This window comes from Netta rufina (assembly GCF_964035555.1).
Source record: "Netta rufina genome assembly, chromosome: 9".
In the NCBI taxonomy this organism is placed as follows: Eukaryota; Metazoa; Chordata; class Aves; order Anseriformes; family Anatidae; genus Netta; species Netta rufina.
The window spans coordinates 68674-357031 of NC_140132.1; the positions used below are offsets into that span (position 1 = coordinate 68674).

At 42.7% G+C, this 288358-nt stretch overlaps 1 protein-coding gene across 1 annotated transcript; it reads left to right on the forward strand.

Annotated features, from left to right (window-relative positions):
* Window positions 1-80884: 80884 nt before the first annotated feature.
* Window positions 80885-217567, forward strand: LOC311212597 (very low-density lipoprotein receptor-like; the record flags this gene model as incomplete). Its single annotated transcript, XM_084292092.1, has 4 exons — window positions 80885-80928; window positions 214993-215212; window positions 216150-217435; window positions 217549-217567. The coding sequence occupies 4 exons, from the start codon at window positions 80885-80887 to the stop codon at window positions 217565-217567; spliced, it is 1569 nt and encodes a 522-aa protein (XP_084148218.1).
* Between the last annotated feature and the right edge of the window lie 70791 nt (window positions 217568-288358).

The following is a 288358-nucleotide window of genomic DNA, read 5'->3' on the forward strand; positions in this document are numbered from 1 at the left end:
AGCCCCACTATTTTTGGAAACCAATTAGCAAGGGAACTCGAAACATGGATACCTCCGGACACTGAAGGTGCTTTCTTACAATATGTAGATGATCTCTTAATAGCTACCGAGACTAAAGGCAGTTGTATTCAATGGACTATAAGTCGTCTTAATTTTCTGGGTTTAAATGGATATCAAGTCTCTTGACAGAAAGTCCAGCTGGCTCAACAAAGTGTGACCTATCTGGGATTTGACATTTCGGAAGGACAACGAGAACTAGGAACTGAACATAAGGAAGTCATTTGCCGGACTCCAGAACCTCAAATGGTAAAGGAGCTACAAACCTTTTTAGGAATGACAGGTTGGTGTCGCCTTTGGATTTATAATGATGGACTATTGGTAAAGCCTCTATGTGAATTGATAAAGATTAACCAGTCAAAGTTAGTCTGGACTGGAGAAGCACAAAAAGTCTTTAAACAACTTAAACAAGAATTGATGATTTTGAAATATCAAGCAATATTGGTAGAACAGGACGACGTGGAAATTGTGATCATTAATATTGTGAATCTAGCCTCTTTTCTTAGTGATGCTCCGGCACAACCTGTGATTCACGATTGTTTAGAAACTATAGAGACTGTGTATTCCAGCCGACCAGACCTTAAGGAGGAGCCCATGGAAGATGCGGAAGAAACTTGGTTCACGGATGGGAGCAGTTTTGTTACGCAAAGACAACGTAAAGCTGGATATGCTATAAGAACTACTCAGCAGGTAATCGAGTCTAAGCCTTTACCCCCTGGAACATCAGCTCAAAAGGCGGAGATAGTTGCTCTCACGAGAGCATTGGAACTGGCAGCGGGAAAAAGGGTAAATATTTGGACAGATTCTAAATATACATTCGGCGTGGTACATGCTCATGGAGCAATTTGGAAAGACCATGGATTGCTGACTGCTCAGCGAAAACACAAAGTATGCTGAAGAAATTTTAGAATTGTTAGAGGCTGTAAAACAACCAGAAAAGGTAGCTATCGTGCATTGTCAGGGACACCAAAAGGGGAACACCGATTTTGAAATTGGAAAATCGATTGGCAGAGGCTAAGCAGGCAGCTGAAATAACTGAGGTGAAGGCATTGTCTTTGATACCAGACGGTAAAATCCAAACTATATCCAAATTATACAAAAGAAGACTTAAAATTAATTGAAGATTTGAAAGGTAAAATGAAACCAGATGGATGAGTATATTTAAAAGATAACCACCTAGTAATACCCTCTAGTTTGACATGGCCCATAGTTCTTACAGAACACAATAAAACGCATTGGGGAGCTGGCACACTGCATAAGAGCCTGAGTCAGACATTAGTGGGACGATATGATAAAACAAGTAACTCAACAATGTAGCATTTGCTTGCACAATAACCCCAATACCGAGGATAGAATAAAATTTGGAATAATCGGTAAAGGAAATTATTCGGGGCAACAGTGGCAAATTGATTTTTCAGAACTCCCTAGAAAAGGGGGGTATCATTATTTACTGGTTCTGACTGACACGTTTTCAGGAAGGCCTGAAGCCTTTCCCTGTCGAACAAACAAAGCAAGAGAAGTGGTTAAAGTCTTGTTAAATGAAATAATAGCATGCTTTGGGATTCTAGTAGCAATGTCTTCTGATAGAGTTTCACATTTTTGTGCACAAGTGGTAGAACAGATAAGTAAGATTCTAAAGATAGATTGGCAACTGCATACTCCTTATAGACCACAGGCAAGTGGACAGGTAGAAAAAATGAACCATTTAAGTAAACAATAAATAGCTAAAATTGGATAAGAAGCTAATTTGTCATGGCCTCAATCCCTCCCTTTAGCATTACTTGGAATTAGAGTTAAACCTAGAATAAAAGGAAATTTGAGTCCCTTCAAAATCTTATATGGAAGGCCATAGCAATTTCTATTTAGTGGAGAGGACCTAACGCAGTTAGGATCAGAATATTTATATGCTTATATAACTGAACTTCAGAAACAATTAAATAAAGTACATACATTTGTTTTAGGGACCAGGGCTAGAGGGTTGGATCAACCAATCCACCCCTTGAAGCTCGGGGATTATATAGATATAAAGACTTTTTCAGGACAACCCCTACAGGAAAAATGGAAGGAAAGTGGATGGGACCATACCAAGTATTACTGACAACACACAGCGCCATGAAGATTAAGAAGCAAGCAGCTTGGATCCACAATTCAAGGGTGAAGAAGGCCCCGGCGAGGATATGGACCACCACTCCAATTGGACCAACAAAATTACGGTTTTCCAGATCCTAATGATTGCAGGGGTGCGGTTCTCGGATTTGGGGTGGGCAACTTGGGATGAGAACTTACACCTGACCTTAATACAAACAATTTCTCAAGTAGCTAATAAGACGAACTGTTGGGTATGCACCCATCTGCCACAGCATGGGAATAAGGGTGTATCGTTAATTGGGGTTCCCTTGCCTGCAAACTTATCTTGGACTAATTTGTGGGAAAACACATCTTGGGGTCGAAAATATTAAGCAGTTTTGGAACTAGAAGTGAGTAGCTTCGTGCCGTTAGAATCCTATTATGTATGTGTACAAAGGCGTAACCCGCCTAAGGGTATAGGAAAACAGCATTGTATAAATACGGATACTACTTATGTGGGAAATCAGACATCTTGTAATTGAACAATTGATATTAGTACGACTAGTGGCTGGGCAAATTCAACCAGCTGGACGGTTCCAGAAGGAAAAGGGTGGTATTGGCTATGCAATGATACAGCCCGTAAGGTCTTGCCTGAGAATTGGAAGGGAACTTGCACTCTTGGAGCGGTAGTCCCCAATATGACAGTACATGATGTAGTGCCTCGAGGTTACTTGAGAAATCATATGCGGAGAATCAGATGAAAAATTAACAATCCATTGGTAGAGAGACACACCCCTTTTCATAGTTTTGTGCGATGGTTTATCCCATGGTTAGGAGTGAGTGAATTGGAAAAGGCAATAGTTAATATTTCTGCAATTATAGAGAAGTTAGAAAACAAAATTCTGGATGCTATAAAGGCTCAACAAGAAGAGAGATCTAGTTTATCACAGGTCGTATTACAAAATCGGATGGCCCTAGACTTGTTACTGGCCACTCAAGGGGGAGTCTGTACAGTAATAAACACAAGTTGTTGTATGTATGTAGATGAGAGTGGAAGGATCTCTACCGACCTGGAAGAAATCTGGAAGCAGACAAGGATCCTACATGAGATCAGTAAAGATGATCTTTCCTGGAGTTTTAGTGAACTATGGAATAAGTTAACCTCCTGGTTGCCCAATTTCCAATGGTTGAAACAAGTATTCATTGCTCTAATCGTATTAGTAGTGTTAGGAATATTTGTGTGCATGTTGTTTAGATGCCTGCTTTGTTGTGTTACTGTAAATAATGAAAGTATCTGATGCAAAAGAATTTGCATGGGAAAAGAAAAGGGGGGATTGATTAAGGAGGTATTGGGGAGGCAAGGACAATCCCCAGACAAGGACTGTGTGTCTCGAAACAAGACACTGGAACTCATGATAAGGAAGCGGCAGGCGGACAGAGAAACGAATGTAAGGACTATAACTCTCGAAACTGGACATTGGAATTCATTATAAAGATACAACAAACGGGAGAATTAGCAACAACCAGCTCTTGCAATTAAGAAACATGCCAATTCAGCAGATTCCTGACCAAAGGTGAAAAGTACACTGTGAGGAAGACTCGGGGTCTTCCTCCCAAAGACCCCTGCCCACGTCCCAAAGACCCCTGCCCACAATTCTTGGAAGGCTCTGCGCAGGCGCAAGGTGCCAAAAGGCTAATTAGCATGAGAAGCGAGGGAAGGCGGGGATAGGTAATGCATATGTATAGGTGCTTGTAGAATATTGATAGATTGATTGTATAAATTCAAGACTGCTTTCTGCTTTGGGTATGCACGATAGGTGGAGAGATCCCCCGTGCATCCAGCGCTGCAATAAAGAATATACCACTTAAAGGAATTTCGGCTTCGATCTTTGAATCAATTTGGCGACCCAGATGGGACAACCTCTCTGCCGGACCGCAGGACCTGCTGGGAACAGGACTCCCTAGGGTACCCCCGGGATTTCCCGGAGGGACTCCTCGACTCACCGGATCACTGCGGAGGCAGACAAGGACCCCATCATTGTAAGTGAGTATATTCTTTATTCTGGTTTGGTTTTCTGGTAGACCGGTCATCTGCAACTGTCTGTAAGTCAGAAGGTGATCTTCTGCGAGGCAGTGTTTGGTATATACTTTGTGGTTAGCACCATAAGTACATGTTTGGGGACCTTAAGGAAGGAGCTCGCTTTAAGGTCCATCTGGAATTGTGTTGTCTATTTCGGTTTTCTGACTCATGGAGTAGGGTATTTAACTCTGGTTATTGTTACTGCGATTTTGGCTATTTTCCTGGTGGTAATAGTAGGTTCGTGGCATTGTTATAAGAAAGATATCGTTACGGTGTTACACAGTTCGGTTTTCTGACTTATCGCATGTGGAATTTGACTCTGACTATTGTTACTGTGATTTTGGCAATATTGCTGGTAATAGTAGTTTTGTGACATCGCTACTGAAAGATATTGCGTGCCCGTATTTTTGTGAGTGATACGTTTTGTGATACGCTTTTGTAAGTAACGTGTATTCTGAAAGTGTAAACTGGAAACTGGGGGGGCAAACAAGCAGTGAAATTTTAAAGAAAAGTGTGTTAGGCTGTGTTTTATGTCACTGGAAGGATATTGGAGGATCTGCCGGTGGAAGTGTGAACAGGAAAACATTGATAAAATATTGTAATCAGTGGTGGCCGCTTTATAAGCTGGAATGTGGAGAAAAGTGGCCCCTAAATGGAACTTTAAACTATAATATTTTGCTACAGTTAATGTTGTTTTTTGAGAAGCAGAACAGGATGGAATGTTGTATACTGATGTTTCAGCACCTTGGTGGGAAAAGGTACGGAATTAAGTTGGCCCCTGACTGAACCTTTGATGTTGGCATTAGAGAAGTACAGGCTGGAGAAAGATAAAGGAAGTGTTAAAAGGGTTGTTGAAAGTGTTAAAGGTGTTTGAAGTTGAATGAGCAGGGAAAGAGGATGTAGGAATGTTAATAGTTCTGCCTCTGCCCGAGGCAGAGATCTTAAAATCATGGGTGTTAGCCCTTTAGGGCAAAGGGACCATGATCGGTCCGAGAGAGTTGTCAGAGAAACAGAAAAGCAGTCAACTCTAAAACAACCTGAGTTCATGTGCGAGCTCAGATTGCTGATGGGACCGTTCAGGGAACTGTGGACAATTGCATTCCCCTGACCGACCCCCACTAAGACCCGAATCATCCTGAAAATTATGAACGGTTAAGTAAATACTAAAACCTGGATGAATTGGGAATTGAGAATATGCTTCCAACAAGGTCTAAAAGAAAGCCCTATGGAATTTTTGGACCAACTCCGAAATGTAATGAAAATAAATAAATAAATAAATAAATAAATAAATAAATAAATAAATAAAACAAAACGGTTTGGACCTGGCTTTGGAGGACAAATTGACTAGCCTTTTCCTAGGGTAATCAACCCCTGATTTCAACAGGAATAACGGGGACCTGGGGAATCTACCCTAGCAGATCCTCCACTGGTTATAATGAAGCTAGGGGAGGAATGGAAGTGAAATTTCTTATTGCTATGGGGCAACGTATTCAGTTCTAAATCAAGCATTAATGCCTTCACAGAATTATTATGTTAGGGTAAAAGGTGTGTCGTGGTTTAACCCGGCCGGCAGCTAAACACCACGCAGCTGTTCGCTCCCCCTCCCCCTCCCTCTCTGGGACGGGGGAGAGAAATGGAAAGTGAAGCCTGTGAGTTGAGATAAAGACAGTTTAATAAGACAAAATAATAATAATAATAATAATAATAATACAATGATGATAATAGTACCACTACTAATAATGTGTACAAACAAGTGATGCACAATGCAATTGCTCACCACCCGCTGACCGATGCCCAGCCTAACCCCGAGCAGTCCGGCCCCCTCCCCCTGGCTAGCCACCCCTATGTATTGTTTAGCCTGAGGTCAGATGCTATGGAATACCCCTTTGGCTAGTTTGGGTCACGTGTCCTGGGTCTGTCCCCTCCCAGCTCTTACTGCACCCCCAGCCTGCCTGTTGGCAGGACAGAGCAAGAAGCTGAGATGTCCTTGGCTTGGTATAAGCACTGCTCTGCAACAATTAAAACATCGGGGTGTTATCAGCACTCTTCTCATCCTAAGCCAAAACATAGCATTCTACCAGCTACTAGGAAGAAAATTACCTCTGTTCTAACTGAAACCAGGACAAGGTGTAACCAAAAAGGCTTATTTTTGTGAACCTTTGAAGTACAAGTTAGGGAAACAATGGGGCATCCACAGATTTTTATCTATGCCTAGCTCCTCATGGGCACTCTTAGGTAGAGATTTATTAGAGCAAGTAGGAGCAGAAATTGTCTTTGAAAAAGGGAAAATGGAATTAAGAACAGGAGAAGAACAACTAATAAATGTGTTAAGCTTGGCACTAATACAAACTGACCCTAAAAGTGAAATACCTTTAGAGATCACAGATCAAGTATGTCCAGGAGTTTGGGCTACCGAAGTCCCTGGAAGAGCTAAAAATGTGACCTTAATAATTATTAAAGTGAAGCCAGGAGAGAAACCCGTTAAGGTTAAGTAATATCCTTTGAGGATAGAAGATAGGAAAGGAATTAAAGAGATAATTGATAAATTTTTACAGTATGGATTATTGCTTGAATGCGAATCAGAATACAATGCACCCATATTGCCAATTAAAAAGGCAGATGAAAAAGCTATAGGCTAGTTCAGGATTTGAGGGCCATAAATAAAATCACTGAGGATATACATCCAGTAGTGGCAAACCCTTATACTTTGCTGACTAAATTAAAGAATAGTCAAGTCTGGTTTACCGTGCTGGATTTAAAAGATGCCTTCTTCTGCCTAGGCTTAGCCCCAGAAAGCCAAAACCTATTCGCCTTTGAATGGGAAAATCCCGATTCAGGCAGAAAGACGCAGCTTACGTGGACATTACTACCTCAAGGATTCAAGAATAGCCCCACTATTTTTGGAAACCAATTAGCAAGGGAACTCGAAACATGGATACCTCCGGACACTGAAGGTGCTTTCTTACAATATGTAGATGATCTCTTAATAGCTACCGAGACTAAAGGCAGTTGTATTCAATGGACTATAAGTCATCTTAATTTTCTGGGTTTAAATGGATATCAAGTCTCTTGACAGAAAGTCCAGCTGGCTCAACAAAGTGTGACCTATCTGGGATTTGACATTTCGGAAGGACAACGAGAACTAGGAACTGAACATAAGGAAGTCATTTGCCGGACTCCAGAACCTCAAATGGTAAAGGAGCTACAAACCTTTTTAGGAATGACAGGTTGGTGTCGCCTTTGGATTTATAATGATGGACTATTGGTAAAGCCTCTATGTGAATTGATAAAGATTAACCAGTCAAAGTTAGTCTGGACTGGAGAAGCACAAAAAGTCTTTAAACAACTTAAACAAGAATTGATGATTTTGAAATATCAAGCAATATTGGTAGAACAGGACGACGTGGAAATTGTGATCATTAATATTGTGAATCTAGCCTCTTTTCTTAGTGATGCTCCGGCACAACCTGTGATTCACGATTGTTTAGAAACTATAGAGACTGTGTATTCCAGCCGACCAGACCTTAAGGAGGAGCCCATGGAAGATGCGGAAGAAACTTGGTTCACGGATGGGAGCAGTTTTGTTACGCAAAGACAACGTAAAGCTGGATATGCTATAAGAACTACTCAGCAGGTAATCGAGTCTAAGCCTTTACCCCCTGGAACATCAGCTCAAAAGGCGGAGATAGTTGCTCTCACGAGAGCATTGGAACTGGCAGCGGGAAAAAGGGTAAATATTTGGACAGATTCTAAATATACATTCGGCGTGGTACATGCTCATGGAGCAATTTGGAAAGACCATGGATTGCTGACTGCTCAGCGAAAACACAAAGTATGCTGAAGAAATTTTAGAATTGTTAGAGGCTGTAAAACAACCAGAAAAGGTAGCTATCGTGCATTGTCAGGGACACCAAAAGGGGAACACCGATTTTGAAATTGGAAAATCGATTGGCAGAGGCTAAGCAGACAGCTGAAATAACTGAGGTGAAGGCATTGTCTTTGATACCAGACGGTAAAATCCAAACTATATCCAAATTATACAAAAGAAGACTTAAAATTAATTGAAGATTTGAAAGGTAAAATGAAACCAGATGGATGAGTATATTTAAAAGATAACCACCTAGTAATACCCTCTAGTTTGACATGGCCCATAGTTCTTACAGAACACAATAAAACGCACTGGGGAGCTGGCACACTGCATAAGAGCCTGAGTCAGACATTAGTGGGACGATATGATAAAACAAGTAACTCAACAATGTAGCATTTGCTTACACAATAACCCCAATACCGAGGATAGAATAAAATTTGGAATAATCGGTAAAGGAAATTATTCGGGGCAACAGTGGCAAATTGATTTTTCAGAACTCCCTAGAAAAGGGGGGTATCATTATTTACTGGTTCTGACTGACACGTTTTCAGGAAGGCCTGAAGCCTTTCCCTGTCGAACAAACAAAGCAAGAGAAGTGGTTAAAGTCTTGTTAAATGAAATAATAGCATGCTTTGGGATTCTAGTAGCAATGTCTTCTGATAGAGTTTCACATTTTTGTGCACAAGTGGTACAACAGATAAGTAAGATTCTAAAGATAGATTGGCAACTGCATACTCCTTATAGACCACAGGCAAGTGGACAGGTAGAAAAAATGAACCATTTAAGTAAACAATAAATAGCTAAAATTGGATAAGAAGCTAATTTGTCATGGCCTCAATCCCTCCCTTTAGCATTACTTGGAATTAGAGTTAAACCTAGAATAAAAGGAAATTTGAGTCCCTTCAAAATCTTATATGGAAGGCCATAGCAATTTCTATTTAGTGGAGAGGACCTAACGCAGTTAGGATCAGAATATTTATATGCTTATATAACTGAACTTCAGAAACAATTAAATAAAGTACATACATTTGTTTTAGGGACCAGGGCTAGAGGGTTGGATCAACCAATCCACCCCTTGAAGCTCGGGGATTATATAGATATAAAGACTTTTTCAGGACAACCCCTACAGGAAAAATGGAAGGAAAGTGGATGGGACCATACCAAGTATTACTGACAACACACACCGCCATGAAGATTAAGAAGCAAGCAGCTTGGATCCACAATTCAAGGGTGAAGAAGGCCCCGGCGAGGATATGGACCACCACTCCAATTGGACCAACAAAATTACGGTTTTCCAGATCCTAATGATTGCAGGGGTGCGGTTCTCGGATTTGGGGTGGGCAACTTGGGATGAGAACTTACACCTGACCTTAATACAAACAATTTCTCAAGTAACTAATAAGACGAACTGTTGGGTATGCACCCATCTGCCACAGCATGGGAATAAGGGTGTATCGTTAATTGGGATTCCCTTGCCTGCAAACTTATCTTGGACTAATTTGTGGGAAAACACATCTTGGGGTCGAAAATATTAAGCAGTTTTGGAACTAGAAGTGAGTAGCTTCGTGCCGTTAGAATCCTATTATGTATGTGTACAAAGGCGTAACCCGCCTAAGGGTATAGGAAAACAGCATTGTATAAATACGGATACTACTTATGTGGGAAATCAGACATCTTGTAATTGAACAATTGATATTAGTACGACTAGTGGCTGGGCAAATTCAACCAGCTGGACGGTTCCAGAAGGAAAAGGGTGGTATTGGCTATGCAATGATACAGCCCGTAAGGTCTTGCCTGAGAATTGGAAGGGAACTTGCACTCTTGGAGCGGTAGTCCCCAATCTGACAGTACATGATGTAGTGCCTCGAGGTTACTTGAGAAATCATATGCGGAGAATCAGATGAAAAATTAACAATCCATTGGTAGAGAGACACACCCCTTTTCATAGTTTTGTGCGATGGTTTATCCCATGGTTAGGAGTGAGTGAATTGGAAAAGGCAATAGTTAATATTTCTGCAATTATAGAGAAGTTAGAAAACAAAATTCTGGATGCTATAAAGGCTCAACAAGAAGAGATATCTAGTTTATCACAGGTAGTATTACAAAATCGGATGGCCCTAGACTTGTTACTGGCCACTCAAGGGGGAGTCTGTACAGTAATAAACACAAGTTGTTGTATGTATGTAGATGAGAGTGGAAGGATCTCTACCGACCTGGAAGAAATCTGGAAGCAGACAAGGATCCTACATGAGATCAGTAAAGATGATCTTTCCTGGAGTTTTAGTGAACTATGGAATAAGTTAACCTCCTGGTTGCCCAATTTCCAATGGTTGAAACAAGTATTCATTGCTCTAATCGTATTAGTAGTGTTAGGAATATTTGTGTGCATGTTGTTTAGATGCCTGCTTTGTTGTGTTACTGTAAATAATGAAAGTATCTGATGCAAAAGAATTTGCATGGGAAAAGAAAAGGGGGGATTGATTAAGGAGGTATTGGGGAGGCAAGGACAATCCCCAGACAAGGACTGTATATCTCGAAACAAGACACTGGAACTCATGATAAGGAAGCGGCAGGCGGACAGAGAAACGAATGTAAGGACTATAACTCTCGAAACTGGACATTGGAATTCATTATAAAGATACAACAAACGGGAGAATTAGCAACAACCAGCTCTTGCAATTAAGAAACATGCCAATTCAGCAGATTCCTGACCAAAGGTGAAAAGTACACTGTGAGGAAGACTCGGGGTCTTCCTCCCAAAGACCCCTGCCCACGTCCCAAAGACCCCTGCCCACAATTCTTGGAAGGCTCTGCGCAGGCGAAAGGTGCCAAAAGGCTAATTAGCATGAGAAGCGAGGGAAGGCGGGGATAGGTAATGCATATGTATAGGTGCTTGTAGAATATTGATAGATTGATTGTATAAATTCAAGACTGCTTTCTGCTTTGGCTATGCACGATAGGTGGAGAGATCCGCCGTGCATCCAGCGCTGCAATAAAGAATATACCACTTAAAGGAATTTCGGCTTCGATCTTTGAATCAATTTGGCGACCCAGATGGAACAACCTCTCTGCCGGACCGCAGGACCCGCTGGGAACAGGACTCCCTAGGGTACCCCCGGGATTTCCCGGAGGGACTCCTCGACTCACCGGATCACTGCGGAGGCAGACAAGGACCCCATCATTGTAAGTGAGTATATTCTTTATTCTGGTTTGGTTTTCTGGTAGACCGGTCATCTGCAACTGTCTGTAAGTCAGAAGGTGATCTTCTGCGAGGCAGTGTTTGGTATATACTTTGTGGTTAGCACCATAAGTACATGTTTGGGGACCTTAAGGAAGGAGCTCGCTTTAAGGTCCATCTGGAATTGTGTTGTCTGTTTCGGTTTTCTGACTCATGGAGTAGGGTATTTAACTCTGGTTATTGTTACTGCGATTTTGGCTATTTTCCTGGTGGTAATAGTAGGTTCGTGGCATTGTTATAAGAAAGATATCGTTACGGTGTTACACAGTTCGGTTTTCTGACTTATCGCATGTGGAATTTGACTCTGACTATTGTTACTGTGATTTTGGCAATATTGCTGGTAATAGTAGTTTTGTGACATCGCTACTGAAAGATATTGCGTGCCCGTATTTTTGTGAGCGATACGTTTTGTGATACGCTTTTGTAAGTAACATGTGTATTCTGAAAGTGTAAACTGGAAACTGGGGGGGCAAACAAGCAGTGAAATTTTAAAGAAAAGTGGGTTAGGCTGTGTTTTAAGTCACTGGAAGGATATTGGAGGATCTGCCGGTGGAAGTGTGAACAGGAAAACATTGATAAAATATCGTAATCAGTGGTGGCGGCTTTATAAGCTGGAATGTGGGGAAAAGTGGCCATTAAATGGAACTTTAAACTATAATATTTTGCTACAGTTAATGTTGTTTTTTGAGAAGCAGAACAGGATGGAATGTTGTATACTGATGTTTCAGCATCTTGGTGGGAAAAGGTACGGAATTAAGTTGGCCCCTGACTGAACCTTTGATGTTGGCATTAGAGAAGTACAGGCTGGAGAAAGATAAAGGAAGTGTTAAAAGGGTTGTGGAAAGTGTTAAAGGTGTTTGAAGTTGAATGAGCAGGGAAAGAGGATGTAGGAATGTTAATAGTTCTGCCTCTGCCCGAGGCAGAGATCTTAAAATCATGGGTGTTAGCCCTTTAGGGCAAAGGGACCATGATCGGTCCGAGAGAGTTGTCAGAGAAACAGAAAAGCAGTCAACTCTAAAACAACCTGAGTTCATGTGCGAGCTCAGATTGCTGATGGGACCGTTCAGGGAACTGTGGACAATTGCATTCCCCTGACCGACCCCCACTAAGACCCGAATCATCCTGAAAATTATGAACGGTTAAGTAAATACTAAAACCTGGATGAATTGGGAATTGAGAATATGCTTCCAACAAGGTCTAAAAGAAACCCCTATGGAATTTTTGGACCAACTCTGAAATGTAATGAAAATAAATAAATAAATAAATAAATAAATAAAACAAAACGGTTTGGACCTGGCTTTGGAGGACAAATTGACTAGCCTTTTCCTAGGGTAATCAACCCCTGATTTCAACAGGAATAACGGGGACCTGGGGAATCTACCCTAGCGGATCCTCCACTGGTTATAATGAAGCTAGGGGAGGAATGGAAGTGAAATTTCTTATTGCTATGGGGCAACGTATTCAGTTCTAAATCAAGCATTAATGCCTTCACAGAATTATTATGTTAGGGTAAAAGGTGTGTCGTGGTTTAACCCGGCCGGCAGCTAAACACTACGCAGCTGTTCGCTCACCCTCCCCCTCCCTCTCTGGGACGGGGGAGAGAAATGGAAAGTGAAGCCTGTGAGTTGAGATAAAGACAGTTTAATAAGACAAAATAATAATAATAATAATAATAATAATAATAATAATAATAATAATAATAATAATACAATGATGATAATAGTACCACTACTAATAATGTGTACAAACAAGTGATGCACAATGCAATTGCTCACCACCCGCTGACCGATGCCCAGCCTAACCCCGAGCAGTCCGGCCCCCTCCCCCTGGCTAGCCACCCCTATGTATTGTTTAGCCTGACGTCAGATGCTATGGAATACCCCTTTGGCTAGTTTGGGTCACGTGTCCTGGGTCTGTCCCCTCCCAGCTCTTACTGCACCCCCAGCCTGCCTGTTGGCAGGACAGAGCAAGAAGCTGAGATGTCCTTGGCTTGGTATAAGCATTGCTCTGCAACAATTAAAACATCGGGGTGTTATCAGCACTCTTCTCATCCTAAGCCAAAACATAGCATTCTACCAGCTACTGGGAAGAAAATTACCTCTGTTCTAACTGAAACCAGGACAAGGTGTAACCGAAAAGGCTTATTTTTGTGAACCTTTGAAGTACAAGTTAGGGAAACAATGGGGCATACACAGATTTTTATCTATGCCTAGCTCCTCATGGGCACTCTTAGGCAGAGATTTATTAGAGCAAGTAGGAGCAGAAATTGTCTTTGAAAAAGGGAAAATGGAATTAAGAACAGGAGAAGGACAACTAATAAATGTGTTAAGCTTGGCACTAATACAAACTGACCCTAAAAGTGAAATACCTTTAGAGATCACAGATCAAGTATGTCCAGGAGTTTGGGCTACCGAAGTCCCTGGAAGAGCTAAAAATGTGACCTTAACAATTATTAAAGTGAAGCCAGGAGAGAAACCCGTTAAGGTTAAGTAATATCCTTTGAGGATAGAAGATAGGAAAGGAATTAAAGAGATAATTGATAAATTTTTACAGTATGGATTATTGCTTGAATGCGAATCAGAATACAATGCACCCATATTGCCAATTAAAAAGGCAGATGAAAAAGCTATAGGCTAGTTCAGGATTTGAGGGCCATAAATAAAATCACTGAGGATATCCATCCAGTAGTGGCAAACCCTTATACTTTGCTGACTAAATTAAAGAATAGTCAAGTCTGGTTTACCGTGCTGGATTTAAAAGATGCCTTCTTCTGCCTAGGCTTAGCCCCAGAAAGCCAAAACCTATTCGCCTTTGAATGGGAAAATCCCGATTCAGGCAGAAAGACGCAGCTTACGTGGACATTACTACCTCAAGGATTCAAGAATAGCCCCACTATTTTTGGAAACCAATTAGCAAGGGAACTCGAAACACGGATACCTCCGGACACTGAAGGTGCTTTGTTACAATATGTAGATGATCTCTTAATAGCTACCGAGACTAAAGGCAGTTGTATTCAATGGACTATAAGTCGTCTTAATTTTCTGGGTTTAAATGGATATCAAGTCTCTTGACAGAAAGTCCAGCTGGCTCAACAAAGTGTGACCTATCTGGGATTTGACATTTCGGAAGGACAACGAGAACTAGGAACTGAACATAAGGAAGTCATTTGCCGGACTCCAGAACCTCAAATGGTAAAGGAGCTACAAACCTTTTTAGGAATGACAGGTTGGTGTCGCCTTTGGATTTATAATGATGGACTATTGGTAAAGCCTCTATGTGAATTGATAAAGATTAACCAGTCAAAGTTAGTCTGGACTGGAGAAGCACAAAAAGTCTTTAAACAACTTAAACAAGAATTGATGATTTTGAAATATCAAGCAATATTGGTAGAACAGGACGACGTGGAAATTGTGATCATTAATATTGTGAATCTAGCCTCTTTTCTTAGTGATGCTCCGGCACAACCTGTGATTCACGATTGTTTAGAAACTATAGAGACTGTGTATTCCAGCCGACCAGACCTTAAGGAGGAGCCCATGGAAGATGCGGAAGAAACTTGGTTCACGGATGGGAGCAGTTTTGTTACGCAAAGACAACGTAAAGCTGGATATGCTATAAGAACTACTCAGCAGGTAATCGAGTCTAAGCCTTTACCCCCTGGAACATCAGCTCAAAAGGCGGAGATAGTTGCTCTCACGAGAGCATTGGAACTGGCAGCGGGAAAAAGGGTAAATATTTGGACAGATTCTAAATATACATTCGGCGTGGTACATGCTCATGGAGCAATTTGGAAAGACCATGGATTGCTGACCGCTCAGTGAAAACACAAAGTATGCTGAAGAAATTTTAGAATTGTTAGAGGCTGTAAAACAACCAGAAAAGGTAGCTATCATGCATTGTCAGGGACACCAAAAGGGGAACACCGATTTTGAAATTGGAAAATCGATTGGCAGAGGCTAAGCAGGCAGCTGAAATAACTGAGGTGAAGGCATTGTCTTTGATACCAGACGGTAAAATCCAAACTATATCCAAATTATACAAAAGAAGACTTAAAATTAATTGAAGATTTGAAAGGTAAAATGAAACCAGATGGATGAGTATATTTAAAAGATAACCACCTAGTAATACCCTCTAGTTTGACATGGCCCATAGTTCTTACAGAACACAATAAAACGCACTGGGGAGCTGGCACACTGCATAAGAGCCTGAGTCAGACATTAGTGGGACGATATGATAAAACAAGTAACTCAACAATGTAGCATTTGCTTACACAATAACCCCAATACCAAGGATAGAATAAAATTTGGAATAATCGGTAAAGGAAATTATTCGGGGCAACAGTGGCAAATTGATTTTTCAGAACTCCCTAGAAAAGGGGGGTATCATTATTTACTGGTTCTGACTGACACGTTTTCAGGAAGGCCTGAAGCCTTTCCCTGTCGAACAAACAAAGCAAGAGAAGTGGTTAAAGTCTTGTTAAATGAAATAATAGCATGCTTTGGGATTCTAGTAGCAATGTCTTCTGATAGAGTTTCACATTTTTGTGCACAAGTGGTAGAACAGATAAGTAAGATTCTAAAGATAGATTGGCAACTGCATACTCCTTATAGACCACAGGCAAGTGGACAGGTAGAAAAAATGAACCATTTAAGTAAACAATAAATAGCTAAAATTGGATAAGAAGCTAATTTGTCATGGCCTCAATCCCTCCCTTTAGCATTACTTGGAATTAGAGTTAAACCTAGAATAAAAGGAAATTTGAGTCCCTTCAAAATCTTATATGGAAGGCCATAGCAATTTCTATTTAGTGGAGAGGACCTAACGCAGTTAGGATCAGAATATTTATATGCTTATATAACTGAACTTCAGAAACAATTAAATAAAGTACATACATTTGTTTTAGGGACCAGGGCTAGAGGGTTGGATCAACCAATCCACCCCTTGAAGCTCGGGGATTATATAGATATAAAGACTTTTTCAGGACAACCCCTACAGGAAAAATGGAAGGAAAGTGGATGGGACCATACCAAGTATTACTGACAACACACACCGCCATGAAGATTAAGAAGCAAGCAGCTTGGATCCACAATTCAAGGGTGAAGAAGGCCCCGGCGAGGATATGGACCACCACTCCAATTGGACCAACAAAATTACGGTTTTCCAGATCCTAATGATTGCAGGGGTGCGGTTCTCGGATTTGGGGTGGGCAACTTGGGATGAGAACTTACACCTGACCTTAATACAAACAATTTCTCAAGTAACTAATAAGACGAACTGTTGGGTATGCACCCATCTGCCACAGCATGGGAATAAGGGTGTATCGTTAATTGGGATTCCCTTGCCTGCAAACTTATCTTGGACTAATTTGTGGGAAAACACATCTTGGGGTCGAAAATATTAAGCAGTTTTGGAACTAGAAGTGAGTAGCTTCGTGCCGTTAGAATCCTATTATGTATGTGTACAAAGGTGTAACCCGCCTAAGGGTATAGGAAAACAGCATTGTATAAATACGGATACTACTTATGTGGGAAATCAGACATCTTGTAATTGAACAATTGATATTAGTACGACTAGCGGCTGGGCAAATTCAACCAGCTGGACGGTTCCAGAAGGAAAAGGGTGCTCTTGGCTATGCAATGATACAGCCCGTAAGGTCTTGCCTGAGAATTGGAAGGGAACTTGCACTCTTGGAGCGGTAGTCCCCAATATGACAGTACATGATGTAGTGCCTCGAGGTTACTTGAGAACTCATATGCGGAGAATCAGATGAAAAATTAACAATCCATTGGTAGAGAGACACACCCCTTTTCATAGTTTTGTGCGATGGTTTATCCCATGGTTAGGAGTGAGTGAATTGGAAAAGGCAATAGTTAATATTTCTGCAATTATAGAGAAGTTAGAAAACAAAATTCTGGATGCTATAAAGGCTCAACAAGAAGAGAGATCTAGTTTATCACAGGTCGTATTACAAAATCGGATGGCCCTAGACTTGTTACTGGCCACTCAAGGGGGAGTCTGTACAGTAATAAACACAAGTTGTTGTATGTATGTAGATCAGAGTGGAAGGATCTCTACCGACCTGGAAGAAATCTGGAAGCAGACAAGGACCCTACATGAGATCAGTAAAGATGACCTTTCCTGGAGTTTTAGTGAACTATGGAATAAGTTAACCTCCTGGTTGCCCAATTTCCAATGGTTGAAACAAGTATTCATTGCTCTAATCGTATTAGTAGTGTTAGGAATATTTGTGTGCATGCTGTTTAGATGCCTGCTTTGTTGTGTTACTGTAAATAATGAAAGTATCTGATGCAAAAGAATTTGCATGGGAAAAGAAAAGGGGGGATTGATTAAGGAGGTATTGGGGAGGCAAGGACAATCCCCAGACAAGGACTGTATATCTCGAAACAAGACACTGGAACTCATGATAAGGAAGCGGCAGGCGGACAGAGAAACGAATGTAAGGACTATAACTCTCGAAACTGGACATTGGAATTCATTATAAAGATACAACAAACGGGAGAATTAGCAACAACCAGCTCTTGCAATTAAGAAACATGCCAATTCAGCAGATTCCTGACCAAAGGTGAAAAGTACACTGTGAGGAAGACTCGGGGTCTTCCTCCCAAAGACCCCTGCCCACGTCCCAAAGACCCCTGCCCACAATTCTTGGAAGGCTCTGCGCAGGCGCAAGGTGCCAAAAGGCTAATTAGCATGAGAAGCGAGGGAAGGCGGGGATAGGTAATGCATATGTATAGGTGCTTGTAGAATATTGATAGATTGATTGTATAAATTCAAGACTGCTTTCTGCTTTGGGTATGCACGATAGGTGGGGAGATCCCCCGTGCATCCAGCGCTGCAATAAAGAATATACCACTTAAAGGAATTTCGGCTTCGATCTTTGAATCAATTTGGCGACCCAGATGGGACAACCTCTCTGCCGGACCGCAGGACCTGCTGGGAACAGGACTCCCTAGGGTACCCCCGGGATTTCCCGGAGGGACTCCTCGACTCACCGGATCACTGCGGAGGCAGAAAAGGACCCCATCATTGTAAGTGAGTATATTCTTTATTCTGGTTTGTTTTTCTGGTAGACCGGTCATCTGCAACTGTCTGTAAGTCAGAAGGTGATCTTCTGCGAGGCAGTGTTTGGTATATACTTTGTGGTTAGCACCATAAGTACATGTTTGGGGACCTTAAGGAAGGAGCTCGCTTTAAGGTCCATCTGGAATTGTGTTGTCTATTTCGGTTTTCTGACTCATGGAGTATGGTATTTAACTCTGGTTATTGTTACTGCGATTTTGGCTATTTTCCTGGTGGTAATAGTAGGTTCGTGGCATTGTTATAAGAAAGATATCGTTACGGTGTTACACAGTTTGGTTTTCTGACTTATCGCATGTGGAATTTGACTCTGACTATTGTTACTGTGATTTTGGCAATATTGCTGGTAATAGTAGTTTTGTGACATCGCTACTGAAAGATATTGCGTGCCCGTATTTTTGTGAGTGATACGTTTTGTGATACGCTTTTGTAAGTAACATGTGTATTCTGAAAGTGTAAACTGGAAACTGGGGGGGCAAACAAGCAGTGAAATTTTAAAGAAAAGTGTGTTAGGATGTGTTTGAAGTCACTGGAAGGATATTGGAGGATCTGCCGGTGGAAGTGTGAACAGGAAAACATTGATAAAATATCGTAATCAGTGGTGGCCGCTTTATAAGCTGGAATGTGGAGAAAAGTGGCCCCTAAATGGAACTTTAAACTATAATATTTTGCTACAGTTAATGTTGTTTTTTGAGAAGCAGAACAGGATGGAATGTTGTATACTGATGTTTCAGCATCTTGGTGGGAAAAGGTACGGAATTAAGTTGGCCCCTGACTGAACCTTTGATGTTGGCATTAGAGAAGTACAGGCTGGAGAAAGATAAAGGAAGTGTTAAAAGGGTTGTTGAAAGTGTTAAAGGTGTTTGAAGTTGAATGAGCAGGGAAAGAGGATGTAGGAATGTTAATAGTTCTGCCTCTGCCCGAGGCAGAGATCTTAAAATCATGGGTGTTAGCCCTTTAGGGCAAAGGGACCATGATCGGTCCGAGAGAGTTGTCAGAGAAACAGAAAAGCAGTCAACTCTAAAACAACCTGAGTTCATGTGCGAGCTCAGATTGCTGATGGGACCGTTCAGGGAACTGTGGACAATTGCATTCCCCTGACCGACCCCCACTAAGACCCGAATCATCCTGAAAATTATGAACGGTTAAGTAAATACTAAAACCTGGATGAATTGGGAATTGAGAATATGCTTCCAACAAGGTCTAAAAGAAACCCCTATGGAATTTTTGGACCAACTCTGAAATGTAATGAAAATAAATAAATAAATAAATAAATAAATAAAACAAAACGGTTTGGACCTGGCTTTGGAGGACAAATTGACTAGCCTTTTCCTAGGGTAATCAACCCCTGATTTCAACAGGAATAACGGGGACCTGGGGAATCTACCCTAGCGGATCCTCCACTGGTTATAATGAAGCTAGGGGAGGAATGGAAGTGAAATTTCTTATTGCTATGGGGCAACGTATTCAGTTCTAAATCAAGCATTAATGCCTTCACAGAATTATTATGTTAGGGTAAAAGGTGTGTCGTGGTTTAACCCGGCCGGCAGCTAAACACTACGCAGCTGTTCGCTCCCCCTCCCCCTCCCTCTCTGGGACGGGGGAGAGAAATGGAAAGTGAAGCCTGTGAGTTTAGATAAAGACAGTTTAATAAGACAAAATAATAATAATAATAATAATAATAATAATAATAATAATAATAATAATAATAATAATAATAATAATACAATGATGATAATAGTACCACTACTAATAATGTGTACAAAGAAGTGATGCACAATGCAATTGCTCACCACCCGCTGACCGATGCCCAGCCTAACCCCGAGCAGTCCGGCCCCCTCCCCCTGGCTAGCCACCCCTATGTATTGTTTAGCCTGAGGTCAGATGCTATGGAATACCCCTTTGGCTAATTTGGGTCACCTGTCCTGGGTCTGTCCCCTCCCAGCTCTTACTGCACCCCCAGCCTGCCTGTTGGCAGGACAGAGCAAGAAGCTGAGATGTCCTTGGCTTGGTATAAGCACTGCTCTGCAACAATTAAAACATCGGGGTGTTATCAGCACTCTTCTCATCCTAAGCCAAAACATAGCATTCTACCAGCTACTGGGAAGAAAATTAACTCTGTTCTAACTGAAACCAGGACAAGGTGTAACCGAAAAGGCTTATTTTTGTGAACCTTTGAAGTACAAGTTAGGGAAGCAATGGGGCATACACAGATTTTTATCTATGCCTAGCTCCTCATGGGCACTCTTAGGCAGAGATTTATTAGAGCAAGTAGGAGCAGAAATTGTCTTTGAAAAAGGGAAAATGGAATTAAGAACAGGAGAAGAACAACTAATAAATGTGTTAAGCTTGGCACTAATACAAACTGACCCTAAAAGTGAAATACCTTTAGAGATCACAGATCAAGTATGTCCAGGAGTTTGGGCTACCGAAGTCCCTGGAAGAGCTAAAAATGTGACCTTAATAATTATTAAAGTGAAGCCAGGAGAGAAACCCGTTAAGGTTAAGTAATATCCTTTGAGGATAGAAGATAGGAAAGGAATTAAAGAGATAATTGATAAATTTTTACAGTATGGATTATTGCTTGAATGCGAATCAGAATACAATGCACCCATATTGCCAATTAAAAAGGCAGATGAAAAAGCTATAGGCTAGTTCAGGATTTGAGGGCCATAAATAAAATCACTGAGGATATACATCCAGTAGTGGCAAACCCTTATACTTTGCTGACTAAATTAAAGAATAGTCAAGTCTGGTTTACCGTACTGGATTTAAAAGATGCCTTCTTCTGCCTAGGCTTAGCCCCAGAAAGCCAAAACCTATTCGCCTTTGAATGGGAAAATCCCGATTCAGGCAGAAAGACGCAGCTTACGTGGACATTACTACCTCAAGGATTCAAGAATAGCCCCCCTATTTTTGGAAACCAATTAGCAAGGGAACTCGAAACATGGATACCTCCGGACACTGAAGGTGCTTTGTTACAATATGTAGATGATCTCTTAATAGCTACCGAGACTAAAGGCAGTTGTATTCAATGGACTATAAGTCGTCTTAATTTTCTGGGTTTAAATGGATATCAAGTCTCTTGACAGAAAGTCCAGCTGGCTCAACAAAGTGTGACCTATCTGGGATTTGACATTTCGGAAGGACAACGAGAACTAGGAACTGAACATAAGGAAGTCATTTGCCGGACTCCAGAACCTCAAATGGTAAAGGAGCTACAAACCTTTTTAGGAATGACAGGTTGGTGTCGCCTTTGGATTTATAATGATGGACTATTGGTAAAGCCTCTATGTGAATTGATAAAGATTAACCAGTCAAAGTTAGTCTGGACTGGAGAAGCACAAAAAGTCTTTAAACAACTTAAACAAGAATTGATGATTTTGAAATATCAAGCAATATTGGTAGAACAGGACGACGTGGAAATTGTGATCATTAATATTGTGAATCTAGCCTCTTTTCTTAGTGATGCTCCGGCACAACCTGTGATTCACGATTGTTTAGAAACTATAGAGACTGTGTATTCCAGCCGACCAGACCTTAAGGAGGAGCCCATGGAAGATGCGGAAGAAACTTGGTTCACGGATGGGAGCAGTTTTGTTACGCAAAGACAACGTAAAGCTGGATATGCTATAAGAACTACTCAGCAGGTAATCGAGTCTAAGCCTTTACCCCCTGGAACATCAGCTCAAAAGGCGGAGATAGTTGCTCTCACGAGAGCATTGGAACTGGCAGCGGGAAAAAGGGTAAATATTTGGACAGATTCTAAATATACATTCGGCGTGGTACATGCTCATGGAGCAATTTGGAAAGACCATGGATTGCTGACCGCTCAGTGAAAACACAAAGTATGCTGAAGAAATTTTAGAATTGTTAGAGGCTGTAAAACAACCAGAAAAGGTAGCTATCATGCATTGTCAGGGACACCAAAAGGGGAACACCGATTTTGAAATTGGAAAATCGATTGGCAGAGGCTAAGCAGGCAGCTGAAATAACTGAGGTGAAGGCATTGTCTTTGATACCAGACGGTAAAATCCAAACTATATCCAAATTATACAAAAGAAGACTTAAAATTAATTGAAGATTTGAAAGGTAAAATGAAACCAGATGGATGAGTATATTTAAAAGATAACCACCTAGTAATACCCTCTAGTTTGACATGGCCCATAGTTCTTACAGAACACAATAAAACGCACTGGGGAGCTGGCACACTGCATAAGAGCCTGAGTCAGACATTAGTGGGACGATATGATAAAACAAGTAACTCAACAATGTAGCATTTGCTTACACAATAACCCCAATACCAAGGATAGAATAAAATTTGGAATAATCGGTAAAGGAAATTATTCGGGGCAACAGTGGCAAATTGATTTTTCAGAACTCCCTAGAAAAGGGGGGTATCATTATTTACTGGTTCTGACTGACACGTTTTCAGGAAGGCCTGAAGCCTTTCCCTGTCGAACAAACAAAGCAAGAGAAGTGGTTAAAGTCTTGTTAAATGAAATAATAGCATGCTTTGGGATTCTAGTAGCAATGTCTTCTGATAGAGTTTCACATTTTTGTGCACAAGTGGTAGAACAGATAAGTAAGATTCTAAAGATAGATTGGCAACTGCATACTCCTTATAGACCACAGGCAAGTGGACAGGTAGAAAAAATGAACCATTTAATTAAACAGTAAATAGCTAAAATTGGATAAGAAGCTAATTTGTCATGGCCTCAATCCCTCCCTTTAGCATTACTTGGAATTAGAGTTAAACCTAGAATAAAAGGAAATTTGAGTCCCTTCAAAATCTTATATGCAAGGCCATAGCAATTTCTATTTAGTGGAGAGGACCTAACGCAGTTAGGATCAGAATATTTATATGCTTATATAACTGAACTTCAGAAACAATTAAATAAAGTACATACATTTGTTTTAGGGACCAGGGCTAGAGGGTTGGATCAACCAATCCACCCCTTGAAGCTCGGGGATTATATAGATATAAAGACTTTTTCAGGACAACCCCTACAGGAAAAATGGAAGGAAAGTGGATGGGACCATACCAAGTATTACTGACAACACACACCGCCATGAAGATTAAGAAGCAAGCAGCTTGGATCCACAATTCAAGGGTGAAGAAGGCCCCGGCGAGGATATGGACCACCACTCCAATTGGACCAACAAAATTACGGTTTTCCAGATCCTAATGATTGCAGGGGTGCGGTTCTCGGATTTGGGGTGGGCAACTTGGGATGAGAACTTACACCTGACCTTAATACAAACAATTTCTCAAGTAACTCATAAGACGAACTGTTGGGTATGCACCCATCTGCCACAGCATGGGAATAAGGGTGTATCGTTAATTGGGATTCCCTTGCCTGCAAACTTATCTTGGACTAATTTGTGGGAAAACACATCTTGGGGTCGAAAATATTAAGCAGTTTTGGAACTAGAAGTGAGTAGCTTCGTGCCGTTAGAATCCTATTATGTATGTGTACAAAGGTGTAAGCCGCCTAAGGGTATAGGAAAACAGCATTGTATAAATACGGATACTACTTATGTGGGAAATCAGACATCTTGTAATTGAACAATTGATATTAGTACGACTAGCGGCTGGGCAAATTCAACCAGCTGGACGGTTCCAGAAGGAAAAGGGTGCTCTTGGCTATGCAATGATACAGCCCGTAAGGTCTTGCCTGAGAATTGGAAGGGAACTTGCACTCTTGGAGCGGTAGTCCCCAGTATGACAGTACATGATGTAGTGCCTCGAGGTTACTTGAGAACTCATATCTGGAGAATCAGATGAAAAATTAACAATCCATTGGTAGAGAGACACACCCCTTTTCATAGTTTTGTGCGATGGTTTATCCCATGGTTAGGAGTGAGTGAATTGGAAAAGGCAATAGTTAATATTTCTGCAATTATAGAGAAGTTAGAAAACAAAATTCTGGATGCTATAAAGGCTCAACAAGAAGAGAGATCTAGTTTATCACAGGTCGTATTACAAAATCGGATGGCCCTAGACTTGTTACTGGCCACTCAAGGGGGAGTCTGTACAGTAATAAACACAAGTTGTTGTATGTATGTAGATCAGAGTGGAAGGATCTCTACCGACCTGGAAGAAATCTGGAAGCAGACAAGGACCCTACATGAGATCAGTAAAGATGATCTTTCCTGGAGTTTTAGTGAACTATGGAATAAGTTAACCTCCTGGTTGCCCAATTTCCAATGGTTGAAACAAGTATTCATTGCTCTAATCGTATTAGTAGTGTTAGGAATATTTGTGTGCATGTTGTTTAGATGCCTGCTTTGTTGTGTTACTGTAAATAATGAAAGTATCTGATGCAAAAGAATTTGCATGGGAAAAGAAAAGGGGGGATTGATTAAGGAGGTATTGGGGAGGCAAGGACAATCCCCAGACAAGGACTGTATATCTCGAAACAAGACACTGGAACTCATGATAAGGAAGCGGCAGGCGGACAGAGAAACGAATGTAAGGACTATAACTCTCGAAACTGGACATTGGAATTCATTATAAAGATACAACAAACGGGAGAATTAGCAACAACCAGCTCTTGCAATTAAGAAACATGCCAATTCAGCAGATTCCTGACCAAAGGTGAAAAGTACACTGTGAGGAAGACTCGGGGTCTTCCTCCCAAAGACGCCTGCCCACGTCCCAAAGACCCCTGCCCACAATTCTTGGAAGGCTCTGCGCAGGCGCAAGGTGCCAAAAGGCTAATTAGCATGAGAAGCGAGGGAAGGCGGGGATAGGTAATGCATATGTATAGGTGCTTGTAGAATATTGATAGATTGATTGTATAAATTCAAGACTGCTTTCTGCTTTGGGTATGCACGATAGGTGGGGAGATCCCCCGTGCATCCAGCGCTGCAATAAAGAATATACCACTTAAAGGAATTTCGGCTTCGATCTTTGAATCAATTTGGCGACCCAGATGGGACAACCTCTCTGCCGGACCGCAGGACCTGCTGGGAACAGGACTCCCTAGGGTACCCCCGGGATTTCCCGGAGGGACTCCTCGACTCACCGGATCACTGCGGAGGCAGACAAGGACCCCATCATTGTAAGTGAGTATATTCTTTATTCTGGTTTGGTTTTCTGGTAGAGCGGTCATCTGCAACTGTCTGTAAGTCAGAAGGTGATCTTCTGCGAGGCAGTGTTTGGTATATACTTTGTGGTTAGCACCATAAGTACATGTTTGGGGACCTTAAGGAAGGAGCTCGCTTTAAGGTCCATCTGGAATTGTGTTGTCTGTTTCGGTTTTCTGACTCATGGAGTAGGGTATTTAACTCTGGTTATTGTTACTGCGATTTTGGCTATTTTCCTGGTGGTAATAGTAGGTTCGTGGCATTGTTATAAGAAAGATATCGTTACGGTGTTACACAGTTTGGTTTTCTGACTTATCGCATGTGGAATTTGACTCTGACTATTGTTACTGTGATTTTGGCAATATTGCTGGTAATAGTAGTTTTGTGACATCGCTACTGAAAGATATTGCGTGCCCGTATTTTTGTGAGTGATACGTTTTGTGATACGCTTTTGTAAGTAACATGTGTATTCTGAAAGTGTAAACTGGAAACTGGGGGGCAAACAAGCAGTGAAATTTTAAAGAAAAGTGTGTTAGGATGTGTTTGAAGTCACTGGAAGGATATTGGAGGATCTGCCGGTGGAAGTGTGAACAGGAAAACATTGATAAAATATCGTAATCAGTGGTGGCCGCTTTATAAGCTGGAATGTGGAGAAAAGTGGCCCCTAAATGGAACTTTAAACTATAATATTTTGCTACAGTTAATGTTGTTTTTTGAGAAGCAGAACAGGATGGAATGTTGTATACTGATGTTTCAGCATCTTGGTGGGAAAAGGTACGGAATTAAGTTGGCCCCTGACTGAACCTTTGATGTTGGCATTAGAGAAGTACAGGCTGGAGAAAGATAAAGGAAGTGTTAAAAGGGTTGTTGAAAGTGTTAAAGGTGTTTGAAGTTGAATGAGCAGGGAAAGAGGATGTAGGAATGTTAATAGTTCTGCCTCTGCCCGAGGCAGAGATCTTAAAATCATGGGTGTTAGCCCTTTAGGGCAAAGGGACCATGATCGGTCCGAGAGAGTTGTCAGAGAAACAGAAAAGCAGTCAACTCTAAAACAACCTGAGTTCATGTGCGAGCTCAGATTGCTGATGGGACCGTTCAGGGAACTGTGGACAATTGCATTCCCCTGACCGACCCCCACTAAGACCCGAATCATCCTGAAAATTATGAACGGTTAAGTAAATACTAAAACCTGGATGAATTGGGAATTGAGAATATGCTTCCAACAAGGTCTAAAAGAAAGCCCTATGGAATTTTTGGACCAACTCCGAAATGTAATGAAAATAAATAAATAAATAAATAAATAAATAAAACAAAACGGTTTGGACCTGGCTTTGGAGGACAAATTGACTAGCCTTTTCCTAGGGTAATCAACCCCTGATTTCAACAGGAATAACGGGGACCTGGGGAATCTACCCTAGCGGATCCTCCACTGGTTATAATGAAGCTAGGGGAGGAATGGAAGTGAAATTTCTTATTGCTATGGGGCAACGTATTCAGTTCTAAATCAAGCATTAATGCCTTCACAGAATTATTATGTTAGGGTAAAAGGTGTGTCGTGGTTTAACCCGGCCGGCAGCTAAACACCACGCAGCTGTTTGCTCACCCTCCCCCTCCCTCTCTGGGACGGGGGAGAGAAATGGAAAGTGAAGCCTGTGAGTTGAGATAAAGACAGTTTAATAAGACAAAATAATAATAATAATAATAATAATAATAATAATAATAATAATAATAATAATAATAATAATAATAATAATACAATGATGATAATAGTACCACTACTAATAATGTGTACAAAGAAGTGATGCACAATGCAATTGCTCACCACCCGCTGACCGATGCCCAGCCTAACCCCGAGCAGTCCGGCCCCCTCCCCCTGGCTAGCCACCCCTATGTATTGTTTAGCCTGAGGTCAGATGCTATGGAATACCCCTTTGGCTAATTTGGGTCACCTGTCCTGGGTCTGTCCCCTCCCAGCTCTTACTGCACCCCCAGCCTGCCTGTTGGCAGGACAGAGCAAGAAGCTGAGATGTCCTTGGCTTGGTATAAGCACTGCTCTGCAACAATTAAAACATCGGGGTGTTATCAGCACTCTTCTCATCCTAAGCCAAAACATAGCATTCTACCAGCTACTGGGAAGAAAATTACCTCTGTTCTAACTGAAACCAGGACAAGGTGTAACCGAAAAGGCTTATTTTTGTGAACCTTTGAAGTACAAGTTAGGGAAACAATGGGGCATACACAGATTTTTATCTATGCCTAGCTCCTCATGGGCACTCTTAGGCAGAGATTTATTAGAGCAAGTAGGAGCAGAAATTGTCTTTGAAAAAGGGAAAATGGAATTAAGAACAGGAGAAGGACAACTAATAAATGTGTTAAGCTTGGCACTAATACAAACTGACCCTAAAAGTGAAATACCTTTAGAGATCACAGATCAAGTATGTCCAGGAGTTTGGGCTACCGAAGTCCCTGGAAGAGCTAAAAATGTGACCTTAATAATTATTAAAGTGAAGCCAGGAGAGAAACCCGTTAAGGTTAAGTAATATCCTTTGAGGATAGAAGATAGGAAAGGAATTAAAGAGATAATTGATAAATTTTTACAGTATGGATTATTGCTTGAATGCGAATCAGAATACAATGCACCCATATTGCCAATTAAAAAGGCAGATGAAAAAGCTATAGGCTAGTTCAGGATTTGAGGGCCATAAATAAAATCACTGAGGATATACATCCAGTAGTGGCAAACCCTTATACTTTGCTGACTAAATTAAAGAATAGTCAAGTCTGGTTTACCGTACTGGATTTAAAAGATGCCTTCTTCTGCCTAGGCTTAGCCCCAGAAAGCCAAAACCTATTCGCCTTTGAATGGGAAAATCCCGATTCAGGCAGAAAGACGCAGCTTACGTGGACATTACTACCTCAAGGATTCAAGAATAGCCCCCCTATTTTTGGAAACCAATTAGCAAGGGAACTCGAAACATGGATACCTCCGGACACTGAAGGTGCTTTGTTACAATATGTAGATGATCTCTTAATAGCTACCGAGACTAAAGGCAGTTGTATTCAATGGACTATAAGTCGTCTTAATTTTCTGGGTTTAAATGGATATCAAGTCTCTTGACAGAAAGTCCAGCTGGCTCAACAAAGTGTGACCTATCTGGGATTTGACATTTCGGAAGGACAACGAGAACTAGGAACTGAACATAAGGAAGTCATTTGCCGGACTCCAGAACCTCAAATGGTAAAGGAGCTACAAACCTTTTTAGGAATGACAGGTTGGTGTCGCCTTTGGATTTATAATGATGGACTATTGGTAAAGCCTCTATGTGAATTGATAAAGATTAACCAGTCAAAGTTAGTCTGGACTGGAGAAGCACAAAAAGTCTTTAAACAACTTAAACAAGAATTGATGATTTTGAAATATCAAGCAATATTGGTAGAACAGGACGACGTGGAAATTGTGATCATTAATATTGTGAATCTAGCCTCTTTTCTTAGTGATGCTCCGGCACAACCTGTGATTCACGATTGTTTAGAAACTATAGAGACTGTGTATTCCAGCCGACCAGACCTTAAGGAGGAGCCCATGGAAGATGCGGAAGAAACTTGGTTCACGGATGGGAGCAGTTTTGTTACGCAAAGACAACGTAAAGCTGGATATGCTATAACAACTACTCAGCAGGTAATCGAGTCTAAGCCTTTACCCCCTGGAACATCAGCTCAAAAGGCGGAGATAGTTGCTCTCACGAGAGCATTGGAACTGGCAGCGGGAAAAAGGGTAAATATTTGGACAGATTCTAAATATACATTCGGCGTGGTACATGCTCATGGAGCAATTTGGAAAGACCATGGATTGCTGACCGCTCAGTGAAAACACAAAGTATGCTGAAGAAATTTTAGAATTGTTAGAGGCTGTAAAACAACCAGAAAAGGTAGCTATCATGCATTGTCAGGGACACCAAAAGGGGAACACCGATATTGAAATTGGAAAATCGATCGGCAGAGGCTAAGCAGGCAGCTGAAATAACTGAGGTGAAGGCATTGTCTTTGATACCAGACGGTAAAATCCAAACTATATCCAAATTATACAAAAGAAGACTTAAAATTAATTGAAGATTTGAAAGGTAAAATGAAACCAGATGGATGAGTATATTTAAAAGATAACCACATAGTAATACCGTCTAGTTTGACATGGCCCATAGTTCTTACAGAATACAATAAAACGCATTGGGGAGCTGGCACACTGCATAAGAGCCTGAGTCAGACATTAGTGGGACGATATGATAAAACAAGTAACTCAACAATGTAGCATTTGCTTACACAATAACCCCAATACCAAGGATAGAATAAAATTTGGAATAATCGGTAAAGGAAATTATTCGGGGCAACAGTGGCAAATTGATTTTTCAGAACTCCCTAGAAAAGGGGGGTATCATTATTTACTGGTTCTGACTGACACGTTTTCAGGAAGGCCTGAAGCCTTTCCCTGTCGAACAAACAAAGCAAGAGAAGTGGTTAAAGTCTTGTTAAATGAAATAATAGCATGCTTTGGGATTCTAGTAGCAATGTCTTCTGATAGAGTTTCACATTTTTGTGCACAAGTGGTAGAACAGATAAGTAAGATTCTAAAGATAGATTGGCAACTGCATACTCCTTATAGACCACAGGCAAGTGGACAGGTAGAAAAAATGAACCATTTAATTAAACAATAAATAGCTAAAATTGGATAAGAAGCTAATTTGTCATGGCCTCAATCCCTCCCTTTAGCATTACTTGGAATTAGAGTTAAACCTAGAATAAAAGGAAATTTGAGTCCCTTCAAAATCTTATATGCAAGGCCATAGCAATTTCTATTTAGTGGAGAGGACCTAACGCAGTTAGGATCAGAATATTTATATGCTTATATAACTGAACTTCAGAAACAATTAAATAAAGTACATACATTTGTTTTAGGGACCAGGGCTAGAGGGTTGGATCAACCAATCCACCCCTTGAAGCTCGGGGATTATATAGATATAAAGACTTTTTCAGGACAACCCCTACAGGAAAAATGGAAGGAAAGTGGATGGGACCATACCAAGTATTACTGACAACACACACCGCCATGAAGATTAAGAAGCAAGCAGCTTGGATCCACAATTCAAGGGTGAAGAAGGCCCCGGCGAGGATATGGACCACCACTCCAATTGGACCAACAAAATTACGGTTTTCCAGATCCTAATGATTGCAGGGGTGCGGTTCTCGGATTTGGGGTGGGCAACTTGGGATGAGAACTTACACCTGACCTTAATACAAACAATTTCTCAAGTAACTCATAAGACGAACTGTTGGGTATGCACCCATCTGCCACAGCATGGGAATAAGGGTGTATCGTTAATTGGGATTCCCTTGCCTGCAAACTTATCTTGGACTAATTTGTGGGAAAACACATCTTGGGGTCGAAAATATTAAGCAGTTTTGGAACTAGAAGTGAGTAGCTTCGTGCCGTTAGAATCCTATTATGTATGTGTACAAAGGTGTAACCCGCCTAAGGGTATAGGAAAACAGCATTGTATAAATACGGATACTACTTATGTGGGAAATCAGACATCTTGTAATTGAACAATTGATATTAGTACGACTAGTGGCTGGGCAAATTCAACCAGCTGGACGGTTCCAGAAGGAAAAGGGTGCTCTTGGCTATGCAATGATACAGCCCGTAAGGTCTTGCCTGAGAATTGGAAGGGAACTTGCACTCTTGGAGCGGTAGTCCCCAGTATGACAGTACATGATGTAGTGCCTCGAGGTTACTTGAGAAATCATATGCGGAGAATCAGATGAAAAATTAACAATCCATTGGTAGAGAGACACACCCCTTTTCATAGTTTTGTGCGATGGTTTATCCCATGGTTAGGAGTGAGTGAATTGGAAAAGGCAATAGTTAATATTTCTGCAATTATAGAGAAGTTAGAAAACAAAATTCTGGATGCTATAAAGGCTCAACAAGAAGAGAGATCTAGTTTATCACAGGTCGTATTACAAAATCGGATGGCCCTAGACTTGTTACTGGCCACTCAAGGGGGAGTCTGTACAGTAATAAACACAAGTTGTTGTATGTATGTAGATCAGAGTGGAAGGATCTCTACCGACCTGGAAGAAATCTGGAAGCAGACAAGGACCCTACATGAGATCAGTAAAGATGACCTTTCCTGGAGTTTTAGTGAACTATGGAATAAGTTAACCTCCTGGTTGCCCAATTTCCAATGGTTGAAACAAGTATTCATTGCTCTAATCGTATTAGTAGTGTTAGGAATATTTGTGTGCATGTTGTTTAGATGCCTGCTTTGTTGTGTTACTGTAAATAATGAAAGTATCTGATGCAAAAGAATTTGCATGGGAAAAGAAAAGGGGGGATTGATTAAGGAGGTATTGGGGAGGCAAGGACAATCCCCAGACAAGGACTGTATATCTCGAAACAAGACACTGGAACTCATGATAAGGAAGCGGCAGGCGGACAGAGAAACGAATGTAAGGACTATAACTCTCGAAACTGGACATTGGAATTCATTATAAAGATACAACAAACGGGAGAATTAGCAACAACCAGCTCTTGCAATTAAGAAACATGCCAATTCAGCAGATTCCTGACCAAAGGTGAAAAGTACACTGTGAGGAAGACTCGGGGTCTTCCTCCCAAAGACCCCTGCCCACGTCCCAAAGACCCCTGCCCACAATTCTTGGAAGGCTCTGCGCAGGCGCAAGGTGCCAAAAGGCTAATTAGCATGAGAAGCGAGGGAAGGCGGGGATAGGTAATGCATATGTATAGGTGCTTGTAGAATATTGATAGATTGATTGTATAAATTCAAGACTGCTTTCTGCTTTGGGTATGCACGATAGGTGGAGAGATCCCCCGTGCATCCAGCGCTGCAATAAAGAATATACCACTTAAAGGAATTTCGGCTTCGATCTTTGAATCAATTTGGCGACCCAGATGGGACAACCTCTCTGCCGGACCGCAGGACCCGCTGGGAACAGGACTCCCTAGGGTACCCCCGGGATTTCCCGGAGGGACTCCCCGACTCACCGGATCACTGCGGAGGCAGACAAGGACCCCATCATTGTAAGTGAGTATATTCTTTATTCTGGTTTGGTTTTCTGGTAGACCGGTCATCTGCAACTGTCTGTAAGTCAGAAGGTGATCTTCTGCGAGGCAGTGTTTGGTATATACTTTGTGGTTAGCACCGTAAGTACATGTTTGGGGACCTTAAGGAAGGAGCTCGCTTTAAGGTCCATCTGGAATTGTGTTGTCTGTTTCGGTTTTCTGACTCATGGAGTATGGTATTTAACTCTGGTTATTGTTACTGCGATTTTGGCTATTTTCCTGGTGGTAATAGTAGGTTCGTGGCATTGTTATAAGAAAGATATCGTTACGGTGTTACACAGTTTGGTTTTCTGACTTATCGCATGTGGAATTTGACTCTGACTATTGTTACTGTGATTTTGGCAATATTGCTGGTAATAGTAGTTTTGTGACATCGCTACTGAAAGATATTGCGTGCCCGTATTTTTGTGAGTGATACGTTTTGTGATACGCTTTTGTAAGTAACATGTGTATTCTGAAAGTGTAAACTGGAAACTGGGGGGGCAAACAAGCAGTGAAATTTTAAAGAAAAGTGTGTTAGGATGTGTTTGAAGTCACTGGAAGGATATTGGAGGATCTGCCGGTGGAAGTGTGAACAGGAAAACATTGATAAAATATCGTAATCAGTGGTGGCCGCTTTATAAGCTGGAATGTGGAGAAAAGTGGCCCCTAAATGGAACTTTAAACTATAATATTTTGCTACAGTTACTGTTGTTTTTTGAGAAGCAGAACAGGATGGAATGTTGTATACTGATGTTTCAGCATCTTGGTGGGAAAAGGTACGGAATTAAGTTGGCCCCTGACTGAACCTTTGATGTTGGCATTAGAGAAGTACAGGCTGGAGAAAGATAAAGGAAGTGTTAAAAGGGTTGTTGAAAGTGTTAAAGGTGTTTGAAGTTGAATGAGCAGGGAAAGAGGATGTAGGAATGTTAATAGTTCTGCCTCTGCCCGAGGCAGAGATCTTAAAATCATGGGTGTTAGCCCTTTAGGGCAAAGGGACCATGATCGGTCCGAGAGAGTTGTCAGAGAAACAGAAAAGCAGTCAACTCTAAAACAACCTGAGTTCATGTGCGAGCTCAGATTGCTGATGGGACCGTTCAGGGAACTGTGGACAATTGCATTCCCCTGACCGACCCCCACTAAGACCCGAATCATCCTGAAAATTATGAACGGTTAAGTAAATACTAAAACCTGGATGAATTGGGAATTGAGAATATGCTTCCAACAAGGTCTAAAAGAAACCCCTATGGAATTTTTGGACCAACTCCGAAATGTAATGAAAATAAATAAATAAATAAATAAATAAATAAAACAAAACGGTTTGGACCTGGCTTTGGAGGACAAATTGACTAGCCTTTTCCTAGGGTAATCAACCCCTGATTTCAACAGGAATAACGGGGACCTGGGGAATCTACCCTAGCGGATCCTCCACTGGTTATAATGAAGCTAGGGGAGGAATGGAAGTGAAATTTCTTATTGCTATGGGGCAACATATTCAGTTCTAAATCAAGCATTAATGCCTTCACAGAATTATTATGTTAGGGTAAAAGGTGTGTCGTGGTTTAACCCGGCCGGCAGCTAAACACCATGCAGCTGTTCGCTCACCCTCCCCCTCCCTCTCTGGGACGGGGGAGAGAAATGGAAAGTGAAGCCTGTGAGTTGAGATAAAGACAGTTTAATAAGACAAAATAATAATAATAATAATAATAATAATACAATGATGATAATAGTACCACTACTAATAATGTGTACAAACAAGTGATGCACAATGCAATTGCTCACCACCCGCTGACCGATGCCCAGCCTAACCCCGAGCAGTCCGGCCCCCTCCCCCTGGCTAGCCACCCCTATGTATTGTTTAGCCTGACGTCAGATGCTATGGAATACCCCTTTGGCTAGTTTGGGTCACGTGTCCTGGGTCTGTCCCCTCCCAGCTCTTACTGCACCCCCAGCCTGCCTGTTGGCAGGACAGAGCAAGAAGCTGAGATGTCCTTGGCTTGGTATAAGCACTGCTCTGCAACAATTAAAACATCGGGGTGTTATCAGCACTCTTCTCATCCTAAGCCAAAACATAGCATTCTACCAGCTACTGGGAAGAAAATTAACTCTAACTGAAACCAGGACAAGGTGTAACCGAAAAGGCTTATTTTTGTGAACCTTTGAAGTACAAGTTAGGGAAGCAATGGGGCATCCACAGATTTTTATCTATGCCTAGCTCCTCATGGGCACTCTTAGGTAGAGATTTATTAGAGCAAGTAGGAGCAGAAATTGTCTTTGAAAAAGGGAAAATGGAATTAAGAACAGGAGAAGAACAACTAATAAATGTGTTAAGCTTGGCACTAACACAAACTGACCCTAAAAGTGAAATACCTTTAGAGATCACAGATCAAGTATGTCCAGGAGTTTGGGCTACCGAAGTCCCTGGAAGAGCTAAAAATGTGACCTTAATAATTATTAAATTGAAGCCAGGAGAGAAACCCGTTAAGGTTAAGTAATATCCTTTGAGGATAGAAGATAGGAAAGGAATTAAAGAGATAATTGATAAATTTTTACAGTATGGATTATTGCTTGAATGCGAATCAGAATACAATGCACCCATATTGCCAATTAAAAAGGCAGATGAAAAAGCTATAGGCTAGTTCAGGATTTGAGGGCCATAAATAAAATCACTGAGGATATACATCCAGTAGTGGCAAACCCTTATACTTTGCTGACTAAATTAAAGAATAGTCAAGTCTGGTTTACCGTGCTGGATTTAAAAGATGCCTTCTTCTGCCTAGGCTTAGCCACAGAAAGCCAAAACCTATTCGCCTTTGAATGGGAAAATCCCGATTCAGGCAGAAAGACGCAGCTTACGTGGACATTACTACCTCAAGGATTCAAGAATAGCCCCACTATTTTTGGAAACCAATTAGCAAGGGAACTCGAAACATGGATACCTCCGGACACTGAAGGTGCTTTGTTACAATATGTAGATGATCTCTTAATAGCTACCGAGACTAAAGGCAGTTGTATTCAATGGACTATAAGTCGTCTTAATTTTCTGGGTTTAAATGGATATCAAGTCTCTTGACAGAAAGTCCAGCTGGCTCAACAAAGTGTGACCTATCTGGGATTTGACATTTCGGAAGGACAACGAGAACTAGGAACTGAACATAAGGAAGTCATTTGCCGGACTCCAGAACCTCAAATGGTAAAGGAGCTACAAACCTTTTTAGGAATGACAGGTTGGTGTCGCCTTTGGATTTATAATGATGGACTATTGGTAAAGCCTCTATGTGAATTGATAAAGATTAACCAGTCAAAGTTAGTCTGGACTGGAGAAGCACAAAAAGTCTTTAAACAACTTAAACAAGAATTGATGATTTTGAAATATCAAGCAATATTGGTAGAACAGGACGACGTGGAAATTGTGATCATTAATATTGTGAATCTAGCCTCTTTTCTTAGTGATGCTCCAGCACAACCTGTGATTCACGATTGTTTAGAAACTATAGAGACTGTGTATTCCAGCCGACCAGACCTTAAGGAGGAGCCCATGGAAGATGCGGAAGAAACTTGGTTCACGGATGGGAGCAGTTTTGTTACGCAAAGACAACGTAAAGCTGGATATGCTATAACAACTACTCAGCAGGTAATCGAGTCTAAGCCTTTACCCCCTGGAACATCAGCTCAAAAGGCGGAGATAGTTGCTCTCACGAGAGCATTGGAACTGGCAGCGGGAAAAAGGGTAAATATTTGGACAGATTCTAAATATACATTCGGCGTGGTACATGCTCATGGAGCAATTTGGAAAGACCATGGATTGCTGACCGCTCAGTGAAAACACAAAGTATGCTGAAGAAATTTTAGAATTGTTAGAGGCTGTAAAACAACCAGAAAAGGTAGCTATCATGCATTGTCAGGGACACCAAAAGGGGAACACCGATATTGAAATTGGAAAATCGATCGGCAGAGGCTAAGCAGGCAGCTGAAATAACTGAGGTGAAGGCATTGTCTTTGATACCAGACGGTAAAATCCAAACTATATCCAAATTATACAAAAGAAGACTTAAAATTAATTGAAGATTTGAAAGGTAAAATGAAACCAGATGGATGAGTATATTTAAAAGATAACCACATAGTAATACCGTCTAGTTTGACATGGCCCATAGTTCTTACAGAATACAATAAAACGCATTGGGGAGCTGGCACACTGCATAAGAGCCTGAGTCAGACATTAGTGGGACGATATGATAAAACAAGTAACTCAACAATGTAGCATTTGCTTACACAATAACCCCAATACCAAGGATAGAATAAAATTTGGAATAATCGGTAAAGGAAATTATTCGGGGCAACAGTGGCAAATTGATTTTTCAGAACTCCCTAGAAAAGGGGGGTATCATTATTTACTGGTTCTGACTGACACGTTTTCAGGAAGGCCTGAAGCCTTTCCCTGTCGAACAAACAAAGCAAGAGAAGTGGTTAAAGTCTTGTTAAATGAAATAATAGCATGCTTTGGGATTCTAGTAGCAATGTCTTCTGATAGAGTTTCACATTTTTGTGCACAAGTGGTACAACAGATAAGTAAGATTCTAAAGATAGATTGGCAACTGCATACTCCTTATAGACCACAGGCAAGTGGACAGGTAGAAAAAATGAACCATTTAATTAAACAATAAATAGCTAAAATTGGATAAGAAGCTAATTTGTCATGGCCTCAATCCCTCCCTTTAGCATTACTTGGAATTAGAGTTAAACCTAGAATAAAAGGAAATTTGAGTCCCTTCAAAATCTTATATGGAAGGCCATAGCAATTTCTATTTAGTGGAGAGGACCTAACGCAGTTAGGATCAGAATATTTATATGCTTATATAACTGAACTTCAGAAACAATTAAATAAAGTACATACATTTGTTTTAGGGACCAGGGCTAGAGGGTTGGATCAACCAATCCACCCCTTGAAGCTCGGGGATTATATAGATATAAAGACTTTTTCAGGACAACCCGTACAGGAAAAATGGAAGGAAAGTGGATGGGACCATACCAAGTATTACTGACAACACACACCGCCATTAAGATTAAGAAGCAAGCAGCTTGGATCCACAATTCAAGGGTGAAGAAGGCCCCGGCGAGGATATGGACCACCACTCCAATTGGACCAACAAAATTACGGTTTTCCAGATCCTAATGATTGCAGGGGCGCGGTTCTCGGATTTGGGGTGGGCAACTTGGGATGAGAACTTACACCTGACCTTAATACAAACAATTTCTCAAGTAGCTAATAAGACGAACTGTTGGGTATGCACCCATCTGCCACAGCATGGGAATAAGGGTGTATCGTTAATTGGGATTCCCTTGCCTGCAAACTTATCTTGGACTAATTTGTGGGAAAACACATCTCGGGGTCGAAAATATTAAGCAGTTTTGGAACTAGAAGTGAGTAGCTTCGTGCCGTTAGAATCCTATTATGTATGTGTACAAAGGTGTAACCCGCCTAAGGGTATAGGAAAACAGCATTGTATAAATACAGATACTACTTATGTGGGAAATCAGACATCTTGTAATTGAACAATTGATATTAGTACGACTAGCGGCTGGGCAAATTCAACCAGCTGGACGGTTCCAGAAGGAAAAGGGTGCTCTTGGCTATGCAATGATACAGCCCGTAAGGTCTTGCCTGAGAATTGGAAGGGAACTTGCACTCTTGGAGCGGTAGTCCCCAATCTGACAGTACATGATGTAGTGCCTCGAGGTTACTTGAGAAATCATATGCGGAGAATTAGATGAAAAATTAACAATCCATTGGTAGAGAGACACACCCCTTTTCATAGTTTTGTGCAATGGTTTATCCCATGGTTAGGAGTGAGTGAATTGGAAAAGGCAATAGTTAATATTTCTGCAATTATAGAGAAGTTAGAAAACAAAATTCTGGATGCTATAAAGGCTCAACAAGAAGAGAGATCTAGTTTATCACAGGTAGTATTACAAAATCGGATGGCCCTAGACTTGTTACTGGCCACTCAAGGGGGAGTCTGTACAGTAATAAACACAAGTTGTTGTATGTATGTAGATGAGAGTGGAAGGATCTCTACCGACCTGGAAGAAATCTGGAAGCAGACAAGGATCCTACATGAGATCAGTAAAGATGATCTTTCCTGGAGTTTTAGTGAACTATGGAATAAGTTAACCTCCTGGTTGCCCAATTTCCAATGGTTGAAACAAGTATTCATTGCTCTAATCGTATTAGTAGTGTTAGGAATATTTGTGTGCATGTTGTTTAGATGCCTGCTTTGTTGTGTTACTGTAAATAATGAAAGTATCTGATGCAAAAGAATTTGCATGGGAAAAGAAAAGGGGGGATTGATTAAGGAGGTATTGGGGAGGCAAGGACAATCCCCAGACAAGGACTGTATATCTCGAAACGAGACACTGGAACTCATGATAAGGAAGCGGCAGGCGGACAGAGAAACGAATGTAAGGACTATAACTCTCGAAACTGGACATTGGAATTCATTATAAAGATACAACAAACGGGAGAATTAGCAACAACCAGCTCTTGCAATTAAGAAACATGCCAATTCAGCAGATTCCTGACCAAAGGTGAAAAGTACACTGTGAGGAAGACTCGGGGTCTTCCTCCCAAAGACCCCTGCCCACGTCCCAAAGACCCCTGCCCACAATTCTTGGAAGGCTCTGCGCAGGCGCAAGGTGCCAAAAGGCTAATTAGCATGAGAAGCGAGGGAAGGCGGGGATAGGTAATGCATATGTATAGGTGCTTGTAGAATATTGATAGATTGATTGTATAAATTCAAGACTGCTTTCTGCTTTGGGTATGCACGATAGGTGGAGAGATCCCCCGTGCATCCAGCGCTGCAATAAAGAATATACCACTTAAAGGAATTTCGGCTTCGATCTTTGAATCAATTTGGCGACCCAGATGGGACAACCTCTCTGCCGGACCGCAGGACCCGCTGGGAACAGGACTCCCTAGGGTACCCCCGGGATTTCCCGGAGGGACTCCCCGACTCACCGGATCACTGCGGAGACAGACAAGGACCCCATCATTGTAAGTGAGTATATTCTTTATTCTGGTTTGGTTTTCTGGTAGACCGGTCATCTGGAACTGTCTGTAAGTCAGAAGGTGATCTTCTGCGAGGCAGTGTTTGGTATATACTTTGTGGTTAGCACCATAAGTACATGTTTGGGGACCTTAAGGAAGGAGCTCGCTTTAAGGTCCATCTGGAATTGTGTTGTCTATTTCGGTTTTCTGACTCATGGAGTATGGTATTTAACTCTGGTTATTGTTACTGCGATTTTGGCTATTTTCCTGGTGGTAATAGTAGGTTCGTGGCATTGTTATAAGAAAGATATCGTTACGGTGTTACACAGTTCGGTTTTCTGACTTATCGCATGTGGAATTTGACTCTGACTATTGTTACTGTGATTTTGGCAATATTGCTGGTAATAGTAGTTTTGTGACATCGCTACTGAAAGATATTGCGTGCCCGTATTTTTGTGAGTGATACGTTTTGTGATACGCTTTTGTAAGTAACATGTGTATTCTGAAAGTGTAAACTGGAAACTGGGGGGGCAAACAAGCAGTGAAATTTTAAAGAAAAGTGTGTTAGGATGTGTTTGAAGTCACTGGAAGGATATTGGAGGATCTGCCGGTGGAAGTGTGAACGGGAAAACATTGATAAAATATCGTGATCAGTGGTGGCCGCTTTATAAGCTGGAATGTGGAGAAAAGTGGCCCCTAAATGGAACTTTAAACTATAATATTTTGCTACAGTTAATGTTGTTTTTTGAGAAGCAGAACAGGATGAAATGTTGTATACTGATGTTTCAGCATCTTGGTGGGAAAAGGTACGGAATTAAGTTGGCCCCTGACTGAACCTTTGATGTTGGCATTAGAGAAGTACAGGCTGGAGAAAGATAAAGGAAGTGTTAAAAGGGTTGTTGAAAGTGTTAAAGGTGTTTGAAGTTGAATGAGCAGGGAAAGAGGATGTAGGAATGTTAATAGTTCTGCCTCTGCCCGAGGCAGAGATCTTAAAATCATGGGTGTTAGCCCTTTAGGGCAAAGGGACCATGATCGGTCCGAGAGAGTTGTCAGAGAAACAGAAAAGCAGTCAACTCTAAAACAACCTGAGTTCATGTGCGAGCTCAGATTGCTGATGGGACCGTTCAGGGAACTGTGGACAATTGCATTCCCCTGACCGACCCCCACTAAGACCCGAATCATCCTGAAAATTATGAACGGTTAAGTAAATACTAAAACCTGGATGAATTGGGAATTGAGAATATGCTTCCAACAAGGTCTAAAAGAAACCCCTATGGAATTTTTGGACCAACTCCGAAATGTAATGAAAATAAATAAATAAATAAATAAATAAATAAATAAATAAAACAAAACGGTTTGGACCTGGCTTTGGAGGACAAATTGACTAGCCTTTTCCTAGGGTAATCAACCCCTGATTTCAACAGGAATAACGGGGACCTGGGGAATCTACCCTAGCGGATCCTCCACTGGTTATAATGAAGCTAGGGGAGGAATGGAAGTGAAATTTCTTATTGCTATGGGGCAACGTATTCAGTTCTAAATCAAGCATTAATGCCTTCACAGAATTATTATGTTAGGGTAAAAGGTGTGTCGTGGTTTAACCCGGCCGGCAGCTAAACACCACGCAGCTGTTTGCTCACCCTCCCCCTCCCTCTCTGGGACGGGGGAGAGAAATGGAAAGTGAAGCCTGTGAGTTGAGATAAAGACAGTTTAATAAGACAAAATAATAATAATAATAATAATAATAATAATAATAATAATAATAATAATAATAATAATAATAATAATAATACAATGATGATAATAGTACCACTACTAATAATGTGTAGAAACAAGTGATGCACAATGCAATTGCTCACCACCCGCTGACCGATGCCCAGCCTAACCCCGAGCAGTCCGGCCCCCTCCCCCTGGCTAGCCACCCCTATGTATTGTTTAGCCTGACGTCAGATGCTATGGAATACCCCTTTGGCTAGTTTGGGTCACGTGTCCTGGGTCTGTCCCCTCCCAGCTCTTACTGCACCCCCAGCCTGCCTGTTGGCAGGACAGAGCAAGAAGCTGAGATGTCCTTGGCTTGGTATAAGCACTGCTCTGCAACTATTAAAACATCGGGGTGTTATCAGCACTCTTCTCATCCTAAGCCAAAACATAGCATTCTACCAGCTACTAGGAAGAAAATTACCTCTGTTCTAACTGAAACCAGGACAAGGTGTAACCAAAAAGGCTTATTTTTGTGAACCTTTGAAGTACAAGTTAGGGAAACAATGGGGCATCCACAGATTTTTATCTATGCCTAGCTCCTCATGGGCACTCTTAGGTAGAGATTTATTAGAGCAAGTAGGAGCAGAAATTGTCTTTGAAAAAGGGAAAATGGAATTAAGAACAGGAGAAGAACAACTAATAAATGTGTTAAGCTTGGCACTAACACAAACTGACCCTAAAAGTGAAATACCTTTAGAGATCACAGATCAAGTATGTCCAGGAGTTTGGGCTACCGAAGTCCCTGGAAGAGCTAAAACTGTGACCTTAATAATTATTAAATTAAAGCCAGGAGAGAAACCCGTTAAGGTTAAGTAATATCCTTTGAGGATAGAAGATAGGAAAGGAATTAAAGAGATAATTGATAAATTTTTACAGTATGGATTATTGCTTGAATGCGAATCAGAATACAATGCACCCATATTGCCAATTAAAAAGGCAGATGAAAAAGCTATAGGCTAGTTCAGGATTTGAGGGCCATAAATAAAATCACTGAGGATATACATCCAGTAGTGGCAAACCCTTATACTTTGCTGACTAAATTAAAGAATAGTCAAGTCTGGTTTACCGTACTGGATTTAAAAGATGCCGCCTTTTGCCTAGGCTTAGCCACAGAAAGCCAAAACCTATTCGCCTTTGAATGGGAAAATCCCGGTTCAGGCAGAAAGACGCAGCTTACGTGGACATTACTACCTCAAGGATTCAAGAATAGCCCCACTATTTTTGGAAACCAATTAGCAAGGGAACTCGAAACATGGATACCTCCGGACACTGAAGGTGCTTTCTTACAATATGTAGATGATCTCTTAATAGCTACCGAGACTAAAGGCAGTTGTATTCAACGGACTATAAGTCGTCTTAATTTTCTGGGTTTAAATGGATATCAAGTCTCTTGACAGAAAGTCCAGCTGGCTCAACAAAGTGTGACCTATCTGGGATTTGACATTTCGGAAGGACAACGAGAACTAGGAACTGAACATAAGGAAGTCATTTGCCGGACTCCAGAACCTCAAATGGTAAAGGAGCTACAAACCTTTTTAGGAATGACAGGTTGGTGTCGCCTTTGGATTTATAATGATGGACTATTGGTAAAGCCTCTATGTGAATTGATAAAGATTAACCAGTCAAAGTTAGTCTGGACTGGAGAAGCACAAAAAGTCTTTAAACAACTTAAACAAGAATTGATGATTTTGAAATATCAAGCAATATTGGTAGAACAGGGCGACGTGGAAATTGTGATCATTAATATTGTGAATCTAGCCTCTTTTCTTAGTGATGCTCCAGCACAACCTGTGATTCACGATTGTTTAGAAACTATAGAGACTGTGTATTCCAGCCGACCAGACCTTAAGGAGGAGCCCATGGAAGATGCGGAAGAAACTTGGTTCACGGATGGGAGCAGTTTTGTTACGCAAAGACAACGTAAAGCTGGATATGCTATAACAACTACTCAGCAGGTAATCGAGTCTAAGCCTTTACCCCCTGGAACATCAGCTCAAAAGGCGGAGATAGTTGCTCTCACGAGAGCATTGGAACTGGCAGCGGGAAAAAGGGTAAATATTTGGACAGATTCTAAATATACATTCGGCGTGGTACATGCTCATGGAGCAATTTGGAAAGACCATGGATTGCTGACCGCTCAGTGAAAACACAAAGTATGCTGAAGAAATTTTAGAATTGTTAGAGGCTGTAAAACAACCAGAAAAGGTAGCTATCATGCATTGTCAGGGACACCAAAAGGGGAACACCGATTTTGAAATTGGAAAATCGATTGGCAGAGGCTAAGCAGGCAGCTGAAATAACTGAGGTGAAGGCATTGTCTTTGATACCAGACGGTAAAATCCAAACTATATCCAAATTATACAAAAGAAGACTTAAAATTAATTGAAGATTTGAAAGGTAAAATGAAACCAGATGGATGAGTATATTTAAAAGATAACCACATAGTAATACCCTCTAGTTTGACATGGCCCATAGTTCTTACAGAATACAATAAAACGCACTGGGGAGCTGGCACACTGCATAAGAGCCTGAGTCAGACATTAGTGGGACGATATGATAAAACAAGTAACTCAACAATGTAGCATTTGCTTACACAATAACCCCAATACCGAGGATAGAATAAAATTTGGAATAATCGGTAAAGGAAATTATTCGGGGCAACAGTGGCAAATTGATTTTTCAGAACTCCCTAGAAAAGGGGGGTATCATTATTTACTGGTTCTGACTGACACGTTTTCAGGAAGGCCTGAAGCCTTTCCCTGTCGAACAAACAAAGCAAGAGAAGTGGTTAAAGTCTTGTTAAATGAAATAATAGCATGCTTTGGGATTCTAGTAGCAATGTCTTCTGATAGAGTTTCACATTTTTGTGCACAAGTGGTACAACAGATAAGTAAGATTCTAAAGATAGATTGGCAACTGCATACTCCTTATAGACCACAGGCAAGTGGACAGGTAGAAAAAATGAACCATTTAATTAAACAGTAAATAGCTAAAATTGGATAAGAAGCTAATTTGTCATGGCCTCAATCCCTCCCTTTAGCATTACTTGGAATTAGAGTTAAACCTAGAATAAAAGGAAATTTGAGTCCCTTCAAAATCTTATATGCAAGGCCATAGCAATTTCTATTTAGTGGAGAGGACCTAACGCAGTTAGGATCAGAATATTTATATGCTTATATAACTGAACTTCAGAAACAATTAAATAAAGTACATAAATTTGTTTTGGGGACCAGGGCTAGAGGGTTGGATCAACCAATCCACCCCTTGAAGCTCGGGGATTATATAGATATAAAGACTTTTTCAGGACAACCCGTGCAGGAAAAATGGAAGGAAAGTGGATGGGACCATACCAAGTATTACTGACAACACACACCGCCATTAAGATTAAGAAGCAAGCAGCTTGGATCCACAATTCAAGGGTGAAGAAGGCCCCGGCGAGGATATGGACCACCACTCCAATTGGACCAACAAAATTACGGTTTTCCAGATCCTAATGATTGCAGGGGTGCGGTTCTCGGATTTGGGGTGGGCAACTTGGGATGAGAACTTACACCTGACCTTAATACAAACAATTTCTCAAGTAGCTAATAAGACGAACTGTTGGGTATGCACCCATGTGCCACAGCATGGGAATAAGGGTGTATCGTTAATTGGGATTCCCTTGCCTGCAAACTTATCTTGGACTAATTTGTGGGAAAACACATCTTGGGGTCGAAAATATTAAGCAGTTTTGGAACTAGAAGTGAGTAGCTTCGTGCCGTTAGAATCCTATTATGTATGTGTACAAAGGTGTAACCCGCCTAAGGGTATAGGAAAACAGCATTGTATAAATACGGATACTACTTATGTGGGAAATCAGACATCTTGTAATTGAACAATTGATATTAGTACGACTAGCGGCTGGGCAAATTCAACCAGCTGGACGGTTCCAGAAGGAAAAGGGTGCTCTTGGCTATGCAATGATACAGCCCGTAAGGTCTTGCCTGAGAATTGGAAGGGAACTTGCACTCTTGGAGCGGTAGTCCCCAATCTGACAGTACATGATGTAGTGCCTCAAGGTTACTTGAGAAATCATATCCGGAGAATTAGATGAAAAATTAACAATCCATTGGTAGAGAGACACACCCCTTTTCATAGTTTTGTGCAATGGTTTATCCCATGGTTAGGAGTGAGTGAATTGGAAAAGGCAATAGTTAATATTTCTGCAATTATAGAGAAGTTAGAAAACAAAATTCTGGATGCTATAAGGGCTCAACAAGAAGAGATATCTAGTTTATCACAGGTAGTATTACAAAATCGGATGGCCCTAGACTTGTTACTGGCCACTCAAGGGGGAGTCTGTACAGTAATAAACACAAGTTGTTGTATGTATGTAGATGAGAGTGGAAGGATCTCTACCGACCTGGAAGAAATCTGGAAGCAGACAAGGATCCTACATGAGATCAGTAAAGATGATCTTTCCTGGAGTTTTAGTGAACTATGGAATAAGTTAACCTCCTGGTTGCCCAATTTCCAATGGTTGAAACAAGTATTCATTGCTCTAATCGTATTAGTAGTGTTAGGAATATTTGTGTGCATGTTGTTTAGATGCCTGCTTTGTTGTGTTACTGTAAATAATGAAAGTATCTGATGCAAAAGAATTTGCATGGGAAAAGAAAAGGGGGGATTGATTAAGGAGGTATTGGGGAGGCAAGGACAATCCCCAGACAAGGACTGTATATCTCGAAACAAGACACTGGAACTCATGATAAGGAAGCGGCAGGCGGACAGAGAAACGAATGTAAGGACTATAACTCTCGAAACTGGACATTGGAATTCATTATAAAGATACAACAAACGGGAGAATTAGCAACAACCAGCTCTTGCAATTAAGAAACATGCCAATTCAGCAGATTCCTGACCAAAGGTGAAAAGTACACTGTGAGGAAGACTCGGGGTCTTCCTCCCAAAGACGCCTGCCCACGTCCCAAAGACCCCTGCCCACAATTCTTGGAAGGCTCTGCGCAGGCGCAAGGTGCCAAAAGGCTAATTAGCATGAGAAGCGAGGGAAGGCGGGGATAGGTAATGCATATGTATAGGTGCTTGTAGAATATTGATAGATTGATTGTATAAATTCAAGACTGCTTTCTGCTTTGGGTATGCACGATAGGTGGGGAGATCCCCCGTGCATCCAGCGCTGCAATAAAGACTATACCACTTAAAGGAATTTCGGCTTCGATCTTTGAATCAATTTGGCGACCCAGATGGGACAACCTCTCTGCCGGACCGCAGGACCCGCTGGGAACAGGACTCCCTAGGGTACCCCCGGGATTTCCCGGAGGGACTCCCCGACTCACCGGATCACTGCGGAGACAGACAAGGACCCCATCATTGTAAGTGAGTATATTCTTTATTCTGGTTTGGTTTTCTGGTAGACCGGTCATCTGCAACTGTCTGTAAGTCAGAAGGTGATCTTCTGCGAGGCAGTGTTTGGTATATACTTTGTGGTTAGCACCATAAGTACATGTTTGGGGACCTTAAGGAAGGAGCTCGCTTTAAGGTCCATCTGGAATTGTGTTGTCTATTTCGGTTTTCTGACTCATGGAGTAGGGTATTTAACTCTGGTTATTGTTACTGCGATTTTGGCTATTTTCCTGGTGGTAATAGTAGGTTCGTGGCATTGTTATAAGAAAGATATCGTTACGGTGTTACACAGTTCGGTTTTCTGACTTATCGCATGTGGAATTTGACTCTGACTATTGTTACTGTGACTTTGGCAATATTGCTGGTAATAGTAGTTTTGTGACATCGCTACTGAAAGATATTGCGTGCCCGTATTTTTGTGAGTGATACGTTTTGTGATACGCTTTTGTAAGTAACATGTGTATTCTGAAAGTGTAAACTGGAAACTGGGGGGGCAAACAAGCAGTGAAAGTTTAAAAAAAAGTGTGTTAAGATGTGTTTGAAGTCACTGGAAGGATATTGGAGGATCTGCCGGTGGAAGTGTGAACAGGAAAACATTGATAAAATATCGTAATCAGTGGTGGCCGCTTTATAAGCTGGAATGTGGAGAAAAGTGGCCCCTAAATGGAACTTTAAACTATAATATTTTGCTACAGTTAATGTTGTTTTTTGAGAAGCAGAACGGGATGGAATGTTGTATACTGATGTTTCAGCATCTTGGTGGGAAAAGGTACGGAATTAAGTTGGCCCCTGACTGAACCTTTGATGTTGGCATTAGAGAAGTACAGGCTGGAGAAAGATAAAGGAAGTGTTAAAAGGGTTGTTGAAAGTGTTAAAGGTGTTTGAAGTTGAATGAGCAGGGAAAGAGGATGTAGGAATGTTAATAGTTCTGCCTCTGCCCGAGGCAGAGATCTTAAAATCATGGGTGTTAGCCCTTTAGGGCAAAGGGACCATGATCGGTCCGAGAGAGTTGTCAGAGAAACAGAAAAGCAGTCAACTCTAAAACAACCTGAGTTCATGTGCGAGCTCAGATTGCTGATGGGACCGTTCAGGGAACTGTGGACAATTGCATTCCCTTGACCGACCCCCACTAAGACCCGAATCATCCTGAAAATTATGAACGGTTAAGTAAATACTAAAACCTGGATGAATTGGGAATTGAGAATATGCTTCCAACAAGGTCTAAAAGAAAGCCCTATGGAATTTTAGGACCAACTCCGAAATGTAATGAAAATAAATAAATAAATAAATAAATAAATAAATAAATAAATAAAACAAAACGGTTTGGACCTGGCTTTGGAGGACAAATTGACTAGCCTTTTCCTAGGGTAATCAACCCCTGATTTCAACAGGAATAACGGGGACCTGGGGAATCTACCCTAGCGGATCCTCCACTGGTTATAATGAAGCTAGGGGAGGAATGGAAGTGAAATTTCTTATTGCTATGGGGCAACGTATTCAGTTCTAAATCAAGCATTAATGCCTTCACAGAATTATTATGTTAGGGTAAAAGGTGTGTCGTGGTTTAACCCGGCCAGCAGCTAAACACCACGCAGCTGTTCGCTCCCCCTCCCCCTCCCTCTCTGGGACGGGGGAGAGAAATGGAAAGTGAAGCCTGTGAGTTGAGATAAAGACAGTTTAATAAGACAAAATAACAATAACAATAACAATAACAATAACAATAACAATAACAATAACAATAACAATAACAATAACAATAATAATAATACAATGATGAAAATAGTACCACTACTAATAATGTGTACAAACAAGTGATGCACAATGCAATTGCTCACCACCCGCTGACCGATGCCCAGCCTAACCCCGAGCAGTCCGGCCCCCTCCCCCTGGCTAGCCACCCCTATGTATTGTTTAGCCTGACGTCAGATGCTATGGAATACGCCTTTGGCTAGTTTGGGTCACGTGTCCTGGGTCTGTCCCCTCCCAGCTCTTACTGCACCCCCAGCCTGCCTGTTGGCAGGACAGAGCAAGAAGCTGAGATGTCCTTGGCTTGGTATAAGCATTGCTCTGCAACAATTAAAACATCGGGGTGTTATCAGCACTCTTCTCATCCTAAGCCAAAACATAGCATTCTACCAGCTACTAGGAAGAAAATTACCTCTGTTCTAACTGAAACCAGGACAAGGTGTAACCAAAAAGGCTTATTTTTGTGAACCTTTGAAGTACAAGTTAGGGAAACAATGGGGCATCCACAGATTTTTATCTATGCCTAGCTCCTCATGGGCACTCTTAGGTAGAGATTTATTAGAGCAAGTAGGAGCAGAAATTGTCTTTGAAAAAGGGAAAATGGAATTAAGAACAGGAGAAGAACAACTAATAAATGTGTTAAGCTTGGCACTAATACAAACTGACCCTAAAAGTGAAATACCTTTAGAGATCACAGATCAAGTATGTCCAGGAGTTTGGGCTACCGAAGTCCCTGGAAGAGCTAAAAATGTGACCTTAATAATTATTAAATTAAAGCCAGGAGAGAAACCCGTTAAGGTTAAGTAATATCCTTTGAGGATAGAAGATAGGAAAGGAATTAAAGAGATAATTGATAAATTTTTACAGTATGGATTATTGCTTGAATGCGAATCAGAATACAATGCACCCATATTGCCAATTAAAAAGGCAGATGAAAAAGCTATAGGCTAGTTCAGGATTTGAGGGCCATAAATAAAATCACTGAGGATATACATCCAGTAGTGGCAAACCCTTATACTTTGCTGACTAAATTAAAGAATAGTCAAGTCTGGTTTACCGTACTGGATTTAAAAGATGCCTTCTTCTGCCTAGGCTTAGCCACAGAAAGCCAAAACCTATTCGCCTTTGAATGGGAAAATCCCGATTCAGGCAGAAAGACGCAGCTTACATGGACATTACTACCTCAAGGATTCAAGAATAGCCCCACTATTTTTGGAAACCAATTAGCAAGGGAACTCGAAACACGGATACCTCCGGACACTGAAGGTGCTTTGTTACAATATGTAGATGATCTCTTAATAGCTACCGAGACTAAAGGCAGTTGTATTCAATGGACTATAAGTCGTCTTAATTTTCTGGGTTTAAATGGATATCAAGTCTCTTGACAGAAAGTCCAGCTGGCTCAACAAAGTGTGACCTATCTGGGATTTGACATTTCGGAAGGACAACGAGAACTAGGAACTGAACATAAGGAAGTCATTTGCCGGACTCCAGAACCTCAAATGGTAAAGGAGCTACAAACCTTTTTAGGAATGACAGGTTGGTGTCGCCTTTGGATTTATAATGATGGACTATTGGTAAAGCCTCTATGTGAATTGATAAAGATTAACCAGTCAAAGTTAGTCTGGACTGGAGAAGCACAAAAAGTCTTTAAACAACTTAAACAAGAATTGATGATTTTGAAATATCAAGCAATATTGGTAGAACAGGACGACGTGGAAATTGTGATCATTAATATTGTGAATCTAGCCTCTTTTCTTCGTGATGCTCCGGCACAACCTGTGATTCACGATTGTTTAGAAACTATAGAGACTGTGTATTCCAGCCGACCAGACCTTAAGGAGGAGCCCATGGAAGATGCGGAAGAAACTTGGTTCACGGATGGGAGCAGTTTTGTTACGCAAAGACAACGTAAAGCTGGATATGCTATAAGAACTACTCAGCAGGTAATCGAGTCTAAGCCTTTACCCCCTGGAACATCAGCTCAAAAGGCGGAGATAGTTGCTCTCACGAGAGCATTGGAACTGGCAGCGGGAAAAAGGGTAAATGTTTGGACAGATTCTAAATATACATTCGGCGTGGTACATGCTCATGGAGCAATTTGGAAAGACCATGGATTGCTGACCGCTCAGTGAAAACACAAAGTATGCTGAAGAAATTTTAGAATTGTTAGAGGCTGTAAAACAACCAGAAAAGGTAGCTATCATGCATTGTCAGGGACACCAAAAGGGGAACACCGATATTGAAATTGGAAAATCGATCGGCAGAGGCTAAGCAGGCAGCTGAAATAACTGAGGTGAAGGCATTGTCTTTGATACCAGACGGTAAAATCCAAACTATATCCAAATTATACAAAAGAAGACTTAAAATTAATTGAAGATTTGAAAGGTAAAATGAAACCAGATGGATGAGTATATTTAAAAGATAACCACCTAGTAATACCCTCTAGTTTGACATGGCCCATAGTTCTTACAGAACACAATAAAACGCATTGGGGAGCTGGCACACTGCATAAGAGCCTGAGTCAGACATTAGTGGGACGATATGATAAAACAAGTAACTCAACAATGTAGCATTTGCTTACACAATAACCCCAATACCAAGGATAGAATAAAATTTGGAATAATCGGTAAAGGAAATTATTCGGGGCAACAGTGGCAAATTGATTTTTCAGAACTCCCTAGAAAAGGGGGGTATCATTATTTACTGGTTCTGACTGACACGTTTTCAGGAAGGCCTGAAGCCTTTCCCTGTCGAACAAACAAAGCAAGAGAAGTGGTTAAAGTCTTGTTAAATGAAATAATAGCATGCTTTGGGATTCTAGTAGCAATGTCTTCTGATAGAGTTTCACATTTTTGTGCACAAGTGGTAGAACAGATAAGTAAGATTCTAAAGATAGATTGGCAACTGCATACTCCTTATAGACCACAGGCAAGTGGACAGGTAGAAAAAATGAACCATTTAATTAAACAGTAAATAGCTAAAATTGGATAAGAAGCTAATTTGTCATGGCCTCAATCCCTCCCTTTAGCATTACTTGGAATTAGAGTTAAACCTAGAATAAAAGGAAATTTGAGTCCCTTCAAAATCTTATATGGAAGGCCATAGCAATTTCTATTTAGTGGAGAGGACCTAACGCAGTTAGGATCAGAATATTTATATGCTTATATAACTGAACTTCAGAAACAATTAAATAAAGTACATACATTTGTTTTAGGGACCAGGGCTAGAGGGTTGGATCAACCAATCCACCCCTTGAAGCTCGGGGATTATATAGATATAAAGACTTTTTCAGGACAACCCGTGCAGGAAAAATGGAAGGAAAGTGGATGGGACCATACCAAGTATTACTGACAACACACACCGCCATTAAGATTAAGAAGCAAGCAGCTTGGATCCACAATTCAAGGGTGAAGAAGGCCCCGGCGAGGATATGGACCACCACTCCAATTGGACCAACAAAATTACGGTTTTCCAGATCCTAATGATTGCAGGGGCGCGGTTCTCGGATTTGGGGTGGGCAACTTGGGATGAGAACTTACACCTGACCTTAATACAAACAATTTCTCAAGTAGCTAATAAGACGAACTGTTGGGTATGCACCCATCTGCCACAGCATGGGAATAAGGGTGTATCGTTAATTGGGATTCCCTTGCCTGCAAACTTATCTTGGACTAATTTGTGGGAAAACACATCTTGGGGTCGAAAATATTAAGCAGTTTTGGAACTAGAAGTGAGTAGCTTCGTGCCGTTAGAATCCTATTATGTATGTGTACAAAGGTGTAACCCGCCTAAGGGTATAGGAAAACAGCATTGTATAAATACGGATACTACTTATGTGGGAAATCAGACATCTTGTAATTGAACAATTGATATTAGTACGACTAGCGGCTGGGCAAATTCAACCAGCTGGACGGTTCCAGAAGGAAAAGGGTGCTCTTGGCTATGCAATGATACAGCCCGTAAGGTCTTGCCTGAGAATTGGAAGGGAACTTGCACTCTTGGAGCGGTAGTCCCCAATCTGACAGTACATGATGTAGTGCCTCGAGGTTACTTGAGAAATCATATGCGGAGAATCAGATGAAAAATTAACAATCCATTGGTAGAGAGACACACCCCTTTTCATAGTTTTGTGCGATGGTTTATCCCATGGTTAGGAGTGAGTGAATTGGAAAAGGCAATAGTTAATATTTCTGCAATTATAGAGAAGTTAGAAAACAAAATTCTGGATGCTATAAAGGCTCAACAAGAAGAGAGATCTAGTTTATCACAGGTAGTATTACAAAATCGGATGGCCCTAGACTTGTTACTGGCCACTCAAGGGGGAGTCTGTACAGTAATAAACACAAGTTGTTGTATGTATGTAGATGAGAGTGGAAGGATCTCTACCGACCTGGAAGAAATCTGGAAGCAGACAAGGATCCTACATGAGATCAGTAAAGATGATCTTTCCTGGAGTTTTAGTGAACTATGGAATAAGTTAACCTCCTGGTTGCCCAATTTCCAATGGTTGAAACAAGTATTCATTGCTCTAATCGTATTAGTAGTGTTAGGAATATTTGTGTGCATGTTGTTTAGATGCCTGCTTTGTTGTGTTACTGTAAATAATGAAAGTATCTGATGCAAAAGAATTTGCATGGGAAAAGAAAAGGGGGGATTGATTAAGGAGGTATTGGGGAGGCAAGGACAATCCCCAGACAAGGACTGTATATCTCGAAACAAGACACTGGAACTCATGATAAGGAAGCGGCAGGCGGACAGAGAAACAAATGTAAGGACTATAAATCTCGAAACTGGACATTGGAATTCATTATAAAGATACAACAAATGGGAGAATTAGCAACAACCAGCTCTTGCAATTAAGAAACATGCCAATTCAGCAGATTCCCGACCAAAGGTGAAAAGTACACTGTGAGGAAGACTCGGGGTCTTCCTCCCAAAGACGCCTGCCCACGTCCCAAAGACCCCTGCCCACAATTCTTGGAAGGCTCTGCGCAGGCGCAAGGTGCCAAAAGGCTAATTAGCATGAGAAGCGAGGGAAGGCGGGGATAGGTAATGCATATGTATAGGTGCTTGTAGAATATTGATAGATTGATTGTATAAATTCAAGACTGCTTTCTGCTTTGGGTATGCACGATAGGTGGAGAGATCCCCCGTGCATCCAGCGCTGCAATAAAGAATATACCACTTAAAGGAATTTCGGCTTCGATCTTTGAATCAATTTGGCGACCCAGATGGGACAACCTCTCTGCCGGACCGCAGGACCCGCTGGGAACAGGACTCCCTAGGGTACCCCTGGGATTTCCCGGAGGGACTCCTCGACTCACCGGATCACTGCGGAGGCAGACAAGGACCCCATCATTGTAAGTGAGTATATTCTTTATTCTGGTTTGGTTTTCTGGTAGACCGGTCATCTGGAACTGTCTGTAAGTCAGAAGGTGATCTTCTGCGAGGCAGTGTTTGGTATATACTTTGTGGTTAGCACCATAAGTACATGTTTGGGGACCTTAAGGAAGGAGCTCGCTTTAAGGTCCATCTGGAATTGTGTTGTCTATTTCGGTTTTCTGACTCATGGAGTATGGTATTTAACTCTGGTTATTGTTACTGCGATTTTGGCTATTTTCCTGGTGGTAATAGTAGGTTCGTGGCATTGTTATTAGAAAGATATCGTTACGGTGTTACACAGTTCGGTTTTCTGACTTATCGCATGTGGAATTTGACTCTGACTATTGTTACTGTGATTTTGGCAATATTGCTGGTAATAGTAGTTTTGTGACATCGCTACTGAAAGATATTGCGTGCCCGTATTTTTGTGAGTGATACGTTTTGTGATACGCTTTTGTAAGTAACATGTGTATTCTGAAAGTGTAAACTGGAAACTGGGGGGGAAACAAGCAGTGAAATTTTAAAGAAAAGTGTGTTAGGATGTGTTTGAAGTCACTGGAAGGATATTGGAGGATCTGCCGGTGGAAGTGTGAACAGGAAAACATTGATAAAATATCGTAATCAGTGGTGGCCGCTTTATAAGCTGGAATGTGGAGAAAAGTGGCCCCTAAATGGAACTTTAAACTATAATATTTTGCTACAGTTAATGTTGTTTTTTGAGAAGCAGAACAGGATGGAATGTTGTATACTGATGTTTCAGCATCTTGGTGGGAAAAGGTACGGAATTAAGTTGGCCCCTGACTGAACCTTTGATGTTGGCATTAGAGAAGTACAGGCTGGAGAAAGATAAAGGAAGTGTTAAAAGGGTTGTTGAAAGTGTTAAAGGTGTTTGAAGTTGAATGAGCAGGGAAAGAGGATGTAGGAATGTTAATAGTTCTGCCTCTGCCCGAGGCAGAGATCTTAAAATCATGGGTGTTAGCCCTTTAGGGCAAAGGGACCATGATCGGTCCGAGAGAGTTGTCAGAGAAACAGAAAAGCAGTCAAGTCTAAAACAACCTGAGTTCATGTGCGAGCTCAGATTGCTGATGGGACCGTTCAGGGAACTGTGGACAATTGCATTCCCCTGACCGACCCCCACTAAGACCCGAATCATCCTGAAAATTATGAACGGTTAAGTAAATACTAAAACCTGGATGAATTGGGAATTGAGAATATGCTTCCAACAAGGTCTAAAAGAAAGCCCTATGGAATTTTTGGACCAACTCTGAAATGTAATGAAAATAAATAAATAAATAAATAAAACAAAACGGTTTGGACCTGGCTTTGGAGGACAAATTGACTAGCCTTTTCCTAGGGTAATCAACCCCTGATTTCAACAGGAATAACGGGGACCTGGGGAATCTACCCTAGCGGATCCTCCACTGGTTATAATGAAGCTAGGGGAGGAATGGAAGTGAAATTTCTTATTGCTATGGGGCAACGTATTCAGTTCTAAATCAAGCATTAATGCCTTCACAGAATTATTATGTTAGGGTAAAAGGCGTGTCGTGGTTTAACCCGGCCGGCAGCTAAACACCACGCAGCTGTTCGCTCCCCCTCCCCCTCCCTCTCTGGGATGGGGGAGAGAAATGGAAAGTGAAGCCCGTGAGTTGAGATAAAGACAGTTTAATAAGACAAAATAATAATAACAATAATAATAATAATAATAATAATAATAATAATAATACAGTGATGATAATAGTACCACTACTAATAATGTGTAGAAACAAGTGATGCACAATGCAATTGCTCACCACCCGCTGACCGATGCCCAGCCTAACCCCGAGCAGTCCGGCCCCCTCCCCCTGGCTAGCCACCCCTATGTATTGTTTAGCCTGACGTCAGATGCTATGGAATACTCCTTTGGCTAGTTTGGGTCACGTGTCCTGGGTCTGTCCCCTCCCAGCTCTTACTGCACCCCCAGCCTGCCTGTTGGCAGGACAGAGCAAGAAGCTGAGATGTCCTTGGCTTGGTATAAGCATTGCTCTGCAACAATTAAAACATCGGGGTGTTATCAGCACTCTTCTCATCCTAAGCCAAAACATAGCATTCTACCAGCTACTAGGAAGAAAATTACCTCTGTTCTAACTGAAACCAGGACAAGGTGTAACCAAAAAGGCTTATTTTTGTGAACCTTTGAAGTACAAGTTAGGGAAACAATGGGGCATACACAGATTTTTATCTATGCCTAGCTCCTCATGGGCACTCTTAGGTAGAGATTTATTAGAGCAAGTAGGAGCAGAAATTGTCTTTGAAAAAGGGAAAATGGAATTAAGAACAGGAGAAGAACAACTAATAAATGTGTTAAGCTTGGCACTAATACAAACTGACCCTAAAAGTGAAATACCTTTAGAGATCACAGATCAAGTATGTCCAGGAGTTTGGGCTACCGAAGTCCCTGGAAGAGCTAAAAATGTGACCTTAATAATTATTAAATTAAAGCCAGGAGAGAAACCCGTTAAGGTTAAGTAATATCCTTTGAGGATAGAAGATAGGAAAGGAATTAAAGAGATAATTGATAAATTTTTACAGTATGGATTATTGCTTGAATGCGAATCAGAATACAATGCACCCATATTGCCAATTAAAAAGGCAGATGAAAAAGCTATAGGCTAGTTCAGGATTTGAGGGCCATAAATAAAATCACTGAGGATATACATCCAGTAGTGGCAAACCCTTATACTTTGCTGACTAAATTAAAGAATAGTCAAGTCTGGTTTACCGTACTGGATTTAAAAGATGCCTTCTTCTGCCTAGGCTTAGCCACAGAAAGCCAAAACCTATTCGCCTTTGAATGGGAAAATCCCGATTCAGGCAGAAAGACGCAGCTTACATGGACATTACTACCTCAAGGATTCAAGAATAGCCCCACTATTTTTGGAAACCAATTAGCAAGGGAACTCGAAACACGGATACCTCCGGACACTGAAGGTGCTTTGTTACAATATGTAGATGATCTCTTAATAGCTACCGAGACTAAAGGCAGTTGTATTCAATGGACTATAAGTCGTCTTAATTTTCTGGGTTTAAATGGATATCAAGTCTCTTGACAGAAAGTCCAGCTGGCTCAACAAAGTGTGACCTATCTGGGATTTGACATTTCGGAAGGACAACGAGAACTAGGAACTGAACATAAGGAAGTCATTTGCCGGACTCCAGAACCTCAAATGGTAAAGGAGCTACAAACCTTTTTAGGAATGACAGGTTGGTGTCGCCTTTGGATTTATAATGATGGACTATTGGTAAAGCCTCTATGTGAATTGATAAAGATTAACCAGTCAAAGTTAGTCTGGACTGGAGAAGCACAAAAAGTCTTTAAACAACTTAAACAAGAATTGATGATTTTGAAATATCAAGCAATATTGGTAGAACAGGACGACGTGGAAATTGTGATCATTAATATTGTGAATCTAGCCTCTTTTCTTAGTGATGCTCCGGCACAACCTGTGATTCGCGATTGTTTAGAAACTATAGAGACTGTGTATTCCAGCCGAGCAGACCTTAAGGAGGAGCCCATGGAAGTTGCGGAAGAAACTTGGTTCACGGATGGGAGCAGTTTTGTTACGCAAAGACAACGTAAAGCTGGATATGCTATAACAACTACTCAGCAGGTAATCGAGTCTAAGCCTTTACCCCCTGGAACATCAGCTCAAAAGGCGGAGATAGTTGCTCTCACGAGAGCATTGGAACTGGCAGCGGGAAAAAGGGTAAATATTTGGACAGATTCTAAATATACATTCGGCGTGGTACATGCTCATGGAGCAATTTGGAAAGACCATGGATTGCTGACCGCTCAGTGAAAACACAAAGTATGCTGAAGAAATTTTAGAATTGTTAGAGGCTGTAAAACAACCAGAAAAGGTAGCTATCATGCATTGTCAGGGACACCAAAAGGGGAACACCGATTTTGAAATTGGAAAATCGATTGGCAGAGGCTAAGCAGGCAGCTGAAATAACTGAGGTGAAGGCATTGTCTTTGATACCAGACGGTAAAATCCAAACTATATCCAAATTATACAAAAGAAGACTTAAAATTAATTGAAGATTTGAAAGGTAAAATGAAACCGGATGGATGAGTATATTTAAAAGATAACCACATAGTAATACCCTCTAGTTTGACATGGCCCATAGTTCTTACAGAACACAATAAAACGCACTGGGGAGCTGGCACACTGCATAAGAGCCTGAGTCAGACATTAGTGGGACGATATGATAAAACAAGTAACTCAACAATGTAGCATTTGCTTACACAATAACCCCAATACCAAGGATAGAATAAAATTTGGAATAATCGGTAAAGGAAATTATTCGGGGCAACAGTGGCAAATTGATTTTTCAGAACTCCCTAGAAAAGGGGGGTATCATTATTTACTGGTTCTGACTGACACGTTTTCAGGAAGGCCTGAAGCCTTTCCCTGTCGAACAAACAAAGCAAGAGAAGTGGTTAAAGTCTTGTTAAATGAAATAATAGCATGCTTTGGGATTCTAGTAGCAATGTCTTCTGATAGAGTTTCACATTTTTGTGCACAAGTGGTAGAACAGATAAGTAAGATTCTAAAGATAGATTGGCAACTGCATACTCCTTATAGACCACAGGCAAGTGGACAGGTAGAAAAAATGAACCATTTAAGTAAACAATAAATAGCTAAAATTGGATAAGAAGCTAATTTGTCATGGCCTCAATCCCTCCCTTTAGCATTACTTGGAATTAGAGTTAAACCTAGAATAAAAGGAAATTTGAGTCCCTTCAAAATCTTATATGCAAGGCCATAGCAATTTCTATTTAGTGGAGAGGACCTAACGCAGTTAGGATCAGAATATTTATATGCTTATATAACTGAACTTCAGAAACAATTAAATAAAGTACATACATTTGTTTTGGGGACCAGGGCTAGAGGGTTGGATCAACCAATCCACCCCTTGAAGCTCGGGGATTATATAGATATAAAGACTTTTTCAGGACAACCCGTGCAGGAAAAATGGAAGGAAAGTGGATGGGACCATACCAAGTATTACTGACAACACACACCGCCATTAAGATTAAGAAGCAAGCAGCTTGGATCCACAATTCAAGGGTGAAGAAGGCCCCGGCGAGGATATGGACCACCACTCCAATTGGACCAACAAAATTACGGTTTTCCAGATCCTAATGATTGCAGGGGTGCGGTTCTCGGATTTGGGGTGGGCAACTTGGGATGAGAACTTACACCTGACCTTAATACAAACAATTTCTCAAGTAGCTAATAAGACGAACTGTTGGGTATGCACCCATCTGCCACAGCATGGGAATAAGGGTGTATCGTTAATTGGGATTCCCTTGCCTGCAAACTTATCTTGGACTAATTTGTGGGAAAACACATCTTGGGGTCGAAAATATTAAGCAGTTTTGGAACTAGAAGTGAGTAGCTTCGTGCCGTTAGAATCCTATTATGTATGTGTACAAAGGTGTAACCCGCCTAAGGGTATAGGAAAACAGCATTGTATAAATACGGATACTACTTATGTGGGAAATCAGACATCTTGTAATTGAACAATTGATATTAGTACGACTAGCGGCTGGGCAAATTCAACCAGCTGGACGGTTCCAGAAGGAAAAGGGTGCTCTTGGCTATGCAATGATACAGCCCGTAAGGTCTTGCCTGAGAATTGGAAGGGAACTTGCACTCTTGGAGCGGTAGTCCCCAATCTGACAGTACATGATGTAGTGCCTCGAGGTTACTTGAGAAATCATATCCGGAGAATTAGATGAAAAATTAACAATCCATTGGTAGAGAGACACACCCCTTTTCATAGTTTTGTGCGATGGTTTATCCCATGGTTAGAAGTGAGTGAATTGGAAAAGGCAATAGTTAATATTTCTGCAATTATAGAGAAGTTAGAAAACAAAATTCTGGATGCTATAAGGGCTCAACAAGAAGAGAGATCTAGTTTATCACAGGTAGTATTACAAAATCGGATGGCCCTAGACTTGTTACTGGCCACTCAAGGGGGAGTCTGTACAGTAATAAACACAAGTTGTTGTATGTATGTAGATGAGAGTGGAAGGATCTCTACCGACCTGGAAGAAATCTGGAAGCAGACAAGGATCCTACATGAGATCAGTAAAGATGATCTTTCCTGGAGTTTTAGTGAACTATGGAATAAGTTAACCTCCTGGTTGCCCAATTTCCAATGGTTGAAACAAGTATTCATTGCTCTAATCGTATTAGTAGTGTTAGGAATATTTGTGTGCATGTTGTTTAGATGCCTGCTTTGTTGTGTTACTGTAAATAATGAAAGTATCTGATGCAAAAGAATTTGCATGGGAAAAGAAAAGGGGGGATTGATTAAGGAGGTATTGGGGAGGCAAGGACAATCCCCAGACAAGGACTGTATATCTCGAAACAAGACACTGGAACTCATGATAAGGAAGCGGCAGGCGGACAGAGAAACGAATGTGAGGACTATAACTCTCGAAACTGGACATTGGAATTCATTATAAAGATACAACAAATGGGAGAATTAGCAACAACCAGCTCTTGCAATTAAGAAACATGCCAATTCAGCAGATTCCTGACCAAAGGTGAAAAGTACACTGTGAGGAAGACTCGGGGTCTTCCTCCCAAAGACGCCTGCCCACGTCCCAAAGACCCCTGCCCACAATTCTTGGAAGGCTCTGCGCAGGCGCAAGGTGCCAAAAGGCTAATTAGCATGAGAAGCGAGGGAAGGCGGGGATAGGTAATGCATATGTATAGGTGCTTGTAGAATATTGATAGATTGATTGTATAAATTCAAGACTGCTTTCTGCTTTGGGTATGCACGATAGGTGGAGAGATCCCCCGTGCATCCAGCGCTGCAATAAAGACTATGCCACTTAAAGGAATTTTGGCTTCGATCTTTGAATCAAGGCTAGATAGGATGGGGCTTCAGGCACCTCTTCACCTGAGGAAACACACTGCCATCAGGCACCGCTGTGCCAGACAAGCTTGTTCTGCTAGAACACCCTACTCAGATGCACTGTGGCATTCAAGTGAACTGCTTTCATGCAAATATAACGACTGATGTTACAACCCACCTTGCCTGTGGCACCTGATGAACAGAAGAGGAAGCCACCGCAGCGCTTCAAAACCATCCCTGCACGTGCCGCTCCTTGTCGCTCTCTGGCCTTATCTCATATCCTTATCCACTTCTGTGGAGAGCCCGCCACGGCACCTGCAAAGCAAGACGGACACCTTTCATAGTCACCTTGTGCTACTTGGTCGTTCTGCTCCAACCCAGCTCATGACCAGCCCCTCTTCTTACACAGCTCTTCAGAGTGCAGTTTGCTCCTTTGAGCCTGTGCGAGACACCTGTGAAAGAAAAAGAAAAGCATAGGCCGATGCAGCATCCAAAGACACAGCACAACTAGGTAAGTTACTCTCATCTGCTCCCTTACCTCTGCCGCTTACCAGCCCCCGAGGCAGATGCTTCAATCTACCCTCTTCAAACAGCTACAACACCTCTAAAAGACAAAGAGGGGATGCTTAGAGGAACAGTGAGACCTACAACACAACAACTGCTACATCTGTTCCTCACTCACCTTGCCAGAGGCAGCTCTGCGTGTGACGTCCCAGGTTGTACACTGCGTTACCTAACCCTTACCGTAACCCTTACCCTAACCCTTCTCACCCTTACCATTACCCAAATCCTTACCTTTACTTTTTCCTTACCCTTCCTCTTTCCTTTAAACATAACCTTACCCTTACCCTAATCCTTACTCCAACCCTTCCCCTTACCTTCCCCTTCCCCTTACACTTAACCTAACCCTTACCCTTCTGCTTCCCCTAAAACATATCCTAACACTTTCCCTTACCCTTAAACTTACCCTAAACCTTACTATTACCCGTACAATTACTCTTGCCCTAATCCTTGCTTGCACCCTTACACTTATCCTAACCCTTACCCTTACTCAAACCCTTACTCTAACCCTTACCCTGACCCGTACCCTTACCCTTACCCTTATTCATACCATTACCCTTACCCTTAACCTTACCCTTATCCTAACACTTACCCTAACCCTTAACCTTTCTGCTACACTTACCCTTTTCCTAAATCTAAACCTTACCCTTACCTTTACCCTTAACCTAAGCCTAAACCTCAAACCTTACCGTAAAGCTTACCCTTTCTGCTACACTTACCCTTAGCCTAAATCTAAACCTTACACTTACCCTTAGCCTAACCCTCACCCTTACCATTACCCATACCCTTATTCTTACCCTAACCCTTATCTTTACACTTACGGTTACCATTAACCTTACACTTACCCTAACACTTATCCTGAACCTAACCCTTACCGTGACCCTTACATTAACCCTAACCCTTACCCTAAACCTTACACTTACTCTTAACATTAACCTTACCCTTAACCTTTAGCTAATACTTAACCTTACGTTTTTCTCACCCTAACCCTATAATTAACCATAACCATTACCCTAACACTTAACCTTACCCTTACAATAAGCCATACAACAACACTTAAATGTACACTTACGCTTACAGTTACCCTAGGAATTACTCTTTCAATTACTCCTACCCTTACCCTTACACTTACCCTTACCCTTACCCTTCTCCATACCATTACCCTTACCCTAAACCTTACACTTACCCTTATCCTTACCCTAACCCTAACCCTCACCCTTACCATTAACCATACCCTTACTCTTCTCCTTACCCTAAACCTTACCCCAACCCTTACCCTAACCCTTACATTAACCCTAACCCTTAACCTAAACCTTACAATTACTCTTAACCTTAACCTTACCGTTAAACTAATACATACCCGTACATTTCCCTCACCATAACCCTAATTTTAACAGTACCCATTACCCTAACACTTATCCTTACCTAACCCTAACCCTTACCCTGACCTGTACCCTTACCCTTACCCTTACCCTTATCCTTACCATTACCCTTACCCTTAACCTAACCCTTATCCTAACACCCTTACCCTAATCCTACACCTTTCTGCTACACTTACCCTTAGCCTAAATCTAAACCTTACACTTACCCTCACCCTTACCCTCACCCTTACCATTACCCATACCCTTACTCTTACCCTTACCCTAAACCTTACCCTTCCTTTTACCGTTATCATTAACCTTAACCTTACCCTATCCCTTACAATTACCCTTGTCCATACAACTTGCCCTTACCCTAACACTTACCCTTAACCCAACTCTAAACCTAAACCTTACCTGAAACCTTACCCTGACCCTTACATTAACCCTAACCCTTATCCTAAACCTTACACTTCCTCTTAACCTTAACCTTACCCTTAACCTTAACCTAATCCTTACCCTTACGTTTCCCTCACCATAAGCCTAAAATTTACCCTAACCATTACCCTAACACCCTTACCCTAACCCTTACTCTAACCCTTACAATGACCCGTACCCTTACACATACATTTACACTTACTCTTACCCTAAACCTTACCCTTACCCTAACACTTACCCTTATCATAAACCTTACCCTTTCTGCTACACTTACCATTAGCCTAAATCTAAATCTTACACTTACCCTTACCTGAACCGAATACTTACCCTTACGTTTCCCTCACCCTAACCCTAAAATTAACCCTAACCATTATTCTAACCCTTACCCTGACCCATACCCTTACACTCACCCTTACCCTTACATTACCATAACTCTTACCCATACCATAACCCATACCCTAACACATATTTGTACCCTTAACCTTACCGTTACCCTTACCCTTACCTTTACTCTATCCGTTACCCTTACGCTTACCCTTAACATAAACATTACCAATAATCTTACCCTTACGCTAACCCTTACCCTTACCCTATCCCTTACACTTTTCCTTATCCATACCCTTAACCTTACCCCAACCCTTACCCTTAAGCTGAACCTAACCCTAAACCTTACCCCAAACCTTTCCCTGAACCTTACATTAACCCTAACCCTTAACCTAAACCTTACACTTACTCTTAACCTTAACCTTACCCTTAACCTTAAGCTAGTACTTAACCTTACATTTTTCTCACCCTAATCCTAAAATTAACCCTAACCATTACCCTAACACTTAACCGTTACACTTACCCTTATTCTATCCATTACCCTTACGCTTACCCTTAACATAAACCTTACCCTTGACCTTACCCTTACCATAAGCCATACATCAACACTTACATGTACACTTACGCTTACACTTACCCTAGCAATTACTCGTACAATTACCCTTACCCTTAACCTAAGCCGAAACCTTAAACCTTACAGTAAACCTTACCCTTTCTGCTACACTTACCCTTAGCCTAAATCTTAACCTTACACTTACCCTTACTGTAACCCTCACCCTTATCATTACCAATACCCTTACTCTTACCCTTACCCTAACCCTTACTCTAACCCTTACAATTACCCGTACTTTTACACATACCCTTACACTTACCCTTACTCTTAAACTTACACTAACCCTTACCCTTAACTAAATCTAACCCTTACACTAAACATCATCCTTACCCTTACCATTATCCCTTCTCTTACCCTTATCCTAAACATTTCCCAAACCCTTACCCTTACATTAAACCTAACTCTTACCATAACTCTTAACCTTATCCTTAAACTTAACCTAATACTTACCCTTACGTTTCCCTCACCCTAAACCTAAAATTAGCCTAACCACTACCCTAACACTTACCCTTACTCTAACCCTTACCCTGAACTGTACCCTTACACTTCCACTTACCGACTTAAGTGTAAGAGATAGGATAACGTTAACCTTAAGGGTGACCCTTTAGCTTATCCTTAAAGTTTATGGTTAGGTTAAGGGTAAGGGTAATGGTTTGGTAAGGGTAAGGTTAAGGGTAATTGTATGAGTAATTGCTAGGGTAAGTGTAAGGGTAAGTGTACATGTAAGTGTTGTTGTAGGGCTTATGGTAAGGGTAAGGTCAAGAGTAAGGTTTATGTTAAGGGTAAGCGTAAGGGTAATAGATAGACTAAAAGTAAGGGTAAGGTTAAGAGTAACGGTAAGGTTAAGGGTACAAATATGTGTTAGGGTTTGGGTTATGGTATGGGTAAGAATTAGGGTAAGTATAAGGGTAAGGGTAAGTGTAAGGGTACAGGTCAGGGTAAGGGTTAGAGTAAGGGTTAGGGTTAGGGTTAGGGTAAGGTTAACTGTTAGAGTAATGGTTAGGGTTAGTTTTAGGGTTAAAGTCAGGAAAACGTATGCGTAAGTATTAGGTGAATGTTAAGGGTAAGGTTAAGGTTAAGAGTAAGTGTAAGGTTTAGGGTAAGGGTTAGGGTTAATGTAAGGGTCAGGGTAAGGGTTGGGGTAAGGTTTAGGGTAAGGGTTAGGTTAAGGATAAGTGTTAGGGTAAGGGTAAGGTTAATGGTAACCGTAAGTGTAAAGGTAAGGGTTAGGGTAAGGGTAAGAATAAGGGTATGGGTAATGGTAAGGGTGAGGGTTAGGCTAAGGGTAAGTGTAAGGTTTAGATTTAGGCTAAGTGTAGCAGAAAGGGTAAGGTTTACGGTAAGGGTGTTAGGATAAGGGTAAGGTTTAGGGTTAGGTTAAGGGTAAGTTATAGGGTAAGGGTAAGGATAAGGGTAAGGGCAACTGTAATGGTAATGGAAAGGGTAAGGGTTACGGTAAGGGTAAGGGTTACGGTAAGAGTAAGGGTACGGGTAGAAGTATGTGTTAGAGTATGGGTTATGGTAACGGTAAGGGTTAGGGTAAGGGTAAGTGTTGGGGTAATGGTTAGGGTTAATTTTAGGATTAGGGTGAGGGAAAAGTAAGGGTAAGTATTAGGTTAAGGTTAAGGGTAACGTTAAGGTTAAGTGCAAGTTTTGGGGTAAGGGTTAATGTAAGGGTCAGGGTAAGGGTTCAGGTAAGGTTTAGGCTTAGGGTTAGGTTAAGGTTAAGTGTTAGGGTAAGCGTAAGTTGTATGGATAAGGATAAGTGTAAGGGATAGGGTAAGGGTAAGTGTTAGGGTAAGGGTAAGGTTAATGGTAACTGTAAGTGTAAGGGTAAGGGTTAAGGTAAGGGGAAGAGTAAGGGGAAGGGGAAGGGGAAGTCTAAGGGTCCGGGTCAGGGTAAAAGTTAGAGTAAGGGTTAGGGTTAGGGTTCGGTAAGGATAAGTGTTAGGGTAATGGTTACGGTTAATTTTAGGGTTATGGTGAGGGAAACGTAAGGGTATGTATTAGTTTAAGGGTAAGGTTAAAGTTAAGATTAAGTGTAAGGTTTAGGTTAAGGGTTAGGGCTAGAGTAAGGGTTAGGATTAGGGTAAGGGTTAGGGATAATGTAAGGGTCAGGGTAAGGGTTGGGGTAAGGTTTAGGTTAATGGTAAAAGTAAGTATAATGGTAAGGGTAAGAGTGAAGGTTAGGGTAATGGTTAGATTTAGGTAAGGGTGAGGGTTCGGGTAAGGTTTAGAATTAAGGCAAAGGGTAAGTGTAGCAGAAAGGGTAAGGTTTAGGATAAGGGTAAGTGTTAGGATAAGGGTAAGGTTTAGGGTTAGCTTAATAGTAAGGTTAAGGGTAATTGTACGAGTAATTGCTAGGGTAAGTGCAACCGTAAGTGTACATGTAAGTGTTGTTGTATGGCTTATGATAAGGGTAAGGTTAAGGTTAAGGTTTATGTTAAGTGTAATTGTAAGGGTAACAGAGACAGTAAAGGTAAGGGTAAGGGGAACGGTAAGGTTAAGGCTACAAGTACGTGTTAGGGTATGGGTTATGGTAAGGGTTATGGTAAGGGTTATGGTAAGGGTTAGGGTAAGGGTAAGTGTAAGGGTACGGGTCAGGGTAAGGGTTAGAGTAAGGGTTAGAGTTACGGTTAGGGTTAGGGTAAGGGTAAGTGTTAGGGTAATGGTTAGGGTTAGTTTTAGGGATAAAGTCAGGAAAACGTATGCGTAAGTATTAGGTGAATGTTAATGGTAAGGTTAAGGTTAAGAGTAAGTGTAAGGTTTAGGGTAAGAGTTAGGGTTAATGTAAGGGTCAGGGTAAGTGTTGGGGTAAGGTTTAGGGTAAGGGTTAGGTTAAGGGTAAGGATTAGGGTAAGGGTAAGGTTAATGGTAACCGTAAGTGTAAAGGTAAGGGTTACGGTAAGGGTAAGAATGAGGGTATGGTTAATGGTAAGGGTGAGGGTTAGGCTAAAGGTAAGTGTAAGGTTTAGATTTAGGCGAAGGGTAAGTGTAGCAGAAAGGGTAAGGTTTACGGTAAGGGTAAGTGTTAGGATAAGGGTAAGGTTTAGGGTTAGGTTAAAGGTAAGGGATAGGGTAAGGGATAGGGTAAGGGATAGGGTAAGGGATAGGGATAGGGTAAGGTAAGGTTAAGGGTTAGGGTAACGGTAAGGGTAAGGGTACGGGTAGAAGTATGTGTTAGAGTATGGGTTCTGGTAAGGGTAAGGGTTAGGGTAAGAGTAAGTGTAAGGGTATGTGTAAGTGTACGGGTCACTGTAAGTGCTAGAGTAAGGGTTATGTTAGGGGTAACTGTTAGGGTAATGGTTAGGGTTAATTTTAGGGTTAGTGTGAGGAAAACATAAAGGTAAGTATTAGGTTAAGGTTAAGAGCAAGTGTAAGGTTTAGGTTAAGGGTAAGGGTTAATGTAAGGGTCCTGGAAAGGGTTCAGGTAAGGTTTAGGGTTAGAGTTAGGTTAGGGTTAAGTGTTAGGAAAAGGGTAAGTTGTATGTATAAGAATAAGTGTAAGAGTAAGGGTATTGGTAATGATAAGGGTGAGGGTTAAGGATAAAGTATAAGGATAAGGGTATTTTAATTTTTTAATGTAATTAATTTTAAATTAAAATTTTTTAATTTAATTAATTAATATTTTAATTGTACGAGTAATTGCTAGGGTAAGTTTAAGCTTAAGTGTACATTTAAGTGTGGTTGTATGGCTTATTGTAAGGGTAAGGTTAAGTGTTAGCGTAATAGTTATGGTTAATTATAGGGTTAGGGTGAGAAAAACGTAAGATTAAGTATTAGCTAAAGGTTAAGGGTAAGGTTAATGTTAAGAGTAAGTGTAAGGTTTAGGGTAAGGGTTAGGGTTAATGTAAGGGTCAGGGTAAGGGTTGGGGTAAGGTTTAGGGTAAGGGTTAGGTTAAGGATAAGTGTTAGGGTAAGGGTAAGGTTAATGGTAACCGTAAGTGTAAAGGTAAGGGTTAGGGTAAGGGTAAGAATAAGGGTATGGGTAATGGTAAGGGTGAGGGTTAGGCTAAGGGTAAGTGTAGCAGAAAGGGTAAGGTTTACGGTAAGGTTTAAGTTTTAGGGTTAGGTTAAGGGTAAGGGTAAGGGTAAGGGTACGGGTCAGGGTAAGGGTTAGAGTAAGGGTTTGAGTAAGGGTAAGGGTAAGGGTTAGGATAAGTGTAAGGGTGCAAGCAAGGATTAGGGCAAGAGTAAGTGTAAGGGTAATAGAAAGGGCTAGGGTAAGTGTAAGGGTAAGGGAAAGTGTTAGGATATGTTTTAGGGGAAGCCGAAGGGTAAGGGTTAGGTTAAGTGTAAGGGGAAGGGGAAGGTAAGGGGAAGGGTTGGAGTAAGGATTAGGGTAAGGGTAAGGTTATGGTTAAAGGAAAGAGTAAGGGTAAGGAAAAAGTAAAGGTAAGGATTTGGGTAATGGTAAGGGTGAGAAGGGTTAGAGTAAGGGTTACGGTAAGGGTTAGGTAACGCAGTGTACAACCTGGGACGTCACACGCAGAGCTGCCTCTGGCAAGGTGAGTGAGGAACAGATGTAGCAGTTGTTGTGTTGTAGGTCTCACTGTTCCTCTAAGCATCCCCTCTTTGTCTTTTAGAGGTGTTGTAGCTGTTTGAAGAGGGTAGATTGAAGCATCTGCCTCCGGGGGCTGGTAAGCGGCAGAGGTAAGGGAGCAGATGAGAGTAACTTACCTAGTTGTGCTGTGTCTTTGGATGCTGCATCGGCCTATGCGTTTCTTTTTCTTTCACAGGTGTCTCGCACAGGCTCAAAGGAGCAAACTGCACTCTGAAGAGCTGTGTAAGAAGAGGGGCTGGTCATGAGCTGGGTTGGAGCAGAACGACCAAGTAGCACAAGGTGACTATGAAAGGTGTCCGTCTTGCTTTGCAGGTGCCGTGGCAGGCTCTCCACAGAAGTGGATAAGGATATGAGATAAGGCCAGAGAGCGACAAGGAGCGGCACGTGCAGGGATGGTTTTGAAGCGCTGCGGTGGCTTCCTCTTCTGTTCATCAGGTGCCACAGGCAAGGTGGGTTGTAACATCAGTCGTTATATTTGCATGAAAGCAGTTCACTTGAACGCCACAGTGCATCTGAGTAGGGTGTTCTAGCAGAACAAGCTTGTCTGGCACAGCAGTGCCTGATGGCAGTGTGTTTCCTCAGGTGAAGAGGTGCCTGAAGCCCCATCCTATCTAGCCTGCACACAATTATCTGAGAATTTCCAGTAATTCAGAAAGCCAAGCTGCTTTCCAGTAATTCAGAAAGCCAAGTTACGTCTCAGCCTTGAGCATCTCGGGCTTTTGGGCCTGTCTGTAACATTTGGCACCAGCACTAATACTTTTTTTGGCATATGTTTAGCGTTTGGGGCCTGTGTCTGGGATTTGGGCCCTGTCTCGAACCACTGGGGCTTTGTCCTGGGTTTTGGAGCCTGCCTCTAGAGTTCAGGGCCTGTGATTAGGCTTTTGGGGTCTGTGTCTGGGGGCCGGTATCTGGGGGCAAGGGGGGAGCTGCTTGTAGACCCTTGGGGCCAGCATTGAGGGGGTTGGGAGCTGACTCTACACCTTTGGGGCCTGCTTCTGGGGGCGGGGGGGGGGTTGAGACCAGCATCTGGGGGAGGGGTGGGAGCTCTTTGTATTCCTTTGGAGCCATTGTCGGGGGGGGGTGGCGGAGAAGGGGAGGGTTGGTTGGGAGCTGCTTGTACACTGTTGGAGCCTGGGTTGAGGGAGGAGGTTTGGAGCTGCTTCTACACCTTTGGGCCTGGCATCGGGGGTAGGGGGTTGGGTGCTGGTTGTAGGGGCCTGTGTTTTGGGGGGGGGGCTTGGGACCTGCGTCTGGGGGAGGGGTGGGAGCTGCTTGTACACCTTTGGGGCCTGCATCTGTGGGGGGTCAGGGCCTGTGTCTAGCGGGCTGGGAACTGCTTGTACAATGTAGGAATCTGTTTCTGCAGGGTGGCTGGGAGCTGTTTGTACAACTTTGGGGCCAGCATCTGGGGGTGGCTGGGAGCTGCCTGTACACTGTAGGGGCCTGTGTTTGTGGGGGGCTTGGGGGCCTCCCTCGGGGCGGGGGGGGAGGGTTGGGAGCTGCTTGTATAGGGTAGGGGGCCTGCCTGGCAGGGGTTGGGAGCTGCTTGTAGAATTTGGGGCCCTGTGTCTGGGGGGGGGGGGGGGGTTGGGGCCTGTGTCTCAGGGGTGTTGGGAACTGGTTGTACACCTTTGGGTCCTGTCTCTGGGGGGGAGCTACTTGTACACTTTTGGGGTCTGTATTTGAGGGGGGTTGGGAGCTGCTTGTGCACTTTTGGACCTATGTTTAGGGGGGTTGGGAGCTGTTCATGCATTCTAGGTGCCTCCCTTTTGAGAAGGGTTGGGGCCTGCATCTGTGGGTGGTTGGGAGCTGCTTGTACACTATAGGGGCCATGGTCTTGGAGGGGTGTCTGGGCTGTTTATACACCTTTGTGGCCTGTGTTTGGGGGGGGGGGGGGGTGGGCCTGTGCCTGGGGGAGTTGGGAGGTGCTTGTTCACTCTAGGAGCCTCCATTTGGGGGTCTTTGGGGCCTCCCTTTGAGGGGGAGGGAGTTGGGAGTTGGTTGTACACCTCCGCATCCCATGTCTTGGGGGAGGTGGGGGGAGTGGGACCGGTCTCTGAAGGGGCAGGTTGTGAGCTGCTTGTACACCTGTGTCGGGGGGAGGGTAGGGGGGTTGGCGGGGGGCGGGCCCGGGTCTTGGGCCAGTGTCTGGGTGGAGTCCAGTTCTTGGGAGGGGGTGGTAGGGTAGGAGCTGCTTGTGGGCAGTTGGGGTCTGCATCTGGGTGTGGTTGGTGCCTGCTTCTGTTGGCAGTTTGGGGCCTGCTTGTAGACTTGTGCAGCCTGGGTTTGGGGGCTTTTCTGTAACGTTTGGGGTCTGCATTTTTGCTTTGGGATGCATCTTGAGCTTTTGAGGCCTAGCAGTAGCATTTGGGGCCTGCATCTGGGGCTTTTCTGTAGCATTTTGGTTGCGTATTTGTGATTTGGGGCCTGTATCCAGGGTTTTGCCTTTTTTGTAGTTTCCATCTTTGTGTGTGTGTGTTTCGTTGTTGGTTGTCTGGGGTTAGGGGCAGTTTGGGGTTTGGATTAAGGTCAGTGTCATTAGCGTTAGGGGGTTGATAATAAGGGTTAGGGTTGTGGTTAGAGTTGTTAGGTTTAAGGGGAATAAGGATTTCCGGGTAAGGGGATCAAGGTTGTGGGAATAAAAATGTTGTTTTTGCACAAACAACAGGATGTTTTTTACATCCTGTAGAGGGAAGGAGGGTGGTATTGAGATATGCTTGCAGTGATAAGACAGCTTAACAGTGTGAAATGAGTTCATCTGATTCGTGTCAATATGGACCAATGCTAGGGCCGCATGATATGATGAAAAGTCTGAGAAAACCAGAGTGGTTAATATATATAGTTCTTGTATCTTGCAAAGGAATGGTCCAGCAATTCGGGTCAATAGGGGATAAGAGAACAAAGGGGTTTCAGAATAACTGCTAACTATTACAACTGTTGCATGGGACACTATGCAAGTGTCTGCCATCCAGCCAAGATGGACAAAGGAGAAGGACAAGAGAAAAGCCTGGGAGGAAGACTACGAGCCTTCAGTACGAGCGGCCCCCAGAGGGACCACCGGAGACTGATAACGCCTGCACCAGTGGGAGGGTTTGGATTCTGGGAACTAATTAGAATAACCCTGCCTTTTGTAGAAGTAGTAATGAATATGTATTAGCCTAGCAGCATAAAAACCAGCCGCCTGATATAACTTGTGTGGGTCTTGGTGGAGCAGAGACTCCTGGCGCACCCAGCGCTGCTTGCTTACCTCTATTCATTTAATAAATTGTAAATTTCAATTGCAATCCTATTTGGGACCCAGTCATTTATTACAAGTGGGGGCTCGTCCGGGAGGGCTTTGGTTCCTGATTTCTGGTTTGATCTAGGAGAGGCACCCCCACCATTTGGTGGCTGCTGTTTGAGTCAGGTCGGAACTAATGGCATCTTGAACCTGAATAAAGGTAAGCAAAGTTTCTGATTCTTTTTTTCAGCTCCCTTGCCAGCTGCAGCACTATATTTTGCCCGTAATTGTGTGTGTGAAGATCCAAACGAAGATGACGGAGTCGTAAGCATTTAAAGCGTATACCGTTCGGTTGGGTGGGGTTTGGTTTCCTGTGTGTGTAAGAGTGTGACTGAGATGGAACTTAGTTCCGAAGCGATTGTGAAGGTCTTCTAACCGCGGTTCCAATCTCCCACGAGGGACTTGGCCGGTGAAGGACCGAAGGGATTCCTATAGGATTTGTGGGTGTGTGATAGGTCCTCGACCCCCTGCAAGACACTCTTACTAAGGTAACCAAGGGCTGTGGGAATTGCCATAGTAAAATTCCTAGATGGGTCAGACAAAATCGAAGACCAGAGACCAGAAGAAAGGGAGCAAATTACCAGTCATACCACCAGAAAGTCCATTAGGAATAACGATTAGAAATTGGAATGATAGGGACCCCAGAAATGGAAAAAGTAAATTAAAAATGGTCCAGTATTGTGTGACAGAATGGCCAAAGGAGCCTTTAAGACTACATGTCTTTTGGCCTGTTTTTGGATCCTTCGAAGACTGGATTTGCCAGGCCTTAAATATCCATGTTAATTCAAAGGAACCTTTTAGCCAGGAAGAAAGTGATTATGCAGGATTATGGATCAGGAGGACTTCAGGTCCTTTTCCAGCCTCAATATTTACACTAAAAGCAGGTAAGAAATTTGAAGAACAAGAAGAACATGAAAAAGAAAAAGAAGAAAGATAAACGTGAGCCGTTGGATAAGCTACCACCCTCCATATCCTAACAATCCACCCCCGGCGGCTCCCCCTCCGGTGGCTGTGGTATCGCCACCAGTACCACCGTTGCCCCAGCTTCCACCACCAACAGCACCAGAATTAGACCGACCTCCGGCCGCATGCAGGAGAAGTAGGACAGACGTATCTGAGAGGGCTTCTCTATATCCCTTAAGGGAGGTAACTGGTGTATAACTGGTGCGCGTCTTGGTGGAGCAGAGACTCCCGGCGTACCCAGCACTGTTTGCTTACCTCTATTCATTCAGTGAATTGTAAACTTTGATTGTAATCCTATTTGGGACTTTTATTTATTATAACAGACAACCTTGTAAAACGCAGACAACCAGAATCCTTACAGCAATTAGGTGGAAATCACGGCGTAAGACACATTACCACCTCAAAGAGTAAAAACCTCAAAAGAAATGTGACTTGTAACAGGCCAGCAGCTGTGTATTTTCTGTGAAGCACCAGCTAGATTATGAACCTTGAATAGCACAGTTAAAGGGGAAACAGGGGAGGGTCCCGGTCCTCGGCAGAAAAAAAAAGTGTATAAACTGTGTATGGAATTAGTAGGCACCCTCCTGCTTGTGGGACACCCGCCATTGTAATCTCGAATAATAATGCTACTGTACTGAGATCCTCGACTCAGCCTATGCTATTTGCTACAGATTGATTCAGGGTTTTAAGGTTTCAGGGATTGGGCACTAGGGTTGGGTTTCAGGGTAAGGGGTTTCAGGGTTATGTTTAGGATTTTAAGGTTTTTAGGGTTGGAGTTTTAACGGTTAGGGTTTTAAGGATTTGGGGGTTAGGGTTTTAAGGGTTTCAGGGTTAGCGTGTTAGGGTATTAGAGTTTTTTGGGTTGTAGTGTTTGATATGTTTTTTAGGGTTAGAGTCTTAAGGTTTTATTTTTGGTCAGTTTATTTACGGTTAGGGTTTTAAGATCTTTTCTTTTTTTTTTTTTTTTTTTTTCAGGTTAGGTTCTCCAGGTCCAGGGTTTTGAGTATCCTAATTTTGGGGGGTTTGGATTTTGAGCATCTTAATTTTGGGGGTTAGGCTTGTTGTGTGCCCTAATTTTTTGGGATAGGCTTTCAAGCATCCTAAAGTAGTTGGGTTAGGGTTTTGAGCATCTTAATATTTTGGGTCTGGGTAATGAGCATCCTCAGTTTTCAGGATAGGGTTTTGAGCATCTTAATGTTTCCAGGATCAGGGTTTGGAGCGTCCTAAGTTTTTGGGATAGGTCTTTGAGCTTCCTAATGTTTTCCGGATAGGGTTTGGAGCATCTTAATGTTTTGGGTTTGGGTTTTGACCGTCTGAATGTTTTTGGGTTAGGGCTTGGAGCATCCTAATGTTTTTGGGTAAGGGCTTTGAGCGTCCTGTTTTTGGGACAGGGTTTTGGGAGCGTCCTACGTGTTTTTGGGATAGGGTTTTGAGCGTCCAAAGATTTTGGGTTTGGGTTTTGAGCTTCCAAAAGTGTTATAAATTGCCCCCTTAATTAATTTTCAGAGAGCATTGTATTAATCATAGAAAGGAATTTATTGAGTAAGCAAACATCAAGCAAAACAGCACTGGGCAGCCGGGGAGTCTCAGCTCCGCCAACGGCACGCACCTCACCCCCGCCAAGGTCCCTTTTTATATCTTGCTAATTCCGGGATTACGCAGCACATCCTGGTATATTCTGCGACTGCGCGCACTGTTGCGCGCAAAAGAATTTTTAAGAATTTAAATCTCTTTAAAAAGAAAATTAAGCAAAAGAATTTTCATAGTGTCTAGGCAAGCATTATGCAGCTCCTTACTTCAGCAGGGAGCTTTCGCAACTCCCGCTCCTCAAACAGAACTCCTTGCTTTTATAATACAAAAGACAATGAACAAACATTTATGGTGTATTACCCTAAGTTTTTGGGTTAGGGTTTTTTGCGTCTTAATGTTTTGGGGTTAGGGTTTGGAGCGCCCTAAATTTTTGGGCTAGGGCTTTGAGCATTCCTAACGTTTTGGGTTGGGTTTGGGTTTTGAGCATCCCAACATTTTGGGATAGGGGTTTTAGGTATAGGTCTTCAGGGGTTTAGTGTGGTAAATAGTTTGGGTTAGGTCTGTAGGGGTTTTGAGGTTTTTTGGATGGTCGGGCTTGAGGCTTTTTTTGTAAGGGCGGTGAGGGTTCCAGTGAGTGCTGGTAAATGCAGTTCTCGAGCACTCGGCCTGTGATTGGCCATGCTGGCTGTGCGGGGAATGCTGGTAGGTGTAGTTTTCCGGCACTGGGAGACCATGTTGTGTGCCCAGAGCATGCCGGGAGATGTAGTTCTCGGGACTCCGGACTTCCGGGAGGCCATGTTGCGTACCCATGGTATGCCGGGAAATGTAGTTGTCGGATTCGGGACTTCCGGGAGGCCATGTTGAATGCCCAGAGCATACCGGGAGATGTAGTTCTCGGGAACTAGGGTTAGGGTTAGGGGCTAGGGCTGGGGCTAGAGTTAGGGTTTCGGGTGAGGGTTGGGGTTGGGGGTTATTGTTAGGGTTAGTGGTTTAGGGTTAGGCTTAGAGGGTTATGGTTAGGGATAGGTTAGGGGTAGGTTTAGAGGGTTAGGGTAAGGGTTAGGGGTTGGGACTGTGGTTAGGGTTAGGGTAAGGGTTAGGGTGAGAGTATTAGGGTTAGGGTTCGGGTTCAGATTAGGGTAAGGGTAAGGGTTAGGGCAAAGGTAAGTGTTAGGGTAAGGCTAAGGGTAAGGCTTAGGGTGAGGATAAGGTTTAGGGAAAGGGTTAGGTTTAGGGTAAGAATAAGGGTAAGCTAATGGTTAGGATAAGGGTAAGGGTTACGGTAAAGGTTTTCATTTGTTAAAGCTGAAACACAGTATGCAATCTGGGACGTCACAGCCGGAGCTGCCTATGGCAAGGTGAGAGAGGAAAAGATGGAGCAGATGTTCTACTCCTATTTTTTTCTTTATACGTAAATAAAAGTTTGAGCTAATTCCAGTTGGAAGAGTTCCAATTACTTGCTTGGTCATAATGTCTTTTAATATTGAAAGCTGCAGCAAAAGCATGGGGATTTTTGCTTCTAGAAACACCCTAGTTCTCTTGTCTGCACTATGCATGCTTTTGAGCTAAAACTGATTAAAAAATAAAAAGAAAAATCACACACACAAAAAAAAGAAAAAAAAAAACACACCACAGCTGCTGCTGCTCTCTTCCTACTTCCTTGTGCTTTGCCCCTACCCTTCCCAGGTGATTGGGTTTGGGTGCTAGGCGAAGCCAAATGGTATATGAGTCCCAGACATCCCCTCAGAGAGCTCATTCTGCTTGGGCTGCTCTTTGGGGTGTTTGTTTTTCCTTCGGTCAGTTGCAGGCTTCTTCAGGTGGATGAGAGTTTATGGACTGATGCGTTTCCAAGTAGCGAGGGGTACGCACATCTTTTTGAGGTAACAGCTAGTAGGATCTGTTAGAATAAACTGATGTAGTACTTGGTGCCTTTATTGCATGCAGTTCTTTATCAGGTGAGTAACTGTTGCTAGTAACTGAAGTCAATGTTACTTGGTGTGTTTGCTATGCAGTGCCTGTGTGGACTATTGAACGAGACACAGCTTTCTGACATCTGGCCAGCAACTACTAAATAAGGGGAGGGGAGAAGCTGAAGAACGACCAAAGGACAAAGCCTGGGAGGAAGACTACGAGCCTTCAGTACGAGCGGCCCCCAGAGGGACCACCGGAGACTGATAACGCCTGCACCAGTGGGAGGGTTTGGATTCTGGGAACTAATTAGAATAACCCTGCCTTTTGTAGAAGTAGTAATGAATATGTATTATCCTAGCAGCATAAAAACCAGCCGCCTGATGTAACTTGTGTGCGTCTTGGTGGAGCAGAGACTCCTGGCGCACCCAGCGCTGCTTGCTTACCTCTATTCCTTTAATAAATCATAAACATTAATTGTAAGCCTATTTGTGACTCGGTCATTTATTACAAGTGGTACCTCCCGATGGGTGGCAGCTGTCGGGATAGCTCGGGATGCTGAGGCGTGGTGCTGCAAGGAGGTTGGTGGTCGGTGGCGCCCTGGGGCAGGCCGAATTGGGAGGGGGCGAGGCGGCGGGTGGTCGGTGGCTTCTGTGGAAAAGGCGCTTGTATGGGGGGCTGCGCGTTCAGAGGAACCTTGACAGGCTGCAGATAGGGGCAGGCAGGAACCTTTTGAAGTTCAGGAGAGGGAAATGCCAAGCCCTACCCCTAGGGAGAAACACCTCTGTTTACCAGCACTGGCTAGCTCGATACTGAATAAGCATTTCTTCATGGAAGGGGTGCTTTGCTATTAGAACAGGCTGCCCGGGGAAGTGGTAAGAGACCCGATCCTTAAAAGTATTGACGAGACATGTGCACATAGCCCGGGAGTCCGTCCTCCGGCAGGGCGGGAGCTGGCTCTTCCGAGCCCCTGTGCTCCGGTCTTGTGCGACGCGTTTGCAAGCAGCACCGGGTGCCGGGTCCGACATCGGACGGTTTGGGGACGGCGATTCCGGGGCCGTCGGCTAGCGGGGGCCGGCTATCTCGTGTCCCGGGGATCCGAATTCAGGGGGCATGGGGGCCGGCCGTGCAGTGAAGCGGGGGGCTGGCGTCCGCCGGCTTCCCAGAGAGCGGGCTTTCGGTGCCGTGCGGTTCGGTGGCCGGCCGTCCCGAAACCCTGGGCACCGGTCTTGTGCTAGACTCAGCGGGGTCCGGGGCCGAACTCGGCTTCTCGGGGCCGGCGGTCCCGGTGTCCAGGTGTCCCGCCTCGGGCGGCGCGGGGCCGGCTGTCCCTAGCAGCTGGGCTCCCAAGAGCTTCTGGGCTCCCAAGCGTCGCCCAAGACCGGATCCCAGAGAATCGGGACGGCCGGCCACACCGCTGCGACTAGCACAAGCGTCTCCCGACAACGGAGCCCAGGGGCTTGCGAGGGTCAGATTCCGCGCCCCGGGATAGAGAAACGGGGAGCGCAGGTCGGCCGGCCGCAGCTTCGCACGGGACCGAACCCCCTGTCTCCGGGACGGCCAGACCCCGAGCCGGCAGACAGCAGCCTCCCGCTTCACGGCACAGTCGGCCCCCAACCCGCCTGAGTTCTGATCGCCGGGACAGGGGACAGCCGGCCGCGCCGCCCGAGGCCGGACACCTGGAGCCCGGGACCGCCGTCCCTGACAAAGCCAAAGTCGGACCCGGACCCCGGTGCGGCTAGCACACGCGTCGCCCAGGACCGCAGCCTAGGACCTCGGGACGGTCGCATCCCGCGCCTCCGGCAGGAGCTACCCGGGAGGGCAGGACGGCCTGCCGCAGCTCCGCAAGAGACCGAACCTGCTGGATTCCGGGACGGCCAGAGCCCGAGCCGGTGGGCAGCAGCCTCCCGCTTCACGGCTCGGCAGTGAAGCTCACGGTTCGTCGCCCGACTTCGGACCCACGGGACAGCCGGCACCCGCGCCGCCGGAGGCCGGACACACGGGCCTCGGGATCGCCGTCCCCGAACCGCACGAAGTCACACACGGTCTCCGGTGCGTCCAGCACACGCATCGCAAATACCGGAGCCCAGATTATAGGCTCAGCCAGCCCCGCGCCGCCCGAGGTCGGACCGGGAACCCGGTGCGCTTGGCACATGCGTCGCCCAAGAACGGCGCCCAGGGCCGCGGAATGGTCGTGCCTCACGCAGCCCGAGTTCGGACCCCCGGAACACGGGACAACTGGCACCCGCGCTACCGGAGGACAGAATCCCGTGCCCCGGGGGGATCACTGTCCTCAAAGCGCTAGAAGTCGGCTCCGGACCTCGCTGCCTCTGGCACACGCCTCGCCCAAGACCGGAGCACAGGTTCTAGGGACAGACAGCTCCAGAGCCGTCCGAGGTCGTACCGGCAACCCGGTGCGGTTGAAAATGCGTCGCCAAAGACCGGAGCCCTGGGAAGCGTGATGGCCGGACCCCACGCAGCCCTAGTTCGGACCCACGGGACACGGGACAGCCGGCACCCGTGCCTGGCTCTTGGGGACTTGGAAGGAGTCCTGATGCTGTGCCAGCACTATGCAGCAATAGACACAACACTGGAGTGATTTCAGTGTTGTTCCAGCTACGAGTGCAGAGTACAGCACTGTGCGGGCTGCTGCAGGGAAAAGGTGACTCCAGCTCAGACAGACCCAACACAACTTCCACCCCTTATTCCATAACATTTGTGTCACAATCAGGTACAGTTTGATATACAGATGGTCTCATCACCACAGTTTTCTGTCCATTGAAGCATTTTTATGTCTGTACTTCTCTTTATTTTATAGGTCTTTTCCCAAAATGCTCATAAAAACTGTTGATGGTTTCACCATCATCTGTCAAAGTGGTCACTCAGGGCAGCCGAAGTTGGTTTTCTTGACACCAGCACCAGCTTAGCTCACATCACTGTTGCACTTGCCTGGTTCCTTGCAAAGTTGATCTTTCATTGGTTCTGCACTGTCCTCCTACAACACATAACTTGGATGACAGATTAATTTTCTCCCAGTGTTAAATCTCCTTGAGGCACACACTTGATAGCCCCATCTTTCTGCATCACACACCAGGTATACCCTGGACCTTGGGCAAAGACAATCTCATGAGTGGGTTTGCCTTTTCCCATGGCAGGGGCAACCCACACCGCCTTGCCCATCCACTTCCCCACATGCACTACAGGGACTTTAGCTTCTCCCACAGTGTGTAGGGGTTTTGTTTCAGCAGGACCAGCACGGCTTTCAGACCCCCTGTTGTTAACTAGCCAAGTGGCCTCTGGTAGATTTATATCCCAATGTTTCCATGTCTCAGCACCCAATGCTCGCAGCATAGTTTTTAACAGTCCATTGTACCTCTCAACCTTCCCAGAGGCTTGTGGGTGATAAGGGATGTGATACACCCATTCAATGGCCCAGATACACCCATCTCTTGGCCCAGAAAGTGATCAAATTGTTTCGGAAGTGACACCCATTGTCGGACTCAATTCTTTCTGGTGGACCATGTCGCCACAGCACTTGTCTTTCCAGGCCCAAGATAGTGTTTCGGGCCGTGGCAAGGTTTACTGGATATGTTTCCAGCCACCCAGTAGTTGCTTCTTCCATGGTGAGTATGTACCGTTTGCCTTGGCGGGTTAGTGGAAGTGGTCCGATGTAGTCAATCTGCCAGACCTCACCATATCGAAATCCAAGCCATCTCCCCCTATTCCAGGGAGACTTTACCCTCATGGCTCGTTTGATTGCAGCACAGCTCTCACACTGATGGGTAACCTGTGTGATGGCCTCAATGGTCAGTTCCTCTTTCGAGTCACTCAATATAGAGGACTCACAAGTTGACTATAGCCTGGCACATGCATTCTCCAAAATCCCACAAGACCTAGGAACGCTTCTGTTTCTTTTTTGCTGGTTGGCGGAGACAGAACTGTTATTTTGTTGATCACATCCGTCGGAATGTGGCGACGTCCATCCTGACATTTTACCCCAAGAACTGGATTTCCTGTGCAGGTCCCTTGACCTTATTCTGTTTAATGGAAAATCCAGCTTTCAGGAGAATTTGAATTGTTTTCTTCCCTTTCCCAAAAACTTCTTCTGCTGTGTTACCCCATATGATAATATCATCGATATACTGCAGGTGTTCAGGAGCGTTCCCCTGTTCCAGTGTCGTCTGGATCAGTCCATGGCAGATGTCAGGGCTGTGTTTCCACGCGGGGCAGTAGATTCCAAGTATACTGAATGCCCCTCCAAGTGAAAGCAAATTGTGGCCTGCATGCTGCTGCTAGACGGATAGAGAAAAATGCATTAACAGTATCGATAGTAGCATTCCACTTGGCTGCCTTTGACTCTAGTTTGTACTGGAGTTCTAGCATGTCTGGCACTGCTGCACCAATACACGGGTTCCCGGTCCGACCTCGGGCGGCGCGGGGCTGGCTGAGCCTATAATCTGGGCTCCGGTATTTGCGATGCGTGTGCTGGACGCACCGGAGACCGTGTGTGACTTCGTGCGGTTCGGGGACGGCGATCCCGAGGCCCGTGTGTCCGGCCTCCGGCGGCGCGGGTGCCGGCTGTCCCGTGGGTCCGAAGTCGGGCGACGAACCGTGAGCTTCACTGCCGAGCCGTGAAGCGGGAGGCTGCTGCCCACCGGCTCGGGCTCTGGCCGTCCCGGAATCCAGCAGGTTCGGTCTCTTGCGGAGCTGCGGCAGGCCGTCCTGCCCTCCCGGGTAGCTCCTGCCGGAGGCGCGGGATGCGACCGTCCCGAGGTCCTAGGCTGCGGTCCTGGGCGACGCGTGTGCTAGCCGCACCGGGGTCCGGGTCCGACTTTGGCTTTGTCAGGGACGGCGGTCCCGGGCTCCAGGTGTCCGGCCTCGGGCGGCGCGGCCGGCTGTCCCCTGTCCCGGCGATCAGAACTCAGGCGGGTTGGGGGCCGACTGTGCCGTGAAGCGGGAGGCTGCTGTCTGCCGGCTCGGGGTCTGGCCGTCCCGGAGACAGGGGGTTCGGTCCCGTGCGAAGCTGCGGCCGGCCGACCTGCGCTCCCCGTTTCTCTATCCCGGGGCGCGGAATCTGACCCTCGCAAGCCCCTGGGCTCCGTTGTCGGGAGACGCTTGTGCTAGTCGCAGCGGTGTGGCCGGCCGTCCCGATTCTCTGGGATCCGGTCTTGGGCGACGCTTGGGAGCCCAGAAGCTCTTGGGAGCCCAGCTGCTAGGGACAGCCGGCCCCGCGCCGCCCGAGGCGGGACACCTGGACACCGGGACCGCCGGCCCCGAGAAGCCGAGTTCGGCCCCGGACCCCGCTGAGTCTAGCACAAGACCGGTGCCCAGGGTTTCGGGACGGCCGGCCACCGAACCGCACGGCACCGAAAGCCCGCTCTCTGGGAAGCCGGCGGACGCCAGCCCCCCGCTTCACTGCACGGCCGGCCCCCATGCCCCCTGAATTCGGATCCCCGGGACACGAGATAGCCGGCCCCCGCTAGCCGACGGCCCCGGAATCGCCGTCCCCAAACCGTCCGATGTCGGACCCGGCACCCGGTGCTGCTTGCAAACGCGTCGCACAAGACCGGAGCACAGGGGCTCGGAAGAGCCAGCTCCCGCCCTGCCGGAGGACGGACTCCCGGGCTATGTGCACATGTCTCGTCAATACTTTTAAGGATCGGGTCTCACCACTTCCCCGGGCAGCCTGTTCTAATATCAAAGCACCCCTTCCATGAAGAAATGCTTATTCAGTATCGAGCTAGCCAGTGCTGGTAAACAGAGGTGTTTCTCCCTAGGGGTAGGGCTTGGCATTTCCCTCTCCTGAACTTCAAAAGGTTCCTGCCTGCCCCTATCTGCAGCCTGTCAAGGTTCCTCTGAACGCGCAGCCCCCCATACAAGCGCCTTTTCCACAGAAGCCACCGACCACCCGCCGCCTCGCCCCCTCCCAATTCGGCCTGCCCCAGGGCGCCACCGACCACCAACCTCCTTGCAGCACCACGCCTCAGCATCCCGAGCTATCCCGACAGCTGCCACCCATCGGGAGGTACCACTTGTAATAAATGACCGAGTCACAAATAGGCTTACAATTAATGTTTATGATTTATTAAAGGAATAGAGGTAAGCAAGCAGCGCTGGGTGCGCCAGGAGTCTCTGCTCCACCAAGACGCACACAAGTTACATCAGGCGGCTGGTTTTTATGCTGCTAGGATAATACATATTCATTACTACTTCTACAAAAGGCAGGGTTATTCTAATTAGTTCCCAGAATCCAAACCCTCCCACTGGTGCAGGCGTTATCAGTCTCCGGTGGTCCCTCTGGGGGCCGCTCGTACTGAAGGCTCGTAGTCTTCCTCCCAGGCTTTGTCCTTTGGTCGTTCTTCAGCTTCTCCCCTCCCCTTATTTAGTAGTTGCTGGCCAGATGTCAGAAAGCTGTGTCTCGTTCAATAGTCCACACAGGCACTGCATAGCAAACACACCAAGTAACATTGACTTCAGTTACTAGCAACAGTTACTCACCTGATAAAGAACTGCATGCAATAAAGGCACCAAGTACTACATCAGTTTATTCTAACAGATCCTACTAGCTGTTACCTCAAAAAGATGTGCGTACCCCTCGCTACTTGGAAACGCATCAGTCCATAAACTCTCATCCACCTGAAGAAGCCTGCAACTGACCGAAGGAAAAACAAACACCCCAAAGAGCAGCCCAAGCAGAATGAGCTCTCTGAGGGGATGTCTGGGACTCATATACCATTTGGCTTCGCCTAGCACCCAAACCCAATCACCTGGGAAGGGTAGGGGCAAAGCACAAGGAAGTAGGAAGAGAGCAGCAGCAGCTGTGGTGTGTTTTTTTTTTTCTTTTTTTTGTGTGTGTGATTTTTCTTTTTATTTTTTAATCAGTTTTAGCTCAAAAGCATGCATAGTGCAGACAAGAGAACTAGGGTGTTTCTAGAAGCAAAAATCCCCATGCTTTTGCTGCAGCTTTCAATATTAAAAGACATTATGACCAAGCAAGTAATTGGAACTCTTCCAACTGGAATTAGCTCAAACTTTTATTTACGTATAAAGAAAAAAATAGGAGTAGAACATCTGCTCCATCTTTTCCTCTCTCACCTTGCCATAGGCAGCTCCGGCTGTGACGTCCCAGATTGCATACTGTGTTTCAGCTTTAACAAATGAAAACCTTTACCGTAACCCTTACCCTTATCCTAACCATTAGCTTACCCTTATTCTTACCCTAAACCTAACCCTTTCCCTAAACCTTATCCTCACCCTAAGCCTTACCCTTAGCCTTACCCTAACACTTACCTTTGCCCTAACCCTTACCCTTACCCTAATCTGAACCCGAACCCTAACCCTAATACTCTCACCCTAACCCTTACCCTAACCCTAACCACAGTCCCAACCCCTAACCCTTACCCTAACCCTCTAAACCTACCCCTAACCTATCCCTAACCATAACCCTCTAAGCCTAACCCTAAACCACTAACCCTAACAATAACCCCCAACCCCAACCCTCACCCGAAACCCTAACTCTAGCCCCAGCCCTAGCCCCTAACCCTAACCCTAGTTCCCGAGAACTACATCTCCCGGTATGCTCTGGGCATTCAACATGGCCTCCCGGAAGTCCCGAATCCGACAACTACATTTCCCGGCATACCATGGGTACGCAACATGGCCTCCCGGAAGTCCGGAGTCCCGAGAACTACATCTCCCGGCATGCTCTGGGCACACAACATGGCCTCCCAGTGCCGGAAAACTACACCTACCAGCATTCCCCGGACAGCCAGCATGGCCAATCACAGGCCGAGTGCTCGAGAACTGCATTTACCAGCACTCACTGGAACCCTCACCGCCCTTACAAAAAAAGCCTCAAGCCCTAACATCCAAAAAACCTCAAAACCCCTACAGACCTAACCCAAACTATTTACCACACTAAACCCCTGAAGACCTATACCTAAAACCCCTATCCCAAAATGTTGGGATGCTCAAAACCCAAACCCAACCCAAAACGTTAGGAATGCTCAAAGCCCTAGCCCAAAAATTTAGGGCGCTCCAAACCCTAACCCCAAAACATTAAGACGCAAAAAACCCTAACCCAAAAACTTAGGGTAATACACCATAAATGTTTGTTCATTGTCTTTTGTATTATAAAAGCAAGGAGTTCTGTTTGAGGAGCGGGAGTTGCGAAAGCTCCCTGCTGAAGTAAGGAGCTGCATAATGCTTGCCTAGACACTATGAAAATTCTTTTGCTTAATTTTCTTTTTAAAGAGATTTAAATTCTTAAAAATTCTTTTGCGCGCAACAGTGCGCGCAGTCGCAGAATATACCAGGATGTGCTGCGTAATCCCGGAATTAGCAAGATATAAAAAGGGACCTTGGCGGGGGTGAGGTGCGTGCCGTTGGCGGAGCTGAGACTCCCCGGCTGCCCAGTGCTGTTTTGCTTGATGTTTGCTTACTCAATAAATTCCTTTCTATGATTAATACAATGCTCTCTGAAAATTAATTAAGGGGGCAATTTATAACACTTTGGAAGCTCAAAACCCAAACCCAAGAACTTTGGACGCTCAAAACCCTATCCTGAAAACACTAGGACGCTCCAAAGCCTATCCTGAAAACAGGACGCTCAAAGCCCTAACCCAAAAACATTAGGATGCTCCAAGCCCTAACCCAAAAACATTCAGACGGTCAAAACCCAAACCCAAAACATTAAGATGCTCCAAACCCTATCCGGAAAACATTAGGAAGCTCAAAGACCTATCCCAAAAACTTAGGACGCTCCAAACCCTATCCTGGAAACATTAAGATGCTCAAAACCCTATCCTGAAAACTGAGGATGCTCATTACCCAGACCCAAAATATTAAGATGCTCAAAACCCTAACCCAACTACTTAGGATGCTTGAAAGCCTATCCCAAAAAATTAGGGCACACAAAAGCCTAACCCCCAAAATTAAGATGCTCAAAATCCAAACCCCCAAAATTAGGATACTCAAAACCCTGGACCTGGAGAACCTAACCTGAAAAAAAAAAAAAAAAAAAGAAAAGATCTTAAAACCCTAACCGTAAATAACTGACCAAAAATAAAACCTTAAGACTCTAACCCTAAAAAACATATCAACACTACAACCCAAAAAACTCTAATACCCTAACACGCTAACCCTGAAACCCTTAAAACCCTAACCCCCAAATCCTTAAAACCCTAACCGTTAAAACTCCAACCCTAAAAACCTTAAAATCCTAAACATAAACCCTGAAACCCCTTACCCTGAAACCCAACCCTAGTGCCCAATCCCTGAAACCTTAAAACCCTGAATCAATCTGTAGCAAATAGCATAGGCTGAGTCGAGGATCTCAGTACAGTAGCATTATTATTCGAGATTACAATGGCGGGTGTCCCACAAGCAGGAGGGTGCCTACTAATTCCATACACAGTTTATACACTTTTTTTTTCTGCCGAGGACCGGGACCCTCCCCTGTTTCCCCTTTAACTGTGCTATTCAAGGTTCATAATCTAGCTGGTGCTTCACAGAAAATACACAGCTGCTGGCCTGTTACAAGTCACATTTCTTTTGAGGTTTTTACTCTTTGAGGTGGTAATGTTTCTTACGCCGTGATTTCCACCTAATTGCTGTAAGGATTCTGGTTGTCTGCGTTTTACAAGGTTGTCTGTTATAATAAATAAAAGTCCCAAATAGGATTACAATCAAAGTTTACAATTCACTGAATGAATAGAGGTAAGCAAACAGTGCTGGGTACGCCGGGAGTCTCTGCTCCACCAAGACGCGCACCAGTTATACACCAGTTACCTCCCTTAAGGGATATAGAGAAGCCCTCTCAGATACGTCTGTCCTACTTCTCCTGCATGCGGCCGGAGGTCGGTCTAATTCTGGTGCTGTTGGTGGTGGAAGCTGGGGCAACGGTGGTACTGGTGGCGATACCACAGCCACCGGAGGGGGAGCCGCCGGGGGTGGATTGTTAGGATATGGAGGTGGTAGCTTATCCAACGGCTCACGTTTATCTTCTTTTCCTTTTTCATGTTCTTCTTGTTCTTCAAATTTCTTACCTGCTTTTAGTGTAAATATTGAGGCTGGAAAAGGACGTGAAGTCCTCCTGATCCATAATCCTGCATAATCACTTTCTTCCTGGCTAAAAGGTTCCTTTGAATTAACATGGATATTTAAGGCCTGGCAAATCCAGTCTTCGAAGGATCCAAAAACAGGCCAAAAGACATGTAGTCTTAAAGGCTCCTTTGGCCATTCTGTCACACAATACTGGACCATTTTTAATTTACTTTTTCCTTTTTTCATCATATCATGCGGCCCTAGCATTGGTCCATATTGACACGAATCAGATGAACTCTTTTCACACTGTTAAGCTGTCTTATCACTGCAAGCATATCTCAATACCACCTTCCTTCCTTCTACAGGATATAACTGCGCAAAAACAACATTTTTATTCCCACAACCTTGATCCCCTTACCCTGAAGTCCTTATTCCCCTTAAACCTAACAACTCTAACCACAACCCTAACCCTTATTATCAACCCCCTAACGCTAATGACACTGACCTTAATCCAAACCCCAAACTGCCCCTAACCCCAGACAACCAACAACGAAACACACACACACAAAGATGGAAACTACAAAAAAGGCAAAACCTGCGATACAGGCCCCAAATCACAAATACGCAACCAAAATGCTACAGAAAAGCCCCAGATGCAGGCCCCAAATGCTACTGCTAGGCCTCAAAAGCTCAAGATGCATCCCAAAGCAAAAATGCAGACCCCAAACGTTACAGAAAAGCCCCCAAACCCAGGCTGCACAAGTCTACAAGCAGGCCCCAAACTGCCAACAGAAGCAGGCACCAACCACACCCAGATGCAGACCCCAACTGCCCACAAGCAGCTCCTACCCCACCACCCCCTCCCAAGAACTGGACTCCACCCAGACACTGGCCCAAGACCCGGGCCCGACCCGCGCCAACCCCCCTACCCTCCCCCCGACACAGGTGTACAAGCAGCTCACAACCCGCCCCTTCAGAGACCGGTCCCACTCCCCCCACCCCCCACAAGACATGGGATGCGGAGGTGTACAACCAACTCCCAACTCCCTCCCCCTCAAAGGGAGGCCCCAAAGACCCCCAAATGGAGGCTCCTAGAGTGAACAAACACCTCCCAACTTCCCCAGGCACAGCCCCCCCCCCCCCCCCCCAACACAGGCCACAAAGGTGTATAAACAGCCCAGACCCCCCTCCAAGACCATGGCCCCTATAGTGTACAAGCAGCTCCCAACCACCCACAGATGCAGGCCCCAACCCTTCTCAAAAGGGAGGCACCTAGAATGCATGAGTAACTCCCAACCCCCCTAAACCTGGGCCCAAAAGTACACAAGCAGCTCCCAACCCCCCTCAAATACAGACCCCAAAAGTGTACAAGTAGCTCCCCCCCAGAGACAGGACCCAAAGGTGTACAACCAGTTCCCAACACCCCTGAGACACAGGCCCCAACCCCCCCCCAGACACAGGGCCCCAAATTCTACAAGCAGCTCCCAACCCCTGCCAGGCAGGCCCCCTACCCTATACAAGCAGCTCCCAACCCTCCCCTCCTCCCCCCGAGGGAGGCCCCCAAGCCCCCCACAAACACAGGACCCTACAGTGTACAGGCAGCTCCCAGCCACCCCCAGATGCTGGCCCCAAAGTTGTACAAACAGCTCCCAGCCACCCTGCAGAAACAGATTCCTACATTGTACAAGCAGTTCCCAGCCCGCTAGACACAGGCCCTGACCCCCCACAGATGCAGGCCCCAAAGGTGTACAAGCAGCTCCACCCCTCCCCCAGACGCAGGTCCCAAGCCCCCCCCCCAAACACAGGCCCCTACAACCAGCACCCAACCCCCTACCCCCGATGCCAGGCCCAAAGGTGTAAAAGCAGCTCCAAACCTCCTCCCTCAACCCAGGTTCCAACAGTGTACAAGCAGCTCCCAACCAACCCTCCCCTTCTCCGCCACCCCCCCCCCCCCCCCCCCCCCCCCGGCGACACAAGCTCCAAAGGAATACAAAGAGCTCCCACCCCTCCCCCAGATGCTGGTCTCAACCCTCCCCCCCCCAGAAGCAGGCCCCAAAGGTGTAGAGTCAGCTCCCAACCCCCTCAGTGCTGGCCCCAAGGGTCTACAAGCAGCTCCCCCCTTGCCCCCAGATACCGGCCCCCAGACACAGACCCCAAAAGCCTAATCACAGGCCCTGAACTCTAGAGGCAGGCTCCAAAACCCAGGACAAAGCCCCAGTGGTTCGAGACAGGGCCCAAATCCCAGACACAGGCCCCAAACGCTAAACATATGCCAAAAAAAGTATTAGTGCTGGTGCCAAATGTTACAGACAGGCCCAAAAGCCCGAGATGCTCAAGGCTGAGACGTAACTTGGCTTTCTGAATTACTGGAAAGCAGCTTTCATTCTCAGATAATTGTGTGCAGGCTAGATAGGATGGGGCTTCAGGCACCTCTTCACCTGAGGAAACACACTGCCATCAGGCACCGCTGTGCCAGACAAGCTTGTTCTGCTAGAACACCCTACTCAGATGCACTGTGGCATTCAAGTGAACTGCTTTCATGCAAATATAACGACTGATGTTACAACCCACCTTGCCTGTGGCACTTGATGAACAGAAGAGGAAGCCACCGCAGCGCTTCAAAACCATCCCTGCACGTGCCGCTCCTTGTCGCTCTCTGGCCTTATCTCATATCCTTATCCACTTCTGTGGAGAGCCTGCCACGGCACCTGCAAAGCAAGACGGACACCTTTCATAGTCACCTTGTGCTACTTGGTCGTTCTGCTCCAACCCAGCTCATGACCAGCCCCTCTTCTTACACAGCTCTTCAGAGTGCAGTTTGCTCCTTTGAGCCTGTGCGAGACACCTGTGAAAGAAAAAGAAAAGCATAGGCCGATGCAGCATCCAAAGACACAGCACAACTAGGTAAGTTACTCTCATCTGCTCCCTTACCTCTGCCGCTTACCAGCCCCCGAGGCAGATGCTTCAATCTACCCTCTTCAAACAGCTACAACACCTCTAAAAGACAAAGAGGGGATGCTTAGAGGAACAGTGAGACCTACAACACAACAACTGCTACATCTGTTCCTCACTCACCTTGCCAGAGGCAGCTCTGCGTGTGACGTCCCAGGTTGTACACTGCGTTACCTAACCCTTACCGTAACCCTTACCCTAACCCTTCTCACCCTTACCATTACCCAAATCCTTACCTTTACTTTTTCCTTACCCTTACTCTTTCCTTTAACCATAACCTTACCCTTACCCTAATCCTTACTCCAACCCTTCCCCTTACCTTCCCCTTCCCCTTACACTTAACCTAACCCTTACCCTTCTGCTTCCCCTAAAACATATCCTAACACTTTCCCTTACCCTTACACTTACCCTAACCCTTTCTATTACCCTTACACTTACTCTTGCCCTAATCCTTGCTTGCACCCTTACACTTATCCTAACCCTTACCCTTACTCAAACCCTTACTCTAACCCTTACCCTGACCCGTACCCTTACCCTTACCCTTACCCTTAACCTAACCCTAAACCTTAAACCTTACCGTAAACCTTACCCTTTCTGCTACACTTACCCTTAGCCTAAATCTAAACCTTACACTTACCCTTAGCCTAACCCTCACCCTTACCATTACCCATACCCTTATTCTTACCCTTACCGTAACCCTTACCTTTACACTTACGGTTACCATTAACCTTACCCTTACCCTAACACTTATCCTTAACCTAACCCTTACCCTAAACCTTACCCCAACCCTTACCCTGACCCTTACATTAACCCTAACCCTTACCCTAAACCTTACACTTACTCTTAACATTAACCTTACCCTTAACCTTTAGCTAATACTTAATCTTACCTTTTTCTCACCCTAACCCTATAATTAACCATAACCATTACGCTAACACTTAACCTTACCCTTACAATAAGCCATACAACCACACTTAAATGTACACTTAAGCTTAAACTTACCCTAGCAATTACTCGTACAATTAAAATATTAATTAATTAAATTAAAAAATTTTAATTTAAAATTAATTGAATGAAAAAATTAAAATACCCTTATCCTTATACCTTATCCTTAACCCTCACCCTTATCATTACCAATACCCTTACTCTTACACTTATTCTTATACATACAACTTACCCTTTTCCTAACACTTAACCCTAACCTAACTCTAACCCTAAACCTTACCTGAACCCTTTCCAGGACCCTTACACTTGCTCTTAACCTTAACCTAATACTTACCTTTATGTTTTCCTCACACTAACCCTAAAATTAACCCTAACCATTACCCTAACAGTTACCCCTAACATAACCCTTACTCTAACACTTACAGTGACCTGTACACTTACACATACCCTTACACTTACTCTTACCCTAACCCTTACCCTTACCATAACCCATACTCTAACACATACTTCCACCCGTACCCTTACCCTTACCGTTACCCTAACCCTTACCCTTACCTTAACCTATCCCTATCCCTTACCCTATCCCTTACCCTATCCCTTACCCTTAACCTAACCCTAAACCTTACCCTTATCCTAACACTTACCCTTACCGTAAACCTTACCCTTTCTGCTACACTTAGCCTTCGCCTAAATCCAAACCTTACACTTACCCTTAGCCTAACCCTCACCCTTACCTAAATCTAACCATTACCCTAACCTTCACTCTTACCCTTACCATTATACTTACTTTTACCCTTAACCTAAACCTAACCCCAACCCTTACCCTGACCCTTACATTAACCCTAACCCTTACCCTAATCCTAACCCTAACCCTTACTCTAACCCTAACCCTTAACCTAAACCTTACACTTAATCTTAACTTTAACCTTACCCTTAAACTAATACATACCCTTACGTTTCCCTCACCATAACCCTAAAATTAACCGTAACCATTACCCTAACACTTATCCTTACCGAACCCTAACCCTTACTCTAACTTTTACCCTGACCCGGACCCTTAGACTTCCCCTTCCCCTTCCTCTTCCTCTTACCCTTACCCTAACCCTTCTCCTTACACTTACTGTTACCTTTAACATTACCCTTACCCTAACACTTACACTTATCCTTATCCATACCCTTACCCTTACCCTAATCCTTACCCTTAACCTAACCCTTACCCTAAACCTTACCCCAGCCCTTACCCTGACCCTTACATTAACCCTAACCCTTACCCTAAAACTTACACTTACTCTTAACCTTAACCTTACCCTTAACATTCACCTAATACTTACGCATACGTTTTCCTGACTTTAACCCTAAAACTAACCCTAACCATTACCCTAACACTTAACCTTACCCTAACCCTAACCCTAACCCTAACCCTAACCCTTACTCTAACCCTTACCCTGACCTGTACCCTTACACTTACCCTTACCCTTATACTTACCCTAATTCTTACCCATACCATAACCCATACCCTAACCCATATTTGTACCCTTAACCTTACCGTTACCCTTAACCTTACCCTTACTTTTACTCTATCTATTACCCTTATGCTTACCCTTAACATAAACCTTACCCTTACCATAAGCCCTACAACAACACTTACATGTACAGTTACGCTTACACTTACCCTAGCAATTACTCGTACAATTACCCTTAACCTTACCCTTACCAAACCATTACCCTTACCCTTAACCTAACCATAAACATTAAGGATAAGCTAAAGGGTCACCCTTAAGGTTAACGTTATCCTAAGTCTTACACTTAAGTGGGTAAGTGGAAGTGTAAGGGTACAGTTCAGGGTAAGGGTTAGAGTAAGGGTAAGTGTTAGGGTAATGGTTAGGCTAATTTTAGGTTTAGGGTGAGGGAAACGTAAGGGTAAGTATTAGGTTAAGTTTAAGGATAAGGTTAAGAGTTATGGTAAGGGTTAGGTTTAATGTAAGGGTAAGGGTTTGGGAAACGTTTAGGATAAGGGTAAGAGAAGGGATAATGGTAAGGGTAAGGATGATGTTTAGTGTAAGGGTTAGATTTAGTTAAGGGTAAGGGTTAGTGTAAGTTTAAGAGTAAGGGTAAGTGTAAGGGTATGTGTAAAAGTACGGGTAATTGTAAGGGTTAGAGTAAGGGTTAGGGTAAGGGTAAGAGTAAGGGTATTGGTAATGATAAGGGTGAGGGTTACAGTAAGGGTAAGTGTAAGGTTTAGATTTAGGCTAAGGGTAAGTGTAGCAGAAAGGGTAAGGTTTACTGTAAGGTTTAAGGTTTCGGCTTAGGTTAAGGGTAAGGGTAATTGTACGAGTAATTGCTAGGATAAGTGTAAGCGTAAGTGTACATGTAAGTGTTGTTGTATGGCTTATGGTAAGGGTGAGGTCAAGGGTAAGGTTTATGTTAAAAGAAAGCGTAAGGGTAACGGATAGAATAAGGGTAAGTGTAACAGTTAAGCGTTAGGGTAATGGTTAGGGTTAATTTTAGGATTAGGGTGAGAAAAATGTAAGGTTAAGTACTAGCTTAAGGTTAAGGGTAAGGTTAAGGTTAAGAGTAAGTGTAAGGGTTAGGGTTAATGTAAGGTTCAGGGAAAGGTTTGGGGTAAGGTTTAGGGTTAGGTTCAGCTTAAGGGTAAGGGTTGGGGTAAGGTTAAGGGTATGGATAAGGAAAAGTGTAAGGGATAGGGTAAGGGTTAGCGTAAGGGTAAGATTAATGGTAATGTTTATGTTAAGGGTAAGCGTAAGGGTAACGGATAGAGTAAGGGTAAGGGTAAGGGTAAGGGTAAGGGTAACGGTAAGGTTAAGGGTACAAATATGTGTTAGGGTATGGGTTATGGTATGGGTAAGAGTTATGGTAATGTAAGGGTAAGGGTGAGTGTAAGGGTATGGGTCAGGGTAAGGGTTAGAATAATGGTTAGGGTTAATTTTAGGGATAGGTTGAGGGAAACGTAAGGGTAAGTATTCGGTTCAGGTAAGGGTAAGTGTAAGATTTAGATTTAGGCTAATGGTAAGTGTAGCAGAAAGTTTAAGGTTTATGATAAGGGTAAGTGTTAGGGTAAGAGTACGTGTAAGTGTATGTGTAAGGGTACGGGTCATTGTAAGGGTTAGAGTAAGGGTTAGGGTAAGGGTGTTAGGGTAATGGTTAGGGTAAATTTTAGGCTTATGGTGAGGGAAACGTAAGGGTAAGGATTAGGTTAAGGTTAAGGGTAAGGTTAATGTTAAGAGGAAGTGTAAGGTTTAGGATAAGGGTTAGGGTTAATGTAAGGGTCAGGGTAAGGTTTCAGGTAAGGTTTAGGTTTAGAGTTAGGTTAAGGGTAAGTGTTAGGGTAAGGGTAAGTTGTATGGACAAGGATAATTGTAAGGGATAGGGTAAGGTTAAGGTTAATGATAACGGTAAAAGGAAGGGTAAGGTTTAGGGTAAGGGTAAGAATAAGGGTATGGGTAATGGTAAGGGTGAGGGTAAGGGTAAGGGTAAGTGTAAGGTTTAGATTTAGGCTAAGGGTAAGTGTAGCAGAAAGGTGTAGGATTAGGGTAAGGGTGTTAGGATAAGGGTTAGGTTAAGGGTAAGGGTAATGGTAAGGATAAGGGTAAGGGTAAGTGTAAGGGTATCGGTAATGGTAAGGGAAAGGGTTAGGGTAAGTGTAAGGGTAAGGGTAAGTGTAAGGGTACAGGTCAGGGTAAGGGTTAGAGTAAGGGTTAGGGTTAGGTAAGGATAAGTGTTAGGGTAATGGGTACTGTTAAAATTAGGGTTATGGTGAGGGAAATGTACGGGTATGTATTAGTTTAACGGTAAGGTTAAGGTTAAGAGTAATTGTAAGGTTTAGGTTAAGGGTTAGGGTTAATGTAAGGGTTAGGGTAAGGGTTGGGGTAAGGTTTAGGGTAAGGAGAAGAGTAAGGGTATGGTTAATGGTAAGGGTGAGGGTTAGGGTTAGGGTAAGGATAAGGGTAAGTGTAAGGTTTAGGGTAAGGGTAATGGTATGGAGAAGGGTAAGGGTAAGGGTAAGTGTAAGGGTAAGGGTAGGAGTAATTGAAAGAGTAATTCCTAGGGTAACTGTAAGCGTAAGTGTACATTTAAGTGTTGTTGTATGGCTTATTGTAAGGGTAAGGTTAAGTGTTAGGGTAATGGTTATGGTTAATTATAGGGTTATGGTGAGAAAAACGTAAGGTTAAGTATTAGCTAAAGGTTAAGGGTAAGGTTAATGTTAAGAGTACGTGTAAGGTTTAGGTTAAGGGTAAGGCTTAATATAAGGGTCAGGGTAAGGGTTAGGATAAGGGTTAGGTTCAGGATAAGTGTTAGGGTAAGTGTAAGGTTAATGGTAACCGTAAGTGTAAAGGTAAGTGTTAGGGTAAGGGTAAGAATAAGGGTATGGGTAATGGTAAGGGTGAGGGTTAGGCTAAGGGTAAGTGTAAGGTTTAGATTTAGGCTAAGGCTAAGTGTAGCAGAAAGGGTAAGCTTTACGGTAAGATTTGAGGTTTAGGCTTAGGTTAAGGGTAAGGGTAAGGTTTAGATTTAGGAAAAGGGTAAGTGTAGCAGAAAGGTTAAGGGTTAGGGTAAGTGTTAGGATAAGGGTAAGGTTAAGGGTAAGGGTAATGGTATGAATAAGGGTAAGGGTACGGGTCAGGGTAAGGGTTAGAGTAAGGGTTTGAGTAAGGGTAAGGGTTAGGATAAGTGTAAGGGTGCAAGCAAGGATTAGGGCAAGAGTAAGTGTAAGGGTAATAGAAAGGGTTAGGGTAAGTGTAAGGGTAAGGGAAAGTGTTAGGATATGTTTTAGGGGAAGCAGAAGGGTAAGGGTTAGGTTAAGTGTAAGGGGAAGGGGAAGGTAAGGGGAAGGGTTGGAGTAAGGTATAGGGTAAGGGTAAGGTTATGGTTAAAGGAAAGAGTAAGGGTAAGGAAAAAGTAAAGGTAAGGATTTGGGTAATGGTAAGGGTGAGAAGGGTTAGGGTAAGTGTTACGGTAAGGGTTAGGTAACGCAGTGTACAACCTGGGACGTCACACGCAGAGTTGCCTCTGGCAAGGTGAGTGAGGAACAGATGTAGCAGTTGTTGTGTTGTAGGTCTCACTGTTCCTCTAAGCATCCCCTCTTTGTCTTTTAGAGGTGTTGTAGCTGTTTGAAGAGGGTAGATTGAAGCATCTGCCTCGGGGGCTGGTAAGTGGCAGAGGTAAGGGAGCAGATGAGAGTAACTTACCTAGTAGTGCTGTGTCTTTGGATGCTGCATCGGCCTATGCGTTTCTTTTTCTTCCACAGGTGTCTCGCACAGGCTCAAAGGAGCAAACTGCACTCTGAAGAGCTGTGTAAGAAGAGGGGCTGGTCATGAGCTGGGTTGGAGCAGAACGACCAAGTAGCACAAGGTGACTATGAAAGGTGTCCGTCTTGCTTTGCAGGTGCCGTGGCAGGCTCTCCACAGAAGTGGATAAGGATATGAGATAAGGCCAGAGAGCGACAAGGAGCGGCACGTGCAGGGATGGTTTTGAAGCGCTGCGGTGGCTTCCTCTTCTGTTCATCAAGTGCCACAGGCAAGGTGGGTTGTAACATCAGTCGTTATATTTGCATGAAAGCAGTTCACTTGAATGCCACAGTGCATCTGAGTAGGGTGTTCTAGCAGAACAAGCTTGTCTGGCACAGCGGTCCCTGATGGCAGTGTGTTTCCTCAGGTGAAGAGGTGCCTGAAGCCCCATCTTATCTAGCCTTGATTCAAAGATCGAAGCCGAAATTCCTTTAAGTGGTATATTCTTTATTGCAGCGCTGGATGCACGGGGGATCTCTCCACCTACCGTGCATACCCAAAGCAGAAAGCAGTCTTGAATTTATACAATCAATCTATCAATATTCTACAAGCACCTATACATATGCATTACCTATCCCCGCCTTCCCTCGCTTCTCATGCTAATTAGCCTTTTGGCACCTTGCGCCTGCGCAGAGCCTTCCAAGAATTGTGGGCAGGGGTCTTTGGGACGTGGGCAGGCGTCTTTGGGAGGAAGACCCCGAGTCTTCCTCACAGTGTACTTTTCACCTTTGGTCAGGAATCTGCTGAATTGGCATGTTTCTTAATTGCAAGAGCTGGTTGTTGCTAATTCTCCCGTTTGTTGTATCTTTATAATGAATTCCAATGTCCAGTTTCGAGAGTTATAGTCCTTACATTCGTTTCTCTGTCCGCCTGCCGCTTCCTTATCATGAGTTCCAGTGTCTTGTTTCGAGATATACAGTCCTTGTCTGCGGATTGTCCTTGCCTCCCCAATACCTCCTTAATCAATCCCCCCTTTTCTTTTCCCATGCAAATTCTTTTGCATCAGATACTTTCATTATTTACAGTAACACAACAAAGCAGGCATCTAAACAACATGCACACAAATATTCCTAACACTACTAATACGATTAGAGCAATGAATACTTGTTTCAACCATTGGAAATTGGGCAACCAGGAGGTTAACTTATTCCATAGTTCACTAAAACTCCAGGAAAGATCATCTTTACTGATCTCATGTAGGATCCTTGTCTGCTTCCATATTTCTTCCAGGTCGGTAGAGATCCTTCCACTCTGATCTACATACATACAACAACTTGTGTTTATTACTGTACAGACTCCCCCTTGAGTGGCGAGTAACAAGTCTAGGGCCATCCGATTTTGTAATACTACCTGTGATAAACTAGATATCTCTTCTTGTTGAGCCTTTATAGCATCCAGAATTTTGTTTTCTAACTTCTCTATAATTGCAGAAATATTAACTATTGCCTTTTCCAATTCACTCACTCCTAACCATGGGATAAACCATCGCACAAAACTATGAAAAGGGGTGTGTCTCTCTACCAATGGATTGTTAATTTTTCATCTGATTCTCCGCATATGATTTCTCAAGTAACCTCGAGGCACTACATCATGTACTGTCAGATTGGGGACTACCGCTCCAAGAGTGCAAGTTCCCTTCCAATTCTCAGGCAAGACCTTACGGGCTGTATCATTGCATAGCCAATACCACCCTTTTCCTTCTGGAACCGTCCAGCTGGTTGAATTTGCCCAGCCGCTAGTCGTACTAATATCAATTGTTCAATTACAAGATGTCTGATTTCCCACATAAGTAGTATCCGTATTTATACAATGCTGTTTTCCTATACCCTTAGGCGGCTTACACCTTTGTACACATACATAATAGGATTCTAACGGCATGAAGCTACTCACTTCTAGTTCCAAAACTGCTTAATATTTTCGACCCCAAGATGTGTTTTCCCACAAATTAGTCCAAGATAAGTTTGCAGGCAAGGGAATCCCAATTAACGATACACCCTTATTCCCATGCTGTGGCAGATGGGTGCATACCCAACAGTTCGTCTTATTAGTTACTTGAGAAATTGTTTGTATTAAGGTCAGGTGTAAGTTCTCATCCCAAGTTGCCCACCCCAAATCCGAGAACCGCACCCCTGCAATCATTAGGATCTGGAAAACCGTAATTTTGTTGGTCCAATTGGAGTGGTGGTCCATATCCTCGCCGGGGCCTTCTTCACCCTTGAATTGTGGATCCAAGCTGCTTGCTTCTTAATCTTCATGGCGCTGTGTGTTGTCAGTAATACTTGGTATGGTCCCATCCACTTTCCTTCCATTTTTCCTGTAGGGGTTGTCCTGAAAAAGTCTTTATATATATATATATAATCCCCGAGCTTAAAGGGGTGGATTGGTTGATCCAACCCTCTAGCCCTGGTCCCTAAAACAAATGTATGTACTTTATTTAATTGTTTCTGAAGTTCAGTTATATAAGCATATAAATATTCTGATCCTAACTGCGTTAGGTCCTCTCCACTAAATAGAAATTGCTATGGCCTTGCATATAAGATTTTGAAGGGACTCAAATTTCCTTTTATTCTAGGTTTAACTCTAATTCCAAGTAATGCTAAAGGGAGGGATTGAGGCCATGACAAATTAGCTTCTTATCCAATTTTAGCTATTTATTGTTTAATTAAATGGTTCATTTTTTCTACCTGTCCACTTGCCTGTGGTCTATAAGGAGTATGCAGTTGCCAATCTATCTTTAGAATCTTACTTATCTCTTCTACCACTCGTGCACAAAAATGTGAAACTCTATCAGAAGACATTGCTACTAGAATCCCAAAGCATGGTATTATTTCATTTAACAAGACTTTAACCACTTCTCTTGCTTTGTTTGTTCGACAGGGAAAGGCTTCAGGCCTTCCTGAAAACGTGTCAGTCAGAACCAGTAAATAATGATACCCCCCTTTTCTAGGGAGTTCTGAAAAATCAATTTGCCACTGTTGCCCCGAATAATTTCCTTTACCGATTATTCCAAATTTTATTCTATTCTTGGTATTGGGGTTATTGTGTAAGCAAATGCTACATTGTTGAGTTACTTGTTTTATCATATCGTCCCACTAATGTCTGACTCAGGCTCTTATGCAGTGTGCCAGCTCCCCAGTGCGTTTTATTGTGTTCTGTAAGAACTATGGGCCATGTCAAACTAGAGGGTATTACTAGGTGGTTATCTTTTAAATATACTCATCCATCTGGTTTCATTTTACCTTTCAAATCTTCAATTAATTTTAAGTCTTCTTTTGTATAATTTGGATATAGTTTGGATTTTACCGTCTGGTATCAAAGACAATGCCTTCACCTCCGTCATTTCAGCTGCCTGCTTAGCCTCTGCCAATCGATTTCCAATTTCAATATCGGTGTTCCCCTTTTGGTGTCCCTGACAATGCATGATAGCTACCTTTTCTGGTTGTTTTACAGCCTCTAACAATTTTAAAATTTCTTCAGCATACTTTGTGTTTTCACTGAGCGGTCAGCAATCCGTGTTCTTTCCAAATTGCTCCATGAGCATGTACCACGCCGAATGTATATTTAGAATCTGTCCAAATATTTACCCTTTTTCCCGCTGCCAGTTCCAATGCTCTCGTGAGAGCAACTATCTCCGCCTTTTGAGCTGATGTTCCAGGGGGTAAAGGCTTAGACTCGATTACCTGCTGAGTAGTTGTTATAGCATATCCAGCTTTACGTTGTCTTTGCGTAACAAAACTGCTCCCATCCGTGAACCAAGTTTCTTCCGCATCTTCCATGGGCTCCTCCTTAAGGTCTGGTCGGCTGGAATACACAGTCTCTATAGTTTCTAAACAATCGTGAATCACAGGTTGTGCCGGAGCATCACTAAGAAAAGAGGCTAGATTCACAATATTAATGATCACAATTTCCACGTCGTCCTGTTCTACCAATATTGCTTGATATTTCAAAATCATCAATTCTTGTTTAAGTTGTTTAAAGACTTTTTGTGCTTCTCCAGTCCAGACTAACTTTGACTGGTTAATCTTTATCAATTCACATAGAGGCTTTACCAATAGTCCATCATTATAAATCCAAAGGCGACACCAACCTGTCATTCCTAAAAAGGTTTGTAGCTCCTTTACCATTTGAGGTTCTGGAGTCCGGCCAATGACTTCCTTATGTTCAGTTCCTAGTTCTCGTTGTCCTTCCGAAATTTCAAATCCCAGATAGGTCACACTTTGTTGAGCCAGCTGGACTTTCTGTCAAGAGACTTGATATCCATTTAAACCCAGAAAATTAAGACGACTTATAGTCCATTGAATACAACTGCCTTTAGTCTCGGTAGCTATTAAGAGATCATCTACATATTGTAAGAAAGCACCTTCAGTGTCCGGAGGTATCCATGTTTCGAGTTCCCTTGCTAATTGGTTTCCAAAAATAGTGGGGCTATTCTTGAATCCTTGAGGTAGTAATGTCCACGTAAGCTGCGTCTTTCTGCCTGAATCGGGATTTTCCCATTCAAAGGCGAATAGGTTTTGGCTTTCTGTGGCTAAGCCTAGGCAGAAGAAGGCATCTTTTAAATCCAGTACGGTAAACCAGACTTGACTATTCTTTAATTTAGTCAGCAAAGTATAAGGGTTTGCCACTACTGGATGTATATCCTCAGTGATTTTATTTATGGCCCTCAAATCCTGAACTAGCCTATAGCTTTTTCATCTGCCTTTTTAATTGGCAATATGGGTGCATTGTATTCTGATTCGCATTCAAGCAATAATCCATACTGTAAAAATTTATCAATTATCTCTTTAATTCCTTTCCTATCTTCTATCCTCAAAGGATATTACTTAACCTTAACGGGTTTCTCTCCTGGCTTTAATTTAATAATTATTAAGGTCACATTTTTAGCTCTTCCAGGGACTTCGGTAGCCCAAACTCCTGGACATACTTGATCTGTGATCTCTAAAGGTATTTCACTTTTAGGGTAAGTTTGTATTAGTGCCAAGCTTAACACATTTATTAGTTGTTCTTCTCCTGTTCTTAATTCCATTTTCCCTTTTTCAAAGACAATTTCTGCTCCTACTTGCTCTAATAAATCTCTACCTAAGAGTGCCCATGAGGAGCTAGGCATAGATAAAAATCTGTGTATGCCCCATTGTTTCCCTAACTTGTACTTCAAAGGTTCACAAAAATAAGCCTTTTTGGTTACACCTTGTCCTGGTTTCAGTTAGAACAGAGGTAATTTTCTTCCTAGTAGCTGGTAGAATGCTATGTTTTGGCTTAGGATGAGAAGAGTGCTGATAACACCCCGATGTTTTAATTGTTGCAGAGCAGTGCTTATATCAAGCCAAGGACATCTCAGCTTCTTGCTCTGTCTTGCCAACAGGCAGGCTGGGGGTGCAGTAAGAGCTGGGAGGGGACAGACCCAGGACAGGTGACCCAAACTAGCCAAAGGGGTATTCCATAGCATCTGACGTCAGGCTAAACAATACATAGGGGTGGCTAGCCAGGGGGAGGGGGCTGGACTGCTCGGGGTTAGGCTGGGCATCGGTCAGCGGGTGGTGAGCAATTGCATTGTGCATCACTTGTTTGTACACATTATTAGTAGTGGTACTATTATCATCATTGTATTATTATTATTATTATTATTATTATTATTATTATTATTATGTCTTATTAAACTGTCTTTATCTCAACTCACGGGCTTCACTTTCCATTTCTCTCCCCCATCCCAGAGAGGGAGGGGGAGGGTGAGCGAACAGCTGCGTGGTGTTTAGCTGCCGGCCGGGTTAAACCACGACACGCCTTTTACCCTAACATAATAATTCTGTGAAGGCATTAATGCTTGATTTAGAACTGAATACGTTGCCCCATAGCAATAAGAAATTTCACTTCCATTCCTCCCCTAGCTTCATTATAACCAGTGGAGGATCCGCTAGGGTAGATTCCCCAGGTCCCCGTTATTCCTGTTGAAATCAGGGGTTGATTACCCTAGGAAAAGGCTAGTCAATTTGTCCTCCAAAGCCAGGTCCAAACTGTTTTGTTTTATTTATTTATTTATTTATTTATTTTCATTACATTTCAGAGTTGGTCCAAAAATTCCATAGGGCTTTCTTTTAGACCTTGTTGGAAGCATATTCTCAATTCCCAATTCATCCAGGTTTTAGTATTTACTTAACCGTTCATAATTTTCAGGATGATTTGGGTCTTAGTGGGGGTCGGTCAGGGGAATGCAATTGTCCACAGTTCCCTGAACGGTCCCATCAGCAATCTGAGCTCGCACATGAACTCAGGGTGTTTTAAGAGTTGACTGCTTTTCTGTTTCTCTGACAACTCTCTCGGACCGATCATGGTCCCTTTGCCCTAAAGGGCTACCACCCATGATTTTAAGATCTCTGCCTCGGGCAGAGGCAGAACTATTAACATTCCTACATCCTCTTTCCCTGCTCATTCAACTTCAAACACCTTTAACACTTTCAACAACCCTTTTAACACTTCCTTTATCTTTCTCCAGCCTGTACTTCTCTAATGCCAACATCAAAGGTTCAGTCAGGGGCCAACTTAATTCCGTACCTTTTCCCACCAAGATGCTGAAACATCAGTATACAACATTTCATCCTGTTCTGCTTCTCAAAAATCAACATTAACTGTAGCAAAATATTATAGTTTAAAGTTCCATTTAGGGGCCACTTTTCTCCACATTCCAGCTTATAAAGCCGCCACCACTGATTACGATATTTTATCAATGTTTTCCTGTTCACACTTCCACCGGCAGATCCTCCAATATCCTTCCAGTGACTTCAAACACATCCTAACACACTTTTCTTTAAAATTTCACTGCTTGTTTGCCCCCCCAGTTTCCAGTTTACACTTTCAGAATACACATGTTACTTACAAAAGCGTATCACAAAACGTATCACTCACAAAAATACGGGCACGCAATATCTTTCAGTAGCGATGTCACAAAACTACTATTACCAGCAATATTGCCAAAATCACAGTAACAATAGTCAGAGTCAAATTCCACATGCGATAAGTCAGAAAACCGAACTGTGTAACACCGTAACGATATCTTTCTTATAACAATGCCACGAACCTACTATTACCACCAGGAAAATAGCCAAAATCGCAGTAACAATAACCAGAGTTAAATACCATACTCCATGAGTCAGAAAACCGAAATAGACAACACAATTCCAGATGGACCTTAAAGCGAGCTCCTTCCTTAAGGTCCCCAAACATATACTTATGGTGCTAACCACAAAGTATATACCAAACACTGCCTCACAGAAGATCACCTTCTGACTTACAGACAGTTCCAGATGACCGGTCTACCAGAAAACCAAACCAGAATAAAGAATATACTCACTTACAATGATGGGGTCCTTGTCTGCCTCCGCAGTGATCCGGTGAGTCGAGGAGTCCCTCCGGGAAATCCCGGGGGTACCCTAGGGAGTCCTGTTCCCAGCAGGTCCTGCAGTCCGGCAGAGAGGTTGTCCCATCTGGGTCGCCAAATTGATTCAAAGATCGAAGCCGAAATTCCTTTAAGTGGTATATTCTTTATTGCAGCGCTGGATGCACGGGGGATCTCTCCACCTATCGTGCATACCCAAAGCAGAAAGCAGTCTTGAATTTATACAATCAATCTATCACTATTCTACAAGCACCTATACATATGCATTACCTATCCCCGCCTTCCCTCGCTTCTCATGCTAATTAGCCTTTTGGCACCTTGCGCCTGCGCAGAGCCTTCCAAGAATTGTGGGCAGGGGTCTTTGGGACGTGGGCAGGGGTCTTTGGGAGGAAGACCCCGAGTCTTCCTCACAGTGTACTTTTCACCTTTGGTCAGGAATCTGCTGAATTGGCATGTTTCTTAATTGCAAGAGCTGGTTGTTGCTAATTCTCCCGTTTGTTGTATCTTTATAATGAATTCCAATGTCCAGTTTCGGGATTTATAGTCCTTACATTCGTTTCTCTGTCCGCCTGCCGCTTCCTTATCATGAGTTCCAGTGTCTTGTTTCGAGATATACAGTCCTTGTCTGCGGATTGTCCTTGCCTCCCCAATACCTCCTTAATCAATCCCCCCTTTTCTTTTCCCATGCAAATTCTTTTGCATCAGATACTTTCATTATTTACAGTAACACAACAAAGCAGGCATCTAAACAACATGCACACAAATATTCCTAACACTACTAATACGATTAGAGCAATGAATACTTGTTTCAACCATTGGAAATTGGGCAACCAGGAGGTTAACTTATTCCATAGTTCACTAAAACTCCAGGAAAGATCATCTTTACTGATCTCATGTAGGATCCTTGTCTGCTTCCATATTTCTTCCAGGTCGGTAGAGATCCTTCCACTCTGATCTACATACATACAACAACTTGTGTTTATTACTGTACAGACTCCCCCTTGAGTGGCCAGTAACAAGTCTAGGGCCATCCGATTTTGTAATACTACCTGTGATAAACTAGATATCTCTTCTTGTTGAGCCTTTATAGCATCCAGAATTTTGTTTTCTAACTTCTCTATAATTGCAGAAATATTAACTATTGCCTTTTCCAATTCACTCACTCCTAACCATGGGATAAACCATCGCACAAAACTATGAAAAGGGGTGTGTCTCTCTACCAATGGATTGTTAATTTTTCATCTGATTCTCCGCATATGAGTTCTCAAGTAACCTCGAGGCACTACATCATGTACTGTCACATTGGGGACTACCGCTCCAAGAGTGCAAGTTCCCTTCCAATTCTCAGGCAAGACCTTACGGGCTGTATCATTGCATAGCCAATAGCACCCTTTTCCTTCTGGAACCGTCCAGCTGGTTGAATTTGCCCAGCCGCTAGTCGTACTAATATCAATTGTTCAATTACAAGATGTCTGATTTCCCACATAAGTAGTATCCGTATTTATACAATGCTGTTTTCCTATACCCTTAGGCAGGTTACACCTTTGTACACATACATAATAGGATTCTAACGGCACGAAGCTACTCACTTCTAGTTCCAAAACTGCTTAATATTTTCGACCCCAAGATGTGTTTTCCCACAAATTAGTCCAAGATAAGTTTGCAGGCAAGGGAATCCCAATTAACGATACACCCTTATTCCCATGCTGTGGCACATGGGTGCATACCCAACAGTTCGTCTTACTAGTTACTTGAGAAATTGTTTGTATTAAGGTCAGGTGTAAGTTCTCATCCCAAGTTGCCCACCCCAAATCCGAGAACCGCACCCCTGCAATCATTAGGATCTGGAAAACCGTAATTTTGTTGGTCCAATTGGAGTGGTGGTCCATATCCTCGCCGGGGCCTTCTTCACCCTTGAATTGTGGATCCAAGCTGCTTGCTTCTTAATCTTAATGGCGGTGTGTGTTGTCAGTAATACTTGGTACGGTCCCATCCACTTTCCTTCCATTTTTCCTGTAGGGGTTGTCCTGAAAAAGTCTTTATATCTATATATAATCCCCGAGCTTAAAGGGGTGGATTGGTTGATCCAACCCTCTAGCCCTGGTCCCTAAAACAAATGTATGTACTTTATTTAATTGTTTCTGAAGTTCAGTTATATAAGCATATAAATATTCTGATCCTAACCAGCTTGAGTTTCAGTTTCCCAGGAGCGGACTCATCCCTCCAAGTTTCAGTAGTTACTGGTCCTTTTATTCTGGATGCGTGGGTCCCTTTCTGCAGTTCTCACAGCTGTTTCAGTAGTCAGTAAAACAAGGTACAGTCCCTCACATCGAGGGTTCAGTGATTCTTCCCTCCCGTGGCTGCTTGTTGAAACACTTTATTTTTTATCTTCTGACAAGTTAAATAACAGTTATTTAATTTGCTTTGCCGTATGTCCCTTTCCAGGTTCCTGTAGCAGGATTCATCTGATAGCCTTTCAGGTTGATACAGATTTGACTACAGATACCAGGGTTTTGGCATCCATCACTATCTCCACAGTTTCACAGCTGGACAGTCACATTCATTTATGTTGCATTCCTTCAGGGGCTCATCACCCCAGTCCTTGCAGTCTCTCTGCTGGTTACACACTTTATTGATATCTATGCATTCTCCACTTCTGCACTTGAATTTGCCAGGTCCAGAGCACTGAATAACATTGTTACAGTTTGCTTCATCAGTGCCATCCAGACAGTCTCTCACACCACTGCACTGCCTACTCCCATGGACACAGTTCACATCTGAACTGGTCTGGCCTACAGGTCCAGGAAGGGCAGTTAATTTCATCACTTCCATCCTTACAATAAGGATCTCTATCACATCGCCACAATTCTCTTCATCTTCTCCACTGTCACAGTCTTTTTCACCATCACATTTCCATGACACTGTTCTCATATGACACAGCTCAGCACTTTCGTCAGACCCATCTTCACAATCCTGATCCCCATCACACTGCCATCTGTTTGGCACACACTGACCACTGTTGCACACAAAGTCAGATTCAGCACACATCTTCTTCACACATCTTCTTCACACAAACACTCTCATCACTGCCATCTGAGCAGTCTTCACATTTTACTCTAGCACCGTCGGCAGCAGTGCACAGTCAGGCGAAGGCGAGCAGCAGGCAGAGCGCCTCGCCTCGCACCATCACCTGTGTCACTTATACTACTCCTATTACCCATGCTGTTAGTGTCAGTGGCATCCTCCTTTTCTTTTTGCCACTGACCCACTGACCATTCACCACAAATGGATGAGACACATGATTACTAGTTAGGAAAGAGAGTGTAACGTCTGCTATACGGCTGCAGGCAGTGCCAGCTGCAACCTTAGGTTTGTGAAAGAGCCTGCTGGTGGTCATTTGGCAGTGTAATCTGCGTCTCTGCACTCCTGCCCTGCAATAGAGCTAAGTCGTCATTAGTAACAGTTATAACACCGATCTGGGGACTAATAGTCTTTTTTGCATTGCAAGATAAACCTTTTATAAAAAGAATGCTAGAGTGAAGCAGCACAGCCGCTGCTGCCGCTGCCTCCATGGTTACGTCAGACAGGCTGCAGAGTCCTGATGTCCGCCCCTCTGCTCTGTGCCGACTGGCCACACGGTGAGGGTCGGCTACCGGTGTCCACTGATGCCTCTGGTCTCCCGTAGCAACTCGATCTCGGATGTCCCGCAATTACTTCAATTCCCCACGTTTTCCGACTTCTGTCCGGTCTATTCTGTGTCTCTCAGAGCCGTCCGTGGCTCTGCAGCGTCTCTCAGGGCTCTCTCCGTCCAGCGGTAGTCCCTCCGTAGTGTCTTGGGTCTCCCAGCGCCACTCCAGTCTCTCGGCGCCGCTCCGGTCTCTCGGCCTGTTCAGGTCTCAGCGAGTTCAGGTCTCGGCCTGTGCAGGCCTCATATGTTGCAGGAAGCATGTCATATCATGCTCCTGCCTTTTTCTTGTCACAGTCAAAACATTTAAGAGCAAAAATAGGATACACAAGATACACAAGATACACCGGGCACCACCACTCAAAACTTGGATAAAACAGCACTTCTTTTCAGTCTGTCAAGCACTTCGTTCGTCTCTGCCCACTCCCCTTGTGGAGAGTACGGAACAACGGATTGGAACTCTGCACTCGCTTTGCAGCAACGCTGCGTCTCACTCACACAGCACAATTGCACACGGAGGCCTCCAGCACATCTCATTCATACCACAGGAATATAGTTTAGAATGATAACCAACCAAACAAGTATTGTCTCTGACTGTGTTCTTCGTGAAGTGACTTGTAACACTTTGTTTCAAACCCTTACATTTACACAAATACTTTCAACACAAAATACATACAATATGCAAATATTACAATATACAAAATGTCAACACAAAATACATACATAAAAACACATACAATTATTAACACTCCAGTTAGTATCCCTCCAGCAGCTGAAAACATACCGTTTGTCTGCAGTTTCAGGAGATCTTTGCTCCTGCGGTGAGCAGCTGAGAGTGGAGTCCCCTCCGAGCAAAAACGCTCAGGGTGCACCTAGGGGCGTCCGCGCTGCAGCCGATCCCGCAGCTGAGCAGAGTGTCTCCTGCCTGGCTCACCAAAATGACTCACAGAAAGCTGACTCCACAATCAGTAAGATTGTAAAGTAGGTATGTTTACTCAGTTCCATGCAGCACGGGGCGGGTAGTCCCACCAAAGTCGTGCACGCCTAACGTGGCAAATTGCTCTAGTAAAGAGTTACATATACATGAACATTCCTATACATATACATATTCCTAACCTGTCCCTTTGTGAGCAGTCCTCCTTATCTCAGACCCCTTGATTAAAGTCCGAACCATGAGGTTGTTTTTGATCTGGTTCTCGGGGTCCGAGAGGCTCCTGTTATCTGGTGGTATAAGTGCAGCACAGGCATAAATGTAGCACATATTCATTCTTAATCAATTGCTCTCTAATTTCTAATTCCAATGTTTCAGCTTGCTCTTTTCTGGATCCATGGGTATTCTACTATTAATGTTCAAAGCCTGACAGACCCCGTCCTCCGTGGATCAAAATACAGGGGGTCTTAAGAGTTCTTTTGGTCATTCTATCATATAATACAGGATCATTTTTAATTTACTCTTTAATTTTCTGGGGCCCCTATTGTTCCAATTTCTAATCATTATTCGTAATGGACTTTTTGGTCATATATCTGGTAATTTGCTCCCTTTCTGGTCCTTAGTCTTTGATTTTATCTGACCCATCCGGGAATTTTACTAGTGGCAATTCCCACAGCCCTTGGTTGCCCCTAGTGAGAGTGTCTTGCAGGGGGTTTAGGACCTATCACCCACCCACGTATCCCTCTCTTCACCAGCCCAGCACCCCCGACAGGAGATTAGAACCGGTGAGAAAACAAAAAGACCTCCACGTGGACTTTAGAAGTCTCAGTTACACTCTCACACACAAACACTAGCAACCGCACCTTTACCCAACCGGACGGTATCTTACGAATCAGTCGTCTTCATCCAGAATCCAACTGGACGGTATCCACAAGCATCTCTGCTGTCTTCGTCTGGGATCGAACCAGACGGTATCCACAAACGACCGTCGTCTTCATCCGGTTCGATTCCGGACACCGGAATCCAACCGAACGGTATCCAAACGACCCTGTCGTCTTCGTCCGGATCTTCGCGCGCAGAATTACAGGCAAAAAACAGCCAGCAAGGGAGCTCAAAAAAAAAACCAAAACAAATTCTTTGCTTACCTTTATTCAGGTTCAGGATGGCATTAGTCCCGATCTGACTCAAACAGGAGCCACCAAATGGTGGGGCGCCTCTCCTAGATTAAATCAGAATTTAGGAACTATAGCCATCCCGGACGAGCCCCCAAATTGTTATAAATGGCTCAGGATTCAAATTAGGATTAAATAAAAAAATAGGATTTATTGAAAGAATATAAAGGAATAGAGGTAAGCAAACAGCGCTGGGTGCACCAGGAGTCTCCGCTCCACCAGGACACACACCAGTTACATCAAGCAGCTGATTTCTATGCTCCTAGATTAATACATATTCGTTACTACTTCTAAAAAAAATAGATTATTAAAATTAGCTTCCGGGGTGCAGTCTCTCCTACTGGAGCATGCGCAGTCTCCTCTGGGGTCTCTTCTGGGGGTCTCTAGGGGTCTTTCATGCTGAAGGCTCGTAGTCTTCCTCTCCCTCTTTGTACTTACTTGGCACCATACCAAGTTTATAGAACATTCTCTTCAAGTCTTGTCTCCCAGCCATCCTTCAGCTTCTTTTTCCTTCCTCTTAATCTCTCGGCCCCCCTAACCAGATACCAAAGATCCGCATAGTATCCCATAACAGTCACTAGTTGTTATCAGTTGTTCTGAAACTCCCAGACATCAAACACAAACAGCTTCATGAGTAATTAAAACATTCTTCCCCAGCCATTCACAGACACATCTATAGCAGTGTTAGAAATAGAAGTCCGGAATAACAAAAGCAAACAGGTTCATAAATTTAAGGAGTGATAAATTGACTAGAATGAGGGGGAGACTGGGACACACTGCAGCTGAGGTTCAAGAATTAAATTGCCAGTGCAGGGCCCAGAGGCAGACAGGATTCAAACAGAATTGTTCTTTATGGACACGAATTGTTAAAACATTCCTCACACCCTTATCATAAGCCATACAACAACACTTACATGTACACTTACGCTTGCACTTACCCTAGCAATTACTCGTACAATTACCCTTAACCTTACTATTAAGCTAACCCTAAACCTTACCCTTATCCTAACACTTACCCTTATCCTAAACCTTACACTTTCTGCTACAATTACCCTTTGCCTAATTCTAAACCTTACCCAAACCCTCACCCTTACCTAAATCTAACTAAAATCTAACCATTACCCTAACCCCTCACCCTTACAATATACATATTTTTACCCTTTACCTAAACCTTTACCCCAACCCTTACCTTGGCCCTTACATTAACCCTAATCCTTACACTAAACCTTACACTTACTCTTAACCTTAACCTTAGCTGTAACCTAATACTTACTCTTACGTTTCCCTCACCCTAACCCTAAAATTAACCGTAACCATTACCCTAACACTTACCCTTACCCTAACCTTTACTCAAACCCTTACAATTACCCTTACAAACCCTTACACATACCCTTACACTTACCCTTCCTCTTAAACTTACACTAACCCTTACCCTTAACTAAATCTAACCCTTACACTAAACATCATCCTTACCCTTACCATTATCCCTTCTCTTACCCTTATCCTAAACATTTCCCAAACCCTTACCCTTACATTAAACCTAACACTTACCATAACTCTTAACCTTATCCTTAGACTTAACCTAATACTTACCCTTCCGTTTCCCTCACCCTAAACCTAAAATTAGCCTAACCATTACCCTAACACTTACCCTTACTCTAACCCTTACCCTGAACTTAAGTGTAAGTGTTAGGATAACGTTAACCTTAAGGGTGACCCTTAAGCTTATCCTTAATGTTTATGGCTAGGTTAAGGGTAATTGTACAAGTAATTACTAGGATAAGTGTAAGCGTAAGTGTACATGTAAGTGTTGATGTATGGCTTATGGTAAGGGTAAGGTAAAGGGTAAGGTTTATGTTAAGGGAAAGTGTAAGAGTAACGGATAGAATAAGGGTAAGTGTAACGGTTAAGTGTTAGGGTAATGGTTAGGGTTAATTTTAGGATTAGGGTGAGAAAAATGTAAGGTTAAGTACTAGCTTAAGGTTAAGGGTAAGGTTAAGGTTAAGAGTAAGTGTAAGGTTTAGGTTAAGGGTTAGGGTTAATGTAAGGTTCAGGGAAAGGTTTGGGGTAAGGTTTAGGGTTAGGTTCAGCATAAGGGTAAGGGTTGGGGTAAGGTTAAGGGTATGGATAAGGATAAGTGTAAGGGATAGGGTAAGGGTAAGGGTTAGCGTAAGGGTAAGATTAATGGTAAGGTTTATGTTAAGGGTAAGCGTAAGGGTAACGGATAGAGTAAGGGTAAGTGTAACGGTAAGGTTAAGGGTACAAATATGTGTTAGGGTATGGGTTATGGTATGGGTAAGAGTTAGGGTAATGTAAGGGTAAGGGTGAGTAAGGGTATGGGTCAGGGTAAGGGTTAGAGTAAGGGTTAGGGTTAGGGTAAGGGTAAGTGTTAGAATAATGGTTAGGGTTAATTTTAGGGTTAGGGTGAGGGAAACGTAAGGGTAAGTATTGGGTTAAGGTAAGGGTAAGTGTAAGGTTTAGATTTAGGCTAATCTAAGGTTTAGATTTAGTTTAGATTTAGGCTAATGTAAATGTAGCAGAAAGGGTAAGGTTTACGATAAGGGTAAGTGTTAGGGTAAGGGTAAGGTTTAGGGTAACATAAAGGGTAAGGATTACGGTAAGGGTAAGGGTACGGGTAGAATTTGTTAGAATATGGCTTATGGTAAGGGTAAGGTTTAGGGTAAGAGTAAGGGTAAGGGTATGTGTAAGGGTACAGGTCATTGTAAGGGTTAGAGTAAGGGTTAGAGTAAGGGTAGGTGTTAGGGTAATGGTTAGGGTTAATTTTAGGGTTAGGGTGAGGGAAACGGAAGGGTAAGTATTAGCTTAAGGTTAAGGGTAAGGTTAAGGTTAAGAGTAGGTGTAAGTTTTAGGGTAAGGGTAAGGGTTAATGTAAGGGTCAGGGTAAGGGTTAAGGTAAGGTTTAGTGTTAGAGTTAGGTTAAGGTTAAGTTTTAGGGTAAGGGTAAGTTGTATGTATAAGGATAAGTGTAAGGGTAAGTGTTAGGGTAAGTGTAAGGATAAGGATAAGTGTACAAGTCAGGGTAAGGTTTAGAGTTAGGATTAGGGTTTGGGTTAGGGTAAGGGTAAGTGTTAGGGTAATGGTTAGGGTTAATTTTAGGTGTAGGGTGACGGATAAGAAAGGGTAAGTAGTAGGTTAAGGTTAAGCGTAAGGTTAAGGTTAAGAGTGAGTGTAAGTTTTAGGGTACGGTTTAGGGTTAATGTAAGGGTCAGGGTAAGTGTTTGGGTAAGATTTAGGGTTAGGGTAAGAGAAAGTATATGGGTAATGGTAAGGGTAAGTGTTAGGGTTAGGGTAAGTGTAAGGTTTAGATTTAGGCTAAGGGTAAGTGTAGCAGAAAGGGTAAGGGTTACGGTAAGTGTAAGTGTAAGGATAAGGTTAAGGTTTAGGCTTACGTTAAGGGTAAGGGTAATGCTTTAGTAAGGGTAAGAGTAAGGGTAAAGGTAAGGGTTACGGTAAGGGTAAGGGTACTGGTAGAAGTATGTGTTAGAGTACGGCTTATGGTAAGGGTAAAAGTAGCTCCCCCCCAGAGTCAGGACCCAAAGGTGTACAACCAGTTCCCAACACCCCTGAGACACAGGCCCCAACCCCCCCCCAGACACAGGGCCCCAAATTCTACAAGCAGCTCCCAACCCCTGCCAGGCAGGCCCCCTACCCTATACAAGCAGCTCCCAACCCTCCCCCCTTCCCCCCGAGGGAGGCCCCCAAGCCCCCCACAAACACAGGCCCCTACAGTGTACAGGCAGCTCCCAGCCACCCCCAGATGCTGGCCCCAAAGTTGTACAAACAGCTCCCAGCCACCCTGCAGAAACAGATTCCTACATTGTACAAGCAGTTCCCAGCCCGCTAGACACAGGCCCTGACCCCCCCACAGATGCAGGCCCCAAAGGTGTACAAGCAGCTCCCACCCTCCCCAGACGCAGGTCCCAAGCCCCCCCCCCAAACACAGGCCCCTACAACCAGCACCCAACCCCCTACCCCCGATGCCAAGCCCAAAGGTGTAGAAGCAGCTCCAAACCTCCTCCCTCAACCCAGGCTCCAACAGTGTACAAGCAGCTCCCAACAAACCCTCCCCTTCCCCGCCACCCCCCCCCCCCCCGCCACAGGCTCCAAAGGAATACAAAGAGCTCCCACCCCTCCCCCAGATGCTGGTCTCAACCCCCCCCCCCGCCAGAAGCAGGCCCCAAAGGTGCAGAGTCAGCTCCCAACCCCCTCAATGCTGGCCCCAAGGGTCTACAAGCAGCTCCCCCCTTGCCCCCAGATACCGGCCCCCAGACACAGACCCCAAAAGCCTAATCACAGGCCCTGAACTCTAGAGGCAGGCTCCAAAACCCAGGACAAAGCCCCAGTGGTTCGAGACAGGGCCCAAATCCCAGACACAGGCCCCAAACGCTAAACATATGCCAAAAAAAGTATTAGTGCTGGTGCCAAATGTTACAGACAGGCCCAAAAGCCCGAGATGCTCAAGGCTGAGACGTAACTTGGCTTTCTGAATTACTGGAAAGCAGCTTTCATTCTCAGATAATTGTGTGCAGGCTGATTAAGGAGGTATTGGGGAGGCAAGGACAATCCGCAGACAAGGACTGTATATCTCGAAACAAGACACTGGAACTCATGATAAGGAAGCGGCAGGCGGACAGAGAAACGAATGTAAGGACTATAAATCTCGAAACTGGACATTGGAATTCATTATAAAGATACAACAAATGGGAGAATTAGCAACAACCAGCTCTTGCAATTAAGAAACATGCCAATTCAGCAGATTCCTGACCAAAGGTGAAAAGTACACTGTGAGGAAGACTCGGGGTCTTCCTCCCAAAGACCCCTGCCCACAATTCTTGGAAGGCTCTGCGCAGGCGCTAGGTGCCAAAAGGCTAATTAGCATGAGAAGCGAGGGAAGGCGGGGATAGGTAATGCATATGTATAGGTGCTTGTAGAATAGTGATAGATTGATTGTATAAATTCAAGACTGCTTTCTGCTTTGGGTATGCACGATAGGTGGAGAGATCCCCCGTGCATCCAGCGCTGCAATAAAGAATATACCACTTAAAGGAATTTCGGCTTCGATCTTTGAATCAGTTTGGCGACCCAGATGGGACAACCTCTCTGCCGGACTGCAGGACCTGCTGGGAACAGGACTCCCTAGGGTACCCCCGGGATTTCCCGGAGGGACTCCTCGACTCACCGGATCACTGCGGAGGCAGACAAGGACCCCATCATTGTAAGTGAGTATATTCTTTATTCTGGTTTGGTTTTCTGGTAGACCGGTCATCTGGAACTGTCTGTAAGTCAGAAGGTGATCTTCTGCGAGGCAGTGTTTGGTATATACTTTGTGGTTAGCACCATAAGTATATGTTTGGGGACCTTAAGGAAGGAGCTCGCTTTAAGGTCCATCTGGAATTGTGTTGTCTATTTCGGTTTTCTGACTCATGGAGTATGGTATTTAACTCTGGTTATTGTTACTGCGATTTTGGCTATTTTCCTGGTGGTAATAGTAGGTTCGTGGCATTGTTATAAGAAAGATATCGTTACGGTGTTACACAGTTCGGTTTTCTGACTTATCGCATGTGGAATTTGACTCTGACTATTGTTACTGTGATTTTGGCAATATTGCTGGTAATAGTAGTTTTGTGACATCGCTACTGAAAGATATTGCGTGCCCGTATTTTTGTGAGTGATACGTTTTGTGATACCCTTTTGTAAGTAACATGTGTATTCTGAAAGTGTAAACTGGAAACTGGGGGGGCAAACAAGCAGTGAAATTTTAAAGAAAAGTGTGTTAGGCTGTGTTTTAAGTCACTGGAAGGATATTGGAGGATCTGCCGGTGGAAGTGTGAACAGGAAAACATTGATAAAATATCGTAATCAGTGGTGGCGGCTTTATAAGCTGGAATGTGGAGAAAAGTGGCCCCTAAATGGAACTTTAAACTATAATATTTTGCTACAGTTAATGTTGTTTTTTGAGAAGCAGAACAGGATGGAATGTTGTATACTGATGTTTCAGCATCTTGGTGGGAAAAGGTACGGAATTAAGTTGGCCCCTGACTGAACCTTTGATGTTGGCATTAGAGAAGTACAGGCTGGAGAAAGATAAAGGAAGTGTTAAAAGGGTTGTTGAAAGTGTTAAAGGTGTTTGAAGTTGAATGAGCAGGGAAAGAGGATGTAGGAATGTTAATAGTTCTGCCTCTGCCCGAGGCAGAGATCTTAAAATCATGGGTGTTAGCCCTTTAGGGCAAAGGGACCATGATCGGTCCGAGAGAGTTGTCAGAGAAACAGAAAAGCAGTCAACTCTTAAAACACCCTGAGTTCATGTGCGAGCTCAGATTGCTGATGGGACCGTTCAGGGAACTGTGGACAATTGCATTCCCCTGACCGACCCCCACTAAGACCCGAATCATCCTGAAAATTATGAACGGTTAAGTAAATACTAAAACCTGGATGAATTGGGAATTGAGAATATGCTTCCAACAAGGTCTAAAAGAAAGCCCTATGGAATTTTTGGACCAACTCTGAAATGTAATGAAAATAAATAAATAAATAAATAAATAAAACAAAACGGTTTGGACCTGGCTTTGGAGGACAAATTGACTAGCCTTTTCCTAGGGTAATCAACCCCTGATTTCAACAGGAATAACGGGGACCTGGGGAATCTACCCTAGCGGATCCTCCACTGGTTATAATGAAGCTAGGGGAGGAATGGAAGTGAAATTTCTTATTGCTATGGGGCAACGTATTCAGTTCTAAATCAAGCATTAATGCCTTCACAGAATTATTATGTTAGGGTAAAAGGCGTGTCGTGGTTTAACCCGGCCGGCAGCTAAACACCACGCAGCTGTTCGCTCGCCCTCCCCCTCCCTCTCTGGGACGGGGGAGAGAAATGGAAAGTGAAGCCCGTGAGTTGAGATAAAGACAGTTTAATAAGACAAAATAATAATAATAATAATAATAATAATAATAATAATAATAATAATAATAATAATAATAATAATAATAATACAATGATGATAATAGTACCACTACTAATAATGTGTACAAACAAGTGATGCACAATGCAATTGCTCACCACCCGCTGACCGATGCCCAGCCTAACCCCGAGCAGTCCGGCCCCCTCCCCCTGGCTAGCCACCCCTATGTATTGTTTAGCCTGACGTCAGATGCTATGGAATACCCCTTTGGCTAGTTTGGGTCACCTGTCCTGGGTCTGTCCCCTCCCAGCTCTTACTGCACCCCCAGCCTGCCTGTTGGCAAGACAGAGCAAGAAGCTGAGATGTCCTTGGCTTGGTATAAGCATTGCTCAGCAACAATTAAAACATCGGGGTGTTATCAGCACTCTTCTCATCCTAAGCCAAAACGTAGCATTCTACCAGCTACTAGGAAGAAAATTACCTCTGTTCTAACTGAAACCAGGACAAGGTGTAACCGAAAAGGCTTATTTTTGTGAACCTTTGAAGTACAAGTTAGGGAAACAATGGGGCATCCACAGATTTTTATCTATGCCTAGCTCCTCATGGGCACTCTTAGGTAGAGATTTATTAGAGCAAGTAGGAGCAGAAATTGTCTTTGAAAAAGGGAAAATGGAATTAAGAACAGGAGAAGAACAACTAATAAATGTGTTAAGCTTGGCACTAATACAAACTGACCCTAAAAGTGAAATACCTTTAGAGATCACAGATCAAGTATGTCCAGGAGTTTGGGCTACCGAAGTCCCTGGAAGAGCTAAAAATGTGACCTTAATAATTATTAAATTAAAGCCAGGAGAGAAACCCGTTAAGGTTAAGTAATATCCTTTGAGGATAGAAGATAGGAAAGGAATTAAAGAGATAATTGATAAATTTTTACAGTATGGATTATTGCTTGAATGCGAATCAGAATACAATGCACCCATATTGCCAATTAAAAAGGCAGATGAAAAAGCTATAGGCTAGTTCAGGATTTGAGGGCCATAAATAAAATCACTGAGGATATACATCCAGTAGTGGCAAACCCTTATACTTTGCTGACTAAATTAAAGAATAGTCAAGTCTGGTTTACCGTACTGGATTTAAAAGATGCCTTCTTCTGCCTAGGCTTAGCCACAGAAAGCCAAAACCTATTCGCCTTTGAATGGGAAAATCCCGATTCAGGCAGAAAGACGCAGCTTACGTGGACATTACTACCTCAAGGATTCAAGAATAGCCCCGCTATTTTTGGAAACCAATTAGCAAGGGAACTCGAAACATGGATACCTCCGGACACTGAAGGTGCTTTCTTACAATATGTAGATGATCTCTTAATAGCTACCGAGACTAAAGGCAGTTGTATTCAATGGGCTATAAGTCGTCTTAATTTTCTGGGTTTAAATGGATATCAAGTCTCTTGACAGAAAGTCCAGCTGGCTCAACAAAGTGTGACCTATCTGGGATTTGAAATTTCGGAAGGACAACGAGAACTAGGAACTGAACATAAGGAAGTCATTGGCCGGACTCCAGAACCTCAAATGGTAAAGGAGCTACAAACCTTTTTAGGAATGACAGGTTGGTGTCGCCTTTGGATTTATAATGATGGACTATTGGTAAAGCCTCTATGTGAATTGATAAAGATTAACCAGTCAAAGTTAGTCTGGACTGGAGAAGCACAAAAAGTCTTTAAACAACTTAAACAAGAATTGATGATTTTGAAATATCAAGCAATATTGGTAGAACAGGACGACGTGGAAATTGTGATCATTAATATTGTGAATCTAGCCTCTTTTCTTAGTGATGCTCCGGCACAACCTGTGATTCACGATTGTTTAGAAACTATAGAGACTGTGTATTCCAGCCGACCAGACCTTAAGGAGGAGCCCATGGAAGATGCGGAAGAAACTTGGTTCACGGATGGGAGCAGTTTTGTTACGCAAAGACAACGTAAAGCTGGATATGCTATAACAACTACTCAGCAGGTAATCGAGTCTAAGCCTTTACCCCCTGGAACATCAGCTCAAAAGGCGGAGATAGTTGCTCTCACGAGAGCATTGGAACTGGCAGCGGGAAAAAGGGTAAATATTTGGACAGATTCTAAATATACATTCGGCGTGGTACATGCTCATGGAGCAATTTGGAAAGAACATGGATTGCTGACCGCTCAGTGAAAACACAAAGTATGCTGAAGAAATTTTAGAATTGTTAGAGGCTGTAAAACAACCAGAAAAGGTAGCTATCATGCATTGTCAGGGACACCAAAAGGGGAACACCGATTTTGAAATTGGAAAATTGATTGGCAGAGGCTAAGCAGGCAGCTGAAATAACTGAGGTGAAGGCATTGTCTTCGATACCAGACGGTAAAATCCAAACTATATCCAAATTATACAAAAGAAGACTTAAAATTAATTGAAGATTTGAAAGGTAAAATGAAACCAGATGGATGAGTATATTTAAAAGATAACCACCTAGTAATACCCTCTAGTTTGACATGGCCCATAGTTCTTACAGAACACAATAAAACGCACTGGGGAGCTGGCACACTGCATAAGAGCCTGAGTCAGACATTAGTGGGACGATATGATACAACAAGTAACTCAACAATGTAGCATTTGCTTACACAATAACCCCAATACCAAGGATAGAATAAAATTTGGAATAATCGGTAAAGGAAATTATTCGGGGCAACAGTGGCAAATTGATTTTTCAGAACTCCCTAGAAAAGGGGGGTATCATTATTTACTGGTTCTGACTGACACGTTTTCAGGAAGGCCTGAAGCCTTTCCCTGTCGAACAAACAAAGCAAGAGAAGTGGTTAAAGTCTTGTTAAATGAAATAATACCATGCTTTGGGATTCTAGTAGCAATGTCTTCTGATAGAGTTTCACATTCTTGTGCACAAGTGGTAGAACAGATAAGTAAGATTCTAAAGATAGATTGGCAACTGCATACTCCTTATAGACCACAGGCAAGTGGACAGGTAGAAAAAATGAACCATTTAATTAAACAATAAATAGCTAAAATTGGATAAGAAGCTAATTTGTCATGGCCTCAATCCCTCCCTTTAGCATTACTTGGAATTAGAGTTAAACCTAGAATAAAAGGAAATTTGAGTCCCTTCAAAATCTTATATGCAAGGCCATAGCAATTTCTATTTAGTGGAGAGGACCTAACGCAGTTAGGATCAGAATATTTATATGCTCATATAACTGAACTTCAGAAACAATTAAATAAAGTACATAAATTTGTTTTAGGGACCAGGGCTAGAGAGTTGGATCAACCAATCCACCCCTTTAAGCTCGGGGATTATATATATATAAAGACTTTTTCAGGACAACCCCTGCAGGAAAAATGGAAGGAAAGTGGATGGGACCATACCAAGTATTACTGACAACACACAGCGCCATGAAGATTAAGAAGCAAGCAGCTTGGATCCACAATTCAAGGGTGAAGAAGGCCCCGGCGAGGATATGGACCACCACTCCAATTGGACCAACAAAATTACGGTTTTCCAGATCCTAATGATTGCAGGGGTGCGGTTCTCGGATTTGGGGTGGGCAACTTGGGATGAGAACTTACACCTGACCTTAATACAAACAATTTCTCAAGTAGCTAATAAGACGAACTGTTGGGTATGCACCCATGTGCCACAGCATGGGAATAAGGGTGTATCGTTAATTGGGATTCCCTTGCCTGCAAACTTATCTTGGACTAATTTGTGGGAAAGCACATCTTGGGGTCGAAAATATTAAGCAGTTTTGGAACTAGAAGTGAGTAGCTTCATGCCGTTAGAATCCTATTATGTATGTGTACAAAGGTGTAAGCCGCCTAAGGGTATAGGAAAACAGCATTGTATAAATACGGATACTACTTATGTGGGAAATCAGACATCTTGTAATTGAACAATTGATATTAGTACGACTAGTGGCTGGGCAAATTCAACCAGCTGGACGGTTCCAGAAGGAAAAGGGTGCTATTGGCTATGCAATGATACAGCCCGTAAGGTCTTGCCTGAGAATTGGAAGGGAACTTGCACTCTTGGAGCGGTAGTCCCCAATCTGACAGTACATGATGTAGTGCCTCGAGGTTACTTGAGAAATCATATGCGGAGAATCAGATGAAAAATTAACAATCCATTGGTAGAGAGACACACCCCTTTTCATAGTTTTGTGCGATGGTTTATCCCATGGTTAGGAGTGAGTGAATTGGAAAAGGCAATAGTTAATATTTCTGCAATTATAGAGAAGTTAGAAAACAAAATTCTGGATGCTATAAAGGCTCAACAAGAAGAGATATCTAGTTTATCACAGGTAGTATTACAAAATCGGATGGCCCTAGACTTGTTACTGGCCACTCAAGGGGGAGTCTGTACAGTAATAAACACAAGTTGTTGTATGTATGTAGATGAGAGTGGAAGGATCTCTACCGACCTGGAAGAAATCTGGAAGCAGACAAGGATCCTACATGAGATCAGTAAAGATGATCTTTCCTGGAGTTTTAGTGAACTATGGAATAAGTTAACCTCCTGGTTGCCCAATTTCCAATGGTTGAAACAAGTATTCATTGCTCTAATCGTATTAGTAGTGTTAGGAATATTTGTGTGCATGTTGTTTAGATGCCTGCTTCGTTGTGTTACTGTAAATAATGAAAGTATCTGATGCAAAAGAATTTGCATGGGAAAAGAAAAGGGGGGATTGATTAAGGAGGTATTGGGGAGGCAAGGACAATCCGCAGACAAGGACTGTATATCTCGAAACAAGACACTGGAACTCATGATAAGGAAGCGGCAGGCGGACAGAGAAACGAATGTAAGGACTATAAATCCCGAAACTGGACATTGGAATTCATTATAAAGATACAACAAACGGAAGAATTAGCAACAACCAGCTCTTGCGATTAAGAAACATGCCAATTCAGCAGATTCCTGACCAAAGGTGAAAAGTACACTGTGAGGAAGACTCGGGGTCTTCCTCCCAAAGACCCCTGCCCACGTCCCAAAGACCCCTGCCCACAATTCTTGGAAGGCTCTGCGCAGGCGCAAGGTGCCAAAAGGCTAATTAGCATGAGAAGCGAGGGAAGGCGGGGATAGGTAATGCATATGTATAGGTGCTTGTAGAATATTGATAGATTGATTGTATAAATTCAAGACTGCTTTCTGCTTTGGGTATGCACGATAGGTGGAGAGATCCCCCGTGCATCCAGCGCTGCAATAAAGAATATACCACTTAAAGGAATTTCAGCTTCGATCTTTGAATCAATTTGGCGACCCAGATCGGACAACCTCTCTGCCGGACTGCAGGACCTGCTGGGAACAGGACTCCCTAGGGTACCCCCGGGATTTCCCGGAGGGACTCCTCGACTCACCGGATCACTGCGGAGGCAGACAAGGACCCCATCATTGTAAGTGAGTATATTCTTTATTCTGGTTTGGTTTTCTGGTAGACCGGTCATCTGGAACTGTCTGTAAGTCAGAAGGTGATCTTCTGCGAGGCAGTGTTTGGTATATACTTTGTGGTTAGCACCATAAGTATATGTTTGAAGACCTTAAGGAAGGAGCTCTCTTTAAGGTCCATCTGGAATTGTGTTGTCTATTTCGGTTTTCTGACTCATGGAGTATGGTATTTAACTCTGGTTATTGTTACTGCGATTTTGGCTATTTTCCTGGTGGTAATAGTAGGTTCGTGGCATTGTTATAAGAAAGATATCGTTACGGTGTTACACAGTTTGGTTTTCTGACTTATCGCATGTGGAATTTGACTCTGACTATTGTTACTGTGATTTTGGCAATATTGCTGGTAATAGTAGTTTTGTGACATCGCTACTGAAAGATATTGCGTGCCCGTATTTTTGTGAGTGATACGTTTTGTGATACGCTTTTGTAAGTAACATGTGTATTCTGAAAGTGTAAACTGGAAACTGGGGGAGCAAACAAGCAGTGAAATTTTAAAGAAAAGTGTGTTAGGCTGTGTTTTAAGTCACTGGAAGGATATTGGAGGATCTGCCGGTGGAAGTGTGAACACGAAAACATTGATAAAATATCGTAATCAGTGGTGGCGGCTTTATAAGCTGGAATGTGGAGAAAAGTGGCCCCTAAATGGAACTTTAAACTATAATATTTTGCTACAGTTAATGTTGATTTTTGAGAAGCAGAACAGGATGAAATGTTGTATACTGATGTTTCAGCATCTTGGTGGGAAAAGGTACGGAATTAAGTTGGCCCCTGACTGAACCTTTGATGTTGGCATTAGAGAAGTACAGGCTGGAGAAAGATAAAGGAAGTGTTAAAAGGGTTGTTGAAAGTGTTAAAGGTGTTTGAAGCTGAATGAGCAGGGAAAGAGGATGTAGGAATGTTAATAGTTCTGCCTCTGCCCGAGGCAGAGATCTTAAAATCATGGGTGTTAGCCCTTTAGGGCAAAGGGACCATGATCGGTCCGAGAGAGTTGTCAGAGAAACAGAAAAGCAGTCAACTCTTAAAACACCCTGAGTTCATGTGCGAGCTCAGATTGCTGATGGGACCGTTCAGGGAACTGTGGACAATTGCATTCCCCTGACCGACCCCCACTAAGACCCGAATCATCCTGAAAATTATGAACGGTTAAGTAAATACTAAAACCTGGATGAATTGGGAATTGAGAATATGCTTCCAACAAGGTCTAAAAGAAAGCCCTATGGAATTTTTGGACCAACTCTGAAATGTAATGAAAATAAATAAATAAATAAATAAATAAAACAAAACGGTTTGGACCTGGCTTTGGAGGACAAATTGACTAGCCTTTTCCTAGGGTAATCAACCCCTGATTTCAACAGGAATAACGGGGACCTGGGGAATCTACCCTAGCGGATCCTCCACTGGTTATAATGAAGCTAGGGGAGGAATGGAAGTGAAATTTCTTATTGCTATGGGGCAACGTATTCAGTTCTAAATCAAGCATTAATGCCTTCACAGAATTATTATGTTAGGGTAAAAGGCGTGTCGTGGTTTAACCCGGCCGGCAGCTAAACACCACGCAGCTGTTCGCTCGCCCTCCCCCTCCCTCTCTGGGACGGGGGAGAGAAATGGAAAGTGAAGCCCGTGAGTTGAGATAAAGACAGTTTAATAAGACAAAATAATAATAATAATAATAATAATAATAATAATAATAATAATAATAATAATAATAATAATAATAATACAATGATGATAATAGTACCACTACTAATAATGTGTACAAACAAGTGATGCACAATGCAATTGCTCACCACCCGCTGACCGATGCCCAGCCTAACCCCGAGCAGTCCGGCCCCCTCCCCCTGGCTAGCCACCCCTATGTATTGTTTAGCCTGACGTCAGATGCTATGGAATACCCCTTTGGCTAGTTTGGGTCACCTGTCCTGGGTCTGTCCCCTCCCAGCTCTTACTGCACCCCCAGCCTGCCTGTTGGCAAGACAGAGCAAGAAGCTGAGATGTCCTTGGCTTGGTATAAGCATTGCTCAGCAACAATTAAAACATCGGGGTGTTATCAGCACTCTTCTCATCCTAAGCCAAAACGTAGCATTCTACCAGCTACTAGGAAGAAAATTACCTCTGTTCTAACTGAAACCAGGACAAGGTGTAACCGAAAAGGCTTATTTTTGTGAACCTTTGAAGTACAAGTTAGGGAAACAATGGGGCATCCACAGATTTTTATCTATGCCTAGCTCCTCATGGGCACTCTTAGGTAGAGATTTATTAGAGCAAGTAGGAGCAGAAATTGTCTTTGAAAAAGGGAAAATGGAATTAAGAACAGGAGAAGAACAACTAATAAATGTGTTAAGCTTGGCACTAATACAAACTGACCCTAAAAGTGAAATACCTTTAGAGATCACAGATCAAGTATGTCCAGGAGTTTGGGCTACCGAAGTCCCTGGAAGAGCTAAAAATGTGACCTTAATAATTATTAAATTAAAGCCAGGAGAGAAACCCGTTAAGGTTAAGTAATATCCTTTGAGGATAGAAGATAGGAAAGGAATTAAAGAGATAATTGATAAATTTTTACAGTATGGATTATTGCTTGAATGCGAATCAGAATACAATGCACCCATATTGCCAATTAAAAAGGCAGATGAAAAAGCTATAGGCTAGTTCAGGATTTGAGGGCCATAAATAAAATCACTGAGGATATACATCCAGTAGTGGCAAACCCTTATACTTTGCTGACTAAATTAAAGAATAGTCAAGTCTGGTTTACCGTACTGGATTTAAAAGATGCCTTCTTCTGCCTAGGCTTAGCCACAGAAAGCCAAGACCTATTCGCCTTTGAATGGGAAAATCCCGATTCAGGCAGAAAGACGCAGCTTACGTGGACATTACTACCTCAAGGATTCAAGAATAGCCCCGCTATTTTTGGAAACCAATTAGCAAGGGAACTCGAAACATGGATACCTCCGGACACTGAAGGTGCTTTCTTACAATATGTAGATGATCTCTTAATAGCTACCGAGACTAAAGGCAGTTGTATTCAATGGGCTATAAGTCGTCTTAATTTTCTGGGTTTAAATGGATATCAAGTCTCTTGACAGAAAGTCCAGCTGGCTCAACAAAGTGTGACCTATCTGGGATTTGAAATTTCGGAAGGACAACGAGAACTAGGAACTGAACATAAGGAAGTCATTGGCCGGACTCCAGAACCTCAAATGGTAAAGGAGCTACAAACCTTTTTAGGAATGACAGGTTGGTGTCGCCTTTGGATTTATAATGATGGACTATTGGTAAAGCCTCTATGTGAATTGATAAAGATTAACCAGTCAAAGTTAGTCTGGACTGGAGAAGCACAAAAAGTCTTTAAACAACTTAAACAAGAATTGATGATTTTGAAATATCAAGCAATATTGGTAGAACAGGACGACGTGGAAATTGTGATCATTAATATTGTGAATCTAGCCTCTTTTCTTAGTGATGCTCCGGCACAACCTGTGATTCACGATTGTTTAGAAACTATAGAGACTGTGTATTCCAGCCGACCAGACCTTAAGGAGGAGCCCATGGAAGATGCGGAAGAAACTTGGTTCACGGATGGGAGCAGTTTTGTTACGCAAAGACAACGTAAAGCTGGATATGCTATAACAACTACTCAGCAGGTAATCGAGTCTAAGCCTTTACCCCCTGGAACATCAGCTCAAAAGGCGGAGATAGTTGCTCTCACGAGAGCATTGGAACTGGCAGCGGGAAAAAGGGTAAATATTTGGACAGATTCTAAATATACATTCGGCGTGGTACATGCTCATGGAGCAATTTGGAAAGAACATGGATTGCTGACCGCTCAGTGAAAACACAAAGTATGCTGAAGAAATTTTAGAATTGTTAGAGGCTGTAAAACAACCAGAAAAGGTAGCTATCATGCATTGTCAGGGACACCAAAAGGGGAACACCGATTTTGAAATTGGAAATCGATTGGCAGAGGCTAAGCAGGCAGCTGAAATAACTGAGGTGAAGGCATTGTCTTCGATACCAGACGGTAAAATCCAAACTATATCCAAATTATACAAAAGAAGACTTAAAATTAATTGAAGATTTGAAAGGTAAAATGAAACCAGATGGATGAGTATATTTAAAAGATAACCACCTAGTAATACCCTCTAGTTTGACATGGCCCATAGTTCTTACAGAACACAATAAAACGCACTGGGGAGCTGGCACACTGCATAAGAGCCTGAGTCAGACATTAGTGGGACGATATGATACAACAAGTAACTCAACAATGTAGCATTTGCTTACACAATAACCCCAATACCAAGGATAGAATAAAATTTGGAATAATCGGTAAAGGAAATTATTCGGGGCAACAGTGGCAAATTGATTTTTCAGAACTCCCTAGAAAAGGGGGGTATCATTATTTACTGGTTCTGACTGACACGTTTTCAGGAAGGCCTGAAGCCTTTCCCTGTCGAACAAACAAAGCAAGAGAAGTGGTTAAAGTCTTGTTAAATGAAATAATAGCATGCTTTGGGATTCTAGTAGCAATGTCTTCTGATAGAGTTTCACATTCTTGTGCACAAGTGGTAGAACAGATAAGTAAGATTCTAAAGATAGATTGGCAACTGCATACTCCTTATAGACCACAGGCAAGTGGACAGGTAGAAAAAATGAACCATTTAATTAAACAATAAATAGCTAAAATTGGATAAGAAGCTAATTTGTCATGGCCTCAATCCCTCCCTTTAGCATTACTTGGAATTAGAGTTAAACCTAGAATAAAAGGAAATTTGAGTCCCTTCAAAATCTTATATGCAAGGCCATAGCAATTTCTATTTAGTGGAGAGGACCTAACGCAGTTAGGATCAGAATATTTATATGCTCATATAACTGAACTTCAGAAACAATTAAATAAAGTACATAAATTTGTTTTAGGGACCAGGGCTAGAGAGTTGGATCAACCAATCCACCCCTTTAAGCTCGGGGATTATATATATATAAAGACTTTTTCAGGACAACCCCTGCAGGAAAAATGGAAGGAAAGTGGATGGGACCATACCAAGTATTACTGACAACACACAGCGCCATGAAGATTAAGAAGCAAGCAGCTTGGATCCACAATTCAAGGGTGAAGAAGGCCCCGGCGAGGATATGGACCACCACTCCAATTGGACCAACAAAATTACGGTTTTCCAGATCCTAATGATTGCAGGGGTGCGGTTCTCGGATTTGGGGTGGGCAACTTGGGATGAGAACTTACACCTGACCTTAATACAAACAATTTCTCAAGTAGCTAATAAGACGAACTGTTGGGTATGCACCCATGTGCCACAGCATGGGAATAAGGGTGTATCGTTAATTGGGATTCCCTTGCCTGCAAACTTATCTTGGACTAATTTGTGGGAAAGCACATCTTGGGGTCGAAAATATTAAGCAGTTTTGGAACTAGAAGTGAGTAGCTTCATGCCGTTAGAATCCTATTATGTATGTGTACAAAGGTGTAAGCCGCCTAAGGGTATAGGAAAACAGCATTGTATAAATACGGATACTACTTATGTGGGAAATCAGACATCTTGTAATTGAACAATTGATATTAGTACGACTAGTGGCTGGGCAAATTCAACCAGCTGGACGGTTCCAGAAGGAAAAGGGTGCTATTGGCTATGCAATGATACAGCCCGTAAGGTCTTGCCTGAGAATTGGAAGGGAACTTGCACTCTTGGAGCGGTAGTCCCCAATCTGACAGTACATGATGTAGTGCCTCGAGGTTACTTGAGAAATCATATGCGGAGAATCAGATGAAAAATTAACAATCCATTGGTAGAGAGACACACCCCTTTTCATAGTTTTGTGCGATGGTTTATCCCATGGTTAGGAGTGAGTGAATTGGAAAAGGCAATAGTTAATATTTCTGCAATTATAGAGAAGTTAGAAAACAAAATTCTGGATGCTATAAAGGCTCAACAAGAAGAGATATCTAGTTTATCACAGGTAGTATTACAAAATCGGATGGCCCTAGACTTGTTACTGGCCACTCAAGGGGGAGTCTGTACAGTAATAAACACAAGTTGTTGTATGTATGTAGATCAGAGTGGAAGGATCTCTACCGACCTGGAAGAAATATGGAAGCAGACAAGGATCCTACATGAGATCAGTAAAGATGATCTTTCCTGGAGTTTTAGTGAACTATGGAATAAGTTAACCTCCTGGTTGCCCAATTTCCAATGGTTGAAACAAGTATTCATTGCTCTAATCGTATTAGTAGTGTTAGGAATATTTGTGTGCATGTTGTTTAGATGCCTGCTTCGTTGTGTTACTGTAAATAATGAAAGTATCTGATGCAAAAGAATTTGCATGGGAAAAGAAAAGGGGGGATTGATTAAGGAGGTATTGGGGAGGCAAGGACAATCCGCAGACAAGGACTGTATATCTCGAAACAAGACACTGGAACTCATGATAAGGAAGCGGCAGGCGGACAGAGAAACGAATGTAAGGACTATAAATCCCGAAACTGGACATTGGAATTCATTATAAAGATACAACAAACGGAAGAATTAGCAACAACCAGCTCTTGCGATTAAGAAACATGCCAATTCAGCAGATTCCTGACCAAAGGTGAAAAGTACACTGTGAGGAAGACTCGGGGTCTTCCTCCCAAAGACCCCTGCCCACGTCCCAAAGACCCCTGCCCACAATTCTTGGAAGGCTCTGCGCAGGCGCAAGGTGCCAAAAGGCTAATTAGCATGAGAAGCGAGGGAAGGCGGGGATAGGTAATGCATATGTATAGGTGCTTGTAGAATATTGATAGATTGATTGTATAAATTCAAGACTGCTTTCTGCTTTGGGTATGCACGATAGGTGGAGAGATCCCCCGTGCATCCAGCGCTGCAATAAAGAATATACCACTTAAAGGAATTTCAGCTTCGATCTTTGAATCAATTTGGCGACCCAGATCGGACAACCTCTCTGCCGGACTGCAGGACCTGCTGGGAACAGGACTCCCTAGGGTACCCCCGGGATTTCCCGGAGGGACTCCTCGACTCACCGGATCACTGCGGAGGCAGACAAGGACCCCATCATTGTAAGTGAGTATATTCTTTATTCTGGTTTGGTTTTCTGGTAGACCGGTCATCTGGAACTGTCTGTAAGTCAGAAGGTGATCTTCTGCGAGGCAGTGTTTGGTATATACTTTGTGGTTAGCACCATAAGTATATGTTTGAAGACCTTAAGGAAGGAGCTCTCTTTAAGGTCCATCTGGAATTGTGTTGTCTATTTCGGTTTTCTGACTCATGGAGTATGGTATTTAACTCTGGTTATTGTTACTGCGATTTTGGCTATTTTCCTGGTGGTAATAGTAGGTTCGTGGCATTGTTATAAGAAAGATATCGTTACGGTGTTACACAGTTTGGTTTTCTGACTTATCGCATGTGGAATTTGACTCTGACTATTGTTACTGTGATTTTGGCAATATTGCTGGTAATAGTAGTTTTGTGACATCGCTACTGAAAGATATTGCGTGCCCGTATTTTTGTGAGTGATACGTTTTGTGATACGCTTTTGTAAGTAACATGTGTATTCTGAAAGTGTAAACTGGAAACTGGGGGAGCAAACAAGCAGTGAAATTTTAAAGAAAAGTGTGTTAGGCTGTGTTTTAAGTCACTGGAAGGATATTGGAGGATCTGCCGGTGGAAGTGTGAACACGAAAACATTGATAAAATATCGTAATCAGTGTTGGCGGCTTTATAAGCTGGAATGTGGAGAAAAGTGGCCCCTAAATGGAACTTTAAACTATAATATTTTGCTACAGTTAATGTTGATTTTTGAGAAGCAGAACAGGATGAAATGTTGTATACTGATGTTTCAGCATCTTGGTGGGAAAAGGTACGGAATTAAGTTGGCCCCTGACTGAACCTTTGATGTTGGCATTAGAGAAGTACAGGCTGGAGAAAGATAAAGGAAGTGTTAAAAGGGTTGTTGAAAGTGTTAAAGGTGTTTGAAGCTGAATGAGCAGGGAAAGAGGATGTAGGAATGTTAATAGTTCTGCCTCTGCCCGAGGCAGAGATCTTAAAATCATGGGTGTTAGCCCTTTAGGGCAAAGGGACCATGATCGGTCCGAGAGAGTTGTCAGAGAAACAGAAAAGCAGTCAACTCTTAAAACACCCTGAGTTCATGTGCGAGCTCAGATTGCTGATGGGACCGTTCAGGGAACTGTGGACAATTGCATTCCCCTGACCGACCCCCACTAAGACCCGAATCATCCTGAAAATTATGAACGGTTAAGTAAATACTAAAACCTGGATGAATTGGGAATTGAGAATATGCTTCCAACAAGGTCTAAAAGAAAGCCCTATGGAATTTTTGGACCAACTCTGAAATGTAATGAAAATAAATAAATAAATAAATAAATAAAACAAAACGGTTTGGACCTGGCTTTGGAGGACAAATTGACTAGCCTTTTCCTAGGGTAATCAACCCCTGATTTCAACAGGAATAACGGGGACCTGGGGAATCTACCCTAGCGGATCCTCCACTGGTTATAATGAAGCTAGGGGAGGAATGGAAGTGAAATTTCTTATTGCTATGGGGCAACGTATTCAGTTCTAAATCAAGCATTAATGCCTTCACAGAATTATTATGTTAGGGTAAAAGGCGTGTCGTGGTTTAACCCGGCCGGCAGCTAAACACCACGCAGCTGTTCGCTCACCCTCCCCCTCCCTCTCTGGGACAGGGGAGAGAAATGGAAAGTGAAGCCCGTGAGTTGAGATAAAGACAGTTTAATAAGACAAAATAATAATAATAATAATAATAATAATAATAATAATAATAATAATAATAATAATACAATGATGATAATAGTACCACTACTAATAATGTGTACAAACAAGTGATGCACAATGCAATTGCTCACCACCTGCTGACCGATGCCCAGCCTAACCCCGAGCAGTCCGGCCCCCTCCCCCTGGCTAGCCACCCCTATGTATTGTTTAGCCTGACGTCAGATGCTATGGAATACCCCTTTGGCTAGTTTGGGTCACCTGTCCTGGGTCTGTCCCCTCCCAGCTCTTACTGCACCCTTAGCCTGCCTGTTGGCAAGACAGAGCAAGAAGCTGAGATGTCCTTGGCTTGGTATAAGCATTGCTCTGCAACAATTAAAACATCGGGGTGTTATCAGCACTCTTCTCATCCTAAGCCAAAACGTAGCATTCTACCAGCTACTAGGAAGAAAATTACCTCTGTTCTAACTGAAACCAGGACAAGGTGTAACCAAAAAGGCTTATTTTTGTGAACCTTTGAAGTACAAGTTAGGGAAACAATGGGGCATCCACAGATTTTTATCTATGCCTAGCTCCTCATGGGCACTCTTAGGTAGAGATTTATTAGAGCAAGTAGGAGCAGAAATTGTCTTTGAAAAAGGGAAAATGGAATTAAGAACAGGAGAAGAACAACTAATAAATGTGTTAAGCTTGGCACTAATACAAACTGACCCTAAAAGTGAAATACCTTTAGAGATCACAGATCAAGTATGTCCAGGAGTTTGGGCTACCGAAGTCCCTGGAAGAGCTAAAAATGTGACCTTAATAATTATTAAATTAAAGCCAGGAGAGAAACCCGTTAAGGTTAAGTAATATCCTTTGAGGATAGAAGATAGGAAAGGAATTAAAGAGATAATTGATAAATTTTTACAGTATGGATTATTGCTTGAATGCGAATCAGAATACAATGCACCCATATTGCCAATTAAAAAGGCAGATGAAAAAGCTATAGGCTAGTTCAGGATTTGAGGGCCATAAATAAAATCACTGAGGATATACATCCAGTAGTGGCAAACCCTTATACTTTGCTGACTAAATTAAAGAATAGTCAAGTCTGGTTTACCGTACTGGATTTAAAAGATGCCTTCTTCTGCCTAGGCTTAGCCACAGAAAGCCAAAACCTATTCGCCTTTGAATGGGAAAATCCCGATTCAGGCAGAAAGACGCAGCTTACGTGGACATTACTACCTCAAGGATTCAAGAATAGCCCCGCTATTTTTGGAAACCAATTAGCAAGGGAACTCGAAACATGGATACCTCCGGACACTGAAGGTGCTTTCTTACAATATGTAGATGATCTCTTAATAGCTACCGAGACTAAAGGCAGTTGTATTCAATGGGCTATAAGTCGTCTTAATTTTCTGGGTTTAAATGGATATCAAGTCTCTTGACAGAAAGTCCAGCTGGCTCAACAAAGTGTGACCTATCTGGGATTTGAAATTTCGGAAGGACAACGAGAACTAGGAACTGAACATAAGGAAGTCATTGGCCGGACTCCAGAACCTCAAATGGTAAAGGAGCTACAAACCTTTTTAAGAGTGACAGGTTGGTGTCGCCTTTGGATTTATAATTATGGACTATTGGTAAAGCCTCTATGTGAATTGATAAAGACTAACCACTCAAAATTAGTCTGGACTGGAGAAGCTCAAAAAGTCTTTAAACAACTTAAACAAGAATTGATGATTTTGAAATATCAAGCAATATTGGTAGAACAGGACGACGTGGAAATTGTGATCATTAATATTGTGAATCTAGCCTCTTTTCTTAGTGATGCTCCGGCACAACCTGTGATTCATGATTGTTTAGAAACTATAGAGACTGTGTATTCCAGCCGACCAGACCTTAAGGAGGAGCCCATGGAAGATGCGGAAGAAACTTGGTTCACGGATGGGAGCAGTTTTGTTACGCAAAGACAACGTAAAGCTGGATATGCTATAACAACTACTCAGCAGGTAATCGAGTCTAAGCCTTTACCCCCTGGAACATCAGCTCAAAAGGCAGAGATAGTTGCTCTCACGAGAGCATTGGGACTGGCAGCGGGAAAAAGGGTAAATATTTGGACAGATTCTAAATATACATTCGGCGTGGTACATGCTCATGGAGCAATTTGGAAAGACCATGGATTGCTGACCGCTCAGTGAAAACACAAAGTATGCTGAAGAAATTTTAGAATTGTTAGAGGCTGTAAAACAACCAGAAAAGGTAGCTATCATGCATTGTCAGGGACACCAAAAGGGGAACACCGATTTTGAAATTGGAAAATCGATTGGCAGAGGCTAAGCAGGCAGCTGAAATAACTGAGGTGAAGGCATTGTCTTTGATACCAGACGGTAAAATCCAAACTATATCCAAATTATACAAAAGAAGAGTTAAAATTAATTGAAGATTTGAAAGGTAAAATGAAACCAGATGGATGAGTATATTTAAAAGATAACCACCTAGTAATACCCTCTAGTTTGACATGGCCCATAGTTCTTACAGAACACAATAAAACGCACTGGGGAGCTGGCACACTGCATAAGAGCCTGAGTCAGACATTAGTGGGACGATATGATACAACAAGTAACTCAACAATGTAGCATTTGCTTACACAATAACCCCAATACCAAGGATAGAATAAAATTTGGAATAATCGGTAAAGGAAATTATTCGGGGCAACAGTGGCAAATTGATTTTTCAGAACTCCCTAGAAAAGGGGGGTATCATTATTTACTGGTTCTGACTGACACGTTTTCAGGAAGGCCTGAAGCCTTTCCCTGTCGAACAAACAAAGCAAGAGAAGTGGTTAAAGTCTTGTTAAATGAAATAATACCATGCTTTGGGATTCTCGTAGCAATGTCTTCTGATAGAGTTTCACATTCTTGTGCACAAGTGGTAGAACAGATAAGTAAGATTCTAAAGATAGATTGGCAACTGCATACTCCTTATAGACCACAGGCAAGTGGACAGGTAGAAAAAATGAACCATTTAATTAAACAATAAATAGCTAAAATTGGATAAGAAGCTAATTTGTCATGGCCTCAATCCCTCCCTTTAGCATTACTTGGAATTAGAGTTAAACCTAGAATAAAAGGAAATTTGAGTCCCTTCAAAATCTTATATGCAAGGCCATAGCAATTTCTATTTAGTGGAGAGGACCTAACGCAGTTAGGATCAGAATATTTATATGCTCATATAACTGAACTTCAGAAACAATTGAATAAAGTACATAAATTTGTTTTAGGGACCAGGGCTAGAGGGTTGGATCAACCAATCCACCCCTTTAAGCTCGGGGATTATATATATATATAAAGACTTTTTCAGGACAACCCCTACAGGAAAAATGGAAGGAAAGTGGATGGGACCATACCAAGTAGGGTAAGGGCTGGGGTAAGGTTTAGGGTTAGGGTTAGGTTAAGGGTAAGGATTAGGGTAAGGGTAATGGTATGGATAAGGATAAGTGTAAGTGTTAGGGTAAGGGTAATGTTAAAGGTAACAGTAAGTGTAAGGAGAAGGGTTAGGGTAAGGGTAAGAGTAAGGGTATTGGCAACGGTAAGGGTGAGGGTTACAGTAAGGGTAAGTGTAAGGTTTAGATTTAGGCTAAGGGGAAGTGTAGCAGAAAGGGTAAGGTTTACTGTAAGGTTTAAAGTTTTGGCTTAGCTTACGGGTAAGGGTAAGGGTAAGGGTAAGGGTAAGGGTAATTGTACGAGTAATTGCTAGGGTAAGTGTAAGCGTAAGTGTACATGTAAGTGTTGCTGTATGGCTTATGGTAAGGGTAAGGTCAAGGGTAAGGTTTATGTTAAGGGTAAGCGTAAGGGTAACGGATAGAGTAAGGGTAAGGGTAAGGTTAAGGGTAACGGTAAGGTTAAGGGTACAAATATGTGTTAGGGTATGGGTTATGGTATGGGTAAGAATTAGGGTGAGTATAAGGGTAAGGGTAAGGGTAAGGGAAAGGGTAAGGGTAAGGGTAAGGGTAAGGGTAAGGGTACAGGTCAGGGTAAGGGTTAGAGTAAGGGTTAGGGTTAGGGTTAGGGTTAGGGTTAGGGTAAGGTTAAGTGTTAGGGTAATGGTTAGGGTTAGTTTTAGGGTTAAAGTCAGGAAAACGTATGCGTAAGTATTAGGTGAATGTTAAGGGTAAGGTTAAGGTTAAGAGTAAGTGTAAGGTTTAGGGTAAGGGTTAGGGTTAATGTAAGGGTCAGGGTAAGGGTTGGGGTAAGGTTTAGGGTAAGGGTTATGTTAAGGATAAGTGTTAGGGTAAGGGTAAGGTTAATGGTAACCATAAGTGTAAAGGTAAGGGTTAGGGTAAGGGTAAGAATAAGGGTATGGGTAATGGTAAGGGTGAGGGTTAGGCTAAGGGTAAGTGTAAGGTTTAGATTTAGGCTAAGGGTAAGTGTAGCAGAAAGGTAAGCTTTAAGGTAAGGTTTAAGGTTTAGGGTTAGGTTAAGGGTAAGGGTAAGGGTACGGGTCAGGGTAAGGGTTAGAGTAAGGGTTTGAGCATGGGTAAGGGTAAGGGTTAGGATAAGTGTAAGGGTGCAAGCAAGGATTATGGCACGAGTAAGTGTAAGGGTAATAGAAAGGGTTAGGGTAAGTATAAGGGTAAGGGAAAGTGTTAGGATATGTTTTAGGGGAAGCTGAAGGGTAAGGGTTAGGTTAAGTGTAAGGGGAAGGGGAAGGTAAGGGGAAGGGTTGGAGTAAGGATTAGGGTAAGGGTAAGGTTATGGTTAAAGGAAAGAGTAAGGGTAAGGAAAAAGTAAAGGTAAGGATTTGGGTAATGGTAAGGGTGAGAAGGGTTAGGGTAAGGGTTACGGTAAGGGTTAGGTAACGCAGTGTACAACCTGGGACGTCACACGCAGAGCTGCCTCTGGCAAGGTGAGTGAGGAACAGATGTAGCAGTTGTTGTGTTGTAGGTCTCACTGTTCCTCTAAGCATCCCCTCTTTGTCTTTTAGAGGTGTTGTAGCTGTTTGAAGAGGGTAGATTGAAGCATCTGCCTCGGGGGCTGGTAAGCGGCAGAGGTAAGGGAGCAGATGAGAGTAACTTACCTAGTTGTGCTGTGTCTTTGGATGCTGCATCGGCCTATGCGTTTCTTTTTCTTTCACAGGTGTCTCGCACAGGCTCAAAGGAGCAAACTGCACTCTGAAGAGCTGTGTAAGAAGAGGGGCTGGTCATGAGCTGGGTTGGAGCAGAACGACCAAGTAGCACAAGGTGACTATGAAAGGTGTCCGTCTTGCTTTGCAGGTGCCGTGGCAGGCTCTCCACAGAAGTGGATAAGGATATGAGATAGGGCCAGAGAGCGACAAGGAGCGGCACGTGCAGGGATGGTTTTGAAGCGCTGCGGTGGCTTCCTCTTCTGTTCATCAGGTGCCACAGGCAAGGTGGGTTGTAACGTCAGTCGTTATATTTGCATGAAAGCAGTTCACTTGAATGCCACAGTGCATCTGAGTAGGGTGTTCTAGCAGAACAAGCTTGTCTGGCACAGCGGTGCCTGATGGCAGTGTGTTTCCTCAGGTGAAGAGGTGCCTGAAGCCCCATCCTATCTAGCCTGCACACAATTATCTGAGAATGAAAGCTGCTTTCCAGTAATTCAGAAAGCCAAGTTACGTCTCGGACTTGAGCATCTCGGGCTTTTGGGCCTGTCTGTAACATTTGGCACCAGCACTAATACTTTTTTTGGCATATGTTTAGCGTTTGGGGCCTGTGTCTGGGATTTGGGCCCTGTCTCGAACCACTGGGGCTTTGTCCTGGGTTTTGGAGCCTGCCTCTAGAGTTCAGGGCCTGTGATTAGGCTTTTGGGGTCTGTGTCTGGGGGCCGGTATCTGGGGGCAAGGGGGGAGCTGCTTGTAGACCCTTGGGACCAGCATTGAGGGGGTTGGGAGCTGACTCTACACCTTTGGGGCCTGCTTCTGGGGGGGGGGGGGGTTGAGACCAGCATCTGGGGGAGGGGTGGGAGCTCTCTGTATTCGTTTGGAGCCTGTGGTGGGGGGGGGGGGGGGGGGTGGCGGAGAAGGGGAGGGTTGGTTGGGAGGTGCTTGTTCACTGTTGGAACCTGGGCTGAGGGAGGAGGTTTGGAGCTGCTTCTACACCTTTGGGCCTGGCATCGGGGGTAGGGGGTTGGGTGCTGGTTGTAGGGGCCTGTGTTTGGGGGGGGGGCTTGGGACCTGCGTCTGGGGGAGGGGTGGGAGCTGCTTGTACACCTTTGGGGCCTGCATCTGTGGGGGGTCAGGGCCTGTGTCTAGCGGGCTGGGAACTGCTTGTACAATGTAGGAATCTGTTTCTGCAGGGTGGCTGGGAGCTGTTTGTACAACTTTGGGGCCAGCATCTGGGGGTGGCTGGGAGCTGCCTGTACACTGTAGGGTCCTGTGTTTGTGGGGGGCTTGGGGGCCTCCCTCGGGGGGAGGAGGGGAGGGTTGGGAGCTGCTTGTATAGGGTAGGGGGCCTGCCTGGCAGGGGTTGGGAGCTGCTTGTAGAATTTGGGGCCCTGTGTCTGGGGGGGGGTTGGGGCCTGTGTCTCAGGGGTGTTGGGAACTGGTTGTACACCTTTGGGTCCTGTCTCTGGGGGGGAGCTACTTGTACACTTTTGGGGTCTGTATTTGATGGGGGGTTGGGAGCTGCTTGTGCACTTTTGGACCTATGTTTAGGGGGGTTGGGAGCTGTTCATGCATTCTAGGTGCCTCCCTTTTGAGAAGGGTTGGGGCCTGCATCTGTGGGTGGTTGGGAGCTGCTTGTACACTATAGGGGCCATGGTCTTGGAGGGGGGTCTGGGCTGTTTATATACCTTTGTATAAACCCCCCCCCCCCCCAAACACAAAGGTGTGTTTGGGGGGGGGGGGGGGGTGGGCCTGTGCCTGGGGGAGTTGGGAGGTGCTTGTTCACTCTAGGAGCCTCCATTTGGGGGTCTTTGGGGCCTCCCTTTGAGGGGGAGGGAGTTGGGAGTTGGTTGTACACCTCCGCATCCCATGTCTTGTGGGGGGTGAGGGGAGTGGGACCGGTCTCTGAAGGGGCGGGTTGTGAGCTGCTTGTACACCTGTGTCGGGGGGAGGGTAGGGGGGTTGGCGGGGGTCGGGCCCGGGTCTTGGGCCAGTGTCTGGGTGGAGTCCAGTTCTTGGGAGGGGGTGGTGGGGTAGGAGCTGCTTGTGGGCAGTTGGGGTCTGCATCTGGGTGTGGTCGGTGCCTGCTTCTGTTGGCAGTTTGGGGCCTGCTTGTAGACTTGTGCAGCCTGGGTTTGGGGGCTTTTCTGTAACGTTTGGGGTCTGCATTTTTGCTTTGGGATGCATCTTGAGCTTTTGAGGCCTAGCAGTAGCATTTGGGGCCTGCATCTGGGGCTTTTCTGTAGCATTTTGGTTTTGTATTTGTGATTTGGGGCCTGTATCCAGGGTTTTGCCTTTTTTGTAGTTTCCATCTTTGTGTGTGTGTGTTTCGTTGTTGGTTGTGTGGGGTTAGGGGCAGTTTGGGGTTTGGATTAAGGTCAGTGTCATTAGTGTTAGGGGGTTGATAATAAGGGTTAGGGTTGTGGTTAGAGTTGTTAGGTTTAAGGGGAATAAGGATTTCAGGGTAAGGGGATCAAGGTTGTGGGAATAAAAATGTTGTTTTTGCGCAGTTACATCCTGTAGAGGGAAGGAAGGTGGTATTGAGATATGCTTGCAGTGATAAGACAGCTTAACAGTGTGAAATGAGTTCATCTGATTCGTGTCAATATGGACCAATGCTAGGGCCGCATGATATGATGAAAAGTCTGAGAAAACCAGAGTGGTTAATGTATTCTTGTATCTTGCAAAGGAATGGTCCAGCAATTCGGGTCAATAGGGGATAAGAGAACAAAGGGGTTTCAGAATAACTGCTAACTATTACAACTGTTGCATGGGACACTATGCAAGTGTCTGCCATCCAGCCAAGATGGACAAAGGAGAAGGACAAGAGAAAAGCCTGGGAGGAAGACTACGAGCCTTCAGTACGAGCGGCCCCCAGAGGGACCACCGGAGACTGATAACGCATGCACCAGTGGGAGGGTTTGGATTCTGGGAACTAATTAGAATAACCCTGCCTTTTGTAGAAGTAGTAATGAATATGTATTAGCCTAGCAGCATAAAAACCAGCCACCCGATGTAACTTGTGTGGGTCTTGGTGGAGCAGAGACTCCTGGCGCACCCAGCGCTGCTTGCTTACCTCTATTCATTTAATAAATTGTAAATTTCAATTGCAATCCTATTTGGGACCCAGTCATTTATTACAAGTGGGGGCTCGTCCGGGAGGGCTTTGGTTCCTGATTTCTGGTTTGATCTAGGAGAGGCACCCCCACCATTTGGTGGCTGCTCTTTGAATCAGGTCGGAACTAATGGCATCTTGAACCTGAATAAAGGTAAACAAAGTTTCTGATTCTTTTTTTCAGCTCCCTTGCCAGCTGCAGCACTATATTTTGCCCGTAATTGTGTGTGTGAAGATCCGAACGAAGATGACGGAGTCGTAAGCATTTAAAGCGTATACCGTTCGGTTGGGTGGGGTTTGGTTGCCTGTGTGTGTAAGAGTGTGACTGAGATGGAACTTAGTTCCGAAGTGATTGTGGAGGTCTTCTAACCGCGGTTCCAATCTCCCGCAAGGGACTTGGCTGGTGAAGGACCGAAGGGATTCCTATAGGATTTGTGGGTGTGTGATAGGTCCTCGACCCCCTGCAAGACACTCTTACTAAGGTAACCAAGGGCTGTGGGAATTGCCATAGTAAAATTCCTAGATGGGTCAGACAAAATCGAAGACCAGAGACCAGAAGAAAGGGAGCAAATTACCAGTCATACCACCAGAAAGTCCATTAGGAATAACGATTAGAAATTGGAATGATAGGGACCCCAGAAAAGGAAAAAGTAAATTAAAAATGGTCCAGTATTGTGTGACAGAATGGCCAAAGGAGCCTTTAAGACTACATGTCTTTTGGCCTGTTTTTGGATCCTTCAAAGACTGGATTTGCCAGGCCTTAAATATCCATGTTAATTCAAAGGAACCTTTTAGCCAGGAAGAAAGTGATTATGCAGGATTATGGATCAGGAGGACTTCACATCCTTTTCCAGCCTCAATATTTACACTAAAAGCAGGTAAGAAATTTGAAGAACAAGAAGAACATGAAAAGGGAAAAGAAGATAAACGTGAGCCGTTGGATAAGCTACCACCTCCATATCCTAACAATCCACCCCCGGCGGCTCCCCCTCCGGTGGCTGTGGTATCGCCACCAGTACCACCGTTGCCCCAGCTTCCACCACCAACAGCACCAGAATTAGACCGACCTCCGGCCGCATGCATGAGAAGTAGGACTGACGTATCTGAGAGAGCTTCTCTATATCCCTTAAGGGAGGTAACTGGTGTATAACCGGTGTGCGTCTTGGTGGAGCAGAGACTCCCCAGCGTACCCAGCACCGTTTGCTTACCTCTATTCATTCAGTGAATTGTAAACTTTGATTGTAATCCTGTTTGGGACTTTTATTTATTATAACAGACAACCTTGTAAAACGCAGACAACCAGAATCCTTACAGCAATTAGGTGGAAATCACGGCGTAAGAAACATTAGCACCTCAAAGAGTAAAAACCTCAAAGAAATGTGACTTGTAACAGGCCAGCAGCTGTGTATTTTCTGTGAAGCACCAGCTAGATTATGAACCTTGAATAGCACAGTTAAAGGGGAAACAGGGGAGGGTCCCCGGTCCTCGGCAGAAAAAAAAAGTGTATAAACTGTGTATGGAATTAGTAGGCACCCTCCTGCTTGTGGGACACCCGCCATTGTAATCTCGAATAATAATGCTACTGTACTGAGATCCTCGACTCAGCCTATGCTATTTGCTACAGATTGATTCAGGGTTTTAAGGTTTCAGGGATTGGGCACTAGGGTTGGGTTTCAGGGTAAGGGGTTTCAGGGTTTATGTTTAGGATTTTAAGGTTTTTAGGGTTGGAGTTTTAACGGTTAGGGTTTTAAGGATTTGGGGGTTAGGGTTTTAAGGGTTTCAGGGTTAGCGTGTTAGGGTATTAGAGTTTTTTGGGTTGTAGAGTTGATATGTTTTTTAGGGTTAGAGTCTTAAGGTTTTATTTTTGGTCAGTTATTTACGGTTAGGGTTTTAAGATCTTTTTTTTTTTTTTTTTTTTTTTTTTTCAGGTTAGGTTCTCCAGGTCCAGGGTTTTGAGTATCCTAATTTTGGGGGTTTGGATTTTTGAGCATCTTAATTTTGGGGGTTAGGCTTTTGTGTGCCCTAATTTTTTGGGATAGGCTTTCAAGCATCCTAAGTAGTTGGGTTAGGGTTTTGAGCATCTTAATATTTTGGTCTGGGTAATGAGCATCCTCAGTTTTCAGGATAGGGTTTTGAGCATCTTAATGTTTCCAGGATAGGGTTTGGAGCGTCCTAAGTTTTTGGGATAGGTCTTTGAGCTTCCTAATGTTTTCCGGATAGGGTTTGGAGCATCTTAATGTTTTGGGTTTGGGTTTTGACCGTCTGAATGTTTTTGGGTTAGGGCTTGGAGCATCCTAATGTTTTTGGGTAAGGGCTTTGAGCGTCCTGTTTTTGGGACAGGGTTTGGAGCGTCCTAGTGTTTTCGGGATAGGGTTTTGAGCGTCCAAAGATTTTGGGTTTGGGTTTTGAGCTTCCAAAGTGTTATAAATTGCCCCCTTAATTAATTTTCAGAGAGCATTGTATTAATCATAGAAAGGAATTTATTGAGTAAGCAAATATCAAGCAAAACAGCACTGGGCAGCCGGGGAGTCTCAGCTCCGCCAACGGCACGCAACTCACCCCTGCCAGGGTCCTTTTTTATACCTTGCTAATTCTGGGATTACACAGCACATCCTGGTATATTCTGCGACTGCGCGCACTGTTGCTATGTTCCCTCAACATAGCCCTAAAACTAACCGTAACCATTACCCTAACACTTATCCTTACCTAACCCTAACCCTAACCCTTACTCTAACTTTTAACACTGACCCGTAACCTTAGACTTCCCCTTACCCTTACCCTTACTCTTACCCTTACCCTAACCCTTACCCTTACCCTATCCCTTACACTTATCCTTATCCATACAACTTACGCTTACCCTAACACTTAACCTTAACCTAACCCTAACCCTAAACCTTACCTGAACCCTTACCCTGACCCTTACATTAACCCTTACCCTAAAACTTACACTTAACCTTAACCTTACCCTTAACCTTAACCTAATACTTACCCTTACTTTTCCCTCACCCTCACCCTAAAATTAACCCTAACCATTACCCCAACACTTACCCTTACCCTAACCCTTACCCTTACCATAACCCATACTCTAACACATACTTCTACCGGTACCCTTACCATTACCGTAACCCTTACCAATACCGTAACCCTTACCCTTACCGTTCCCGTTGCCCTTACCCTTACCCTTACCCTTACCCTTACCCTTACCCTTACCCTTACTCAAACCCTTACAATTACCCGTACTTTTACACATACCCTTACACTTACCCTTCATCTTAAACTTACACTAACCCTTACCCTTAACTAAATCTAACCCTTACACTAAACATCATCCTTACCCTTACCATTATCCCTTCTCTTACCCTTATCCTAAACATTTCCCAAACCCTTACCCTTACATTAAACCTAACCCTTACCATAACTCTTAACCTTATCCTTAAACTTAACCTAATACTTACCCTTCCGTTTCCCTCACCCTAAACCTAAAATTAGCCTAACCATTACCCTAACACTTACCCTTACTCTAACCCTTACCCTGAACTTAAGTGTAAGTGTTAGGATAACGTTAACCTTAAGGGTGACCCTTAAGCTTATCCTTAATGTTTATGGTTAGGTTAAGGGTAATTGTACGAGTAATTACTAGGATAAGTGTAAGCGTAAGTGTACATGTAAGTGTTGATGTATGGCTTATGGTAAGGGTAAGGTAAAGGGTAAGGTTTATGTTAAGGGAAAGCGTAAGAGTAACGGATAGAATAAGGGTAAGTGTAACGGTTAAGTGTTAGGGTAATGGTTAGGGTTAATTTTAGGATTAGGGTGAGAAAAATGTAAGGTTAAGTACTAGCTTAAGGTTAAGGGTAAGGTTAAGGTTAAGAGTAAGTGTAAGGTTTAGGTTAAGGGTTAGGGTTAATGTAAGGTTCAGGGAAAGGTTTGGGGTAAGGTTTAGGGTTAGGTTCAGCATAAGGGTAAGGGTTGGGGTAAGGTTAAGGGTATGGATAAGGATAAGTGTAAGGGATAGGGTAAGGGTAAGGGTTAGCGTAAGGGTAAGATTAATGGTAAGGTTTATGTTAAGGGTAAGCGTAAGGGTAACGGATAGAGTAAGGGTAAGTGTAACGGTAAGGTTAAGGGTACAAATATGTGTTAGGGTATGGGTTATGGTATGGGTAAGAGTTAGGGTAATGTAAGGGTAAGGGTGAGTAAGGGTATGGGTCAGGGTAAGGGTTAGAGTAAGGGTTAGGGTTAGGGTAAGGGTAAGTGTTAGAATAATGGTTAGGGTTAATTTTAGGGTTAGGGTGAGGGAAACGTAAGGGTAAGTATTGGGTTAAGGTAAGGGTAAGTGTAAGGTTTAGATTTAGGCTAATGGTAAATGTAGCAGAAAGGGTAAGGTTTACGATAAGGGTAAGTGTTAGGGTAAGGGTAAGGTTTAGGGTAACATAAAGGGTAAGGATTACGGTAAGGGTAAGGGTACGGGTAGAATTTGTTAGAATATGGCTTATGGTAAGGGTAAGGTTTAGGGTAAGAGTAAGGGTAAGGGTATGTGTAAGGGTACGGGTCATTGTAAGGGTTAGAGTAAGGGTTAGGGTAAGGGTAGGTGTTAGGGTAATGGTTAGGGTTAATTTTAGGGTTAGGGTGAGGGAAACGGAAGGGTAAGTATTAGGTTAAGGTTAAGGTTAAGGGTAAGGTTAAGGTTAAGAGTAAGTGTAAGTTTTAGGGTAAGGGTAAGGGTTAATGTAAGGGTCAGGGTAAGGGTTAAGGTAAGGTTTAGTGTTAGAGTTAGGTTAAGGTTAAGTTTTAGGGTAAGGGTAAGTCGTATGTATAAGGATAAGTGTAAGGATAAGTGTTAGGGTAAGTGTAAGGATAAGGATAAGTGTACAAGTCAGGGTAAGGTTTAGAGTTAGGATTAGGGTTTCGGTTAGGGTAAGGGTAAGTGTTAGGGTAATGGTTAGGGTTAATTTTAGGTGTAGGGTGACGGATAAGAAAGGGTAAGTAGTAGGTTAAGGTTAAGCGTAAGGTTAAGGTTAAGAGTGAGTGTAAGTTTTAGGGTACGGTTTAGGGTTAATGTAAGGGTCAGGGTAAGTGTTTGGGTAAGATTTAGGGTTAGGGTAAGAGAAAGTATATGGGTAATGGTAAGGGTAAGTGTTAGGGTTAGGGTAAGTGTAAGGTTTAGATTTAGGCTAAGGGTAAGTGTAGCAGAAAGGGTAAGGGTTACGGTAAGTGTAAGTGTAAGGATAAGGTTAAGGTTTAGGCTTACGTTAAGGGTAAGGGTAATGCTTTGGTAAGGGTAAGAGTAAGGGTAAAGGTAAGGGTTACGGTAAGGGTAAGGGTACTGGTAGAAGTATGTGTTAGAGTACGGCTTATGGTAAGGGTACAAGTAGCTCCCCCCCCAGAGACAGGACCCAAAGGTGTACAACCAGTTCCCAACACCCCTGAGACACAGGCCCCAACCCCCCCCCAGACACAGGGCCCCAAATTCTACAAGCAGCTCCCAACCCCTGCCAGGCAGGCCCCCTACCCTATACAAGCAGCTCCCAACCCTCCCCCCTCCCCCCGAGGGAGGCCCCCAAGCCCCCCACAAACACAGGCCCCTACAGTGTACAGGCAGCTCCCAGCCACCCCCAGATGCTGGCCCCAAAGTTGTACAAACAGCTCCCAGCCACCCTGCAGAAACAGATTCCTACATTGTACAAGCAGTTCCCAGCCCGCTAGACACAGGCCCTGACCCCCCACAGATGCAGGCCCCAAAGGTGTACAAGCAGCTCCCACCCCTCCCCCAGACGCAGGTCGCAAGCCCCCCCCCCCAAACACAGGCCCCTACAACCAGCACCCAACCCCCTACCCCCGATGCCAGGCCCAAAGGTGTAGAAGCAGCTCCAAACCTCCTCCCTCAACCCAGGCTCCAACAGTGTACAAGCAGCTCCCAACCAACCCTCCCCTTCCCCGCCACCCCCCCCCCCCGCCACAGGCTCCAAATGAATACAGAGAGCTCCCACCCCTCCCCCAGATGCTGGTCTCAACCCCCCCCCCCCCCAGAAGCAGGCCCCAAAGGTGTAGAGTCAGCTCCCAACCCCCTCAGTGCTGGCCCCTAGGGTCTACAAGCAGCTCCCCCCTTGCCCCCAGATACCGGCCCCCAGACACAGACCCCAAAAGCTAATCACAGGCCCTGAACTCTAGAGGCAGGCTCCAAAACCCAGGACAAAGCCCCAGTGGTTCGAGACAGGGCCCAAATCCCAGACACAGGCCCCAAACGCTAAACATATGCCAAAAAAAGTATTAGTGCTGGTGCCAAATGTTACAGACAGGCCCAAAAGCCCGAGATGCTCAAGTCCGAGACGTAACTTGGCTTTCTGAATTACTGGAAAGCAGCTTTCATTCTCAGATAATTCTGTGCAGGCTGATTAAGGAGGTATTGGGGAGGCAAGGACAATCTGCAGACAAGGACTGTATATCTCGAAACAAGACACTGGAACTCATGATAAGGAAGCGGCAGGCGGACAGAGAAACGAATGTAAGGACTATAAATCCCGAAACATTGGAATTCATTATAAAGATACAACAAACGGGAGAATTAGCAACAACCAGCTCTTGCAATTAAGAAACATGCCAATTCAGCAGATTCCTGACCAAAGGTGAAAAGTACACTGTGAGGAAGGCTCGGGGTCTTCCTCCCAAAGACCCCTGCCCACGTCCCAAAGACCCCTGCCCACAATTCTTGGAAGGCTCTGCGCAGGCGCAAGGTGCCAAAAGGCTAATTAGCATGAGAAGCGAGGGAAGGCGGGGATAGGTAATGCATATGTATAGGTGCTTGTAGAATATTGATAGATTGATTGTATAAATTCAAGACTGCTTTCTGCTTTGGGTATGCACGATAGGTGGAGAGATCCCCCGTGCATCCAGCACTGCAATAAAGAATATACCACTTAAAGGAATTTCGGCTTCGATCTTTGAATCAATTTGGCGACCCAGATGGGACAACCTCTCTGCCGGACTGCAGGACCTGCTGGGAACAGGACTCCCTAGGGTACCCCCAGGATTTCCCGGAGGGACTCCTCGACTCACCGGATCACTGCGGAGGCAGACAAGGACCCCATCATTGTAAGTGAGTATATTCTTTATTCTGGTTTGGTTTTCTGGTAGACCGGTCATCTGGAACTGTCTGTAAGTCAGAAGGTGATCTTCTGCGAGGCAGTGTTTGGTATATACTTTGTGGTTAGCACCATAAGTATATGTTTGGGGACCTTAAGGAAGGAGCTCGCTTTAAGGTCCATCTGGAATTGTGTTGTCTATTTCGGTTTTCTGACTCGTGGAGTATGGTATTTAACTCTGGTTATTGTTACTGCGATTTTGGCTATTTTCCTGGTGGTAATAGTAGGTTCGTGGCATTGTTATAAGAAAGATATCGTTACGGTGTTACACAGTTCGGTTTTCTGACTTATCGCATGTGGAATTTGACTCTGACTATTGTTACTGTGATTTTGGCAATATTGCTGGTAATAGTAGTTTTGTGACATCGCTACTGAAAGATATTGCGTGCCCGTATTTTTGTGAGTGATACGTTTTGTGATACGCTTTTGTAAGTAACATGTGTATTCTGAAAGTGTAAACTGGAAACTGGGGGGGCAAACAAGCAGTGAAATTTTAAAGAAAAGTGTGTTAGGCTGTGTTTTATGTCACTGGAAGGATATTGGAGGATCTGCCGGTGGAAGTGTGAACAGGAAAACATTGATAAAATATCGTAATCAGTGGTGGCGGCTTTATAAGCTGGAATGTGGAGAAAAGTGGCCCCTAAATGGAACTTTAAACTATAATATTTTGCTACAGTTAATGTTGATTTTTGAGAAGCAGAACAGGATGAAATGTTGTATACTGATGTTTCAGCATCTTGGTGGGAAAAGGTACGGAATTAAGTTGGCCCCTGACTGAACCTTTGATGTTGGCATTAGAGAAGTACAGGCTGGAGAAAGATAAAGGAAGTGTTAAAAGGGTTGTTGAAAGTGTTAAAGGTGTTTGAAGTTGAATGAGCAGGGAAAGAGGATGTAGGAATGTTAATAGTTCTGCCTCTGCCCGAGGCAGAGATCTTAAAATCATGGGTGTTAGCCCTTTAGGGCAAAGGGACCATGATCGATCCGAGAGAGTTGTCACAGAAACAGAAAAGCAGTCAACTCTTAAAACACCCTGAGTTCATGTGCGAGCTCAGATTGCTGATGGGACTGTTCAGGGAACTGTGGACAATTTCATTCCCCTGACCGATCCCCACTAAGACCCGAATCATCCTGAAAATTATGAACGGTTAAGTAAATACTAAAACCTGGATGAATTGGGAATTGAGAATATGCTTCCAACAAGGTCTAAAAGAAAGCCCTATGGAATTTTTGGACCAACTCTGAAATGTAATGAAAATAAATAAATAAGTAAATAAATAAAACAAAACGGTTTGGACCTGGCTTTGGAGGACAAATTGACTAGCCTTTTCCTAGGGTAATCAACCCCTGATTTCAACAGGAATAACGGGGACCTGGGGAATCTACCCTAGCGGATCCTCCACTGGTTATAATGAAGCTAGGGGAGGAATGGAAGTGAAATTTCATATTGCTATGGGGCAACGTATTCAGTTCTAAATCAAGCATTAATGCCTTCACAGAATTATTATGTTAGGGTAAAAGGCGTGTCGTGGTTTAACCCGGCCGGCAGCTAAACACCACGCAGCTGTTCGCTCCCCCTCCCCCTCCCTCTCTGGGATGGGGGAGAGAAATGGAAAGTGAAGCCCGTGAGTTGAGATAAAGACAGTTTAATAAGACAAAATACTAATACTAATACTAATACTAATACTAATACTAATAATAATAATACGATGATGATAATAGTACCACTACTAATAATGTGTACAAAAAATGATGCACAATGCAATTGCTCACCACCCGCTGACCGATGCCCAGCCTAACCCCGAGCAGTCCGGCCCCGTCCCCCTGGCTAGCCACCCCTATGTATTGTTTAGCCTGACGTCAGATGCTATGGAATACCCCTTTGGCTAGTTTGGGTCACCTGTCCTGGGTCTGTCCCCTCCCAGCTCTTACTGCACCCCCAGCCTGCCTGTTGGCAGGACAGAGCAAGAAGCTGAGATGTCCTTGGCTTGGTATAAGCAGTGCTCTACAACAATTAAAACATCGGGGTGTTATCAGCACTCTTCTCATCCTAAGCCAAAACGTAGCATTCTACCAGCTACTAGGAAGAAAATTACCTCTGTTCTAACTGAAACCAGGACAAGGTGTAACCGAAAAGGCTTATTTTTGTGAACCTTTGAAGTACAAGTTAGGGAAACAATGGGGCATACACAGATTTTTATCAATGCCTAGCTCCTCATGGGCACTCTTAGGTAGAGATTTATTAGAGCAAGTAGGAGCAGAAATTGTCTTTGAAAAAGGGAAAATGGAATTAAGAACAGGAGAAGAACAACTAATAAATGTGTTAAGCTTGGCACTAATACAAACTGACCCTAAAAGTGAAATACCTTTAGAGATCACAGATCAAGTATGTCCAGGAGTTTGGGCTACCGAAGTCCCTGGAAGAGCTAAAAATGTGACCTTAATAATTATTAAATTAAAGCCAGGAGAGAAACCCGTTAAGGTTAAGTAATATCCTTTGAGGATAGAAGATAGGAAAGGAATTAAAGAGATAATTGATAAATTTTTACAGTATGGATTATTGCTTGAATGCGAATCAGAATACAATGCACCCATATTGCCAATTAAAAAGGCAGATGAAAAAGCTATAGGCTAGTTCAGGATTTGAGGGCCATAAATAAAATCACTGAGGATATACATCCAGTAGTGGCAAACCCTTATACTTTGCTGACTAAATTAAAGAATAGTCAAGTCTGGTTTACCGTACTGGATTTAAAAGATGCTTTCTTCTGCCTAGGCTTAGCCACAGAAAGCCAAAACCTATTCGCCTTTGAATGGGAAAATCCCGATTCAGGCAGAAAGACGCAGCTTACGTGGACATTACTACCTCAAGGATTCAAGAATAGCCCCGCTATTTTTGGAAACCAATTAGCAAGGGAACTCGAAACATGGATACCTCCGGACACTGAAGGTGCTTTCTTACAATATGTAGATGATCTCTTAATAGCTAGCGAGACTAAAGGCAGTTGTATTCAATGGACTATAAGTCGTCTTAATTTTCTGGGTTTAAATGGATATCAAGTCTCTTGACAGAAAGTCCAGCTGGCTCAACAAAGTGTGACCTATCTGGGATTTGAAATTTCGGAAGGACGACGAGAACTAGGAACTGAACATAAGGAAGTCATTTGCCCGACTCCAGAACCTCAAATGGTAAAGGAGCTACAAACCTTTTTAGGAGTGACAGGTTGGTGTCGCCTTTGGATTTATAATGATGGACTATTGGTAAAGCCTCTATGTGAATTGATAAAGATTAACCAGTCAAAGTTAGTCTGGACTGGAGAAGCACAAAAAGTCTTTAAACAACTTAAACAAGAATTGATGATTTTGAAATATCAAGCAATATTGGTAGAACAGGACGACGTGGAAATTGTGATCATTAATATTGTGAATCTAGCCTCTTTTCTTAGTGATGCTCCGGCACAACCTGTGATTCACGATTGTTTAGAAACTATAGAGACTGTGTATTCCAGCCGACCAGACCTTAAGGAGGAGCCCATGGAAGATGCGGAAGAAACTTGGTTCACGGATGGGAGCAGTTTTGTTACGCAAAGACAACGTAAAGCTGGATATGCTATAACAACTACTCCGCAGGTAATCGAGTCTAAGCCTTTACCCCTTGGAACATCAGCTCAAAAGGCGGAGATAGTTGCTCTCAGGAGAGCATTGGAACTGGCAGCGGGAAAAAGGGTAAATATTTGGACAGATTCTAAATATACATTTGGCGTGGTACATGCTCATGGAGCAATTTGGAAAGTACACGGATTGCTGACCGCTCAGTGAAAACACAAAGTATGCTGAAGAAATTTTAAAATTGTTAGAGGCTGTAAAACAACCAGAAAAGGTAGCTATCATGCATTGTCAGGGACACCAAAAGGGGAACACCGATTTTGAAATTGGAAATCGATTGGCAGAGGCTAAGCAGGCAGCTGAAATAACTGAGGTGAAGGCATTGTCTTTGATACCAGACGGTAAAATCCAAACTATATCCAAATTATACAAAAGAAGACTTAAAATTAATTGAAGATTTGAAAGGTAAAATGAAACCAGATGGATGAGTATATTTAAAAGATAACCACCTAGTAATACCCTCTAGTTTGACATGGCCCATAGTTCTTACAGAACACAATAAAACGCACTGGGGAGCTGGCACACTGCATAAGAGCCTGAGTCAGACATTAGTGGGACGATATGATAAAACAAGTAACTCAACAATGTAGCATTTGCTTACACAATAACCCCAATACCAAGGATAGAATAAAATTTGGAATAATCGGTAAAGGAAATTATTCGGGGCAACAGTGGCAAATTGATTTTTCAGAACTCCCTAGAAAAGGGGGGTATCATTATTTACTGGTTCTGACTGACACGTTTTCAGGAAGGCCTGAAGCCTTTCCCTGTCGAACAAACAAAGCAAGAGAAGTGGTTAAAGTCTTGTTAAATGAAATAATACCATGCTTTGGGATTCTCGTAGCAATGTCTTCTGATAGAGTTTCACATTCTTGTGCACAAGTGGTAGAACAGATAAGTAAGATTCTAAAGATAGATTGGCAACTGCATACTCCTTATAGACCACAGGCAAGTGGACAGGTAGAAAAAAATGAACCATTTAATTAAACAATAAATAGCTAAAATTGGATAAGAAGCTAATTTGTCATGGCCTCAATCCCTCCCTTTAGCATTACTTGGATTTAGAGTTAAACCTAGAATAAAAGGAAATTTGAGTCCCTTCAAAATCTTATATGGAAGGCCATAGCAATTTCTATTTAGTGGAGAGGACCTAACGCAGTTAGGATCAGAATATTTATATGCTCATATAACTGAACTTCAGAAACAATTAAATAAAGTACATACATTTGTTTTAGGGACCAGGGCTAGAGGGTTGGATCAACCAATCCACCCCTTTAAGCTCGGGGATTATATATATATATATAAAGACTTTTTCAGGACAACCCCTACAGGAAAAATGGAAGGAAAGTGGATGGGACCATACCAAGTATTACTGACAACACACAGCGCCATTAAGATTAAGAAGCAAGCAGCTTGGATCCACAATTCAAGGGTGAAGAAGGCCCCGGCGAGGATATGGACCACCACTCCAATTGGACCAACAAAATTACGGTTTTCCAGATCCTAATGATTGCAGGGGTGCGGTTCTCGGATTTGGGGTGGGCAACTTGGGATGAGAACTTACACCTGACCTTAATACAAACAATTTCTCAAGTAACTAATAAGACGAACTGTTGGGTATGCACCCATGTGCCACAGCATGGGAATAAGGGTGTATCGTTAATTGGAATTCCCTTGCCTGCAAACTTATCTTGGACTAATTTGTGGGAAAACACATCTTGGGGTCGAAAATATTAAGCAGTTTTGGAACTAGAAGTGAGTAGCTTCATGCCGTTAGAATCCTATTATGTATGTGTACAAAGGTGTAAGCCGCCTAAGGGCATAGGAAAACAGCATTGTATAAATACGGATACTACTTATGTGGGAAATCAGACATCTTGTAATTGAACAATTGATATTAGTACGACTAGCGGCTGGGCAAATTCAACCAGCTGGACGGTTCCAGAAGGAAAAGGGTGCTATTGGCTATGCAATGATACAGCCCGTAAGGTCTTGCCTGAGAACTGGAAGGGAACTTGCACTCTTGGAGCGGTAGTCCCCAATATGACAGTACATGATGTAGTGCCTCAAGGTTACTTGAGAACTCATATGCGGAGAATCAGATGAAAAATTAACAATCCATTGGTAGAGAGACACACCCCTTTTCATAGTTTTGTGCGATGGTTTATCCCATGGTTAGGAGTGAGTGAATTGGAAAAGGCAAGAGTTAATATTTCTGCAATTATAGAGAAGTTAGAAAACAAAATTCTGGATGCTATAAAGGCTCAACAAGAGATAATAAACACAAGTTGTTGTATGTATGTAGATCAGAGTGGAAGGATCTCTACCGACCTGGAAGAAATCTGGAAGCAGACAAGGATCCTACATGAGATCAGTAAAGATGATCTTTCCTGGAGTTTTAGTGAACTATGGAATAAGTTAACCTCCTGGTTGCCCAATTTCCAATGGTTGAAACAAGTATTCATTGCTCTAATCGTATTAGTAGTGTTAGGAATATTTGTGTGCATGTTGTTTAGATGCCTGCTTTGTTGTGTTACTGTAAATAATGAAAAGTATCTGATGCAAAAGAATTTGCATGGGAAAAGAAAAGGGGGGATTGATTAAGGAGGTATTGGGGAGGCAAGGACAATCCGCAGACAAGGACTGTATATCTCGAAACAAGACACTGGAACTCATGATAAGGAAGCGGCAGGCGGACAGAGAAACGAATGTAAGGACTATAAATCCCGAAACATTGGAATTCATTATAAAGATACAACAAACGGGAGAATTAGCAACAACCAGCTCTTGCAATTAAGAAACATGCCAATTCAGCAGATTCCTGACCAAAGGTGAAAAGTACACTGTGAGGAAGGCTCGGGGTCTTCCTCCCAAAGACCCCTGCCCACGTCCCAAAGACCCCTGCCCACAATTCTTGGAAGGCTCTGCGCAGGCGCTAGGTGCCAAAAGGCTAATTAGCATGAGAAGCAAGGGAAGGCGGGGATAGGTAATGCATATGTATAGGTGCTTGTAGAATATTGATAGATTGATTGTATAAATTCAAGACTGCTTTCTGCTTTGGGTATGCACGATAGGTGGAGAGATCCCCCGTGCATCCAGCACTGCAATAAAGAATATACCACTTAAAGGAATTTCGGCTTCGATCTTTGAATCAATTTGGCGACCCAGATGGGACAACCTCTCTGCCGGACTGCAGGACCTGCTGGGAACAGGACTCCCTAGGGTACCCCCGGGATTTCCCGGAGGGACTCCTCGACTCACCGGATCACTGCGGAGGCAGACAAGGACCCCATCATTGTAAGTGAGTATATTCTTTATTCTGGTTTGGTTTTCTGGTAGACCGGTCATCTGGAACTGTCTGTAAGTCAGAAGGTGATCTTCTGCGAGGCAGTGTTTGGTATATACTTTGTGGTTAGCACCATAAGTATATGTTTGGGGACCTTAAGGAAGGAGCTCGCTTTAAGGTCCATCTGGAATTGTGTTGTCTATTTCGGTTTTCTGACTCGTGGAGTATGGTATTTAACTCTGGTTATTGTTACTGCGATTTTGGCTATTTTCCTGGTGGTAATAGTAGGTTCGTGGCATTGTTATAAGAAAGATATCGTTACGGTGTTACACAGTTCGGTTTTCTGACTTATCGCATGTGGAATTTGACTCTGACTATTGTTACTGTGATTTTGGCAATATTGCTGGTAATAGTAGTTTTGTGACATCGCTACTGAAAGATATTGCGTGCCCGTATTTTTGTGAGTGATACGTTTTGTGATACGCTTTTGTAAGTAACATGTGTATTCTGAAAGTGTAAACTGGAAACTGGGGGGGCAAACAAGCAGTGAAATTTTAAAGAAAAGTGTGTTAGGCTGTGTTTTAAGTCACTGGAAGGATATTGGAGGATCTGCCGGTGGAAGTGTGAACAGGAAAACATTGATAAAATATCGTAATCAGTGGTGGCGGCTTTATAAGCTGGAATGTGGAGAAAAGTGGCCCCTAAATGGAACTTTAAACTATAATATTTTGCTACAGTTAATGTTGTTTTTTGAGAAGCAGAACAGGATGAAATGTTGTATACTGATGTTTCAGCATCTTGGTGGGAAAAGGTACGGAATTAAGTTGGCCCCTGACTGAACCTTTGATGTTGGCATTAGAGAAGTCCAGGCTGGAGAAAGATAAAGGAAGTGTTAAAAGGGTTGTTGAAAGTGTTAAAGGTGTTTGAAGTTGAATGAGCAGGGAAAGAGGATGTAGGAATGTTAATAGTTCTGCCTCTGCCCGAGGCAGAGATCTTAAAATCATGGGTGTTAGCCCTTTAGGGCAAAGGGACCATGATCGGTCCGAGAGAGTTGTCAGAGAAACAGAAAAGCAGTCAACTCTTAAAACACCCTGAGTTCATGTGCGAGCTCAGATTGCTGATGGGACCGTTCAGGGAACTGTGGACAATTTCATTCCCCTGACCGATCCCCACTAAGACCCGAATCATCCTGAAAATTATGAACGGTTAAGTAAATACTAAAACCTGGATGAATTGGGAATTGAGAATATGCTTCCAACAAGGTCTAAAAGAAAGCCCTATGGAATTTTTGGACCAACTCTGAAATGTAATGAAAATAAATAAATAAGTAAATAAATAAAACAAAACGGTTTGGACCTGGCTTTGGAGGACAAATTGACTAGCCTTTTCCTAGGGTAATCAACCCCTGATTTCAACAGGAATAACGGGGACCTGGGGAATCTACCCTAGCGGATCCTCCACTGGTTATAATGAAGCTAGGGGAGGAATGGAAGTGAAATTTCATATTGCTATGGGGCAACGTATTCAGTTCTAAATCAAGCATTAATGCCTTCACAGAATTATTATGTTAGGGTAAAAGGCGTGTCGTGGTTTAACCCGGCCGGCAGCTAAACACCACGCAGCTGTTCGCTCCCCCTCCCCCTCCCTCTCTGGGATGGGGGAGAGAAATGGAAAGTGAAGCCCGTGAGTTGAGATAAAGACAGTTTAATAAGACAAAATACTAATACTAATACTAATACTAATACTAATAATAATAATACGATGATGATAATAGTACCACTACTAATAATGTGTACAAACAATGATGCACAATGCAATTGCTCACCACCCGCTGACCGATGCCCAGCCTAACCCCGAGCAGTCCGGCCCCCTCCCCCTGGCTAGCCACCCCTATGTATTGTTTAGCCTGACGTCAGATGCTATGGAATACCCCTTTGGCTAGTTTGGGTCACCTGTCCTGGGTCTGTCCCCTCCCAGCTCTTACTGCACCCCCAGCCTGCCTGTTGGCAGGACAGAGCAAGAAGCTGAGATGTCCTTGGCTTGGTATAAGCAGTGCTCTACAACAATTAAAACATCGGGGTGTTATCAGCACTCTTCTCATCCTAAGCCAAAACGTAGCATTCTACCAGCTACTAGGAAGAAAATTACCTCTGTTCTAACTGAAACCAGGACAAGGTGTAACCGAAAAGGCTTATTTTTGTGAACCTTTGAAGTACAAGTTAGGGAAACAATGGGGCATACACAGATTTTTATCTATGCCTAGCTCCTCATGGTCACTCTTAGGTAGAGATTTATTAGAGCAAGTAGGAGCAGAAATTGTCTTTGAAAAAGGGAAAATGGAATTAAGAACAGGAGAAGAACAACTAATAAATGTGTTAAGCTTGGCACTAATACAAACTGACCCTAAAAGTGAAATACCTTTAGAGATCACAGATCAAGTATGTCCAGGAGTTTGGGCTACCGAAGTCCCTGGAAGAGCTAAAAATGTGACCTTAATAATTATTAAATTAAAGCCAGGAGAGAAACCCGTTAAGGTTAAGTAATATCCTTTGAGGATAGAAGATAGGAAAGGAATTAAAGAGATAATTGATAAATTTTTACAGTATGGATTATTGCTTGAATGCGAATCAGAATACAATGCACCCATATTGCCAATTAAAAAGGCAGATGAAAAAGCTATAGGCTAGTTCAGGATTTGAGGGCCATAAATAAAATCACTGAGGATATACATCCAGTAGTGGCAAACCCTTATACTTTGCTGACTAAATTAAAGAATAGTCAAGTCTGGTTTACCGTACTGGATTTAAAAGATGCTTTCTTCTGCCTAGGCTTAGCCACAGAAAGCCAAAACCTATTCGCCTTTGAATGGGAAAATCCCGATTCAGGCAGAAAGACGCAGCTTACGTGGACATTACTACCTCAAGGATTCAAGAATAGCCCCGCTATTTTTGGAAACCAATTAGCAAGGGAACTCGAAACATGGATACCTCCGGACACTGAAGGTGCTTTCTTACAATATGTAGATGATCTCTTAATAGCTAGCGAGACTAAAGGCAGTTGTATTCAATGGACTATAAGTCGTCTTAATTTTCTGGGTTTAAATGGATATCAAGTCTCTTGACAGAAAGTCCAGCTGGCTCAACAAAGTGTGACCTATCTGGGATTTGAAATTTCGGAAGGACGACGAGAACTAGGAACTGAACATAAGGAAGTCATTTGCCCGACTCCAGAACCTCAAATGGTAAAGGAGCTACAAACCTTTTTAGGAGTGACAGGTTGGTGTCGCCTTTGGATTTATAATGATGGACTATTGGTAAAGCCTCTATGTGAATTGATAAAGATTAACCAGTCAAAGTTAGTCTGGACTGGAGAAGCACAAAAAGTCTTTAAACAACTTAAACAAGAATTGATGATTTTGAAATATCAAGCAATATTGGTAGAACAGGACGACGTGGAAATTGTGATCATTAATATTGTGAATCTAGCCTCTTTTCTTAGTGATGCTCCGGCACAACCTGTGATTCACGATTGTTTAGAAACTATAGAGACTGTGTATTCCAGCCGACCAGACCTTAAGGAGGAGATCATGGAAGATGCGGAAGAAACTTGGTTCACGGATGGGAGCAGTTTTGTTACGCAAAGACAACGTAAAGCTGGATATGCTATAAGAACTACTCAGCAGGTAATCGAGTCTAAGCCTTTACCCCCTGGAACATCAGCTCAAAAGGCGGAGATAGTTGCTCTCACGAGAGCATTGGAACTGGCAGCGGGAAAAAGGGTAAATATTTGGACAGATTCTAAATATACATTTGGCGTGGTACATGCTCATGGAGCAATTTGGAAAGAACACGGATTGCTGACCGCTCAGTGAAAACACAAAGTATGCTGAAGAAATTTTAAAATTGTTAGAGGCTGTAAAACAACCAGAAAAGGTAGCTATCATGCATTGTCAGGGACACCAAAAGGGGAACACCGATTTTGAAATTGGAAATCGATTGGCAGAGGCTAAGCAGGCAGCTGAAATAACTGAGGTGAAGGCATTGTCTTCGATACCAGACGGTAAAATCCAAACTATATCCAAATTATACAAAAGAAGACTTAAAATTAATTGAAGATTTGAAAGGTAAAATGAAACCAGATGGATGAGTATATTTAAAAGATAACCACCTAGTAATACCCTCTAGTTTGACATGGCCCATAGTTCTTACAGAACACAATAAAACGCATTGGGGAGCTGGCACACTGCATAAGAGCCTGAGTCAGACATTAGTGGGACGATATGATAAAACAAGTAACTCAACAATGTAGCATTTGCTTACACAATAACCCCAATACCAAGGATAGAATAAAATTTGGAATAATCGGTAAAGGAAATTATTCGGGGCAACAGTGGCAAATTGATTTTTCAGAACTCCCTAGAAAAGGGGGGTATCATTATTTACTGGTTCTGACTGACACGTTTTCAGGAAGGCCTGAAGCCTTTCCCTGTCGAACAAACAAAGCAAGAGAAGTGGTTAAAGTCTTGTTAAATGAAATAATACCATGCTTTGGGATTCTCGTAGCAATGTCTTCTGATAGAGTTTCACATTCTTGTGCACAAGTGGTAGAACAGATAAGTAAGATTCTAAAGATAGATTGGCAACTGCATACTCCTTATAGACCACAGGCAAGTGGACAGGTAGAAAAAAATGAACCATTTAATTAAACAATAAATAGCTAAAATTGGATAAGAAGCTAATTTGTCATGGCCTCAATCCCTCCCTTTAGCATTACTTGGATTTAGAGTTAAACCTAGAATAAAAGGAAATTTGAGTCCCTTCAAAATCTTATATGGAAGGCCATAGCAATTTCTATTTAGTGGAGAGGACCTAACGCAGTTAGGATCAGAATATTTATATGCTCATATAACTGAACTTCAGAAACAATTAAATAAAGTACATACATTTGTTTTAGGGACCAGGGCTAGAGGGTTGGATCAACCAATCCACCCCTTTAAGCTCGGGGATTATATATATATATATAAAGACTTTTTCAGGACAACCCCTACAGGAAAAATGGAAGGAAAGTGGATGGGACCATACCAAGTATTACTGACAACACACAGCGCCATTAAGATTAAGAAGCAAGCAGCTTGGATCCACAATTCAAGGGTGAAGAAGGCCCCGGCGAGGATATGGACCACCACTCCAATTGGACCAACAAAATTACGGTTTTCCAGATCCTAATGATTGCAGGGGTGCGGTTCTCGGATTTGGGGTGGGCAACTTGGGATGAGAACTTACACCTGACCTTAATACAAACAATTTCTCAAGTAACTAATAAGACGAACTGTTGGGTATGCACCCATGTGCCACAGCATGGGAATAAGGGTGTATCGTTAATTGGGATTCCCTTGCCTGCAAACTTATCTTGGACTAATTTGTGGGAAAACACATCTTGGGGTCGAAAATATTAAGCAGTTTTGGAACTAGAAGTGAGTAGCTTCATGCCGTTAGAATCCTATTATGTATGTGTACAAAGGTGTAAGCCGCCTAAGGGCATAGGAAAACAGCATTGTATAAATACGGATACTACTTATGTGGGAAATCAGACATCTTGTAATTGAACAATTGATATTAGTACGACTAGCGGCTGGGCAAATTCAACCAGCTGGACGGTTCCAGAAGGAAAAGGGTGCTATTGGCTATGCAATGATACAGCCCGTAAGGTCTTGCCTGAGAACTGGAAGGGAACTTGCACTCTTGGAGCGGTAGTCCCCAATATGACAGTACATGATGTAGTGCCTCAAGGTTACTTGAGAACTCATATGCGGAGAATCAGATGAAAAATTAACAATCCATTGGTAGAGAGACACACCCCTTTTCATAGTTTTGTGCGATGGTTTATCCCATGGTTAGGAGTGAGTGAATTGGAAAAGGCAAGAGTTAATATTTCTGCAATTATAGAGAAGTTAGAAAACAAAATTCTGGATGCTATAAAGGCTCAACAAGAGATAATAAACACAAGTTGTTGTATGTATGTAGATCAGAGTGGAAGGATCTCTACCGACCTGGAAGAAATCTGGAAGCAGACAAGGATCCTACATGAGATCAGTAAAGATGATCTTTCATGGAGTTTTAGTGAACTATGCAATAAGTTAACCTCCTGGTTGCCCAATTTCCAATGGTTGAAACAAGTATTCATTGCTCTAATCGTATTAGTAGTGTTAGGAATATTTGTGTGCATGTTGTTTAGATGCCTGCTTTGTTGTGTTACTGTAAATAATGAAAGTATCTGATGCAAAAGAATTTGCATGGGAAAAGAAAAGGGGGGATTGATTAAGGAGGTATTGGGGAGGCAAGGACAATCCGCAGACAAGGACTGTATATCTCGAAACAAGACACTGGAACTCATGATAAGGAAGCGGCAGGCGGACAGAGAAACGAATGTAAGGACTATAAATCTCGAAACTGGACATTGGAATTCATTATAAAGATACAACAAACGGGAGAATTAGCAACAACCAGCTCTTGCAATTAAGAAACATGCTAATTCAGCAGATTCCTGACCAAAGGTGAAAAGTACACTGTGAGGAAGACTCGGGGTCTTCCTCCCAAAGACCCCTGCCCACGTCCCAAAGACCCCTGCCCACAATTCTTGGAAGGCTCTGCGCAGGCGCTAGGTGCCAAAAGGCTAATTAGCATGAGAAGCAAGGGAAGGCGGGGATAGGTAATGCATATGTATAGGTGCTTGTAGAATATTGATAGATTGATTGTATAAATTCAAGACTGCTTTCTGCTTTGGGTATGCACGATAGGTGGAGAGATCCCCCGTGCATCCAGCACTGCAATAAAGAATATACCACTTAAAGGAATTTCGGCTTCGATCTTTGAATCAATTTGGCGACCCAGATGGGACAACCTCTCTGCCGGACTGCAGGACCTGCTGGGAACAGGACTCCCTAGGGTACCCCCGGGATTTCCCGGAGGGACTCCTCGACTCACCGGATCACTGCGGAGGCAGACAAGGACCCCATCATTGTAAGTGAGTATATTCTTTATTCTGGTTTGGTTTTCTGGTAGACCGGTCATCTGGAACTGTCTGTAAGTCAGAAGGTGATCTTCTGCGAGGCAGTGTTTGGTATATACTTTGTGGTTAGCACCATAAGTATATGTTTGGGGACCTTAAGGAAGGAGCTCGCTTTAAGGTCCATCTGGAATTGTGTTGTCTATTTCGGTTTTCTGACTCATGGAGTATGGTATTTAACTCTGGTTATTGTTACTGCGATTTTGGCTATTTTCCTGGTGGTAATAGTAGGTTCGTGGCATTGTTATAAGAAAGATATCGTTACGGTGTTACACAGTTCGGTTTTCTGACTTATCGCATGTGGAATTTGACTCTGACTATTGTTACTGTGATTTTGGCAATATTGCTGGTAATAGTAGTTTTGTGACATCGCTACTGAAAGATATTGCGTGCCCGTATTTTTGTGAGTGATACGTTTTGTGATACGCTTTTGTAAGTAACATGTGTATTCTGAAAGTGTAAACTGGAAACTGGGGGGGCAAACAAGCAGTGAAATTTTAAAGAAAAGTGTGTTAGGCTGTGTTTTAAGTCACTGGAAGGATATTGGAGGATCTGCCGGTGGAAGTGTGAACAGGAAAACATTGATAAAATATCGTAATCAGTGGTGGCGGCTTTATAAGCTGGAATGTGGAGAAAAGTGGCCCCTAAATGGAACTTTAAACTATAATATTTTGCTACAGTTAATGTTGTTTTTTGAGAAGCAGAACAGGATGAAATGTTGTATACTGATGTTTCAGCATCTTGGTGGGAAAAGGTACGGAATTAAGTTGGCCCCTGACTGAACCTTTGATGTTGGCATTAGAGAAGTACAGGCTGGAGAAAGATAAAGGAAGTGTTAAAAGGGTTGTGGAAAGTGTTAAAGGTGTTTGAAGTTGAATGAGCAGGGAAAGAGGATGTAGGAATGTTAATAGTTCTGCCTCTGCCCGAGGCAGAGATCTTAAAATCATGGGTGTTAGCCCTTTAGGGCAAAGGGACCATGATCGGTCCGAGAGAGTTGTCACAGAAACAGAAAAGCAGTCAACTCTTAAAACACCCTGAGTTCATGTGCGAGCTCAGATTGCTGATGGGACCGTTCAGGGAACTGTGGACAATTTCATTCCCCTGACCGATCCCCACTAAGACCCGAATCATCCTGAAAATTATGAACGGTTAAGTAAATACTAAAACCTGGATGAATTGGGAATTGAGAATATGCTTCCAACAAGGTCTAAAAGAAAGCCCTATGGAATTTTTGGACCAACTCTGAAATGTAATGAAAATAAATAAATAAATAAATAAATAAAACAAAACGGTTTGGACCTGGCTTTGGAGGACAAATTGACTAGCCTTTTCCTAGGGTAATCAACCCCTGATTTCAACAGGAATAACGGGGACCTGGGGAATCTACCCTAGCGGATCCTCCACTGGTTATAATGAAGCTAGGGGAGGAATGGAAGTGAAATTTCTTATTGCTATGGGGCAACGTATTCAGTTCTAAATCAAGCATTAATGCCTTCACAGAATTATTATGTTAGGGTAAAAGGTGTGTCGTGGTTTAACCCGGCCGGCAGCTAAACACCACGCAGCTGTTCGCTCACCCTCCACCTCCCTCTCTGGGATGGGGGAGAGAAATGGAAAGTGAAGCCCGTGAGTTGAGATAAAGACAGTTTAATAAGACAAAATAATAATAATAATAATAATAATAATAATAATAATAATAATAATAATAATACAATGATGATAATAGTACCACTACTAATAATGTGTACAAACAAGTGATGCACAATGCAATTGCTCACCACCCGCTGACCGATGCCCAGCCTAACCCCGAGCAGTCCGGCCCCCTCCCCCTGGCTAGCCACCCCTATGTATTGTTTAGCCTGACGTCAGATGCTATGGAATACCCCTTTGGCTAGTTTGGGTCACCTGTCCTGGGTCTGTCCCCTCCCAGCTCTTACTGCACCCCCAGCCTGCCTGTTGGCAAGACAGAGCAAGAAGCTGAGATGTCCTTGGCTTGGTATAAGCACTGCTCTGCAACAATTAAAACATCGGGGTGTTATCAGCACTCTTCTCATCCTAAGCCAAAACGTAGCATTCTACCAGCTACTAGGAAGAAAATTACCTCTGTTCTAACTGAAACCAGGACAAGGTGTAACCGAAAAGGCTTATTTTTGTGAACCTTTGAAGTACAAGTTAGGGAAACAATGGGGCATACACAGATTTTTATCTATGCCTAGCTCCTCATGGTCACTCTTAGGTAGAGATTTATTAGAGCAAGTAGGAGCAGAAATTGTCTTTGAAAAAGGGAAAATGGAATTAAGAACAGGAGAAGAACAACTAATAAATGTGTTAAGCTTGGCACTAATACAAACTGACCCTAAAAGTGAAATACCTTTAGAGATCACAGATCAAGTATGTCCAGGAGTTTGGGCTACCGAAGTCCCTGGAAGAGCTAAAAATGTGACCTTAATAATTATTAAATTAAAGCCAGGAGAGAAACCCGTTAAGGTTAAGTAATATCCTTTGAGGATAGAAGATAGGAAAGGAATTAAAGAGATAATTGATAAATTTTTACAGTATGGATTATTGCTTGAATGCGAATCAGAATACAATGCACCCATATTGCCAATTAAAAAGGCAGATGAAAAAGCTATAGGCTAGTTCAGGATTTGAGGGCCATAAATAAAATCACTGAGGATATACATCCAGTAGTGGCAAACCCTTATACTTTGCTGACTAACTTAAAGAATAGTTAAGTCTGGTTTACCGTACTGGATTTAAAAGATGCCTTCTTCTGCCTAGGCTTAGCCACAGAAAGCCAAGACCTATTCGCCTTTGAATGGGAAAATCCCGATTCAGGCAGAAAGACGCAGCTTACGTGGACATTACTACCTCAAGGATTCAAGAATAGCCCCGCTATTTTTGGAAACCAGTTAGCAAGGGAACTCGAAACATGGATGCCTCCGGACACTGAAGGTGCTTTGTTACAATATGTAGATGATCTCTTAATAGCTAGCGAGACTAAAGGCAGTTGTATTCAATGGACTATAAGTCGTCTTAATTTTCTGGGTTTAAATGGATATCAAGTCTCTTGACAGAAAGTCCAGCTGGCTCAACAAAGTGTGACCTATCTGGGATTTGAAATTTCGGAAGGACGACGAGAACTAGGAACTGAACATAAGGAAGTCATTTGCCGGACTCCAGAACCTCAAATGGTAAAGGAGCTACAAACCTTTTTAAGAGTGACAGGTTGGTGTCGCCTTTGGATTTATAATGATGGACTATTGGTAAAGCCTCTATGTGAATTGATAAAGATTAACCAGTCAAAGTTAGTCTGGACTGGAGAAGCACAAAAAGTCTTTAAACAACTTAAACAAGAATTGATGATTTTGAAATATCAAGCAATATTGGTAGAACAGGACGACGTGGAAATTGTGATCATTAATATTGTGAATCTAGCCTCTTTTCTTAGTGATGCTCCGGCACAACCTGTGATTCACGATTGTTTAGAAACTATAGAGACTGTGTATTCCAGCCGACCAGACCTTAAGGAGGAGCCCATGGAAGATGCGGAAGAAACTTGGTTCACGGATGGGAGCAATTTTGTTACGCAAAGACAACGTAAAGCTGGATATGCTATAAGAACTACTCAGCAGGTAATCGAGTCTAAGCCTTTACCCCCTGGAACATCAGCTCAAAAGGCGGAGATAGTTGCTCTCACGAGAGCATTGGAACTGGCAGCGGGAAAAAGGGTAAATATTTGGACAGATTCTAAATATACATTCGGCGTGGTACATGCTCATGGAGCAATTTGGAAAGAACACGGATTGCTGACCGCTCAGTGAAAACACAAAGTATGCTGAAGAAATTTTAAAATTGTTAGAGGCTGTAAAACAACCAGAAAAGGTAGCTATCATGCATTGTCAGGGACACCAAAGGGGAACACCGATTTTGAAATTGGAAATCGATTGGCAGAGGCTAAGCAGGCAGCTGAAATAACTGAGGTGAAGGCATTGTCTTTGATACCAGACGGTAAAATCCAAACTATATCCAAATTATACAAAAGAAGAGTTAAAATTAATTGAAGATTTGAAAGGTAAAATGAAACCAGATGGATGAGTATATTTAAAAGATAACCACCTAGTAATACCCTCTAGTTTGACATGGCCCATAGTTCTTACAGAACACAATAAAACGCACTGGGGAGCTGGCACACTGCATAAGAGCCTGAGTCAGACATTAGTGGGACGATATGATAAAACAAGTAACTCAACAATGTAGCATTTGCTTACACAATAACCCCAATACCAAGAATAGAATAAAATTTGGAATAATCGGTAAAGGAAATTATTCGGGGCAACAGTGGCAAATTGATTTTTCAGAACTCCCTAGAAAAGGGGGGTATCATTATTTACTGGTTCTGACTGACACGTTTTCAGGAAGGCCTGAAGCCTTTCCCTGTCGAACAAACAAAGCAAGAGAAGTGGTTAAAGTCTTGTTAAATGAAATAATACCATGCTTTGGGATTCTAGTAGCAATGTCTTCTGATAGAGTTTCACATTCTTGTGCACAAGTGGTAGAACAGATAAGTAAGATTCTAAAGATAGATTGGCAACTGCATACTCCTTATAGACCACAGGCAAGTGGACAGGTAGAAAAAATGAACCATTTAATTAAACAATAAATAGCTAAAATTGGATAAGAAGCTAATTTGTCATGGCCTCAATCCCTCCCTTTAGCATTACTTGGAATTAGAGTTAAACCTAGAATAAAAGGAAATTTGAGTCCCTTCAAAATCTTATATGGAAGGCCATAGCAATTTCTATTTAGTGGAGAGGACCTAACGCAGTTAGGATCAGAATATTTATATGCTCATATAACTGAACTTCAGAAACAAATAAAGTACATAAATTTGTTTTAGGGACCAGGGCTAGAGGGTTGGATCAACCAATCCACCCCTTTAAGCTCGGGGATTATATATACATATATAAAGACTTTTTCAGGACAACCCCTACAGGAAAAATGGAAGGAAAGTGGATGGGACCATACCAAGTATTACTGACAACACACAGCGCCATTAAGATTAAGAAGCAAGCAGCTTGGATCCACAATTCAAGGGTGAAGAAGGCCCCGGCGAGGATATGGACCACCACTCCAATTGGACCAACAAAATTACGGTTTTCCAGATCCTAATGATTGCAGGGGTGCGGTTCTCGGATTTGGGGTGGGCAACTTGGGATGAGAACTTACACCTGACCTTAATACAAACAATTTCTCAAGTAACTAATAAGACGAACTGTTGGGTATGCACCCATGTGCCACAGCATGGGAATAAGGGTGTATCGTTAATTGGGATTCCCTTGCCTGCAAACTTATCTTGGACTAATTTGTGGGAAAACACATCTTGGGGTCGAAAATATTAAGCAGTTTTGGAACTAGAAGTGAGTAGCTTCATGCCGTTAGAATCCTATTATGTATGTGTACAAAGGTGTAAGCCGCCTAAGGGCATAGGAAAACAGCATTGTATAAATACGGATACTACTTATGTGGGAAATCAGACATCTTGTAATTGAACAATTGATATTAGTACGACTAGCGGCTGGGCAAATTCAACCAGCTGGACGGTTCCAGAAGGAAAAGGGTGCTATTGGCTATGCAATGATACAGCCCGTAAGGTCTTGCCTGAGAATTGGAAGGGAACTTGCACTCTTGGAGCGGTAGTCCCCAATGTGACAGTACATGATGTAGTGCCTCAAGGTTACTTGAGAACTCATATGCGGAGAATCAGATGAAAAATTAACAATCCATTGGTAGAGAGACACACCCCTTTTCATAGTTTTGTGCGATGGTTTATCCCATGGTTAGGAGTGAGTGAATTGGAAAAGGCAATAGTTAATATTTCTGCAATTATAGAGAAGTTAGAAAACAAAATTCTGGATGCTATAAAGGCTCAACAAGAAGAGATATCTAGTTTATCACAGGTCGTATTACAAAATCGGATGGCCCTAGACTTGTTACTGGCCACTCAAGGAGGAGTCTGTACAGTAATAAACACAAGTTGTTGTATGTATGTAGATCAGAGTGGAAGGATCTCTACCGACCTGGAAGAAATCTGGAAGCAGACAAGGATCCTACATGAGATCAGTAAAGATGATCTTTCATGGAATTTTAGTGAACTATGGAATAAGTTAACCTCCTGGTTGCCCAATTTCCAATGGTTGAAACAAGTATTCATTGCTCTAATCGTATTAGTAGTGTTAGGAATATTTGTGTGCATGTTGTTTAGATGCCTGCTTTGTTGTGTTACTGTAAATAATGAAAGTATCTGATGCAAAAGAATTTGCATGGGAAAAGAAAAGGGGGGATTGATTAAGGAGGTATTGGGGAGGCAAGGACAATCCGCAGACAAGGACTGTATATCTCGAAACAAGACACTGGAACTCATGATAAGGAAGCGGCAGGCGGACAGAGAAACGAATGTAAGGACTATAAATCCCGAAACTGGACATTGGAATTCATTATAAAGATACAACAAACGGGAGAATTAGCAACAACCAGCTCTTGCAATTAAGAAACATGCCAATTCAGCAGATTCCTGACCAAAGGTGAAAAGTACACTGTGAGGAAGACTCGGGGTCTTCCTCCCAAAGACCCCTGCCCACGTCCCAAAGACCCCTGCCCACAATTCTTGGAAGGCTCTGCGCAGGCGCAAGGTGCCAAAAGGCTAATTAGCATGAGAAGCGAGGGAAGGCGGGGATAGGTAATGCATATGTATAGGTGCTTGTAGAATATTGATAGATTGATTGTATAAATTCAAGACTGCTTTCTGCTTTGGGTATGCACGATAGGTGGAGAGATCCCCCGTGCATCCAGCGCTGCAATAAAGAATATACCACTTAAAGGAATTTCGGCTTCGATCTTTGAATCAATTTGGCGACCCAGATGGGACAACCTCTCTGCCGGACTGCAGGACCTGCTGGGAACAGGACTCCCTAGGGTACCCCCGGGATTTCCCGGAGGGACTCCTCGACTCACCGGATCACTGCGGAGGCAGACAAGGACCCCATCATTGTAAGTGAGTATATTCTTTATTCTGGTTTGGTTTTCCGTTAGACCGGTCATCTGGAACTGTCTGTAAGTCAGAAGGTGATCTTCTGCGAGGCAGTGTTTGGTATATACTTTGTGGTTAGCACCATAAGTATATGTTTGGGGACCTTAAGGAAGGAGCTCGCTTTAAGGTCCATCTGGAATTGTGTTGTCTATTTCGGTTTTCTGACTCATGGAGTATGGTATTTAACTCTGGTTATTGTTACTGCGATTTTGGCTATTTTCCTGGTGGTAATAGTAGGTTCGTGGCATTGTTATAAGAAAGATATCGTTACGGTGTTACACAGTTCGGTTTTCTGACTTATCGCATGTGGAATTTGACTCTGACTATTGTTACTGTGATTTTGGCAATATTGCTGGTAATAGTAGTTTTGTGACATCGCTACTGAAAGATATTGCGTGCCCATATTTTTGTGAGTGATACGTTTTGTGATACACTTTTGTAAGTAACATGTGTATTCTGAAAGTGTAAACTGGAAACTGGGGGGGCAAACAAGCAGTGAAATTTTAAAGAAAAGTTTGTTAGGATGTGTTTGAAGTCACTGGAAGGATATTGGAGGATCTGCCGGTGGAAGTGTGAACAGGAAAACATTGATAAAATATCGTAATCAGTGGTGGCGGCTTTATAAGCTGGAATGTGGAGAAAAGTGGCCCCTAAATGGAACTTTAAACTATAATATTTTGCTACAGTTAATGTTGATTTTTGAGAAGCAGAACAGGATGAAATGTTGTATACTGATGTTTCAGCATCTTGGTGGGAAAAGGTACGGAATTAAGTTGGCCCCTGACTGAACCTTTGATGTTGGCATTAGAGAAGTCCAGGCTGGAGAAAGATAAAGGAAGTGTTAAAAGGGTTGTTGAAAGTGTTAAAGGTGTTTGAAGTTGAATGAGCAGGGAAAGAGGATGTAGGAATGTTAATAGTTCTGCCTCTGCCCGAGGCAGAGATCTTAAAATCATGGGTGTTAGCCCTTTAGGGCAAAGGGACCATGATCGGTCCGAGAGAGTTGTCAGAGAAACAGAAAAGCAGTCAACTCTTAAAACACCCTGAGTTCATGTGCGAGCTCAGATTGCTGATGGGACCGTTCAGGGAACTGTGGACAATTGCATTCCCCTGACCGACCCCCACTAAGACCCGAATCATCCTGAAAATTATGAACGGTTAAGTAAATACTAAAACCTGGATGAATTGGGAATTGAGAATATGCTTCCAACAAGGTCTAAAAGAAAGCCCTATGGAATTTTTGGACCAACTCTGAAATGTAATGAAAATAAATAAATAAATAAATAAATAAATAAAACAAAACGGTTTGGACCTGGCTTTGGAGGACAAATTGACTAGCCTTTTCCTAGGGTAATCAACCCCTGATTTCAACAGGAATAACGGGGACCTGGGGAATCTACCCTAGCGGATCCTCCACTGGTTATAATGAAGCTAGGGGAGGAATGGAAGTGAAATTTCTTATTGCTATGGGGCAACGTATTCGGTTCTAAATCAAGCATTAATGCCTTCACAGAATTATTATGTTAGGGTAAAAGGCGTGTCGTGGTTTAACCCGGCCGGCAGCTAAACACCACGCAGCTGTTCGCTCACCCTCCCCCTCCCTCTCTGGGACGGGGGAGAGAAATGGAAAGTGAAGCCCGTGAGTTGAGATAAAGACAGTTTAATAAGACAAAATAATAATAATAATAATAATAATAATAATAATAATAATAATAATAATACAATGATGATAATAGTACCACTACTAATAATGTGTACAAACAAGTGATGCACAATGCAATTGCTCACCACCCGCTGACCGATGCCCAGCCTAACCCCGAGCAGTCTGGCCCCCTCCCCCTGGCTAGCCACCCCTATGTATTGTTTAGCCTGACGTCAGATGCTATGGAATACCCCTTTGGCTAGTTTGGGTCACCTGTCCTGGGTCTGTCCCCTCCCAGCTCTTACTGCACCCCCAGCCTGCCTGTTGGCAGGACAGAGCAAGAAGCTGAGATGTCCTTGGCTTGGTATAAGCACTGCTCTGCAACAATTAAAACATCGGGGTGTTATCAGCACTCTTCTCATCCTAAGCCAAAACATAGCATTCTACCAGCTACTAGGAAGAAAATTACCTCTGTTCTAACTGAAACCAGGACAAGGTGTAACCGAAAAGGCTTATTTTTGTGAACCTTTGAAGTACAAGTTAGGGAAACAATGGGGCATACACAGATTTTTATCTATGCCTAGCTCCTCATGGGCACTCTTAGGTAGAGATTTATTAGAGCAAGTAGGAGCAGAAATTGTCTTTGAAAAAGGGAAAATGGAATTAAGAACAGGAGAAGAACAACTAATAAATGTGTTAAGCTTGGCACTAATACAAACTGACCCTAAAAGTGAAATACCTTTAGAGATCACAGATCAAGTATGTCCAGGAGTTTGGGCTACCGAAGTCCCTGGAAGAGCTAAAAATGTGACCTTAATAATTATTAAATTAAAGCCAGGAGAGAAACCCGTTAAAGTTAAGTAATATCCTTTGAGGATAGAAGATAGGAAAGGAATTAAAGAGATAATTGATAAATTTTTACAGTATGGATTATTGCTTGAATGCGAATCAGAATACAATGCACCCATATTGCCAATTAAAAAGGCAGATGAAAAAGCTATAGGCTAGTTCAGGATTTGAGGGCCATAAATAAAATCACTGAGGATATACATCCAGTAGTGGCAAACCCTTATACTTTGCTGACTAAATTAAAGAATAGTCAAGTCTGGTTTACCGTACTGGATTTAAAAGATGCCTTCTTCTGCCTAGGCTTAGCCACAGAAAGCCAAAACCTATTCGCCTTTGAATGGGAAAATCCCGATTCAGGCAGAAAGACGCAGCTTACGTGGACATTACTACCTCAAGGATTCAAGAATAGCCCCGCTATTTTTGGAAACCAATTAGCAAGGGAACTCGAAACATGGATACCTGCGGACACTGAAGGTGCTTTGTTACAATATGTAGATGATCTCTTAATAGCTAGCGAGACTAAAGGCAGTTGTATTCAATGGACTATAAGTCGTCTTAATTTTCTGGGTTTAAATGGATATCAAGTCTCTTGACAGAAAGTCCAGCTGGCTCAACAAAGTGTGACCTATCTGGGATTTGACATTTCAGAAGGACAACGAGAACTAGGAACTGAACATAAGGAAGTCATTTGCCCGACTCCAGAACCTCAAATGGTAAAAGAGCTACAAACCTTTTTAGGAATGACAGGTTGGTGTCGCCTTTGGATTTATAATGATGGACTATTGGTAAAGCCTCTATGTGAATTGATAAAGATTAACCAGTCAAAGTTAGTCTGGACTGGAGAAGCACAAAAAGTCTTTAAACAACTTAAACAAGAATTGATGATTTTGAAATATCAAGCAATATTGGTAGAACAGGACGACGTGGAAATTGTGATCATTAATATTGTGAATCTAGCCTCTTTTCTTAGTGATGCTCCGGCACAACCTGTGATTCACGATTGTTTAGAAACTATAGAGACTGTGTATTCCAGCCAACCAGACCTTAAGGAGGAGCCCATGGAAGATGCGGAAGAAACTTGGTTCACGGATGGGAGCAGTTTTGTTACGCAAAGACAACGTAAAGCTGGATATGCTATAACAACTACTCAGCAGGTAATCGAGTCTAAGCCTTTACCCCCTGGAACATCAGCTCAAAAGGTGGAGATAGTTGCTCTCACGAGAGCATTGGAACCGGCAGCGGGAAAAAGGGTAAATATTTGGACAGATTCTAAATATACATTCGGCGTGGTACATGCTCATGGAGCAATTTGGAAAGAACACGGATTGCTGACCGCTCAGTGAAAACACAAAGTATGCTGAAGAAATTTTAAAATTGTTAGAGGCTGTAAAACAACCAGAAAAGGTAGCTATCATGCATTGTCAGGGACACCAAAAGGGGAACACCGATTTTGAAATTGGAAATCGATTGGCAGAGGCTAAGCAGGCAGCTGAAATAACTGAGGTGAAGGCATTGTCTTTGATACCAGACGGTAAAATCCAAACTATATCCAAATTATACAAAAGAAGACTTAAAATTAATTGAAGATTTGAAAGGTAAAATGAAACCAGATGGATGAGTATATTTAAAAGATAACCACCTAGTAATACCCTCTAGTTTGACATGGCCCATAGTTCTTACAGAACACAATAAAACGCACTGGGGAGCTGGCACACTGCATAAGAGCCTGAGTCAGACATTAGTGGGACGATATGATAAAACAAGTAACTCAACAATGTAGCATTTGCTTACACAATAACCCCAATACCAAGAATAGAATAAAATTTGGAATAATCGGTAAAGGAAATTATTCGGAGCAACAGTGGCAAATTGATTTTTCAGAACTCCCTTGAAAAGGGGGGTATCATTATTTACTGGTTCTGACTGACACGTTTTCAGGAAGGCCTGAAGCCTTTCCCTGTCGAACAAACAAAGCAAGAGAAGTGGTTAAAGTCTTGTTAAATGAAATAATACCATGCTTTGGGATTCTCGTAGCAATGTCTTCTGATAGAGTTTCACATTCTTGTGCACAAGTGGTAGAACAGATAAGTAAGATTCTAAAGATAGATTGGCAACTGCATACTCCTTATAGACCACAGGCAAGTGGACAGGTAGAAAAAATGAACCATTTAATTAAACAATAAATAGCTAAAATTGGATAAGAAGCTAATTTGTCATGGCCTCAATCCCTCCCTTTAGCATTACTTGGAATTAAGAGTTAAACCTAGAATAAAAGGAAATTTGAGTCCCTTCAAAATCTTATATGCAAGGCCATAGCAATTTCTATTTAGTGGAGAGGACCTAACGCAGTTAGGATCAGAATATTTATATGCTTATATAACTGAACTTCAGAAACAATTAAATAAAGTACATACATTTGTTTTAGGGACCAGGGCTAGAGGGTTGGATCAACCAATCCACCCCTTTAAGCTCGGGGATTATATATATATATATAAAGACTTTTTCAGGACAACCCCTACAGGAAAAATGGAAGGAAAGTGGATGGGACCATACCAAGTATTACTGACAACACACAGCGCCATGAAGATTAAGAAGCAAGCAGCTTGGATCCACAATTCAAGGGTGAAGAAGGCCCCGGCGAGGATATGGACCACCACTCCAATTGGACCAACAAAATTACGGTTTTCCAGATCCTAATGATTGCAGGGGTGCGGTTCTCGGATTTGGGGTGGGCAACTTGGGATGAGAACTTACACCTGACCTTAATACAAACAATTTCTCAAGTAACTAATAAGACGAACTGTTGGGTATGCACCCATGTGCCACAGCATGGGAATAAGGGTGTATCGTTAATTGGGATTCCCTTGCCTGCAAACTTATCTTGGACTAATTTGTGGGAAAACACATCTTGGGGTCGAAAATATTAAGCAGTTTTGGAACTAGAAGTGAGTAGCTTCATGCCGTTAGAATCCTATTATGTATGTGTACAAAGGTGTAAGCCGCCTAAGGGTATAGGAAAACAGCATTGTATAAATACGGATACTACTTATGTGGGAAATCAGACATCTTGTAATTGAACAATTGATATTAGTACGACTAGCGGCTGGGCAAATTCAACCAGCTGGACGGTTCCAGAAGGAAAAGGGTGCTATTGGCTATGCAATGATACAGCCCGTAAGGTCTTGCCTGAGAATTGGAAGGGAACTTGCACTCTTGGAGCGGTAGTCCCCAATGTGACAGTACATGATGTAGTGCCTCGAGGTTACTTGAGAAATCATATCCGGAGAATCAGATGAAAAATTAACAATCCATTGGTAGAGAGACACACCCCTTTTCATAGTTTTGTGCGATGGTTTATCCCATGGTTAGGAGTGAGTGAATTGGAAAAGGCAATAGTTAATATTTCTGCAATTATAGAGAAGTTAGAAAACAAAATTCTGGATGCTATAAAGGCTCAACAAGAAGAGATATCTAGTTTATCACAGGTCGTATTACAAAATCGGATGGCCCTAGACTTGTTACTGGCCACTCAAGGGGGAGTCTGTACAGTAATAAACACAAGTTGTTGTATGTATGTAGATCAGAGTGGAAGGATCTCTACCGACCTGGAAGAAATCTGGAAGCAGACAAGGATCCTACATGAGATCAGTAAAGATGATCTTTCATGGAGTTTTAGTGAACTATGGAGTAAGTTAACCTCCTGGTTGCCCAATTTCCAATGGTTGAAACAAGTATTCATTGCTCTAATTGTATTAGTAGTGTTAGGAATATTTGTGTGCATGTTGTTTGGATGCCTGCTTTGTTGTGTTACTGTAAATAATGAAAGTATCTGATGCAAAAGAATTTGCATGGGAAAAGAAAAGGGGGGATTGATTAAGGAGGTATTGGGGAGGCAAGGACAATCCCCAGACAAGGACTGTATATCTCGAAACCAAACACTGGAACTCATGATAGCGGCAGGCGGACAGAGAAACGAATGTAAGGACTATAAATCCCGAAACTGGACATTGGAATTCATTATAAAGATACAACAAACGGGAGAATTAGCAACAACCAGCTCTTGCAATTAAGAAACATGCCAATTCAGCAGATTCCTGACCAAAGGTGAAAAGTACACTGTGAGGAAGGCTCGGGGTCTTCCTCCCAAAGACCCCTGCCCACGTCCCAAAGACCCCTGCCCACAATTCTTGGAAGGCTCTGCGCAGGCGCAAGGTGCCAAAAGGCTAATTAGCATGAGAAGCGAGGGAAGGCGGGGATAGGTAATGCATATGTATAGGTGCTTGTAGAATATTGATAGATTGATTGTATAAATTCAAGACTGCTTTCTGCTTTGGGTATGCACGATAGGTGGAGAGATCCCCCGTGCATCCAGCACTGCAATAAAGAATATACCACTTAAAGGAATTTCGGCTTCGATCTTTGAATCAATTTGGCGACCCAGATCGGACAACCTCTCTGCCGGACTGCAGGACCTGCTGGGAACAGGACTCCCTAGGGTACCCCCGGGATTTCCCGGAGGGACTCCTCGACTCACCGGATCACTGCGGAGGCAGACAAGGACCCCATCATTGTAAGTGAGTATATTCTTTATTCTGGTTTGGTTTTCCGTTAGACCGGTCATCTGGAACTGTCTGTAAGTCAGAAGGTGATCTTCTGCGAGGCAGTGTTTGGTATATACTTTGTGGTTAGCACCATAAGTATATGTTTGGGGACCTTAAGGAAGGAGCTCGCTTTAAGGTCCATCTGGAATTGTGTTGTCTATTTCAGTTTTCTGACTCATAGAGTATGGTATTTAACTCTGGTTATTGTTACTGCGATTTTGGCTATTTTCCTGGTGGTAATAGTAGGTTCGTGGCATTGTTATAAGAAAGATATCGTTACGGTGTTACACAGTTCGGTTTTCTGACTTATCGCATGTGGAATTTGACTCTGACTATTGTTACTGTGATTTTGGCAATATTGCTGGTAACAGTAGTTTTGTGACATCGCTACTGAAAGATATTGCGTGCCCGTATTTTTGTGAGTGATACGTTTTGTGATACGCTTTTGTAAGTAACATGTGTATTCTGAAAGTGTAAACTGGAAACTGGGGGGGCAAACAAGCAGTGAAATTTTAAAGAAAAGTGTGTTAGGATGTGTTTGAAGTCACTGGAAGGATATTGGAGGATCTGCCGGTGGAAGTGTGAACAGGAAAACATTGATAAAATATCGTAATCAGTGGTGGCGGCTTTATAAGCTGGAATGTGGAGAAAAGTGGCCCCTAAATGGAACTTTAAACTATAATATTTTGCTACAGTTAATGTTGATTTTTGAGAAGCAGAACAGGATGAAATGTTGTATACTGATGTTTCAGCATCTTGGTGGGAAAAGGTACGGAATTAAGTTGGCCCCTGACTGAACCTTTGATGTTGGCATTAGAGAAGTACAGGCTGGAGAAAGATAAAGGAAGTGTTAAAAGGGTTGTTGAAAGTGTTAAAGGTGTTTGAAGTTGAATGAGCAGGGAAAGAGGATGTAGGAATGTTAATAGTTCTGCCTCTGCCCGAGGCAGAGATCTTAAAATCATGGGTGTTAGCCCTTTAGGGCAAAGGGACCATGATCGGTCCGAGAGAGTTGTCACAGAAACAGAAAAGCAGTCAACTCTTAAAACACCCTGAGTTCATGTGCGAGCTCAGATTGCTGATGGGACCGTTCAGGGAACTGTGGACAATTGCATTCCCCTGACCGACCCCCACTAAGACCCGAATCATCCTGAAAATTATGAACGGTTAAGTAAATACTAAAACCTGGATGAATTGGGAATTGAGAATATGCTTCCAACAAGGTCTAAAAGAAAGCCCTATGGAATTTTTGGACCAACTCCGAAATGTAATGAAAATAAATAAATAAATAAATAAATAAATAAAACAAAACAGTTTGGACCTGGCTTTGGAGGACAAATTGACTAGCCTTTTCCTAGGGTAATCAACCCCTGATTTCAACAGGAATAACGGGGACCTGGGGAATCTACCCTAGCGGATCCTCCACTGGTTATAATGAAGCTAGGGGAGGAATGGAAGTGAAATTTCTTATTGCTATGGGGCAACGTATTCAGTTCTAAATCAAGCATTAATGCCTTCACAGAATTATTATGTTAGGGTAAAAGGCGTGTCGTGGTTTAACCCGGCCGGCAGCTAAACACCACGCAGCTGTTCGCTCCCCCTCCCCCTCCCTCTCTGGGACGGGGGAGAGAAATGGAAAGTGAAGCCTGTGAGTTGAGATAAAGACAGTTTAATAAGACAAAATAATAATAATAATAATAATAATAATAATAATAATAATAATAATAATAATAATAATAATAATAATAATAATAATAACAACAATAATAACAATAATAACAATAATAATAATAATAATACAATGATGATAATAGTACCACTACTAATAATGTGTACAAACAAGTGATGCACAATGCAATTGCTCACCACCCGCTGACCGATGCCCAGCCTAACCCCGAGCAGTCCGGCCCCCTCCCCCTGGCTAGCCACCCCTATGTATTGTTTAGCCTGACGTCAGATGCTATGGAATACCCCTTTGGCTAGTTTGGGTCACCTGTCCTGGGTCTGTCCCCTCCCAGCTCTTACTGCACCCCCAGCCTGCCTGTTGGCAAGACAGAGCAAGAAGCTGAGATGTCCTTGGCTTGGTATAAGCACTGCTCTGCAACAATTAAAACATCGGGGTGTTATCAGCACTCTTCTCATCCTAAGCCAAAACATAGCATTCTACCAGCTACTAGGAAGAAAATTACCTCTGTTCTAACTGAAACCAGGACAAGGTGTAACCGAAAAGGCTTATTTTTGTGAACCTTTGAAGTACAAGTTAGGGAAACAATGGGGCATACACAGATTTTTATCTATGCCTAGCTCCTCATGGTCACTCTTAGGTAGAGATTTATTAGAGCAAGTAGGAGCAGAAATTGTCTTTGAAAAAGGGAAAATGGAATTAAGAACAGGAGAAGAACAACTAATAAATGTGTTAAGCTTGGCACTAATACAAACTGACCCTAAAAGTGAAATACCTTTAGAGATCACAGATCAAGTATGTCCAGGAGTTTGGGCTACCGAAGTCCCTGGAAGAGCTAAAAATGTGACCTTAATAATTATTAAATTAAAGCCAGGAGAGAAACCCGTTAAGGTTAAGTAATATCCTTTGAGGATAGAAGATAGGAAAGGAATTAAAGAGATAATTGATAAATTTTTACAGTATGGATTATTGCTTGAATGCGAATCAGAATACAATGCACCCATATTGCCAATTAAAAAGGCAGATGAAAAAGCTATAGGCTAGTTCAGGATTTGAGGGCCATAAATAAAATCACTGAGGATATACATCCAGTAGTGGCAAACCCTTATACTTTGCTGACTAAATTAAAGAATAGTCAAGTCTGGTTTACCGTACTGGATTTAAAAGATGCCTTCTTCTGCCTAGGCTTAGCCACAGAAAGCCAAGACCTATTCGCCTTTGAATGGGAAAATCCCGATTCAGGCAGAAAGACGCAGCTTACGTGGACATTACTACCTCAAGGATTCAAGAATAGCCCCGCTATTTTTGGAAACCAGTTAGCAAGGGAACTCGAAACATGGATACCTCCGGACACTGAAGGTGCTTTGTTACAATATGTAGATGATCTCTTAATAGCTACTGAGACTAAAGGCAGTTGTATTCAATGGACTATAAGTCGTCTTAATTTTCTGGGTTTAAATGGATATCAAGTCTCTTGACAGAAAGTCCAGCTGGCTCAACAAAGTGTGACCTATCTGGGATTTGAAATTTCGGAAGGACAACGAGAACTAGGAACTGAACATAAGGAAGTCATTTGCTGGACTCCAGAACCTCAAATGGTAAAGGAGCTACAAACCTTTTTAGGAATGACAGGTTGGTGTCGCCTTTGGATTTATAATTATGGACTATTGGTAAAGCCTCTATGTGAATTGATAAAGATTAACCAGTCAAAGTTAGTCTGGACTGGAGAAGCACAAAAAGTCTTTAAACAACTTAAACAAGAATTGATGATTTTGAAATATCAAGCAATATTGGTAGAACAGGACGACGTGGAAATTGTGATCATTAATATTGTGAATCTAGCCTCTTTTCTTAGTGATGCTCCGGCACAACCTGTGATTCACGATTGTTTAGAAACTATAGAGACTGTGTATTCCAGCCGACCAGACCTTAAGGAGGAGCCCATGGAAGATGCGGAAGAAACTTGGTTCACGGATGGGAGCAGTTTTGTTACGCAAAGACAACATAAAGCTGGATATGCTATAACAACTACTCAGCAGGTAATCGAGTCTAAGCCTTTACCCCCTGGAACATCAGCTCAAAAGGCGGAGATAGTTGCTCTCACGAGAGCATTGGAACCGGCAGCGGGAAAAAGGGTAAATATTTGGACAGATTCTAAATATACATTCGGCGTGGTACATGCTCATGGAGCAATTTGGAAAGAACACGGATTGCTGACCGCTCAGTGAAAACACAAAGTATGCTGAAGAAATTTTAAAATTGTTAGAGGCTGTAAAACAACCAGAAAAGGTAGCTATCATGCATTGTCAGGGACACCAAAAGGGGAACACCGATTTTGAAATTGGAAATCGATTGGCAGAGGCTAAGCAGGCAGCTGAAATAACTGAGGTGAAGGCATTGTCTTTGATACCAGACGGTAAAATCCAAACTATATCCAAATTATACAAAAGAAGACTTAAAATTAATTGAAGATTTGAAAGGTAAAATGAAACCAGATGGATGAGTATATTTAAAAGATAACCACCTAGTAATACCCTCTAGTTTGACATGGCCCATAGTTCTTACAGAACACAATAAAACGCACTGGGGAGCTGGCACACTGCATAAGAGCCTGAGTCAGACATTAGTGGGACGATATGATAAAACAAGTAACTCAACAATGTAGCATTTGCTTACACAATAACCCCAATACCAAGAATAGAATAAAATTTGGAATAATCGGTAAAGGAAATTATTCGGAGCAACAGTGGCAAATTGATTTTTCAGAACTCCCTTGAAAAGGGGGGTATCATTATTTACTGGTTCTGACTGACACGTTTTCAGGAAGGCCTGAAGCCTTTCCCTGTCGAACAAACAAAGCAAGAGAAGTGGTTAAAGTCTTGTTAAATGAAATAATACCATGCTTTGGGATTCTAGTAGCAATGTCTTCTGATAGAGTTTCACATTCTTGTGCACAAGTGGTAGAACAGATAAGTAAGATTCTAAAGATAGATTGGCAACTGCATACTCCTTATAGACCACAGGCAAGTGGACAGGTAGAAAAAATGAACCATTTAATTAAACAATAAATAGCTAAAATTGGATAAGAAGCTAATTTGTCATGGCCTCAATCCCTCCCTTTAGCATTACTTGGAATTAAGAGTTAAACCTAGAATAAAAGGAAATTTGAGTCCCTTCAAAATCTTATATGCAAGGCCATAGCAATTTCTATTTAGTGGAGAGGACCTAACGCAGTTAGGATCAGAATATTTATATGCTTATATAACTGAACTTCAGAAACAATTAAATAAAGTACATACATTTGTTTTAGGGACCAGGGCTAGAGGGTTGGATCAACCAATCCACCCCTTTAAGCTCGGGGATTATATATATATATATAAAGACTTTTTCAGGACAACCCCTACAGGAAAAATGGAAGGAAAGTGGATGGGACCATACCAAGTATTACTGACAACACACAGCGCCATGAAGATTAAGAAGCAAGCAGCTTGGATCCACAATTCAAGGGTGAAGAAGGCCCCGGCGAGGATATGGACCACCACTCCAATTGGACCAACAAAATTACGGTTTTCCAGATCCTAATGATTGCAGGGGTGCGGTTCTCGGATTTGGGGTGGGCAACTTGGGATGAGAACTTACACCTGACCTTAATACAAACAATTTCTCAAGTAACTAATAAGACGAACTGTTGGGTATGCACCCATGTGCCACAGCATGGGAATAAGGGTGTATCGTTAATTGGGATTCCCTTGCCTGCAAACTTATCTTGGACTAATTTGTGGGAAAACACATCTTGGGGTCGAAAATATTAAGCAGTTTTGGAACTAGAAGTGAGTAGCTTCATGCCGTTAGAATCCTATTATGTATGTGTACAAAGGTGTAAGCCGCCTAAGGGTATAGGAAAACAGCATTGTATAAATACGGATACTACTTATGTGGGAAATCAGACATCTTGTAATTGAACAATTGATATTAGTACGACTAGCGGCTGGGCAAATTCAACCAGCTGGACGGTTCCAGAAGGAAAAGGGTGCTATTGGCTATGCAATGATACAGCCCGTAAGGTCTTGCCTGAGAATTGGAAGGGAACTTGCACTCTTGGAGCGGTAGTCCCCAATGTGACAGTACATGATGTAGTGCCTCGAGGTTACTTGAGAACTCATATGCGGAGAATCAGATGAAAAATTAACAATCCATTGGTAGAGAGACACACCCCTTTTCATAGTTTTGTGCGATGGTTTATCCCATGGTTAGGAGTGAGTGAATTGGAAAAGGCAATAGTTAATATTTCTGCAATTATAGAGAAGTTAGAAAACAAAATTCTGGATGCTATAAAGGCTCAACAAGAAGAGATATCTAGTTTATCACAGGTCGTATTACAAAATCGGATGGCCCTAGACTTGTTACTGGCCACTCAAGGGGGAGTCTGTACAGTAATAAACACAAGTTGTTGTATGTATGTAGATCAGAGTGGAAGGATCTCTACCGACCTGGAAGAAATATGGAAGCAGACAAGGATCCTACATGAGATCAGTAAAGATGATCTTTCATGGAGTTTTAGTGAACTATGCAATAAGTTAACCTCCTGGTTGCCCAATTTCCAATGGTTGAAACAAGTATTCATTGCTCTAATCGTATTAGTAGTGTTAGGAATATTTGTGTGCATGTTGTTTGGATGCCTGCTGTGTTGTGTTACTGTAAATAATGAAAGTATCTGATGCAAACGAATTTGCATGGGAAAAGAAAAGGGGGGATTGATTAAGGAGGTATTGGGGAGGCAAGGACAATCCCCAGACAACGACTGTATATCTCGAAACAAGACACTGGAACTCATGATAAGGAAGCGGCAGGCGGACAGAGAAACGAATGTAAGGACTATAAATCCCGAAACTGGACATTGGAATTCATTATAAAGATACAACAAACGGGAGAATTAGCAACAACCAGCTCTTGCAATTAAGAAACATGCCAATTCAGCAGATTCCTGACCAAAGGTGAAAAGTACACTGTGAGGAAGGCTCGGGGTCTTCCTCCCAAAGACCCCTGCCCACAATTCTTGGAAGGCTCTGCGCAGGCGCAAGGTGCCAAAAGGCTAATTAGCATGAGAAGCGAGGGAAGGCGGGGATAGGTAATGCATATGTATAGGTGCTTGTAGAATATTGATAGATTGATTGTATAAATTCAAGACTGCTTTCTGCTTTGGGTATGCACGATAGGTGGAGAGATCCCCCGTGCATCCAGCGCTGCAATAAAGAATATACCACTTAAAGGAATTTCGGCTTCGATCTTTGAATCAATTTGGCGACCCAGATAGGACAACCTCTCTGCCGGACTGCAGGACCTGCTGGGAACAGGACTCCCTAGGGTACCCCCGGGATTTCCCGGAGGGACTCCTCGACTCACCGGATCACTGCGGAGGCAGACAAGGACCCCATCATTGTAAGTGAGTATATTCTTTATTCTGGTTTGGTTTTCTGGTAGACCGGTCATCTGGAACTGTCTGTAAGTCAGAAGGTGATCTTCTGCGAGGCAGTGTTTGGTATATACTTTGTGGTTAGCACCATAAGTATATGTTTGGGGACCTTAAGGAAGGAGCTCGCTTTAAGGTCCATCTGGAATTGTGTTGTCTATTTCGGTTTTCTGACTCATGGAGTATGGTATTTAACTCTGGTTATTGTTACTGCGATTTTGGCTATTTTCCTGGTGGTAATAGTAGGTTCGTGGCATTGTTATAAGAAAGATATCGTTACGGTGTTACACAGTTCGGTTTTCTGACTTATCGCATGTGGAATTTGACTCTGACTATTGTTACTGTGATTTTGGCAATATTGCTGGTAACAGTAGTTTTGTGACATCGCTACTGAAAGATATTGCGTGCCCGTATTTTTGTGAGTGATACGTTTTGTGATACGCTTTTGTAAGTAACATGTGTATTCTGAAAGTGTAAACTGGAAACTGGGGGGGCAAACAAGCAGTGAAATTTTAAAGAAAAGTGTGTTAGGATGTGTTTGAAGTCACTGGAAGGATATTGGAGGATCTGCCGGTGGAAGTGTGAACAGGAAAACATTGATAAAATATCGTAATCAGTGGTGGCGGCTTTATAAGCTGGAATGTGGAGAAAAGTGGCCCCTAAATGGAACTTTAAACTATAATATTTTGCTACAGTTAATGTTGATTTTTGAGAAGCAGAACAGGATGAAATGTTGTATACTGATGTTTCAGCATCTTGGTGGGAAAAGGTACGGAATTAAGTTGGCCCCTGACTGAACCTTTGATGTTGGCATTAGAGAAGTACAGGCTGGAGAAAGATAAAGGAAGTGTTAAAAGGGTTGTTGAAAGTGTTAAAGGTGTTTGAAGTTGAATGAGCAGGGAAAGAGGATGTAGGAATGTTAATAGTTCTGCCTCTGCCCGAGGCAGAGATCTTAAAATCATGGGTGTTAGCCCTTTAGGGCAAAGGGACCATGATCGGTCCGAGAGAGTTGTCACAGAAACAGAAAAGCAGTCAACTCTTAAAACACCCTGAGTTCATGTGCGAGCTCAGATTGCTGATGGGACCGTTCAGGGAACTGTGGACAATTGCATTCCCCTGACCGACCCCCACTAAGACCCGAATCATCCTGAAAATTATGAACGGTTAAGTAAATACTAAAACCTGGATGAATTGGGAATTGAGAATATGCTTCCAACAAGGTCTAAAAGAAAGCCCTATGGAATTTTTGGACCAACTCTGAAATGTAATGAAAATAAATAAATAAATAAATAAATAAATAAAACAAAACGTTTTGGACCTGGCTTTGGAGGACAAATTGACTAGCCTTTTCCTAGGGTAATCAACCCCTGATTTCAACAGGAATAACGGGGACCTGGGGAATCTACCCTAGCGGATCCTCCACTGGTTATAATGAAGCTAGGGGAGGAATGGAAGTGAAATTTCTTATTGCTATGGGGCAACGTATTCAGTTCTAAATCAAGCATTAATGCCTTCACAGAATTATTATGTTAGGGTAAAAGGCGTGTCGTGGTTTAACCCGGCCGGCAGCTAAACACCACGCAGCTGTTCGCTCCCCCTCCCCCTCCCTCTCTGGGACGGGGGAGAGAAATGGAAAGTGAAGCCTGTAAGTTGAGATAAAGACAGTTTAATAATAATAATAATAATAATAATAATAATAATAATACCACTACTAATAATGTGTACAAACAAGTGATGCACAATGCAATTGCTCACCACCCGCTGACCGATGCCCAGCCTAACCCCGAGCAGTCCGGCCCCCTCCCCCTGGCTAGCCACCCCTATGTATTGTTTAGCCTGACGTCAGATGCTATGGAATACGCCTTTGGCTAGTTTGGGTCACCTGTCCTGGGTCTGTCCCCTCCCAGCTCTTACTGCACCCCCAGCCTGCCTGTTGGCAAGACAGAGCAAGAAGCTGAGATGTCCTTGGCTTGGTATAAGCACTGCTCTGCAACAATTAAAACATCGGGGTGTTATCAGCACTCTTCTCATCCTAAGCCAAAACGTAGCATTCTACCAGCTACTAGGAAGAAAATTACCTCTGTTCTAACTGAAACCAGGACAAGGTGTAACCGAAAAGGCTTATTTTTGTGAACCTTTGAAGTACAAGTTAGGGAAACAATGGGGCATACACAGATTTTTATCTATGCCTAGCTCCTCATGGTCACTCTTAGGTAGAGATTTATTAGAGCAAGTAGGAGCAGAAATTGTCTTTGAAAAAGGGAAAATGGAATTAAGAACAGGAGAAGAACAACTAATAAATGTGTTAAGCTTGGCACTAATACAAACTGACCCTAAAAGTGAAATACCTTTAGAGATCACAGATCAAGTATGTCCAGGAGTTTGGGCTACCGAAGTCCCTGGAAGAGCTAAAAATGTGACCTTAATAATTATTAAATTAAAGCCAGGAGAGAAACCCGTTAAGGTTAAGTAATATCCTTTGAGGATAGAAGATAGGAAAGGAATTAAAGAGATAATTGATAAATTTTTACAGTATGGATTATTGCTTGAATGCGAATCAGAATACAATGCACCCATATTGCCAATTAAAAAGGCAGATGAAAAAGCTATAGGCTAGTTCAGGATTTGAGGGCCATAAATAAAATCACTGAGGATATACATCCAGTAGTGGCAAACCCTTATACTTTGCTGACTAAATTAAAGAATAGTCAAGTCTGGTTTACCGTACTGGATTTAAAAGATGCCTTCTTCTGCCTAGGCTTAGCCACAGAAAGCCAAAACCTATTCGCCTTTGAATGGGAAAATCCCGATTCAGGCAGAAAGACGCAGCTTACGTGGACATTACTACCTCAAGGATTCAAGAATAGCCCCGCTATTTTTGGAAACCAGTTAGCAAGGGAACTCGAAACATGGATACCTCCGGACACTGAAGGTGCTTTGTTACAATATGTAGATGATCTCTTAATAGCTAGCGAGACTAAAGGCAGTTGTATTCAATGGACTATAAGTCGTCTTAATTTTCTGGGTTTAAATGGATATCAAGTCTCTTGACAGAAAGTCCAGCTGGCTCAACAAAGTGTGACCTATCTGGGATTTGAAATTTCGGAAGGACGACGAGAACTAGGAACTGAACATAAGGAAGTCATTTGCCGGACTCCAGAACCTCAAATGGTAAAGGAGCTACAAACCTTTTTAGGAGTGACAGGTTGGTGTCGCCTTTGGATTTATAATGATGGACTATTGGTAAAGCCTCTATGTGAATTGATAAAGATTAACCAGTCAAAGTTAGTCTGGACTGGAGAAGCACAAAAAGTCTTTAAACAACTTAAACAAGAATTGATGATTTTGAAATATCAAGCAATATTGGTAGAACAGGACGACGTGGAAATTGTGATCATTAATATTGTGAATCTAGCCTCTTTTCTTAGTGATGCTCCGGCACAACCTGTGATTCACGATTGTTTAGAAACTATAGAGACTGTGTATTCCAGCCGACCAGACCTTAAGGAGGAGCCCATGGAAGATGCGGAAGAAACTTGGTTCACGGATGGGAGCAGTTTTGTTACGCAAAGACAACGTAAAGCTGGATATGCTATAACAACTACTCAGCAGGTAATCGAGTCTAAGCCTTTACCCCCTGGAACATCAGCTCAAAAGGCGGAGATAGTTGCTCTCACGAGAGCATTGGAACCGGCAGCGGGAAAAAGGGTAAATATTTGGACAGATTCTAAATATACATTCGGCGTGGTACATGCTCATGGAGCAATTTGGAAAGAACACGGATTGCTGACCGCTCAGTGAAAACACAAAGTATGCTGAAGAAATTTTAAAATTGTTAGAGGCTGTAAAACAACCAGAAAAGGTAGCTATCATGCATTGTCAGGGACACCAAAAGGGGAACACCGATTTTGAAATTGGAAATCGATTGGCAGAGGCTAAGCAGGCAGCTGAAATAACTGAGGTGAAGGCATTGTCTTTGATACCAGACGGTAAAATCCAAACTATATCCAAATTATACAAAAGAAGACTTAAAATTAATTGAAGATTTGAAAGGTAAAATGAAACCAGATGGATGAGTATATTTAAAAGATAACCACATAGTAATACCCTCTAGTTTGACATGGCCCATAGTTCTTACAGAACACAATAAAACGCATTGGGGAGCTGGCACACTGCATAAGAGCCTGAGTCAGACATTAGTGGGACGATATGATAAAACAAGTAACTCAACAATGTAGCATTTGCTTACACAATAACCCCAATACCAAGAATAGAATAAAATTTGGAATAATCGGTAAAGGAAATTATTCGGAGCAACAGTGGCAAATTGATTTTTCAGAACTCCCTTGAAAAGGGGGGTATCATTATTTACTGGTTCTGACTGACACGTTTTCAGGAAGGCCTGAAGCCTTTCCCTGTCGAACAAACAAAGCAAGAGAAGTGGTTAAAGTCTTGTTAAATGAAATAATACCATGCTTTGGGATTCTCGTAGCAATGTCTTCTGATAGAGTTTCACATTCTTGTGCACAAGTGGTAGAACAGATAAGTAAGATTCTAAAGATAGATTGGCAACTGCATACTCCTTATAGACCACAGGCAAGTGGACAGGTAGAAAAAATGAACCATTTAATTAAACAATAAATAGCTAAAATTGGATAAGAAGCTAATTTGTCATGGCCTCAATCCCTCCCTTTAGCATTACTTGGAATTAAGAGTTAAACCTAGAATAAAAGGAAATTTGAGTCCCTTCAAAATCTTATATGCAAGGCCATAGCAATTTCTATTTAGTGGAGAGGACCTAACGCAGTTAGGATCAGAATATTTATATGCTTATATAACTGAACTTCAGAAACAATTAAATAAAGTACATACATTTGTTTTAGGGACCAGGGCTAGAGGGTTGGATCAACCAATCCACCCCTTGAAGCTCGGGGATTATATATATATATATAAAGACTTTTTCAGGACAACCCCTACAGGAAAAATGGAAGGAAAGTGGATGGGACCATACCAAGTATTACTGACAACACACAGCGCCATGAAGATTAAGAAGCAAGCAGCTTGGATCCACAATTCAAGGGTGAAGAAGGCCCCGGCGAGGATATGGACCACCACTCCAATTGGACCAACAAAATTACAGTTTTCCAGATCCTAATGATTGCAGGGGTGCGGTTCTCGGATTTGGGGTGGGCAACTTGGGATGAGAACTTACACCTGACCTTAATACAAACAATTTCTCAAGTAACTAATAAGACAAACTGTTGGGTATGCACCCATGTGCCACAGCATGGGAATAAGGGTGTATCGTTAATTGGGATTCCCTTGCCTGCAAACTTATCTTGGACTAATTTGTGGGAAAACACATCTCGGGGTCGAAAATATTAAGCAGTTTTGGAACTAGAAGTGAGTAGCTTCATGCCGTTAGAATCCTATTATGTATGTGTACAAAGGTGTAAGCCGCCTAAGGGTATAGGAAAACAGCATTGTATAAATACGGATACTACTTATGTGGGAAATCAGACATCTTGTAATTGAACAATTGATATTAGTACGACTAGCGGCTGGGCAAATTCAACCAGCTGGACGGTTCCAGAAGGAAAAGGGTGCTATTGGCTATGCAATGATACAGCCCGTAAGGTCTTGCCTGAGAATTGGAAGGGAACTTGCACTCTTGGAGCGGTAGTCCCCAATGTGACAGTACATGATGTAGTGCCTCGAGGTTACTTGAGAACTCATATGCGGAGAATCAGATGAAAAATTAACAATCCATTGGTAGAGAGACACACCCCTTTTCATAGTTTTGTGCGATGGTTTATCCCATGGTTAGGAGTGAGTGAATTGGAAAAGGCAATAGTTAATATTTCTGCAATTATAGAGAAGTTAGAAAACAAAATTCTGGATGCTATAAAGGCTCAACAAGAAGAGATATCTAGTTTATCACAGGTCGTATTACAAAATCGGATGGCCCTAGACTTGTTACTGGCCACTCAAGGAGGAGTCTGTACAGTAATAAACACAAGTTGTTGTATGTATGTAGATCAGAGTGGAAGGATCTCTACCGACCTGGAAGAAATATGGAAGCAGACAAGGATCCTACATGAGATCAGTAAAGATGATCTTTCATGGAGTTTTAGTGAACTATGCAATAAGTTAACCTCCTGGTTGCCCAATTTCCAATGGTTGAAACAAGTATTCATTGCTCTAATCGTATTAGTAGTGTTAGGAATATTTGTGTGCATGTTGTTTGGATGCCTGCTGTGTTGTGTTACTGTAAATAATGAAAGTATCTGATGCAAACGAATTTGCATGGGAAAAGAAAAGGGGGGATTGATTAAGGAGGTATTGGGGAGGCAAGGACAATCCCCAGACAAGGACTGTATATCTCGAAACAAGACACTGGAACTCATGATAAGGAAGCGGCAGGCGGACAGAGAAACGAATGTAAGGACTATAAATCCCGAAACTGGACATTGGAATTCATTATAAAGATACAACAAACGGGAGAATTAGCAACAACCAGCTCTTGCAATTAAGAAACATGCCAATTCAGCAGATTCCTGACCAAAGGTGAAAAGTACACTGTGAGGAAGGCTCGGGGTCTTCCTCCCAAAGACCCCTGCCCACAATTCTTGGAAGGCTCTGCGCAGGCGCAAGGTGCCAAAAGGCTAATTAGCATGAGAAGCGAGGGAAGGCGGGGATAGGTAATGCATATGTATAGGTGCTTGTAGAATATTGATTGATTGTATAAATTCAAGACTGCTTTCTGCTTTGGGTATGCACGATAGGTGGAGAGATCCCCCGTGCATCCAGCGCTGCAATAAAGAATATACCACTTAAAGGAATTTCGGCTTCGATCTTTGAATCAATTTGGCGACCCAGATAGGACAACCTCTCTGCCGGACTGCAGGACCTGCTGGGAACAGGACTCCCTAGGGTACCCCCGGGATTTCCCGGAGGGACTCCTCGACTCACCGGATCACTGCGGAGGCAGACAAGGACCCCATCATTGTAAGTGAGTATATTCTTTATTCTGGTTTGGTTTTCTGGTAGACCGGTCATCTGGAACTGTCTGTAAGTCAGAAGGTGATCTTCTGCGAGGCAGTGTTTGGTATATACTTTGTGGTTAGCACCATAAGTATATGTCTGGGGACCTTAAGGAAGGAGCTCGCTTTAAGGTCCATCTGGAATTGTGTTGTCTATTTCGGTTTTCTGACTCATGGAGTATGGTATTTAACTCTGGTTATTGTTACTGCGATTTTGGCTATTTTCCTGGTGGTAATAGTAGGTTCGTGGCATTGTTATAAGAAAGATATCGTTACGGTGTTACACAGTTCGGTTTTCTGACTTATCGCATGTGGAATTTGACTCTGACTATTGTTACTGTGATTTTGGCAATATTGCTGGTAATAGTAGTTTTGTGACATCGCTACTGAAAGATATTGCGTGTCCGTATTTTTGTGAGTGATACGTTTTGTGATACGCTTTTGTAAGTAACATGTGTATTCTGAAAGTGTAAACTGGAAACTGGGGGGGCAAACAAGCAGTGAAATTTTAAAGAAAAGTGTGTTAGGCTGTGTTTTATGTCACTGGAAGGATATTGGAGGATCTGCCGGTGGAAGTGTGAACAGGAAAACATTGATAAAATATCGTAATCAGTGGTGGCGGCTTTATAAGCTGGAATGTGGAGAAAAGTGGCCCCTAAATGGAACTTTAAACTATAATATTTTGCTACAGTTAATGTTGATTTTTGAGAAGCAGAACAGGATGAAATGTTGTATACTGATGTTTCAGCATCTTGGTGGGAAAAGGTACGGAATTAAGTTGGCCCCTGACTGAACCTTTGATGTTGGCATTAGAGAAGTACAGGCTGGAGAAAGATAAAGGAAGTGTTAAAAGGGTTGTTGAAAGTGTTAAAGGTGTTTGAAGTTGAATGAGCAGGGAAAGAGGATGTAGGAATGTTAATAGTTCTGCCTCTGCCCGAGGCAGAGATCTTAAAATCATGGGTGTTAGCCCTTTAGGGCAAAGGGACCATGATCGGTCCGAGAGAGTTGTCACAGAAACAGAAAAGCAGTCAACTCTTAAAACACCCTGAGTTCATGTGCGAGCTCAGATTGCTGATGGGACCGTTCAGGGAACTGTGGACAATTGCATTCCCCTGACCGACCCCCACTAAGACCCGAATCATCCTGAAAATTATGAACGGTTAAGTAAATACTAAAACCTGGATGAATTGGGAATTGAGAATATGCTTCCAACAAGGTCTAAAAGAAAGCCCTATGGAATTTTTGGACCAACTCTGAAATGTAATGAAAATAAATAAATAAATAAATAAATAAATAAAACAAAACGGTTTGGACCTGGCTTTGGAGGACAAATTGACTAGCCTTTTCCTAGGGTAATCAACCCCTGATTTCAACAGGAATAACGGGGACCTGGGGAATCTACCCTAGCGGATCCTCCACTGGTTATAATGAAGCTAGGGGAGGAATGGAAGTGAAATTTCTTATTGCTATGGGGCAACGTATTCAGTTCTAAATCAAGCATTAATGCCTTCACAGAATTATTATGTTAGGGTAAAAGGCGTGTCGTGGTTTAACCCGGCCGGCAGCTAAACACCACGCAGCTGTTCGCTCCCCCTCCCCCTCCCTCTCTGGGACCGGGGAGAGAAATGGAAAGTGAAGCCTGTGAGTTGAGATAAAGACAGTTTAATAATAATAATAATAATAATAATAATAATAATAATAATAATACCACTACTAATAATGTGTACAAACAAGTGATGCACAATGCAATTGCTCACCACCCGCTGACCGATGCCCAGCCTAACCCCGAGCAGTCCGGCCCCCTCCCCCTGGCTAGCCACCCCTATGTATTGTTTAGCCTGACGTCAGATGCTATGGAATACGCCTTTGGCTAGTTTGGGTCACCTGTCCTGGGTCTGTCCCCTCCCAGCTCTTACTGCACCCCCAGCCTGCCTGTTGGCAAGACAGAGCAAGAAGCTGAGATGTCCTTGGCTTGGTATAAGCACTGCTCTGCAACAATTAAAACATCGGGGTGTTATCAGCACTCTTCTCATCCTAAGCCAAAACGTAGCATTCTACCAGCTACTAGGAAGAAAATTACCTCTGTTCTAACTGAAACCAGGACAAGGTGTAACCGAAAAGGCTTATTTTTGTGAACCTTTGAAGTACAAGTTAGGGAAACAATGGGGCATACACAGATTTTTATCTATGCCTAGCTCCTCATGGTCACTCTTAGGTAGAGATTTATTAGAGCAAGTAGGAGCAGAAATTGTCTTTGAAAAAGGGAAAATGGAATTAAGAACAGGAGAAGAACAACTAATAAATGTGTTAAGCTTGGCACTAATACAAACTGACCCTAAAAGTGAAATACCTTTAGAGAGCACAGATCAAGTATGTCCAGGAGTTTGGGCTACCGAAGTCCCTGGAAGAGCTAAAAATGTGACCTTAATAATTATTAAATTAAAGCCAGGAGAGAAACCCGTTAAGGTTAAGTAATATCCTTTGAGGATAGAAGATAGGAAAGGAATTAAAGAGATAATTGATAAATTTTTACAGTATGGATTATTGCTTGAATGCGAATCAGAATACAATGCACCCATATTGCCAATTAAAAAGGCAGATGAAAAAGCTATAGGCTAGTTCAGGATTTGAGGGCCATAAATAAAATCACTGAGGATATACATCCAGTAGTGGCAAACCCTTATACTTTGCTGACTAAATTAAAGAATAGTCAAGTCTGGTTTACCGTACTGGATTTAAAAGATGCCTTCTTCTGCCTAGGCTTAGCCACAGAAAGCCAAAACCTATTCGCCTTTGAATGGGAAAATCCCGATTCAGGCAGAAAGACGCAGCTTACGTGGACATTACTACCTCAAGGATTCAAGAATAGCCCCGCTATTTTTGGAAACCAGTTAGCAAGGGAACTCGAAACATGGATACCTCCGGACACTGAAGGTGCTTTGTTACAATATGTAGATGATCTCTTAATAGCTACTGAGACTAAAGGCAGTTGTATTCAATGGACTATAAGTCGTCTTAATTTTCTGGGTTTAAATGGATATCAAGTCTCTTGACAGAAAGTCCAGCTGGCTCAACAAAGTGTGACCTATCTGGGATTTGACATTTCGGAAGGACGACGAGAACTAGGAACTGAACATAAGGAAGTCATTTGCCGGACTCCAGAACCTCAAATGGTAAAGGAGCTACAAACCTTTTTAGGAGTGACAGGTTGGTGTCGCCTTTGGATTTATAATTATGGACTATTGGTAAAGCCTCTATGTGAATTGATAAAGATTAACCAGTCAAAGTTAGTCTGGACTGGAGAAGCACAAAAAGTCTTTAAACAACTTAAACAAGAATTGATGATTTTGAAATATCAAGCAATATTGGTAGAACAGGACGACGTGGAAATTGTGATCATTAATATTGTGAATCTAGCCTCTTTTCTTAGTGATGCTCCGGCACAACCTGTGATTCACGATTGTTTAGAAACTATAGAGACTGTGTATTCCAGCCGACCAGACCTTAAGGAGGAGCCCATGGAAGATGCGGAAGAAACTTGGTTCACGGATGGGAGCAGTTTTGTTACGCAAAGACAACATAAAGCTGGATATGCTATAACAACTACTCAGCAGGTAATCGAGTCTAAGCCTTTACCCCCTGGAACATCAGCTCAAAAGGCGGAGATAGTTGCTCTCACGAGAGCATTGGAACCGGCAGCGGGAAAAAGGGTAAATATTTGGACAGATTCTAAATATACATTCGGCGTGGTACATGCTCATGGAGCAATTTGGAAAGAACACGGATTGCTGACCGCTCAGTGAAAACACAAAGTATGCTGAAGAAATTTTAAAATTGTTAGAGGCTGTAAAACAACCAGAAAAGGTAGCTATCATGCATTGTCAGGGACACCAAAAGGGGAACACCGATTTTGAAATTGGAAATCGATTGGCAGAGGCTAAGCAGGCAGCTGAAATAACTGAGGTGAAGGCATTGTCTTTGATACCAGACGGTAAAATCCAAACTATATCCAAATTATACAAAAGAAGACTTAAAATTAATTGAAGATTTGAAAGGTAAAATGAAACCAGATGGATGAGTATATTTAAAAGATAACCACATAGTAATACCCTCTAGTTTGACATGGCCCATAGTTCTTACAGAACACAATAAAACGCATTGGGGAGCTGGCACACTGCATAAGAGCCTGAGTCAGACATTAGTGGGACGATATGATAAAACAAGTAACTCAACAATGTAGCATTTGCTTACACAATAACCCCAATACCAAGGATAGAATAAAATTTGGAATAATCGGTAAAGGAAATTATTCGGAGCAACAGTGGCAAATTGATTTTTCAGAACTCCCTTGAAAAGGGGGGTATCATTATTTACTGGTTCTGACTGACACGTTTTCAGGAAGGCCTGAAGCCTTTCCCTGTCGAACAAACAAAGCAAGAGAAGTGGTTAAAGTCTTGTTAAATGAAATAATACCATGCTTTGGGATTCTCGTAGCAATGTCTTCTGATAGAGTTTCACATTCTTGTGCACAAGTGGTAGAACAGATAAGTAAGATTCTAAAGATAGATTGGCAACTGCATACTCCTTATAGACCACAGGCAAGTGGACAGGTAGAAAAAATGAACCATTTAATTAAACAATAAATAGCTAAAATTGGATAAGAAGCTAATTTGTCATGGCCTCAATCCCTCCCTTTAGCATTACTTGGAATTAAGAGTTAAACCTAGAATAAAAGGAAATTTGAGTCCCTTCAAAATCTTATATGCAAGGCCATAGCAATTTCTATTTAGTGGAGAGGACCTAACGCAGTTAGGATCAGAATATTTATATGCTTATATAACTGAACTTCAGAAACAATTAAATAAAGTACATACATTTGTTTTAGGGACCAGGGCTAGAGGGTTGGATCAACCAATCCACCCCTTGAAGCTCGGGGATTATATATATATATATAAAGACTTTTTCAGGACAACCCCTACAGGAAAAATGGAAGGAAAGTGGATGGGACCATACCAAGTATTACTGACAACACACAGCGCCATGAAGATTAAGAAGCAAGCAGCTTGGATCCACAATTCAAGGGTGAAGAAGGCCCCGGCGAGGATATGGACCACCACTCCAATTGGACCAACAAAATTACGGTTTTCCAGATCCTAATGATTGCAGGGGTGCGGTTCTCGGATTTGGGGTGGGCAACTTGGGATGAGAACTTACACCTGACCTTAATACAAACAATTTCTCAAGTAACTAATAAGACAAACTGTTGGGTATGCACCCATGTGCCACAGCATGGGAATAAGGGTGTATCGTTAATTGGGATTCCCTTGCCTGCAAACTTATCTTGGACTAATTTGTGGGAAAACACATCTTGGGGTCGAAAATATTAAGCAGTTTTGGAACTAGAAGTGAGTAGCTTCATGCCGTTAGAATCCTATTATGTATGTGTACAAAGGTGTAAGCCGCCTAAGGGTATAGGAAAACAGCATTGTATAAATACGGATACTACTTATGTGGGAAATCAGACATCTTGTAATTGAACAATTGATATTAGTACGACTAGCGGCTGGGCAAATTCAACCAGCTGGACGGTTCCAGAAGGAAAAGGGTGCTATTGGCTATGCAATGATACAGCCCGTAAGGTCTTGCCTGAGAATTGGAAGGGAACTTGCACTCTTGGAGCGGTAGTCCCCAATGTTACAGTACATGATGTAGTGCCTCGAGGTTACTTGAGAACTCATATGCGGAGAATCAGATGAAAAATTAACAATCCATTGGTAGAGAGACACACCCCTTTTCATAGTTTTGTGCGATGGTTTATCCCATGGTTAGGAGTGAGTGAATTGGAAAAGGCAATAGTTAATATTTCTGCAATTATAGAGAAGTTAGAAAACAAAATTCTGGATGCTATAAAGGCTCAACAAGAAGAGATATCTAGTTTATCACAGGTCGTATTACAAAATCGGATGGCCCTAGACTTGTTACTGGCCACTCAAGGAGGAGTCTGTACAGTAATAAACACAAGTTGTTGTATGTATGTAGATCAGAGTGGAAGGATCTCTACCGACCTGGAAGAAATCTGGAAGCAGACAAGGATCCTACATGAGATCAGTAAAGATGATCTTTCATGGAGTTTTAGTGAACTATGCAATAAGTTAACCTCCTGGTTGCCCAATTTCCAATGGTTGAAACAAGTATTCATTGCTCTAATCGTATTAGTAGTGTTAGGAATATTTGTGTGCATGTTGTTTAGATGCCTGCTTTGTTGTGTTACTGTAAATAATGAAAGTATCTGATGCAAAAGAATTTGCATGGGAAAAGAAAAGGGGGGATTGATTAAGGAGGTATTGGGGAGGCAAGGACAATCCGCAGACAAGGACTGTATATCTCGAAACAAGACACTGGAACTCATGATAAGGAAGCGGCAGGCGGACAGAGAAACGAATGTAAGGACTATAAATCCCGAAACTGGACATTGGAATTCATTATAAAGATACAACAAACGGGAGAATTAGCAACAACCAGCTCTTGCAATTAAGAAACATGCCAATTCAGCAGATTCCTGACCAAAGGTGAAAAGTACACTGTGAGGAAGACTCGGGGTCTTCCTCCCAAAGACCCCTGCCCACGTCCCAAAGACCCCTGCCCACAATTCTTGGAAGGCTCTGCGCAGGCGCTAGGTGCCAAAAGGCTAATTAGCATGAGAAGCGAGGGAAGGCGGGGATAGGTAATGCATATGTATAGGTGCTTGTAGAATATTGATAGATTGATTGTATAAATTCAAGACTGCTTTCTGCTTTGGGTATGCACGATAGGTGGAGAGATCCCCCGTGCATCCAGCGCTGCAATAAAGAATATACCACTTAAAGGAATTTCGGCTTCGATCTTTGAATCAATTTGGCGACCCAGATGGGACAACCTCTCTGCCGGACTGCAGGACCTGCTGGGAACAGGATTCCCTAGGGCACCCCCGGGATTTCCCGGAGGGACTCCTCGACTCACCGGATCACTGCGGAGGCAGACAAGGACCCCATCATTGTAAGTGAGTATATTCTTTATTCTGGTTTGGTTTTCTGGTAGACCGGTCATCTGGAACTGTCTGTAAGTCAGAAGGTGATCTTCTGCGAGGCAGTGTTTGGTATATACTTTGTGGTTAGCACCATAAGTATATGTTTGGGGACCTTAAGGAAGGAGCTCGCTTTAAGGTCCATCTGGAATTGTGTTGTCTATTTCGGTTTTCTGACTCGTGGAGTATGGTATTTAACTCTGGTTATTGTTACTGCGATTTTGGCTATTTTCCTGGTGGTAATAGTAGGTTCGTGGCATTGTTATAAGAAAGATATCGTTACGGTGTTACACAGTTCGGTTTTCTGACTTATCGCATGTGGAATTTGACTCTGACTATTGTTACTGTGATTTTGGCAATATTGCTGGTAATAGTAGTTTTGTGACATCGCTACTGAAAGATATTGCGTGCCCATATTTTTGTGAGTGATACGTTTTGTGATACGCTTTTGTAAGTAACATGTGTATTCTGAAAGTGTAAACTGGAAACTGGGGGGGCAAACAAGCAGTGAAATTTTAAAGAAAAGTGTGTTAGGCTGTGTTTTATGTCACTGGAAGGATATTGGAGGATCTGCCGGTGGAAGTGTGAACAGGAAAACATTGATAAAATATCGTAATCAGTGGTGGCGGCTTTATAAGCTGGAATGTGGAGAAAAGTGGCCCCTAAATGGAACTTTAAACTATAATATTTTGCTACAGTTAATGTTGTTTTTTGAGAAGCAGAACAGGATGAAATGTTGTATACTGATGTTTCAGCATCTTGGTGGGAAAAGGTACGGAATTAAGTTGGCCCCTGACTGAACCTTTGATGTTGGCATTAGAGAAGTACAGGCTGGAGAAAGATAAAGGAAGTGTTAAAAGGGTTGTTGAAAGTGTTAAAGGTGTTTGAAGTTGAATGAGCAGGGAAAGAGGATGTAGGAATGTTAATAGTTCTGCCTCTGCCCGAGGCAGAGATCTTAAAATCATGGGTGTTAGCCCTTTAGGGCAAAGGGACCATGATCGGTCCGAGAGAGTTGTCACAGAAACAGAAAAGCAGTCAACTCTTAAAACACCCTGAGTTCATGTGCGAGCTCAGATTGCTGATGGGACCGTTCAGGGAACTGTGGACAATTGCATTCCCCTGACCGACCCCCACTAAGACCCGAATCATCCTGAAAATTATGAACGGTTAAGTAAATACTAAAACCTGGATGAATTGGGAATCGAGAATATGCTTCCAACAAGGTCTAAAAGAAAGCCCTATGGAATTTTTGGACCAACTCTGAAATGTAATGAAAATAAATAAATAAATAAATAAATAAAACAAAACGGTTTGGACCTGGCTTTGGAGGACAAATTGACTAGCCTTTTCCTAGGGTAATCAACCCCTGATTTCAACAGGAATAACGGGGACCTGGGGAATCTACCCTAGCGGATCCTCTACTGGTTATAATTGTCGTGGTTTAACCCGGCTGGCAGCTAAACACCACGCAGACGTTCGCTCACCCTCCCCCCTCCCTCTCTGGGACGGGGGAGAGAAATGGAAAGTGAAGCCCGTGAGTTGAGATAAAGACAGTTTAATAAGACAGGAAAATAATAATAATAATAATAATAATAATAATAATAATAATAATAATAATAATAATAATAATAATAATAATAATACAATGATGATAATAGTACTACTACTAATAATATGTACAAACAAGTGATGCACAATGCAATTGCTCACCACCCGCTGACCGATGCCCAGCTTAACCCCGAGCAGTCCGGCCCCCTTCCCCCGGCTAGCCACCCCTATATATTGTTTAGCATGACGTCAGATGGTATGGAATACCCCTTTGGCTAGTTCGGGTCACCTGTCCTGGGTCTGTCCCCTCCCAGCTCTTACTGCACCCCCAGCCTGCCTGTTGGCAGGACAGAGCAAAAGTCTGAGGCATCCTTGGCTTGGTATAAGCACTGCTCTACAACAATTAAAACATCGGGGTGTTATCAGCACTCTTCTCATCCTAAGCCAAAACACAGCATTCCACCAGCTACTAGGAAGAAAATTAATTCTGTTCTAACTGAAACCAGGACATCTATCCACCCCTTATTCCATACCATTTATGTCATGCTCAGGTTACACTCTTTTCCATACATTCTAATTAGTCACCTATAGTAGTCATGGTAGTGGTAACATACAGTATTATATAGCAATTAACATGGTACAATTCAGTTCATGGGCTATTCTCACCCAGTATTAAATCTCCTTGATGTACACACCGGACCTCTCCGTTCTTTTGCATCACCCACCAAGTGTATCCAGGTCCCTGAGCAAAAGAATTCCACGAATGGGTTTGCCTTTTCCTGAGGCAGGAGTAGCCCAGACTGTTTCACCCAGCATATTTTTTACATGCACTACAGGAACTTTATCCCCATCTACAGTACGTAACAGGTTTGATTGGGCAGGTCCGGCTCGGTTGGCAGATCCCCTAGTATTGACTAACCAGGTGGCCTTTGCCAAATGTGTATCCCAATTTTTGAATGTCCCAGCGCCCATTGCTTTCAATGTAGTCTTTAACAGTCCATTGTATCGTTCAACTTTCCCGGAGGCTGGTGCATGATAGGGGATGTGATACACCCACTCAATACCATGTTCTTTGGCCCAAGTGTCTATAAGGTTGTTTCGGAAATGAGTTCCATTGTCTGACTCTATTCTTTCTGGGGTACCATGTCGCCATAGGACTTGCTTTTCAAGGCCCAGGATAGTGTTCCGGGCAGTGGCATGAGGCACAGGGTATGTTTCCAGCCATCCGGTGGTTGCTTCCACCATTGTAAGTACGTGGCGCTTGCCATTGCGAGTTTGAGGGAGTGTGATGTAATCAATCTGCCAGGCCTCTCCATATTTATATTTCAGCCATCGTCCTCCATACCAAAGAGGCTTTGACCGTTTGGCTTGCTTGATTGCAGCACATGTTTCACAGTCATGAATAACCTGTGCTATAGCGTCCATGGTCAGGTCCACCCCTCGATCACGAGCCCATCTGTATGTTGCATCTCTACCTTGATGGCCTGAGGTGTCATGGGCCCATCGGGCTATAAATAATTCACCTTTATGCTGCCAATCCAGATCCACCTGAGCTACTTCAATCTTAGCAGCCTGATCCACCTGCTGGTTGTTCTGATGTTCTTCAGTAGCCCGATTCTTGGGCACATGAGCATCTACGTGACGTACTTTCACAGCCAGGTTCTCTACCCGAGCAGCAATATCTTGCCACAATGCAGCAGCCCAGATGGGTTTGCCCCTACGCTGCCAGTTGTTTTGCTTCCATTGCTGTAACCATCCCCACAGGGCATTTGCTACCATCCGTGAATCGGTGTAGAGATAGAGAACTGGCCATTTTTCTCGTTCAGCAATGTCTAAAGCCAGCTGAATGGCCTTCACTTCTGCAAACTGACTCGATTCACCTTCTCCCTCAGCAGCTTCTGCAACTCGTCGTGTAGGACTCCATACAGCAGCCTTCCATCTTCGATGCTTCCCCACAATACGACAGGACCCATCAGTGAACAGGGCATATTTCTTTTCATTTTCTGATAACTGGTTGTACAGTGGGGCTTCTTCAGCACGACCCACCTCCTCCTCTGATGATATCCCAAAGTATTTACCTTCTGGCCAGTCCATAATCACTTCCAATATTCCTGGGCGACTGGGGTTTCCTATTCGAGCCCGCTGAGTAATTAGTGCAATCCACTTGCTCCATGTAGCATCAGTTGCATGATGCGTAGAAGAGACCCTTCCCTTGAACATCCAGCCTAGTACCGGCAATCGGGGTGCTAGGAGGAGCTGCGCTTCAGTACCGACCACCTCTGAAGCAGATCGAACTCCTTCATATGCTGCCAGTATCTCCTTTTCAGTTGGAGTATAGTGGGCCTCAGACCCTCTGTATCCCCGGCTCCAAAACCCCAGGGGCCGACCTCGAGTTTCCCCAGGTTCTTTCTGCCAGAGGCTCCAGGTGGGGCCGTTCTCCCCGGCTGCAGTGTAGAGCACATTCTTTACATCTGGTCCTGTTCGAACTGGCCCAAGGGCTACTGCATGGACTATTTCCTGCTTAATTTGTTCAAAGGCTTGTCGTTGTTCAGGGCCCCATTCAAATTCATTCTTCTTACGGGTTACTTGGCAGAGCGGGTTTACAATCAGACTGTAATTTGGGATGTGCATTCTCCAAAACCCCACAACACCTAGGAAAGTCTGTGTTTCTTTTTTGTTAGTTGGTGGAGACATAGCTGTTATTTTGTTGATCACATCCATTGGGATTTGACGACGTCCATCTTGCCATTTTATTCCTAAAAACTGGATCTCTCGTGCAGGTCCTTTGACTTTATTTTGTTTTATGGCAAAACTGGCTTTCAGAAGGATTTGGACTATTTTCTTCCCTTTCTCGAAAACTTCCTCTGCTGTGTCACCCCACACAATAATGTCATCGATGTACTGCAGGTGTTCAGGAGCTTCCCCCTGCTCCAGTGCAGACTGGATCAGCCCATGGCAAATGGTAGGGCTGTGTTTCCACCCCTGGGGCAGTCGATTCCAAGTATATTGGACTCCCCTCCAAGTGAAAGCAAACTGTGGCCTGCACTCTGCTGCTAGAGGGATGGAGAAAAATGCATTAGCGATATCAATCGTGGCGTACCACTTGGCTGCCTTCGATTCAAGTTCGTACTGAAGTTCCAGCATATCCGGCACTGCAGCACTCAGTGGTGGCGTCACTTCGTTCAGGCCACGATAGTCCACTGTTAGTCTCCACTCGCCATTAGACTTTCGCACTGGCCATATGGGACTATTGAAAGGTGAATGAGTCTTGCTGATCACTCCTTGGCTCTCCAATTGACGAATTAGCTTATGGATGGGAATCAGGGAGTCCCGGTTAGTGCGGTATTGCCGCCGGTGCACAGTTGTGGTAGCGATTGGCACTTGCTGTTCTTCGACCCTCAGCAACCCCACAACAGAGGGGTCCTCTGAGAGACCAGGCAAGGTAGATAATTGTTTAATGCCCTCTGTCTCTAAGGCAGCTATACCAAAAGCCCACCGGAACCCTTTTGGGTCCTTGCAATATCCTCTTCTGAGATAGTCTATGCCAAGGATACATGGAGCATCCGGGCCAGTCACAATACGGTGCTTTTCCCACTCATTCCCAGTCAGACTCACTTCAGCCTCCAATACAGTCAACTGCTGAGATCCCCCTGTCACTCCACAAATATAGATGGGCTCTGGTCCTTTATAGCTCGATGGCATTATAGTGCATTGTGCACCGGTGTCTACTAAAGCCTTATACTTCTGTGCGTCTGATGTGCCAGGCCATCGAATCCACACAGTCCAATAAACTCGATTATCCCTTTCCTCCCCCTGGCTGGAGGCAGGGCCTCCCTAATCCTGGTCGGAATCTTCTTCGTTTCTGTGTTTGAAGGACTGTCTGCTGGAAGTTGGAGCAGCAAACTTTTCAGAGAATCCCTTCTTCCTGATTGTTTTCTTTTGCAACTCACGTACCCGTGCCTCTAGGGTCGCGGTAGATTTTCCATCCCATTTTCTCATGTCCTCTCCATGGTCTCGTAAGTAAAACCACAGGGTAGCACGGGGTGAGTACCCACCATATCGTCTTCCTTGTGTGGATGAACGACTACCCCTGATAGCTGAGACACTGCTCTGTACAGGTACGGAGGAGAATAATCTCTCTTCAAGTTGGTGAACCTTTTCAGAAAGTTTCTCCACAGTGTTCTCTTTTGGTCGGTGGACACTGGTTGGTTCAGGTGGGGATGAAGATAGATTCTCTTTAAGTTGGTGGAACTCTTCAGAAAGTTTCTCCACAGCTGAGACGCAGGCCTGTAAGGAAGAGGAGAGACTTTCTTCGTACTGCCGGAGTTGTTTAGCCACTTCATCCACTGTGGGTTCCTCATCCTCTTTCCAGGCCATTATTGCCAATGAGCTGGCATATGATGATGGTGCACTCCGTACAAACTTCCGCCACATGGGTCGCGTACACCTGACTTCATCTGGATCTTTGGATGTTTGTCTGAGGTCTGGATCCTCATAAATCACTTCCCGTACGGCTAATTCCCTCAGATACTGGATTCCCTTCTCCATAGTGGTCCACTTGCCTGGTAGACATAAAAGTTCTTCCTTGAAGGGATACCTTTCCCTCACAGCTGAGAGGAGACGCCTCCAGAGGCTGTGAGATTGTGCTCCATCTGCAATTGCTTTGTCAATGCCTGCATCTCTAGCAAGGGATCCCAGTCGCTTGGCTTCCCTGCCGTCTAATTCCACACAATTAGCTCCAGTGTCCCAGCATCGGAGCAGCCAGGTGACAAGCTGCTCACCTATACAGCGACCAAAATCTTTTCGCACATCTCGTAACTCACGCTCGTTTAGGCTTCGGGTAGTTACTGTTGATTTTTCGGCATCCTCATCTTCCTCCTCCTGAACCCTTGATGGCCCAGCGTCGTCGTCGTCTCCGTCGTCTCTATACCTAGATTTGGCAGAAGATTCTCTGCGTTCTAAACGACCTGAATCTCTATACCATTTTTTCACCTTCTCTACAGGGTCAACTTGCACTGCTACTGCTCGTTTCTCTGACCTTGTTACAGGGTCTGCCACAGGGGTTGGAATACCCTCTGCAGGGTCAACTTGCGCTGCTACAGCTCGTTTCTCTGACCTTGTTATAGGGTCTGCCACAGAGGTTGGAATACCCTCTGCAGGGTCAACTTGCACTGCTACAGCTCGTTTCTCTGACCCAGCTACAGGAGCTGGAGCGGCTGCAGGAGCTGAAGCAGCTGCAGGAACCGGAGCTGGAGCAGCTGCAGGAGCTGGAACTGGAGCAGCTGCAGGAGCTTGAACTGGAGCGGCTGCAGGAACCGGAGCTGGAGTGGCTGCAGGAGCTGGAACTGGAGCGGCTGCAGGAACTGGAGCTGGAGCGGCTGCAGGAACTGGGACTGGAGCGGCTGCAGGAGCTGGGACTGGAGCGGCTGCAGGAACCGGAGCTGGAGCGGCTGCAGGAACCGGAGCTGGAGCGGCTGCAGGAGCTGGAACTGGAGCGGCTGCAGGAACCGGAGCTGGAGCGGCTGCAGGAACCGGAGCTGGAGCGGCTGCAGGAACTGGGACTGGGGCGGCTTCAGGAGCTGGGACTGGGGCGGCTTCAGGAGCTGGGACTGGAGCGGCTGCAGGAGCTGGGACTGGAGTGGCTGCAGGAGCTGGGACTGGAGCGGCTGCAGGAGCTGGGACTGGAGCATCTGCAGAAGCTGGGACTGGAGCGGCTGCAGAGTCCACCGTAGGGGTCACAGTGGCCGTTGGATCTGTCACGGGACTTGGAGTGGCCGCAGGGTCTGTCACTAAGTTGATAGCAGTATCCATGGCAGCTCGATAGGCATGAGCCAGGCCCCAGCATGTTACAATGATTTGTGTTACTTTGGAACTTCCCGAATCGCGACACCTTTTATTCAAGCATTCTGCCAGTTTTTGAGGATTTTGCACTTGTTCAGGGGTGAATTTCCAAAACACTGGGGGTGCCAACTGCTCTAGATGCCTGCCCATATCCTCCCATACTCCCTGCCACCCACAACTATACTGCCTCCGGGCAGATCTCCGGATGAGCTTCCTAAGTAGTTGTTTAACTTTAAGCAGAACCTGAAGCGCATTCAGGAGGCAGAACAACAGGACTATGCTGGTCTGAGTATCCCAAGGATATTCAATATCTTGGAGAGCTATTGTAATAAACTCGGAGGATAAGAGGGTGGTGAAGGAGGAAGGGAGAGTGATCAAGGAGGGTACAGGGGTGGTGAAGGAGAAAGGGAGAGTGATCAAGTAAGAAAAATTATCTTCCCCTTTCCCCTCAACAGATTGACTCCCTAATGAAAAAGGGCAACAGATATAATTGCTAATAGTTTCCAAAATACAGTTTCCAAAGTATAGAATCGAAGATGTTACTGAGTACAAATACCAGGTTAGAGTCATGGCCAGATATTTCATCATCTCATAAGCCACTGATACAACACAAAGTACCATAATGGTCTGAAACCAGGGCCCGGAGAGGATAAACAACATGACAGAGAGCACATACGGAAAATAACGTGCTATAATACTCAATTTGGAAAACAGACGCAGCGCAGTTGAGATTAAAGCAATCAGCATTATGACCAGTGAATATTAAGCAGGTCTAATACTTATACCAATTTTAGTTTAACACACTCTGGTCAGATCTGCCATTATCTCAACCTTTCGTGCCCCATGTTGGGCGCCAAAAAGACTGTCGTGGTTTAACCCGGCTGGCAGCTAAACACCACGCAGCCGTTCGCTCACCTTCCCCCTCCCTCTCTGGGACGGGGGAGAGAAATGGAAAGTGAAGCCCGTGAGTTGAGATAAAGACAGTTTAATAAGACAGGAAAATAATAATAATAATAATAATAATAATAATAATAATAATAATAATAATAATACAATGATGATAATAGTACCACTACTAATAATGTGTACAAACAAGTGATGCACAATGCAATTGCTCACCACCCGCTGACCGATGCCCAGCCTAACCCCGAGCAGTCCGGCCCCCTCCCCCTGGCTAGCCACCCCTATGTATTGTTTAGCCTGACGTCAGATGCTATGGAATACGCCTTTGGCTAGTTTGGGTCACCTGTCCTGGGTCTGTCCCCTCCCAGCTCTTACTGCACCCCCAGCCTGCCTGTTGGCAGGACAGAGCAAGAAGCTGAGATGTCCTTGGCTTGGTATAAGCACTGCTCTGCAACAATTAAAACATCGGGGTGTTATCAGCACTCTTCTCATCCTAAGCCAAAACGTAGCATTCTACCAGCTACTAGGAAGAAAATTACCTCTGTTCTAACTGAAACCAGGACAAGGTGTAACCGAAAAGGCTTATTTTTGTGAACCTTTGAAGTACAAGTTAGGGAAACAATGGGGCATACACAGATTTTTATCTATGCCTAGCTCCTCATGGTCACTCTTAGGTAGAGATTTATTAGAGCAAGTAGGAGCAGAAATTGTCTTTGAAAAAGGGAAAATGGAATTAAGAACAGGAGAAGAACAACTAATAAATGTGTTAAGCTTGGCACTAATACAAACTGACCCTGAAAGTGAAATACCTTTAGAGATCACAGATCAAGTATGTCCAGGAGTTTGGGCTACCGAAGTCCCTGGAAGAGCTAAAAATGTGACCTTAATAATTATTAAATTAAAGCCAGGAGAGAAACCCGTTAAGGTTAAGTAATATCCTTTGAGGATAGAAGATAGGAAAGGAATTAAAGAGATAATTGATAAATTTTTACAGTATGGATTATTGCTTGAATGCGAATCAGAATACAATGCACCCATATTGCCAATTAAAAAGGCAGATGAAAAAGCTATAGGCTAGTTCAGGATTTGAGGGCCATAAATAAAATCACTGAGGATATCCATCCAGTAGTGGCAAACCCTTATACTTTGCTGACTAAATTAAAGAATAGTCAAGTCTGGTTTACCGTACTGGATTTAAAAGATGCCTTCTTCTGCCTAGGCTTAGCCACAGAAAGCCAAAACCTATTCGCCTTTGAATGGGAAAATCCCGATTCAGGCAGAAAGACGCAGCTTACGTGGACATTACTACCTCAAGGATTCAAGAATAGCCCCGCTATTTTTGGAAACCAATTAGCAAGGGAACTCGAAACATGGATACCTCCGGACACTGAAGGTGCTTTGTTACAATATGTAGATGATCTCTTAATAGCTACTGAGACTAAAGGCAGTTGTATTCAATGGACTATAAGTCGTCTTAATTTTCTGGGTTTAAATGGATATCAAGTCTCTTGACAGAAAGTCCAGCTGGCTCAACAAAGCGTGACCTATCTGGGATTTGAAATTTCGGAAGGACAACGAGAACTAGGAACTGAACATAAGGAAGTCATTTGCCGGACTCCAGAACCTCAAATGGTAAAGGAACTACAAACCTTTTTAGGAGTGACAGGTTGGTGTCGCCTTTGGATTTATAATTATGGACTATTGGTAAAGCCTCTATGTGAATTGATAAAGATTAACCAGTCAAAGTTAGTCTGGACTGGAGAAGCACAAAAAGTCTTTAAACAACTTAAACAAGAATTGATGATTTTGAAATATCAAGCAATATTGGTAGAACAGGACGACGTGGAAATTGTGATCATTAATATTGTGAATCTAGCCTCTTTTCTTAGTGATGCTCCGGCACAACCTGTGATTCACGATTGTTTAGAAACTATAGAGACTGTGTATTCCAGCCGACCAGACCTTAAGGAGGAGCCCATGGAAGATGCGGAAGAAACTTGGTTCACGGATGGGAGCAGTTTTGTTACGCAAAGACAACGTAAAGCTGGATATGCTATAACAACTACTCAGCAGGTAATCGAGTCTAAGCCTTTACCCCCTGGAACATCAGCTCAAAAGGCGGAGATAGTTGCTCTCACGAGAGCATTGGAACTGGCAGCGGGAAAAAGGGTAAATATTTGGACAGATTCTAAATATACATTCGGCGTGGTACATGCTCATGGAGCAATTTGGAAAGAACACGGATTGCTGACCGCTCAGTGAAAACACAAAGTATGCTGAAGAAATTTTAAAATTGTTAGAGGCTGTAAAACAACCAGAAAAGGTAGCTATCATGCATTGTCAGGGACACCAAAAGGGGAACACCGATTTTGAAATTGGAAATCGATTGGCAGAGGCTAAGCAGGCAGCTGAAATAACTGAGGTGAAGGCATTGTCTTTGATACCAGATGGTAAAATCCAAACTATATCCAAATTATACAAAAGAAGACTTAAAATTAATTGAAGATTTGAAAGGTAAAATGAAACCAGATGGATGAGTATATTTAAAAGATAACCACCTAGTAATACCCTCTAGTTTGACATGGCCCATAGTTCTTACAGAACACAATAAAACGCATTGGGGAGCTGGCACACTGCATAAGAGCCTGAGTCAGACATTAGTGGGACGATATGATAAAACAAGTAACTCAACAATGTAGCATTTGCTTACACAATAACCCCAATACCAAGGATAGAATAAAATTTGGAATAATCGGTAAAGGAAATTATTCGGGGCAACAGTGGCAAATTGATTTTTCAGAACTCCCTAGAAAAGGGGGGGTATCATTATTTACTGGTTCTGACTGACACGTTTTCAGGAAGGCCTGAAGCCTTTCCCTGTCGAACAAACAAAGCAAGAGAAGTGGTTAAAGTCTTGTTAAATGAAATAATACCATGCTTTGGGATTCTAGTAGCAATGTCTTCTGATAGAGTTTCACATTCTTGTGCACAAGTGGTAGAACAGATAAGTAAGATTCTAAAGATAGATTGGCAACTGCATACTCCTTATAGACCACAGGCAAGTGGACAGGTAGAAAAAATGAACCATTTAATTAAACAATAAATAGCTAAAATTGGATAAGAAGCTAATTTGTCATGGCCTCAATCCCTCCCTTTAGCATTACTTGGAATTAAGAGTTAAACCTAGAATAAAAGGAAATTTGAGTCCCTTCAAAATCTTATATGCAAGGCCATAGCAATTTCTATTTAGTGGAGAGGACCTAACGCAGTTAGGATCAGAATATTTATATGCTTATATAACTGAACTTCAGAAACAATTAAATAAAGTACATAAATTTGTTTTAGGGACCAGGGCTAGAGGGTTGGATCAACCAATCCACCCCTTTAAGCTCGGGGATTATATATACATATATAAAGACTTTTTCAGGACAACCCCTACAGGAAAAATGGAAGGAAAGTGGATGGGACCATACCAAGTATTACTGACAACACACAGCGCCATTAAGATTAAGAAGCAAGCAGCTTGGATCCACAATTCAAGGGTGAAGAAGGCCCCGGCGAGGATATGGACCACCACTCCAATTGGACCAACAAAATTACGGTTTTCCAGATCCTAATGATTGCAGGGGTGCGGTTCTCGGATTTGGGGTGGGCAACTTGGGATGAGAACTTACACCTGACCTTAATACAAACAATTTCTCAAGTAACTAATAAGACGAACTGTTGGGTATGCACCCATCTGCCACAGCATGGGAATAAGGGTGTATTGTTAATTGGGATTCCCTTGCCTGCAAACTTATCTTGGACTAATTTGTGGGAAAACACATCTTGGGGTCGAAAATATTAAGCAGTTTTGGAACTAGAAGTGAGTAGCTTCATGCCGTTAGAATCCTATTATGTATGTGTACAAAGGTGTAAGCCGCCTAAGGGTATAGGAAAACAGCATTGTATAAGTACGGATACTACTTATGTGGGAAATCAGACATCTTGTAATTGAACAATTGATATTAGTACGACTAGCAGCTGGGCAAATTCAACCAGCTGGACGGTTCCAGAAGGAAAAGGGTGCTATTGGCTATGCAATGATACAGCCCGTAAGGTCTTGCCTGAGAATTGGAAGGGAACTTGCACTCTTGGAGCGGTAGTCCCCAATATGACAGTACATGATGTAGTGCCTCGAGGTTACTTGAGAACTCATATGCGGAGAATCAGATGAAAAATTAACAATCCATTGGTAGAGAGACACACCCCTTTTCATAGTTTTGTGCGATGGTTTATCCCATGGTTAGGAGTGAGTGAATTGGAAAAGGCAATAGTTAATATTTCTGCAATTATAGAGAAGTTAGAAAACAAAATTCTGGATGCTATAAAGGCTCAACAAGAAGAGATATCTAGTTTATCACAGGTTGTATTACAAAATCGGATGGCCCTAGACTTGTTACTGGCCACTCAAGGAGGAGTCTGCACAGTAATAAACACAAGTTGTTGTATGTATGTAGATCAGAGTGGAAGGATCTCTACCGACCTGGAAGAAATATGGAAGCAGACAAGGATCCTACATGAGATCAGTAAAGATGATCTTTCATGGAGTTTTTGTGAACTATGCAATAAGTTAACCTCCTGGTTGCCCAATTTCCAATGGTTGAAACAAGTATTCATTGCTCTAATCGTATTAGTAGTGTTAGGAATATTTGTGTGCATGTTGTTTAGATGCCTGCTGTGTTGTGTTACTGTAAATAATGAAAGTATCTGATGCAAACGAATTTGCATGGGAAAAGAAAAGGGGGGATTGATTAAGGAGGTATTGGGGAGGCAAGGACAATCCCCAGACAAGGACTGTATATCTCGAAACAAGACACTGGAACTCATGATAAGGAAGCGGCAGGCGGACAGAGAAACGAATGTAAGGATTATAAATCCCGAAACTGGACATTGGAATTCATTATAAAGATACAACAAACGGGAGAATTAGCAACAACCAGCTCTTGCAATTAAGAAACATGCCAATTCAGCAGATTCCTGACCAAAGGTGAAAAGTACACTGTGAGGAAGGCTCGGGGTCTTCCTCCCAAAGACCCCTGCCCACGTCCCAAAGACCCCTGCCCACAATTCTTGGAAGGCTCTGCGCAGGCGCAAGGTGCCAAAAGGCTAATTAGCATGAGAAGCGAGGGAAGGCGGGGATAGGTAATGCATATGTATAGGTGCTTGTAGAATATTGATAGATTGATTGTATAAATTCAAGACTGCTTTCTGCTTTGGGTATGCACGATAGGTGGAGAGATCCCCCGTGCATCCAGCGCTGCAATAAAGAATATACCACTTAAAGGAATTTCGGCTTCGATCTTTGAATCAATTTGGCGACCCAGATGGGACAACCTCTCTGCCGGACTGCAGGACCTGCTGGGAACAGGACTCCCTAGGGTACCCCCGGGATTTCCCGGAGGGACTCCTCGACTCACCGGATCACTGCGGAGGCAGACAAGGACCCCATCATTGTAAGTGAGTATATTCTTTATTCTGGTTTGGTTTTCCGTTAGACCGGTCATCTGGAACTGTCTGTAAGTCAGAAGGTGATCTTCTGCGAGGCAGTGTTTGGTATATACTTTGTGGTTAGCACCATAAGTATATGTTTGGGGACCTTAAGGAAGGAGCTCGCTTTAAGGTCCATCTGGAATTGTGTTGTCTATTTCGGTTTTCTGACTCATGGAGTATGGTATTTAACTCTGGTTATTGTTACTGCGATTTTGGCTATTTTCCTGGTGGTAATAGTAGGTTCGTGGCATTGTTATAAGAAAGATATCGTTACGGTGTTACACAGTTCGGTTTTCTGACTTATCGCATGTGGAATTTGACTCTGACTATTGTTACTGTGATTTTGGCAATATTGCTGGTAACAGTAGTTTTGTGACATCGCTACTGAAAGATATTGCGTGCCCGTATTTTTGTGAGTGATACGTTTTGTGATACGCTTTTGTAAGTAACATGTGTATTCTGAAAGTGTAAACTGGAAACTGGGGGGGCAAACAAGCAGTGAAATTTTAAAGAAAAGTGTGTTAGGATGTGTTTGAAGTCACTGGAAGGATATTGGAGGATCTGCCGGTGGAAGTGTGAACAGGAAAACATTGATAAAATATCGTAATCAGTGGTGGCGGCTTTATAAGCTGGAATGTGGAGAAAAGTGGCCCCTAAATGGAACTTTAAACTATAATATTTTGCTACAGTTAATGTTGATTTTTGAGAAGCAGAACAGGATGAAATGTTGTATACTGATGTTTCAGCATCTTGGTGGGAAAAGGTACGGAATTAAGTTGGCCCCTGACTGAACCTTTGATGTTGGCATTAGAGAAGTACAGGCTGGAGAAAGATAAAGGAAGTGTTAAAAGGGTTGTTGAAAGTGTTAAAGGTGTTTGAAGTTGAATGAGCAGGGAAAGAGGATGTAGGAATGTTAATAGTTCTGCCTCTGCCCGAGGCAGAGATCTTAAAATCATGGGTGTTAGCCCTTTAGGGCAAAGGGACCATGATCGGTCCGAGAGAGTTGTCACAGAAACAGAAAAGCAGTCAACTCTTAAAACACCCTGAGTTCATGTGCGAGCTCAGATTGCTGATGGGACCGTACAGGGAACTGTGGACAATTGCATTCCCCTGACCGACCCCCACTAAGACCCGAATCATCCTGAAAATTATGAACGGTTAAGTAAATACTAAAACCTGGATGAATTGGGAATTGAGAATATGCTTCCAACAAGGTCTAAAAGAAAGCCCTATGGAATTTTTGGACCAACTCTGAAATGTAATGAAAATAAATAAATAAATAAATAAATAAATAAAACAAAACGGTTTGGACCTGGCTTTGGAGGACAAATTGACTAGCCTTTTCCTAGGGTAATCAACCCCTGATTTCAACAGGAATAACGGGGACCTGGGGAATCTACCCTAGCGGATCCTCCACTGGTTATAATGAAGCTAGGGGAGGAATGGAAGTGAAATTTCTTATTGCTATGGGGCAACGTATTCAGTTCTAAATCAAGCATTAATGCCTTCACAGAATTATTATGTTAGGGTAAAAGGCGTGTCGTGGTTTAACCCGGCCGGCAGCTAAACACAACGCAGCTGTTCGCTCCCCCTCCCCCTCCCTCTCTGGGACGGGGGAGAGAAATGGAAAGTGAAGCCCGTGAGTTGAGATAAAGACAGTTTAATAATAATAATAATAATAATAATAATAATAATAATAATAATAATAATAATAATAATACAATGATGATAATAGTACCACTACTAATAATGTGTACAAACAAGTGATGCACAATGCAATTGCTCACCACCCGCTGACCGATGCCCAGCCTAACCCCGAGCAGTCCGGCCCCCTCCCCCTGGCTAGCCACCCCTATGTATTGTTTAGCCTGACGTCAGATGCTATGGAATACCCCTTTGGCTAGTTTGGGTCACCTGTCCTGGGTCTGTCCCCTCCCAGCTCTTACTGCACCCCCAGCCTGCCTGTTGGCAGGACAGAGCAAGAAGCTGAGATGTCCTTGGCTTGGTATAAGCACTGCTCTGCAACAATTAAAACATCGGGGTGTTATCAGCACTCTTCTCATCCTAAGCCAAAACGTAGCATTCTACCAGCTACTAGGAAGAAAATTACCTCTGTTCTAACTGAAACCAGGACAAGGTGTAACCGAAAAGGCTTATTTTTGTGAACCTTTGAAGTACAAGTTAGGGAAACAGTGGGGCATACACAGATTTTTATCTATGCCTAGCTCCTCATGGTCACTCTTAGGTAGAGATTTATTAGAGCAAGTAGGAGCAGAAATTGTCTTTGAAAAAGGGAAAATGGAATTAAGAACAGGAGAAGAACAACTAATAAATGTGTTAAGCTTGGCACTAATACAAACTGACCCTAAAAGTGAAATACCTTTAGAGATCACAGATCAAGTATGTCCAGGAGTTTGGGCTACCGAAGTCCCTGGAAGAGCTAAAAATGTGACCTTAATAATTATTAAATTAAAGCCAGGAGAGAAACCCGTTAAGGTTAAGTAATATCCTTTGAGGATAGAAGATAGGAAAGGAATTAAAGAGATAATTGATAAATTTTTACAGTATGGATTATTGCTTGAATGCGAATCAGAATACAATGCACCCATATTGCCAATTAAAAAGGCAGATGAAAAAGCTATAGGCTAGTTCAGGATTTGAGGGCCATAAATAAAATCACTGAGGATATACATCCAGTAGTGGCAAACCCTTATACTTTGCTGACTAAATTAAAGAATAGTCAAGTCTGGTTTACCGTACTGGATTTAAAAGATGCCTTCTTCTGCCTAGGCTTAGCCACAGAAAGCCAAGACCTATTCGCCTTTGAATGGGAAAATCCCGATTCAGGCAGAAAGACACAGCTTACGTGGACATTACTACCTCAAGGATTCAAGAATAGCCCCGCTATTTTTGGAAACCAGTTAGCAAGGGAACTCGAAACATGGATACCTCCGGACACTGAAGGTGCTTTGTTACAATATGTAGATGATCTCTTAATAGCTACTGAGACTAAAGGCAGTTGTATTCAATGGACTATAAGTCGTCTTAATTTTCTGGGTTTAAATGGATATCAAGTCTCTTGACAGAAAGTCCAGCTGGCTCAACAAAGTGTGACCTATCTGGGATTTGAAATTTCGGAAGGACAACGAGAACTAGGAACTGAACATAAGGAAGTCATTTGCCCGACTCCAGAACCTCAAATGGTAAAGGAGCTACAAACCTTTTTAGGAGTGACAGGTTGGTGTCGCCTTTGGATTTATAATGATGGACTATTGGTAAAGCCTCTATGTGAATTGATAAAGATTAACCAGTCAAAGTTAGTCTGGACTGGAGAAGCACAAAAAGTCTTTAAACAACTTAAACAAGAATTGATGATTTTGAAATATCAAGCAATATTGGTAGAACAGGACGACGTGGAAATTGTGATCATTAATATTGTGAATCTAGCCTCTTTTCTTAGTGATGCTCCGGCACAACCTGTGATTCACGATTGTTTAGAAACTATAGAGACTGTGTATTCCAGCCGACCAGACCTTAAGGAGGAGCCCATGGAAGATGCGGAAGAAACTTGGTTCACGGATGGGAGCAGTTTTGTTACGCAAAGACAACATAAAGCTGGATATGCTATAACAACTACTCAGCAGGTAATCGAGTCTAAGCCTTTACCCCCTGGAACATCAGCTCAAAAGGCGGAGATAGTTGCTCTCACGAGAGCATTGGAACTGGCAGCGGGAAAAAGGGTAAATATTTGGACAGATTCTAAATATACATTCGGCGTGGTACATGCTCATGGAGCAATTTGGAAAGAACACGGATTGCTGACCGCTCAGTGAAAACACAAAGTATGCTGAAGAAATTTTAAAATTGTTAGAGGCTGTAAAACAACCAGAAAAGGTAGCTATCATGCATTCTCACAGACACCAAAGGGGAACACCGATTTTGAAATTGGAAATCGATTGGCAGAGGCTAAGCAGGCAGCTGAAATAACTGAGGTGAAGGCATTGTCTTTGATACCAGACGGTAAAATCCAAACTATATCCAAATTATACAAAAGAAGACTTAAAATTAATTGAAGATTTGAAAGGTAAAATGAAACCAGATGGATGAGTATATTTAAAAGATAACCACATAGTAATACCCTCTAGTTTGACATGGCCCATAGTTCTTACAGAACACAATAAAACGCACTGGGGAGCTGGCACACTGCATAAGAGCCTGAGTCAGACATTAGTGGGACGATATGATAAAACAAGTAACTCAACAATGTAGCATTTGCTTACACAATAACCCCAATACCAAGGATAGAATAAAATTTGGAATAATCGGTAAAGGAAATTATTCGGGGCAACAGTGGCAAATTGATTTTTCAGAACTCCCTAGAAAAGGGGGGTATCATTATTTACTGGTTCTGACTGACACGCTTTCAGGAAGGCCTGAAGCCTTTCCCTGTCGAACAAACAAAGCAAGAGAAGTGGTTAAAGTCTTGTTAAATGAAATAATACCATGCTTTGGGATTCTAGTAGCAATGTCTTCTGATAGAGTTTCACATTTTTGTGCACAAGTGGTAGAACAGATAAGTAAGATTCTAAAGATAGATTGGCAACTGCATACTCCTTATAGACCACAGGCAAGTGGACAGGTAGAAAAAATGAACCATTTAATTAAACAATAAATAGCTAAAATTGGATAAGAAGCTAATTTGTCATGGCCTCAATCCCTCCCTTTAGCATTACTTGGAATTAGAGTTAAACCTAGAATAAAAGGAAATTTGAGTCCCTTCAAAATCTTATATGCAAGGCCATAGCAATTTCTATTTAGTGGAGAGGACCTAACGCAGTTAGGATCAGAATATTTATATGCTTATATAACTGAACTTCAGAAACAATTAAATAAAGTACATAAATTTGTTTTAGGGACCAGGGCTAGAGGGTTGGATCAACCAATCCACCCCTTTAAGCTCGGGGATTATATATACATATATAAAGACTTTTTCAGGACAACCCCTACAGGAAAAATGGAAGGAAAGTGGATGGGACCATACCAAGTATTACTGACAACACACAGCGCCATTAAGATTAAGAAGCAAGCAGCTTGGATCCACAATTCAAGGGTGAAGAAGGCCCCGGCGAGGATATGGACCACCACTCCAATTGGACCAACAAAATTACGGTTTTCCAGATCCTAATGATTGCAGGGGTGCGGTTCTCGGATTTGGGGTGGGCAACTTGGGATGAGAACTTACACCTGACCTTAATACAAACAATTTCTCAAGTAACTAGTAAGACGAACTGTTGGGTATGCACCCATCTGCCACAGCATGAGAATAAGGGTGTATCGTTAATTGGGATTCCCTTGCCTGCAAACTTATCTTGGACTAATTTGTGGGAAAACACATCTTGGGGTCGAAAATATTAAGCAGTTTTGGAACTAGAAGTGAGTAGCTTCATGCCGTTAGAATCCTATTATGTATGTGTACAAAGGTGTAAGCCGCCTAAGGGTATAGGAAAACAGCATTGTATAAATACGGATACTACTTATGTGGGAAATCAGACATCTTGTAATTGAACAATTGATATTAGTACGACTAGCGGCTGGGCAAATTCAACCAGCTGGACGGTTCCAGAAGGAAAAGGGTGCTATTGGCTATGCAATGATACAGCCCGTAAGGTCTTGCCTGAGAATTGGAAGGGAACTTGCACTCTTGGAGCGGTAGTCCCCAATGTGACAGTACATGATGTAGTGCCTCGAGGTTACTTGAGAACTCATATGCGGAGAATCAGATGAAAAATTAACAATCCATTGGTAGAGAGACACACCCCTTTTCATAGTTTTGTGCGATGGTTTATCCCATGGTTAGGAGTGAGTGAATTGGAAAAGGCAATAGTTAATATTTCTGCAATTATAGAGAAGTTAGAAAACAAAATTCTGGATGCTATAAAGGCTCAACAAGAAGTGATATCTAGTTTATCACAGGTAGTTGTTGAGGGATTTCTTGAAACAGCAAAAATCCCATGGCTTGCTGTAGCTGAGCAAACCAAGCTACCAGGGCAACTATGAGAAGTTCCCATGACAGTGTTCCCACATCGCCCAATTGAGGAATTCAGGAAAATATTGTTACCAGTAGCTGGCCTCAAGGACAAGGTCTATGTGACTGCTAATCACAAGGGCGTTGTTTTCTTGCAGGTGGGGTTGTTTTCTTGTAGCTGTTTGTCTGAGTGCTTTTGACCAATAATCTTGTGTGAAACACTGTCCACCCCTGTTAAGTTCTCTATAAAAGTTAGGCTATTTGGGCAATAAAATGGAGCATGATCTGACTCTACTGTGTGTCTGTCGTGCTTCGGCCGTGCTTACTGCAACATATGGCGCCCGAACAGGCTGAGACCTGAACAGGACCCGAACGGAACATCGCAGCTTCGCCGGGACAAACATCGCAGCGCAGCGGGACACCAGCGGCGCCGGCACATCCGAACGCAGGTAGACCAGGAGACCAGCGGCGCCGGGACCAGCGGCGCCGCGACCTCGCCGCGCCGTCGGGACTTCGGAGCGCCCATCCGACCGGCGCTTGAGCGGACCGGACACCGGCCCAGAAACACGGTACACAGGACTCACGGTGAGGCGTGGTATTCCCGCTGAGACACGCGGAAAACCGCGGGAAACGGAGTTGCGGCGGGACGTGGAATTTGCGGAGGGCCGCGGGAAACGGAGTTGCGGCGGGACGTGGAATTTGCGGAGGGCCGCGGGAATTACAGTTGCGGCGGGACGTGGAATTTGCGGAGGGCCGTGGGAAACGGAGTTGCGGCGGGACGTGGAATTTGCGGAGGGCCGCGGGAATTACAGTTGCGGCGGGACGTGGAATTTGCGGAGGGCCGCGGGAAACAGAGTTGCGGCGGGACGTGGAATTTGCGGAGGGCCGCGGGAAACGGAGTTGCGGCGGGACGTGGAATTTGCGGAGGGCCGCAGGAATTAGAGTTGCGGCGGGACGTGGAATTTGCGGAGGGCCGCGGGAAATTGACGTGATCACACTGCGGCGCAGGCCGTCCGGAGTCGAGTTGCTACGGGAGACCAGAGGTGTCAGTGGACACCGGCAGTCGACCCTCACCGTGTGGCAAGTTGGCACAGAGCAGAGGGGCGGACATCAGGACCCTGCAGCCTGTCTGACGTAACCATGGAGACAGCGGCAGCAGCGGCTGTGCTGCTTCTCTCTGGCATTCTTTTTATAAGAAGTTATCTTGCAATGCAAAAAAAGACTATTCGTCCCCAGATCGGTGTTATAACTATGTTTCTGGATAACATTCCGTGGGGTTGCCACATTCTACAGATTACTAGTGACAATTTAGCTCTATTGCGGGGCAGGAGTGCAGAGACGCAGATTACACTGCCAAATGACCACCGGCAGGCTCGTTCACAAACAGCTTCTAGGGTTGCAGCTGGCACGGCCTGCAGCCGTATAGCAGACGTTACACTCTCTTTCCTAACTAGTAATCATGTGTCTCATCCATTTGTGGTGAATGGTCAGTGGCAAAAAGAAAAGGGGGAGAGTAAGGGGCGACAAAGACGGAAACGGTGCCAGGAGGATGCCACTGACACTAACAGCACGGGTAATAGGAGTAGTATAAGTGACACAGGTGCAGGGCGGCGGTGGGTGCTGCCGCGCTGCGGGGCACTCTGCCTGCTGCTCGCCCTCGCCGGCCTGTGCACTGCTGCCGACGGTGCTAGAGCAAAATGTGAAGACTGCTTAGATGGCAGTGATGAGAGTGCTTGTGTGAAGAAGACGTGTGCTGAATCTGACTTTGTGTGCAACAGTGGTCAGTGTGTGCCAAATAGATGGCAGTGTGATGGGGATCCGGACTGTGAAAATGGGTCTGATGAGAGTGCTGAGCTGTGTCATATGAGAGCATGCCGGGTAAATGAAATCAGCTGTGGTCCTCAGTCAACCCAGTGTATCCCAGTGTCCTGGAAATGTGATGGTGAAAAGGATTGTGACAGTGGAGAAGATGAAGAGAATTGTGGCATTGTGACTTGTAGTGCAGCAGAATTCACATGCAGTAGTGGGCAATGTATCTCCAAAAGCTTTGTCTGCAATGTTCAAGATGACTGCAGTGATGGTAGCGATGAGTTGGAGTGTGCACCTCCTACCTGTGGTGTTCATGAGTTTCAGTGCAAGAGTTCTACCTGCATCCCTATCAGCTGGGTGTGTGATGATGATGCTGACTGCTCCAACCACTCGGATGAATCTTTGGAGCAGTGTGGCCGCCAGCCTGCACCTCCAGTGAAGTGTGCTACGAGTGAGGTGCAGTGCAGCTCAGGTGAATGTATCCACAAGAAGTGGCGATGTGATGGAGATCCTGATTGCAAGGATGGAAGTGATGAAATTAACTGCCCTTCTCGGACCTGCAGGCCAGACCAGTTCAGATGTGAAGATGGGAACTGTGTCCATGGGAGTAGGCAGTGCAGTGGTGTGAGAGACTGTCTGTATGGCACTGATGAAGCAAACTGTAACAATGTTATTCAGTGCTCTGGACCTGGCAAATTCAACTGCAGAAGTGGAGAATGCATAGATATCAATAAAGTGTGTAACCAGCAGAGAGACTGCAAGGACTGGGGTGATGAGCCCTTGGAGGAATGCATCATAAATGAATGTGACTGTCCAGCTGGGTTTGAGTTTATAGACAAGAGAAACTGTGGAGACATTGATGAATGTCAAAACCTTGGTATCTGTAGTCAAATGTGTATCAACCTGAAAGGTGGCTACAAAAGTGAACGTAGCCGTGGATATCAGATGATTCCTGCTACAGGAACCTGGAAAAGGCCATACTGGTACAAAGACACAAATAACACCTGTGATTGCAATGACGCTGCTAAGCAGGGTTTAGGGGTTTATAGCATGGAGACAAGGGGTAACAACTACAGTTTTTGGAACAACTGTACAGCTTTGGCCTTACCTCCTGATGTGCTTCTGAATTGTGGGGATGGCCTGGCAGGGTATCCCTGCAAATGCTATCAGATGTCCATGTTACATAGATAAACTCATTGTATTTGCTCCTAGCTTGTTACAGTTGCGTGAGATCACCAGACATAAATGGACATTGCTTGCATTGGATTGCAATGATAATGTTGAATTGTGTGGGGTTGCAGCTAGAGCGGCATTAGCAATTTCAGTGCCTGGAGTGGCATCTGCGGCCACACGTAACAACTTAGAAAAATTGGTATGCTGGGCCGAGAGGCAAGCCTATGCCACGACAGAGATACTTGAGGAGATGTTACCAGATCAAAATAGTCTGCGACATCTGCTTTTACAGGATCAAGCTGCTATTGACATCTTGCTTTTGGCTCAAAGGAATGGGTGTGAGGACTTTAAGGGAATGTACTGTTTAAACCTTTCTGATCATAATGAGTCAATTCACAAATCCATTACTTTCCTGAAAGAGCACATGAGAAAGATTCAATATGGTATCAATCCTTTCAATCAATGGTTCACTGACTTGTTTGAAACAAAGGGTAGATGGTTGCTGGGTTTAATCACAAGGGGATTAAGGATTTGGTTTATGGTGGTGGTAATCATCGTTGTGTGTTGTAAGTATAGCTAAAAAGTTACTTGTAAAACTGCTGTGTCAGGCTTGGTTTGCTCAAAAGAAGAAGGGGGAATTGTTGAGGGATTTCTTGAAACAGCAAAAATCCCATGGCTTGCTGTAGCTGAGCAAACCAAGCTACCAGGGCAACTATGAGAAGTTCCCATGACAGTGTTCCCACATCGCCCAATTGAGGAATTCAGGAAAATATTGTTACCAGTAGCTGGCCTCAAGGACAAGGTCTATGTGACTGCTAATCACAAGGGCGTTGTTTTCTTGCAGGTGGGGTTGTTTTCTTGTAGCTGTTTGTCTGAGTGCTTTTGACCAATAATCTTGTGTGAAACACTGTCCACCCCTGTTAAGTTCTCTATAAAAGTTAGGCTATTCGGGCAATAAAATGGAGCATGATCTGACTCTACTGTGTGTCTGTCGTGCTTTCGGCCGTGCTTCCTGCAACAGGTAGTATTACAAAATTGGATGGCCCTAGACTTGTTACTGGCCACTCAAGGAGGAGTCTGTACAGTAATAAACACAAGTTGTTGTATGTATGTAGATCAGAGTGGAAGGATCTCTACCGACCTGGAAGAAATATGGAAGCAGACAAGGATCCTACATGAGATCAGTAAAGACGATCTTTCATGGAGTTTTAGTGAACTATGGAATAAGTTAACCTCCTGGTTGCCCAATTTCCAATGGTTGAAACAAGTATTCATTGCTCTAATCGTATTAGTAGTGTTAGGAATATTTGTGTGCATGTTGTTTAGATGCCTGCTGTGTTGTGTTACTGTAAATAATGAAAGTATCTGATGCAAACGAATTTGCATGGGAAAAGAAAAGGGGGGATTGATTAAGGAGGTATTGGGGAGGCAAGGACAATCCCCAGACAAGGACTGTATATCTCGAAACAAGACACTGGAACTCATGATAAGGAAGCGGCAGGCGGACAGAGAAACGAATGTAAGGACTATAAATCCCGAAACATTGGAATTCATTATAAAGATACAACAAACGGGAGAATTAGCAACAACCAGCTCTTGCAATTAAGAAACATGCCAATTCAGCAGATTCCTGACCAAAGGTGAAAAGTACACTGTGAGGAAGGCTCGGGGTCTTCCTCCCAAAGACCCCTGCCCACGTCCCAAAGACCCCTGCCCACAATTCTTGGAAGGCTCTGCGCAGGCGCAAGGTGCCAAAAGGCTAATTAGCATGAGAAGCGAGGGAAGGCGGGGATAGGTAATGCATATGTATAGGTGCTTGTAGAATATTGATAGATTGATTGTATAAATTCAAGACTGCTTTCTGCTTTGGGTATGCACGATAGGTGGAGAGATCCCCCGTGCATCCAGCACTGCAATAAAGAATATACCACTTAAAGGAATTTCGGCTTCGATCTTTGAATCAATTTGGCGACCCAGATGGGACAACCTCTCTGCCGGACTGCAGGACCTGCTGGGAACAGGACTCCCTAGGGTACCCCCAGGATTTCCCGGAGGGACTCCTCGACTCACCGGATCACTGCGGAGGCAGACAAGGACCCCATCATTGTAAGTGAGTATATTCTTTATTCTGGTTTGGTTTTCCGTTAGACCGGTCATCTGGAACTGTCTGTAAGTCAGAAGGTGATCTTCTGCGAGGCAGTGTTTGGTATATACTTTGTGGTTAGCACCATAAGTATATGTTTGGGGACCTTAAGGAAGGAGCTCGCTTTAAGGTCCATCTGGAATTGTGTTGTCTATTTCGGTTTTCTGACTCATGGAGTATGGTATTTAACTCTGGTTATTGTTACTGCGATTTTGGCTATTTTCCTGGTGGTAATAGTAGGTTCGTGGCATTGTTATAAGAAAGATATCGTTACGGTGTTACACAGTTCGGTTTTCTGACTTATCGCATGTGGAATTTGACTCTGACTATTGTTACTGTGATTTTGGCAATATTGCTGGTAATAGTAGTTTTGTGACATCGCTACTGAAAGATATTGCGTGCCCATATTTTTGTGAGTGATACGTTTTGTGATACGCTTTTGTAAGTAACATGTGTATTCTGAAAGTGTAAACTGGAAACTGGGGGGGCAAACAAGCAGTGAAATTTTAAAGAAAAGTGTGTTAGGATGTGTTTGAAGTCACTGGAAGGATATTGGAGGATCTGCCGGTGGAAGTGTGAACAGGAAAACATTGATAAAATATCGTAATCAGTGGTGGCGGCTTTATAAGCTGGAATGTGGAGAAAAGTGGCCCCTAAATGGAACTTTAAACTATAATATTTTGCTACAGTTAATGTTGATTTTTGAGAAGCAGAACAGGATGAAATGTTGTATACTGATGTTTCAGCATCTTGGTGGGAAAAGGTACGGAATTAAGTTGGCCCCTGACTGAACCTTTGATGTTGGCATTAGAGAAGTCCAGGCTGGAGAAAGATAAAGGAAGTGTTAAAAGGGTTGTTGAAAGTGTTAAAGGTGTTTGAAGTTGAATGAGCAGGGAAAGAGGATGTAGGAATGTTAATAGTTCTGCCTCTGCCCGAGGCAGAGATCTTAAAATCATGGGTGTTAGCCCTTTAGGGCAAAGGGACCATGATCGGTCCGAGAGAGTTGTCACAGAAACAGAAAAGCAGTCAACTCTTAAAACAACCTGAGTTCATGTGCGAGCTCAGATTGCTGATGGGACCATTCAGGGAACTGTGGACAATTGCATTCCCCTGACCGATCCCCACTAAGACCCGAATCATCCTGAAAATTATGAACGGTTAAGTAAATACTAAAACCTGGATGAATTGGGAATTGAGAATATGCTTCCAACAAGGTCTAAAAGAAAGCCCTATGGAATTTTTGGACCAACTCTGAAATGTAATGAAAATAAATAAATAAATAAATAAATAAAACAAAACGGTTTGGACCTGGCTTTGGAGGAGAAATTGACTAGCCTTTTCCTAGGGTAATCAACCCCTGATTTCAACAGGAATAACGGGGACCTGGGGAATCTACCCTAGCGGATCCTCCACTGGTTATAATGAAGCTAGGGGAGGAATGGAAGTGAAATTTCTTATTGCTATGGGGCAACGTATTCAGTTCTAAATCAAGCATTAATGCCTTCACAGAATTATTATGTTAGGGTAAAAGGCGTGTAGTGGTTTAACCCGGCCGGCAGCTAAACACCACGCAGCTGTTCGCTCACCCTCCCCCTCCCTCTCTGGGACGGGGGAGAGAAATGGAAAGTGAAGCCCGTGAGTTGAGATAAAGACAGCTTAATAAGACAAAATAATAATAATAATAGTAATAGTAATAGTAATAGTAATAATAATAATAATAATAATAATAATAATAATAATAATACAATGATGATAATAGTACCACTACTAATAATGTGTACAAACAAGTGATGCACAATGCAATTGCTCACCACCCGCTGACCGATGCCCAGCCTAACCCCGAGCAGTCCGGCCCCCTCCCCCTGGCTAGCCACCCCTATGTATTGTTTAGCCTGACGTCAGATGCTATGGAATACCCCTTTGGCTAGTTTGGGTCACCTGTCCTGGGTCTGTCCCCTCCCAGCTCTTACTGCACCCCCAGCCTGCCTGTTGGCAGGACAGAGCAAGAAGCTGAGATGTCCTTGGCTTGGTATAAGCACTGCTCTGCAACAATTAAAACATCGGGGTGTTATCAGCACTCTTCTCATCCTAAGCCAAAACGTAGCATTCTACCAGCTACTAGGAAGAAAATTACCTCTGTTCTAACTGAAACCAGGACAAGGTGTAACCGAAAAGGCTTATTTTTGTGAACCTTTGAAGTACAAGTTAGGGAAACAATGGGGCATACACAGATTTTTATCTATGCCTAGCTCCTCATGGTCACTCTTAGGTAGAGATTTATTAGAGCAAGTAGGAGCAGAAATTGTCTTTGAAAAAGGGAAAATGGAATTAAGAACAGGAGAAGAACAACTAATAAATGTGTTAAGCTTGGCACTAATACAAACTGACCCTAAAAGTGAAATACCTTTAGAGATCACAGATCAAGTATGTCCAGGAGTTTGGGCTACCGAAGTCCCTGGAAGAGCTAAAAATGTGACCTTAATAATTATTAAATTAAAGCCAGGAGAGAAACCCGTTAAGGTTAAGTAATATCCTTTGAGGATAGAAGATAGGAAAGGAATTAAAGAGATAATTGATAAATTTTTACAGTATGGATTATTGCTTGAATGCGAATCAGAATACAATGCACCCATATTGCCAATTAAAAAGGCAGATGAAAAAGCTATAGGCTAGTTCAGGATTTGAGGGCCATAAATAAAATCACTGAGGATATCCATCCAGTAGTGGCAAACCCTTATACTTTGCTGACTAAATTAAAGAATAGTCAAGTCTGGTTTACCGTACTGGATTTAAAAGATGCCTTCTTCTGCCTAGGCTTAGCCACAGAAAGCCAAAACCTATTCGCCTTTGAATGGGAAAATCCCGATTCAGGCAGAAAGACGCAGCTTACGTGGACATTACTACCTCAAGGATTCAAGAATAGCCCCGCTATTTTTGGAAACCAGTTAGCAAGGGAACTCGAAACATGGATACCTCCGGACACTGAAGGTGCTTTGTTACAATATGTAGATGATCTCTTAATAGCTACTGAGACTAAAGGCAGTTGTATTCAATGGACTATAAGTCGTCTTAATTTTCTGGGTTTAAATGGATATCAAGTCTCTTGACAGAAAGTCCAGCTGGCTCAACAAAGTGTGACCTATCTGGGATTTGAATTTTCGGAAGGACAACGAGAACTAGGAACTGAACATAAGGAAGTCATTTGCCGGACTCCAGAACCTCAAATGGTAAAGGAGCTACAAACCTTTTTAGGAGTGACAGGTTGGTGTCGCCTTTGGATTTATAATGATGGACTATTGGTAAAGCCTCTATGTGAATTGATAAAGATTAACCAGTCAAAGTTAGTCTGGACTGGAGAAGCACAAAAAGTCTTTAAACAACTTAAACAAGAATTGATGATTTTGAAATATCAAGCAATATTGGTAGAACAGGACGACGTGGAAATTGTGATCATTAATATTGTGAATCTAGCCTCTTTTCTTAGTGATGCTCCGGCACAACCTGTGATTCACGATTGTTTAGAAACTATAGAGACTGTGTATTCCAGCCGACCAGACCTTAAGGAGGAGCCCATGGAAGATGCGGAAGAAACTTGGTTCACGGATGGGAGCAGTTTTGTTACGCAAAGACAACGTAAAGCTGGATATGCTATAACAACTACTCAGCAGGTAATCGAGTCTAAGCCTTTACCCCCTGGAACATCAGCTCAAAAGGCGGAGATAGTTGCTCTCACGAGAGCATTGGAACTGGCAGCGGGAAAAAGGGTAAATATTTGGACAGATTCTAAATATACATTCGGCGTGGTACATGCTCATGGAGCAATTTGGAAAGAACACGGATTGCTGACCGCTCAGTGAAAACACAAAGTATGCTGAAGAAATTTTAAAATTGTTAGAGGCTGTAAAACAACCAGAAAAGGTAGCTATCATGCATTGTCAGGGACACCAAAAGGGGAACACCGATTTTGAAATTGGAAATCGATTGGCAGAGGCTAAGCAGGCAGCTGAAATAACTGAGGTGAAGGCATTGTCTTCGATACCAGACGGTAAAATCCAAACTATATCCAAATTATACAAAAGAAGACTTAAAATTAATTGAAGATTTGAAAGGTAAAATGAAACCAGATGGATGAGTATATTTAAAAGATAACCACATAGTAATACCCTCTAGTTTGACATGGCCCATAGTTCTTACAGAACACAATAAAACGCATTGGGGAGCTGGCACACTGCATAAGAGCCTGAGTCAGACATCAGTGGGACGATATGATAAAACAAGTAACTCAACAATGTAGCATTTGCTTACACAATAACCCCAATACCAAGAATAGAATAAAATTTGGAATAATCGGTAAAGGAAATTATTCGGGGCAACAGTGGCAAATTGATTTTTCAGAACTCCCTTGAAAAGGGGGGTATCATTATTTACTGGTTCTGACTGACACGTTTTCAGGAAGGCCTGAAGCCTTTCCCTGTCGAACAAACAAAGCAAGAGAAGTGGTTAAAGTCTTGTTAAATGAAATAATAGCATGCTTTGGGATTCTAGTAGCAATGTCTTCTGATAGAGTTTCACATTCTTGTGCACAAGTGGTAGAACAGATAAGTAAGATTCTAAAGATAGATTGGCAACTGCATACTCCTTATAGACCACAGGCAAGTGGACAGGTAGAAAAAAATGAACCATTTAATTAAACAATAAATAGCTAAAATTGGATAAGAAGCTAATTTGTCATGGCCTCAATCCCTCCCTTTAGCATTACTTGGAATTAGAGTTAAACCTAGAATAAAAGGAAATTTGAGTCCCTTCAAAATCTTATATGCAAGGCCATAGCAATTTCTATTTAGTGGAGAGGACCTAACGCAGTTAGGATCAGAATATTTATATGCTCATATAACTGAACTTCAGAAACAATTAAATAAAGTACATACATTTGTTTTAGGGACCAGGGCTAGAGGGTTGGATCAACCAATCCACCCCTTTAAGCTCGGGGATTATATATACATATATAAAGACTTTTTCAGGACAACCCCTACAGGAAAAATGGAAGGAAAGTGGATGGGACCATACCAAGTATTACTGACAACACACAGCGCCATTAAGATTAAGAAGCAAGCAGCTTGGATCCACAATTCAAGGGTGAAGAAGGCCCCGGCGAGGATATGGACCACCACTCCAATTGGACCAACAAAATTACGGTTTTCCAGATCCTAATGATTGCAGGGGTGCGGTTCTCGGATTTGGGGTGGGCAACTTGGGATGAGAACTTACACCTGACCTTAATACAAACAATTTCTCAAGTAACTAATAAGACGAACTGTTGGGTATGCACCCATCTGCCACAGCATGGGAATAAGGGTGTATCGTTAATTGGGATTCCCTTGCCTGCAAACTTATCTTGGACTAATTTGTGGGAAAACACATCTTGGGGTCGAAAATATTAAGCAGTTTTGGAACTAGAAGTGAGTAGCTTCATGCCGTTAGAATCCTATTATGTATGTGTACAAAGGTGTAAGCCGCCTAAGGGTATAGGAAAACAGCATTGTATAAATACGGATACTACTTATGTGGGAAATCAGACATCTTGTAATTGAACAACTGATATTAGTACGACTAGTGGCTGGGCAAATTCAACCAGCTGGACGGTTCCAGAAGGAAAAGGGTGCTATTGGCTATGCAATGATACAGCCTGTAAGGTCTTGCCTGAGAATTGGAAGGGAACTTGCACTCTTGGAGCGGTAGTCCCCAATATGACAGTACATGATGTAGTGCCTCGAGGTTACTTGAGAACTCATATGCGGAGAATCAGATGAAAAATTAACAATCCATTGGTAGAGAGACACACCCCTTTTCATAGTTTTGTGCGATGGTTTATCCCATGGTTAGGAGTGAGTGAATTGGAAAAGGCAATAGTTAATATTTCTGCAATTATAGAGAAGTTAGAAAACAAAATTCTGGATGCTATAAAGGCTCAACAAGAAGAGATATCTAGTTTATCACAGGTAGTATTACAAAATCGGATGGCCCTAGACTTGTTACTGGCCACTCAAGGAGGAGTCTGTACAGTAATAAACACAAGTTGTTGTATGTATGTAGATCAGAGTGGAAGGATCTCTACCGACCTGGAAGAAATATGGAAGCAGACAAGGATCCTACATGAGATCAGTAAAGATGATCTTTCATGGAGTTTTTGTGAACTATGCAATAAGTTAACCTCCTGGTTGCCCAATTTCCAATGGTTGAAACAAGTATTCATTGCTCTAATCGTATTAGTAGTGTTAGGAATATTTGTGTGCATGTTGTTTAGATGCCTGCTGTGTTGTGTTACTGTAAATAATGAAAGTATCTGATGCAAACGAATTTGCATGGGAAAAGAGAAGGGGGGATTGATTAAGGAGGTATTGGGGAGGCAAGGACAATCCCCAGACAAGGACTGTATATCTCGAAACAAGACACTGGAACTCATGATAAGGAAGCGGCAGGCGGACAGAGAAACGAATGTAAGGACTATAAATCCCGAAACTGGACATTGGAATTCATTATAAAGATACAACAAACGGGAGAATTAGCAACAACCAGCTCTTGCAATTAAGAAACATGCCAATTCAGCAGATTCCTGACCAAAGGTGAAAAGTACACTGTGAGGAAGGCTCGGGGTCTTCCTCCCAAAGACCCCTGCCCACGTCCCAAAGACCCCTGCCCACAATTCTTGGAAGGCTCTGCGCAGGCGCAAGGTGCCAAAAGGCTAATTAGCATGAGAAGCGAGGGAAGGTGGGGATAGGTAATGCATATGTATAGGTGCTTGTAGAATATTGATAGATTGATTGTATAAATTCAAGACTGCTTTCTGCTTTGGGTATGCACGATAGGTGGAGAGATCCCCCGTGCATCCAGCGCTGCAATAAAGAATATACCACTTAAAGGAATTTCGGCTTCGATCTTTGAATCAATTTGGCGACCCAGATGGGACAACCTCTCTGCCGGACTGCAGGACCTGCTGGGAACAGGACTCCCTAGGGTACCCCCGGGATTTCCCGGAGGGACTCCTCGACTCACCGGATCACTGCGGAGGCAGACAAGGACCCCATCATTGTAAGTGAGTATATTCTTTATTCTGGTTTGGTTTTCTGGTAGACCGGTCATCTGGAACTGTCTGTAAGTCAGAAGGTGATCTTCTGCGAGGCAGTGTTTGGTATATACTTTGTGGTTAGCACCATAAGTATATGTTTGGGGACCTTAAGGAAGGAGCTCGCTTTAAGGTCCATCTGGAATTGTGTTGTCTATTTCGGTTTTCTGACTCATGGAGTATGGTATTTAACTCTGGTTATTGTTACTGCGATTTTGGCTATTTTCCTGGTGGTAATAGTAGGTTCGTGGCATTGTTATAAGAAAGATATCGTTACGGTGTTACACAGTTCGGTTTTCTGACTTATCGCATGTGGAATTTGACTCTGACTATTGTTACTGTGATTTTGGCAATATTGCTGGTAATAGTAGTTTTGTGACATCGCTACTGAAAGATATTGCGTGCCCATATTTTTGTGAGTGATACGTTTTGTGATACGCTTTTGTAAGTAACATGTGTATTCTGAAAGTGTAAACTGGAAACTGGGGGGGCAAACAAGCAGTGAAATTTTAAAGAAAAGTGTGTTAGGATGTGTTTGAAGTCACTGGAAGGATATTGGAGGATCTGCCGGTGGAAGTGTGAACAGGAAAACATTGATAAAATATCGTAATCAGTGGTGGCGGCTTTATAAGCTGGAATGTGGAGAAAAGTGGCCCCTAAATGGAACTTTAAACTATAATATTTTGCTACAGTTAATGTTGATTTTTGAGAAGCAGAACAGGATGAAATGTTGTATACTGATGTTTCAGCATCTTGGTGGGAAAAGGTACGGAATTAAGTTGGCCCCTGACTGAACCTTTGATGTTGGCATTAGAGAAGTACAGGCTGGAGAAAGATAAAGGAAGTGTTAAAAGGGTTGTTGAAAGTGTTAAAGGTGTTTGAAGTTGAATGAGCAGGGAAAGAGGATGTAGGAATGTTAATAGTTCTGCCTCTGCCCGAGGCAGAGATCTTAAAATCATGGGTGTTAGCCCTTTAGGGCAAAGGGACCATGATCGGTCCGAGAGAGTTGTCACAGAAACAGAAAAGCAGTCAACTCTTAAAACACCCTGAGTTCATGTGCGAGCTCAGATTGCTGATGGGACCGTTCAGGGAACTGTGGACAATTGCATTCCCCTGACCGACCCCCACTAAGACCCGAATCATCCTGAAAATTATGAACGGTTAAGTAAATACTAAAACCTGGATGAATTGGGAATTGAGAATATGCTTCCAACAAGGTCTAAAAGAAAGCCCTATGGAATTTTTGGACCAACTCTGAAATGTAATGAAAATAAATAAATAAATAAATAAATAAATAAAACAAAACGGTTTGGATCTGGCTTTGGAGGACAAATTGACTAGCCTTTTCCTAGGGTAATCAACCCCTGATTTCAACAGGAATAACGGGGACCTGGGGAATCTACCCTAGCGGATCCTCCACTGGTTATAATGAAGCTAGGGGAGGAATGGAAGTGAAATTTCTTATTGCTATGGGGCAACGTATTCAGTTCTAAATCAAGCATTAATGCCTTCACAGAATTATTATGTTAGGGTAAAAGGCGTGTCGTGGTTTAACCCGGCCGGCAGCTAAACACCACGCAGCTGTTCGCTCCCCCTCCCCCTCCCTCTCTGGGACGGGGGAGAGAAATGGAAAGTGAAGCCTGTGAGTTGAGATAAAGACAGTTTAATAATAATAATAATAATAATAATAATAATAATAATAATAATAATAATAATACCACTACTAATAATGTGTACAAACAAGTGATGCACAATGCAATTGCTCACCACCTGCTGACCGATGCCCAGCCTAACCCCGAGCAGTCCGGCCCCCTCCCCCTGGCTAGCCACCCCTATGTATTGTTTAGCCTGACGTCAGATGCTATGGAATACGCCTTTGGCTAGTTTGGGTCACCTGTCCTGGGTCTGTCCCCTCCCAGCTCTTACTGCACCCCCAGCCTGCCTGTTGGCAGGACAGAGCAAGAAGCTGAGATGTCCTTGGCTTGGTATAAGCACTGCTCTGCAACAATTAAAACATCGGGGTGTTATCAGCACTCTTCTCATCCTAAGCCAAAACGTAGCATTCTACCAGCTACTAGGAAGAAAATTACCTCTGTTCTAACTGAAACCAGGACAAGGTGTAACCGAAAAGGCTTATTTTTGTGAACCTTTGAAGTACAAGTTAGGGAAACAATGGGGCATACACAGATTTTTATCTATGCCTAGCTCCTCATGGTCACTCTTAGGTAGAGATTTATTAGAGCAAGTAGGAGCAGAAATTGTCTTTGAAAAAGGGAAAATGGAATTAAGAACAGGAGAAGAACAACTAATAAATGTGTTAAGCTTGGCACTAATACAAACTGACCCTAAAAGTGAAATACCTTTAGAGATCACAGATCAAGTATGTCCAGGAGTTTGGGCTACCGAAGTCCCTGGAAGAGCTAAAAATGTGACCTTAATAATTATTAAATTAAAGCCAGGAGAGAAACCCGTTAAGGTTAAGTAATATCCTTTGAGGATAGAAGATAGGAAAGGAATTAAAGAGATAATTGATAAATTTTTACAGTATGGATTATTGCTTGAATGCGAATCAGAATACAATGCACCCATATTGCCAATTAAAAAGGCAGATGAAAAAGCTATAGGCTAGTTCAGGATTTGAGGGCCATAAATAAAATCACTGAGGATATCCATCCAGTAGTGGCAAACCCTTATACTTTGCTGACTAAATTAAAGAATAGTTAAGTCTGGTTTACCGTACTGGATTTAAAAGATGCCGCCTTCTGCCTAGGCTTAGCCACAGAAAGCCAAAACCTATTCGCCTTTGAATGGGAAAATCCCGATTCAGGCAGAAAGACGCAGCTTACGTGGACATTACTACCTCAAGGATTCAAGAATAGCCCCGCTATTTTTGGAAACCAATTAGCAAGGGAACTCGAAACATGGATACCTCCGGACACTGAAGATGCTTTGTTACAATATGTAGATGATCTCTTAATAGCTACTGAGACTAAAGGCAGTTGTATTCAATGGACTATAAGTCGTCTTAATTTTCTGGGTTTAAATGGATATCAAGTCTCTTGACAGAAAGTCCAGCTGGCTCAACAAAGTGTGACCTATCTGGGATTTGAATTTTCGGAAGGACAACGAGAACTAGGAACTGAACATAAGGAAGTCATTTGCCCGACTCCAGAACCTCAAATGGTAAAGGAGCTACAAACCTTTTTAGGAGTGACAGGTTGGTGTCGCCTTTGGATTTATAATTATGGACTATTGGTAAAGCCTCTATGTGAATTGATAAAGATTAACCAGTCAAAGTTAGTCTGGACTGGAGAAGCACAAAAAGTCTTTAAACAACTTAAACAAGAATTGATGATTTTGAAATATCAAGCAATATTGGTAGAACAGGACGACGTGGAAATTGTGATCATTAATATTGTGAATCTAGCCTCTTTTCTTAGTGATGCTCCGGCACAACCTGTGATTCACGATTGTTTAGAAACTATAGAGACTGTGTATTCCAGCCGACCAGACCTTAAGGAGGAGCCCATGGAAGATGCGGAAGAAACTTGGTTCACGGATGGGAGCAGTTTTGTTACGCAAAGACAACGTAAAGCTGGATATGCTATAACAACTACTCAGCAGGTAATCGAGTCTAAGCCTTTACCCCCTGGAACATCAGCTCAAAAGGCGGAGATAGTTGCTCTCACGAGAGCATTGGAACTGGCAGCGGGAAAAAGGGTAAATATTTGGACAGATTCTAAATATACATTCGGCGTGGTACATGCTCATGGAGCAATTTGGAAAGAACACGGATTGCTGACCGCTCAGTGAAAACACAAAGTATGCTGAAGAAATTTTAAAATTGTTAGAGGCTGTAAAACAACCAGAAAAGGTAGCTATCATGCATTGTCAGGGACACCAAAAGGGGAACACCGATTTTGAAATTGGAAAATCGATTGGCAGAGGCTAAGCAGGCAGCTGAAATAACTGAGGTGAAGGCATTGTCTTTGATACCAGACGGTAAAATCCAAACTATATCCAAATTATACAAAAGAAGACTTAAAATTAATTGAAGATTTGAAAGGTAAAATGAAACCAGATGGATGAGTATATTTAAAAGATAACCACATAGTAATACCCTCTAGTTTGACATGGCCCATAGTTCTTACAGAACACAATAAAACGCACTGGGGAGCTGGCACACTGCATAAGAGCCTGAGTCAGACATCAGTGGGACGATATGATAAAACAAGTAACTCAACAATGTAGCATTTGCTTACACAATAACCCCAATACCAAGAATAGAATAAAATTTGGAATAATCGGTAAAGGAAATTATTCGGGGCAACAGTGGCAAATTGATTTTTCAGAACTCCCTTGAAAAGGGGGGTATCATTATTTACTGGTTCTGACTGACACGTTTTCAGGAAGGCCTGAAGCCTTTCCCTGTCGAACAAACAAAGCAAGAGAAGTGGTTAAAGTCTTGTTAAATGAAATAATAGCATGCTTTGGGATTCTAGTAGCAATGTCTTCTGATAGAGTTTCACATTCTTGTGCACAAGTGGTAGAACAGATAAGTAAGATTCTAAAGATAGATTGGCAACTGCATACTCCTTATAGACCACAGGCAAGTGGACAGGTAGAAAAAAATGAACCATTTAATTAAACAATAAATAGCTAAAATTGGATAAGAAGCTAATTTGTCATGGCCTCAATCCCTCCCTTTAGCATTACTTGGAATTAGAGTTAAACCTAGAATAAAAGGAAATTTGAGTCCCTTCAAAATCTTATATGCAAGGCCATAGCAATTTCTATTTAGTGGAGAGGACCTAACGCAGTTAGGATCAGAATATTTATATGCTCATATAACTGAACTTCAGAAACAATTAAATAAAGTACATACATTTGTTTTGGGGACCAGGGCTAGAGGGTTGGATCAACCAATCCACCCCTTTAAGCTCGGGGATTATATATACATATATAAAGACTTTTTCAGGACAACCCCTACAGGAAAAATGGAAGGAAAGTGGATGGGACCATACCAAGTATTACTGACAACACACAGCGCCATTAAGATTAAGAAGCAAGCAGCTTGGATCCACAATTCAAGGGTGAAGAAGGCCCCGGCGAGGATATGGACCACCACTCCAATTGGACCAACAAAATTACGGTTTTCCAGATCCTAATGATTGCAGGGGTGCGGTTCTCGGATTTGGGGTGGGCAACTTGGGATGAGAACTTACACCTGACCTTAATACAAACAATTTCTCAAGTAACTAATAAGACGAACTGTTGGGTATGCACCCATCTGCCACAGCATGGGAATAAGGGTGTATCGTTAATTGGGATTCCCTTGCCTGCAAACTTATCTTGGACTAATTTGTGGGAAAACACATCTTGGGGTCGAAAATATTAAGCAGTTTTGGAACTAGAAGTGAGTAGCTTCATGCCGTTAGAATCCTATTATGTATGTGTACAAAGGTGTAAGCCGCCTAAGGGTATAGGAAAACAGCATTGTATAAATACGGATACTACTTATGTGGGAAATCAGACATCTTGTAATTGAACAATTGATATTAGTACGACTAGTGGCTGGGCAAATTCAACCAGCTGGACGGTTCCAGAAGGAAAAGGGTGCTATTGGCTATGCAATGATACAGCCCGTAAGGTCTTGCCTGAGAATTGGAAGGGAACTTGCACTCTTGGAGCGGTAGTCCCCAATCTGACAGTACATGATGTAGTGCCTCGAGGTTACTTGAGAAATCATATGCGGAGAATCAGATGAAAAATTAACAATCCATTGGTAGAGAGACACACCCCTTTTCATAGTTTTGTGCGATGGTTTATCCCATGGTTAGGAGTGAGTGAATTGGAAAAGGCAATAGTTAATATTTCTGCAATTATAGAGAAGTTAGAAAACAAAATTCTGGATGCTATAAAGGCTCAACAAGAAGAGATATCTAGTTTATCACAGGTAGTATTACAAAATCGGATGGCCCTAGACTTGTTACTGGCCACTCAAGGAGGAGTCTGTACAGTAATAAACACAAGTTGTTGTATGTATGTAGATCAGAGTGGAAGGATCTCTACCGACCTGGAAGAAATATGGAAGCAGACAAGGATCCTACATGAGATCAGTAAAGATGATCTTTCATGGAGTTTTTGTGAACTATGCAATAAGTTAACCTCCTGGTTGCCCAATTTCCAATGGTTGAAACAAGTATTCATTGCTCTAATCGTATTAGTAGTGTTAGGAATATTTGTGTGCATGTTGTTTAGATGCCTGCTGTGTTGTGTTACTGTAAATAATGAAAGTATCTGATGCAAACGAATTTGCATGGGAAAAGAGAAGGGGGGATTGATTAAGGAGGTATTGGGGAGGCAAGGACAATCCCCAGACAAGGACTGTATATCTCGAAACAAGACACTGGAACTCATGATAAGGAAGCGGCAGGCGGACAGAGAAACGAATGTAAGGACTATAAATCCCGAAACTGGACATTGGAATTCATTATAAAGATACAACAAACGGGAGAATTAGCAACAACCAGCTCTTGCAATTAAGAAACATGCCAATTCAGCAGATTCCTGACCAAAGGTGAAAAGTACACTGTGAGGAAGGCTCGGGGTCTTCCTCCCAAAGACCCCTGCCCACGTCCCAAAGACCCCTGCCCACAATTCTTGGAAGGCTCTGCGCAGGCGCAAGGTGCCAAAAGGCTAATTAGCATGAGAAGCGAGGGAAGGCGGGGATAGGTAATGCATATGTATAGGTGCTTGTAGAATATTGATAGATTGATTGTATAAATTCAAGACTGCTTTCTGCTTTGGGTATGCACGATAGGTGGAGAGATCCCCCGTGCATCCAGCGCTGCAATAAAGAATATACCACTTAAAGGAATTTCGGCTTCGATCTTTGAATCAATTTGGCGACCCAGATGGGACAACCTCTCTGCCGGACTGCAGGACCTGCTGGGAACAGGACTCCCTAGGGTACCCCCGGGATTTCCCGGAGGGACTCCTCGACTCACCGGATCACTGCGGAGGCAGACAAGGACCCCATCATTGTAAGTGAGTATATTCTTTATTCTGGTTTGGTTTTCTGGTAGACCGGTCATCTGGAACTGTCTGTAAGTCAGAAGGTGATCTTCTGCGAGGCAGTGTTTGGTATATACTTTGTGGTTAGCACCATAAGTATATGTTTGGGGACCTTAAGGAAGGAGCTCGCTTTAAGGTCCATCTGGAATTGTGTTGTCTATTTCGGTTTTCTGACTCATGGAGTATGGTATTTAACTCTGGTTATTGTTACTGCGATTTTGGCTATTTTCCTGGTGGTAATAGTAGGTTCGTGGCATTGTTATAAGAAAGATATCGTTACGGTGTTACACAGTTCGGTTTTCTGACTTATCGCATGTGGAATTTGACTCTGACTATTGTTACTGTGATTTTGGCAATATTGCTGGTAATAGTAGTTTTGTGACATCGCTACTGAAAGATATTGCGTGCCCATATTTTTGTGAGTGATACGTTTTGTGATACGCTTTTGTAAGTAACATGTGTATTCTGAAAGTGTAAACTGGAAACTGGGGGGGCAAACAAGCAGTGAAATTTTAAAGAAAAGTGTGTTAGGATGTGTTTGAAGTCACTGGAAGGATATTGGAGGATCTGCCGGTGGAAGTGTGAACAGGAAAACATTGATAAAATATCGTAATCAGTGGTGGCGGCTTTATAAGCTGGAATGTGGAGAAAAGTGGCCCCTAAATGGAACTTTAAACTATAATATTTTGCTACAGTTAATGTTGATTTTTGAGAAGCAGAACAGGATGAAATGTTGTATACTGATGTTTCAGCATCTTGGTGGGAAAAGGTACGGAATTAAGTTGGCCCCTGACTGAACCTTTGATGTTGGCATTAGAGAAGTACAGGCTGGAGAAAGATAAAGGAAGTGTTAAAAGGGTTGTTGAAAGTGTTAAAGGTGTTTGAAGTTGAATGAGCAGGGAAAGAGGATGTAGGAATGTTAATAGTTCTGCCTCTGCCCGAGGCAGAGATCTTAAAATCATGGGTGTTAGCCCTTTAGGGCAAAGGGACCATGATCGGTCCGAGAGAGTTGTCACAGAAACAGAAAAGCAGTCAACTCTTAAAACACCCTGAGTTCATGTGCGAGCTCAGATTGCTGATGGGACCGTTCAGGGAACTGTGGACAATTGCATTCCCCTGACCGACCCCCACTAAGACCCGAATCATCCTGAAAATTATGAACGGTTAAGTAAATACTAAAACCTGGATGAATTGGGAATTGAGAATATGCTTCCAACAAGGTCTAAAAGAAAGCCCTATGGAATTTTTGGACCAACTCTGAAATGTAATGAAAATAAATAAATAAATAAATAAATAAATAAAACAAAACGGTTTGGATCTGGCTTTGGAGGACAAATTGACTAGCCTTTTCCTAGGGTAATCAACCCCTGATTTCAACAGGAATAACGGGGACCTGGGGAATCTACCCTAGCGGATCCTCCACTGGTTATAATGAAGCTAGGGGAGGAATGGAAGTGAAATTTCTTATTGCTATGGGGCAACGTATTCAGTTCTAAATCAAGCATTAATGCCTTCACAGAATTATTATGTTAGGGTAAAAGGCGTGTCGTGGTTTAACCCGGCCGGCAGCTAAACACCACGCAGCTGTTCGCTCCCCCTCCCCCTCCCTCTCTGGGACGGGGGAGAGAAATGGAAAGTGAAGCCTGTGAGTTGAGATAAAGACAGTTTAATAATAATAATAATAATAATAATAATAATAATAATAATACCACTACTAATAATGTGTACAAACAAGTGATGCACAATGCAATTGCTCACCACCTGCTGACCGATGCCCAGCCTAACCCCGAGCAGTCCGGCCCCCTCCCCCTGGCTAGCCACCCCTATGTATTGTTTAGCCTGACGTCAGATGCTATGGAATACGCCTTTGGCTAGTTTGGGTCACCTGTCCTGGGTCTGTCCCCTCCCAGCTCTTACTGCACCCCCAGCCTGCCTGTTGGCAGGACAGAGCAAGAAGCTGAGATGTCCTTGGCTTGGTATAAGCACTGCTCTGCAACAATTAAAACATCGGGGTGTTATCAGCACTCTTCTCATCCTAAGCCAAAACGTAGCATTCTACCAGCTACTAGGAAGAAAATTACCTCTGTTCTAACTGAAACCAGGACAAGGTGTAACCGAAAAGGCTTATTTTTGTGAACCTTTGAAGTACAAGTTAGGGAAACAATGGGGCATACACAGATTTTTATCTATGCCTAGCTCCTCATGGTCACTCTTAGGTAGAGATTTATTAGAGCAAGTAGGAGCAGAAATTGTCTTTGAAAAAGGGAAAATGGAATTAAGAACAGGAGAAGAACAACTAATAAATGTGTTAAGCTTGGCACTAATACAAACTGACCCTAAAAGTGAAATACCTTTAGAGATCACAGATCAAGTATGTCCAGGAGTTTGGGCTACCGAAGTCCCTGGAAGAGCTAAAAATGTGACCTTAATAATTATTAAATTAAAGCCAGGAGAGAAACCCGTTAAGGTTAAGTAATATCCTTTGAGGATAGAAGATAGGAAAGGAATTAAAGAGATAATTGATAAATTTTTACAGTATGGATTATTGCTTGAATGCGAATCAGAATACAATGCACCCATATTGCCAATTAAAAAGGCAGATGAAAAAGCTATAGGCTAGTTCAGGATTTGAGGGCCATAAATAAAATCACTGAGGATATACATCCAGTAGTGGCAAACCCTTATACTTTGCTGACTAAATTAAAGAATAGTTAAGTCTGGTTTACCGTACTGGATTTAAAAGATGCCGCCTTCTGCCTAGGCTTAGCCACAGAAAGCCAAAACCTATTCGCCTTTGAATGGGAAAATCCCGATTCAGGCAGAAAGACGCAGCTTACGTGGACATTACTACCTCAAGGATTCAAGAATAGCCCCGCTATTTTTGGAAACCAATTAGCAAGGGAACTCGAAACATGGATACCTCCGGACACTGAAGATGCTTTGTTACAATATGTAGATGATCTCTTAATAGCTACTGAGACTAAAGGCAGTTGTATTCAATGGACTATAAGTCGTCTTAATTTTCTGGGTTTAAATGGATATCAAGTCTCTTGACAGAAAGTCCAGCTGGCTCAACAAAGTGTGACCTATCTGGGATTTGAATTTTCGGAAGGACAACGAGAACTAGGAACTGAACATAAGGAAGTCATTTGCCCGACTCCAGAACCTCAAATGGTAAAGGAGCTACAAACCTTTTTAGGAGTGACAGGTTGGTGTCGCCTTTGGATTTATAATTATGGACTATTGGTAAAGCCTCTATGTGAATTGATAAAGATTAACCAGTCAAAGTTAGTCTGGACTGGAGAAGCACAAAAAGTCTTTAAACAACTTAAACAAGAATTGATGATTTTGAAATATCAAGCAATATTGGTAGAACAGGACGACGTGGAAATTGTGATCATTAATATTGTGAATCTAGCCTCTTTTCTTAGTGATGCTCCGGCACAACCTGTGATTCACGATTGTTTAGAAACTATAGAGACTGTGTATTCCAGCCGACCAGACCTTAAGGAGGAGCCCATGGAAGATGCGGAAGAAACTTGGTTCACGGATGGGAGCAGTTTTGTTACGCAAAGACAACGTAAAGCTGGATATGCTATAACAACTACTCAGCAGGTAATCGAGTCTAAGCCTTTACCCCCTGGAACATCAGCTCAAAAGGCGGAGATAGTTGCTCTCACGAGAGCATTGGAACTGGCAGCGGGAAAAAGGGTAAATATTTGGACAGATTCTAAATATACATTCGGCGTGGTACATGCTCATGGAGCAATTTGGAAAGAACACGGATTGCTGACCGCTCAGTGAAAACACAAAGTATGCTGAAGAAATTTTAAAATTGTTAGAGGCTGTAAAACAACCAGAAAAGGTAGCTATCATGCATTGTCAGGGACACCAAAAGGGGAACACCGATTTTGAAATTGGAAAATCGATTGGCAGAGGCTAAGCAGGCAGCTGAAATAACTGAGGTGAAGGCATTGTCTTTGATACCAGACGGTAAAATCCAAACTATATCCAAATTATACAAAAGAAGACTTAAAATTAATTGAAGATTTGAAAGGTAAAATGAAACCAGATGGATGAGTATATTTAAAAGATAACCACATAGTAATACCCTCTAGTTTGACATGGCCCATAGTTCTTACAGAACACAATAAAACGCACTGGGGAGCTGGCACACTGCATAAGAGCCTGAGTCAGACATCAGTGGGACGATATGATAAAACAAGTAACTCAACAATGTAGCATTTGCTTACACAATAACCCCAATACCAAGAATAGAATAAAATTTGGAATAATCGGTAAAGGAAATTATTCGGGGCAACAGTGGCAAATTGATTTTTCAGAACTCCCTTGAAAAGGGGGGTATCATTATTTACTGGTTCTGACTGACACGTTTTCAGGAAGGCCTGAAGCCTTTCCCTGTCGAACAAACAAAGCAAGAGAAGTGGTTAAAGTCTTGTTAAATGAAATAATAGCATGCTTTGGGATTCTAGTAGCAATGTCTTCTGATAGAGTTTCACATTCTTGTGCACAAGTGGTAGAACAGATAAGTAAGATTCTAAAGATAGATTGGCAACTGCATACTCCTTATAGACCACAGGCAAGTGGACAGGTAGAAAAAAATGAACCATTTAATTAAACAATAAATAGCTAAAATTGGATAAGAAGCTAATTTGTCATGGCCTCAATCCCTCCCTTTAGCATTACTTGGAATTAGAGTTAAACCTAGAATAAAAGGAAATTTGAGTCCCTTCAAAATCTTATATGCAAGGCCATAGCAATTTCTATTTAGTGGAGAGGACCTAACGCAGTTAGGATCAGAATATTTATATGCTCATATAACTGAACTTCAGAAACAATTAAATAAAGTACATACATTTGTTTTAGGGACCAGGGCTAGAGGGTTGGATCAACCAATCCACCCCTTTAAGCTCGGGGATTATATATACATATATAAAGACTTTTTCAGGACAACCCCTACAGGAAAAATGGAAGGAAAGTGGATGGGACCATACCAAGTATTACTGACAACACACAGCGCCATTAAGATTAAGAAGCAAGCAGCTTGGATCCACAATTCAAGGGTGAAGAAGGCCCCGGCGAGGATATGGACCACCACTCCAATTGGACCAACAAAATTACGGTTTTCCAGATCCTAATGATTGCAGGGGTGCGGTTCTCGGATTTGGGGTGGGCAACTTGGGATGAGAACTTACACCTGACCTTAATACAAACAATTTCTCAAGTAACTAATAAGACGAACTGTTGGGTATGCACCCATCTGCCACAGCATGGGAATAAGGGTGTATCGTTAATTGGGATTCCCTTGCCTGCAAACTTATCTTGGACTAATTTGTGGGAAAACACATCTTGGGGTCGAAAATATTAAGCAGTTTTGGAACTAGAAGTGAGTAGCTTCATGCCGTTAGAATCCTATTATGTATGTGTACAAAGGTGTAAGCCGCCTAAGGGTATAGGAAAACAGCATTGTATAAATACGGATACTACTTATGTGGGAAATCAGACATCTTGTAATTGAACAATTGATATTAGTACGACTAGTGGCTGGGCAAATTCAACCAGCTGGACGGTTCCAGAAGGAAAAGGGTGCTATTGGCTATGCAATGATACAGCCTGTAAGGTCTTGCCTGAGAATTGGAAGGGAACTTGCACTCTTGGAGCGGTAGTCCCCAATATGACAGTACATGATGTAGTGCCTCGAGGTTACTTGAGAACTCATATGCGGAGAATCAGATGAAAAATTAACAATCCATTGGTAGAGAGACACACCCCTTTTCATAGTTTTGTGCGATGGTTTATCCCATGGTTAGGAGTGAGTGAATTGGAAAAGGCAATAGTTAATATTTCTGCAATTATAGAGAAGTTAGAAAACAAAATTCTGGATGCTATAAAGGCTCAACAAGAAGAGATATCTAGTTTATCACAGGTAGTATTACAAAATCGGATGGCCCTAGACTTGTTACTGGCCACTCAAGGAGGAGTCTGTACAGTAATAAACACAAGTTGTTGTATGTATGTAGATCAGAGTGGAAGGATCTCTACCGACCTGGAAGAAATATGGAAGCAGACAAGGATCCTACATGAGATCAGTAAAGATGATCTTTCATGGAGTTTTTGTGAACTATGCAATAAGTTAACCTCCTGGTTGCCCAATTTCCAATGGTTGAAACAAGTATTCATTGCTCTAATCGTATTAGTAGTGTTAGGAATATTTGTGTGCATGTTGTTTAGATGCCTGCTGTGTTGTGTTACTGTAAATAATGAAAGTATCTGATGCAAACGAATTTGCATGGGAAAAGAGAAGGGGGGATTGATTAAGGAGGTATTGGGGAGGCAAGGACAATCCCCAGACAAGGACTGTATATCTCGAAACAAGACACTGGAACTCATGATAAGGAAGCGGCAGGCGGACAGAGAAACGAATGTAAGGACTATAAATCCCGAAACTGGACATTGGAATTCATTATAAAGATACAACAAACGGGAGAATTAGCAACAACCAGCTCTTGCAATTAAGAAACATGCCAATTCAGCAGATTCCTGACCAAAGGTGAAAAGTACACTGTGAGGAAGGCTCGGGGTCTTCCTCCCAAAGACCCCTGCCCACGTCCCAAAGACCCCTGCCCACAATTCTTGGAAGGCTCTGCGCAGGCGCAAGGTGCCAAAAGGCTAATTAGCATGAGAAGCGAGGGAAGGCGGGGATAGGTAATGCATATGTATAGGTGCTTGTAGAATATTGATAGATTGATTGTATAAATTCAAGACTGCTTTCTGCTTTGGGTATGCACGATAGGTGGAGAGATCCCCCGTGCATCCAGCGCTGCAATAAAGAATATACCACTTAAAGGAATTTCGGCTTCGATCTTTGAATCAATTTGGCGACCCAGATCGGACAACCTCTCTGCCGGACTGCAGGACCTGCTGGGAACAGGACTCCCTAGGGTACCCCCGGGATTTCCCGGAGGGACTCCTCGACTCACCGGATCACTGCGGAGGCAGACAAGGACCCCATCATTGTAAGTGAGTATATTCTTTATTCTGGTTTGGTTTTCTGGTAGACCGGTCATCTGGAACTGTCTGTAAGTCAGAAGGTGATCTTCTGCGAGGCAGTGTTTGGTATATACTTTGTGGTTAGCACCATAAGTATATGTTTGGGGACCTTAAGGAAGGAGCTCGCTTTAAGGTCCATCTGGAATTGTGTTGTCTATTTCGGTTTTCTGACTCATGGAGTATGGTATTTAACTCTGGTTATTGTTACTGCGATTTTGGCTATTTTCCTGGTGGTAATAGTAGGTTCGTGGCATTGTTATAAGAAAGATATCGTTACGGTGTTACACAGTTCGGTTTTCTGACTTATCGCATGTGGAATTTGACTCTGACTATTGTTACTGTGATTTTGGCAATATTGCTGGTAATAGTAGTTTTGTGACATCGCTACTGAAAGATATTGCGTGCCCGTATTTTTGTGAGTGATACGTTTTGTGATACGCTTTTGTAAGTAACATGTGTATTCTGAAAGTGTAAACTGGAAACTGGGGGGGCAAACAAGCAGTGAAATTTTAAAGAAAAGTGTGTTAGGATGTGTTTGAAGTCACTGGAAGGATATTGGAGGATCTGCCGGTGGAAGTGTGAACAGGAAAACATTGATAAAATATCGTAATCAGTGGTGGCGGCTTTATAAGCTGGAATGTGGAGAAAAGTGGCCCCTAAATGGAACTTTAAACTATAATATTTTGCTACAGTTAATGTTGATTTTTGAGAAGCAGAACAGGATGAAATGTTGTATACTGATGTTTCAGCATCTTGGTGGGAAAAGGTACGGAATTAAGTTGGCCCCTGACTGAACCTTTGATGTTGGCATTAGAGAAGTCCAGGCTGGAGAAAGATAAAGGAAGTGTTAAAAGGGTTGTTGAAAGTGTTAAAGGTGTTTGAAGTTGAATGAGCAGGGAAAGAGGATGTAGGAATGTTAATAGTTCTGCCTCTGCCCGAGGCAGAGATCTTAAAATCATGGGTGTTAGCCCTTTAGGGCAAAGGGACCATGATCGGTCCGAGAGAGTTGTCACAGAAACAGAAAAGCAGTCAACTCTTAAAACACCCTGAGTTCATGTGCGAGCTCAGATTGCTGATGGGACCGTTCAGGGAACTGTGGACAATTGCATTCCCCTGACCGACCCCCACTAAGACCCGAATCATCCTGAAAATTATGAACGGTTAAGTAAATACTAAAACCTGGATGAATTGGGAATTGAGAATATGCTTCCAACAAGGTCTAAAAGAAAGCCCTATGGAATTTTTGGACCAACTCTGAAATGTAATGAAAATAAATAAATAAATAAATAAATAAATAAATAAAACAAAACGGTTTGGATCTGGCTTTGGAGGACAAATTGACTAGCCTTTTCCTAGGGTAATCAACCCCTGATTTCAACAGGAATAACGGGGACCTGGGGAATCTACCCTAGCGGATCCTCCACTGGTTATAATGAAGCTAGGGGAGGAATGGAAGTGAAATTTCTTATTGCTATGGGGCAACGTATTCGGTTCTAAATCAAGCATTAATGCCTTCACAGAATTATTATGTTAGGGTAAAAGGCGTGTCGTGGTTTAACCCGGCCGGCAGCTAAACACCACGCAGCTGTTCGCTCGCCCTCCCCCTCCCTCTCTGGGACGGGGGAGAGAAATGGAAAGTGAAGCCCGTGAGTTGAGATAAAGACAGTTTAATAAGACAAAATAATAATAATAATAATAATAATAATAATAATAATAATAATAATAATAATAATAATAATAATAATAATAATAATAATACAATGATGATAATAGTACCACTACTAATAATGTGTACAAACAAGTGATGCACAATGCAATTGCTCACCACCCGCTGACCGATGCCCAGCCTAACCCCGAGCAGTCCGGCCCCCTCCCCCTGGCTAGCCACCCCTATGTATTGTTTAGCCTGACGTCAGATGCTATGGAATACGCCTTTGGCTAGTTTGGGTCACCTGTCCTGGGTCTGTCCCCTCCCAGCTCTTACTGCACCCCCAGCCTGCCTGTTGGCAGGACAGAGCAAGAAGCTGAGATGTCCTTGGCTTGGTATAAGCACTGCTCTGCAACAATTAAAACATCGGGGTGTTATCAGCACTCTTCTCATCCTAAGCCAAAACGTAGCATTCTACCAGCTACTAGGAAGAAAATTACCTCTGTTCTAACTGAAACCAGGACAAGGTGTAACCGAAAAGGCTTATTTTTGTGAACCTTTGAAGTACAAGTTAGGGAAACAATGGGGCATACACAGATTTTTATCTATGCCTAGCTCCTCATGGTCACTCTTAGGTAGAGATTTATTAGAGCAAGTAGGAGCAGAAATTGTCTTTGAAAAAGGGAAAATGGAATTAAGAACAGGAGAAGAACAACTAATAAATGTGTTAAGCTTGGCACTAATACAAACTGACCCTAAAAGTGAAATACCTTTAGAGATCACAGATCAAGTATGTCCAGGAGTTTGGGCTACCGAAGTCCCTGGAAGAGCTAAAAATGTGACCTTAATAATTATTAAATTAAAGCCAGGAGAGAAACCCGTTAAGGTTAAGTAATATCCTTTGAGGATAGAAGATAGGAAAGGAATTAAAGAGATAATTGATAAATTTTTACAGTATGGATTATTGCTTGAATGCGAATCAGAATACAATGCACCCATATTGCCAATTAAAAAGGCAGATGAAAAAGCTATAGGCTAGTTCAGGATTTGAGGGCCATAAATAAAATCACTGAGGATATACATCCAGTAGTGGCAAACCCTTATACTTTGCTGACTAACTTAAAGAATAGTTAAGTCTGGTTTACCGTACTGGATTTAAAAGATGCCGCCTTCTGCCTAGGCTTAGCCACAGAAAGCCAAAACCTATTCGCCTTTGAATGGGAAAATCCCGATTCAGGCAGAAAGACGCAGCTTACGTGGACATTACTACCTCAAGGATTCAAGAATAGCCCCGCTATTTTTGGAAACCAATTAGCAAGGGAACTCGAAACATGGATACCTCCGGACACTGAAGATGCTTTGTTACAATATGTAGATGATCTCTTAATAGCTACTGAGACTAAAGGCAGTTGTATTCAATGGACTATAAGTCGTCTTAATTTTCTGGGTTTAAATGGATATCAAGTCTCTTGACAGAAAGTCCAGCTGGCTCAACAAAGTGCGACCTATCTGGGATTTGAATTTTCGGAAGGACAACGAGAACTAGGAACTGAACATAAGGAAGTCATTTGCCCGACTCCAGAACCTCAAATGGTAAAGGAGCTACAAACCTTTTTAGGAGTGACAGGTTGGTGTCGCCTTTGGATTTATAATTATGGACTATTGGTAAAGCCTCTATGTGAATTGATAAAGATTAACCAGTCAAAGTTAGTCTGGACTGGAGAAGCACAAAAAGTCTTTAAACAACTTAAACAAGAATTGATGATTTTGAAATATCAAGCAATATTGGTAGAACAGGACGACGTGGAAATTGTGATCATTAATATTGTGAATCTAGCCTCTTTTCTTAGTGATGCTCCGGCACAACCTGTGATTCACGATTGTTTAGAAACTATAGAGACTGTGTATTCCAGCCGACCAGACCTTAAGGAGGAGCCCATGGAAGATGCGGAAGAAACTTGGTTCACGGATGGGAGCAGTTTTGTTACGCAAAGACAACGTAAAGCTGGATATGCTATAACAACTACTCAGCAGGTAATCGAGTCTAAGCCTTTACCCCCTGGAACATCAGCTCAAAAGGCGGAGATAGTTGCTCTCACGAGAGCATTGGAACTGGCAGCGGGAAAAAGGGTAAATATTTGGACAGATTCTAAATATACATTCGGCGTGGTACATGCTCATGGAGCAATTTGGAAAGAACACGGATTGCTGACCGCTCAGTGAAAACACAAAGTATGCTGAAGAAATTTTAAAATTGTTAGAGGCTGTAAAACAACCAGAAAAGGTAGCTATCATGCATTGTCAGGGACACCAAAAGGGGAACACCGATTTTGAAATTGGAAAATCGATTGGCAGAGGCTAAGCAGGCAGCTGAAATAACTGAGGTGAAGGCATTGTCTTTGATACCAGACGGTAAAATCCAAACTATATCCAAATTATACAAAAGAAGACTTAAAATTAATTGAAGATTTGAAAGGTAAAATGAAACCAGATGGATGAGTATATTTAAAAGATAACCACATAGTAATACCCTCTAGTTTGACATGGCCCATAGTTCTTACAGAACACAATAAAACGCACTGGGGAGCTGGCACACTGCATAAGAGCCTGAGTCAGACATCAGTGGGACGATATGATAAAACAAGTAACTCAACAATGTAGCATTTGCTTACACAATAACCCCAATACCAAGAATAGAATAAAATTTGGAATAATCGGTAAAGGAAATTATTCGGGGCAACAGTGGCAAATTGATTTTTCAGAACTCCCTAGAAAAGGGGGGTATCATTATTTACTGGTTCTGACTGACACGCTTTCAGGAAGGCCTGAAGCCTTTCCCTGTCGAACAAACAAAGCAAGAGAAGTGGTTAAAGTCTTGTTAAATGAAATAATACCATGCTTTGGGATTCTAGTAGCAATGTCTTCTGATAGAGTTTCACATTTTTGTGCACAAGTGGTAGAACAGATAAGTAAGATTCTAAAGATAGATTGGCAACTGCATACTCCTTATAGACCACAGGCAAGTGGACAGGTAGAAAAAAATGAACCATTTAATTAAACAATAAATAGCTAAAATTGGATAAGAAGCTAATTTGTCATGGCCTCAATCCCTCCCTTTAGCATTACTTGGAATTAGAGTTAAACCTAGAATAAAAGGAAATTTGAGTCCCTTCAAAATCTTATATGCAAGGCCATAGCAATTTCTATTTAGTGGAGAGGACCTAACGCAGTTAGGATCAGAATATTTATATGCTCATATAACTGAACTTCAGAAACAATTAAATAAAGTACATAAATTTGTTTTAGGGACCAGGGCTAGAGGGTTGGATCAACCAATCCACCCCTTTAAGCTCGGGGATTATATATACATATATAAAGACTTTTTCAGGACAACCCCTACAGGAAAAATGGAAGGAAAGTGGATGGGACCATACCAAGTATTACTGACAACACACAGCGCCATTAAGATTAAGAAGCAAGCAGCTTGGATCCACAATTCAAGGGTGAAGAAGGCCCCGGCGAGGATATGGACCACCACTCCAATTGGACCAACAAAATTACGGTTTTCCAGATCCTAATGATTGCAGGGGTGCGGTTCTCGGATTTGGGGTGGGCAACTTGGGATGAGAACTTACACCTGACCTTAATACAAACAATTTCTCAAGTAACTAATAAGACGAACTGTTGGGTATGCACCCATCTGCCACAGCATGGGAATAAGGGTGTATCGTTAATTGGGATTCCCTTGCCTGCAAACTTATCTTGGACTAATTTGTGGGAAAACACATCTTGGGGTCGAAAATATTAAGCAGTTTTGGAACTAGAAGTGAGTAGCTTCATGCCGTTAGAATCCTATTATGTATGTGTACAAAGGTGTAAGCCGCCTAAGGGTATAGGAAAACAGCATTGTATAAATACGGATACTACTTATGTGGGAAATCAGACATCTTGTAATTGAACAATTGATATTAGTACGACTAGTGGCTGGGCAAATTCAACCAGCTGGACGGTTCCAGAAGGAAAAGGGTGCTATTGGCTATGCAATGATACAGCCTGTAAGGTCTTGCCTGAGAATTGGAAGGGAACTTGCACTCTTGGAGCGGTAGTCCCCAATGTGACAGTACATGATGTAGTGCCTCGAGGTTACTTGAGAACTCATATGCGGAGAATCAGATGAAAAATTAACAATCCATTGGTAGAGAGACACACCCCTTTTCATAGTTTTGTGCGATGGTTTATCCCATGGTTAGGAGTGAGTGAATTGGAAAAGGCAATAGTTAATATTTCTGCAATTATAGAGAAGTTAGAAAACAAAATTCTGGATGCTATAAAGGCTCAACAAGAAGAGATATCTAGTTTATCACAGGTAGTATTACAAAATCGGATGGCCCTAGACTTGTTACTGGCCACTCAAGGAGGAGTCTGTACAGTAATAAACACAAGTTGTTGTATGTATGTAGATGAGAGTGGAAGGATCTCTACCGACCTGGAAGAAATATGGAAGCAGACAAGGATCCTACATGAGATCAGTAAAGATGATCTTTCATGGAGTTTTTGTGAACTATGCAATAAGTTAACCTCCTGGTTGCCCAATTTCCAATGGTTGAAACAAGTATTCATTGCTCTAATCGTATTAGTAGTGTTAGGAATATTTGTGTGCATGTTGTTTAGATGCCTGCTGTGTTGTGTTACTGTAAATAATGAAAGTATCTGATGCAAACGAATTTGCATGGGAAAAGAGAAGGGGGGATTGATTAAGGAGGTATTGGGGAGGCAAGGACAATCCCCAGACAAGGACTGTATATCTCGAAACAAGACACTGGAACTCATGATAAGGAAGCGGCAGGCGGACAGAGAAACGAATGTAAGGACTATAAATCCCGAAACTGGACATTGGAATTCATTATAAAGATACAACAAACGGGAGAATTAGCAACAACCAGCTCTTGCAATTAAGAAACATGCCAATTCAGCAGATTCCTGACCAAAGGTGAAAAGTACACTGTGAGGAAGGCTCGGGGTCTTCCTCCCAAAGACCCCTGCCCACGTCCCAAAGACCCCTGCCCACAATTCTTGGAAGGCTCTGTGCAGGCGCAAGGTGCCAAAAGGCTAATTAGCATGAGAAGCGAGGGAAGGCGGGGATAGGTAATGCATATGTATAGGTGCTTGTAGAATATTGATAGATTGATTGTATAAATTCAAGACTGCTTTCTGCTTTGGGTATGCACGATAGGTGGAGAGATCCCCCGTGCATCCAGCGCTGCAATAAAGAATATACCACTTAAAGGAATTTCGGCTTCGATCTTTGAATCAATTTGGCGACCCAGATGGGACAACCTCTCTGCCGGACTGCAGGACCTGCTGGGAACAGGACTCCCTAGGGTACCCCCGGGATTTCCCGGAGGGACTCCTCGACTCACCGGATCACTGCGGAGGCAGACAAGGACCCCATCATTGTAAGTGAGTATATTCTTTATTCTGGTTTGGTTTTCTGGTAGACCGGTCATCTGGAACTGTCTGTAAGTCAGAAGGTGATCTTCTGCGAGGCAGTGTTTGGTATATACTTTGTGGTTAGCACCATAAGTATATGTTTGGGGACCTTAAGGAAGGAGCTCGCTTTAAGGTCCATCTGGAATTGTGTTGTCTATTTCGGTTTTCTGACTCGTGGAGTATGGTATTTAACTCTGGTTATTGTTACTGCGATTTTGGCTATTTTCCTGGTGGTAATAGTAGGTTCGTGGCATTGTTATAAGAAAGATATCGTTACGGTGTTACACAGTTCGGTTTTCTGACTTATCGCATGTGGAATTTGACTCTGACTATTGTTACTGTGATTTTGGCAATATTGCTGGTAATAGTAGTTTTGTGACATCGCTACTGAAAGATATTGCGTGCCCATATTTTTGTGAGTGATACGTTTTGTGATACGCTTTTGTAAGTAACATGTGTATTCTGAAAGTGTAAACTGGAAACTGGGGGGGCAAACAAGCAGTGAAATTTTAAAGAAAAGTGTGTTAGGATGTGTTTGAAGTCACTGGAAGGATATTGGAGGATCTGCCGGTGGAAGTGTGAACAGGAAAACATTGATAAAATATCGTAATCAGTGTTGGCGGCTTTATAAGCTGGAATGTGGAGAAAAGTGGCCCCTAAATGGAACTTTAAACTATAATATTTTGCTACAGTTAATGTTGTTTTTTGAGAAGCAGAACAGGATGAAATGTTGTATACTGATGTTTCAGCATCTTGGTGGGAAAAGGTACGGAATTAAGTTGGCCCCTGACTGAACCTTTGATGTTGGCATTAGAGAAGTCCAGGCTGGAGAAAGATAAAGGAAGTGTTAAAAGGGTTGTTGAAAGTGTTAAAGGTGTTTGAAGTTGAATGAGCAGGGAAAGAGGATGTAGGAATGTTAATAGTTCTGCCTCTGCCCGAGGCAGAGATCTTAAAATCATGGGTGTTAGCCCTTTAGGGCAAAGGGACCATGATCGGTCCGAGAGAGTTGTCACAGAAACAGAAAAGCAGTCAACTCTTAAAACACCCTGAGTTCATGTGCGAGCTCAGATTGCTGATGGGACCGTTCAGGGAACTGTGGACAATTGCATTCCCCTGACCGACCCCCACTAAGACCCGAATCATCCTGAAAATTATGAACGGTTAAGTAAATACTAAAACCTGGATGAATTGGGAATTGAGAATATGCTTCCAACAAGGTCTAAAAGAAAGCCCTATGGAATTTTTGGACCAACTCTGAAATGTAATGAAAATAAATAAATAAATAAATAAATAAATAAAACAAAACGGTTTGGACCTGGCTTTGGAGGACAAATTGACTAGCCTTTTCCTAGGGTAATCAACCCCTGATTTCAACAGGAATAACGGGGACCTGGGGAATCTACCCTAGCGGATCCTCCACTGGTTATAATGAAGCTAGGGGAGGAATGGAAGTGAAATTTCTTATTGCTATGGGGCAACGTATTCGGTTCTAAATCAAGCATTAATGCCTTCACAGAATTATTATGTTAGGGTAAAAGGCGTGTCGTGGTTTAACCCGGCCGGCAGCTAAACACCACGCAGCTGTTCGCTCCCCCTCCCCCTCCCTCTCTGGGACGGGGGAGAGAAATGGAAAGTGAAGCCTGTAAGTTGAGATAAAGACAGTTTAATAATAATAATAATAATAATAATAATAATAATAATAATAATAATAATAATAATAATAATAATACCACTACTAATAATGTGTACAAACAAGTGATGCACAATGCAATTGCTCACCACCCGCTGACCGATGCCCAGCCTAACCCCGAGCAGTCCGGCCCCCTCCCCCTGGCTAGCCACCCCTATGTATTGTTTAGCCTGACGTCAGATGCTATGGAATACGCCTTTGGCTAGTTTGGGTCACCTGTCCTGGGTCTGTCCCCTCCCAGCTCTTACTGCACCCCCAGCCTGCCTGTTGGCAGGACAGAGCAAGAAGCTGAGATGTCCTTGGCTTGGTATAAGCACTGCTCTGCAACAATTAAAACATCGGGGTGTTATCAGCACTCTTCTCATCCTAAGCCAAAACGTAGCATTCTACCAGCTACTAGGAAGAAAATTACCTCTGTTCTAACTGAAACCAGGACAAGGTGTAACCGAAAAGGCTTATTTTTGTGAACCTTTGAAGTACAAGTTAGGGAAACAATGGGGCATACACAGATTTTTATCTATGCCTAGCTCCTCATGGTCACTCTTAGGTAGAGATTTATTAGAGCAAGTAGGAGCAGAAATTGTCTTTGAAAAAGGGAAAATGGAATTAAGAACAGGAGAAGAACAACTAATAAATGTGTTAAGCTTGGCACTAATACAAACTGACCCTAAAAGTGAAATACCTTTAGAGATCACAGATCAAGTATGTCCAGGAGTTTGGGCTACCGAAGTCCCTGGAAGAGCTAAAAATGTGACCTTAATAATTATTAAATTAAAGCCAGGAGAGAAACCCGTTAAGGTTAAGTAATATCCTTTGAGGATAGAAGATAGGAAAGGAATTAAAGAGATAATTGATAAATTTTTACAGTATGGATTATTGCTTGAATGCGAATCAGAATACAATGCACCCATACTGCCAATTAAAAAGGCAGATGAAAAAGCTATAGGCTAGTTCAGGATTTGAGGGCCATAAATAAAATCACTGAGGATATCCATCCAGTAGTGGCAAACCCTTATACTTTGCTGACTAAATTAAAGAATAGTCAAGTCTGGTTTACCGTACTGGATTTAAAAGATGCCGCCTTCTGCCTAGGCTTAGCCACAGAAAGCCAAAACCTATTCGCCTTTGAATGGGAAAATCCCGATTCAGGCAGAAAGACGCAGCTTACGTGGACATTACTACCTCAAGGATTCAAGAATAGCCCCGCTATTTTTGGAAACCAGTTAGCAAGGGAACTCGAAACATGGATACCTCTGGACACTGAAGGTGCTTTGTTACAATATGTAGATGATCTCTTAATAGCTAGCGAGACTAAAGGCAGTTGTATTCAATGGACTATAAGTCGTCTTAATTTTCTGGGTTTAAATGGATATCAAGTCTCTTGACAGAAAGTCCAGCTGGCTCAACAAAGTGTGACCTATCTGGGATTTGAATTTTCGGAAGGACAACGAGAACTAGGAACTGAACATAAGGAAGTCATTTGCCGGACTCCAGAACCTCAAATGGTAAAGGAGCTACAAACCTTTTTAGGAGTGACAGGTTGGTGTCGCCTTTGGATTTATAATTATGGACTATTGGTAAAGCCTCTATGTGAATTGATAAAGATTAACCAGTCAAAGTTAGTCTGGACTGGAGAAGCACAAAAAGTCTTTAAACAACTTAAACAAGAATTGATGATTTTGAAATATCAAGCAATATTGGTAGAACAGGACGACGTGGAAATTGTGATCATTAATATTGTGAATCTAGCCTCTTTTCTTAGTGATGCTCCGGCACAACCTGTGATTCACGATTGTTTAGAAACTATAGAGACTGTGTATTCCAGCCGACCAGACCTTAAGGAGGAGCCCATGGAAGATGCGGAAGAAACTTGGTTCACGGATGGGAGCAGTTTTGTTACGCAAAGACAACATAAAGCTGGATATGCTATAACAACTACTCAGCAGGTAATCGAGTCTAAGCCTTTACCCCCTGGAACATCAGCTCAAAAGGCGGAGATAGTTGCTCTCACGAGAGCATTGGAACTGGCAGCGGGAAAAAGGGTAAATATTTGGACAGATTCTAAATATACATTCGGCGTGGTACATGCTCATGGAGCAATTTGGAAAGAACACGGATTGCTGACCGCTCAGTGAAAACACAAAGTATGCTGAAGAAATTTTAAAATTGTTAGAGGCTGTAAAACAACCAGAAAAGGTAGCTATCATGCATTGTCAGGGACACCAAAAGGGGAACACCGATTTTGAAATTGGAAATCGATTGGCAGAGGCTAAGCAGGCAGCTGAAGTAACTGAGGTGAAGGCATTGTCTTTGATACCAGACGGTAAAATCCAAACTATATCCAAATTATACAAAAGAAGACTTAAAATTTAATAAGATTTGAAAGGTAAAATGAAACCAGATGGATGAGTATATTTAAAAGATAACCACCTAGTAATACCCTCTAGTTTGACATGGCCCATAGTTCTTACAGAACACAATAAAACGCACTGGGGAGCTGGCACACTGCATAAGAGCCTGAGTCAGACATTAGTGGGACGATATGATAAAACAAGTAACTCAACAATGTAGCATTTGCTTACACAATAACCCCAATACCAAGGATAGAATAAAATTTGGAATAATCGGTAAAGGAAATTATTCGGGGCAACAGTGGCAAATTGATTTTTCAGAACTCCCTAGAAAAGGGGGGTATCATTATTTACTGGTTCTGACTGACACGCTTTCAGGAAGGCCTGAAGCCTTTCCCTGTCGAACAAACAAAGCAAGAGAAGTGGTTAAAGTCTTGTTAAATGAAATAATACCATGCTTTGGGATTCTAGTAGCAATGTCTTTTGATAGAGTTTCACATTTTTGTGCACAAGTGGTAGAACAGATAAGTAAGATTCTAAAGATAGATTGGCAACTGCATACTCCTTATAGACCACAGGCAAGTGGACAGGTAGAAAAAATGAACCATTTAATTAAACAGTAAATAGCTAAAATTGGATAAGAAGCTAATTTGTCATGGCCTCAATCCCTCCCTTTAGCATTACTTGGAATTAGAGTTAAACCTAGAATAAAAGGAAATTTGAGTCCCTTCAAAATCTTATATGCAAGGCCATAGCAATTTCTATTTAGTGGAGAGGACCTAACGCAGTTAGGATCAGAATATTTATATGCTTATATAACTGAACTTCAGAAACAATTAAATAAAGTACATAAATTTGTTTTAGGGACCAGGGCTAGAGGGTTGGATCAACCAATCCACCCCTTTAAGCTCGGGGATTATATATATATATATAAAGACTTTTTCAGGACAACCCCTACAGGAAAAATGGAAGGAAAGTGGATGGGACCATACCAAGTATTACTGACAACACACAGCGCCATTAAGATTAAGAAGCAAGCAGCTTGGATCCACAATTCAAGGGTGAAGAAGGCCCCGGCGAGGATATGGACCACCACTCCAATTGGACCAACAAAATTACGGTTTTCCAGATCCTAATGATTGCAGGGGTGCGGTTCTCGGATTTGGGGTGGGCAACTTGGGATGAGAACTTACACCTGACCTTAATACAAACAATTTCTCAAGTAACTAATAAGACGAACTGTTGGGTATGCACCCATGTGGCACAGCATGGGAATAAGGGTGTATCGTTAATTGGGATTCCCTTGCCTGCAAACTTATCTTGGACTAATTTGTGGGAAAACACATCTTGGGGTTGAAAATATTAAGCAGTTTTGGAACTAGAAGTGAGTAGCTTCATGCCGTTAGAATCCTATTATGTATGTGTACAAAGGTGTAAGCCGCCTAAGGGTATAGGAAAACAGCATTGTATAAATACGGATACTACTTATGTGGGAAATCAGACATCTTGTAATTGAACAATTGATATTAGTACGACTAGCGGCTGGGCAAATTCAACCAGCTGGACGGTTCCAGAAGGAAAAGGGTGCTATTGGCTATGCAATGATACAGCCCGTAAGGTCTTGCCTGAGAATTGGAAGGGAACTTGCACTCTTGGAGCGGTAGTCCCCAATATGACAGTACATGATGTAGTGCCTCGAGGTTACTTGAGAACTCATATGCGGAGAATCAGATGAAAAATTAACAATCCATTGGTAGAGAGACACACCCCTTTTCATAGTTTTGTGCGATGGTTTATCCCATGGTTAGGAGTGAGTGAATTGGAAAAGGCAATAGTTAATATTTCTGCAATTATAGAGAAGTTAGAGAACAAAATTCTGGATGCTATAAAGGCTCAACAAGAAGAGATATCTAGTTTATCACAGGTAGTATTACAAAATCGGATGGCCCTAGTCTTGTTACTGGCCACTCAAGGGGGAGTCTGTACAGTAATAAACACAAGTTGTTGTATGTATGTAGATGAGAGTGGAAGGATCTCTACCGACCTGGAAGAAATATGGAAGCAGACAAGGATCCTACATGAGATCAGTAAAGACGATCTTTCATGGAGTTTTAGTGAACTATGCAATAAGTTAACCTCCTGGTTGCCCAATTTCCAATGGTTGAAACAAGTATTCATTGCTCTAATCGTATTAGTAGTGTTAGGAATATTTGTGTGCATGTTGTTTAGATGCCTGCTGTGTTGTGTTACTGTAAATAATGAAAGTATCTGATGCAAACGAATTTGCATGGGAAAAGAAAAGGGGGGATTGATTAAGGAGGTATTGGGGAGGCAAGGACAATCCCCAGACAAGGACTGTATATCTCGAAACAAGACACTGGAACTCATGATAAGGAAGCGGCAGGCGGACAGAGAAACGAATGTAAGGACTATAAATCCCGAAACTGGACATTGGAATTCATTATAAAGATACAACAAACGGGAGAATTAGCAACAACCAGCTCTTGCAATTAAGAAACATGCCAATTCAGCAGATTCCTGACCAAAGGTGAAAAGTACACTGTGAGGAAGGCTCGGGGTCTTCCTCCCAAAGACCCCTGCCCACGTCCCAAAGACCCCTGCCCACAATTCTTGGAAGGCTCTGCGCAGGCGCAAGGTGCCAAAAGGCTAATTAGCATGAGAAGCGAGGGAAGGCGGGGATAGGTAATGCATATGTATAGGTGCTTGTAGAATATTGATAGATTGATTGTATAAATTCAAGACTGCTTTCTGCTTTGGGTATGCACGATAGGTGGAGAGATCCCCCGTGCATCCAGCGCTGCAATAAAGAATATACCACTTAAAGGAATTTCGGCTTCGATCTTTGAATCAATTTGGCGACCCAGATGGGACAACCTCTCTGCCGGACTGCAGGACCTGCTGGGAACAGGACTCCCTAGGGTACCCCCGGGATTTCCCGGAGGGACTCCTCGACTCACCGGATCACTGCGGAGGCAGACAAGGACCCCATCATTGTAAGTGAGTATATTCTTTATTCTGGTTTGGTTTTCCGTTAGACCGGTCATCTGGAACTGTCTGTAAGTCAGAAGGTGATCTTCTGCGAGGCAGTGTTTGGTATATACTTTGTGGTTAGCACCATAAGTATATGTTTGGGGACCTTAAGGAAGGAGCTCGCTTTAAGGTCCATCTGGAATTGTGTTGTCTATTTCGGTTTTCTGACTCATGGAGTATGGTATTTAACTCTGGTTATTGTTACTGCGATTTTGGCTATTTTCCTGGTGGTAATAGTAGGTTCGTGGCATTGTTATAAGAAAGATATCGTTACGGTGTTACACAGTTCGGTTTTCTGACTTATCGCATGTGGAATTTGACTCTGACTATTGTTACTGTGATTTTGGCAATATTGCTGGTAATAGTAGTTTTGTGACATCGCTACTGAAAGATATTGCGTGCCCGTATTTTTGTGAGTGATACGTTTTGTGATACGCTTTTGTAAGTAACATGTGTATTCTGAAAGTGTAAACTGGAAACTGGGGGGGCAAACAAGCAGTGAAATTTTAAAGAAAAGTGTGTTAGGATGTGTTTGAAGTCACTGGAAGGATATTGGAGGATCTGCCGGTGGAAGTGTGAACAGGAAAACATTGATAAAATATCGTAATCAGTGGTGGCGGCTTTATAAGCTGGAATGTGGAGAAAAGTGGCCCCTAAATGGAACTTTAAACTATAATATTTTGCTACAGTTAATGTTGTTTTTTGAGAAGCAGAACAGGATGAAATGTTGTGTACTGATGTTTCAGCATCTTGGTGGGAAAAGGTACGGAATTAAGTTGGCCCCTGACTGAACCTTTGATGTTGGCATTAGAGAAGTCCAGGCTGGAGAAAGATAAAGGAAGTGTTAAAAGGGTTGTTGAAAGTGTTAAAGGTGTTTGAAGTTGAATGAGCAGGGAAAGAGGATGTAGGAATGTTAATAGTTCTGCCTCTGCCCGAGGCAGAGATCTTAAAATCATGGGTGTTAGCCCTTTAGGGCAAAGGGACCATGATCGGTCCGAGAGAGTTGTCACAGAAACAGAAAAGCAGTCAACTCTTAAAACAACCTGAGTTCATGTGCGAGCTCAGATTGCTGATGGGACCATTCAGGGAACTGTGGACAATTGCATTCCCCTGACCGATCCCCACTAAGACCCGAATCATCCTGAAAATTATGAACGGTTAAGTAAATACTAAAACCTGGATGAATTGGGAATTGAGAATATGCTTCCAACAAGGTCTAAAAGAAAGCCCTATGGAATTTTTGGACCAACTCTGAAATGTAATGAAAATAAATAAATAAGTAAATAAATAAAACAAAACGGTTTGGACCTGGCTTTGGAGGACAAATTGACTAGCCTTTTCCTAGGGTAATCAACCCCTGATTTCAACAGGAATAACGGGGACCTGGGGAATCTACCCTAGCGGATCCTCCACTGGTTATAATGAAGCTAGGGGAGGAATGGAAGTGAAATTTCTTATTGATATGGGGCGACGTATTCAGTTCTAAATCAAGCATTAATGCCTTCACAGAATTATTATGTTAGGGTAAAAGGCGTGTAGTGGTTTAACCCGGCCGGCAGCTAAACACCACGCAGCTGTTGGCTCACCCTCCCCCTCCCTCTCTGGGACGGGGGAGAGAAATGGAAAGTGAAGCCCGTGAGTTGAGATAAAGACAGTTTAATAAGACAAAATAATAATAATAATAATAATAATAATAATAATAATAATACAATGATGATAATAGTACCACTACTAATAATGTGTACAAACAAGTGATGCACAATGCAATTGCTCACCACCCGCTGACCGATGCCCAGCCTAACCCCGAGCAGTCCGGCCCCGTCCCCCTGGCTAGCCACCCCTATGTATTGTTTAGCCTGACGTCAGATGCTATGGAATACCCCTTTGGCTAGTTTGGGTCACCTGTCCTGGGTCTGTCCCCTCCCAGCTCTTCCTGCACCCCCAGCCTGCCTGTTGGCAGGACAGAGCAAGAAGCTGAGATGTCCTTGGCTTGGTATAAGCACTGCTCTGCAACAATTAAAACATCGGGGTGTTATCAGCACTCTTCTCATCCTAAGCCAAAACGTAGCATTCTACCAGCTACTAGGAAGAAAATTACCTCTGTTCTAACTGAAACCAGGACAAGGTGTAACCGAAAAGGCTTATTTTTGTGAACCTTTGAAGTACAAGTTAGGGAAACAATGGGGCATACACAGATTTTTATCTATGCCTAGCTCCTCATGGTCACTCTTAGGTAGAGATTTATTAGAGCAAGTAGGAGCAGAAATTGTCTTTGAAAAAGGGAAAATGGAATTAAGAACAGGAGAAGAACAACTAATAAATGTGTTAAGCTTGGCACTAATACAAACTGACCCTAAAAGTGAAATACCTTTAGAGATCACAGATCAAGTATGTCCAGGAGTTTGGGCTACCGAAGTCCCTGGAAGAGCTAAAAATGTGACCTTAATAATTATTAAATTAAAGCCAGGAGAGAAACCCGTTAAGGTTAAGTAATATCCTTTGAGGATAGAAGATAGGAAAGGAATTAAAGAGATAATTGATAAATTTTTACAGTATGGATTATTGCTTGAATGCGAATCAGAATACAATGCACCCATATTGCCAATTAAAAAGGCAGATGAAAAAGCTATAGGCTAGTTCAGGATTTGAGGGCCATAAATAAAATCACTGAGGATATCCATCCAGTAGTGGCAAACCCTTATACTTTGCTGACTAAATTAAAGAATAGTCAAGTCTGGTTTACCGTACTGGATTTAAAAGATGCCGCCTTCTGCCTAGGCTTAGCCACAGAAAGCCAAAACCTATTCGCCTTTGAATGGGAAAATCCCGATTCAGGCAGAAAGACGCAGCTTACGTGGGCATTACTACCTCAAGGATTCAAGAATAGCCCCGCTATTTTTGGAAACCAGTTAGCAAGGGAACTCGAAACATGGATACCTCCGGACACTGAAGGTGCTTTGTTACAATATGTAGATGATCTCTTAATAGCTACTGAGACTAAAGGCAGTTGTATTCAATGGACTATAAGTCGTCTTAATTTTCTGGGTTTAAATGGATATCAAGTCTCTTGACAGAAAGTCCAGCTGGCTCAACAAAGCGTGACCTATCTGGGATTTGAAATTTCGGAAGGACAACGAGAACTAGGAACTGAACATAAGGAAGTCATTTGCCGGACTCCAGAACCTCAAATGGTAAAGGAGCTACAAACCTTTTTAGGAGTGACAGGTTGGTGTCGCCTTTGGATTTATAATTATGGACTATTGGTAAAGCCTCTATGTGAATTGATAAAGATTAACCAGTCAAAGTTAGTCTGGACTGGAGAAGCACAAAAAGCCTTTAAACAACTTAAACAAGAATTGATGATTTTGAAATATCAAGCAATATTGGTAGAACAGGACGACGTGGAAATTGTGATCATTAATATTGTGAATCTAGCCTCTTTTCTTAGTGATGCTCCGGCACAACCTGTGATTCACGATTGTTTAGAAACTATAGAGACTGTGTATTCCAGCCGACCAGACCTTAAGGAGGAGCCCATGGAAGATGCGGAAGAAACTTGGTTCACGGATGGGAGCAGTTTTGTTACGCAAAGACAACATAAAGCTGGATATGCTATAACAACTACTCAGCAGGTAATCGAGTCTAAGCCTTTACCCCCTGGAACATCAGCTCAAAAGGCGGAGATAGTTGCTCTCACGAGAGCATTGGAACTGGCAGCGGGAAAAAGGGTAAATATTTGGACAGATTCTAAATATACATTCGGCGTGGTACATGCTCATGGAGCAATTTGGAAAGAACAGGGATTGCTGACCGCTCAGTGAAAACACAAAGTATGCTGAAGAAATTTTAAAATTGTTAGAGGCTGTAAAACAACCAGAAAAGGTAGCTATCATGCATTGTCAGGGACACCAAAAGGGGAACACCGATTTTGAAATTGGAAATCGATTGGCAGAGGCTAAGCAGGCAGCTGAAATAACTGAGGTGAAGGCATTGTCTTTGATACCAGACGGTAAAATCCAAACTATATCCAAATTATACAAAAGAAGACTTAAAATTAATTGAAGATTTGAAAGGTAAAATGAAACCAGATGGATGAGTATATTTAAAAGATAACCACATAGTAATACCCTCTAGTTTGACATGGCCCATAGTTCTTACAGAACACAATAAAACGCACTGGGGAGCTGGCACACTGCATAAGAGCCTGAGTCAGACATTAGTGGGACGATATGATAAAACAAGTAACTCAACAATGTAGCATTTGCTTACACAATAACCCCAATACCAAGGATAGAATAAAATTTGGAATAATCGGTAAAGGAAATTATTCGGGGCAACAGTGGCAAATTGATTTTTCAGAACTCCCTAGAAAAGGGGGGGTATCATTATTTACTGGTTCTGACTGACACGTTTTCAGGAAGGCCTGAAGCCTTTCCCTGTTGAACAAACAAAGCAAGAGAAGTGGTTAAAGTCTTGTTAAATGAAATAATACCATGCTTTGGGATTCTAGTAGCAATGTCTTCTGATAGAGTTTCACATTTTTGTGCACAAGTGGTAGAACAGATAAGTAAGATTCTAAAGATAGATTGGCAACTGCATACTCCTTATAGACGACAGGCAAGTGGACAGGTAGAAAAAATGAACCATTTAATTAAACAATAAATAAAATAAATAAATAAATAAATAAATAAATAAATAAATAAATAAATAAATAAAATTGGATAAGAAGCTAATTTGTCATGGCCTCAATCCCTCCCTTTAGCATTACTTGGAATTAGAGTTAAACCTAGAATAAAAGGAAATTTGAGTCCCTTCAAAATCTTATATGCAAGGCCATAGCAATTTCTATTTAGTGGAGAGGACCTAACGCAGTTAGGATCAGAATATTTATATGCTTATATAACTGAACTTCAGAAACAATTAAATAAAGTACATAAATTTGTTTTAGGGACCAGGGCTAGAGGGTTGGATCAACCAATCCACCCCTTTAAGCTCGGGGATTATATATATATATATAAAGACTTTTTCAGGACAACCCCTACAGGAAAAATGGAAGGAAAGTGGATGGGACCATACCAAGTATTACTGACAACACACAGCGCCATTAAGATTAAGAAGCAAGCAGCTTGGATCCACAATTCAAGGGTGAAGAAGGCCCCGGCGAGGATATGGACCACCACTCCAATTGGACCAACAAAATTACGGTTTTCCAGATCCTAATGATTGCAGGGGTGCGGTTCTCGGATTTGGGGTGGGCAACTTGGGATGAGAACTTACACCTGACCTTAATACAAACAATTTCTCAAGTAGCTAATAAGACGAACTGTTGGGTATGCACCCATCTGCCACAGCATGGGAATAAGGGTGTATCGTTAATTGGGATTCCCTTGCCTGCAAACTTATCTTGGACTAATTTGTGGGAAAACACATCTCGGGGTCGAAAATATTAAGCAGTTTTGGAACTAGAAGTGAGTAGCTTCATGCCGTTAGAATCCTATTATGTATGTGTACAAAGGTGTAAGCCGCCTAAGGGCATAGGAAAACAGCATTGTATAAATACGGATACTACTTATGTGGGAAATCAGACATCTTGTAATTGAACAATTGATATTAGTACGACTAGTGGCTGGGCAAATTCAACCAGCTGGACGGTTCCAGAAGGAAAAGGGTGCTATTGGCTATGCAATGATACAGCCCGTAAGGTCTTGCCTGAGAATTGGAAGGGAACTTGCACTCTTGGAGCGGTAGTCCCCAATATGACAGTACATGATGTAGTGCCTCGAGGTTACTTGAGAACTCATATGCGGAGAATCAGATGAAAAATTAACAATCCATTGGTAGAGAGACACACCCCTTTTCATAGTTTTGTGCGATGGTTTATCCCATGGTTAGGAGTGAGTGAATTGGAAAAGGCAATAGTTAATATTTCTGCAATTATAGAGAAGTTAGAGAACAAAATTCTGGATGCTATAAAGGCTCAACAAGAAGAGATATCTAGTTTATCACAGGTAGTATTACAAAATCGGATGGCCCTAGTCTTGTTACTGGCCACTCAAGGGGGAGTCTGTACAGTAATAAACACAAGTTGTTGTATGTATGTAGATCAGAGTGGAAGGATCTCTACCGACCTGGAAGAAATATGGAAGCAGACAAGGATCCTACATGAGATCAGTAAAGACGATCTTTCATGGAGTTTTAGTGAACTATGGAATAAGTTAACCTCCTGGTTGCCCAGTTTCCAATGGTTGAAACAAGTATTCATTGCTCTAATCGTATTAATAGTGTTAGGAATATTTGTGTGCATGTTGTTTAGATGCCTGCTGTGTTGTGTTACTGTAAATAATGAAAGTATCTGATGCAAACGAATTTGCATGGGAAAAGAAAAGGGGGGATTGATTAAGGAGGTATTGGGGAGGCAAGGACAATCCCCAGACAAGGACTGTATATCTCGAAACAAGACACTGGAACTCATGATAAGGAAGCGGCAGGCGGACAGAGAAACGAATGTAAGGACTATAACTCTCGAAACTGGACGTTGGAATTCATTATAAAGATACAACAAACGGGAGAATTAGCAACAACCAGCTCTTGCAATTAAGAAACATGCCAATTCAGCAGATTCCTGACCAAAGGTGAAAAGTACACTGTGAGGAAGGCTCGGGGTCTTCCTCCCAAAGACCCCTGCCCACGTCCCAAAGACCCCTGCCCACAATCCTTGGAAGGCTCTGCGCAGGCGCAAGGTGCCAAAAGGCTAATTAGCATGAGAAGCGAGGGAAGGCGGGGATAGGTAATGCATATGTATAGGTGCTTGTAGAATAGTGATAGATTGATTGTATAAATTCAAGACTGCTTTCTGCTTTGGGTATGCACGATAGGTGGAGAGATCCCCCGTGCATCCAGCGCTGCAATAAAGAATATACCACTTAAAGGAATTTCGGCTTCGATCTTTGAATCAAGGCTAGATAGGATGGGGCTTCAGGCACCTCTTCACCTGAGGAAACACACTGCCATCAGGCACCGCTGTGCCAGACAAGCTTGTTCTGCTAGAACACCCTACTCAGATGCACTGTGGCATTCAAGTGAACTGCTTTCATGCAAATATAACGACTGATGTTACAACCCACCTTGCCTGTGGCACCTGATGAACAGAAGAGGAAGCCACCGCAGCGCTTCAAGACCATCCCTGCACGTGCCGCTCCTTGTCGCTCTCTGGCCTTATCTCATATCCTTATCCACTTCTGTGGAGAGCCTGCCACGGCACCTGCAAAGCAAGACGGACACCTTTCATAGTCACCTTGTGCTACTTGGTCGTTCTGCTCCAACCCAGCTCATGACCAGCCCCTCTTCTTACACAGCTCTTCAGAGTGCAGTTTGCTCCTTTGAGCCTGTGCGAGACACCTGTGAAAGAAAAAGAAATGCATAGGCCGATGCAGCATCCAAAGACACAGCACAACTAGGTAAGTTACTCTCATCTGCTCCCTTACCTCTGCCGCTTACCAGCCCCCGAGGCAGATGCTTCAATCTACCCTCTTCAAACAGCTACAACACCTCTAAAAGACAAAGAGGGGATGCTTAGAGGAACAGTGAGACCTACAACACAACAACTGCTACATCTGTTCCTCACTCACCTTGCCAGAGGCAGCTCTGCGTGTGACGTCCCAGGTTGTACACTGCGTTACCTAACCCTTACCGTAACCCTTACCCTAACCCTTCTCACCCTTACCATTACCCAAATCCTTACCTTTACTTTTTCCTTACCCTTACTCTTTCCTTTAACCATAACCTTACCCTTACCCTATACCTTACTCCAACCCTTCCCCTTTCCTTCCCCTTCCTCTTACACTTGACCCAACCCTTACCCTTCAGCTTCCCCTAAAACATATCCTAACACTTTCCCTTACCCTTATACTTACCCTAACACTTTCTATTACCCTTACACTTACTCTTGCCATAATCCTTGCTTGCACCCTTACACTTATCCTAACCCTTACCCTTACCATTACTCAAACCCTTACTCTAACCCTTACCCTGACCCGTACCCTTACCCTTACCCTTAACCTAAGCCTAAACCTTAAACCTTACCTTAAAGCTTACCTTTCTGCTACACTTACCCTTAGCCTAAATCTAAACCTTACACTTACCCTTAGCCTAACCCTCACCCTTACCATTACCCATACCCTTATTCTTACCCTTACCCTAACCCTTACCTTTACACTTACGGTTACCATTAACCTTACCCTTACCCTAACACTTATCCTTAACATAACCCTTACCCTAAACCTTACCCCAACCCTTACCCTGACCCTTACATTAACCCTAACCCTTACCCTAAACCTTACACTTACTCTTAACCGTAACCTTACCCTTAACATTAACCTAATACTTACGCATACGTTTTCCTGACTTTAACCCTAAAACTAACCCTAACCATTACCCTAACACTTAACCTTACCCTAACCCTAACCCTTACTCTTACCCTTACCCTGACCCTTACCCTTACACTTACCCTAATTCTTACCCATACCATAACCCATACCCTAACACATATTTGTACCCTTAACCTTACCGTTACCCTTAACCTTACCCTTACCCTTACTCTATCCGTTACCCTTACGCTTACCCTTAACATAAACCTTACCCTTGACCTTACCCTTACCATAAGCCATACAACAACACTTACATGTACACTTACGCTTACACTTACCCTAGCAATTACTCGTACAATTACCCTTACCCTTACCCTTAATCTAAGCCGAAACCTTAAACCTTACAGTAAACCTTACCCTTTCTGCTACACTTACCCTTAGCTTAAATCTAAACCTTACACTTACCCTTACTGTAACCCTCACCCTTATCATTAGCAATACCCTTACTCTTACCCTTACCCTAACCTTTACTCAAACCCTTACAATGACCCGTACTTTTACACATACCCTAACACTTACCCTTACTCTAACCCTTACCCTGAACTATACCCTTACACTTCCACTTACCCACTTAAGTGTAAGACTTAGGATAACGTTAACCTTAAGGGTGACCCTTTAGATTATCCTTAATATTTATGGTTAGGTTAAGGGTAAGGGTAATGGTTTGGTAAGGGTAAGGTCAAGGGTAACGTTTATGTTAAGGGTAAGCATAAGGGTAACGGATAGAGTAAAAGTAAGGGTAAGGTTAAGAGTAACGGTAAGGTTAAGGGTACAAATATGTGTTAGGGTATGGGTTATGGTATGGGTAAGAATTAGTGTAAGTATGAGGGTAAGAATAAGTGTAAGGTTACGGTTCAGGGTAAGGGTTAGAGTAAGGGTTAGGGTTAGGGTAAGGTTAAGTGTTAGGGCAATGGTTAGGGTTAGTTTTAGGGATAAAGTCAGGAAAATGTAAGGGTAAGTATTAGGTTAATGTTAAGGGTAAGGTTAAGGTTAAGAGTAAGTGTAAGGTTTAGGGTAAGGGTTAGGGTTAATGTAAGGATCAGGGTAATTGTACGAGTAATTGCTAGGGTAAATGTAAGTGTAAGTGTAAGTGTACATGTAAGTGTTGTTGTATGGCTTATGGTAAGGGTAAGGTCAAGGGTAAGGTTTATGTTAAGGGTAAGCGTAAGGGTAACGGATCGAGTAAGGGTAAGGTTAAGGTTAAGGGTAACGGTAAGGTTAAGGGTACAAATATGTGTTAGAGTATGGGTTATGGTATGGGTAAGAATTAGGGTAAGTATAAGGGTAAGGGTAAGTGTAAGGGTACAGGTCAGGGTAAGGGTTAGAGTAAGGGTTAGGGTTAGGGTTAGCGTTAATGTAAGGGTCAGGGTAAGGGTTGGGGTAAGGGTTAGGTTAAGGGTAAGGATTAGGGTAAGGGTAAGGTTAATGGTAACCGTAAGTGTAAAGGTAAGGGTTACGGTAAGGGTAAGAATAAGGGTATGGGTAATGGTAAGGGTGAGGGTTAGGCTAAGGGTAAGTGTAAGGTTTAGATTTAGGCTAAGTGTAGCAGAAAGGGTAAGGTTTACAGTAAGGGTAAGTGTTAGGATAAGGGTAAGATTTAGGGTTAGGTTAAGGGTAAGTTATAGGGTAAGGGTAAAGGTAAGGGTTACGGTAAGGGTAAGGGTTACGGTAAGGGTAAGGGTACGGGTAGAAGTATGTGTTAGATTATGGGTTATGGTAAGGGTAAGGGTTAGGGTAAGGGTAAGTGTTGCAGTAATGGTTAGGGTTAATTTTAGGGTTAGGGTGAGGGAAAAGTAAGGGTAAGTATTAGGTTAAGGTTAAGGGGAAGGTTAAGGTCAAGTGTAAGTTTTAGGGTAAGGGTTAATGTAAGGGTCAGGGTAAGGGTTCAGGTAAGGTTTAGGCTTAGGGTTAGGTTAAGGTTAAGTGTTAGGGTAAGCGTAAGTTGTATGGATAAGGATAAGTGTAAGGGATAGGGTAAGGGTAAGTGTTAGGGTAAGGGTAAGGTTAATGGTAACCGTAAGTGTAAGGGTAAGGGTTAGGGTAAGGGGAACTGTAAGGGTAAGGGGAAGGGGAAGTCTAAGGGTACGGGTCAGGGTAAAATTTAGAGTAAGGGTTAGGGTTAGGGTTCGGTAAGGATAAGTGTTAGGGTAATGGTTACGGTTAATTTTAGGGTTATGGTGAGGGAAACGTAAGGGTATGTATTAGTTTAAGGGTAAGGTTAAAGTTAAGATTAAGTGTAAGGTTTAGGTTAAGGGTTAGGGTTAGAGTAAGGGTTAGGGTTAGGGTTAGGATTAGGGTAAGGGTTAGGGTTAATGTAAGGGTCAGGGTAAGGGTTGGGGTAAGGTTTAGGTTAAGGGTAAAAGTAAGTATAATTGTAAGGGTAAGAGTGAAGGTTAGGGTAATGGTTAGATTTAGGTAAGGGTGAGGGTTAGGGTAAGGTTTAGAATTAGGCAAAGGGTAAGTGTAGCAGAAAGGGTAAGGTTTAGGATAAGGGTAAGTGTTAGGATAAGGGTAAGGTTTAGGGTTAGCTTAATAGTAAGGTTAAGGGTAATTGTATGAGTAATTGCTAGGGTAAGTGCAAGCGTAAGTGTACATGTAAGTGTTGTTGTATGGCTTATGATAAGGGTTAGGTTAAGGTTAAGGTTTATGTTAAGTGTAATTGTAAGGGTAACAGAGACAGTAAAGGTAAGGGTAAGGGGAACGGTAAGGTTAAGGCTACAAGTACGTATTAGGTTATGGGTTATGGTAAGGGTAAGGGTTAGGGTAAGGGTAAGGGTAAGTGTAAGGGTATGGGTCAGGGTAAGGGTTAGAGTTACGGTTAGGGTTAGGGTAAGGGTAAGTGTTAGGGTAATGGTTAGGGTTAGTTTTAGGGTTAAAGTCAGGAAAACGTAAGGGTAAGTATTAGGTTAATGTTAAGGGTAAGGTTAAGGTTAAGAGTAAGTGTAAGGTTTAGGGTAAGGGTTAGGGTTAATGTAAGGGTCAGGGTAAGGGCTGGGGTAAGGTTTAGGGTTAGGGTTAGGTTAAGGGTAAGGATTAGGGTAAGGGTATGGATAAGGATAAGTGTAAGTGTTAGGGTAAGGGTAATGTTAAAGGTAACAGTAAGTGTAAGGAGAAGGGTTAGGGTAAGGGTAAGAGTAAGGGTATTGGTAATGATAAGGGTGAGGGTTACAGTAAGGGTAAGTGTAAGGTTTAGATTTAGGCTAAGGGGAAGTGTAGCAGAAAGGGTAAGGTTTACTGTAAGGTTTAAGCTTTCGGCTTAGGTTAAGGGTAAGGGGAATTGTACGAGTAATTGCTAGGGTAAGTGTAAGCGTAAGTGTACATGTAAGTGTTGTTGTATGGCTTATGATAAGGGTAAGGTCAAGGGTAAGGTTTATGTTAAGGGTAAGCGTAAGGGTAACGGATAGAGTAAGGGTAAGGGTAAGGGTAAGGTTAAGGGTAACGGTAAGGTTAAGGGTACAAATATGTGTTAGGCTATGGGTTATGGTATGGGTAAGAATTAGGGTAAGTATAAGGGTAAGGGTAAGTGTAAGGGTACAGGTCAGGGTAAGGGTAAGGGTTAGAGTAAGGGTTAGGGTTAGGGTAAGGTTAAGTGTTAGGGTAACGGTTAGGGTTAGTTTTAGGGTTAAAGTCAGGAAAACGTATGCGTAAGTATTAGGTTAATGTTAAGGGTAAGGTTACGGTTAAGAGTAAGTGTAAGGTTTAGGGTAAGGGTTAGGGTTAATGTAAGGGTCAGGGTAAGGGTTGGGGTAAGGTTTAGGGTAAGGGTTAGGTTAAGGATAAGTGTTAGGGTAAGGGTAAGGTTAATGGTAACCGTAAGTGTAAAGGTAAGGGTTACGGTAAGGGTAAGAATAAGGGTATGGGTAATGGTAAGGGTGAGGGTTAGGCTAAGGGTAAGTGTAAGGTTTAGATTTAGGCGAAGGCTAAGTGTAGCAGAAAGGGTAAGGTTTACGGTAAGGGTAAGTGTTAGGATAAGGGTAAGATTTAGGGTTAGGTTAAGGGTAAGTTATAGGGTAAGGGTAAGGGTAAGGGTAAGGGCAACTGTAACGGTAACGGTAAGGGTAAGGGTTACGGTAAGGGTAAGGGTTACGGTAAGGGTAAGGGTAGAAGTATGTGTTAGAGTATGGATTATGGTAAGGGTAAGGGTTAGGGTAAGGGTAAGTGTTGCGGTAATGGTTAGGGTTAATTTTAGGGTTAGGGTGAGGGAAAAGTAAGGGTAAGTATTAGGTTAAGGTTAAGGGGAAGGTTAAGGTCAAGTGTAAGTTTCAGGGTAAGGGTTAATGTAAGGGTTCAGGTAAGGTTTAGGCTTAGGGTTAGGTTAAGGTTAAGTGTTAGGGTAAGCGTAAGTTGTATGGATAAGGATAAGTGTAAGGGATAGGGTAAGGGTAAGTGTTAGGGTAAGGGTAAGGTTAATGGTAACCGTAAGTGTAAGGGTAAGGGTTAGGGTAAGGGGAAGTGGAAGGGGAAGGGGAAGGGGAAGTCTAAGGGTACGGGTCAGGGTAAAATTTAGAGTAAGGGTTAGGGTTAGGGTTCGGTAAGGATAAGTGTTAGGGTAATGGTTACGGTTAATTTTAGGGTTATGGTGAGGGAAACGTAAGGGTATGTATTAGTTTAAGGGTAAGGTTAAAGTTAAGATTAAGTGTAAGGTTTAGGTTAAGGGTTAGGGTTAGAGTAAGGGTTAGGGTTAGGGTTAGGATTAGGGTAAGGGTTAGGGTTAATGTAAGGGTCAGGGTAAGGGTTGGGGTAAGGTTTAGGTTAAGGGTAAAAGTAAGTATAATGGTAAGGGTAAGAGTGAAGGTTAGGGTAATGGTTAGATTTAGGTAAGGGTGAGGGTTAGGGTAAGGTTTAGAATTAGGCAAAGGATAAGTGTAGCAGAAAGGGTAAGGTTTAGGATAAGGGTAAGTGTTAGGGTAAGGGTAAGGTTTAGGGTTAGCTTTATAGTAAGGTTAAGGGTAATTGTACGAGTAATTGCTAGGGTAAGTGCAAGCGTAAGTGTACATGTAAGTGTTGTTGTATGGCTTATGATAAGGGTTAGGTTAAGGTTAAGGTTAAGGTTAAGGTTTATGTTAAGTGTAATTGTAAGGGTAACAGAGACAGTAAAGGTAAGGGTAAGGGGAACGGTAAGGTTAAGGCTACAAGTACGTGTTAGGGTATGGGTTATGGTAAGGGTAAGGGTAAGGGTTAGGGTAAGGGTAAGTGTAAGGGTAAGGGTCAGGGTAAGGGTTAGAGTTACGGTTAGGGTTAGGGTAAGGGTAAGTGTTAGGGTAATGGTTAGGGTTAGTTTTAGGGTTAAAGTCAGGAAAACGTAAGGGTAAGTATTAGGTTAATGTTAAGGGTAAGGTTACGGTTAAGAGTAAGTGTAAGGTTTAGGGTAAGGGTTAGGGTTAATGTAAGGGTCAGGGTAAGGGTTGGGGTAAGGTTTAGGGTAAGGGTTAGGTTAAGGATAAGTGTTAGGGTAAGGGTAAGGTTAATGGTAACCGTAAGTGTAAAGGTAAGGGTTACGGTAAGGGTAAGAATAAGGGTATGGGTAATGGTAAGGGTGAGGGTTAGGCTAAGGGTAAGTGTAAGGTTTAGATTTAGGCGAAGGCTAAGTGTAGCAGAAAGGGTAAGGTTTACGGTAAGGGTAAGTGTTAGGATAAGGGTAAGATTTAGGGTTAGGTTAAGGGTAAGTTATAGGGTAAGGGTAAGGGTAAGGGTAAGGGCAACTGTAACGGTAACGGTAAGGGTAAGGGTTACGGTAAGGGTAAGGGTACGGGTAGAAGTATGTGTTAGAGTATGGGTTATGGTAAGGGTAAGGGTTAGGGTAAGGGTAAGTGTTGCGGTAATGGTTAGGGTTAATTTTAGGGTTAGGGTGAGGGAAAAGTAAGGGTAAGTATTAGGTTAAGGTTAAGGGGAAGGTTAAGGTCAAGTGTAAGTTTTAGGGTAAGGGTTAATGTAAGGGTCAGGGTAAGGGTTCAGGTAAGGTTTAGGCTTAGGGTTAGGTTAAGGTTAAGTGTTAGGGTAAGCGTAAGTTGTATGGATAAGGATAAGTGTAAGGGATAGGGTAAGGGTAAGTGTTAGGGTAAGGGTAAGGTTAATGGTAACCGTAAGTGTAAGGGTAAGGGTTAGGGTAAGGGGAAGTGTAAGGGGAAGGGGAAGGGGAAGTCTAAGGGTACGGGTCAGGGTAAAATTTAGAGTAAGGGTTAGGGTTAGGGTTCGGTAAGGATAAGTGTTAGGGTAATGGTTACGGTTAATTTTAGGGTTATGGTGAGGGAAACGTAAGGGTATGTATTAGTTTAAGGGTAAGGTTAAAGTTAAGATTAAGTGTAAGGTTTAGGTTAAGGGTTAGGGTTAGAGTAAGGGTTAGGGTTAGGGTTAGGATTAGGGTAAGGGTTAGGGTTAATGTAAGGGTCAGGGTAAGGGTTGGGGTAAGGTTTAGGTTAAGGGTAAAAGTAAGTATAATGGTAAGGGTAAGAGTGAAGGTTAGGGTAATGGTTAGATTTAGGTAAGGGTGAGGGTTAGGGTAAGGTTTAGAATTAGGCAAAGGGTAAGTGTAGCAGAAAGGGTAAGGTTTAGGATAAGGGTAAGTGTTAGGATAAGGGTAAGGTTTAGGGTTAGCTTAATAGTAAGGTTAAGGGTAATTGTACGAGTAATTGCTAGGGTAAGTGCAAGCGTAAGTGTACATGTAAGTGTTGTTGTATGGCTTATGATAAGGGTTAGGTTAAGGTTAAGGTTAAGGTTAAGGTTTATGTTAAGTGTAATTGTAAGGGTAACAGAGACAGTAAAGGTAAGGGTAAGGGGAACGGTAAGGTTAAGGCTACAAGTACGTGTTAGGGTATGGGTTATGGTAAGGGTAAGGGTAAGGGTTAGGGTAAGGGTAAGGGTAAGTGTAAGGGTAAGGGTCAGGGTAAGGGTTAGAGTAAGGGTTAGGGTTAGGGTTAGGGTAAGGTTAAGTGTTAGGGTAATGGTTAGGGTTAGTTTTAGGGTTAAAGTCAGGAAAACGTAAGGGTAAGTATTAGGTTAATGTTAAGGGTAAGGTTAAGGTTAAGTGTAAGTTTTAGGGTAAGGGTTAGGGTTAATGTAAGGGTCAGGGTAAGGGCTGGGGTAAGGTTTAGGGTTAGGGTTAGGTTAAGGGTAAGGATTAGGGTAAGGGTAAGGGTATGGATAAGGATAAGTGTAAGTGTTAGGGTAAGGGTAATGTTAAAGGTAACAGTAAGTGTAAGGAGAAGGGTTAGGGTAAGGGTAAGAGTAAGGGTATTGGTAATGATAAGGGTGAGGGTTACAGTAAGGGTAAGTGTAAGGTTTAGATTTAGGCTAAGGGGAAGTGTAGCAGAAAGGGTAAGGTTTACTGTAAGGTTTAAGGTTTCGGCTTAGGTAAAGGTTAAGGTTAAGGGTAATTGTACGAGTAATTGCTAGGGTAAGTGTAAGTGTAAGTGTACATGTAAGTGTTGTTGTATGGCTTATGGTAAGGGTAAGGTCAAGGGTAAGGTTTATGTTAAAGGTAAGCGTAAGGGTAACGGATAGAGTAAGGGTAAGGGTAAGGTTAAGGGTAACGGTAAGGTTAAGGGTACAAATATGTGTTAGGGTATGGGTTATGGTATGGGTAAGAATTAGGGTAAGGGTAAGGGTAAGGGTTAGAGTAAGGGTTAGGGTTAGGGTAAGGTTAAGTGTTAGGGTAATGGTTAGGGTTAGTTTTAGGGTTAAAGTCAGGAAAACGTATGCGTAAGTATTAGGTTAATGTTAAGGGTAAGGTTACGGTTAAGAGTAAGTGTAAGGTTTAGGGTAAGGGTTAGGGTTAATGTAAGGGTCAGGGTAAGGGTTGGGGTAAGGTTTAGGGTAAGGGTTAGGTTAAGGATAAGTGTTAGGGTAAGGGTAAGGTTAATGGTAACCGTAAGTGTAAAGGTAAGGGTTACGGTAAGGGTAAGAATAAGGGTATGGGTAATGGTAAGGGTGAGGGTTAGGCTAAGGGTAAGTGTAAGGTTTAGATTTAGGCGAAGGCTAAGTGTAGCAGAAAGGGTAAGGTTTACGGTAAGGGTAAGTGTTAGGATAAGGGTAAGATTTAGGGTTAGGTTAAGGGTAAGTTATAGGGTAAGGGAAAGGGTAAGGGTAAGGGCAACTGTAACGGTAACGGTAAGGGTAAGGGTTACGGTAAGGGTAAGGGTTACGGTAAGGGTAAGGGTACGGGTAGAAGTATGTGTTAGAGTATGGGTTATGGTAAGGGTAAGGGTTAGGGTAAGGGTAAGTGTTGCGGTAATGGTTAGGGTTAATTTTAGGGTTAGGGTGAGGGAAAAGTAAGGGTAAGTATTAGGTTAAGGTTAAGGGGAAGGTTAAGGTCAAGTGTAAGTTTTAGGGTAAGGGTTAATGTAAGGGTCAGGGTAAGGGTTCAGGTAAGGTTTAGGCTTAGGGTTAGGTTAAGGTTAAGTGTTAGGGTAAGCGTAAGTTGTATGGATAAGGATAAGTGTAAGGGATAGGGTAAGGGTAAGTGTTAGGGTAAGGGTAAGGTTAATGGTAACCGTAAGTGTAAGGGTAAGGGTTAGGGTAAGGGGAAGTGTAAGGGGAAGGGGAAGGGGAAGTCTAAGGGTACGGGTCAGGGTAAAATTTAGAGTAAGGGTTAGGGTTAGGGTTCGGTAAGGATAAGTGTTAGGGTAATGGTTACGGTTAATTTTAGGGTTATGGTGAGGGAAACGTAAGGGTATGTATTAGTTTAAGGGTAAGGTTAAAGTTAAGATTAAGTGTAAGGTTTAGGTTAAGGGTTAGGGTTAGAGTAAGGGTTAGGGTTAGGGTTAGGATTAGGGTAAGGGTTAGGGTTAATGTAAGGGTCAGGGTAAGGGTTGGGGTAAGGTTTAGGTTAAGGGTAAAAGTAAGTATAATGGTAAGGGTAAGAGTGAAGGTTAGGGTAATGGTTAGATTTAGGTAAGGGTGAGGGTTAGGGTAAGGTTTAGAATTAGGCAAAGGGTAAGTGTAGCAGAAAGGGTAAGGTTTAGGATAAGGGTAAGTGTTAGGATAAGGGTAAGGTTTAGGGTTAGCTTAATAGTAAGGTTAAGGGTAATTGTACGAGTAATTGCTAGGGTAAGTGCAAGCGTAAGTGTACATGTAAGTGTTGTTGTATGGCTTATGATAAGGGTTAGGTTAAGGTTAAGGTTAAGGTTAAGGTTAAGGTTTATGTTAAGTGTAATTGTAAGGGTAACAGAGACAGTAAAGGTAAGGGTAAGGGGAACGGTAAGGTTAAGGCTACAAGTACGTGTTAGGGTATGGGTTATGGTAAGGGTAAGGGTAAGGGTTAGGGTAAGGGTAAGTGTAAGTGTAAGGGTACGGGTCAGGGTAAGGGTTAGAGTAAGGGTTAGGGTTAGGGTTAGGGTAAGGTTAAGTGTTAGGGTAATGGTTAGGGTTAGTTTTAGGGTTAAAGTCAGGAAAACGTAAGGGTAAGTATTAGGTTAATGTTAAGGGTAAGGTTAAGGTTAAGAGTAAGTGTAAGTTTTAGGGTAAGGGTTAGGGTTAATGTAAGGGTCAGGGTAAGGGCTGGGGTAAGGTTTAGGGTTAGGGTTAGGTTAAGGGTAAGGATTAGGGTAAGGGTAAGGGTATGGATAAGGATAAGTGTAAGTGTTAGGGTAAGGGTAATGTTAAAGGTAACAGTAAGTGTAAGGAGAAGGGTTAGGGTAAGGGTAAGAGTAAGGGTATTGGTAATGATAAGGGTGAGGGTTACAGTAAGGGTAAGTGTAAGGTTTAGATTTAGGCTAAGGGGAAGTGTAGCAGAAAGGGTAAGGTTTACTGTAAGGTTTAAGGTTTCGGCTTAGGTAAAGGTTAAGGTTAAGGGTAATTGTACGAGTAATTGCTAGGGTAAGTGTAAGTGTAAGTGTAAGTGTACATGTAAGTGTTGTTGTATGGCTTATGGTAAGGGTAAGGTCAAGGGTAAGGTTTATGTTAAAGGTAAGCGTAAGGGTAACGGATAGAGTAAGGGTAAGGGTAAGGTTAAGGGTAACGGTAAGGTTAAGGGTACAAATATGTGTTAGGGTATGGGTTATGGTATGGGTAAGAATTAGGGTAAGGGTAAGGGTAAGGGTTAGAGTAAGGGTTAGGGTTAGGGTAAGGTTAAGTGTTAGGGTAATGGTTAGGGTTAGTTTTAGGGTTAAAGTCAGGAAAACGTATGCGTAAGTATTAGGTTAATGTTAAGGGTAAGGTTACGGTTAAGAGTAAGTGTAAGGTTTAGGGTAAGGGTTAGGGTTAATGTAAGGGTCAGGGTAAGGGTTGGGGTAAGGTTTAGGGTAAGGGTTAGGTTAAGGATAAGTGTTAGGGTAAGGGTAAGGTTAATGGTAACCGTAAGTGTAAAGGTAAGGGTTACGGTAAGGGTAAGAATAAGGGTATGGGTAATGGTAAGGGTGAGGGTTAGGCTAAGGGTAAGTGTAAGGTTTAGATTTAGGCGAAGGCTAAGTGTAGCAGAAAGGGTAAGGTTTACGGTAAGGGTAAGTGTTAGGATAAGGGTAAGATTTAGGGTTAGGTTAAGGGTAAGTTATAGGGTAAGGGAAAGGGTAAGGGTAAGGGCAACTGTAACGGTAACGGTAAGGGTAAGGGTTACGGTAAGGGTAAGGGTTACGGTAAGGGTAAGGGTACGGGTAGAAGTATGTGTTAGAGTATGGGTTATGGTAAGGGTAAGGGTTAGGGTAAGGGTAAGTGTTGCGGTAATGGTTAGGGTTAATTTTAGGGTTAGGGTGAGGGAAAAGTAAGGGTAAGTATTAGGTTAAGGTTAAGGGGAAGGTTAAGGTCAAGTGTAAGTTTTAGGGTAAGGGTTAATGTAAGGGTCAGGGTAAGGGTTCAGGTAAGGTTTAGGCTTAGGGTTAGGTTAAGGTTAAGTGTTAGGGTAAGCGTAAGTTGTATGGATAAGGATAAGTGTAAGGGATAGGGTAAGGGTAAGTGTTAGGGTAAGGGTAAGGTTAATGGTAACCGTAAGTGTAAGGGTTAGGGTAAGGGGAAGTGTAAGGGGAAGGGGAAGGGGAAGTCTAAGGGTACGGGTCAGGGTAAAATTTAGAGTAAGGGTTAGGGTTAGGGTTCGGTAAGGATAAGTGTTAGGGTAATGGTTACGGTTAATTTTAGGGTTATGGTGAGGGAAACGTAAGGGTATGTATTAGTTTAAGGGTAAGGTTAAAGTTAAGATTAAGTGTAAGGTTTAGGTTAAGGGTTAGGGTTAGAGTAAGGGTTAGGGTTAGGGTTAGGATTAGGGTAAGGGTTAGGGTTAATGTAAGGGTCAGGGTAAGGGTTGGGGTAAGGTTTAGGTTAAGGGTAAAAGTAAGTATAATGGTAAGGGTAAGAGTGAAGGTTAGGGTAATGGTTAGATTTAGGTAAGGGTGAGGGTTAGGGTAAGGTTTAGAATTAGGCAAAGGGTAAGTGTAGCAGAAAGGGTAAGGTTTAGGATAAGGGTAAGTGTTAGGATAAGGGTAAGGTTTAGGGTTAGCTTAATAGTAAGGTTAAGGGTAATTGTACGAGTAATTGCTAGGGTAAGTGCAAGCGTAAGTGTACATGTAAGTGTTGTTGTATGGCTTATGATAAGGGTTAGGTTAAGGTTAAGGTTAAGGTTAAGGTTTATGTTAAGTGTAATTGTAAGGGTAACAGAGACAGTAAAGGTAAGGGTAAGGGGAACGGTAAGGTTAAGGCTACAAGTACGTGTTAGGGTATGGGTTATGGTAAGGGTAAGGGTAAGGGTTAGGGTAAGGGTAAGTGTAAGGGTAAGGGTCAGGGTAAGGGTTAGAGTTACGGTTAGGGTTAGGGTAAGGGTAAGTGTTAGGGTAATGGTTAGGGTTAGTTTTAGGGTTAAAGTCAGGAAAACGTAAGGGTAAGTATTAGGTTAATGTTAAGGGTAAGGTTAAGGTTAAGTGTAAGTTTTAGGGTAAGGGTTAGGGTTAATGTAAGGGTCAGGGTAAGGGCTGGGGTAAGGTTTAGGGTTAGGGTTAGGTTAAGGGTAAGGATTAGGGTAAGGGTAAGGGTATGGATAAGGATAAGTGTAAGTGTTAGGGTAAGGGTAATGTTAAAGGTAACAGTAAGTGTAAGGAGAAGGGTTAGGGTAAGGGTAAGAGTAAGGGTATTGGTAATGATAAGGGTGAGGGTTACAGTAAGGGTAAGTGTAAGGTTTAGATTTAGGCTAAGGGGAAGTGTAGCAGAAAGGGTAAGGTTTACTGTAAGGTTTAAGGTTTCGGCTTAGGTAAAGGTTAAGGTTAAGGGTAATTGTACGAGTAATTGCTAGGGTAAGTGTAAGTGTAAGTGTACATGTAAGTGTTGTTGTATGGCTTATGGTAAGGGTAAGGTCAAGGGTAAGGTTTATGTTAAAGGTAAGCGTAAGGGTAACGGATAGAGTAAGGGTAAGGGTAAGGTTAAGGGTAACGGTAAGGTTAAGGGTACAAATATGTGTTAGGGTATGGGTTATGGTATGGGTAAGAATTAGGGTAAGGGTAAGGGTAAGGGTTAGAGTAAGGGTTAGGGTTAGGGTAAGGTTAAGTGTTAGGGTAATGGTTAGGGTTAGTTTTAGGGTTAAAGTCAGGAAAACGTATGCGTAAGTATTAGGTTAATGTTAAGGGTAAGGTTATGGTTAAGAGTAAGTGTAAGGTTTAGGGTAAGGGTTAGGGTTAATGTAAGGGTCAGGGTAAGGGTTGGGGTAAGGTTTAGGGTAAGGGTTAGGTTAAGGATAAGTGTTAGGGTAAGGGTAAGGTTAATGGTAACCGTAAGTGTAAAGGTAAGGGTTACGGTAAGGGTAAGAATAAGGGTATGGGTAATGGTAAGGGTGAGGGTTAGGCTAAGGGTAAGTGTAAGGTTTAGATTTAGGCGAAGGCTAAGTGTAGCAGAAAGGGTAAGGTTTACGGTAAGGGTAAGTGTTAGGATAAGGGTAAGATTTAGGGTTAGGTTAAGGGTAAGTTATAGGGTAAGGGTAAGGGTAAGGGTAAGGGCAACTGTAACGGTAACAGTAAGGGTAAGGGTTACGGTAAGGGTAAGGGTTACGGTAAGGGTAAGGGTACGGGTAGAAGTATGTGTTAGAGTATGGGTTATGGTAAGGGTAAGGGTTAGGGTAAGGGTAAGTGTTGCGGTAATGGTTAGGGTTAATTTTAGGGTTAGGGTGAGGGAAAAGTAAGGGTAAGTATTAGGTTAAGGTTAAGGGGAAGGTTAAGGTCAAGTGTAAGTTTTAGGGTAAGGGTTAATGTAAGGGTCAGGGTAAGGGTTCAGGTAAGGTTTAGGCTTAGGGTTAGGTTAAGGTTAAGTGTTAGGGTAAGCGTAAGTTGTATGGATAAGGATAAGTGTAAGGGATAGGGTAAGGGTAAGTGTTAGGGTAAGGGTAAGGTTAATGGTAACCGTAAGTGTAAGGGTTAGGGTAAGGGGAAGTGTAAGGGGAAGGGGAAGGGGAAGTCTAAGGGTACGGGTCAGGGTAAAATTTAGAGTAAGGGTTAGGGTTAGGGTTCGGTAAGGATAAGTGTTAGGGTAATGGTTACGGTTAATTTTAGGGTTATGGTGAGGGAAACGTAAGGGTATGTATTAGTTTAAGGGTAAGGTTAAAGTTAAGATTAAGTGTAAGGTTTAGGTTAAGGGTTAGGGTTAGAGTAAGGGTTAGGGTTAGGGTTAGGATTAGGGTAAGGGTTAGGGTTAATGTAAGGGTCAGGGTAAGGGTTGGGGTAAGGTTTAGGTTAAGGGTAAAAGTAAGTATAATGGTAAGGGTAAGAGTGAAGGTTAGGGTAATGGTTAGATTTAGGTAAGGGTGAGGGTTAGGGTAAGGTTTAGAATTAGGCAAAGGGTAAGTGTAGCAGAAAGGGTAAGGTTTAGGATAAGGGTAAGTGTTAGGATAAGGGTAAGGTTTAGGGTTAGCTTAATAGTAAGGTTAAGGGTAATTGTACGAGTAATTGCTAGGGTAAGTGCAAGCGTAAGTGTACATGTAAGTGTTGTTGTATGGCTTATGATAAGGGTTAGGTTAAGGTTAAGGTTTATGTTGTGTAATTGTAAGGGTAACAGAGACAGTAAAGGTAAGGGGAACGGTAAGGTTAAGGCTACAAGTACGTGTTAGGGTATGGGTTATGGTAAGGGTAAGGGTAAGGGTTAGGGTAAGGGTAAGGGTAAGTGTAAGGGTAAGGTTAAGTGTTAGGGTAATGGTTAGGGTTAGTTTTAGGGTTAAAGTCAGGAAAACGTAAGGGTAAGTATTAGGTTAATGTTAAGGGTAAGGTTAAGGTTAAGAGTAAGTGTAAGTTTTAGGGTAAGGGTTAGGGTTAATGTAAGGGTCAGGGTAAGGGCTGGGGTAAGGTTTAGGGTTAGGGTTAGGTTAAGGGTAAGGATTAGGGTAAGGGTAAGGGTATGGATAAGGATAAGTGTAAGTGTTAGGGTAAGGGTAATGTTAAAGGTAACAGTAAGTGTAAGGAGAAGGGTTAGGGTAAGGGTAAGAGTAAGGGTATTGGTAATGATAAGGGTGAGGGTTACAGTAAGGGTAAGTGTAAGGTTTAGATTTAGGCTAAGGGGAAGTGTAGCAGAAAGGGTAAGGTTTACTGTAAGGTTTAAGGTTTCGGCTTAGGTAAAGGTTAAGGTTAAGGGTAATTGTACGAGTAATTGCTAGGGTAAGTGTAAGTGTAAGTGTAAGTGTACATGTAAGTGTTGTTGTATGGCTTATGGTAAGGGTAAGGTCAAGGGTGAGGTTTATGTTAAAGGTAAGCGTAAGGGTAACGGATAGAGTAAGGGTAAGGGTAAGGTTAAGGGTAACGGTAAGGTTAAGGGTACAAATATGTGTTAGGGTATGGGTTATGGTATGGGTAAGAATTAGGGTAAGGGTAAGGGTTAGGGTTAGAGTAAGGGTTAGGGTTAGGGTAAGGTTAAGTGTTAGGGTAATGGTTAGGGTTAGTTTTAGGGTTAAAGTCAGGAAAACGTATGCGTAAGTATTAGGTTAATGTTAAGGGTAAGGTTATGGTTAAGAGTAAGTGTAAGGTTTAGGGTAAGGGTTAGGGTTAATGTAAGGGTCAGGGTAAGGGTTGGGGTAAGGTTTAGGGTAAGGGTTAGGTTAAGGATAAGTGTTAGGGTAAGGGTAAGGTTAATGGTAACCGTAAGTGTAAAGGTAAGGGTTACGGTAAGGGTAAGAATAAGGGTATGGGTAATGGTAAGGGTGAGGGTTAGGCTAAGGGTAAGTGTAAGGTTTAGATTTAGGCGAAGGCTAAGTGTAGCAGAAAGGGTAAGGTTTACGGTAAGGGTAAGTGTTAGGATAAGGGTAAGATTTAGGGTTAGGTTAAGGGTAAGTTATAGGGTAAGGGTAAGGGTAAGGGTAAGGGCAACTGTAACGGTAACGGTAAGGGTAAGGGTTACGGTAAGGGTAAGGGTTACGGTAAGGGTAAGGGTACGGGTAGAAGTATGTGTTAGAGTATGGGTTATGGTAAGGGTAAGGGTTAGGGTAAGGGTAAGTGTTGCGGTAATGGTTAGGGTTAATTTTAGGGTGAGGGTGAGGGAAAAGTAAGGGTAAGTATTAGGTTAAGGTTAAGGGGAAGGTTAAGGTCAAGTGTAAGTTTTAGGGTAAGGGTTAATGTAAGGGTCAGGGTAAGGGTTCAGGTAAGGTTTAGGCTTAGGGTTAGGTTAAGGTTAAGTGTTAGGGTAAGCGTAAGTTGTATGGATAAGGATAAGTGTAAGGGATAGGGTAAGGGTAAGTGTTAGGGTAAGGGTAAGGTTAATGGTAACCGTAAGTGTAAGGGTAAGGGTTAGGGTAAGGGGAAGTGTAAGGGGAAGGGGAAGGGGAAGTCTAAGGGTACGGGTCAGGGTAAAATTTAGAGTAAGGGTTAGGGTTAGGGTTCGGTAAGGATAAGTGTTAGGGTAATGGTTACGGTTAATTTTAGGGTTATGGTGAGGGAAACGTAAGGGTATGTATTAGTTTAAGGGTAAGGTTAAAGTTAAGATTAAGTGTAAGGTTTAGGTTAAGGGTTAGGGTTAGAGTAAGGGTTAGGGTTAGGGTTAGGATTAGGGTAAGGGTTAGGGTTAATGTAAGGGTCAGGGTAAGGGTTGGGGTAAGGTTTAGGTTAAGGGTAAAAGTAAGTATAATGGTAAGGGTAAGAGTGAAGGTTAGGGTAATGGTTAGATTTAGGTAAGGGTGAGGGTTAGGGTAAGGTTTAGAATTAGGCAAAGGGTAAGTGTAGCAGAAAGGGTAAGGTTTAGGATAAGGGTAAGTGTTAGGATAAGGGTAAGGTTTAGGGTTAGCTTAATAGTAAGGTTAAGGGTAATTGTACGAGTAATTGCTAGGGTAAGTGCAAGCGTAAGTGTACATGTAAGTGTTGTTGTATGGCTTATGATAAGGGTTAGGTTAAGGTTAAGGTTAAGGTTAAGGTTTATGTTGTGTAATTGTAAGGGTAACAGAGACAGTAAAGGTAAGGGGAACGGTAAGGTTAAGGCTACAAGTACGTGTTAGGGTATGGGTTATGGTAAGGGTAAGGGTAAGGGTTAGGGTAAGGGTAAGGGTAAGTGTAAGGGTACGGGTCAGGGTAAGGGTTAGAGTAAGGGTTAGGGTTAGGGTTAGGGTAAGGTTAAGTGTTAGGGTAATGGTTAGGGTTAGTTTTAGGGTTAAAGTCAGGAAAACGTAAGGGTAAGTATTAGGTTAATGTTAAGGGTAAGGTTAAGGTTAAGTGTAAGTTTTAGGGTAAGGGTTAGGGTTAATGTAAGGGTCAGGGTAAGGGCTGGGGTAAGGTTTAGGGTTAGGGTTAGGTTAAGGGTAAGGATTAGGGTAAGGGTAAGGGTATGGATAAGGATAAGTGTAAGTGTTAGGGTAAGGGTAATGTTAAAGGTAACAGTAAGTGTAAGGAGAAGGGTTAGGGTAAGGGTAAGAGTAAGGGTATTGGTAATGATAAGGGTGAGGGTTACAGTAAGGGTAAGTGTAAGGTTTAGATTTAGGCTAAGGGGAAGTGTAGCAGAAAGGGTAAGGTTTACTGTAAGGTTTAAGGTTTCGGCTTAGGTAAAGGTTAAGGTTAAGGGTAATTGTACGAGTAATTGCTAGGGTAAGTGTAAGTGTAAGTGTAAGTGTACATGTAAGTGTTGTTGTATGGCTTATGGTAAGGGTAAGGTCAAGGGTGAGGTTTATGTTAAAGGTAAGCGTAAGGGTAACGGATAGAGTAAGGGTAAGGGTAAGGTTAAGGGTAACGGTAAGGTTAAGGGTACAAATATGTGTTAGGGTATGGGTTATGGTATGGGTAAGAATTAGGGTAAGGGTAAGGGTAAGGGTTAGAGTAAGGGTTAGGGTTAGGGTAAGGTTAAGTGTTAGGGTAATGGTTAGGGTTAGTTTTAGGGTTAAAGTCAGGAAAACGTATGCGTAAGTATTAGGTTAATGTTAAGGGTAAGGTTATGGTTAAGAGTAAGTGTAAGGTTTAGGGTAAGGGTTAGGGTTAATGTAAGGGTCAGGGTAAGGGTTGGGGTAAGGTTTAGGGTAAGGGTTAGGTTAAGGATAAGTGTTAGGGTAAGGGTAAGGTTAATGGTAACCGTAAGTGTAAAGGTAAGGGTTACGGTAAGGGTAAGAATAAGGGTATGGGTAATGGTAAGGGTGAGGGTTAGGCTAAGGGTAAGTGTAAGGTTTAGATTTAGGCGAAGGCTAAGTGTAGCAGAAAGGGTAAGGTTTACGGTAAGGGTAAGTGTTAGGATAAGGGTAAGATTTAGGGTTAGGTTAAGGGTAAGTTATAGGGTAAGGGTAAGGGTAAGGGTAAGGGCAACTGTAACGGTAACGGTAAGGGTAAGGGTTACGGTAAGGGTAAGGGTACGGGTAGAAGTATGTGTTAGAGTATGGGTTATGGTAAGGGTAAGGGTTAGGGTAAGGGTAAGTGTTGCGGTAATGGTTAGGGTTAATTTTAGGGTTAGGGTGAGGGAAAAGTAAGGGTAAGTATTAGGTTAAGGTTAAGGGGAAGGTTAAGGTCAAGTGTAAGTTTTAGGGTAAGGGTTAATGTAAGGGTCAGGGTAAGGGTTCAGGTAAGGTTTAGGCTTAGGGTTAGGTTAAGGTTAAGTGTTAGGGTAAGCGTAAGTTGTATGGATAAGGATAAGTGTAAGGGATAGGGTAAGGGTAAGTGTTAGGGTAAGGGTAAGGTTAATGGTAACCGTAAGTGTAAGGGTTAGGGTAAGGGGAAGTGTAAGGGGAAGGGGAAGGGGAAGTCTAAGGGTACGGGTCAGGGTAAAATTTAGAGTAAGGGTTAGGGTTAGGGTTCGGTAAGGATAAGTGTTAGGGTAATGGTTACGGTTAATTTTAGGGTTATGGTGAGGGAAACGTAAGGGTATGTATTAGTTTAAGGGTAAGGTTAAAGTTAAGATTAAGTGTAAGGTTTAGGTTAAGGGTTAGGGTTAGAGTAAGGGTTAGGGTTAGGGTTAGGATTAGGGTAAGGGTTAGGGTTAATGTAAGGGTCAGGGTAAGGGTTGGGGTAAGGTTTAGGTTAAGGGTAAAAGTAAGTATAATGGTAAGGGTAAGAGTGAAGGTTAGGGTAATGGTTAGATTTAGGTAAGGGTGAGGGTTAGGGTAAGGTTTAGAATTAGGCAAAGGGTAAGTGTAGCAGAAAGGGTAAGGTTTAGGATAAGGGTAAGTGTTAGGATAAGGGTAAGGTTTAGGGTTAGCTTAATAGTAAGGTTAAGGGTAATTGTACGAGTAATTGCTAGGGTAAGTGCAAGCGTAAGTGTACATGTAAGTGTTGTTGTATGGCTTATGATAAGGGTTAGGTTAAGGTTAAGGTTTATGTTAAGTGTAATTGTAAGGGTAACAGAGACAGTAAAGGTAAGGGTAAGGGGAACGGTAAGGTTAAGGCTACAAGTACGTGTTAGGGTATGGGTTATGGTAAGGGTAAGGGTTAGGGTAAGGGTTAGGGTAAGTGTAAGGGTACGGGTCAGGGTAAGGGTTAGAGTAAGGGTTAGGGTTAGGGTTAGGGTAAGGTTAAGTGTTAGGGTAATGGTTAGGGTTAGTTTTAGGGTTAAAGTCAGGAAAACGTAAGGGTAAGTATTAGGTTAATGTTAAGGGTAAGGTTAAGGTTAAGTGTAAGTTTTAGGGTAAGGGTTAGGGTTAATGTAAGGGTCAGGGTAAGGGCTGGGGTAAGGTTTAGGGTTAGGGTTAGGTTAAGGGTAAGGATTAGGGTAAGGGTAAGGGTATGGATAAGGATAAGTGTAAGTGTTAGGGTAAGGGTAATGTTAAAGGTAACAGTAAGTGTAAGGAGAAGGGTTAGGGTAAGGGTAAGAGTAAGGGTATTGGTAATGATAAGGGTGAGGGTTACAGTAAGGGTAAGTGTAAGGTTTAGATTTAGGCTAAGGGGAAGTGTAGCAGAAAGGGTAAGGTTTACTGTAAGGTTTAAGCTTTCGGCTTAGGTTAAGGGTAAGGGTAAGGGGAATTGTACGAGTAATTGCTAGGGTAAGTGTAAGCGTAAGTGTACATGTAAGTGTTGTTGTATGGCTTATGGTAAGGGTAAGGTCAAGGGTAAGGTTTATGTTAAGGGTAAGCGTATGGGTAACGGATAGAGTAAGATAAAGGGTAAGGTTAAGGGTAACAATAAGGTTAAGGGTACAAATATGTGTTAGGGTATGGGTTATGGTATGGGTAAGAATTAGGGTAAGTATAAGGGTAAGGGTAAGTGTAAGGGTACAGGTCAGGGTAAGGGTTAGAGTAAGGGTTAGGGTTAGGGTTAGGGTAAGGTTAAGTGTTAGGGTAATGGTTAGGGTTAGTTTTAGGGTTAAAGTCAGGAAAACGTATGCGTAAGTATTAGGTTAATGTTAAGGGTAAGGTTACGGTTAAGAGTAAGTGTAAGGTTTAGGGTAAGGGTTAGGGTTAATGTAAGGGTCAGGGTAAGGGTTGGGGTAAGGTTTAGGGTAAGGGTTAGGTTAAGGGTAAGGATTAGGGTAAGGGTAAGGTTAATGGTAACCGTAAGTGTAAAGGTAAGGGTTACGGTAAGGGTAAGAATAAGGGTATGGGTAATGGTAAGGGTGAGGGTTAGGCTAAGGGTAAGTGTAAGGTTTAGATTTAGGCGAAGGCTAAGTGTAGCAGAAAGGGTAAGGTTTACGGTAAGGGTAAGTGTTAGGATAAGGGTAAGATTTAGGGTTAGGTTAAGGGTAAGTTATAGGGTAAGGGAAAGGGTAAGGGTAAGGGCAACTGTAACGGTAACGGTAAGGGTAAGGGTTACGGTAAGGGTAAGGGTTACGGTAAGGGTAAGGGTACGGGTAGAAGTATGTGTTAGAGTATGGGTTATGGTAAGGGTAAGGGTTAGGGTAAGGGTAAGTGTTGCGGTAATGGTTAGGGTTAATTTTAGGGTTAGGGTGAGGGAAAAGTAAGGGTAAGTATTAGGTTAAGGTTAAGGGGAAGGTTAAGGTCAAGTGTAAGTTTCAGGGTAAGGGTCAGGGTAAGGGTTCAGGTAAGGTTTAGGCTTAGGGTTAGGTTAAGGTTAAGTGTTAGGGTAAGCGTAAGTTGTATGGATAAGGATAAGTGTAAGGGATAGGGTAAGGGTAAGTGTTAGGGTAAGGGTAAGGTTAATGGTAACCGTAAGTGTAAGGGTAAGGGTTAGGGTAAGGGGAAGTGTAAGGGGAAGGGGAAGGGGAAGTCTAAGGGTACGGGTCAGGGTAAAATTTAGAGTAAGGGTTAGGGTTAGGGTTCGGTAAGGATAAGTGTTAGGGTAATGGTTACGGTTAATTTTAGGGTTATGGTGAGGGAAACGTAAGGGTATGTATTAGTTTAAGGGTAAGGTTAAAGTTAAGATTAAGTGTAAGGTTTAGGTTAAGGGTTAGGGTTAGAGTAAGGGTTAGGGTTAGGGTTAGGATTAGGGTAAGGGTTAGGGTTAATGTAAGGGTCAGGGTAAGGGTTGGGGTAAGGTTTAGGTTAAGGGTAAAAGTAAGTATAATGGTAAGGGTAAGAGTGAAGGTTAGGGTAATGGTTAGATTTAGGTAAGGGTGAGGGTTAGGGTAAGGTTTAGAATTAGGCAAAGGGTAAGTGTAGCAGAAAGGGTAAGGTTTAGGATAAGGGTAAGTGTTAGGATAAGGGTAAGGTTTAGGGTTAGCTTAATAGTAAGGTTAAGGGTAATTGTACGAGTAATTGCTAGGGTAAGTGCAAGCGTAAGTGTACATGTAAGTGTTGTTGTATGGCTTATGATAAGGGTTAGGTTAAGGTTAAGGTTAAGGTTAAGGTTTATGTTAAGTGTAATTGTAAGGGTAACAGAGACAGTAAAGGTAAGGGTAAGGGGAACGGTAAGGTTAAGGCTACAAGTACGTGTTAGGGTATGGGTTATGGTAAGGGTAAGGGTAAGGGTTAGGGTAAGGGTAAGTGTAAGGGTAAGGGTCAGGGTAAGGGTTAGAGTTACGGTTAGGGTTAGGGTAAGGGTAAGTGTTAGGGTAATGGTTAGGGTTAGTTTTAGGGTTAAAGTCAGGAAAACGTAAGGGTAAGTATTAGGTTAATGTTAAGGGTAAGGTTAAGGTTAAGAGTAAGTGTAAGTTTTAGGGTAAGGGTTAGGGTTAATGTAAGGGTCAGGGTAAGGGCTGGGGTAAGGTTTAGGGTTAGGGTTAGGTTAAGGGTAAGGATTAGGGTAAGGGTAAGGGTATGGATAAGGATAAGTGTAAGTGTTAGGGTAAGGGTAATGTTAAAGGTAACAGTAAGTGTAAGGAGAAGGGTTAGGGTAAGGGTAAGAGTAAGGGTATTGGTAATGATAAGGGTGAGGGTTACAGTAAGGGTAAGTGTAAGGTTTAGATTTAGGCTAAGGGGAAGTGTAGCAGAAAGGGTAAGGTTTACTGTAAGGTTTAAGCTTTCGGCTTAGGTTAAGGGTAAGGGTAAGGGGAATTGTACGAGTAATTGCTAGGGTAAGTGTAAGCGTAAGTGTACATGTAAGTGTTGTTGTATGGCTTATGATAAGGGTAAGGTCAAGGGTAAGGTTTATGTTAAGGGTAAGCGTAAGGGTAACGGATAGAGTAAGATAAAGGGTAAGGTTAAGGGTAACAATAAGGTTAAGGGTACAAATATGTGTTAGGGTATGGGTTATGGTATGGGTAAGAATTAGGGTAAGTATAAGGGTAAGGGTAAGTGTAAGGGTACAGGTCAGGGTAAGGGTTAGAGTAAGGGTTAGGGTTAGGGTTAGGGTAAGGTTAAGTGTTAGGGTAATGGTTAGGGTTAGTTTTAGGGTTAAAGTCAGGAAAACGTATGCGTAAGTATTAGGTTAATGTTAAGGGTAAGGTTACGGTTAAGAGTAAGTGTAAGGTTTAGGGTAAGGGTTAGGGTTAATGTAAGGGTCAGGGTAAGGGTTGGGGTAAGGTTTAGGGTTAGGGTTAGGTTAAGGGTAAGGATTAGGGTAAGGGTAAGGTTAATGGTAACCGTAAGTGTAAAGGTAAGGGTTACGGTAAGGGTAAGAATAAGGGTATGGGTAATGGTAAGGGTGAGGGTTAGGCTAAGGGTAAGTGTAAGGTTTAGATTTAGGCGAAGGCTAAGTGTAGCAGAAAGGGTAAGGTTTACGGTAAGGGTAAGTGTTAGGATAAGGGTAAGATTTAGGGTTAGGTTAAGGGTAAGTTATAGGGTAAGGGAAAGGGTAAGGGTAAGGGCAACTGTAACGGTAACGGTAAGGGTAAGGGTTACGGTAAGGGTAAGGGTTACGGTAAGGGTAAGGGTACGGGTAGAAGTATGTGTTAGAGTATGGGTTATGGTAAGGGTAAGGGTTAGGGTAAGGGTAAGTGTTGCGGTAATGGTTAGGGTTAATTTTAGGGTGAGGGTGAGGGAAAAGTAAGGGTAAGTATTAGGTTAAGGTTAAGGGGAAGGTTAAGGTCAAGTGTAAGTTTTAGGGTAAGGGTTAATGTAAGGGTCAGGGTAAGGGTTCAGGTAAGGTTTAGGCTTAGGGTTAGGTTAAGGTTAAGTGTTAGGGTAAGCGTAAGTTGTATGGATAAGGATAAGTGTAAGGGATAGGGTAAGGGTAAGTGTTAGGGTAAGGGTAAGGTTAATGGTAACCGTAAGTGTAAGGGTTAGGGTAAGGGGAAGTGTAAGGGGAAGGGGAAGGGGAAGTCTAAGGGTACGGGTCAGGGTAAAATTTAGAGTAAGGGTTAGGGTTAGGGTTCGGTAAGGATAAGTGTTAGGGTAATGGTTACGGTTAATTTTAGGGTTATGGTGAGGGAAACGTAAGGGTATGTATTAGTTTAAGGGTAAGGTTAAAGTTAAGATTAAGTGTAAGGTTTAGGTTAAGGGTTAGGGTTAGAGTAAGGGTTAGGGTTAGGGTTAGGATTAGGGTAAGGGTTAGGGTTAATGTAAGGGTCAGGGTAAGGGTTGGGGTAAGGTTTAGGTTAAGGGTAAAAGTAAGTATAATGGTAAGGGTAAGAGTGAAGGTTAGGGTAATGGTTAGATTTAGGTAAGGGTGAGGGTTAGGGTAAGGTTTAGAATTAGGCAAAGGGTAAGTGTAGCAGAAAGGGTAAGGTTTAGGATAAGGGTAAGTGTTAGGATAAGGGTAAGGTTTAGGGTTAGCTTAATAGTAAGGTTAAGGGTAATTGTACGAGTAATTGCTAGGGTAAGTGCAAGCGTAAGTGTACATGTAAGTGTTGTTGTATGGCTTATGATAAGGGTTAGGTTAAGGTTAAGGTTAAGGTTTATGTTAAGTGTAATTGTAAGGGTAACAGAGACAGTAAAGGTAAGGGTAAGGGGAACGGTAAGGTTAAGGCTACAAGTACGTGTTAGGGTATGGGTTATGGTAAGGGTAAGGGTAAGGGTTAGGGTAAGGGTAAGTGTAAGGGTAAGGGTCAGGGTAAGGGTTAGAGTTACGGTTAGGGTTAGGGTAAGGGTAAGTGTTAGGGTAATGGTTAGGGTTAGTTTTAGGGTTAAAGTCAGGAAAACGTAAGGGTAAGTATTAGGTTAATGTTAAGGGTAAGGTTAAGGTTAAGTGTAAGTTTTAGGGTAAGGGTTAGGGTTAATGTAAGGGTCAGGGTAAGGGCTGGGGTAAGGTTTAGGGTTAGGGTTAGGTTAAGGGTAAGGATTAGGGTAAGGGTAAGGGTATGGATAAGGATAAGTGTAAGTGTTAGGGTAAGGGTAATGTTAAAGGTAACAGTAAGTGTAAGGAGAAGGGTTAGGGTAAGGGTAAGAGTAAGGGTATTGGTAATGATAAGGGTGAGGGTTACAGTAAGGGTAAGTGTAAGGTTTAGATTTAGGCTAAGGGGAAGTGTAGCAGAAAGGGTAAGGTTTACTGTAAGGTTTAAGGTTTCGGCTTAGGTAAAGGTTAAGGTTAAGGGTAATTGTACGAGTAATTGCTAGGGTAAGTGTAAGTGTAAGTGTAAGTGTACATGTAAGTGTTGTTGTATGGCTTATGGTAAGGGTAAGGTCAAGGGTGAGGTTTATGTTAAAGGTAAGCGTAAGGGTAACGGATAGAGTAAGGGTAAGGGTAAGGTTAAGGGTAACGGTAAGGTTAAGGGTACAAATATGTGTTAGGGTATGGGTTATGGTATGGGTAAGAATTAGGGTAAGGGTAAGGGTAAGGGTTAGAGTAAGGGTTAGGGTTAGGGTTAGGGTAAGGTTAAGTGTTAGGGTAATGGTTAGGGTTAGTTTTAGGGTTAAAGTCAGGAAAACGTATGCGTAAGTATTAGGTTAATGTTAAGGGTAAGGTTATGGTTAAGAGTAAGTGTAAGGTTTAGGGTAAGGGTTAGGGTTAATGTAAGGGTCAGGGTAAGGGTTGGGGTAAGGTTTAGGGTAAGGGTTAGGTTAAGGATAAGTGTTAGGGTAAGGGTAAGGTTAATGGTAACCGTAAG